This window comes from Phacochoerus africanus, chromosome 3, assembly GCF_016906955.1.
Source record: "Phacochoerus africanus isolate WHEZ1 chromosome 3, ROS_Pafr_v1, whole genome shotgun sequence".
In the NCBI taxonomy this organism is placed as follows: Eukaryota; Metazoa; Chordata; class Mammalia; order Artiodactyla; family Suidae; genus Phacochoerus; species Phacochoerus africanus.
Genome location: NC_062546.1, coordinates 139,359,152 through 139,647,509, shown reverse-complemented (window position 1 = coordinate 139,647,509; position 288,358 = coordinate 139,359,152).

Here is a 288,358-nt window from a genome sequence, read left to right as displayed (position 1 = left end):
AGTTTACACTTGGCCCCCTCTTTTCGAGGCACCTCATATATTAGGGAATGAAGATAGCAATTTACTGTGTGTGTGCAGCCATGTTGGAATGAGCAGGTAAAGGACCAACATAAGATTTTACACACTCCATACTACTTAAACACTATTTTCTAAAGACTTGACTAGCTTTGAAGAAGAGTTTAATTTTATTCAAATATTGTCCTTTCCAATTAAAAACAATAAAATCTTTTAATAGGTAACAATCTAACAAGGAGAAAGAATTGGTGTGATCCCAGTAATTAAGATTTGATCTTTAAAATCACACTCTTTAAAAATTTAATGGAATTAAAACACACACACACAAATCTACATTCTTCTAATGGCCAAACTGATAGACACATGAATTAACAAAGCATTACTGAAGTTTATATCATATTTCATTTTTCTGATTATTAAAATTTTAAATTTAAATAGATGGATTTTTGCTTGGGTGAAAACTATAAGATCAGATTCTAAATGAAATCTAAGACTACAAGGCCCAATAAATAATTGTGGATAAATATATGGGAATATTAGGAATAACATGCTGCATATGTTTTTAGTAGTAAACCTAATTTTGCATAAAGTATTAAAAGTTTTATTAAAATGGGCTGTTCATAAATCCTAAGGCACTGTCTAATCTTCCTACCTCCAATTTCTCCCAAAACAGAATATTAAAAATAATTAACAAGTCAAAGTAGGGAAAGAATTCTAATAATCCTTCACTTTGAATTTCAGGATCATAATCTGACAGTCACTACTTATTGCAAATGACTCCTGATCTTATTTTTATTTTCAGTAAAGCAAATCAACAATAAAATAATTAAAAGTGACCTTTTCATTTAAGTGAAGCAGGTGGAATGAAATATTTAACAGGTTTCAGAAAGCAAACAAAACAGTGTGTGCTCTTAATTGGTTTAAATTTGCCTGAGAAGCTGCTTGTCTGTCTAGCCCTTCCCTCTGAAGGGGAAAAAGTAGCTTAGAAAGCAGCAGTTTGAGGCCACTGGGTGTATGGCTACACTGCTTTAGAATTTTCCAATAGCATAACACTGCATAGACTAAAACCTAACCTCTTTCCCTTGGCTCCCACCTCTCTCTGTCTCATATTCTACCTCTGTGCATCATTCTCTGTTTTCTAGCCTCAGAAGCCTATTTCCGTTCTTTAACCAAGCTCATTCCTGCATCGGGGCCTTTGTACCTGCTTCATATGATCTTCCTCAGATCTGAACAGCTCTCAATTCAAATGATACTTTTCAGATCTTTCCTGACCATCTTGCTAAACTAATCATCTCCAGATGCTCTAAAAACTATTTTTATAATTTGCTCCTCTGCTTGTCTGCTTATTTATTTTTCTGTGTTTGTTTTCTGTTTTATACTAACTAGAATGATGGATAAGGCTCTTTTGGTACCGTGTCTAGAGTTGTGTCTGACATGTATTATGTGCTCAATAAATATTTACAGACTGACTCTCAGGGTGTTTCAATGAAACCTCTGTGACAGTCTGATTCTAAGAACATGTATATCATAATTCTACAACTTACCATGATTTTCACATACAATATCTTGTTATAGTCTTAGACCCTTACACAAACTGAGAGGAAATGAAGATAAGGTTTGGTTATCTTAATTTCTACAATTAAGAGGAGGAAGTGGCTATGTTGTGACTCCTGTGGTGTGGTTGATGTTGATTTCACGCCTTTCACTGTCATTTGTCCACTTTTCATAAGCCCCAGATGGTTATGATTAAATGACGGGATAGTAATACATGTCCCACAGATGGCTGTGCCGACTCTTAACAAATCTATCCACATTAGGCATTCATGCTACCTGGTCTGACCACCAAGATGCTGCCACCACCACTAGGCACAAAATCACCTTTTCCTTCTTTTGTATTTATTCTGATTAAAACACTTTAAAAATGCCATGTGCTTAATTAAAGCCACTGGCTCTTTCTTACTGTTACAAAATATCATCATGAAAGCATCTATCACACAGAGGAGAGAACAAGCAAGGCTTATACTTATCATTTCAGTAGGTCTTTTGCCTAAAATATGAAGATTTTCTTTTTTGGATTCACTGAATCTTTAGGCTGGAAATCAGCTCTTCTAGGTGAGGAAAACAAAGAACAGAAAGGAATAGTGATCTGTAAAAGTGATCTGGACTGAGTGAAGACTGTAGCCCTCCTAAACTTTTTACTTTATACAATTTATGCCTCTTCTGAAATTAAATCAGACACTAGGTCATTTTTTAGGGCCTAGAAGTACAAAAACAAGGAGCGCAAGATAAAAATTGAAGTTATGTTTAGGCTGTGATGATACTCAGTGATTTAAATCTAAAAAACACACATAAATTATTGATTCACTGGATAAATGTTTATTCCATGTCTGTTTTATTGTAGGTTCTTCTAGATACTGGGGGTACAATGGAGAATATGATAGCATTTCTTTCTTATGAGCAAATGGGGAGCCCAACCAGTAAATGTGTAATTTCTTTTTTTTTTTTAATTAAATCTTTTTTTCTTTTTTCAGGGCTGCACCTGTAACATATGGAAGTTCCCAGGCTAGAGGTTGAATCAGAGTTGCAGTTGCCAGCCTACACCACAGCCACAGCAACACCAGATCTGAGCCTCATCTGCAACCTACATAACAGCTTGAGGCAACGCCAGATCCTTAACCCACTGAGTGAGGCCAAGGATCAAACCTGCATCCTCGTGAATACTAGTTGGGTTCTTAACCTGGTGATTCACAATGGGAATTCCATAAATGTGTAATTTCAATGACTACACTGGGTGTTATGATAAAGACCAGCAGTGGGGATCACAGATAGATGGCAGGAAACCTAGGTGGTGGCAGCCAGGAGGGGTTCCCAGGAAAAAATGCTTCCAAGCTGAGCTCTAAAGAATAAGCAAGAAGGAGTTGTGTGAAAAGGGAAAATGTTCCAGGCAGAGAGAAGAACATGCACATCAGTGGGGATGAATTAATCTATCTTTCCATTCACCATGTCCAAAACACTAAAATAACCATTCTTTTTACTCTTCTGTGATCTTGTGAAACCACGGTTCCTTGTGTGGAATCACACATGGTATCTTAGCCTTAGAAGTATTTTCATTGGCACTATCACTTTGGGACAGATTCAGCAGCCTGGCAAAGTGGGTTATGGCAAGATTTCCCCAGTTGGAACTGCACAGGAGCAGGGTTTTATGGACTTTGAAGAAGGCCAGGTTCACCTTCATCTGAATCACCCCACACCTTCCTGAGAAAATCTGGGGTGTCTACTACCTCTCTGTAATTACAAATTAGCACATCCAAGAGGTAGTGTGCCTGCCATCATTAATACACTGTCACAGAAGAGCAACATAATTTTATTCTTGTTCCAACTGCCTTAAAGCATTTAGGGAACCTGCGCCTTTGTAAATTAACCACCCTGAGAATGAAAAGCTAGTGAATTGTTTTTCTCAAAATCTACATGTTTATAAATCATCTTTACAATAATCGCAATCGTCATAAATTAAGAATTTTCTCTCCTAAGGATACTCAGAAAGAGATGTTAATCAAAACCAAAGCTGAATGCTCCGTATGTTTTCTTTCAATCTTTGACCAATCGGTGCATTCATTTCAGCTATTTGTCAAAATCTCACATGTTTCTGCGTTGATCACATCAGGCAGAATAATTTTGAGCATACATATTGCTTCTTTCCTTCATTTAAAAGTAATTACGGAAAGCCATCCATTTTCTGAGCCATCCATTTTCTGCTAGGTATGGGGACAGTGTGGGTTCCAATCTGCAAGGAATTTTACAGCAAGAGGAGAGCAGAAGTGGAGAAGCTGTCAGGAAAGACGACACCTATGCTATAGTGGGCTGGATCCTTTAGGGTCTATACCTCAGAACTACTAAATCTGCATTTAAAAAACTCTTCAGGGAGTTCCCTTCATGGCACTCACTAGTATCTACGAGGACGCGGGTTCGATCCCTCACCTTGCTCAGTGATTTGCCGTGAGCTGTGGTGTAGGTCTCAGATGCGTGTCAGATCTGGCGTTGCTGTGGCTGTGGTGTAGGCTGGCAGCTACAGCTCCAATTAGACCCCTAACCTGGGAACCTCCATATGCTGTGGGTGTGGGCCTAAAAATACAAAAGACAAAAGTAAAATGAAATAAAAATTAAAAAACTCTTCAGGTTATTCCCACACACGTTCAAGTTTTAAAATCTTTTCTTTGGCAGTATCAGAAGTTGTTGAAGAGTTTTAAGCCAACAGGCAGGATGAAGGCTTAAGTATTTTAGGAGGAGTGCTCTGAGCCATGTAGAAGGAGGCAGGTCATCTTAATGTCACTCACTGTGCACAATGGACCATTCTGATCAGCATCAATTATGGGAAGAAGGATGTGGTGATTCACAGAGATGAACTAATACTTAGGATGCAGATGAAGAATTAGTTTCACACCTTGTTTGGTAATTTTAACTAGCTGTAAGTTTAACATTTCATTTGTTTTGTTTTTAGTGAAAGCTTATTCTATTGGGTCAAAACAGTTTAGTTAAAATATCAGAAAACAAAGGTGATGATGAACTGGAGCTAGGCAAGCAAAGACACAGAAGTTGCAATAGTCAAAGCAAGAGACAAAGAGGATAAAATCCAGGGCAACAAAAACAGGATGAGAAGAAGAGAGTCATATTAACAACAAGAGAAAGATTAAAGGACTTGGTCTCCAATTGGATGGGAAAGACTGGAAGCAAAACAGCTGTGGCTTAAAAAAAAATATCAATGTTGTGGAATTATTCAAATATGGAACTAATTCTTATTATTACTAATTTTTTTGTCTTTTGCCCTTTTAGAGCCGCACCCATGGTGTATGGAGGTTTTCAGGCTAGGTGTCTAATCAGAGCTGTGGCTGCCAGCCTTCACCAGAGCCACAGCAACGCCAGATACAAGCCACGTCTGTGACCTAAACCACAGCTCACGCCAACGCCAGATCCCTAACCCACTGAGCAAGGCCAGGGATTGAACCTGCAACCTCATGGTTCCTAGTTGGATTCATTTCCACTGCGCCACAACGGGAGCTCCCAATGGAACTGATTCAATATGAGTCACCTTAAGGAGATCACTTTGTAGAATGGGTCAATGGCCAGCAGGACAAAAGAAAGTACAGCTCAGCATCATCCTTTACTGTTCTGCACTGATGTTAGAGTTCGTGCATCAGCCTTGAATGTTGGGATGGCTCCTCTGCTTTGGACCTCAGCGTGCCATGCAACAGTTGTATGCTTATGTACATGCCTCTCGTGCTGTTCTCTGAGCCCCTCAGCAGTAGGACCCATGCTCTTCTTCTGATGCTAATGTGATGTGCACACCGTAGGCCCTCAAATTTTGGCTTGAGAATACACAAACTGATTAATTCATTGTGGTGTTGATTGGAAGTGGTACTTCTGGCTTAAAATAACTTACAGAGGACCCCTCCCTCCCCAGTACACAAATACGTATGCCTCTGATTCCCAACAAGGCCATCCCAAAATGCACTGTCCTCTGGCAATATCCTTATTCTGGAAAATCCACATGGAAGGTGCTCTGGGCAGACTCATTTAGGATACTTTATGTCCTCTCAGGAAATATTTTCAGTCTGAAAGCCTCTGTGTGAATGGCAGCAGATGGCTTTCCAGATGTTTTTCTTGGTCAATAGCCACCACCAGTTTGACTTTGGAGAAATGACCTGGGTGTGCGCCTGGTCTTTCAGATTGGCTTCTGCAAAGATTTTGCATAAAAGAGGGAAAGGACTGCTAGTTGTAAAGATTATGGTTATATTTGCTTCATAGAATTTAAAGAAATAGGAAGTTTTTAAAGCTTTGGATTTGCGTCTAAAAGGTAAGTTGCTAACATCCTCCAGTTCAAGACAATTCTAGAATACTACAGCTGAAAGAGATGCAGACATTGATTTAGCTCAATCCATATCTTATAAATGAGGAATCTCATTTCCACCCAAGCTGGGTAAGATGTATAAGGTCTATGAATCACAGGTGCAGAGGTTTAGAATCTAGTTCTTACAGGAGTTTGTCTAATGTACAAGGATCCTGATTTAGCCTTACTTAAGTGCTCGTTTTACTGTCTCATTTTATACCTGTTGTCCCTTTGTTCTTAAAGTCCTTCTATTTCTTTGTGCTCATCTCTCTTTATTTTCTGATGATCTGTGGTTAACAGAGTTCAAACGGAGTGACTCTAATATAAACCAGCAAATATCATTATTGGTTATTTGGTGAACATGATGTCCATTTCCATGTAAATCAATTATTTCCATGGTGTAGAGTGAAACTGTGAAAGAAACTGCTATGGCTCAATGAAAATGACTCCTCAGTAGGTCCGATCTTGAGTTAGTGGAAAACATTCGTAGCTACCACTTATTTAAACGTCAGTACTGTGCTAACTAAGCCTTTCACATATATCTTCATATTTAATCCTTATGGCGGGCAAATAAGACTATCTACCCTTTACAAATTAATAAACTGAGGCTCAGAAATATAACTTTCCAAGGTTTCACTGATAAAAATATGATGGTTTGGGATCTGAATCTCTGTCACTTGGTGGACCCCACCCTTACCCATCATGGAAACTCCTGAGAAGCCTGTGGGCTGCCATGTGAATCTTTTTTCAGAGAGCCAACAAGAATGGAGGGTCAGCACAATGGAGGTGGTTTCACAGACCTATTTGGTTCATTAAAATTGAAATAAGAAAAAATAATTTGATTCAAATTCTTTGTTTTATCCAGCAGAAAATGCCTACCAATGCAGATTTTTAGGATGGATGGGAAAATATTGCATCTGGAGGTTGACACTTCACTCCTTGAAAGCAAAACACTATGATGGGGGTTAATATTTCTACATCTCATGGCCCTCCCCCAAGCTGTGTGCCAACCACAGTGCAGATAACTGGACCTGCCCTCTCCTTTTCATTCCATCCTCTACCTTTCTGATGACTTCTGGTAATGCAAGGCTTCTTACTGCAGCCTTTGCTGTCATGTTTTATGCCTCAGCTTAAACAAGAGCAATCACCTTAATTTAACTAAAATTCTTATTAATTATTAATTTAAAATTATTTATCTTTAGAATTTTTAAATAACTGGAAACATTCATAGAAAAATCATAAAAATACTTTATTTTATTAGATCAGACTTCTGCAACTATGTGCAGCTTACTTTTGCATTATATTTCATTATAAGTTTACATATTTTATTTCACAAGAGGTATAATAAGAAAGATCTCTTAATGCTTTCAGTGCTTTGAAAAAAAAGTAAATTCTGCACCAAAAATCAGGGAAGATATAAGAATTGTCTTAAAGTCTACATTCTGGCTCTGCAATGACATTTTCTGCGGCCTTGGCTGAGACAAATCTCTGAACTTCTTGAAATGCCTACTTCACTCCCTGAAAAACACATGAATCCTAACTACCTAGCTCTTCACTCCCTGAAAACCACGTGAATCCTATGAACTTAGAGAATACTGGGGAAAAAAACATTTTCACTACATAATAACATTGGATGAAAATGGAGGGAATAGGTTTATCTCTACCCCCTTAAATTCTCATCCACTGACCTGAATGTTTTAGAAACCTAGTTATTTAGTTATTCAGTCATTAGAAAGGTTACCTACCCATCCACCCCGGTGCATTACACAAACCACTAGCAGATTTTCATGTGTGCTTACGAAGGCACGGAAAGCAATATTGTGTGTGGGTGTTGGGGGGAGTCTACTTCTAGATTTTAACTTAAAACATCTAAATAGACTGACTTGTTGTGAATGACTTTATATCAGCCTCCTGAACTGTAAAAAGAGAAATGCCCTCTTCCTGGGTTTTTAACAATATGGCAACTCTAAATTTGATGTGTACTGATTAATCTCCCCTGCATCCAAAATAAAAGTTTAACTTTTTACATGATATTTTTCATTCAAAATATACTTCTGTAGAACTAATCCTTCATCAAAAGTGTGTGTTTGAAATGAATTACCAGAGTGAGAAAAGAAAGCAATTAGCATTATATATCTATTTATTTATTATTATTTTTTTAATAGTTATTTTGCCAATACAATTTTTTTTTCTGCTATACAGCATGATGACCCAGTTACACATACATGTACACATTCTATTTCGCACATTATCATGCTCCATTATAAGTGACTAGACATAGTTCCCAGTGCTACACAGAAGGATCTCATTGCTAATCCATTCCAAAGGTAATAGTTTGTATCCATTAACCCCAAGCTCCCAACCACCCCACTCCCTCCCCCTTCACCTTGGCAACCACAAGTCTGTTCTCCAAGTCCATGAGTTTCTTTTCTGTGCAAAGGTTCATTTGTGCCCTATATTAGATTCCAGGTATAAGTGATATCATATGGTATTTGTCTTTCTATTTCTGACTTACTTCACTCAGTATGAGAGTCTCTAGTTCCATCCATGTTGCTGCAAATGGCATTACTTCATTCTTTTTTATGGCTGAGTAGTATTCCATTGTGTATATATACCACCTCTTCCGAATCCAATCATCTGTCAATGGACATTTGGGTTGTTTCCATGTCTTGGCTATTGTGAATAGGCAATTAGCATTTTAAAAATGCCAGGCTCCAAGTTTTCACCAAAGAGTAGTTTTAAAAAAAAGTAAATTGGAGTTGCTGTCATGGGGCAGCAGAAATGAATCTAACCTGGAACCATGAGGTTGCAGGTTTGATCCCTGACCTCGCTCAGTGGGTTAAGGATTGGTATTGCCATGAGCTGTGGTGTAGGTCACAGATGCGGCTCGGATCCTGCATTGCTGTGGCTGTGGTGTTGGCTGGTAGCTGTTATCTCCGATTTGACTCTTAACCTGGGAACCTCCATATGCCTCAGGTGTGGCCCTAAAAAGCACACACAGACACACACACACAGTAAATCAGGCATTGATATGGTTTATTGAGTAGAAAGAACTCATATGTTTATGAGTTCACAAGACCAATGTCCGATGACATTCTACCAATAAAGGTAAACAGAAAGAAATCTATGCTACTTGCCACGAGGGAAGTAAGTAGGGGTGCTCGGTTTAAGAGAAAGTTGAGACACTTATTTTAAAAAAGCAGCTCCTCCCCCTAAGATAAACATGAAAGTTAAAAATAACTCACATTTACTGAGCAATACATTATGAGCCACTCACTGAGTGAAGCATTTTAAGACATGGAGGCAGGAACAATGATCATCCGGTTTCACAAACGAGGAAACTGCTGATCACAGATGATGAGTAACTCTGCTCAGTGTCACCCAGCTAGTAAAAGGCAGAGCCAAGTCTGACAGATTCTGAGACCCATGGTCTAATCTACTGGAAGCTCAGAAATCTCAAGATCTAGAAAATTCTTAGGGAGTTCTATGAAGGCCTGAATTAAGAATTCGACTGGGGAAAAGAAATGTAATTGCATAAATGGGTGAGTAAATAAACAGGAATAAAAATGGTCGGAAAGGTTTGAAATGACATGTAATTAATAAAAACAAAAATAAGCCTTTAGAAGTCTTGTTTAGAACAATAGAAATAGAAATATATTCATTCCCATGACTATATTCCTATGAATTATTATGGGCTAAAGTGATCAAAAGGTACAAACTTCCAGTCCTAAAATAAATAAGGTATAGGGATGTGATGTACAGCTTGGTGACTCCAGTTAGTAATACTGTCTTGTACATCTGAAAGTTGCTATGAGAGTAAATCTTAAAAGTTCTCATCACAAGAAAAAAAATGTATGTAACTATTTGTGGTGATGGATGTTAACTAGGCTTACTGTGGTGATAAATTTTCAATACATACATGTATTGAACTATTATGTGGTATACCTGAAACTAGTATAAGTCAATTATATCTCAACTTTTAAAAATTAAAAAATATGGAGAGCCCACCCCCCAAAGAAGAAATACACTTATTCCTTACCTTAGGATAGGAAACAAACCTAGTTAATATAGCAACTATATGTTACGTGAAACAGATTCCCTATTGAATAAGCACATTTAATATACTAACATAAGTTTGTTCAAAGAACATACATAAAGCTACTAATTGAATTTTCTTTTAAATATTTTCTATTTCTCTTGCCATTTGAGCTGCTTGCTGTACTGTGATTTAACATTGTTACTTTTATTGGCTTATAAGAAAGTAATGAAAGTGGGAAAAAAATCATTATAAGAAGGCCGGTAAACAATTTATGAATTTTTGAGCTAGAGTATCTCACTGGGCTGAGTCCAGGAAAAAAGCACTTATTTTGATTCTTTCAATAGTATTTTAAAAAAATGATTTTTATTTTTTTCCACTGTAGTTGTTTTACAGTGTTTTGTCAATTTTCTACTGTACAACAAAGTGACCCAGTCACACACACACATACATATATTCTTTTTCTCACATTTTCCTCCATCATGCTCCATCACAACTGACTAGATATAGTTCCCAGTGCTATTGAGGCTTATTGAGTGCTGGGTCAGCAAGATGAGGACAACAAGAGGGATGCTTCAGAGAATTTCCACTATAGAAGAAGATAGTGAATGGGGAAAAAAAAAGGCATGATAGTCAGATCACACAGACTTCCTTCCTTCCTTCCTTCCTTCCTTCCTTCCTTCCTTCCTTCCTTCCTTCCTTCCTTCCTTCTTTCTTTCTTTCTTTCTTTCTTTCTTTCTTTTTTTGTCCTTTTCTAGGGCCGCTCCTATGGCATATGGCAGTTCCCAGGCTAGAGGTCTAATTGGAGCTGTAGCCACCGGCCTACGCCAGAGCCACAGCCACGTGGGATCCAAGTCGCATCTGCAACCTACACCACAGCTCACAGCAATGCCGGATCCTTAACCCACTGAGCAAGACCAGGGATCGAACCTGCAACCTCATGGTTCCTAGTTGGATTCGTTAACCACTGAGCCATGACGGGAACTCCCAAGACTACCCAAATTTAGATTATGGTTTCTCCACTTTCCAGTCATGAACAACCTCGGGAAAGTTTTGTTTTTAACTTTTCTGGCCTTCAGTTTCCTCATCTGTACAATGGGGATGCTGTTATACCTGTATTAGAGGGTTGTTATGAGGAAGACTTGTGTTAAAAATAGGAAAGGGATTAGAAAAGCCTCTGGTACATTGCAAGCTGCCACTACTATACCTGCGATGAATGGCAGAACAGAGTAGGAAATACAAAGAATAAAGAGCCTGATTACCTAGCTGTATGGAGGAAAACATCCCAGAGAGATGAGAGCTGATAGAAGATGGGTAAGCTTGGTGATAAGATGGGTTCAGGGGAGAAGGAGCAGTGAAAACAAAGGCAAAGGCAGGAGACATTTGGAGGCATTTAGTGAATGGCTCCCGGCAGATACGGTTGGATGCTATAGTGAGAAGGTGTTTACAGGGAGGGAGGGGTTCTGGGGCCAGAGCCTGGAAGCCTTATAGGGGCATACTAACAGTCAGTTTGAATCCTATAAGTCAGTGCTTTTCACACAGTGTACCTTAGAGCCTTTATGTTGACAGGTTTTGTGAGACTGTCTGAGACACTGCTAAGAAGAGGCTTGGGTGGGTATGGTGTCAAGTCCCCTCCCTAGTTTTAAGCAGAGCAGAACTGCTTTTATCTCTTTCATATAGTGTGTTTTCATGTAAGATTTTTATTGGATTAAAAAAATGATCTACTGAAGGTTTTGATCAAGGAAGAAATATGACCAGACTTGAATTTCAGAATAACTATGGTATAACTTTGGTTATCAAAAAAAGATGGAGATGGTGCTACTGACATTTTGTGGGTAGAGGCCAGGGATGCTAGACACTCCGCAATATTCACAGCAGTCCCTGGCTTCCACATATGTATGGAGGTAAAACACCTGCGTATAATTACAGAAGCCTATAACCTAATCTTTTGACACAAAGTAAAACACAAAGTATTTTTTGCATGGTTTTAGTATATATGGAATTTCTCAATAATAGAACTTCTATGTGAATGGAGTAAATACTCTATTTTGTTCAGTTTTTTTTTTTAATTTGCTAGGAGTTGTTCATTATTTTGGAAAATAATATCACAAGGCATTTGAGTTCCCAATACACTCACCCCTATCAGTCAGCCTTTGTAACTGCCACATTCACTATGAGCCTCTAGTGAGTCTACCTCCAGACAGATGCAAGTGTCTGATTACTTCATTATGCACTTACCACAGCTGTGCTCCAGGGCATTCATGTGTTTTCCCTTCTATTACATGCAGGACATTATATTTGTTTCTTTAAATAGTCTGTGCAGGCAGTTTATCTTGGAATTTCTTTGAGGAAAATAAAGATGTCCCATAAAATAGTTGCTATAAAAATGGGGCTTGGAGTATGACAGGGTGGACAGCCAATGTGTCAAAGTAACACAAAAGCATTTTCGAACCACTCAGTTTCTCTTATACTACGTTGGAATGGGAATCAAGTTCATTTCTCAAATTGACTTTACCTTTCCCAAGCAGAGGCCATTTTTATTCACACACTGTAGAAAATATTGGAGGATGATAACGCCCTTCAAAGGCAAAAAGACCCCTGTGTGCATGTCACACAAGGGCCCAGCCACAAGGTGCAGAGTGGTTCATTTGCCAAGTCCAGACCACAGTCCTGGGCAAGACGCTTGAAGTCATCATACGTCTCTAATTTGAGAAAATACACTTAAAGCATCTGCTTCAATGCCAGCTGTTTGTCTTGACAACCAGTCAAAAGTAATTTCAGGAAGCGACCTATAACACTGTTCCTTTGTTGGAGGCTAATAGTTTTTAATAATTTGTTAATGTGTATTATAGACTTATTATCACAAATACACAACTATGCATTACGGGTCAAATTGCCTAGCATTTAAAAAGAGTCCAAATATAAATTCTTTAAAAAAAATTACCGTGTCTTAAAAACCAGAAAAATCTTGATATTCTTCTTTGGTCCTTCTTCTCTTTAGTCTACTATTTTTATCAAATTGTGCCAGTTTGTCAATAATATATTTGCTAGTATGTTGTTTATATCTGTCCAAAGCAGGATGTTGTCAATTCATTTAAGTCAACCTGGGTCTCTACATATCTTGAACTTAGAATGGACTATTTGGTTACTTCATATGCTTGGGTTCGATTCCTGGCCTTGCTCAGCGAGTTAAGGATCTGGCATTGCCATGAGCTGTGGTGTAGGTCACAGATACAGCTTGGATCTGGTGTTGCTGTGTCTGTGGTGTAGGCCAGCGGCTACAGCTCCAATTCAACCCTAGCCTGGGACCCTCCATATGCCACAGGTGTGGGCCTAAAAAGACCAAAAAAAAAAAACCCAACAAAGTCTACACGGAGGCTGAATCAAAACGCTTTTTAGTCCAGATATTGCCGCCTGCTTACTAACTGGTCATTTTATGTTACAGGTACATTTCTAAGTGTTAATGTTTTGCTTTCATAAAATAAATTGGAATACTAAATTTTTTTTTCCAAAGAGAATGAAGAAAAGATGTATATCTATAACAGGATAAGAAGCAGGGAGAAAGAGAGATAGAAACCATGCTTTCTACTCATTAACTTTCCATTAATAAACTCAGATAAATTCTTGCTTTATGACTCTAATGGGTATTTCTGAACAGCTTGTTGGCAGCCACCATCTTAATAACAAGTAAAAATATTTGATTCACAGTCCTACAGGCCCTGAATATGAATGTAAATTTCCTTCCTCTTTTAATACCAATAGTTGTATCTAATATATACTCAATCCTAGTAATTGGTAGTTTATGTAGATCCTGAGACTACTTACTGCTATTTACTGGGGTTGTGTCTTTAATTAAAACAATAATTTCCATGGATAAGTAAAAATAGCAAAGCTTAATACAGAACTAGTTAATATCCTACTTCCAATTTATCTAACTATTAGGATTAATTGTGCAAAGTAAATGCTACAATAATCATTCATTACTTTTTAATCTTTCTTTAGCAATGTAATGAGGTGGACAATTTTTCTGATTATTCAGATGTCCTTAAAACTGGTTCACCCCCAAAGGCTTTTCTAGATAACTAGATCATAATATCTAACTATATATTCTAATTATAGCCTAAATACCTAATGAAATAATTCTGAGGTAGATAATTCTTGTGACTCTTAAGAATTCTAATCAGGCAATTTCGTATCTTGAAAAAAATATTTGTTAGACTTTCTGAGCTCTCAATAAAAGAATTGTGGTCTTAATCTTAGAAATATGTATTTTAAAATATTTATTCACTCTGAAAAAGGTCTTGCGCAAGGTTCTAATCTTGTTCAAGTGCAGCTCTCAATGTTGGGCTTACTGGGAGTCAGTGAGAAGAACTATAGAATTTAATCTGATTAACAGTACTTACTCTTTCTAAAGATCACAGATTCTAAGAAGCATCATCTCCCTCTTTGATAAAAGTTAGTTTCTCTTATCTCAAGAACTAATTATTTTCTGCCTGGGAGAGCACTTTTTCTATCTTTCAACTTTCTTTATACCCCACATTAACAAGTATAGTGCCTTAGTTTACCATTTTTGACTAGGAATGAAATAATTCAAAATCTGCTTTTTCATTCATTTTTCTCTTTTCGCATACTCTAAGCCATCACCTTCTCCATGAAGCCTTCTCTAAGGTCTTCTAGTACAAAGGGATCTTTCCCCTTTGATGCTCTATGAGATTCTCTTATGCCTCTTCATCAGAACCACCATATTTGCTTTAGTTTTCTAACTCTTTACGTATCTGTATTTCCCAACTCCTGACTGTTCTGTTTCTGAGGACTGTGCTTTTTGTGTGTGAATCTTATCAGACTCTCTCCTCCAATTACATACACATTCAGGCAAAACACTCACTCCCGGCCCTTTCTCAATAAAACCTATTGATGCTTTAATGAATCTTTCTGAGAAGTTTTAAGTTATTTTCAGATGCATTTAATACAGGGTATTTTCATAAAATCCCAATTTCCATGATAAAAACAATGCCAGCACCATACTTCAAACTATTACATCCCCAGAAAGCTTTAGGGCCTATAGATGAGAGTTTGAAATACAAAAATGGGACAACATACCACAGAAAGTTCAAGATCTGTATAGGATGATTAAATTAATAAACATCAGTGGTTTCTTATGGGACAATAGTTTCCAAAGTTCCAATGAGAAATTTAGGTATGTTCCACTGAGTGACATTTATAGCATGTGGTCTTATTGACTGGTACCTAATGTCTTACCATTTGTTAAGTATTTTGAATACTACCTCATCTAGATCAACTCTTGCTTCAGGGTCAGTACACGGGCGTCTCTTTTCCCCACTATAATGTTATTTATTTATTTGACTGTGTTATTGGGCAGCACAAAGAGAAAAATGAGCATCCAGTTCTATCTGCATGGTAAACTGAGCCAAAGCAGCTTACAGTGACTCTAAGATTAAGGGATTTCATGAAAAAAAAAAACTGTATCAAATGAACAAACAGGTAGTACATTGAAGAGAATATGTTCATAGATGAAGTTGAGTTTTGTTTAGATCTAAGAAAATCAAAGCTGTGGGAATATATTTGTCTGGGGGGCATTGTATTCTTTCACATATTTCACTGTCATTACTTTAAAAATTAATTCTGAAATTTGTTTCATTTCCTTTCAATCATTTCATTAACATGAAAATACGTAATATGGAAGCCCCCACTTTGATAAGAAATGCTACATTTGCATTTCTTTCACAATGAAATAGAGAGAAACGTAGTCTTAAAGTTGTTATAATCCTTCCCCTAAGAATTTGCATTCTTCTTTAAATGGAGGGTTTCAATTGAAAACACTTAGAGATTTTTGAAAATATAAGTTTTTGACATTATCTCAATAGTTTTTGAAATATTAATCATTTCTCTTAAATAATAATATATTACCTTTACTTTGGAGGACAATAAAGATGTATATAGTTTTATTCCAGAATCATTACTAGAAAAATGTTTAATATTTAAGAAACTGTAAAAAAGTTTGGAACACACTGTGATGGTATATTTTGTGTCAAATGGACTGGACCACAAGGTGCCTAGATATTTAGTCAAATGCTGTGGGTGTGTCTGAGAGGGTGTTTTTGGATAAGAATACTATTTCAATCTGTAGACTGAATAAAGCAGATTGGTGCAATCCTTAATGTAGGTGGGCCACATCCAATCAGGTGAAGGCCTGAATGGAACAAAAGGGCCGACTGTCTTCAAGTAGGAGGTAATTTCTCCTACCTAACTTTAGCTGACACACTGATCATTTCCTGCTTTGTGATTTGAACTGAAACATACATTTTTCTTGTGTCTCCAGCCTGTTGGCTTCTAAATGGAAATTATACCATTGGCTTCCTGGGTTTCCAACTTACTGACTGCAGCTCTTAAGACTTCTCAGCCTTCGTAACTGCCTGAGCCAAATCCCTACAGTAAATCTCTCTATAACTGTAAATATAAATATTACTATGGGAGGACATATACACATGTATACAACTTGTTCTCTAGAGAACCTTAATTAATACATACAATATAAATTAAAATTTGGGACCATTGATAGAAAAGCCCTTGAATTATCATCTAACAGTGTTTAAAAATCATTTGATTACATATATATATATACACACACACACACACATATATATACACACACATATATATATTTACTTTATAGGTTAAATTGTTAGTCATCCTCATAATGTTTATTTCAATAAATAGAATATTTAAAACAATAAATTATAGGTCCACCTCTTTTTCCTCTACTAGATTCAAGGTGAATTATAATAATCTAATCATTGACATTTCCCCACCAAATTTATATGCACTTCAAAATCAGTATGATTTTAAAATAAGTTCATAGATTTCATATTTCATAATGCAAAATTCTTGACTTGTAAATGAATCCTTTCCACAACTACTTTATTTTTTAGGGCAATAGGGATTTTTAAAAGACCACATCATGTATGCATGCATGCATGCACACACACACACACACACACACACACATACACACAAACACACACAATGGAATATCACCTAGTCATGAATAAAATTCTGCCATTTGCAATAACATGGATGAACCTAGTGAGTATTACCCTTAGTGAAATAAGTCAGGGGAGACAAATACTAAATGTTATCACTTACATGTAAAATAAAAAAAAAATAAAACAAAGGAATGTATATAACAAAACAGAAACAGACACAGAGATACAAAGAACAAATAAGTGGTTACCAGCCAAGAAAAGGAAGTGGGCTGGGGGACAAGATAAGGGTAGGGAATTAAGAAATACTAACTACAATGTATAAAATAAATAAGTAACAAAGATATATCATACAGCACAGGGAAATATAGACATCATTTTACAATGAATATTGAATACTGAATCACTATGTTATACACCTGAACCAATATAATACTGTAAATAAACTACATTTCAAACATTTTAAAAAAAGTAAAAAAATATATGACTATATCCAATATAATTTGAAAGTTGATTCCTCAAAAAACTAATAAATATCAAGATAATCTTGAAGCTTCCTGAACTCTGAATTTACGCCTTCAAAATGAATTTTTCTGGGAGTTCCCGTCGTGGCTCAGTGGTTAACGAATCCGACTAAGAACCATGATATTGCAGGTTCAATCCCTGGCCTCGCTCAGTGGGTTAAGGATGTGGAGTTGCCATGAGCTGTGGTATAGGTAGCAGATGCTGCTCGAATCTGGCATTGCTGTGGCTCTGGTGTAGGCTGGTGGCTACAGCTCCAATTAGACCCCTAGCCTGGGAACCTCCATATGCCACAGGTGCGGCCCTAGAAAAGACAAAAAAAATATTTTTTTGCTTATAATATCTATTACTTAATTGGTTATAGATCCATTCAAAAAATACAATTATCACCATCCCTTATTAGGACCTGATGACATAATAGAGGTTCAAACCATAAAACATTTTTGCCTGCATTGAATTTTTGTTCTTTAGAGAAATGGAGACTACAGATCGAAACATAAAGGAATTAATATATTATAAAGATATATGTCATGGTAACACATAAAGAGAAGAAGAAGAAGGGCAATGGAGTGGGGGATGGAGGTGAGACAGCAGATTTAAATAGTCAGAAGAGGCCTCATTGAAGAGATGATTTTAAAGCAGACTTAAAGGAGATGAGGGAGTGAGGCATGTCTACATCCTTGGAAGAGCATCAAAGGTAAAGGAACAGCAGTACAACATTTCTGAGACAGAGCTGGTATGTTCTCAGAACACTGAGGAGGCCAGTGTAGCTGGGATTGGGTGAGCAAGGGGGGGAGTCATAGGAGATGAAACTAGATAGTGGGGCCTTGCAGACCATTCTACAGTCTTTAGCTTTTACTCTAAGTAATATGGGGAGCCACTGAAGGGCTTTGAGTGAAGAATTTACACAGTCTCAAAGCTGTTTGACAGGAATGCTCTGTTTGTTACAGTAGAGAGAACAGACATTAAGAAGTTAAGGCAGGAAGTTCCCATCGTGGCTCAGTGGTAAAGAACCCAACTAGTATCCATATGGATGCAGGTTTGATCCCTGGCTTCACTCAGTGGGTTAAGGATCTGGGGTTGCTGTGAGGCGTGGTATAGGTCACAGACTGGGCACAGATCTGGCATCGCTGTGACTGTGGTGTAGGCCAGCTGCTGCAGCTCCAATTCCACCCCCAGCCTGGGAACTTCCAATTGTTGCAGGTGCAACCCTAAAAAGAAAAAAATAAAGAAGTTAAGGCAGAAGTGAAGAGACTAATTGATGGGCTATTGTAATAAACTATGTGAGACAGGATGCCTTTCCACACTTGTGCCAAGTGAGCACTAATCTTCAGATATGATGCACTTTGTTTTTCATACTACACCCTAGGGAAACGACTACCTACTTTGCTGAGGCAAGCTCCTGTAGAATTTTTTCATAATGTGCAAAATAGAGTGAATTTTTTTTGGCATACTTTTAAAATAATTGTTTTGAAAAGAAGCCACAACTGGTTGCTGAGGAGATATGGGTTTGATCCCCGGCCTGGTACAGTGGGTTAAAAGATCTGGCATTGCCACAGTTGTGGCATAGGTTACAAACATGGCTCAGACTCAATCCCTGGCCCAGGAACTTCCATATGCCACAAGTGCAGCAATTAAAAAAAAAGAAAAGAAAAGAAACCACAACCAATTATGGCTATGATGTTGACATGGTGAATTACTAAAGAATACTAAAAATAAGCCCTTTATATACAAAAAGATACCCTTCTGGGCAAGCATCTAGGTGACACTTATTTTTAAGAGGATGGTCAAAGCAGGAACGGGGTGGGAACAAAACCCTAATGGGTGAGAGAAGTGTTACTATAACATTTTCATTTGAATCATACCTCAGAGTTTCTTATTTTTCATTGTTTTCATTATTTATCTTTATGAAAAAGTTTTTTACTCTCTCTAAAAGAAAATATAGGACCAAGTCTATACTGAATAGAGCTGATTTTGGATAGTTTTGGCAGTTTCCTTATACTTCTGAAAGTTTTAGCTTTTCCTTTACAGAAAATGTGAGAGAAGGAGAGAGGTGTATGTCATCCTTCTTGTCTTCAAACTCACCCCTAACACTAAATGATCACTGTGTAGCTTCATGTCACAGTATTGATTCCATATGCTGGAAGCAGCTGTTTTACTGCTTTGGGGGCTTTTATATAAACCCTAGTTGATTCATCCTTTGGTTTCATGTTTGGTCATCACAATAACATGAATGAGAACTTATACTCAAAGCATCTGATTCCTGCCCTTCCAGGGCCTCTCTGGCTTGAGAAAAAGAGCACTCTAGAACAATGGTTCTCAATCAGAGCAGTTTGTGCCCCAGAGGACAACTGGCAAAGCCTGGAGACATTCTATTTTATTTTTTTATTTTCTAAGTTTGTATTTTATTATATTTATTTTTGACCACAGCATGCAGTAGCTTGATGTGGGATCTCAGTTCCTAGACCAAGGACTGAACCCCAGCCACAGTGGTGAAAGTGCTGAATCCTAACCATGAGATCACCAGGGGACTCCCTGGAGGCATTTTAAACTATCAGTTTTGGAGAGAGGATGCTTCTGGTACCAAGCGGCTAGGAATTCTGCTAAACATCTTATGGGGCACTGGATAGCTCCCATGGAAAAAGAATTACCTAACCCCTAATGTCAACAGTGCTGAGAGTGAGAAACCCTGTTCTATTTTTTTGTTATTGTTATTGTCTTTTTTAGGGCTGTACCCACAGCATATGGAAATTCCCAGGGTAGTGGTCAAACTGGAGCTGCAGCTGCCGGCCATAGCCACAGCAATGCCAGATCTGTGTCAAGTCTGCGACCTATACCACAGTTCACAGCAGGACAGTATTGTTAACCCACTGAGTGAGGCCAGGGATCGAACTCGCATCCTCATGGATACTAGTCAGGTTTGTTACCACTGAACCATGACAGGAACTCTGAGAAACCCTGTTCTAGAAGAATGGCTGAGAAGCACTTGAATGAGGTGGATGGCATTCCAAGCAGACAGAACTTTTCATCAGTTTTAGTCATCAAACTGTATAGACTGGTCCTTTGGGGGCTAGAGAGAATTAATGTTCCTCCACAATGGGCTTTTCCATAGAGTAACTCAAGCAGTAGTTCAGCACCTGCCATAGTGTATTACAAAAATTGCTTTGGGCTTTAATGAAACACGAAGAGCTATAAAAACATCTTCAATAAAATACTAACGAGATTTTGCACATTGTAATTGAGGGATAAGAAGGTGACATCGCTTCCCAGATTTAAAGGGATATTTTCCCACTTATTCAATTAATTTCTTTTGTAGCCCATGTGATGATGGTAAATGTGCATCTTGTATTGAGGATTTAAGCTCCAATGCACAATGAAGAAAACCCAGAGATGTTGTCCTTCTTTCTTTTCACTCCAGTTGATCAAACACACATCTGAAAACTACAAATTGCATTAACAATGACAAACTATCAGGAACAATTCTTCAAAGGCCATGTATCAAATTTGTAAACGTGATGAGGCACTCCAGAAAATTCCCCCTTACTACCTCATTTCATCAATTCTCAGATACACCATATTTTCATTTTTTAACCTTTCTGAAACAAGGTTTATCTTACAATGCAATATGTCATGCAATCACTATAGGCCAGGCAGCAGTCATGCTGTAGTTAAGTAAAAACCTTCTGATAAGATAACGAAAATGTCACCATCAGTGTGTCCTTCATTTGATAAAATAAGTTTGGTTCCCTGAAACTCTGCAAGCAGAGGCATAGCTAATAGTTTCTGGCCACAATAAGACTTATATGGCTAATGAAAGGATGATCCACACCCTCACAAATTGTGTTTTGAGAGATAGTTTGTAGATATTAATTCAGAGTCTCTTCATGAATTATTCTAGAAATAGTATGCAAGTAATTAGAATATGGAAAGCATTCAGGCCCCTGAGGCCTGAAAAGTCAAATCACAAATAGAATCTTCCCTCAAGGCAACCTTTGCCATCATAGCAGAGAATAGCAAACTGTTCCTTCTACTAAATCTCACTTGAACTTATCTGAACTGCACTAACATTCTTCCCTGACCTACTGGGCTGTCCCTTTAAACACAGACCAGCTACACACCAGAGTACCCATCATAATTCACATTCCCATAGAGAACCACAAAGTAGAACAGAAGACACAACAACAGTTACAGTTACTTCTTATAATAATTTCCAAAGTTTGCATCTTTGTTATGACTTAGGAACAGCTATAAGACAGAACTCCAAATGCTCAAGTGACGAAATCCACTTCTCAAACATGCTGCATACACTTAAAATTTCTACGCCAAAGAGTACTGCTATGTTTATGAAATGTTAGTTACTTCACAAATAAAAAGACCTTCTATTTGGAGTTGGGCCAATGATATGCAGGGCAGTTGTATGCCAAGGGATTGCTGGGGCCCAGGGCAGGCCTCCCCTCATATATGCCTCAATGGCATATCGATTAGTTTGAATTAAACAGTATGGAGGTTCCTCATAAAACTAAGTATAGAGCTACCACATGATCCAGCAATCCCATTCCTGGGCATATATTCAGACAAAACTTTCATTCAAAGAGATACATGCACCCCTATGTTCATTGCGGCACTATTCACAATAGCCAAGATATGGAGACAACCTAAATGTCCATCAAACAGATGAATGGATTAAGAAGATGTGGTACAGATACACACTGGAATACTACTAAGCTGTAAAAGAGGATTAAATAATGCCATTTGCAGCAACATGGATGGAACTAGAGATACCCACACAAAGCGAAGTCAGAAAGAGAAAGACAAATCCCATGTGTTATCACTTATATGTGGAATCTTAAATATGGCAAAAATGATCCTATCTGCAAACAGATCATAGACATGGAGAACAGACTTGTGTTTTAACAGGTGGTACTGGGGATAGAAGGGGATGGATAGGGAGTTTTGGGGTTGGTAGATGCAAACTATTACCTTTAGAATGGATAAATAGTGGGGTCCTGCCATAGAGCACAGGGAACTGTGTACAGTCTCTTGGGTTAGAACATGATGTAAGATAGTATGAAAAAAAAAAAAAGAATGTGGGACAGCCACATGGAAAAGAATGAAATTAGAACACTCCCTAACACCATACACAAAAATAAACTCCAAATGGATTAAAGACCTAGATATAAGACCAGACACTATAAAACTCTTAGATGAAAACATAGGCCAAACACTCTCTGACGTAAACAACAACATCTTCTCAGATCCACCTCTTAGAGTATTGACAATAAAAACAAAAATAAACAAATGGGACCTAATCAAACTTAAAAGTTTCTGCACAGCAAAAGAAATCCTAAATGAAATGAAAAGACAACCCACAGAATGGGAGAAAATCTTTGCAAGTGAATCAACTGACAAGGGATTCATCTCCAAAATTTATAAACACCTTCTGCAGCTCCATACCAAAAAAACAAACAACCCCATCAAAAAATGGGCAGAAGATCTAAACAGACAGTTCTCCAAAGAAGACATGCAGATGGCCAAAAAACACATGAAAAGATGTTCAACATCATGCATTATTAGAGAAATGCAAATCAAAATCACTATGAGGTGCCACCTTACACCAGCCAGAATGGCCATCATCAAAAAGTCTACAAACAATAAGTGCTGGAGAGGGTGTGGAGAAAAAGGAACCCTAGTACACTGTTGGTGGGATTGTAAATTGGTGCAACCATTGTGGAAAACAGTATGGAGATTCCTCAGAAAACTAAAATAGAACTCCCATTTGATCCAGCAATCCCACTCCTGGGCATTTATCCAGAGAAAACCATGACTTGCAAAGACACATGTACTCCAATGTTCATTGCAGCACTCTTTGCAATAGCCAAGACATGGAAACAACCTAAATGTCCATTGACAGAGGAGTGGATCAAGAAGATGTGGTACATATACACAACAGAATATTACTCAGCCATTAAAATGAGCGAAATATTAGCATTTTTAGCAACATGGATGGACCTAGAAATTATCATGCTAAGTGAAGTCAGCCATACAATGAGACACCAACATCAAATGCTTTCACTGACATGTGGAATCTGAAAAAAGGACAGACTGAATTTCTTTGCAGAACAGATGCTGACTCACAGACATTGAAAAACGTATGGTCTCCAGAGGAGACAGTTTGGTGGGTGGGGGGATGCCTGGGCTGTGGGATGGAAATCCTGTGAAATTGGATTGTGATGATCATTATACAACTACAGATGTGACAAATTCATTTGAGTAATAAAAAAAATAAAAAAAAGAATGTGTGTGTGTACAGCAGAAATTGAAGGAACATTGTAAATCAATTACACTTTAATAAAAAAATTAATAAAGTTACTTAAGAAAGAGCTGATGCAAGAGGGACACTTTGACCCTTCTCTCTGTCTCATAGAAAGTGGGATATAAACCTCTCATTTGAAAGGTGCACCCCTACATATGGAGGAAGAAGGACATCCTTATCACCAGAGAGGGAATTTGGGACAAAGAGCGCCTGGGTAAACAACATTTATTATTTCTTTAATTTACTATTCCAAGCCCAAACTCTCCTTAGATTCTTCATTAATTGAGCACACAAAGCCTAAGTTTCGTTGCCCTGTTAATTCCTCACTTATTTATGTTTTTTTTTGTCTAAAAAAATATAAAGTCTGCCTATATTGGTCACTTCTCTGGTCCCATTTTGATATTCAGCAGCTGCCTTTCTCTGGAGGTGGCCATTTTGGGAAAATCTGGCCCCACCCATTAGTCAGTGCTGAGAAGCCCCAGGGCAAACAACAACCCAGGTGGGATCACAGCCCCGCCCCTCAGTAAACAGGCTACCTAAAGATCCCTCAGGCACACAACTGCCTCTAATCCCATCCAGAGACTAAGCCCCACTCACCAGAGGGATTAGAATCAGCTCCACCTACCAGGGGGCAGACATCAGTCCCTACACCAAAACCAGACAAAGATATTACAAAAAAAAGAAAGAAAGGATAGAAAATTACAGGTCAATTTAAATGATGAACACAGATGCAAATATTCTCAATAAAATATTAGCAAACTGAATCCAACAATATATTGAAAGGATCATACACCATGATCGAGTGGAATTTATTCCAGGGATGCAAGGATTTTTCAATATGTTCAAATCAATGTGATATACCACATTAACAGATTAAAGAATAAGAATCATATGATCATTTTGACAGAGAAAAAGCTTTTGTCAAAATTCAACATCCATTTATGATAAAAACTTTTCAGAAAGTGGGCATAAAGGGAATATAAGGTCTATATATGACAATCCCACAGCTAACATCATATTCAATGGTGGAAAGCTAAAGGTATTCCCTCTAAGATCAGAAATAAAACAAGAATGCACACTCTTACCATTTTTATTCAACTATTTTTTATTTTTATTCAACTATTGGAAGCCCTAGCCACAGCAATCAGACAAGAAAAAGAAAAGAAATCTGAATTGGAAAGGAAGTAGTAAAACTCATTTCTTGCAGATAACATGACACTATACATCAAAAATCCTAAAGACACCACCAAAAAAACTACTAGAGCTCAGAAATGAATTTGGTAAAGTTGTAGGATACAAGATTAATATACAGAAATATGTAACATTTCTGTACACTAACAATGACCTATCAGAAAGAGAAATTAAAGAAATAATCCTATTTACCATTGCATCAAAAAGAATAAAATACCTAGGAATAAACCAACCTAAGGAGGTAAATACTTGTATTCAGAAAACTATAAGACACTTAAGAAAGAAATTGAAGAGGACACAGTTGGAAAGATATACCATGTTCATGGATTGGAAGAACTAGTATTTTTAAAATGATCATATTACCCAAGCACTCTACAGATTCAATGCAATCTCAATCACAAAACCAATGGTGTTTTTCACAGAATGAGAACAAATAATTTTAAAATTTGTGTGGAAACATGAAAGACCCTGACCAGCCAAAACATTCTTGAGAGGGAAGGACAGAGCTGGAGGTATCACACTCTCTGACCTCAGACCTACAAAGCTACAGTCTTCAGAAGAGTATGGAACTAGCACAAAAAGAGACACAGATCAACAAAACAGAAAGTCCAGGAATAAACCCACCCACTTATGGTCAACTAATATGACGAAGGACGTAAGGATACACAGTGGAGAAAAGACGATGGAGAGAAAGTCTCTTCAATAAGCGGTGCTGGGAAAAATGGACAGCTACATATAAAAGAATGAAATTATAATATTTTTTCAGATTACATAAAAAAACTTAACATATATTAAAGTCCTAAATGTAAGAACAGAAAGCATAAAACTATAGGGAAACCTAGGTGGAATACTGACATAAATTGCAGCAATGTTGTTTTTGAATTTATCTCCTAAAGGAAATAAAGGCAAAATAAACAAATGAGATATAAACTTATCTTTTGCATGGCAAAGGAAACCATTGACAAAGAAAAAAAACAAACCTACTGAATGGGAGAAAATATTTACAAATGACATGACTGACAAGGGGTTAATATCCAAAATATATAAACTCATACAACTTATCAAAAAGCAAACATCTGGATTAAAAAATTCGCAGAAGACCTGAATAGACATTTTTCCAAAGAAGACATACAGATGACCAAGAGGCACAGGAAAAGATGCTCCATATCATTAATTATTAGAGAAATGCAAATCTACATTGAGGTATCACCTCCCACCAGTCAGAACGGCCATCATTAAAAAGTTTAAATCCTGGAGAGAATGTAGAGAAAATGGAAGTTTTCTACACTGTTGATAGGACAGTATATTGGGCAGCCACTATGGAGAAGAGTATGGAGGTTCCTTAAAAAACTAAAAATAGAACTGCCATATGATCCAGCATTACCATTGCTGGGCATACATCCAGAAAAAAAACTAATTTGAAGAGGTACATGCACACCATTGTTCATAGTAACATTTGCAATTTACAATTGCCAAGATACTGAAGCAATCTAACTGTCCATCAACAGATAAATGGATAAAGAAGATATTATATATACATATACATAGACATGGTCTACTACTCAGCTATAAAAAAGAATAAGATTTTGCTATTTGCAACAACCTGGATGGATTTGGAGGGCATTATTTACATGAAATAAGTCAAAGACAGACACTGCATGATATTCCTTATATGCAAAAATCTGTAAAATAAACCAGTTAGTGTAACAAAACAGAAACATACTCACAGACAGAGACCAAACTAGTGGTTACCACAGGGAGAGGGAAGGTGGAAATAACAAGACAGGGCTAGGGGATAAGAGGTACAAATTATTATGTATAAAATAAATAAGCTACAAGGTTATATCATAGAGCAAAGGGAATAAAGCCAATACTTTGTAATAACTATAAATGGAATATAACTTTCAAAAGTTATGAATCACTGTTTTGTACATCTGAGACTTATGTAACATTATACGTCAACCATACTTCAATAAATTTTTTTGTTTTTAATTTCAGTGCTTTTATCTAAAGATTTCAAAGTTGAAGTTTTCACCTGACTGGTCACTTGCCAGAAGGCTTCTGTACAACCACTCATATTGAAATACCTCATAGTACTTGTATTGCAATTCTGAGTCAAAGAAGCAGAACAACCATTGACAAAGGTCAAATATTAAGATATTTTAAAAAATTATAAACAAAAATTTATTTATTTATTTATTTATTTATTTATTTATTTATTTATTTATTTATTTTTTGTCTTTTTGCTATTTCTTTGGGCCACTCCCGCGGCATATGGAGGTTCCCAGGCTAGGGGTCCAATCGGAGCTGTAGCCATTGGCCTACGCCAGAGCCACAGCAACACAGGATCCGAGCCGTGTCTGCAACCTACACCACAGCTCACGGCAATGCCGGATCGTTAACCCACTGAGCAAGGGCAGGAACCGAACCCGCAACCTCATGGTTCCTAGTCGGATTCGTTAATCACTGCGCCACGACGGGAACTCCCAAAAATTTATTTAACTAGCCCAAGATATTTTCTAATTAAAGCTTTTATACCAGTTACATGATTTCAATCCTTCTGATATAACATTTGTCTCTATCTCTGATTTGGTTCTTTTGTTTTTCCAAATTGCTAACAAGTTCTAAATCACAGAATTATGGACTTTTCAAATGAAACAGTGAACAACTGAACAGTACTCATAAAAATTAACTCAAGAAGAAAAATGACTAGTGATTTATATATTTACATGAACAACTATGGGAGAAAATTTGGAAAATTAGTTTAATAAGATAAAAGTGAATTAGAATTTGTTGCTCCTTAGCAGTCAGTTTTATAATATTATCATATATTCTTAGGGTTGGGTAGGACTTTGGGGATCATCTAGTTCAATCTTCAATCAGATGCCTACATCTATATAGCATCCAATGACAGCAGCCATTCAGATTTTATTTTATTTTATTTTTTTTAGGGCCATACCCATGGCATATGGAGGTTCCCAGGCTAGGGGTCCAATTGGAGCTATAGCTGCCGGCCTACACCACAACAACGCAGGATCTGAGCTGTATCTGCTACCTACACCACAGCGCATGGCAATGCTGGATCCTTAACCCACTGATCAAGGCAAGGGATCGAATCCGTAACCTCATGGTTCCTAGTCGGATTCGTTTCCACTATGCCAGATTTTACTTTTTTAAAAAATCAAATCTCCTATATACCATTCTGTTGATTGTCCTTGCTTCATACTTCATAGAAGTAAATAGATGTCATCAGTCAGGAAATGCCTTATCTTCCTATGATGAAATACATCCCCCCATTCATTCACTTTGCTAGTGATGTGCTGGTAAATGTTTTGCAAACAGGAGTCCATGAAGATAAAAGCCTTGATCTGTATCATTTGCTGATACCCATGGTGAAAATACCTAGTCAAGTTCTCTGATAGCTGATTTCCGAAGAGATACACATTATCTGTTATCACAGCAGAGTCCTTCTCTTTTGTTACTCTGATAAGGGTGTTCTGTCAAAGGCCAATCCCTCAATTTTAGTTCTGGATCCAGTCCCCTCTTATTTTCTCCAAACTTCATTCACAGATAAACATCCTCTCTCCTAAATCATCAATTTATCTATTTATGAAAGAATTTTCCTACCAGCATACAGCATGATATGTATGATCACAGCCTTCTCTTTTGTTCTTTAAATAGGACTCACTGCTACTTGATAGTTCTGTAATTTTAAAATTTTAATTGTATTTAAATTATCTCCCTCAATTAAAAGGGGAGTCTTTCCTGTTCAGGGGCCTTCTTTGGCTTGCTCACAGACTTATCTCCAGAACTTATGAGAAGTCTAGGCACATAGTACATACTCGACAAATAGTTACCAATTTATGGAAACAATAGGGAACTGCAGAGTACAGCCTTTTGCTTTTGAAAGCACTGTTAGAAATTTCTTCTTTATGTTGGTGGGAATGAGCCTTCTAATGCTACCAGTTTCAGATATGTTTATCAAGACAAAAGAATAGTTTGCATGCTGATTTTCTACAGAGCATGCATGAATCATCAAATATTTTAACCAATTATTTAAGGGAATCAAACCACTTTGAATGTAATAAGATACTTTATCTTATCTATCCTTGTATTACACATTCTTATAAAGTATACCACCTTCATTTAAATTGTTTATTGATAAGTATCCTTCCTACTAATGTTAAGGAAGGATTAAAAAAAAAACCTTATTACTTGTTCCTTTGTTATAACTCCTAATAAATGAATTAGGAGATATCCAAACTAAATGTCATATATTTTCACATTAGAAACTAAATTTAACTGATAAGATTTTTACATAGATTCCAAGCAGATGGCCATTCTTAAACATTTTGGCATTAGATGATCACATAACTCATCAAAAAGATTCGGCTCCCTCTTGCCACAGACAAACACACATTTTTCAGCATTGATATTGTCCCCTATCAGGCAGTGGTACAGGATTCCCTGCTCCAGCCCACCCCTTAAATATTAATGACCCTTAATGTTTCTTCCCAGGGCTCTCTGCTTTTAAAAATTTCATTGGGGTATAGTTGATTTACAATGTTGTATTAGGTTTAGGTTTGCATCTCTGCTTTTTTTTCTCTCTGTACATTCTCCTCTGTTGATTTCAGCCAGTCTTGACTTTTCAATGATGAAAAGCTGACAATTCCTCCCATCCTAATCTCCAGCCCAAATCTCTCTTGAGCCTCAAAATTTGCAAAGTCAATTGTCCACCAGATATCTCCATTTGAATATAATGCAGATATCTCAGAAGATCAGGTTCCAAACTGAACATAACTTTCTCCAAATCCCCCTAAGCCCTCTTCTATCTTCCAATTTTGCCTCTCTCAGAGACTAATACCACCCTCCATCCAGTTGAAGAACCATTTTTTCCCTTAGCATAAAGCTTTGTCACACTCATTCTGAGTTACCTCTTTCCTTATTTTCTCCCTCAGTAGGGAGTGAGCCCTATCTTCACCGTGGTATCTCTGGCACCCAGCACTGTAATTTAACAAATGTTAAGTTCATAGTAAATATCTATCAAAATTTAATCTTATTTTTCTCTAAGGTATTAGAGAAAAGATCTATGGATCCCTTTAAACTTTCATCCCTCTCTAAAATCCAAACATTACATCTATTAGGGAAGTGCCAAAATTGAGTATTTATTACATGAATGTGGTCAGGTTCTGTACAGATGATACACTATAATCAGTTTTCCCTTTGCTGCACCAACAATAAGCTTTAGGATGGCTAATCCAGTATAAGTCACAACTTTCAAATATGCCAATTCAATGCCTGAATGCCTTGTCATTATTCTCATTCTTGATGCCTTTTCTTTCCAATTACATGCTTGAAGCACAACACACTGAAGTATAATTCTTCTTTTTTAATATCATAGTGGTGTAAACTTAGATTCCTTAGAGTTTTAAGTGAACTGCCTATTAGAAGAGGATTGAAAAAGCTGCTCATACTTCACAAGAAAAGTCAACTCTGCTAAGTGTAATTCTAAAAGAAAAAAAAAAAAAACGTAGAACCTGGACATTTCCCTATTCAACACTCGGGTTTTTACTTAAATTTGTTGTGGTTACTTTGCTTTGTTTGCTCTTTGTCATAAAGCCTCCATGTATCCAGTGTGTGATTAAACCCAAGTGTTGAACCACTCAGAAGACCTCTGAGTGATTAGCTTCTCAGACTGAAACTGGGCTCTATCTTCACCTGTAAGGGGTGAAAGGAAGCATTTGAATGGGAAAATTAGGGACAGGAGGAAGAATCCTGGTAGTTTGGCAGCTCTACTGTCTTAGAAAGCCTAACGTTCTTCCCTTACATAAATCTAGACAGTGAGACCCACTGTCTGTGCCATCAGGGGGAGAGATGCTCCAGAGTGGCTGGCCCAATGGAGAGAATATTTTGACTCTTTCTAAACTGAGTACTGTACTTATATGAATGAAAATCCATGTGTGAGAATGGATATTTATACACTCAGGCATTTTTATTAGTTTGCTAGCTAGTTTGATCAGGTATTTAAAAGTCTTTTGGAGTGACTAACTCACAAACCTACACTGTCAATTTTCCTAAGTACTAGATAATATAAAAATCAATCTTAATAACAGCTTTGACAAGATTTAATAAAGCACACAAAAGAGCTTGTAATTTTCACAGGCTAATTTACACATATGTATAACTGAGAAATGAATTTGGAAGATGTTAGCCTCCCATCTGCACCACACAGGGAAAAAAATGGGAAAAAAATGATTTACCAACTGTCAACAAACAATTTTAAATGTATTCTCATGTTCTTATCCCAAAATAAAATTTCCAGTGTCCCAGATATATTTTCTGAGTTCCTGAGTTAAGGTGGCATTTTATTTCCACGTGATTCCATCATTTCTATATATGTGTCTCATTATGTTGATTTTTGGGACCTGAATTATTTTTTTTTAAGACTGCATTATAAAATTTAGTCAATTTTATTTGGGGTTGAGAAACAAAATACAATGATTTGGTCAGGTCACATGCATGGGATATTTCTTCAGTTTTTTGCTTTTTTTCTATTTTTTTCCCCTACTGATTTCTTGAATGCTTGCCTTCTTTCATTGAGTTTATAAGTTCTACTCTCCTGAGTTTTACTATGGAATCGTAATATGCATCCATATGCCTTAGGCTTGAATGTTGTTTAATGTGAGGCACTAGATTACAGCAGTCTTGCTGTTAAACTTACCTGTTTTAAGCCCCAACTTAAAAACATGTATAGTCAATCATTTTTGCTGGCACTCAAATGGGATTTGAGTATCTAATTTAGCATTGTAAAAATTGATTAAGATTAAGTAGGTTTAGATAAGATACCAGTATAAGTCTCTGGGTAAGAAGCATAGTTCCAGATTTACATGACAGAATAGTGTTTCCAAGAAAACATATATATTTTGCTTTTTAAGGCCACACCTGTGGCATATGGAGGTTCCCAAGCTAGGGGTCAAATTGGAGCGACAGCTGGTGGCCTACACCGCAGCCACAGAAACATGGGATCTGAGCCAGTCTTCAACCTACACCACAGTGCCAGGGCAGCATCTGATCCCCAACCCACTGAGCAAGGCCAGGGTTCAAATCTCCATCCTCATGGATACTAGTCAGATTCATTTCTGCTGCGCCACAAGGGGAACTCCTGTTTCCAAGAATATTAATTAATTCCCTTCGGCTCCCTTTACTCACAGAATTTGTTTATTAAGAGGCCTTCTCTTGTCCTATTAGGCAGAGGAACTGATTGCTAATTTAGTAGGTAGTTACCTGGGGTAGAAAGAATATGAAAGGTTTCATTATAGAACCTGAAAGTCAAGATGACAAAGCCTTCAATTTAAAAAAAAAAAAAAAAGAGTTGGTCTAGGGTCTAGGTGGAAGACAGAAAATTCTGATGCAGACTTGCTAAATAAGCTTTTAGCTCCCACTTCTAATGGAAGAAGTGAGACCTCCCAGCCCACCTCTCTTTGGCTTGGAGAGGTGGGAAGTAGGAAAACTGGAAAAGATTACTTTATAGGGTATGACTCCAGAGTTTAGCTTGATGAGCCAGCATCATAGCTTACCAGTTGAACAGAAGTTGGTGATAGGGGCTATAAAGACTGTTCTCAGTTCCATTTGATGAGGTTAATAAAATAACATTTTTTATTTTAAAATAACAATTAAGTAAATAACATTCCATCTAAGTGTGTGATGAGTATTAATTAATTTAATTCTCACAAGAATCCAATGGCAAGTACTATTATTATTATTGCCATTTTACACAAGGGGCAGCAGAAGCACAAAAAGTGACATGTCCAAGATCACCCAGCTAATAAGTGCTGAAGCTAGAATGTCAACCAGCCAACTTGACTTTAGAGGCCACACTCTTGACCACGACTCTAGTGCCCTTTGAGGATGGTCCATTTAGGTAATCAGCCCATGTGCCATCTGTTTACCATCTAACAGAAATGATACCCCAGACTTTGCAGACACCCCACAGATATACTGCATATAGACTGTTCTTATTTCAGGGACCCAGGATCATCACTCATAAGCCCCAAAGAATGCATGGTGGGACCTTGGATAGCTGGGATTCGTAATGAACTGGGTGACATTATAACTAAAATGAAACCAAATGATAAACTCCCACTAGGGCAGTAGCAGTAGTGGTATTTGCAGCTTTTGGTTACTAAAATAGTTTTGATCCTTCAGTTCTTGTGGTTTCAAGGAGACTTAAGCATAGACTCTCCCCCCACTTCCCATGCCGAATCCTGGATGCAGGCAATGCTCAGCAAATGGGAACACCAATTTGGAGGCTGAACTGCAGCACCTCCTGTAAATAACCCGGGAGAGATGTGGGAGCAAGGGGAGGCGGGGGAGGAGGGAAGATGAGCCTGCAGACTGCTAAAGCCCTTGCATTTCAGAGGCTTGAGGATTCTGCGATTCCAGGGAGATATTGCTGCTCTTTCTGCAGTTTCTCTTTTAATGTTGGCAGCTCAAACAGGTTCTAGGATGCTGGAGTGAAGCTACTTATTAAAAAATAATTAACAGTGAGATCACACAGGCGAGGCTGGGTTTTAATGAAAGAGCTCATGGAATTTTCAGGATTTTAAAACTGCTATATGTGAGCCTGAAGACTAAAATTAGCAACCATGAATCGCAAATGAGGCACAATGTCCACACTGGCCCAAGTGGGTAATGGCCTGCCTGCTGTTTTGAATCCTAATCTTTTTACATTTTCTTGTATTAAATACTTCTCAAGACATAAATATACAAATAGTTACACAGATTAAGTGACTAGATTTTATTTTTGAAGAACAGCAGGGGCGTCCTCTTCACATACTTTTACTGTTATTAGTGCTTATAAATACAAAGATTTTTAGAAGTCCCATTTGTGGGTATTCCTGTCAATAAATAGGAAAGGTATTCATCACAAATCCTTGGCAGGTACTACATATGCACATATAAACATGTCCATATGTGCACACACACATAAAATACTTCATTTTTCTGATGATCTGACTTTTCAAGCCAAAAATGCATGGCAGTGTGGCACAAATGGATGAAAAAGAGGCCTACGTAGAGTTAAATTTTATTGAGTACCTGCCATGTGTAAAAACTATGACGGTCACAAATATCAATGAGGCATGGGTCTAACCCCAAAAGGCTTCCAGTATGGAGAGGACAGAAGGCAGGAGTTGTGGGAGAGACAGATAAATACGTAAGTAGCATGGACTAAGAGCATCATCAGGTGAACCACATTTGGGCACAAATAAGCCATTTAAAAGTCATCTGTAAGGCAGGAACCCTCATCTGACACCAGACTTTGCAGAACAAAAGATATGTTGAAACTATCAAGGGGTTCATCTGTAATGACTGAATACACAATTCAAAATAAAAGTAGCTGCCATTTATTGAATGCCTACTTTACATCATTCAGTTTCCCTAATTCTTGCAATCTTGGCAACTTGTTTCATACACACAAAAAAATCTAAGCTTCAGAGGGGTTCAGGAAATCACACAATGTCACAGCAGGATAGTGACAAAGCTGGAATTCAGTCGTAGGTCTAACCACAATTCCACACCATTAAAGTAAGAACAGGCCTGCCTGGCTTTGGCTCTGACGATCCTCTGTTCTGCAGCCAGGACCACTTTTTTTTCTTCTTCCCCGCAGGCTGTCTGTTCTGAGATTGGCTGCTTCCTCATTTCTGTACTCTGAGCTGTTGGTAGATTATCTCACTCTTGGCTATAGCAATTGTACTGGATACAGTTTCTATCAATGGCTTCAAGGTTTTGCTTCCCCCCCAATATGCTCGGCACAGTGTTGGCTTCCTGCTTTCCTTGTTAACCCCTGGCGTGGCTCTTGTTGGTTTGGTTGACCCTACAGCCTTGTGTCTATTGTAAGCATTCAGCATTCTCTGCCGGTTCAGTGGTGTGGGGCATGCTGGGGCAAAGGGAAGGGGTTTATTCTACTCTTTTTGGCAAGAAGAATTGTGTCTTTGTTGAGGTTAGAGTTACAAACAGATGCCCCTTTGTATGGTGTCATGATACTTCCTGGGTAATGCCATTAAACGCTTCCTGGGCAGCAGAAGCTCTGGGGTCATTGCTGAATTACCATTTAACTTCCACTAGTATGTGAGCCTTCAGCTGTTTTGTTCCACTGCATTACTGAACTCTACATGTCATAAAAGTAAGACTCTTATGAACTAGATCTTTGACAAAAGGAATCATGACCTAAATTTTTGATAAAACATATCTGTGCCATTTATACTGTGTACCAAATCCAACATGATACATGCATAGCACATAGTAGGTGTTCAATACAAGTTGACTGAATAAATAAACTTGGAGAAGCAGCTGGTGTGTGTGTGTATGTGTGTTTCAGCAGATATCTCCTTTTTTTCCCCCCTGAATGAAGAAGCATAATTATTTATGCTGACTGCATAGACTGAAAGATAATTTAAGTGGCTCATATTAAAAGAGGTATTCAATGCATAGTGAAGGTAATGAAGATGTAGGTTAAATCAGAGGACATTTTATGGTGTGAAGTATACTATCTTGACTAAACTCTACCTCCTTTCAGAGCAACTAGGAATCACAAAGTAGCTATTTTATCCATTTTACTTTTCTCTTTCTTACACACACACACACACACACACACACACACACACACACACACACACACACACAGATCTTTTCTGCTTTTCCAGGAATATGTTTGGATATGCATATAAAGCTGATATGCAACTTCTAGGAGAAACCACAACAAAAGAAAAAATGGAACCACTGTATTATAAGTTCTCTTGTAAAAGTTCACTGCATAAAATACTAGAGTACTATTCTCACTTAGAATCTCAGGACGGTTCACCTTTCCGGAAAAAATTGGGTCAACAAAAAGCTTTGGGAGATCAAGGGTATCACCATTTTTTCCTTAGGAATTTTGTTTAAAGACATGGAAAACATAAAATTAAGGGTCATTTATCACATGGAAGGGAGACATTGTCTTATCTCATTTAGTTAGTTTTGGTGAGGAAACTGGCTTAACTCTAGTTAATGTACTTTCACTTAGATTTACTTTAAAAGGAACAACAGCTTTCCATTGACTTCATCTTGGTTTAATCTCAAAAATGGAAAGAAAAATAAAATGTGCTTAAGAGAGCCAAGAAACATGGAAACTACCAAGCTGGCTTAAGGAAGAACAGAAAATCTGAACACATCTATCACAAGTAAACAGATTGAATCAGGAGTCAAAAACTTCCCAACAAAGAAAAGTCTAAAACTATATGTCTACACTGGTGAATAGAAGAGAGATGGACAGATTAGCATAGAATAAAGATAGGTGAGAATATTTCACATGGTAAATAGGATTTTTACTGTATCCTAACGAATGGGTAGGAACTGGTCATAGTTGGAATGGGTAAGAGGCACTGCTTGCATGTAAGGATCAGAATGGACATGGCAGGGAAGATAGATGAGACAGGGGACTTTGTTATGTGTAATATTTTATATTGTACAGGGAAATAAATTGAGTTTGGATATACATTTTAGGACTAGACAAATCAAGTCCTCAAATGCTGATGTGAAGGGTTTGGACATTATCCTATAAGCAGATGGGGTCTATTAGAGGATTTTGAGCGAGGCTATGATACTACAAAAGCAGAATTTTAGAAGGCAAATGTAATTGTATTCAGGACGAATTGAAAACATGGGTGATCACGAGGGAGATGACTGATTAGGAGGTTGTGATGGCAATCCAGGCAGCATTATCATGGGGCTATGACAGTTACACAGAGATTGAAAGAAAGGATTATATGGACATGAAATTTAGTAACCAATAACTATAAGGGCAGAACTAGACTAAATTCTTAGATGATTCCATAGCCTGTAGGATGAAAAACTAGAAGGACAGTGGAAACACTATAAAAAATGGACTGACTGGGAAGAAGAGCTAGATTTAGGGGCATGAACTATGCATCTCAGAATTTGAGATCCCAGACACATACTGGGGTGGAGATTCCCTGTAGAGCAAACATTGTGGACAGGAAGTAAAGAAAGAATCCAGCTCAGGAGATACAGATTTGAAAGTCATTGTTTGGACACTTCTAGTACCCTCTCAAGGGGTTTCAAATTTTAAATATCCTCTGGATGAATGATTTAAACAGTATATATTGCATCGTTATTTAATGAAGGGACTCTGCCTTGCCTCTTGCATTTGTGAATGCCATCTAGAATGATGAAGAAAAAGAATTGTGTCATGAGGTGAAGAGGAATTTGGCCAGACAGTACAACCAAGAGAGTAAACTACTTCTTTCCTAAAGGGTTATTTTCTCGGGCTTCCTTTCTTTGCTTTTCATCCTCAGCTCCATTCTGAAAACCTGGGAAAATACTTTTGTGTAAGATAGTACTTGGTGCTGTAAGACAAAACAAGCTATGCACGAAATACAAATGCAGATGTGTATAATCTAGTTGGGTTTTCAGGAAAATTTATGAGTGTGTTTAGGGTCCTACGTGTCCCATCATGCTAGCTGTGTGTGGTGCCTTCATAGGGATGTTGCCACTTTCCCTCTGAGAAACTTTTTTCCCTCTGAGATAAACATTGCATGTAGTTGAGGAAGTTCATGGTCAATGGTAAGCTGGTTTATCTGGCAGGAGTCTGGAGAAAAATATATTCTAAATAGGCAGTTTTCCAGTTTAGAAGGTAAAATGAGACCACTGAGAACCAAAAGCAAACACAATAAAGCAAACTCAACTAATACAAATACATTTTACACATATGCTTTCAAAGAAGAGATCTCTAGAATACTTTTGAAGATCCAATGACACAATGATGCCTACTGAATTAAAATTCAAACTTTTAGGTTCAGATTTTTATAAATGATGCAAAGCAAACCCACACAAATCTGTTAATAAAATCTGCTGGATTTCAAAAGTAATTGCAAGAAAAATGTTATCTACATTTAGCTAACAAATGATCACTGACCAGCCTAAGGCTACTCCTTTCTTTCCTCGCCATTTTTCTTCCCTTTTCTTCTCACAAGGCTAAGTGTGTCCTCACTCACCCTCAGTGAATGAAGAGCTTCAGAACTATGCCAATTCATATTTGCATGCTGAATGCATTTTTACAAGTATCTGATTTTCCACTGCTGTGGCTACAGGTTTAAGTGGATCATGCAATGGTGGATGAGGTCAAGGTGGAAAACAAAGAAAAAATAGCAACAAGAAACTCACAAAAAGGTAGCTTCAGCTGTGTTAGCAGCTATAATAAGGGGTGAGACAAAGAGAATGGCAGGTAGGCAGCAACCAGAAGAAGACAGGAGAGGACAGAGTAATAATAAAATAGTTCTTTCTTGCTTCCTTCACCCCAGGGAAGAGCTCCTTTCTGCTCAGGAAAACTTAGATATGCTTGGCAGAAATCTCAGGTCCTGCACATGAGAGAGCAAAGAGTCTAAAGCAAGGAGGCCTTCTATTTCTTTACCCAACCTGCCTGATCTACTTAGAACTGCTCTCAGATCTTTACTAGTCCTGGGGTGACTCTTACTGACATTGTGGTAGCCTTTCACAATATATTTCTTTGAGAAATTTAATTCACTTTTTGTATCAAATCATTTCTTTTCACTGAGCCTCTGGTGCCTTTATGTAAAAAGAAGGGATCAAAAGAGATAATCTCTAAGCTTTTTTTCCAAGTTTAACCTTCCATGATTTCAGAAAAGATACAGAAAACTGTTCATAGGGAAAGGCAGATATAATTTATGTACAAGTAATTTCTACATTTTCATTCAGTTTTTGAAGCCATTCTCCTGATGGTAAACTCAGATATTTCACAACTGCTACAAGTCCCCAGTTATAAATGTTTATTGGTAGTGGCCAAGGGTAGAACAGGTGCAAACCCTTCTAAAACTACTGAAGCATTATGAAACTTGTTGATCACTCAGCATACCACTCGGTGTAACAGTGCCTCTTATTTCTGGTAACGCCACAGCTTTTTCCTCCTGGGTTCATCATTGGACATTTAAATTTTATATTTTGTCTGCATCACCCTTCTTTTCCAAAAAGCTGTTAGTGACTTTTTAGGGAAAAACTTATACAAAATATTGTCAAAGATTTTCAACATTATGTTTCATAATAGTAATTCTTTTTTAAAAAGCACTGCTAGAAAAGATCCTGAAGAGCTGTGAAAAATAAATCAGGGTTATGAGAATATGGTGGCCGGTTTTGCAGGCAGCCTTTCCTAAATAGCTGTGGATGGCTGAGTCCAATTCAAGTCTGCCCCTTAAGCCTTGCCTGCTTCAATAGGAGTCTTGCTTAAAGATAACAAGAGGAGAGGATTAGAGTGAAGATAAAGAAAGCTCTTGGCCTAGTACTCTCTATAGTACTGTACTCAGAATAAATGGAAAACATATTGGAAAATATTCTGAAAGTGAAGTTTCAAACTCTCTCCAGTAAATATTCAGTTGCAATTAGACATTTTAGGTAAACATGGCTCTGGGTGTGAATGGTGCTAAAGCTTAGATAACAAAATCAATATGGTAAATTTGGGAAAGAAGAATCCTGTTTGGAAGTGCAAAGAAAATCTATTAAGAATATATTAGTCAAATCTTTCCTTGAAAAAGGCACATGCACCCACACGTTAATTGCAACACTATTCATAATAGCCAAGACATGGAAACAACCTAAAAATGTCCATCGACAGATGAATGGATTAAGATGTGGTATGTATATACATAATGGAATACTAGTCAGCCATAAAAAAGAACAAAATAATGCCATTTGCAGCAGCACGGATGGAGCTAGAGACTCTCACACTAAGTGAAGTAAGTCAGAAAGAGAAAGACAAATACCATATGATATCACTTATATCTGGAATCTAATATATGACATAAATGAACCTTTGCACAGAAAAGAAACTCATGGACTTGGAGAACAGACTTGTGGTTGCCAAGAGGGAGGCGGAGGGAGTGGAATGGACTGGGAATCTGGGGTTAATAGATGCAAACTATTGCATTGGAATGCATAAGCAATGAAATCCTGCTGTATAGCACTGGAACTATATCTAGTCACTTATGATGAAGCATGATGGAGGATAATGTGAGAAAAAGAATGTATATATGTATGTGTGACTGGATCACTTTGCTGTACAGCAGAAAATTGGCAGAACACTGTAAACCAACTATAATGGAAAAAATAAAAATCATTTTTGAAAAAGGAATATATGTCAGAAAAAAACTGGTAAAATGTTTTTAAAATTAGTTCAATTGATGATCTAAATGATACTTCTTTTAATTATTCTGTGTACAGGGGTTTCAGGGATTTTTATTGGAGATTGATGTCAGTCAAATCAATGATGGCACACACATCTCAAGCTTTCTGAAAATAGCCTTTAAAACCAGATAATGAGTTTTTCGGTTGGTTTATACTCCTACCAGTAAGAATTGTTCTCTCTCATCTGAAATATCTCAATTAAACTCATTCATACACATTCTTTAGATCCAAACAGTAAATGACTTTTGACCATTCACTCCCAAATTGGCATGCCTATGACTGCCCCCTTCTGCCAGTATCAAAACAAATAATCAACATGATAAAAATAATTATTGCTAACATTTCTAAACTCCACCTTCATAACTGTAAACACGGGTCTATAGCGGTTATTTTGTGCTCGTTTATCTTACTTTACAATTTGGTTTCACTTTGTAATTTGCTCCTCTCCTTTCTTCTTTTCACATAGATAATCTCACTCAATTTACAGACATTGACAATGTCTATACATAAAAGAGACATGGAGATAATGGAAAGACAGTTCAAAACAACTGCTTCAGTCTTTTACTTCACTTTGTAACCATTAATATCATCTCTGATGATACCTGAGCAGTCTGCATAGGGTGCCTGAGGTTTTCAGACCTACGTTTGTTTTTTTGTTTTGTTTTTGCTGTGTTTTTTTTTTTTTTGTCTTTTTGTCTTTTTGTCTTTTTGCCATTTCTTGGGCTGCTGCTGCAGCATATGGAGGTTCCCAAGGCAGGGGTCTAATCGGATCTGTAGCCACCGGCCTACGCCAGAGCCATAGCAATGCGGGATCCGAGCCGCGTCTGCAACCTACACCACAGCTCATGGCAACGCCGGATCGTTAACCCACTGAGCAAGGCCAGGGATGAACCCGCAACCTCATAGTTCCTAGTCGGATTGGTTAACCACTGAGCCACGGCGGGAACTCCTCTCAGACCTATGTTAATCATACTGCCAGATACCTGAACCTTATACATTTGTAAACAAAGTTCAATTCAAGTGAACCTCATGAGAGGGAGAATGTTTTATTTGGAAGAGTTAGATACATACGGGGGATCTCTTCCATTTAACATAATGACTGTGGAGGAGGGGCACAGTCATGTTTGTTTAAGTCTTGGGAAATCTGGCTATTTTGTATTTTTTCTTCCTCTCTCTGTTGCTGTCACCAAGCTGCTTGGTGAATTTGGGTCAGCATTTCAAATTCAGGCTTCAGTATGATCACCTCAATTTCCCACAGGCAACTTTAATTTTATGTTCTTTCTCTTTCCTATTTCTACTATTCTCAAGAGAAGGGGGCATGAGGTTGCAAGTCATTGCCAGTGCATCTCCATGGCTGGCCATGCTAATAAGTGGTCAACGATGTAAACCATGGATGGATGTCCTGGATTTTGATCCAGCCCCAGTCTGTATTACATACCATGTACAAATGTGATTAGTGGCAGCAGAGATAAAGAGGCAACATAACAATCATATTTGAGGAATTAACGAGGAATAAAGGAAAAGCTCTAAATTTTTCGCTTTTTGGTCTTTTTAAGGCACATGGAAGTTCCCAGGCTAGGGTTCGAATCAGAACAGTAGCTGCCAGCCTACACCACAGCCGCAGCATCACTGGATCTGAGCCACACCTGTGACCTACACCACAGCTCACGGCAACGCCAGAACCTTAACCTGCTGAGCAAGGCCAGGGATTGAATCTGTGTCCTCATGGATATCAGTCAGGTTTGTTACAGCTGAGCCACAGTGGGAACTCCTGAATTTCTCATTCTTAATGTAGATAAATCATTTCCTTGTAAATCTCTAAGACATTTAATGTACATTAGTTTATATATATATTTGTAACAGAATTTTAGAAGTGGTATTGCACAAAGCTTACTATACAAAGGATTATTTTCATATAACCTGACTCATTCCAGGGTTATAAGTTTAAAAAATACTGCAAAGTAAATTGCAGCCCCTATCAACTCTAAAATGGGTAGGTTCCTCATATTCTTACACATAACTATAGCCTTAGATTCTTATGTGGTGAAATGATATATGGTGAGCCTCTAAGAGCACTTATTTGATTATGTATTTTGCACATTAATAGTATTTATTCACTTGTACATTTTCATACCTATTTATTATATTGTATGCCTAATATGAGCCAATATTTTAGGTACTAAGAATACAATAGGAACTCAAAATATGAAGCCTTTCTTGTGGATCTCCTATTGTTGAGGAAAGAGATAACAACAACAACTACCACAAACTCAGTGACAAACAACTTAATAAATAATATATAATATATTAGAAAACAAATAAAACAGAAAGATTGAGCGGAGGGAGATGGCTGCCATTTCCAATTGGGTTTTCAGGGACAGTTTACCTAAGAGGGCAACATTTGAGAAGAGACTTGAATGAAGGTCTCAGGAAGGACAAGCTTGATCATCAGAGAAGAATGTTTATCTTCTAATGGGTTGTATTTACACAATGCTAATCCAACAAGGCAATCAACAAATAAAATTAAATCAACTATTTGATCTAATAAGCATGGACAAAACAAGTGGTTTGTGGTATGAATTTTTCACTCTTTACATGAGCTATTTTTCTGATACATGAACACAAAGATCTAAACACAAAGCTTTAGTGTCACTGATTCTCAGGAAAAATAAAATCCCTGGGTGGAACCACTAATGGTAAATCATTTTTAGTGATTATCACTCTTTTTTATTCTAGAATTCCAGCACCAAGTGATAAGCCCAGAGGGTGGCTGGAAACAGTGACTGCTGTTGAATTCTGTCTCCCCAAGTCTGCAGTGAGAGTAAGTAGCTGTCATGCACCAGCAGGGATGTCAGCAAACTAGATGGTGCTCACAGCAATCGTCAACCCACAGAGATGTGTTGAGTGATATGAAACTTAAAAATAAATCATCCTGCTGCTTTATGGGCTCTCTGGAGAAAGAGTCAAAATGGGAGTAACAGATGCATGAAGGGAATCAGGAGTTCCAGTTGGAGATACCTGATAAATATGTTAAGAATCACTTGGATATGCAAGACTAAAATGTATGGAAAACATCAGACTGGAGATACAAATTGCATAGTCATGACAGCATAAATGGTCTCTAAAGCCATGGCTTAGATATGGCTACTATGGAGAAATAGTAGATAGAAAAGAGAAGGAGGCCCATGATCACACTCTGGTGCACTCCCAATATTAGCAGGTTTGACAAGGAAAAAGCGTCAGCAAAGAAAACCAAGGCAAGTCAGATTGCAGAAGACCAGGAGAATGTGATGCCAGGGAAAGCACACCAAGGTAGGACAATGTCTCAAGAAGAGAGGAATGCCCACTTGTGTTAAGCACTGTTACAAAAATGAGTACCCATGATATTAGTATAATAACTACGGTAAAATAATAATACATATTTATTATTTTATTATCTGCCAAATATTATTTTAAGGGTTTACATGGATTATCCCATATAATACTCACAATACTTGCATGTGGTAGGTATAGTTATAATTTTACAGATGAAGAGACTGTGGAATAGATCATTAGTAACTTGGTCATGGTCATGCAGTATCATTAATGGATTTAGGAAGATGGAGACAGTTGATGACCTTAAACAGAGCTGTTTCAGTAAGGCAGCACAGAATCTGGAGGAGTTTTCTGAACAAATGGGAAGTGAGAAAGCAGTAACTGTGGGTCTAGACATGCACACATTACTAGTCCTAGCACCTTGACTATTCAGTAATTGATGGCTATTATTAAAATAGTGCTGATAACATTTTATTGTAGTTATTCTTTCAGATAACGGTCTTTCCTACTGAACTACGCACTCTGAGGGCACACTTTGTATTTTTTTTTTATCTGTTATTTAGCCTTTACCACAGCTACTCTCATCTGTTCAGTGTTCAAGCAGGATAAGGATAAGGAAGAAGTTAGTGGAAGAAATTCATTTTTGGATGGCTTTATAGATAGGTAGAGTTTGAATAGATAGAAAGGTCAAGTGTAACATCACAAAAGATGCTCAGACCATTGCTGAACTCAGTATATAAAATTTTATGAAATATTAAGTCAATAATTTTTCCAAAATGTTCATTTATGGGATGATCGTTCTTTTTAGATCAGAGGTCCAAAGCTCAAAATCTTATAGAGACCATGCTGCAATGGAAATGAGTGAAAGAAACCAGTTGTAAGTTCTGGAATAAGAAAATAAGGACATTCTGGAAAGATGTCATAAATTGAGAATTTTTATATGAAATCCCCAATTTTAAATGTTGGCATCTAATTCAATTTTTGATAATACTGTTCAGTGTAAATAGAACATACCTGTGGAATATACTGGCCCAAGGGGCACTAATTTATGGTTTCTGATCTGTAAAATGTCAACACAGCTAATGAGAGCTGATGATAAGGGAAAATCAGTCAAACAAGAGTAAAACAAGTAAACTGCAGAACTTTTTGACACATCATACTTTTAGATAGCAGGACAGCTGAAACTTTAAAAATAAAAGCCAGAGGAGAAAATATATATTTCAAGGCCTCAATGAGAATAGAAAAGCATAGATCATAATTACTATTTATTTCTTTATTGACCGCACCTGTGATATATGGAAGTTCCTGGGCCAGGGATCAAATCTGAGCTGCAGCTGTGACCTATGCCATAGTTGTAGAAATGCCTGATCCTTAACCCACAGCATCATTTCAAGGACGGAACCCATGCTGCCACAGAGACAACACTGGATCCTTAATCCACTGTGCCACAGTGGGAACTCTCATAATTACTATTTAAAACACATCTGACTGCAAAGCTATGTGATCCAAGGAAAATCCAACACATGGGTATGGCTTTGAGGATTGCTCTACAGGGTGCAGTATATTACACCTCTCCCCAGTTGAGCTGATAGCCTTAGGTGCATTTACAGAAGTGGAGGGTATGAGATCAACTTTTTATGAGGGAAAATTGTCTTCTATAGTTAGGTAAAAATTTCATAACTGCTTGGCAGACCACATAGCCTAATGCTTAGATCAAAAGACTGTATTTACTTGGAACATCACATTACACAAAACTATTGCCTGCTGCAATGCTGACAAAAAATATTCTCATCTATCATTTAGTCTTAAACGATTTTTTTAACATCTTAAATTATAATGTCTCCCAGATAACCTCAAAAAAATTTTCCTTTCATCCACTTTCACATGTCACACTATTTTTTCCTGGTGGGGTTTTTGGTGTCTGACATCAAGGAAGCATGGAACTGAAGTGTTAGGTGCAGGGGCCAGCTACTTCTTCAATGAATGATTTGGATATCAGCTAAATTATTTCTTTTGATCAATAACGTAGCATAGTGCTTTGTTGTTTGGATCCACACAATGATATATCATTTGCATAGAGGCCAAAGAAAGACTATATATCCTTTAAAAAATAGCAGTATTGAGTTTTTAAAGTGCATTGGTGCTGCAAGGGTACTTCATTTGCATGAAAGTAAGCTTGTAAGATGCTGATTAACCATAGTATTGTTTACTTATCCCTCTACGTCTACAGTAATTGTTTAATATATAGTTCCTAAATTATTAGCTAATAACAGTACATGAGCAAATAAATACAGAATTGCAATTTGCTCACAGTTTTATTATGAACATGCAATGTGAAGTTCCCAAAAGAACAGGCTTTCTTTAATGTATTTCCATTTTAACTGAATAATGTTTATAGGTTTGCAACCTGATATTTAAAAACGGATAATTTCAATAAGCCTCAAAGTTCAAATTAAGAATGCAAACTGCTTACTAAAATGTAGATTAATTCTCAAATCATAGATAAACCAAGTTTTCATCATGTAGTACAGTATTGTGAAAAGAAATTTGCAACATGACATTTCTTAGGTATAATGTTATATACAATGACTCATCAAGGTTTATAGTATGAAACTTTCTATCTTTATATCTCCCAGAGATAACATACGTCCTGGAAGAAGATAATCCATGCAGACTTCTTATCTGGGTTCCTGTGGATACTTCTTACCTGTAACCATTTATAATCATATGTAAAATTTATGTCTTACTTAGAAGTTTTGACTTGTGAGAATATTAACTGTAACTCCTTGCTCTCACCACAGGCAGGTTGATGGAATTAAAAAATACTACCATAGGATGTTAGGACAGTATTATTAGACCAGGAAATCAGGAAGCTATACACCAAGGGAAATTTTAAAAATTGCATTTTAACAGTAAAATAACTATTCAAACAATCCATATTTTTAAAGGCAAATTATAGAAAATAAAGAGCAAGGTATCTGGATATGTCTTCTATTCATATAAATGACAAGTGCTGTGGCTCCAACAGTTTCTCTTCCTCAGGTATTTGAGCCCTGATTAAACCCCCATTTTCTTTATGGTCAAATCAGTACTTCAGCTGTTACTTTCCACAAAAGCACTGGTTTCAGAATATGGTCCCCTGATATACTCTAGAGAAGATTCTAGTTCAGAGAAACCCTAATAATTTTGGTTAAATAGTTTGTAATAATTAACTTAAACATTTTTGGCCATGATTTTATTTTATTTAAATATTTCAAAAGTTGATATATGAAATATAATACAAATTCAAACAATACTGGAAGAAATAAAAGGTAAAATCTCCTCTCCTGAGTTTCAGTACTCTTCTGAAAAATACATCATAATTTAAAGTGTCTTGTTTATTCTTCCAGCATAAAGAAATAAAAATGGAAAGAAGGGAGGAAGAAGAAAGATGTTTGAAATGGAATTATTCTCTACAATCCTTAGTATTTGGCTTTATTTTCCCTATTGCATATCTTGGAACCCTTTATTTTAGATAATTTTTTCAAAGTTTTTATTACAAGAATTCTCAAATATACAGAAAAGTTATAAAGCTTGGTGCAATAAGCACCCATATAGCCATGACTTGAATAAGATAGCTTATACTGTGCTTATTTTATCTGTAAATTATATATCTCATTTTTTTTTCTTTTTACTGAATTATTTCTAAGTAAATTGCAGCTAACATGACATATCATTTCGGAATGGTCCAGGTTAAGAACATTATCTGGTACAGCCCATTTTAATATTTAACCAAATCAATAATAATTCTCAAATGTATTCTAATATCCACAATTACTAAAATATTTCCAAATATTATCAATAGACTTTGGGGGGAGAGGACTGCTATTTAATTATGAATCACACTTTGAATTTTAAATTGCTTATAATCTAGAACAATACTCCTCTCCACCCTTTTTTTTTTTTAAAAAAAAAATTACACTGATGTCATGAAGAGATCAAATTGGTTGTTTCCTCAGGGTATGGTTTAACTTATTACTCTACTCTCTAATCTTCTTCATGACTAACTACTTACTGTGTGTGCCTTTCATGAACTGCCTCAAGTGTATTTCATGCATTTAATCTTAATTCTTACAACAACCCTAAGACATTGACATACTAGTACATCCATTTTAATGATAAGAAAATATCCTTGTTCTTCGTATGTCTCACATACGTCTCACATAATTTCATTGAATACCATAATATTTAGAGTTAGAAAAGGCTTACTTTTACATAAAAGGAAAAGAGGCCCAGAGAGACCAGTTGTGTGATTTGCCTACTCATGTAATTATTCAGTACATAATCTTCAAATGTAAAAAGCACTTAATAAGCTGGTGTCATTGCGGAAGGTCAGTTGGCTTCTCACAGGGCGGTATTAACATTTGTAAATCTGCAAGGCACAGAGCAATGTTTACAAAGCACGATGTGCAAGGTAATTTTAGGTCCACGTTCAAACTGTTTTTAATTTTTGTAGTTATTTGTTTTAATCCATCCTAGGGAAATAATATAATGAATACCAGATATTTTTCTTTAGCCCGAGGCTCAGTTAAAAACAAAAATGAGCTAAAGTCAATTTAAAGGAAAATGTTAAGAAAATAATGGTACAGAGGGTATATAGTTAGAGTTAAAAAATCATGAGATAGAGGGAAATGGCTCCATAGAAGAGCTCTGTCTTCTTGGGTGAGCTCATATTAACCTAATTCATGTATGAAACCAGAGTGTATATTTATTAATTCATGGCGAGAAATAGAACACTTGTGTGCACTGTAACTCACATCTATGGGATCTGCAAATCATCGGCCTGTAGGCAGATCTTAAAATAAAAGCAAGGAAAGCTATTTAAATAATTCTTAAGTTTAATAACTTCACGTCAAATAGACCGAGTTTATTCATTTCAGAACATGGCTGGCCTTGACACTGGGTCCTTTCCACCCAACTGCCTCAAATTTCCTATTGCTTAGAACAAGATGACCAATTCTCTCTTCTGGTTGATTAGATATGCTCACATCCAATATGGTTACTGGAAAGTGTGCCTGGGAAGACAGTTTGCCTTTTAAAGGAATCAACATTTCTCTGCTCCAATCTACCATCTGTTGTATGTGTGGTATAACTCAGAGAGGGAGGTTATTTTTATTTCTTTTATGTCAATTCATAGGAGTCCCCAAACACCAGCAATTGTGAGTACTGAGCTTGGCTTTGATTGTTGGCTTCTTGTCTCCTTACCCTGTGCGTTTTCTTCTATTTCACTTAGCACCATCCAAGTAATTTTCTCAGAATAAATATGATTTTCCGTACTAAGGGATCGGAAAGCTATAAAATCCCCAATATGATAGATTACCACCTCACTCCTTTGAACACATTTATAATAAGAAAAACATATAGTAGGTAAAATTATATTTTAATAAGCCCTTACTGTTTATAGTTAATACAATAAATGAAAACATGGTAACTTGCTACCAAAATCTTACAAAATTTAAATAATTTCCCCCAGTTATCTTTCCTTCTTCCATTTTTTTTTTCTTTTTGGTTGCTTTTACCTGATACAGTGATATTAGAGAAAGAAGAGTATTTTGAGTGAATTCTGACAACTATTAGTACTGATTCAATGGCTCTAGAAGTGAGAACTGTTAAATCTATTGGCTAATTTGTCTTTTATTTGCACCATTTTCGATATATCCTGCCAGTACCTGTGGATCCAGATGAAAGCTGGAGGCTAGGTGAGTCCGTCTTTAAAGTTTGCATCTTCAAAGGCTGGTCACATATCCACCTATGTTTAGAGTAGGGTTTCAGATACAACCTGAGATTGGATTGAATGGTATAGCAAGATGCATTTCTAAATAAGGGGAATGATTTTAAAAGCAATGTCCAACTCTATTCCCCAAAAGTTTATTCTCACAGACTTAAATGGAGCTAAAGTGGAATCAAAATGTATACTGATGTACAAAGGGCCACCTCCATTAAAACAGTTTTAGTTTATCATCTCCAAGTCACAACAGGATAGCATGTTAGAAAAATCATCTGGGGTCACATGCAATGCATACTCTAAGAGAATAAAAAGACAACCCACACACTTGGAGAAAATTTTTGGAAATCACATATATGATAAAGGACTGCTGACCAGAATGTGTAAAGGACACTCAAATCTCAATAATAAGGAAACAACCATCCCAATTTTTTTTTTAAAAAAGGGCAAATAAGTTAAAAAGAAAATTCACCAAAGAATAGATTCAGATTGAAAATAATCACATGAAAAGTTTCTCAAAATTATCAGTCATTAAAGGAATACAAATTCAAATCACAAAGTACCACTATGCACTTATTAGAAAGCCTCAAATAAAAAATTCTGACAATACCAAATGCTGAAAAGGACGCAAAGCAACTAGAACTTTGAATATAAATTGGTACAGCTATGTTATAAAATGGTTTGGTAGTTTATTTTAAAAGTTAAACACATACTTATCATACCCTCTCAGGTATGGATGGAAGAAAAATAAAGACATACATCCATACAAAACCTATACACAAATGTTAATAGTAGTTTTATTCATAATTGCTCCAAACTGGAAACAATTCAAATGCCATCTACTGGTGAAAGGCTAAACAAATTGTGATATTTTCACAGAATGGTATACTACTCAAAACACAAAGGATAAATCGCTGATACACGCAGCCACAAACCAGTCTTGAGAGCATCATGCTGGAAGAAAGAAGCCAAACGCAAAACGCTACATCCTGCATGATTCCATTCATATGGTAATTCTGGAATAAGGCAAAACCAGAGGGACAGAGATCAATTACTGGTTGTTTGTCTGGAAGAGACGTTGGAGAAAGGAGGAAGAGATTGACAATAAAGGAGTATGAGAGTCAGACATAAAAAAGAACAAAATAATGCCACTTACAGCAACATGGATGGAACTAGAGATTCTCATACTAAGTGAAGTAAGTCAGAAAGAGAAAGACAAATACCACATGATATCACATATCACTTATATCATGTGGACAAATACCACATGATATCACTTATATCTGTAGAAATGAACCTTTCCACAGGGAAAAAAAAAAAACTCATGGACTTGGAGAACAGACTTGTGTTGGCCAAGGGGAAGGAGGAGGGGGTTGGATGGACTGGGAATCTGGGGTTAACAAATGCAAACTATTGTATTTGGAATGGATAAGCAATGGGATCCTGCTGAATAGCACCAGGATCTATATCTAGTCACTTATGATGGAGCATGATGGAGGATAATGTGAGAAAAAGAATATATATATGTATGTGTGACTGGATCACTTTGCTGTACAGTAGAAAACTGACACAACACAGTAAACCAACTATAATGGAAAAAATAAAAATCATTTAAAAAAAAGGAATACAAGAGAACTTTTTAGGGTGAAAGCAATAGTCCACATCTTGATTCTGGTGATAACTATACAACTGTATAGATTTGTCAAAACTCAGAAAACTACATATTAGAAAAAGAAAACTGCAGTTGGCTCTTGAACAATGTGGGCGTTAGGCATGCTAAACTTCCACACTGTTGAAAATTCACGTATAACTTTACCATCAGCCCTCTGTATCTGCAGTTCCTCCACATCTGAGGATTCAACCAACTTTGGATTGTGTAGCATTGTTGGATGTATTTATTGAAGAAAATCTGCTTGTGAGTGAACCCATGAAGCACAAACACATGTTGTTAAAGGGTCAAATGTAGTATCATAGGTAAAATATACCTAAAACCCCTGACAAATACACACACACATCCCACAGATGGATATACTTGCCTTAATGAGATCAGAGCCTTGTTGTCTCTAAACTAGAACAATAGCATCTACATCATTTTTGGCTTGAGACTGGAATGTTTTCTGATTGATGGAGGAGGTATTGTTTAATGTTAGGAAAGAAACTGAGAGAATATTACTAATATTTAAGGTTCTTTTTTTTTTTTTGTCTTTTTGCTATTTCTTTGGGCCACTCCCGTGGCATATGGAGGTTCCCAGGCTAGGGGTCCAATCGGAGTTGTAGCCACCGACCTACGCCAGAGCCACAGCAACGTGGGATCCGAGCCGCGTCTGCAACCTATACCACAGCTCACGGCAACGCCGGATTGTCAACCACTGAGCAAGGGCAGGGACCGAACCCGCAACCTCATGGTTCCTAGTCGGATTCGTTAACCACTGCGCCACGACGGGAACTCCTAAGGTTCTTTTTATGGCCAAATGGATGACAACTGAGGATGTACTATTAACTAAACAAATATTTTTTGAGGATCTACTATGTGCCAGGCTCTGATTTAATGCTAGTTGGCAGAATGAACACAACAGACAAAAACTTCTGCTCTCCTGTGCATGGCTTTAGCTAGAGAAGATGAAAATAAACAATGATCTAGGTGGTATGTACCTTATGTCAGAGGTCTTATGTGCAATGGAGAAAACAGAAAAAGCAGAGAAGAGGAGTAGGGAGAGCCAGTATTATGTTGGGCACTGGAGATAAAATGACAAGGAACAATATAGACATGGTTCTCGCTGTTCTGGAGCATTTGCCTAGATGAGGGGAGATATTAATTAAATAATTGTATAAATGTGAGACCATATACTGTTATAACTGCTTTGTGTTTTAAAGAAAACTGCATGAGGAAAGGGTTCTGTGATCAAATACGTTTGGGGGACCTTGTACACTATACGCACACCTTTCTGCTCCCTGCTTATTAATTATCAACACATTGAGAACCCCAAGAGTCTCCACAGTGGCTAGAAATACATTTACTTGAATATTTACCCAATGTATTTGGCTGTGGAATGATTTTCCTACTAGCATCTCGTAGAATACTATTTGTAAGGAGACACAGGACTACATAATCATGTTTTCCAACTATTCTCATCTTCTTCACCAAATGGATATTAGCGGAAAGATAACAGGCAAGCCAAAACTACCAGGGAAGAAAAAATATAGCTTTGTTCAATATTTCCCAATCTTTTGGTGTTTGTATATGAGAATGAATCAAGAACTAAAAAGAACTGTGTGCTTTCTCCAGATCTGTTTCTGATGAAATCTTCCTATTTACCCACATTTTCAACTTCAAGAGAATATCCAGACTGGATTTCTTGACACAGAACCATAAAGAAATCTTGATTTGTACTTAATAGTTTTGTTGTTATGGTATATTGCAGGATGAAAAAAAATGAGCTAATATATTAATATTGCTAAATGCAAAGATTCTTGCTGTGGGATAAAGAAGATACAAATACCTAATGGGAGATGGCAGAGAAATTCCTATAGGGAGCTTGATTCAAATTAGAGCTATCATTATACATTTCTAATTTAAAAAAAATTCTTGACATAGTTAAAGGCTACTCACTGTCACTTTAAAAAAATAAGGGAAAATACAATATTTACAAAAATAATTTTTATTCTACTCAGGACCAACTTTATATTTCTTTTCCTTTTCCTTTCCTTAGCCCATTGTTGTAGCTTTGGTTGAGCTGAAAATTGTTCCCTTCAAAGTGAAATTGTTTGGAGTTTTCAGCAACCACTGCCATGGTGTAGATTTTTAAAATTCCTGATGTGGAAAAAAAAAGTATATAACAAGCAGTTAAAAGTATATAACAAGAAGTTGATTTTTCTGTCATCACAGTGGCTTCTGATTCATATGACCTGGCTTCAAGCAAAAGCAAACAAATATCTTTATACTCACTGTTTTCTACAGTCTCACCTTAATTTGTCACACCCAGAGATAATTTTGAAGTCAACAGGCAGTCATTACATAAGATGGTGAAATTAAGTGGGGGAAGGAAACAAAGCCCATTTCCAAAGATTAAAAAAAGAAGAAAATTAATTACAAGCAAAATGTAGAAAAACTATAGTTTGAAATGAATCATATTATACAGTTAATTATAACACTAATCTAAACTCTCCTTTGACATGGAAAATAGATGGGTGTAAGTGGATTTTGCCTTCTGAATGTGAAAATATAAATCAGTGTGTGGGTTGGTTTGGTTTAATGTTTAATATCCAATGTCTTTCTCTGGTATTTAGCCTTTTATATTTTTATTTGATTGATCAAATAATCACATTATATAAGCACAGATATCTGCTTTGTACTGCTCTATTAAATACTGATGCTTGGTTAAAAAAAATGTTTTAGCCTATTATGTAATTTTTAAAATACTTAATTTTTTTTCAAATGCAAATATCTCTTTTAATTCCTCTCCAGAGATTTTTTTAAATTTATTTTTAAATTTTATTTCTCCAATTTTTTTCTACTGTACAGCATGGTGACCCAGTTACACACACGTATACATTCTTTTTCTCACATTAACATGCTCCATCATAAGTGACTAGGCATAATTCTCAGTGCTATATAGCAGGATTAATAGATGCAGACTCTTGCCTTTGGAATGGATTAAAATACTCAAATATTTTAATATTTAAAACATTTCTAAGTAGCAAAGCTGTTAAAAAGGGATTAAAATAGTGAAAGTCAGAATGATTGTGGCCAGGCTGGTACTGACTCAAAGGTTAGTCCATTTTTATTTCTATGACATTTTGCGGCCTTTGGAATTCCAAACTGGTCTATACCTAAAAAAAAAAAAAAATTACACAACTTGGATTTTAAATTGTTTAAAAGAAAAAGATGGAAGGGTTAATATTTTCCATTTTATTTGCACTTTAAGTCTACAGAATCCAAAATTTTTCTGAAGCTCAAGGCACCTCCCCAACAAGTTATTTGTAGAAAAGAAAAGAAAATCTATATTCCTCATGATGCATGTCTGAGATTTATTCTCCAATTAGGCTTGGCCCTCTGTTCCTTATGGAATGAAATTGGCCACGGGAACGCTAAATACTTTATGCTGATAGAAAATCACTAGCTGGTTGATCAGTTGAGATTGACCAATCTTTAGACAGCTATTCAGTAATTTTTTAATGAAATGGGTAATTATAGGTTATTTCCTAGTAATAAATACTAGATGTTCTTCATGAACATTCTTCATATGGTTTAATGCAAATAGCAAGCTAAAGCAAACAGGGCTTTGCAGGAAGAACAAATAAAATAGAAGAAATAGAAAAATACCTCCAAACACCTAACTCAAGGAGAAAAATTCTTCCAAATCCCTTTTCCAATATGGCAAACCAAAGAGCAAACTGCACCTATTTAAAGCCAGGCTTGAAAAAGAGACTGGAAGACAGTATGACACATGGATACAGTAAACATAAATTTAAATGTTAGGGTTGGACAGACCTGGAGTCAAATTGTTACTGTTATTTAATAGTTGTCTGATCTTGGCAAGGTACTGACACTCAATTTTCTCACCAATAAAATGAAGATCATATCTAAGCTGTAAGGTTGTTTTGAACATTAAATAAAATTATATGTAAAATACTTAACACAGTGCTGGCACAGAACACAAGAGAATTTCTGCTCTGATTTTCATTTTACTTACAATTACTATGAGTCTTTAGTTGCAGTTTCCTCTCCAGTTCTGCATTGCACTGTCATGTTTCTTGAGAAAACCATATGGAATAAAATTAAAGAAAGTTGAAGGTCCAGTTTTTGCTTTTGAGGGATTCCAACATAAATGACAGAGAGGAGCTAGCCATGGGCAGAGGTCAAAGATTAGAATTTCATTATTATGCTAGGTCTTTTTAGCAGACACAGGATAAACTGTGAGATTTAGAATGAATGGGCAACGGGGTCCTACTGTACAGCACAGGGAACTGTGTGCGATTGGGTCACTTTGCTGTACAACAGCAATTGAAGAAACATTGTTAAATCAACTATACTTAAAAAAAAAAGAAAAAGAATGTGGTGATGAGCACACAACTATTTGCAGCCTACCTGTCACCCTGTCTCCCATTATTCTGTCCATTTTAGTGTTAGGCCTCACTTTTCCCGGAAAATACTCCATCAATTACAGGTTTTATGATATTGTTTGGACAGCTTTCTTTGTTGGGAGTATCCTTGCCACACCGCATCTTGACATGTCTAAATTATGTGTATACTTCAGAATTAAGCTCAAATTATTCTTGTGCCTAAATACTTCCCAATTCTCTTGTAGAGTATCCATTTTTATGTCATTGGTATTCTGATAGCAGTTAACCATCACTGAAACATTGCTATGTGTTACTGTTACTTGTTGGCATGTCTTATTTTTCCTAAAATGTTATCAGTTAGTAGATTTCAGCCCTATGCTCAGTGAAATTTTCCTGTTACATAATAGCCATAGTTGGCATTTAATAATTTATGATCAGTTAATCAGAAAGGACTGTACTCTCAAAACAAATAGCTATATTTTTCAACAGAAGTAATGCTACTTAAATGTAAAAATATATTTTGGAAGAATCAAAAGATACTTAACTATTTTATTTGAGTCCACTACTATAGTTTATGCTCTACAGTCATATTTTGTAACTAATGTAATGGGTGATGCATTATTTCATTTTTGCATCAGGTTAATATTGACTATCTTAGGTTCTATCAATGACTAGATTCCTTAAAATCTCACCATGACACTTTTCTTCCCTTCCTTGCTTCCTTCCTTGCTTGCTTCCTTGTTCCTTCCTTTCTTCCTTTCTCTTTCTCTCTTTCGTCTTGTTAGGGCCGTACCTGCAGCATATGGATTCCCAGGCTAGGGGTCCAATTGGAGCTGTAGCTGCTGGCCTACACCACAACCACTGCAATTCGGGATCCGAGCACAGCACAGCTCATGGCAACACCAGATCCTTAACCCATTGCACTAGACCAGGGAGCAAACCCATGTCTTCATGGATACTAGCTGGGTTCGTTACTACTGAGCCATGATTGGAACTCCCAGGACACTTTTCTTTAATACAGTGCTTTTGTATATTTGAATGCTGAACATTAAACTAAGCAAAAATTTTTTTCTTTACTTCATTAATTCAAGGTACTGTCAATTGTAAGGCATATCTTTTTTCAGATATATTAAAATATGCAAATATACGCATATTGTAATTGATGAAGTATGAAATGATTAATGGTGGTCCACATTAGGATGCTTTGGGTTGTAAGTTACAGAAGATTCAAATCATAACGGCTTATTCCCATTTTATGTTCTTGCCTCCTTTGTCAAAGATTAATTGACCACAGGTGTCTGGGTTCATTTCTGAGTGACCTATTCTGTTCCATTGGTCTACATGTCTGTTTTGGTACCAGTACCACACTGTCTTGATGACTATGGCTTTGAAGTCTGGGAGAATTATGCCCCCTGCTCGGTTTTTGTTCCTCAGAGTTGCTTTGGCAATTCTGGGTCTTTTGTGGAGCCATATACATTTTTGGATTGTTTGTTTTAGTTCTGTGCAAAATGTCATGGGTAATTTGATAGCGATTGCATTGAATCTGTAGATTGCTTTGTGTAGTATAGCCATTTTTACAATATTAATTTTTCCAACCCAGGAGCATGGAATATCTTTACATTTCTTTATGTCTTCTTTATTTCCTTGATTAATGTTTTATAGTTCTCAGCATATAAGTTCTTTACCTCCTTGGTCAGGTGTATTACCAGGTATTTGATTTTTTGGGATGCAATTTTAAAAGGTATTGTATTTTTGTATTCCTATTCTAATATTTCATTGTTAGTATACAGAAATGTGACTGATTATTGAATGTTAATCTTATATGCTGCTACTTTGCTGAATTTGTTGATCAGTTCAAGTAGTTTGTGGGTTGAGTCCTCAGGGCTTTCTATATATAGTATCATATCTGCATACAGTGAGAGTTTTACCTCTTCTCTTCCTATTTGGATACCTTTTATTTCTTTTGTTTGTCTGATTTCTGTGGCTAGGACTTCCAGTACTATGTTGAATAACAGTGGTGAGAGTGGACATCCTTGTCTTGTTCCAGATTTTAGTGGAAAGGCTTTCAGCTTTTCTCCATTGAGTATTATACAGTCTTTTCAGCAAGCACTGCTGGGAAACCTGGACAGCTGCATGCAAATCAATGAAACTAGAACACACCACACACCATGCATGAAAATAAACTCAAAATGACTTAAAGTCTTAATTATAAGACAAGACACTATCAAACCCCTGGAAGAGAACATAGGCAAAACATTCTCTGACATCAACCTTACAAATGTTTTCTCAGGTCAGTCTCCCAAAGCAACAGAAATAAGATAAAAAATAAACCAATGGGACCTAATCAAACTGACAAGGTTTGCACAGCAAAGGAAACCAAAAAGAAAACAAAAAGACAACTTACAGAATGGGAGAAAATAGTTTCAAATGGTGCAACTGACATGGGCTTAATCTCTAGAATATTCAAGTAACTTATACAACTCAACAGCAAAAAAGCCAACAACCCAATGGAAAAATGGGCAAAAGACCTGAATAGACATTTTTCCAAGAAAGATGTACAGCTGGCCAACAAGCACATGAAAAAAATGCTCAACATCACTGATTATTAGAGAAATGCAAATCAAAACTACCCTGAAATACCACCTCACACCAGTCAGAATGGCCATCATTAATAAGTCCATGTATAACAAATGATGGAGGGGGTATAGAGAAAAGCGAACCCTCCTGCACTACTGGTGGGAATGTATGCTGGTACAACCACTATGGAAAATACTATGGAGGCACCTTAGAAATCTATACATAGAACTACCATATGACCCAGCAATCCCACTCTTGGTCATATATCCAGACAAAATTTTCTTTAAAAAAGACACATGCACCTGCATGTTCTTTGTAGCTCTATTCACAATAGCCAAGACATGGAAACAACCCAAATGTCTATCGACAGGTGATTGAATTAGGAAGATGTGGTATATATACACAACGGAATACTACTCGGCCATAAAAAAGAATGAAATAATGCCATTTGCAGCAACATGGATGGAACTAGAGAATCTCATACTGAGTGAAGTAAGTCAGAAAGAGAAAGACAAATACCATATGATATCACTTATATCTGGAATCTAACATAAGGCACAAATGAACCTTTCCACAGAAAAGAAAATCATCGACTTGGAGAACAGACTTGTGCTTGCTAAGGTGGAGGGGGAGGGAGTGGGGTGGTTGGGGAGCTTGGGATTAACAGATACAAACTATTGCCTTTGGAGTGGATTAGCAATGAGATCCTTCTGTGTAGCACTGGGAACTATGTCTAGTCACTTATGATGGAGCATGATAATGTGCAAAAATAGAAAGTGTATGTGTAACTGGGTCACCATTGCTGTACAGTAGGAAAAAAAAATTGTATTGGGGAAATAACTATTAAAAAATAATAATAATTAAAGCTGAGACAATGATTAAAAATCATAATGGCTTAAACACTAATAATGATAAACTACTGATAACAAAATTTCCTCTGTACGTTTGGTTAATGAAACATCTCAGCAGTGACATCACATACCCAGGTTTTTAACATATTTCCTCAGGACCTTACCTTTTGGCCTCAGGCTTGAGCTGCTATGGTTGTAAGATAGCTTACATCTTACACATCTGGCACCACTGGTTCACTGAGCCCTACATTCAGATACCTGTTGCTTTTCACATGTCTCTTTTTATCAATAGAAAACCTTTCTCAGAAATTATCCCAGTAGACCTCTCCTGAGAGATCTTTGGGCAGATGTGAATCATACGCCTTTTCCTAAGTCATTCTCTGGATGAGGGGATGAAATTGTCACCACTGGCTAAAGAGGTTCAAGTTCCAAACCTCTGGGGCTGATGATAGGGCATCTTTCTTGAGAGCATGGACATGAGGAAAAGACCATGTGTATGACATCAAGGTGTTGCTAACAAGAATGGAGGGGGTATCTATTTAACTAGATACCAATAAACACATTGCATTTTGTTTATTTATGTCTCTGCTCATGTTTACATTTCTAAAGCCAATTGTTTTATAAAGTAATATGTTTGCTTGAATTGTTTATCTTTATACTGGAAGCTCTTGAATTTTATTTGAAATAAAAAAAAGTCTCCTAGGGGGAAGGGAAAATTAGGAGTATGAGATTAACAGATACAAACGATTACACATAAATTAGATAAGCAATAAGAATCTACTATATAGGACAGAGAAATACATTCAATATCCTATAATAACCTATAATGGAATTTAATCATTATTAAATCAGAAAAAAACTGACTCACTATGCTGTATACCTGAAACTAATACAATATTGTAAATCAACTATATTTCAATAAATAAAGTCTCATGATTTGTAGTAGAAAGACACATCAATGACTATTTTCTTCTTAGAAAGTCCCCTGGTAAAGTAAATTAAATTTAAAAGTTAAGTGAATTGATTGATAATTCATAAAAGTGTAAAAAGGTGGACACTTCATAAATGTCACAATTGCAGTTAACATTAACTATTTTGCTTAATATGCTAAACCACCCACTAGGGGAAGAAAATTCCCTTCAACTTGATGATGAGGGGAGGGGAAACCTTTCTGAGGCTCTCTAGATGATGATAAGGTAAAAATTTGCTTTTAAAGGCTGATTAGTATGAGTACTACAAGTTGGTGAAGAAGACATTCTCTCACAGAGAGTGATTTTATAGTCATTGAAGGCCTATTAACTATATGCCAAAAGAATAAATTAAGTAGGCCCACACTAATTAAAAAATAATATCAATCATAATCTGTATGTTATAGTCCACATCAGTATCATTCTTTGGAAGATTTTTTTAAAGAATCTTTAAATACTAAGTTAAATATTAAGTTATAAGCTTGAAACTAGTTAGATCATAACAGATACTATTAGATAATGAAGCCCTTGAGAGAATGGGATGGTAGATGACTAAGTGCTCTGGGTACCGGCATCATAGAAACTGATGAGGTCAGAGAGAGCTCCAGAGAGACATTACTCTGGATCTTTACCGCCTAGTCTCAAATTTGTCACCTCATGACCCTATCCTCTATATTCCCAGTTTAGGTTGCCTAGATCTTCTACACTTCTACTGAAATATTTCTACATGGGGCTTCTTACTTTCACTCCTGTCCATTCTCCACACCTTGTAAAGAGGAATATTCAAAAACTGATGGAAGAGAATAGAGAACCCAGAAAAAAACCCAGACACCTATGGTCAATCAATCTTCAACAAAGGAGGCAAGAATATAAAATGGGAAAAAGACAGTCTTTTCAGTAAGTGGTGCTGGGAAAACTGGACAGCTGCAAGTAGATCAATGAAACTAGAACACACTCTCACAACATGCACAGAAATAAACTCAAAATGGCTTAAAGACTTAAACATAAGATGAGACACCGTTAAATTCCTAGAAAAGAACATAGGCAAAGCTTTCTCTGACAACATCTGTGGCAACCTGGAGTGCCTAGGTTTGCACCTCATTCTCCTTGCTGATGCATATCCTGCTAAGGACACCTCATAAACCCCCTGGGGCTTTGAGGCTCCTCTTCCTATTATTTCAACAGGACATATCATGCTGTGCAAATAGCGTGACTATCTGCACAGTTCCAGCATGCCTAGACCAATGTATTATGTCCTTATTCAGCTGACCACATGAACAACTTATGTCTTTTGGCCTTTGTTCTTAAGCTTAAGTTATTTACCAGCACTGTGACTGTTTTTCAAGCAGGAATATAGGGTAAAGGTAAAGCAGGACAAGGCGGAATTTTCAGCATAGAAAATAGAAGCAGAGAGGCTAAGAAAAGATTGTAGAAACATGTATCCCAACAATCAACTACAAAAATGATTTCTTAGGTCAGTCTCCCAGGGTAACAGAAATAAAAGCAAAAATAAGCCAATGGGGCCTAATCAAACTGACAAGCTTTTGCACAGCAAAGGAAATCATATAAAAAAAGGCCAACCTATGGAATGGGAGAAAATAGTTTCAAACGATGCAGCTGACAAGGGCTTAATCTGTAATATATACAAACAACTTTTACAACTCAAGAGCAAAAAAACCAACAACCCAATTGAAAAATGGGCAAAAGAGCTGAATAGACATTTCTCCAAAGAAGATATATGGATGGCCAATAGGCACATGAAAAAATGCTCAATATCCCTAATTATTAGAGAAATGCAAATCAAAAATACTATGAGGTACCATCTCACACCAGTCAGAATGGCCCTTATTAACAAGTTGACAAATAATAAAGGCTGGAGCGAGTGTAGAGAAAAGGGAACCCTCCTATGCTGTTGGTGGGAATGTAAATTGGGACAACCACTATGGAAAACAGTATGGAGTTATCTCAAAAAACTAAATATAGAACTACCATATGACCCAGCAATCCCACTCTTAAACATATATCTGGACAAAACTTTCCTTAAAAGAGACACATGCACCCATATGTTCATTGCAGTGCTATTGACAATAGTCAAGACATGGAAACAAACCAAATATCCATCAACAGATGAATGGATTAAGATGTGATATATTGGAGTTCCTATCATGGTGCAGCAGAAATGAATCTGACTAGGAACCATAAGGTTGTGGGTTCAATCCCTGGCCTCTCTCAGTGGGTTAAGGATCTGGTGTTGCCATGAGCTGTGGTGTAGGCTACAGATTCGGCTTGGATCTGGTGTTTCTCTGGCTCTGGTGTAGGCCAGAAGCAACAGCTCCAATTAGACCCCTAGCCTGGGAACCTCTATATGCCATGGGTATGGCCCTAAAGAAAAAAAAAAAGAGAAGATGTGGTATATATACACAATGGATTACTACTTAGCCATAAAAAAGGAAAAAATAACGCCATTTGCAGCAACATGGATGGAACTAGAGACTCTCATACTAAGTGAAGTAAGTCAAAAAGAGACAAGTACCATATGATATCACAAATCTGGAATCTTATATACAACACAAATGAACTTTTCCACAGAAAATAAAATCATGGAATTGGAGAATAGACTTGTGGTTGCCAAGAGAGAGTGTGAGGAGGTTGGATGGACTGGGAATCTGAGGTTAATAGATGCAAACTACTGCATCTATTGGACTAGATAAGCAATGAGAACTTACTGTATTGCACAACAAACTGCATCTAGTCACTTATGATGGAACACGATGGAGGATAATGTGAGAAAAAGAATGTATATACATGTGTGTGTGTGTGTGTGTGTGTGTGTGTGACTGGGTCACTTTGCTGTACAGTAGAAATTGACAGAACACTGTAAACCAACTATAATAGAAAAAGTAAAAATCATTAAAAAAAACCTGATGGAATTGATTCATGATAGTCATAGTAGTTAAGGTCTACAAAGGTGCTGCAAACATTTAATAAATACTGAACATTTGCTCTTAGAGGACCTACAGGGTGAGGTTCCTGCAAGCCTCTGCTCACAACATATTTGTCAACCAATTGATACATAACCTTATTTTATGTATGTTTCTGTTTAAAGACCCCTTATTTAATATATGCTATTGGTTCACTAATATTGAACTCATAGATACAGCACTATAACTTACTCCTGAATGAAGTATATTTATCACATGTATTTTTTGCAAATGGCACATCAGAGCTTTCTTGCACTTGAAAACACTAGACAACATTTCAACACTTTGTTTAGGGGCTATTTTAAACAGCAAAATCACCAATAAAAGGCACAAAAATGAAGAGAATGTACTAAATAAACTGTGAAAAAAACCATTTGTTTACAGTATGAGAGCTGCAGAAAGAAAGCAGCATCACCTTGTTTAACCTCAGCTGAGAACCTGTGGGTCGGGTGAGTCGAATTTTTCACCACTCTGCACATTTCCACTAATAACCATGAAAGCTCCTCACATATTGATTTTGTGGTACAAATAAATGTCAGCAAGTCAGTGAATTCCAAAATACAGAATCTGTGAATAATGAGGATTGACTGTACTTTGAATCATGTGATGCCCTACTTGAAACCTTTAATGACTTCTTGTTTGACTCAGATAAAAAGAAAAAAATCCCACATCCTTAACCACTGCCTACAAGGACTCGCTAGCTTAACTCCAGCCTCTCTTTCTAACTCTTCTCCAGCCATTTTCCCTCTTGCATACTGGCATTTAGCCACAGGGTATTTATAGTTCTCTGGACATCCCAATATTTCCCCACCTGAAGCTCACACATACTTCTCTATTTTTACCTCCTTATGGAATGCTCTTTTTTTCTTCCTCTCCTCCTACAGGTACACACACACACACTACACACACATACACACCCTTTTCTCCTTATACATTTGCTTTTTTCTGGTCCATCAGATCTCAGCCAATATATCTCCTCCTCAGAAAGGATTTTTCTAACCATCTAATTTAAAGTAGGCCTCTCTTGTTATTATTCCTCTTAACATTCTTTCTGTGCTTTTTAATAAATAGCTCAGGACAATTAGTAGTTAGGTATTTATTTGCTTAATGCTTATCACTCTCACTAGACTGCAAGCTCCTTGAAGCAGCCTTCTTGATGATTGGTATATACCTATCCCTAATGTTGGGTTTGGCCACTGCAGACCTTTAATAAACACCAGCTGACCAACTGACTGATTCAGCAAATGAACAGTATGTTAAAGGATCAATTACTTTTCACTAGACAAAAATCTGGTAATTGACTAGTGGCTGGGCAAAACTCACTGGTGGCTTGGCAAAACTTACTTTTATAAGACTTAATCCATTCGTCAGTCCTGCACTTGTTCCAGAAGTTTGAGCTGGTGACATCTGTCTGCAACATATAACACTGTAACACAAATACTGTTGGCAGAAGGATGTCACCACACAGACACCTAGTTTGCTCTACAACACTTTTACAAATGGAAAAAACTATCACTGCTCCAAGCTGGAGAATAAGATGTACAGACAGAATATGAAAGAGTAAAATTATCTGATACCAAATACTTATTTTAAAGGAAGTCACACATATTTGCTTGCTTGTGCCATTTATCCAAAATTTTTTTCAGCTTCATGGGCAAATTGAGGCATTTAACAAATATTAACTAAGCACGATCCACTTCTAGACCCTGAGCTGTCTTGAGGATAGCACACAATATAAATAATTTATTAAATCATTACTTTGCACTAATTATTTAATTTGCACTAAATAATCACTTTGCACTATTACAAGAAACAATGTTATTGTTTTTATATACATGGAGCTCTCAACACATAAAAATATATGGCAGAACTTCCACAAAATATCTGGAAGATTTCACCTTATCCATAGATGGAATCACTTAATATTACTTCTTAATTCGTTTCTTTATCCCTTGAGCTAAGCTTTCTCAGTAAAATGACAGGAAGAAAAAAGCACAGGACAATGTACATGTGGGTTTACATCCCTAAAATACTTTCCTATTTCCAAGGATAGAAATGTTCCAAAAAGCGACTATATTGAATAGGCACTCTGCTGGAACTTCAGTGTGTGAAACACATCTGGTCCCTACCCTTATGCAATTTAGTATCTCGTTTGAGGATGGGGCAGTTATTAGACAAATGATTGCATATAAATATATAATTGCAAACTGCTAAGTGTTGGAGAGTGAAGTCAAGGTTCTAAAAGAGTAGTCAAAGGAGAAGGAGCAGCGGAAACCAAAAATACTTGAGTTGAAATGGTACTTGTAAGAATCACCAAATTCCAGGTGGGCTTTAAAACTACAGGAGAGTGTAGGTTCTCAATAAATATAGGTTGGATATAATAGAATTAAGGCAAAAAATTCTCACAGGTACCCAAGAGAAGATGTTGCAGCATCCAGCAACTGAATTACAACACCATCTTGTTCTAAAATTGAAAACATAGAAAACATACAGGGTCTGGGGAGGAAGAAAAAAAAATTAGCATTCTCACCTTTAAGCTGAATTTTCATTAATCCCAGTCCCATTTCTAGAGAAATATCCTAATAAATAGTAATAATGGAGATGCTTGAAAATTTGTGTCAAGCCAGGGTAGAATCAAACTTTCATAGGCATTATCTCATATGGTTGTGCTATTTTTGTGAGATACTTTGCCATAGTGTTGGGTGCTATCTGAATCATTCTACCATTTGGATAAGGACTCTGAAGGGCAGAGAAGTTAAGTAATATATCCCCAGGTCACACAGCCAGTAAAGGGCAGGGCTGGCTGAGATGAGGGTCTATCTCTTGCAGATCCTACAACCCACACTCTTCAGTAACTGTAATAAATTATTAATCATCTGAAGGCTGAGCTTTTCCTGCCATTTTCTTATTGGGAAGTTGTGTGTGTGCGTGTGCATGTGCGCATGCAGATGTGCAGAATTACAGCTGTCAACATGTCATCAAATGTTATGAAATCGAGGTTTTTAATATAAAGCATTACAAAGGAATCACACTTTTAAAGCTACAATTCAGTAGCTCTAAGGTAAAGGATTTAAACGAAATTGCAAAAACCCCAAAATCAGTTCTAAAAGATATTACTGTAAAATTATCTGTAGAGAGATGGCGTCTATATAAGGTTTTTTTTTCCTGAGGCATATAAAAGTGTCTCAACTATTCATAAAATTTTATTTTTCCTGACATTACACAATAAATGCTTAATTAACATATAGGTGCACTCCTACTAGTTTGGAATTTAGAGCCTACTATATTTGAAGTCATTGCTGGATCATTTATCATAATGAAAAGCACAGAGAAAAAGATTTTTCACCTGCATCATTATGCATTTTAACATTCAAGCTTTAAAAACAATTTTACTTATTTAATTTTTAGAATTGAGAAGAAGCAATGAATTCTAAACCAACACTGGGGAAATAGAGAAAAAAAAGAGAGACATTAAGACAGAAAGTTTTATCAGTTTGATCCTCACATGAAGGAAAGGGGAAGAACTGAAAAGTGTCTCACTGGTTTAGTTTTTGAGATGGAAGTAATAATAAAGTTTAAAACTATATCCGTCATTCATCCTTCTATTCCTCTTTCCATTATTCTATCCTCTATCCCATGATTTGATTCTACAGAATTTGTGGAATTTAAATTGTCATGCCATAGATACTTCTATGACTAAAACTCTGAACATTACTTTCCTAAATTAATCATTAAGGGTTTTTACTTGTGCTTTTTTTTTTTTTGTCTTTTTGTCTTTCTGGAGCCACACCTGCAGCATATGGAGGTTCCCAGGCTAGGTAGAATAGGAGCTGTAGCTGCTGGCCTATGCCAGAGCCAAAGCAATGCAGGATCTGAGCCCTGTCTGTGATCTACACCACAGCTCACGGCAACGCTGGATCCTTAATCTACCGAGGGAGGCCAGGGATCAAACTCATGTCCTCACAGATGCTAGTCAGGTTTGTTAACCACTGAGCCACGATGAGAACTTCTCCTCACTTGTGCATTTTAATTCAAGCATGCATACTAAGAACTCTAGTTGGTTTTCTTCCATTGGTACAGTGTACTTCAAAATTGTTTGATGAGCAATAATACCCAAGTAACAATGAACAAACCTAGTGACCGGATAGTCTTCTAAATACTGTTCTCTGCTGAAAAGAACAAGGAATTTTGAAAATTTCTGTTTTCAGAGCTGGAGGTTGAGAGGGCAATGATCAAAGACTGATCATAGACAGGACACAGAAGTCAGCTTGAAGGGGTTTCAACTGGCAAAATCTGGGAAAATTGAGTATCAAAATAAAAAATAATAATATAAATTGTAAAAACCAAAACCCATGCATCCATAGTGATATAAATAGCAAGTAAGTAAATAAATAAATGGAAGAGAAGGGAAACTGTTTCTTGTGGTCGAATGTCAACCAAAGAATTTACTAGGAATAATGGAGTTAGAAAATCATTTGACAACCACTATCATAATAATGCTTCAGGCAAAAGTAGTGGGTATAATAGGTGAGAAACAGAATAATTACATAGTCTCAACGTGTCTCCCCATAAGGTATTTATTAATTACAAAGAAAAAAGAAAGCAACTTTAGAGTGGAAAAATCTGGCATGACACCTTCTTAATTAAATGATCAATATTAACATCATCCATAAAGGAGAAAGTTGACAGCATTTGTTTCCTGAAGCACTGAGAATGCTTGCCTTGAACAATCATGAGTAACATGAGCAAACCAGATTGAGAGATATTCTCTCTCTCAAAGGACCTATATGCTTCAAAACTGTAAGCCATAGGAAACTGCTTTGGATAAAAGAAGATTAAAGAGACGTCACAACCAAATATAACATGCAATTCTGCAGTGATCTAGGGTAGAAAACATTTCTTTTGTTACGAAGAACATTAGTGGAATAACTGTTGAAATTTTTAAAAGCTCTGAAGGTTAGATAATGATATTGTACCAATCTTATTTTTCTGATTTCAATCATTTTGTGTGTGTGTTTATGTAAGAAAATGCCCTTGTTTTAGGAAATATGTACTGGAATATTTTGGCATAAAGGGGTACCATGTCTATAACTTACTCTCAAAAGGCTCAGAAAAGTTTATATATACACACATATACATACATAGAGCAAAGGTGTTAAGATGTTGATATTTTTGTCATACGGGTATAGTATACATCGAAATTCCTTCTGCTACTTTCACAGTCTTCCTGCAAGTTTGAACTTAATAAAAACTTAAAAATATATGCTGAGGTCAAGCATGTCTTTGGAGATTTTGTGTTAGAGAAAATCATGGAGTCAACTATTAAGAATCTGAAAGTGAGGAAATATCTCAAGCAAAGAGTTGGAATAGAGGTTCAATGAAGAGCTTTTCATGGTGGGACAGGTAACAAAGAAGAAAGGAAGTTCCAAAATGCTTCATAATTTGCTTCTGTTTATTTGTTGACGTGGTAAAATGTGATGGGTTTTCATTTCATTGTATTTAATTAAGACTAAACAAAACTATGAAATGGTAAATAAAAAATCTAAATCCAAGAGCAAAAAATCTGGGAAATAACAATAAATGAAGAGAAGTCCATCATAACATTGCTATTATTATCCAGATTCAAGCATGCTACAGGCAAAAACAGGGGAGGCCATGTGTTGAAGAGGAAATCAGGAGGCTGGGCTGGCTCCTTAATTATAAATCCAAGTGATGTGGAGTAGATTATAACCTGCTGGACCCCACTTACCTCATTAATTAAGTGAATTAGGCTGGGTAATTTTTAAGTTCCCTTCTAATTATAAATTTCTATGATTTTGTATCTCTCAAATTACAAATGATAAAAGAATACGGTTAACTTGAAAGGTGGACTAGCCTATTTCTCCAAAAAAAAAAAAAAAAACCCTCTCAACACAGGTTTTGCTCTGTTTTGTTTTACTATATTAACAATAAGATTGTTTTAATGGCAGATACTACTTGTGCTAACAGCCTTCACCCTTTTTTTCACTGGAACAGAACCCTAATTTTGTATAGTTATGGGTGGGATAAAGGGTTATCCCTTTCTTACAGTTAGAATGGATTCTCTTCCAACCCCAGGGGTGAGGGTGGGTGGGGATGACTCATAACTGTCAAATAGGAAAAAGCAAACAGCAGGAACCCCATGCCTCTTTGCCAAGGATAGATTTAAAGGTGGACATGACAGTTTTGGCAAGACAATAAAGGGAAGTTTGCTGAGACTGGGGGCCTCTAAGAGATATTTTCTTTGCAGATGAAACGAGGGAAAGACATAAGGTGGAAACATGCATTCCCCCATCTCATTATTTTTCCTGCATTTAATATGATTATGTGATGAATGTGGTGGTTAGAGCTAAGGCAACCATCTTATGACCATGAAGCCTTACACTGAAAATGGAAAAGCCAACATGCTGAGAGTGGGATGTAGGAAAACAGAAAATGGCTGATAATATGGACTGAATGTTTGCATTTTCACAATATTTATATGTGGATTTGGAGTGGATAAGCAATGAGGTCCTACTGTATCAGGGAACTATATCCAATCACATGTGATGGAACATGCTGGGAGGTAATATGAGTAAAAGAATGTGTAAATGCTGAAGAAGGTATGGAGAAAAGGGAACCCTCTTACACTTTGGTGGGAATGTAAATTGGTATAATCACAATGGAGAACAGTAGGGAGGTTCCTCAAAAAACTAAATATAGAGCTACCATATGATCTAGCAATCCCATTACTGTGCATACCTATAGAGAGAAAAACATAATTTGAAAAGATACATACCCCAATGTTCACTGCAGTGGTATTTATAATAGCCACGACATGGAAGTACCCTAAGTGTCCATCGACAGAGATACAGATACAGAAGATGTGGTACATTTGCACAATGGAACATTACTCAGGCATAAATAAGAATGAATGATGCCATTTGCAGCAACATGGATGGACCTAGAGTTTATCATACTAAGTGAAGTAAGTTAGACAAAGACAGATATATAATATCATTTATATGTGGAATCTAAAAAGCTGATACAAATGAACTTAGTAACAAAACAGAAACACACTCGCAAACTTAGAAAACAAACTTATGGTTACCAAAGAGGAAAGATGGGGGGAGTGATAGATTGGGAGTCTGGGATTGGCAAATGCATAGCATTGTATATGGAATGGATGGTTGATTGACAGGGACCTGCTATATAGCACAGGGAAATCTACTCAATATTCTGTGATAACCTCTATGGGAAAATAATCAGAAAAAGAATGGATAGGTGTAGATGTATAACTGAATCACTCTGCTATGTAGCAGAAATTAATACAACACTGCAAATCAAATACACTTCAAAAATTTTTTTAAAAAATGAAAAAAAAGTCATATGTGACACAACATTTTATATTTTGGGGTGGGTAAATTCATCTTTGCATTTACCATCTCTGACTTTGGTATGATGCTTAGGAAGTTCATTCTTAGTCCAATAGTTATTTTTATTTTTTATTTTTTTAATTTTTTTGTCTCTTTCGTCTTTGTAGGGATGCACCTGTGGCATATGGAGGTTCCAGGCTAGAGGTCTAATCGGAGCTATAGCTGCCGGCCTTCACCAGAGCCACAGCAATGCCAGATCCGAGCCACATCTGCGACCTATACCACAGCTCATGGCAACGCTGGATCCTCAACCCACTGAGCAAGGCCAGGGATCAAACCTGCAACCTCATGGTTCCTAGTCAGATTCGTTTCGTTGTGCCACAACGGGAACTCCACCAATACTTATTTTTAAACTCTTATGTTTTCTTTTAGTATTTATATATTCTTATTTTTCACATTTAAATTAATCTGGAACTTATTTAAGAGTAATCTGTGGGTTCAACTATATCTATAACTATCTATCCATCCATCTATTATCTAGCTATCTATCAATTTTTGGCCAGTTGTCTTAGTTTGATATACCAAATAGTTCATCCTTTTCTAATGGGTTTAAAATATGCTTCTCACATTGTCAATTTGTATGAACTTCCTTCAGCTTTTGGACACTGCATTAGACCCCACTGAATTATATAAATTCCTTGAACACTTGTCAGTTCCATATTGTTGTAATTATTAGAATTCTAAAATATATCAACAAGATCATATGCGTTAATCTTGTTTTTATATTTTTAAATGATTTTAATATTTATTTTGCTGGATAGATTTTTAGATTCAAATTTTTTCCTCAGAACTCTGCATCTCCCCATAATCCTACTAGATGTCCATGAAGCCTTCTTTATATTAACAATTAGATGCAAGGTGAATTGGTAACACTTAAATATTTAGATTTTCCACCCAGTTTCGTTTTTAGATGTCTACGTCCGCGATTTTGTCATTTTCTTCACAGAGGCTTTGTTTTAAGTCTCCTGCTAGACTTTTCATATATATTGTAGTTATTTTTTCTTTTTTGTCCAACCTATGCATGTGGAATTCTCAGGCCAAGGATCAGATGTGAGCTGCAGTTGCAACCTAAGCCGAAGCTGCAGCAGTGCTGGATCCTTAACCACTGTGCAGGGGATCAAACCTGCATCCCAGTGCTCCCAAGACACCACTGATTCCGTTGTGCCACAGTAGGAACTCCTATAGTAGTTATTTTAAATGGGAAACTTTTCTTTTTCATTCTCTTTGATACTGATATTATGAATGACATACAAATATATACTGAATTTTTGTGTAATCAAGTATAGCCAATTTATTAATTTATTTTTATAAAGTATTTACTTGCTGATTTACTTAGGTTTTCCTCAGTGAATAATTGTGTCATTGATATAAAAATAATTTTTATAATTTTGCCTCTTCTTTTCCAATGTATACATTTATCTTTTGCTGTTTTATTTCATTTGCTAGAATTTCTAGAAAAATACAGAATAATAGTTTTAGTGGGGGTTTGGTCTTATCTTCATCTTAGGTGAACATGGTTTTAATATTTTCCTGGTTCTGAGTTTCTGGCAGATTATAATTTCAAGAAAAAGCATATTTAGTTTCATTTAGTAAGAAATTTACTGGAAACGGATGTTGATATTCTTAAATTAATTTAAAATATTGATGTTAATTTTTAGAAGGTCTTTTTAATATAGTAAATATCTATAAAGTAGAAATTATATAGAAGCTTTATAATATCTTAACTTATTTTTGGTTGTGCCTCCCAAAAGAATTCCCTAAAATAAATAAGTTAATTGTCAGTTACTAGTTCTGTCAAATCTGGGTTTCCCTTTCAACATATCTGGACAGATAACCTCCAAGGAGATCTGCTAAGAATATTTTTTTGTCTTTTTATGGCTGCCCCTGCAGCCTATGGAAGTTCCTGGGCGTGGAGTCGAAGTAAAGCTGCAGCTGCTGGCCTACGCCATAGCCACAACAATGTGGGATCCAAGCTGCATCTGTGACCTAAACTGCAGCCTGCAGCAATGACGGATCCTTAACCTACTGAGCGAGGCTGGGGATTGATCTTACATCCTTACAGACACTATCTTGGGTCCTTAACCTGCTGAGCAACAATGGGAACTCTAAGAATATTTTTTAAACATTTTAGAAATAGAAGTAACATTGTTTAAAAAAATGAAAGATATAAATAAAAGTAAAAAATTCATAAAAACTCATATACTAATAAACATAGGTAATTACTAGTCAATATTGCATACTTGGTTTTTTTATATATGTTTTCTTTCTTCTTTCTAATATATGTGTATAAAATACACTAAAAATAGAATATCTTTTATATCCTGCTTTCTAAATAGGATAAAAAAAATAGGAGTTATTGTAGAAAGTATAAAAAGAAGGTTTAGAATTGCTCAAACTGGTAAATCTTCATAAATTTTCCTATGACCCACTCTTAGAGTCTGGTACTGTTTTCAACATCAACATGATATTCTTCAAGGCAAAAAAAAGAATTGAAAAAATTTCCCATTATAAAATACTACAGAATATCTGAAAAGTAGCAAAATTTATTTAATATTTTTGAAAAGCAAATAAAAAGAATGTAGTATATTTCAATATTAGACCTAAAGATCTAATATTTATCAGATCACTTGCCCTATGGAAAACCAATGTAGCACAAGGTAGAATCAATATTTTAATAAGAATTAAAATATGGAGGATTATCAGAGAAGGGTCAGTTTGCATTATAGAATTCAATGCTGATTCATAATGCAAAAGCATTGTCATCAAGCTGTGGTAGAAAGCATTCTTTATCACTCCAAAAAAAAAAAAGCCCTAATAGTGTCTGTTAAAACCATTTGACTTCTGGTTTCAGGCAAAGATTTGTAAAACTTAATGTCTCATTTGTTGTAAACATATTACCACAGGGAAGAAAATTTTGAATTTTTTAGGTCCACTATTCATAAATTAACTATCTAGTGATAAAAGCTACAAACAAGATCATTCACAGAAATTGGTTATTTTCTTAACAATGGAAGATGGATTTGCATACTGCCTTAGAATGAGGTAAGTTGATTCTTCTGTTTATGCACAGGCTATCATCTAACAGTCCCACTGTTAATGATTATAGATAAAGACATTTGTGTCAGCCTTCTCTCAGTAATGCTTGGAACTAAAGCAATTCATCAATAAGCCATTTGTTCCCTTTTTTGAATTAAACAATCTGTTAGGATATTCTTTTCCATCAGAGAAGAAATATGGATTCTATTTCCCGGAATGTAAATAATTTTTGACTCTCCATGTCTGAAATGTTTCCGCTTAGACTTGACAAGTGCCTTTTCAGAAGGTGATGCTGTCCTAAAGGTTAAAGTGGATGCAGTGCAGGTATATGAGCCCAGTTTTCCTACTGCAGCAGTAAAATGAGAGATAATTAATAGGTGAATGGATATTAAATGCTCATTTTAGAAACCATGGGATTCAAACATGGGATCAGGCTTTACTACATAAAGACAATTGAACTATGGTAAACTGCATAGTTTGTTTGGCCAAAGTGGAACTGCCTGATCCCAGGGCACTCCTCCACCTTACATTTGCTTGATGCACTGAAATTCTCACAAATATGCCTCTTACGGAGCACAGCAGGCCACACCATTTCTTTACTACAACTCCCTGTCAATGTCTGTTTATACCATAAATTATATATATACACACACACATATATATACATATTTTCCCCTACAGTAACCAGCTATCTTGCTAGGGCCTTAATGCAAAAATGACCATATGTAACTTTTCAGTACTTTCATAAGTGAAATTCCAAGGTGAAGCCTGGGTTTGGCCAGAAGGAGATTCTGAGAAAATGAAAGAAAATGATGGAAGGCAACCTCCAGAAAGGCTAGCTGGCCATAGTTTAACAGGGATACAATGTTATATCCTAAAAGTCATTAAAAAAAAAAAACACGTTATTTTGAGAAACTCTACATATGTGCAGGATGATTCTACATAGGCAATACAATAGGTAAAGCACTTATAGAACAAACCCAATCAACATACAAAGTAATCAGATGACTGAGGTCTCAACAGTAGGTGTCCCTGTTTTGCCCAAATAAACCAGGAAGAAAGTATCCTAAAACTACTTATTGCCCTAAATTTGGCCCTATGACCCCTGGTATCCCACAGTTGGCTTGGCTTGTGACACAGATTTTGGTCCCTTCCTTCTATCATGGGTGCAGATGTGGTTTCCTCTCTGGCCCCATCACTCACCAAAGACACTTGTTCCAAACCCAGAGATCTGGCCTGTTGCCTAGATTTTGAGATCTGAGTTGGTTCAGGATTAAAACTGTTAAAGAAACAGACATTTTGGAATGACTGCTACTGCCAGGTTTGGTTCTTATTGCCCACTTGCAATGCTACTGGAGGAAACCTTGTGGTTTCCAATATTTACCCATGGCCTTGCCTTAGTGACAGTTCCTCCCTGGGGCAAGGAAATTTGTCAGTCCTGTAGAGCTACATATTGACATGTTTGGATAGAGATAGTGGACATTTTAGAGGTGGTACTTGCACATAATTTTGACTATGGAATGGTAAATCTCTCCCTGGAAACACAAATCCAGGAAAAGATGTGGAGATAGGTGTTCTCTAAAAAACACACATTTTCCAACCTACAGGGGAGGAGGCTCATTACAGCCCATCACAAAGACAAGCCCATTGATTTTAAGCACAGTTGAATTTCTCATTATCTACACTCTGCCCACTTACAACAAACTATCCAAAATGTCAACATTTATGTGGTTAAATCTTCCCATATAAACAAAATACACCCATAGAAATAGGATCAATTAGGGTAGTCTTTCTCACATGTAAACCTTTTCCAAATCGTGAATTAACATTAACTAAAAGACAGCACTGTCTCCTTATTTTTCTTTTATTTTTTAAGTATATTCTTATCTTCTCAGAAGAATAAACTATCTCTATGAATAAACACACATTTTTTGAACACGCTTAATACTTTGCTTTTTAAAAAATGAAGTAGTTCTTAGCTACTTTTGATTTGTTATTTCTCTTCCTCTTTTATCTTCTCTGTTTTGTTTGGCTTTCACTGACTCTTTCTCTAGTAAAAGGATAGTCCCATTGGGCCTCTGGTGCCTTCCTTCAACAACTGTTTCTCCATCATCTTCCTCCTTATTTTCTGTGCACTTATCCCATTATGGTAAACATTGTCATTGGTCACTCAACATCTATTCCATTTCTTTCCTATGGAGAAGTAAACCTGCAACTGGGAGAATTAACCTTATTGTGGTCAGTCTTTGGGCATTCCATCCTCTTTGTCAGTAATATGTTCAAGAAAAGCATGTGACACAATAAAGGACAATGAGATATAAAGAAGTACATGCTGGTAACATCTGAGAATGTTCTCTCCACCTCTTACAGAGAACAGTTCAAGTTCATCCCTTTTGACTTGAACAAAAGGGGTATTATAGCAGCCCTTGAAAGTCATTCTACTTCAAAGGGGAACCAGCTTCAGGAGAAAAACAATATTCTGGATGGAGAGCAGAGAGGGATACAAACTTTAGAACCTAAAATCATTCTTGAGCCCCTGGACTCACTGCTATTTTTACACTCTGCTTTCTTACTGATAAAATCTGCCTGGATTGGTAGTTCAAAGGACCCAAATTAACACACTTCACTCCACATATTTCTAATGAGACCAGTAAAATCTGTCACACTGCTGAAGGTTGTCCCCAATGTCAGCTAAGGTTTTACTTCTTTATAGTTTCCCTTTAAAATCGAAGTCATAAAACACAGAAGAAAGTAGATTATTACTGGTCTCTATGTCTGAGCAGTTATTTATTTTTGATATAAATATACAAAAATACAGTATGATCATTTGTTAGGTCAACAGTAATAATCTAGACAGTAGCCGTGATGTTATCAAGATAGTAAAGTCATAGGTCCTGTTTTCAATAAGGACATTTAGGATGGGAATGGGCAACAGATACATCAATAAGTATAATATCCAGCCTCTAATGAGAAATTGCTCTAGGATCCTTAGAAGCTAATTGCATCACTTGATGCAACTGATGCAAGTCAGTGAGGGCCATTTACCTGCCAGATGAGGTCAAATCCATCTCGAGGACCTATATTTACGTAAGGGAGGGATTCTAGGGAAATGATATTATGGGGTAGTTTTTAATCTCAAGATTATTGTCCTTTAAATCTACTTCTAGCATAGATGTGAGCTGTCTTTAGAATGGTTGATATGGTTGATATCCTTGAGACTATCAGGGTTATTTCAATTTTAATATTCTGTCATTTCTTATCTATGGATCTGAGCACTAAAAGTCTTAAAGATCTGAAATTCCACAATAGCAATTTTGAGACCATTTGATTAAGATATGCCTTCATTCAGCTAGTTGTTGTTCCTATTTATCCATTTATATGCATGTATAATTACAAACACACGAATACTAATTAAATAATAATACAAAACCCTAAAGGAGATCAGAACATGCCATCCCCAAGTATATTGATTATTTGGAGTAGAAGGTGACTGAAATGCAGGAAGGGCTCTCTGAACTCCCCCTTCCTACCTAAGAGCAGGGCACAAATTTCCCATGAGAAAGATGCCCTGCCTGCACAGGAAGAGGAGAATATTCCATTTTTTGTTTGTTTGTTTGTTTGTTTGTTTTTTGCTTTTTAGAGCAGCACTGTGGCATATGGAAGTTCCCAGGCTAGGGGTCAAATTGGAGCTGCAGCTGCCAACCTACACCACAGCCACAGGAATGCCAGATCCTTAACCCACTGAGTGAGGCCAGGGATCAAACCACATCCTCATTGATACTAGTCAGGTTCATAACTCAATGAGCCACAACAGAAACTCTGGAAGAGGAGAGTATTCTTATCACTGGAGGCAGAGAGTTGACACTGAGGTGAATCTGTCACATAAACCTACTAAATCAACCCTTATTTTACATTTGTTTCTCCCATGTATTTCCCTGCTTATTTGGACCTTCATTTTTTAATATATATATATGAAATGTATATATATAATAATATTAACATCAAGCAAAATTTGAATGCTTTTTGCCTGTCTTTTGTCAGTTTAATTCTCAGGCCCAGTCATAGAACCTAAAAGGGCAGAAGAAAATTTTTTTCCTTCCCAGACCTCTCAGCTTGAGACAAAAATATGTCTCTTTGTAACTCTAGCATTTTCTCTTGAAAACTTTGTTTCTGATTTAAAGCCCCAAACAACTGGAACATTTATTTATTCAAATTAAAAATTAATTCTGGTCATTTGAGATCTAATGTAGTCCTCTAAATGTCTGATTTGATGATTTTTCTATCACATTAGATATTTTCCATTATTTCAACAGTGTAATAATTGGAAATAAAAGTAAATATGTACTCTAACAAATATTTAATCAGCACCTCTTATACTTTCTTCTTCTCTATTACTTAACGCCAAATGAATAGCTCAGCTGTAAAACCTCAGAGTAAATTCAGTCAATGTTAGATAAACTAACACTTTGGAAGGGAATATGTTATAATGTTGTACAATCACTGATAGATTAAACACATGTAAAAATAAAATTAGGCACTTAAGATATCAAAACATCTTAATTCGAAAGTTTAAGAATTCAACCTTAGATATAAGAATTTCAACTCTCTAAGGTAATCAATGCAACTTAAAACTCCAAAGTCAAATTAATTTAAGTCTCAACAAATATTAAGCTATGTTATAGGCCAAATATGCCAGATGGATATACATTATGAAAAACACTTTCAATTTTTCCCATGGGGAAAAATAACTTCCTGAATCCCTATTTACTAAGCAACTTCATCTCCTGTGAGTTATCCATTTTCATCTGTTTAATTTTTATTGATTAAAAACCAGTGTTGTTAATTTCTCTCCCCTTTGTCTCAGGTACCAGGTAATCATAATATTAACAATTTATATATTTTGCTACACCTTATTTAATTTACATGGGCAGTTAGACACATCAGCATGTTGGAATGCCTTCTTTTCATAATTTTGTCTATGGGAACACTGTTGCATAAATCGTCTGCACTAGAGGTAGCCATGGGTGAAATGGCCTTTCTTATTAAATGTCACAAGATTTAATGTCACAGTATAATTGGGATGGAAGGATAATTGCACTAAGCTCAACATGCCTTTTTCTGCTAACATATTATTAATCCACAAGAGTGTTAAAATATGTTTCATAAAGGCCCCATTCACACGGAAATTGTTGGCACTTGCTAAAAATCACACTATTTCATTGCTCAGCCCTAAGAATTTCTAGTAGAATTCATAGCAAGTTTGAATTTTCAAGTGACATAAAATAGAAGTCCACACCAAAAAATTCAACATTTGTTCTTAGAGTGTATATATATATATATATATATATTTTTTTTTTTTGTCTTTTTGCTATTTCTTGGGCCACTCCTGCGGCATATGGAGGTTCCCAGGCTAGGGATCTAATTGGAGCTGTAGCTTCCAGCCTACGCCACAGCCACAGCAACGCTGGATCTGAGCCGCGTCTGCAACCTTCACCACAGCTCACGGCAACGCCGGATCGTTAACCCACTAAGCAAGGGCAGGAACCCAACCCGCAACCTCATGGTTCCTAGTCAGATTTGTTAACCACTGCGCCACGACGGGAACTCCTAGAGTATATTTTTAAAAGAATTAAAAAATGGTCTTGTGCTTGAAGTACTAATCCATTCTAGTATTACACTGGCAGTGTCAAAGCTCATGCTTAACAAGTACCTTGAAAGAAAGTCTGTTTAAATCTGTTCTTTGCTTTGTCACTCTTTCTCCCACTTGTGCATGAGTGTGCACATATGCACGTGTGCACACACACACACACACACACACACACACACATCCTGGGCACACAGTTCAGCTTACATGTACTAGTCTCTCTTGTGATAAGATATGGTCATATGCCTGAGTTCAGACTAATGAATGTGGGCAGAAGTCAGGACTCATATAGATCTGCTCCACAATTCTGTATGTCCTCCTCCATTCTCCCTGCATGAAACAGAAGACTCAGGAGAGGACTCCAAAGCCTGATGTTTGCTGAATATCTGCACTGAACTATTCTTGAGCAAAAATAGGAAAATTATACTGCTACATTTCTAAAGAGCTTGGATGGATTACTGAATGCAGTTAGATCATCCTGACTTTCTATTCTTTCTTCATTTCCTTTTTCCTTTTATCTTTCTACAAAGGGTAGAATCTCCTAAAGAAAGAAGGAAGAGGTCATCTTCTAGTACCCTCTGTTTTATCATCACAGATTCAGCCAATGGCCTTGAGGAATCTAGTTAATTTTGCTGGCTTTTATATTCCCAAGCAGTCACCCAAAGACACATACTCAAAAACATTTCATAAAATCATAAGCCACCAGAACTTTTGCAGACAAATGCCTCCAATTCCATGCCTTCATGCAGAATCCGTCCCCTCAACGTCACAAATAATATGAGAATCTTCATTGTTTGTAAAAGAGCTAGTGGTAAGAGTACCTCCTTATTTCAAAGTCTAGTCCAGCACTTCACACTATTGCTCCTGGTAAAGTTTACCTGTATAGGAGTCTAACCATCCCACTATCATTTCAACACATTCAAATTTGTCTTACTTGCAATAGAATGTAGAAATTCTTCCTCTCAGTGGAAGTACTCCCCTCCCCCCAATCTTTTCTTCTCAAGGTGAAACTAAATCACACTAGTCTTTTAATCTTTCCTTGCAAATGAGTTTCAAAGCTTCAAACGGTTCCAACTTTTCTGTACCTCTCTTTCATAAGTGACAGTCACATAATTGATCTATTTGGTGGAAAAGTAAACTGATGCAGAAAAGATACCCAGTCAGCCAGCTGTTTCTATGAACAAAACTACTTTTGACTGAAGGCTCCTTTTCTTCACACAGTTTTTCTAGTCTTAAAAACAGAATCAGAAATGGACAAAATACTCAAAGAAAATGATTTAAGGGAATCATTTTTATGGGCTTCAAATTTTAGATGTCTATGCATATTTTATAGGACAATTCATTTGGATTTAAATTAATCATAATAATAGTTACTTTCAATTCAGCTAGGCACATTTCTATAGGGCTCTATCATTAAGTATATTTGATCAGGCCAGAACTGGCCATGACTGAAAAATGTAGAGGCATGTAATTTGCCCTAATCTTTCTTTGTAATTTTCTGAGTGGCAAGAACTCTGCACACACATTTACTGGGAAGAACCAGGAGAAGCAAAGTGAACTAGTATAGAAAATTGTTATTTTGGAAGTTTTTAGACAATTTAGCCAATGTAGCCTTTATAACTTTAAAAAACAAAACAAAACAATAATCTTAAAAGGACTTGGGAAGGGGACTCAACAGTTTGGGATCTACTAATAGAACATACTTAATATACTTAATAAATGTATAAGCAGTTGTCATCTCTATACTCTATAGCTTACTGGGGCTATGGAGACAGACTTGGATCCAAATCCTATTTCACCTATTTATTAACTCTACAGATGAGTATCTCCAATCATCAAATTTCCTAATTGACCAACTGAGGATAATGGTATTTAACAAGGTCTGTGGTTCTGAGGTTTATATAATTTATAGTGGATAAAGCGCTTACCAGAATGCTAAGAACATAGTAGGTAGTCTCAGTGAAATAAAGATGGCTGCAACATTCTTTGCCATGCCTCCCATCGAACAATGGAGTCTATTTCTCCCCCCCTTGAATCTGAGCCACTCCTGTGACTTGCTTACGCCAAAAGAATGCAGCAGCTATGTTGCTGTATGATCTCCAAGGCTGGGCCTTAGGAGATATGCAGCTTTCACTCTCAGCTGGAAACGTTCCTTCTTTCAGTCCAGCCACTGAGCCATGAGAAGCCCAAGCCAGATACTAAGGTTATGTGGAGGAAACCCAAGGTACTTGGTTTGACAGTCCCATCTCAGCTAATAGGCAGTACCAAGCACCATGGGAGTGAGCTATCTTGAATACTGCAGGCCAGTCAAACCTCCAGAGAACTGCAGCCCTAGTCAACTCTACATGGAAGAGAAGAATCCCCCACTCAGGTGTGCCAGGTCAATTCGAGAGATAATGGTTTTCTTTTTTTTGTCTTTTTGCTGTTGTTGTTGTTGTTATTGTTGTTGTTGCTATTTCTTGGGCCGCTCCTGCGGCATATGGAGGTTCCCAGGCTAGGGGTTGAATCGGAGCCGTAGCCACCGGCCTACGCCAGAGCCACAGCAACGCGGGATCTGAGCCGCGTCTGCAACCTACACCACAGCTCCCGGCAACGCCGGATCCTTAACCCACTGAGCAAGGGCAGGGATCGAACCCGCAACCTTATGGTTCCTAGTCGGATTCGTTAACCACTGAGCCACGACGGGAACTCCAAGATAATGGTTTTCTTAAGCCACAAAGTTTTAAGGTAAGCCACTATGATTTTAAGTTTGGGGTAATTTATTACATAGTAATTGATAACCAAAACAGTGCTCAACAAATGCAGTGATTATTTTTCTCTCACGATGAGGGAAAATAATATACACTGGGGCTTCTTTGCTCTACTTAGAGACTTCAAGGTCAATATATCTTGTACTGCTGTTGCTCAATGCCAAAACATTAGGGAAATAATAAGTAGGGATTTGCCCCCACCCCCAAAAAAAGGGAAAAGGAAAATTTCACCTATATAAAAGATCTTTAGAGGAACTAGTGCTTTCTTTTCATTGTAAGCTTCACTGCAGTGCATATCCTCTCATTATATCTTGCACCTGTTAGTTTTTACATGACTATATCACCACAGGACTGAGGATATATTTGCCCTAAAATCAGGTATTGTGACCTCTTTAAAGGATATAGCTCTTAAAGACTCACTTGTTCTTTGCTTATGACCTTTGCAGATTTACATTCTTTTTGCCTTTCTGTGCCTTGTCCCATCTCTTTTTGTGGCCATCATAGACTTAGCACCAAACTTGCCTATCTGTCCTCATTTCCTACCTTTGTAGACCCCCTATATCATCCTTACAGTATTATTTATTAATTTTTTCCCACTGTACAGCATGGAGGCCAAGTCACACATACATGTATACATACTTTTTCCTCCCATTGTTGTGTTGCGATGTAAGTACCTAGACATAGTCCTCAATGCTACACAGCAGGATCTCATTGCAAATCCATTCCAAGAGCAATAGTTTGCATCCGTTAACCCCAAGCTCCTGATCCCTCCCACTCCCTCCCTCTCCTCCTGGGCAGCCACAAGTCTATTCTCCAAGTCTATGATTTTCTTTTCTGTGGAAACATTTGTTCGTGCTATATATTACATTCCAGTTATAAGTGATATCATATGGTATTTGTCTTTCTCTTTCTTACTTATTTCACTCAGTATGAGAGTCTCTAGTTCCATCCATGTTGCTGCAAATGGCATTATGTTGTTCTTTTTTATGGCTGAGATTTTTTAAACCTCTCCCTTGGCTCACTGTCTCTCTTCCTTCCCCAGCCTTGATTCTGACTAGCCATGTCCCTATATCTATTACATCCAATGGACACTACTTTTAGATGTCCAGTCTTGGCCTTTCTTGCCTTACTGTGAATCACTGTTGCTATGCCCAGTGTAGTACTAGATGTGATATTATCATAAATGTAGTGTATAAATGCACTTTCCTAGGACACAAATGAATGAAAATTAGAGCAAGTTATGAAACAAAATGCTTATGTGATTCTAGGTAAATTTCCTAATAGAGGTGATAATATCAAAATATATAACAACTGTGTATTTAGTAACCAATCATACTCTTTGATATAAGGCCAAGCTCCTGAATCCTTTGAAAGTTCCTACCTCCAGGGGAGAAAATTCTTGCCATCTTTGGTAGGGTTTGTAATCAAATATAATAACTGGGGGCAGCTGAACAATTACCATGGCATGCTTGGCATCAGTACATTCAAGCTGTCCTGTTTGGGGGAGCTACCATTCCTTTACCAAAAGAGGCCACATCCAATTTAGGAACAGAGTAGTTATTGTGTATTTGCAATGTGAAGGAAATGATTACTGTAGATTATAATGATTTGAGATTTTTAATGTGAACAATATGCTCAGTTCAGGAAATTTCCTCTTAAACATAGTAATTATTTTAATTATTTCTTCTCTGGCAATTTTTCTATTGAAATTTTCTCATTGTGTTTTTAATTGAGATAACTCAATTAAGCCATAGAAATTTTAAATTATGCAAAATTGTAGCAGTTTTTGTTCTACATGGAGTTGAAAAAAAAACATTCTTTTTTCTTTTAAAGTCTCCAAGAAATGTTCTTCGTATTTCCTCCTCAACCACCTGTTTCTCAGCTGCCGAGGTCTAAGTGGTGACAGGATGGCAGTCTTTTGCATTTTACAGTAGCACATCTACCAGTGAGCACAAATCAAACTGCAAAGAAAGGGGATTGGAGTTGAGATCCAGAAAACCAAAGAGGTAAGGATCACAGTTAGAGGCAATGGCTGTCAACTATAGACTTGAACATGGAGGCAAAGAAAGCAGTGCTAACAATGTTAGTATTATGGGCAGAAATAGTAGATAACTGACTTTTCGTCTGAGTAGAAATGTTCAACTTATAAAGGACTTCCATAGCCTTTCTCATTCAGTTCTTACAACAGCCCTGTGAATGAAGCCAGGATAATAATGTTTTCCCTTTTCCACCTATGAGGAAACTGAGGTTCTAAAAGATTTCTGGCTTTCTGAATATTATGACTTTCACTAGGAGAAAACCTGAGACATGGCTGATAAGATAGAGCTAGCATTTTTCTGTGTCTTCTGACTCCTAAGCTCTAGTTCTTCTGCTTTATCCTTCTGTGGCTTGAATTTATTGAGATGCATAAAGTTGTGAGTGGAGGTGGATAAAGTTTAGAAATCACATGAAAGATTCTATCTGTCCAATGCAAAGGAAGAAGTAGAACTGGTTATTTTAATGAGCAGTTGGTTTTGTAAATACTTCTTTATTAAAATCTTTATGACATATACACTGAAAAGTTCATGTGTGCAATCCCTGGTTACTGTCAAGAGGAAAGCTAAGGAAGCTCTCCAAACAGCAGATCTGGTAATAGTACCTTATTTGCTCAAGCTAATTATGGGGTAATGTGGTGACCTCCTCCATGTGGGTGTGGTGCATAGCCAAACAAGAATAATTCTTGCCAAAGGAATATTATACAAGAGGTGCTACTTGCCTTATCTGACCTATTTTGGAACCACCCCAACCTAACAGCCATCTCTAAAAATACACTGATTTTTTTTTTTTTGAATCCAGGTTTTTGTAAAGGCAACAGAAAAACTGAGAAAGACAAGTGATAACTATGGGCTGAGAATTATAGTGAAGAGTTAAATCTGACTTGAGTCTACAACAAGCTATAGGTAACATGTATATGGCAAGGGTAAAATACTATCCTCTGTAGAAATTATGGAAACTTTTAAAGAAACATACCCAATAGAAATATTTCTCATCAGGAATAATATCAATATTATACTTTTATCTTTGATCATGGATCATTTCTCTTATGATCAGCCTCCACTGATCCACAGTTGAAGGTCATGTCCTTTTATCAAGGCCTTTACCATCAATTGCAGATTATCCTGCAATTCTTTGCTTCTAAGTTTGCAGTTTACCATGAATTGCAGATTATTTTACAATTCTTTGTTTTTAAGTTTGCACCAGTTTGAAAATAGAGTCTTAGCTAATGTCTCAAGGGATTTTCTTTCCTTCAACATGCTTTAGAAATTGCTGATGATTTGTTGTTCTTTACTCCAGAACTCTCCATTTGGGTGGCACTGTGGCTCTGTGTCTCTCTGTATGCTCTTTGCTGGGAGCCCGTTTAGCTCTGGAAATGCTAGCTGTAGCCTCTATAAACTGCTGTTTCTCCAATCTGCCTGCTATCTTCTACTCAGCTGCCTCATGGCCCTATGGTAATGGGAAAGATTTTCGCAGTTCCTGGCTATTTTCAAGAAAAGAGGAGTAATTTGCAGATTAGTCTGTGATAAAAAAAAATAGTCTGCCTCACTGCAGATACTCTATGCTAAGGTTCTAAAGGTTGTGGTTAGAGACCTATGGGTCCTGAAACCTGCAAAGAATGTGAATCCCTGCTTGAAAAATTTTTAATGAGTGATAACTGGGTTTTGACATATGACACACTTCTTATTTTAGATCATGATGAAAAACCTATGGTTACGGTGGCAACATCCCAGAATCAGTCATCATCCCTCTTTTCCAACTCTAAGTTGTTATTGAGAGAGACCAGCCCCCCAAATATTAAGGTTTCAGAGGCTTTTGTAGCCTTTGCCAATGTTTAGCCACTATTTTTTGTGACTTTGTTGAAATAGAATTCACATATCAGATAATTCACACAGAAGAGAAATAAATAATACATCAAGTAACACAAAAGTAGATTGGTAATATATATATTGGTAATATATACCATCAACTGCTTACAAAGATATACATCATATGGAGACACATGTCTGCTATACCCAGATAAAAATGAGATAAGTGCCCTATTTTTGCTTATTGCTGTCTTTTCCCGTATCTATAATTAATGATCAACAGTCATGTGTTTAATATCCTGAATACCACTAACTTTCCCACATAAATAACCTGTCAGAAATATGAAAAACCAAAAACATGTGTGCAGTTACAGTGCAATGCAATTGTTCAATTCTCTAGCAATAACAATTTGAGCAGTAAAGCAGTATACACTATGATAAAGAACCTGATTTTAGTTTATGTTTATCTAAAATCAGGACTATATAAGATGTAAAACAAAATGTTCTACTACAAACTGACACATAGTTTGGTGACACATAACAAAAATATTTAATTTGGGGATATTCTTTTGACAAGTTGGAAAAAACACCCACAAAAATCACAGCTTTCTCCAACACATGCATCACAAAAAAATTGTCCATCTTTTGCCACCTAGGCAATGTGAAGTCTAATATATAACACAACTTGTAATGGGCTCTTAAATGTGCTGTACAGATGGAGGTTTTGATAATACCACTGAAAACCAAAAGCAGAAATATGGTCTGTCTGGTTTTGAATTTGTTATCGTCATAAAATGGAATCTCATTATTTTTCACTTCTTTGATTATTTTATCCTCCACTTATGGATGAGTTATACTCCAGACTCTAAAAGTCAAACAAAACATAATGAAAAAGCATGAAATCTGTTCATCATAAAACATTAGTTATAGTAATTTCCGAATCAGAGAGAGCTGGATATTTCACAGCTAAGAACAGTATCAAGAGGAAATGCAGATAGAGGCAACTTGGGGTAATAGTGAGACTGGGGAGCTGAGAGGCCCTAATTTTACCTGCTTGTGGCACACTCTGAACAAGGCGTCACTCTCTGAGCCTCATTCTTCCTATTTAGAAAAAAAAAAAAAGGCAAAAAAAGCCATTTGGACCAGATGGCTTCTATCTATAAAGCATTTTTAAAAAGCTTTGGCAGTCGTGATTCTGTGATACAGTCCATGGACTAAAGATTAGTCCAAAAGATTAACAGAAAGACTAAGATATATGTCCTTTTCTACCACATTTGAATTAAGCCACCTTGATAATACAGTTTTCTTTCTGTTAAGCAGTTATGATTTTAAGCCATTAAAAATGGAATAACTGAAGCCAGTTCAAGTATTACTGCAAGAAAGCCTATTATACATGTAATAAACACCCAAAGATAATAAAGAAAACTTGATTCTACAAGACAATAACACTGGATTGACCACCTGAGGATGTGTTAGAGAGAACCGGTTGACTTTAGTTCTTCAAGATAGACTAAGTTAATTATACTTGAGTCTATATCTGAGTTTATGATGTAAAAATCTTCCAAATATTGATTTTGAGGGTTTTTTTGGTAGAATTTTCCTTTTCCATTTTAAGAATAGTGTTCTTCATTAATGATAAAATCTAAATTCTTCATAATACCTGCTATCTGAGGCAATTTACATTGACTCTTTTTGCTGGTCACACTGGCTGTCTCTCCCTAACTTTGATGAACTAATAATTTATTTATACAATTCCTTGGAATATAAAAACAAATAAATATATAATATATAGTAGATACATTAAAATAAATAGATATTAGATATGGAGTATATACATCCATTACACACACACACACACACACACACACACACAAACAGAGAAAGAAAATATGTGTGCAAAACCAGAATAGAGCATTTTTAATATAAAGCTGGCTTACATTGATTGACTTGATTTCTCTGGCCATCTATTTCAGTTTTGCTGCAATTTTCCAGTAATGAAATAAATGAGATTCCATCTGTCAGTCTACATCCAAATGCAATCTGTTAGCATTGTCTAGTTTGTGTAGGCAGCTCACCATAAGCAGTCTATCTTATATCCTATCTTCTTACCACTACTTACTCTTTCATATAAATATCAAGAAATATGATGAGACTTGAGTTTCTGAACATAGATTGGGAATGCTAACTATTCGGGGGGGAAGCAAAGTTGTTTTTAATACTGAAAGATGGCGTTATTGGGCTTCTATTTGCATGCATTTTTTTTTCCCCAGAAGAGTGACCTCAACATATATTTACAAATGGCTGCCTTCATTTGGAATCAAATTTTTCTCCTGAATGAAACAACAGAACAACAGGGCTTTAGCTTCAATAATGCCTTGCTCTAAAACAGTGCCAGACAATACATGGTAATGGCTTTGCAAACTGGAACTAATTCAGGGAAGACAGGTGATGTGGCAAGATGGGGAAATGCCATGGAGTTCTCATTTCTCTCAGGCAGGACCAGATCTTCCTCAGCGTCAGTTGGCAGCACTATTTCACACTGATTTTACACATTTTACATATTCTGTACCTGAATGGCAGCTACAGCAATGGAATATTTGGAAGCGAGGAGGATATTAATAGCTTACTGAAACATGACAATGAACACACATTATCAACACTAGTGGGTGATGCTCTGAAATACTGGTCACTAATGCTAGAGTTTTGCTCTGCCACCAACTAATTGTGTGTGCTTGAGTAAGTCAGATGTTCTCTAATTTTTTTAGATGTTCTCTAATAAATTGTCCCATTCCTATGTCATAAATAACCACATTGAGCCCTACCCTAAGAAAACCTTATATTAAATGTGTCACCCAAGTTTCCTTTAAAATTATCAACTGTTGTAGATACTAATGTGGTTATTTTAATGCATATTATTTAAGTATACTATGGTTTTTGACAATATTCTGTTAATATTGGTATATCAAAGGGTAAGAAAACTAAGAAGCAGAGAAATTAGGTGGGTCTCCATAATAATAACAATAAAAATTCTATCATTTATTGAAAATTTACCATGTGGCATATACTAAGGGTTATACACAGATTATTTCTAATTCAACTATCCTTCAAGGGTTTGGAAATATTATCCTCGTTTTGCAGATGAGAAAAATGAGATTTGGAACATAAGTACATCAAAAGGTGTGCAATTAGTAAGTGGTCGAGACATGCTTAGAACTGAGATCCAAACGACTCCCAGGCCGGTGTTGTCTCAACTACAACACAGTTCCTCTCGTTTTCAAGAATATGAACAGGGATTCCCATTGTGGCTCGGTGGTAACAAACTCTACAAGTATCCATGAGGATGCAGGTTTGATCCCTGGCCTTGCTCAGTGGGTTAAGGATCTGGCATTGCCATGAGCTGTGGTTTAGGTCTCAGACATGGCTCAGACCTGGCGTTGCTGTGGCTGTGGTGTAAGCTGGCAGCTGCAGCTCCAATTCAACCCCAAGCCTGGGAACTTCCATGTGCCGCATCTGTGGCCCTAAAAAAAAAAAAAGGAATATGAACAGGTATGTGAAAAATGCAACCACATGTACACTCCACTGTTAAATCCAACAGGTGCAGTTAAATAAGACACAAGACACCCTAGGTAGTTCCTGTCACAGCTGATGTGCTCAGCAAATGGCCTGTTTTTCTCTGATCTTAGATTGTTTCCATTCCATTCCCCTCAATAAGCACTTAAGGCATGGCCCTAAAGTCTAAGTAAGATGAACAGTCATAAAATTCTATGCTCTTCTAGGCTAAAAGGAAGAATTTTAATTTCCCTCCTCAGGAGACCAAACTCAAAGTGCACACACTAATTAACCATTACCAACTGATGTATGTTACTGGGCTGAAGAAAGAGACCAGGAGTCCTGCACAATTATCTCTTCTAGGAAGACTCCTTGGAGCTTTTCTTTCTCTTACAAAACAGCAGTATTAGAAGGTAAGAAGATAAAGTCATAAGAATTGAAAAGCTTAAATCCCTCTGGAATGAATGAGAATAAGCATTACATGCATATACCAACATAGAAAGAGACAAAGCAGCCCTCAGTCTCTCTAGCACAGGTCTTTGATACTTTAAAACAGGGAAACAACCTTCATTTTTATTCTATCAAAATGCATAAGCTTATATTTCAATTCACATAAGTAGTGAATTGTGTGCTAGTCACATTTTTGTAGGATTAATATTGGAAACTATATTTCTAAAGTGAGGAATTTTGGAGTTCCTGTCATGGCGCAGTGATTAACAAATCCAACTAGGAACCATGAGGTTGTGAGTTTGATCCCTGGCCTTGCTCAGTGGGTTAAGGATCCAGTGTTGCCGTGAGCTGTGGTGTAGGTCGCAGACACAGCTCAGATTCTGCATTGCTGTGGCTGTGGCATAGGCCAGTGGCTACAGCTCTGATTAGTCCCCTAGCCTGGGAATCTCCATGTGCCGTGGGTGTGGCCCTAGAAAAGACAAAAACAAAAACAAAAACAAAACAAAATATAAAGTGAGTAATTTAATCTTTTTCTTCTTCCCAATGGTGAAGTCATCAGGGAAAGACATTGGCCATTGTCAGGAGTTTGGGATGCAGAGTTTCTTGACTTTACCTTTTTTTTCTTCTTTTTAGGGCCACACCTGTGGCATATCGAAGTATGGATGAAAGCAAAACATTTCAAAATATTTTCAGGCAATCTGAAGGCTTTCCTTAACTATGATGTAAAAGGACCATCTGTACTGTAATTGGTGTTACCTTCAAGAAGAATTATTATAGCAAAACAGATTAATAAGACAACACATAATATAGGTGGGTTGACTAGAGCAGACAGCCATAATGACTTATTTTGTACATTTTTGCCCTCTTACCTGCAGAGAGCTTTAAAACCAGTTTTAGCCTCTGAGTATTAATCTTTCATTGTCATCTCCATGACTTTGGGCATCCTGTTGAGACAGGATGAGATTCAATGCAGAATCAGAACTTATAGAAATACACAGATAGCTCTGCTTTGCCTCTAACTTCCAAGCTGCTATGTCCTCTCCTGTATGCTGGACGTTCAGCTCCACTTTTAAAGTTCAGAGCAAGCAGCTGCCTACATGTATGTTCCTTATCCAAGTTTTTCATTTGTAATGCAAAGCTGTGAAGCCATAAGGGATTAACTGGCTACTTGATTTTAGAAAGCTTATAAAACACTGAAAGAAACTTTTTTTTTTCCAAGAAAGTCATTTATTTTTCCTTTCCAATGCTGTTTTTATAAGGTCTCATCAATCATTTTATCTAAGAGTAAAACTATAATTCTATCTGCTTATTAAAAAGAATGCATCTTCATGTACACTAAAAATAGCCACTATCCCAATATATTCCTGAAAATATTGAAAAGCTCTAAGTAAACAGTTCACATTTATGACTTCTAGGTGAGTCAATACATTCCACTAACAACAATGATGAAAGAAACTGTTTTGATGTGATGACAAATCAGGTTCTAGGAAATATATCAAATCACAGTTTGCTCATGCCTCATATTAGGAAACATGCATTATTTTACTATGTGGTCATAGTATTTTAGCCAACAGTTAATCCAGAATACTATTTATAATACTATTCTTGATGGAAATAGAAACTTATAGAAATACACAATATATCCAGTAAAAGCAAATAATCTATCATTTATTGAGCATTAATAAAATAATAAATGCTCATTAAATGGATTGTTTTGCATCCACTTGTCTAATGCCACCCAAGTAGGAAGTTACAAAGTCTATGATTTTGACATCTATACTATACACTTCCCAAAGGAAAAGTTTATCTTCACCCGAGATAATCATTATTATTGTGTTCTATCCTAATCTTCTTGTGGTTTACGTCTTAATTAAATGGGTATTTTTTTGTCAACCAGGTACATAACAAGTGCCCTTCTTTCTTTTCTTTCTTTCTTTCTTTCTTTCTTTCTTTCTTTCTTTCTTTCTTTCTTTCTTTCTTTTTCTTTCTTTTTCTTTCTTTCTCCTTCCTTCCTTCCCTCCTTCCTTCCTTCCTTCCTTCCTTCCTCCCTCCCCTCTTCCCTTCCTTTTCTTTCTTTCTCTTTCTTTTAATGGTTGTGCCTGTGACATATGGAAGTTCCCCAGCCAGGGACTGAATCAAACTTGCAGCTGTGACCTATACCACAGCTGGGATGCGGATCAAACCTCCACTTCCACAGAGACCCAAGCTGCCACAGTCAGATTCTTAACCCACTGTGTCACAGCAGGAACTCCAGTGTTCATTTTCATCTTGTAAATGTATACACATGATTTTTTTTTTTTAAAAGCAAGTGGAGAATTTGATTTTTTATTCACGTACTTACAATTCTATTCATGGAATGGTTCATCCATTCTCATTGCTTCAGCCTATTTCCTCTTAATAACTTCCCAGTTTATATGTCTGGTACTTTCCTCCCTTTCATTCAACTTCAGTTTTCCTCTGGTACTTTATTTTATTTTATTTTTGTCTTTTTGCCTTTTTCTAGGGCTGCTTCCCGCAGCACATGGAGGTTCCCAGGCTAGGGGACTAATCAGAGCTGTAGCCACTGGCCTATGCCACAACCACAGCAACACGGGATCTGAGCTGCATCTGCAATCTACACCACAGCTCACGGCAACGCCAGATCCTTAACCCACTGAGCAAGGCCAGGGATCGAACCCCCAACCTCATGGTTCCTACTCGGATTGGTTAACCACTGTGCCACGATGGGAACTCCTCCTCTGGTACTTTAAATCCATCATTCCTGAAAGCTCCCTTGCTGAGTTGGCTCCTCCTCCCAAATTCACAAGGACCTTGGTGCTGCCCTTGATTTATCCCCTTCTTCATCCACATCACCTTGTGCTAGTGCATTACGATTTAAACTGCTTCTTCTACCCATTTCTTCTTTTCTACTGTCATCAATTTATGTCATTCACTCTTTTTCTGACTAATTTTAAATCATCCAAGCACATATTAATTTATTGTCCTTTTTAAAATTTTCAAATGTATCAAAAAAGGTGACATATGGGTCAGATCAAATCACTCCTCTGTTCAGTAACCTCTAGTGTGTCTGTAAGAGGTAGATGGTTTACCATGGTCTTTGGTACCCCTCACTCTATTTAACCTCATCACCTCTTATTCTCCCTCCCTACCCCACTTTCCTCTACCCATACCCCCTCCTTGCTGTTCCCCTCCATGTTTGGAATATTTCCAAGTCAGGACTTTTGGACATCAAGGATTAACTCAAATCTCACTTCACAGTGAGACTTTCTAGGCTACCAAGTCTAACATTTCTACCCTTCTATACACACTTCCTATTAACTTCCCAATTTTCCAGTGTATTTCACAACATCTAACTTACTTACTCTATTTATTTATCTTTTTAATTGTTTGTGTCCTCCCATAAAAATGTAGACTCCAAGGAGGCAGAGCTTTTTGTCTGTTTTACTCAATGCCATAAACCCGATGCCCACTATAGTACCTGACATGTTTAGGGCTCAATAAGTTTTATGCATGTATGCATGGAAGAATGAATGAATGAAGTCCTGTCAACCAGGTTAGGGTGTATGTATAGACCATATCCCAATCTTTGTTGTTTTATCGTCTCCTTTTTTATAGTTGAATGTTTTATTGCAGTTATCCTGAAATATAAGCATTATGCTATAGACTTTGTGGATGGTACTTGATTACAGCATCAGCCTTCTGGACATTAACATTTTAATTTCACATATATTTCTTCAAACAATGCCAGTTCCATTTAGGTCATATGGATTTTTAAAAATAGCATGGTGTCAAGGTTCCTACTATGGTGCAGTGGATTAAAAACTCGATTGCAGCAGGTTGGGTCACTGCAGAGGCATGGGTTCGATCCCTGGCCAGGCACAGTTGGGTAAAGAATTCAGTATTGCTGCAGCTGCAGCATGGGTCACAGCTGTGGCTCAGATTCAATACCTGGCTTGGGAACTTCCATATGCTGCGGGTCCTGCCATTAAAAAAAAAAAAAAAAAAAGAAGAAGAAGAAAAAGTATGGTGTCAAGAAATATGTAAAATTGCATTAGTTTTGGCTACTCATGAGTTACTTTAAATGGTCTAGAACAGTGGTTTTTAATCTTCATGGTCATGAATTCCTTTGAGAATCTATTAAATTGTTTTACTTCCAAATCATTTCAAAACAGGAATAAGGTAGTGAGCAGCTGTAAACACAATCCTAAAAGTTAAAAAAAAAATTAAATTAGGCAATGGAGATGGAGATAAAGATGGGGAAAATGGTGAAGCTAAGGATGTGGTTGATGTACAAAATGTATACCTTCAAGCTCCATAGAGTTGATTGGAGATGGACTCAAGTTTTTATTGCTGAGTTTCTTATTATTCAGAGAATTATGGCTTTCAATACAAATGAAATGAGAATAAAATTCTTTATTCTGTGCTATTAGAAAACTGTCAGTATTTTATGGTATCTACAATAAAATTTAAACTAGGTTACTGCAATTTTTTTCCAAAATAATATATAATTTTAATGCAATCTAATAAAAATCCCAGTGAGTGGTACTAGTGTCAGAGGAGGAAGACAAATTGATGTAATGAAATAAAAGTTTAGAAAGAGACACAATTATATCAGAAGTGTATGATAAAATTGTGATTAAATCTGTAGACAAAATATTGTTTATAAAACAATGGTATTGGAATAAGTAGATAGTTTTTAAAAAATAAAGTTTTCAATCCCTACCTTACACCTTGTAACAAAATAAATTAGGTTAAATTTTGAAATAAAATCATAAAGCAATTACAAGTAATGTGTACTTTTATTAAAACTTGGGGTAGGGAAAGCTCTCCTAAGCATAACAATCAAGGTGAAATTTGTAAAAGAAAAGGCTGATAGATCTAATTACTTACAGAATCAAAACGTCTATACATAAAAAACATTTAAAAAATGCCAACATATTTAGAAAATGGATGTATGTATATATAAGGATATATTTATAGATACACATATAAATAGATACACATACAGTGGTGTGGGGAAGAGGAGAGAGAGAAAGAGAGAGAGCAAGCAGGAAGTGAAAGTGAGCTGATAAACTAGTAAGAAAAACCTTAATTGCAAAATAGGAAAAAAAGTGGCATGAAACAACAATTCTAATTATTCCCCAAAGAAATTCAAATGTCAGTCAACACATGGAAACATTCAAGTACCATGGTAGTTAAATAAAGACAAATAAAATATTAAAATGCCACTGAATCTGACAAAGCTTGAAAAATAATAACCATTGTTGGTGTGGACATTGGAAACTGGTGCTCTTATATGCTATTGTGGGCAGTGTAAACTGGTTCAAAATTTCAAGAACGCAATTTAACAGTCTGTATGAAAAGTCTAAAATTGCATTGGTTCCAGCAGTCTTATAGCATTTCATACACACAGTGATTTGTCAATTATGAAGACGTGGAATCTATGGTAGTATCTTTTTTCTTTCAGTTTAATTCACATAAAAATTAACATTTGAGTAGGAAAATGAGATAGGAAGTATACATCACAATGTTGTTAGTATTAATGATGGGGTTTTGAGATTTCAGGTAACTTAAATTAGGTTTCTATTTGTGTTCCCGTATGTTTTGACTAGAAATCCTATGTGAAAACAAGAGTCACACATCTCCGGATATAGTCCTGAGATGGTTATTTTGAGAAGCATAGTGGGTTTCCTGAGAATATTTACTATGTGGCAGCTGAGAAAAGCAACATGGGAGTTCCTGTTGTGGCTCAGTGGTAATGAACCCAACCAGTATTCACGAGGACTCAGGTATGCTCTCTGGCCTTGCTCAGTGGGTTAAGGATACGGCATTGCCATTAGCTGTGGTGTAGATCGCAGAGGAGGATCGGATCCCACCATGGCTGTGGCTGGGGTGTAGGCTGGCAGCAACAGCTCTGACTTGACCCCTAGCCTGGGAACTTCCATATGCCATGGGTGCAGCGATTAAAAAAAAAAAAAAAAAAAAAAAAAAAGCAAAGCAGTGCAATGACCACGATCAGCATCAGTTAGCAGATTCTCATCAGTGTCAGTCAATTTCTGCTTCTCAAATATTTAACAGTGAACCTAACTTCCATCTAATGAGCCTCTGTGCTATAACAAGGCTGTATTTCTCTGACTCCATAATTTCCAAAGGATAGTAACAGAATTTGTTAAGACTCCTTCTTCAATTATACTCACAAGGTTGTTGAATTGTTTTTCTAAGATAACATAAATATATTGAAGTACTAGATCAGAGAATCTACAAATACAGTAATTATTGGTAAAGAGTTAAACATTAGTTGCAGAAATTTGGGCCTAAATTTTAATAATATGATTCAAATAGTCTTGTGAAGACAATACAAATTTAGTATTCAAAGAGAACAGACTTTATGTCCCATAGCTTCTAAAGTAAAGATAATTTTGCTTTAATTAAGAAAAAGTCAAGACTGCAAAGAAAATTCTTTAGATTCTTGAGGACCCTTGGGAAGTTTCTTCTTTTTTTAAAAAATTTTTAAATGATTTTCATTTTTTTTCCGTTGTAGTTGGTTTATAGTGTTTTGTCAATTTCTGCTGTATAGCAAAGTGACCCAATCACACAAATACATGCATTCTTTTTCTTAACATTATCCTCCATCACGTTCCATCATAAGTGACTAGATATAGTTCTTTGTGCTATACATATCCACACAAAATGTGATAGTCTGTATCTATTAACCCCAAAGTCCCAGTCCATCCCTCCTTGGGAAGTTTCTTTTCCTAGGTACAATCTAGGTACAATCAAGAGGCATCATTAGGTAGATTTAAGAATTTAGGTCTGGAGCCCCTATGCTTACTGTGTGACATCCTGGAACCTTTTCTGTGTGCCTCAGTTATCTGATTCATAAAATAGAGATGCTAATACAGCAAGTTTATAAGCATTTTATAAGGACTAAATACATTACTGAGCATATTTAATATGTTGCATCTAAGACGAATAGTCCATGTTTGAAAAAACTGTGACAAAGTATTCAATAAGTAAATTATCAATAAAATGGTAAAAGTTTGATCAAATTTAAATTAGAATATATTGAATATTTAATATATCCCAGATAGGACAAGTTTCCCAGAATTGCAGTAAAATATTTAAAAAAAAAATCCATGCATAAAACTTAACAACTGGGGCAGACCAGTAGGTAATACAATAAGGATCAATTAAGGGGTAACAATATTTGAGTAACTGGAGTTTGGAAGTAAGAGTAGTAATTAAGACTCCTGGAAAAATGTGGGGTTAAAATAAGCCCTAGAAACAGGAATAGGATTCAATTTACTAGAAGGAAAGAGGGAGTACAAGATGTTTAAAATTTGTAGCTGAGGTAAACAAAATTTTAGCATCCAATTTTATATAGGCTTTCTTTTTCTGACTCTATTTGTGATATAATTCATTTTCTGTTATTGAAGAGGCAGATGCATGTGCTTTCCCTCTTTTAAAAAAAACTTATGAAAAATTTCAAATACACATAAGAGTAGAAAAGTAATATCATGAATTCCCATCTTCCTTAACTCAGCTTTAAACTGGTTATCAACATTCTGCCATTCTTATTCCATGTAATGCACTGATTAGCATATAACTTCAAACGCTGGTTTCTTCGTAGTGACCAACTTTCAATGAGTATTGGAGAGGCATCCATGAAAATAAGTCTTTTTCTCATTATTGTTCAGGATGCTCCCCAAAGGGCCTTCTGGATTTTGCTCATCTCTTCTTGAAATAAGTTAAGAATTAGAGGATTTTGTTCAAAACACACAGTCTCCCAGAAACTGAAGAACTATTTATTTATTTATTTTTAAGATTTTTATTTTTTTCATTATGTTTGATTTACAGTGTTCTGTCAATTTCTGCTGTACAGCAAAGTGACCCAGTCATGCATACATATATATTCTTTTTCTCATATTATCCACCATCATGTTCCATCACAAGTGACTAGATACAATTCCCTGTGCTATACAGCAGGATCTCACTGCTTGTCCACTCCAAATGCAATAGTTTGCATCTATTAACCGCAAACTCCCAGTCCATCCCACTCCCTCTCCCCCTGCTTGGAAACCACAAGTCTGTTCTCCAAGTCCATGAGTTTCTTTTCTGTAGAAAGGTTCACTTGTGCTATATATTAGATTTTAGATATAAGGGATATCATATGGTATTTGTCTTTCTCTTTCTGACTTACTTCACTTGGTACGAGACTCTCCAGTTCCATCCTTTAAAGCAAACGTTTTAAAAACTAAAGAATAATATTAACACACAAAAAACATGCACAAATCACAAGTACACAGTTTCGTTACAGAAGACTACAAGTGAATGTGCCATGTAACTATCATCCACTTCAAGAAATAGTCTATAAACTGGATACTTCCCTTGTGCCATGCGAGGTGTTACTCTTCCCCAAACATAAGCACTATTTTGGCCTCTCACCATAGATCAATTTTGCGTGTTGTTGAGTTCTTCATATGTACATACAGTACACATTCTTTTGTGCCTGCTTAATTTGAACAACAATATGCTCAAGACCAGCATAAATATTATTTTTATTTTTATATATTCTTTCATAGTATGAATATGCCAAAATGTACTTATCTGCTGTATAATTGATGGGTATTTGTTTCCAATTTTTTTAATATTACAAATAAGGCTTGATGAACTTTTTATATCTGTCTCTTGGAGCTAGTCATTGCTCTGGGGTACAAATCTAGTAGTAGAAATAATGAGTCATACAAAATGAATATTCAGTTTTGGTAGATTTGGCAAAACAGGTTTTTCAAAGTGGATACACAAATTTACATCCCCACCAGTAGTGTACAAGTGTGCAACTTGCTCTAAATCTGAAGATTTATCATGTAATTTTTGTCATTAGTCATAGCCCTTCTGCTGGGTGTGTAGTTGTATCTAGTTTGGACTAATTTGCAAATTCCCAATGACCAGTTAAGTAATGAAGTGAGCATCTTCTCCTATGTTTATGAACCATTTGGATAGCCCCTTTGGTGAAGTGCCTGGTCAAGTTAGTTGCCCAGTGTTTGAAGAGGTTTTCTATTGTTTTGGCTTAATTAATTTGGGGGAACCTACTAATATATTTTGGACATGAATTCTCTGTCCATCTGAATATGGACTATGAATAACAATTTCTGTTTTTTTAGAACCATGACACTCCCAGGAGCTCTGCTTAGTCTTTCAGCTTAATTATTAGCAGATGCCTCAGTGGGAAAAGGGGTCTCATCTCCTTTGGTTTCCTAAATCCTGGCATCGCTGTTACTCTTAATTCCAATTTTCATTTCCCTAGCCTTATGAAGCTTTTGAAAGCCTCAGATCACCACATTCTGCTCAGCCTTTAAGCCCATGACACTTAAGAAATGGCAAATATCTTGAGTTGAAAAGTGTGAAAAAATTCTAAGTTCACTTGAGTGCATTTCCCATCTTCACAGGCTCTTAGTACCCCTGTTTCTGGATGTCTCCAATGCCTTCAGACACCTGGCTTTTTTAAATTTTATTATTTTGCTATTGCAGCTGTTTTTTAGAGAGATGGTTAGTTTAATGAAAGCTATTCTGTCATGGTTGGGAGCTGACTCTAGATGTAGAACTTACATTCAGGATTTATTTCTTAAATTTTAGCAGACCTGTGTGAGTGTGAAAATATTTCAAAGAAGGAGCAGAAAAATCCATAATTTTTCATCCAATTTTTAAAAAAACATATGACATCAAAATATTAAGAATTATTGCTGTAATTTCTAGGAGCCCAAGAGAGGATTAAAAAAAGCTGGAAGATTGGCAGGAGGTGAGGGTGAAAAAAAAAGGAATTATTGCTGTGGATACTTAAAGTGACTCATTAAGATCTCACAAATTGAATAGATATGATCAATACTAAAGGTGTTCAAAATTGCCACTCTGACATTATTTTGAGCTAAAGGCAACTGAAAAGAAGCAAACATACACACACTCGCTATCCTCCTTCCTACCAGAACAAGCAGGATGATTCCTCATCACCTGAAACAACTCTAGATTCTTATCAGCCAAGAGACAGCATGGAGAAGAATGTACATAGCAAATCTTACTAAAACAACCCTTATCTTCCATTTGTTTCCCTATATATTTATCTTTCCACAGTTTGTCAGTCCTAAGAACCTAAACCCCTTTTCTTCTGTCTGGTCAATTCTCTCAGAATTTTTTGTTCTTTGTTCATGTGCTATATAAACCCTTAGTTCTAACCTTCCCTTTGATATATCCATCACTGAATTCTCCCAGGTGCATGTCTAACACACGTCTTAATGAACCGTGTCTTTTTTCCTCTTGATAATCTGTGTTTCATCAGTTTATTTAGAGGGCACAGCCACTGAACCTAAGGGAATAGAGAAAATTTTTTTCCCCTACGGTTTTTTTTTTTTTTGTTTTCTTTTTTGGCTGCCTCAAGGCATATGGAGTTCCTAGGCCAGGGATCAGATCCAAGCCACAGTTGTGACCTAAGTAAGTTGCAGCTGCAGCAATGCTGGATCCTTAACCCACTATGCTGTGTGCTTTGTCCCAGTGCTCCCAAGATGCCGGGATCCTGTTGCGCAGTAGTGAGAACTCCTCCCCTATAGTTTTGATGAGCTAGATAGGATGCCTAGTACATTCCACCTACCCCAGAGGCTACCACCTAGAACAACTGACCAAAGCAGCCAAAGGGAAGAATTCTTACCAAAACAGCCTCCCAGATTGCTATCTGTAGAATCAATTGAAAAAAGGTGATAATAATTTATGCTTTCCAAATTTAGATTAAAAGGAGAAAACATTTGTGTGAACTATTTTGGGCATTTATGGCTTTGGACATTTGTTATTGACCCATTCTCTCTAGGATAGCCACAATTTCCCCTTTTCACTATCTTTTGTGTCACTTGTCATAAGAGGGGAGTCACAAAGTAAAACACAGGCATGATCCTAGAAGCTTGTTGCTTGAGTCAGCCTCACAAACTGGCGAGTCCATGGTTCTCACCAGACCAGAGTCTATTTAGACAAACTTTGCTGTGGGTCACAAATTTTTAAAAAAGAGATGAAATCCTTCCTCTGTCCTGTTCTATGTCTTGAGGGAGGTTGGCTGGGATCCAGTGAAAGTGCACTCTCCCTTTTTCTGCTTGCTGGGACGCACAGGGTGTAGGGTCTGCATATGCAGGTGGCCATCCATCAAGCTGGGGATCTGAGACATACTCCTACCATCTGTGCAAATTCTCAGGGGAATTTGTCTAAATAAGGGACCCCAACACATAAGGGGCAACTGGTATCTTTTCCTTGCACTGTCTTGTTGGTGCTTGGAAAATCTCATCCCTGTATAGCCTACCAGGCATCATAGACTAATGGGTCTAGAATGGAAGGTACCTCATTTTTGTGGGAGCCCAGAGATTTCTAACTGCCTGTGGCAATAAAAGTTTCTGCTTTCTTTTACTGTCTTTGGATGTGGCCTTTTTGGATCAAGGGGGCTATATCTTCTGTCCTCACTCTAGGGACACCTCTTGCCTCCATGATAAAAATTTACTCTAAGCCTGGAACGTGGTCTGTTGGTCTATCCATAACGAGGCTTTCTAGTTTGGGCCACATTTGGAAAGGATATATACCTTTGAAGATATCACTTGTTGAATGCCTGATGATAAATATTCCATTTGGAAAATATCTAAAAAGATTTTTAGAGAGCACTCATCCTAAATAAATATCTTAATGATACCTAGGGGAAGATTGGATTAAAAGAAGGAAAATAAAAAAGAGAGGGAAAGAACAGGAGAGTTATTTCCTAGTTCTTAACCAGATTAGGAAGTAGAGGTAAAACTTAGAAAAGACATCAAGATATGAAAGACACTCAGGCAATTGTGAGACTTAAGTCAATACTGATAGCTAGGAAATATGTTCCTTAACAAAGGTTCTGGGAACACAGAGGACGCTTGGTCTTTACTGTCCTTTACAATCAGACAAGAGCTTCAGGCCTTCCCATACAAAGCTCTTTGAGAATGTATTCTGGGTGCCCCACTGCAAAGAATTCATTGGACAGTCTACACTTAAGGAAAAAAAAATTTTAATAGGCACTGCCCTGGATTTCTGATAATAGCAAATATGCCCCTAGACACCTTCTTGGGGCGAGGGGGGCGCTAAATCCACTCTCTGTCCCTTTAAGATGTAAACCTTACCAAGTCTTTAAAATTTAAATATCCCAGGAGACAACAGCTAGCTAAAGCACCTACCAGCAAGCAGAGATGGAAAGAAGAAAAAGGGAAAAAAGAGGTTTTTGAAAACAAACTGCTGCTCAGTATTTCCAATGAGTCCTTACCCCAAAATTTAGTCCACAGTTTTCATAAAACCACATATCAGGGAAAACGAAAAAATTCTTAAAAGTCTTATTCACAAATAGCACTAAAAACTTTTAGCATTCACCAAAAAGCTAATTTGTTAACTGCCTAAATTGTTCCATCTGCCAGAAATATAATTTGGTGCTTTTCTTTATAATCTGACTAGAAAACAAAATTGTGTCTTATCAGAATGATTACCTGTGTTTCACGTCATCTTTATCAGGTTTTTGATTACTTAAGAAAATCAAGTCTTCTTAATATTGAAAGAGATAAGGTCTTGTTTTCTTATTTTGTTTTGTTTTTATTTCCAGCTATGTCACTTACTATATTGGCATTTGAACTCTTTTATTGTCAGTTTTGCTAAATTAACAAGTATTGTTTCATAGTGTGGAAAGTAACATAATGTCTTTTCCATCAAAGAAATCTTGGTTACTCCATTTTGCTCTGGTTTCAGCTGAAACGCCTTCCTGCAACCCCCCCCCCCCCTTCGCTCTTCTCCCAGTAACAATTTGTTTCAAATTAGCCAACCAAGAAGAATGTGCACCCTGACCTGACCAATGGGTTAGGGGACAGGTACATCACCTGCGTTAGGGATAAATAGGGAGAGTCTTTTCTTCTTTGCCTGCACTTTTTGAGCACTCATGCCCTTCTGCAGAAAAGCCTTGTCGAGATCTCCCCATGTTCATGTGTCTCATTTTCCTACACTGATGATCTGAGCCATCTTCCCGACAATAGTGATTTATGATTCTCTTTAACCATGTTTTCAAACTTTTGTCAAACTTCTAAATTTTGAAAAAATCAAATTCTAAATGGTTTTTTTGATCTTGAACCAACTTTGAGATTCCCCTGATGGTACCTGAAATCTCAAAAGATTTGTTCTTTCATCTTATAACAAGAGAGATGTTAAATTGATAAGGTTTATTCGGTATATTAAATTACATAGGAAGCATTATCAAATAAGAAGTGATATTTAACCCTCTTTAGGTTATACTTTTATGAATATTTGTCATTAATAGAAGTGTTTCAAAAAATCTTATGAAACTTCTAGACATTTGTTAATGCCCCTATGAAACAGGAGAGAAGGGAATAGGGCAAACCTTTAAAAAAAAAATGACACAGCCATTGAGGATATGACAAAAATTGGTTAGAACCAACTTGATCCAAGATGGTGGAAGATTTGACTACCAATAGACTCTGGGCCTCATTATATGCTCATGTAATAAATCAGCATGCAGTTCAGAGGCTATCATAAAGCTGACCATAAAAGGCAGTGGCCTAATTCCTAAAAATCCCCTTCCCTTCCCTAAAATGGTTGGAATATTCCTCCCACTCATTAGCCTATGAAATTACCCAGTCCATGAAACCAAGCAGGGCTCTTTGGAGCTCCTGGGTGCAAAAGCCTTTCTGGGTCTAGCACTTCTTGCTTTTTTTTTTGGAAATGGGCCTCATACAACCTCCATAACCTTCCCTGAGTTCCGAGGGTCAGGTTCAGACAGTTGCTGATCAGGGAAGGCTGGGGGTGCAAAGACAAGGGAGGAGCAGGTAAGAAACAATAGTACAGCTTTGGGGCAGGATCCTGGTTCCCTCTCAAGGGATGAAAAAAGTTATATTCCTTATGCTTCTTTTTGAAGTGAATACTTTAAAATTGAAATGTTTAGAGTCCTTCCTTGTCCTCCTCCTTGGCTTAATTGCATCCTAAACACAATTGCCCGTAAACTAAAAATTATGCACCACAAGCACAATTGCCTATGGGTTAAAGATTATTAGCACTTGATGTTTTTCAGGAATTTTCCTAGTTTGTTCTAACTGATCAATATGCCCTTTCCCCAAGTACTGTTATTCTAGGCAGTAACCCAGAAGATCACGTGACACCAGCTTTGATGACTGATCCCCCTAAAGAAAGAAGAATGCATGTTTTCCCCAATCTTGATTCCTATCTGAAAGCTCTTTTTTTCTGCTTTTTACTATGAAACTTCCTGAACATCTCCCAAAGGAGGCACAGTCTTTAAGGCATTAGCCTGCTGTGGCCTCCTTTGCCTAGCAAAACAATCAAAGCTATCTTTTTCTCCTTCACCCAAAACTCTGTCTCCACATTTCTATTCGGCAGTGGTGAACAGAGACAATGGAGTCTCAGCAACACCCATAAAAACTCACCACCCAATATTTCAGGGCCTCTTGCCTTCTGAGATGGCCCACATTCTGTCTATGGAGTGTGTTTTTCCTGGGGCCACTCTCTTGTCTTTTGAGATGGACCACATTCTGTCTATGGAATGTGTATCTTCCAGGCCACTCTGGCCTTTTGAGATGGCCCACACTCTAACTATCAATAAATCTACATATCATTCTCCTCTTACTGAATTCCTTCAGTGCTAAGACATAAAGAACTTGAACTTCAGTAAGTCACTGAGCCCAGGTGTATGACTGTAATTAAAAGACAGTGAGTTCAAGTCCCAATTTGGGTCTTGGCTGGGTTTGCATCCCATCCCATGGTTTCAAGTCCCAATCTGACTTGTGCAGTTTAACTTACTGTCCCTATGAGTCAATATGTCCTGACTTAATGCTATTGGTCATACTTCTGATTATCTTAAAATGTTGGGTCACAAAAACAACTAAATTACCTAGTCAATTACATTATAATAAACTCTCATCAGATTTTTAACCATGACCGTTGTTAAGTCTTTTGTTGTGGTTATGGTTTTACTTTGATTATTCTCTGAAAGCATATGCAATCAGCTATAGTCCCAAAGGGCTTGTCTTCAAAGAAATTCATGAGAAAACTCTGATAAGTACTCTGGAGTACAGATTTCTGATAACTTTTAAGATGATGCCACTGAACTAGGTAAAAATTTCCATAAACCTGATGGAGAAACTGATGGGTTTCTAAAACTGCTAAGTCAAGATCAAGTAGAACAAAAATGAATTACATGATGAACTGATAAGGATGGTTACAATTCTGTAACTTTTTGTTTGAAACATTATTGGTTCTTTGATGTTTTGTTTGCCATATTTAAAGATGCCTTTTTCTTATTCCTCTTAAGCTGTCACTAACTATGGCTTGCAATAAACCAGTGAATTATACTTTTGTAAATAAGAATGAAACATTTACTTTTCTCCTAACCTGACCCCTCCAAAATTTGGAAAACTTTTATTGAATATTCTTATTTTCATAGTAATAATGTTATTTGTATAAGTTCAAAAAAAATCTGTTCTCCAAGTAACAGGATACAATTAAAAACATTGGTTATTTTACCAAGACTTTGACTGGAATGTCATATTTGAGAATGATTTGAATAGAATCAGATATGACCAGACAGATTTAAGAAAGTGAGCTGAATTTATAGTGCCAATGCTTACAAAGCTCCTTGAAAAAACTGATCTGGTATCAGGCTCACAGGGTTCCTAAACTCACAGGTGGGTAAGAAACATCACTTCCTGGCAGGCCCAGGAATCTTAAAACATTTTGAGACCCTCATCAAGAGAGAAATTCACCAACTCAAAAGATATTGAAGGAAAATCTAATGGCAGGTTCTTATGTTGACTTCCCAGCCTCAAGAGGCTTTTAAAAGTCTAATCTGAGATCCCTTATTAAATTTTTTGGTAAAGTAGTCTGTATGGTCAATTACTATTCTTACTAAACTTATATTACTTATTGATTGATTATTTATCAAGCCAAGCTTAATGAGACTAGAGTTATTCTATAAACAAATTAGTCCTATTTTGATTATCTTTGATAGAAATGGGGGTTGACTGGTAGGGAGAAATTTTACATTTCAATAAAAAAATCATAACCTACCTTTATATATGTTCATTATCTTTGAGCTATTTTTATCTCTTTGTAAACTGAATCTTGTATTTTTGTGAACTTTGCCAGTAATGAAGGTTTCCCATTTTTCTCTCACCCTCTTGACACGAAGGCACTAAGAACTAAAATCCTGCCTGCCCAGGTCCTTATTGTGACTATTTTAAAAAGCTCTGCAAATTTAAGTCAGATGCTTCTATGCTTTGTTCTGAAAAATAACCATGAAACCATGAATGTGACAATGATATATGTGCCATCAGCAGAGACATTCAAACTATAAAATGGGAAATTCATTGAATTACCACCGCATGTTCCCACTCTGCTACCTAAGCACATTTCAAGCCCAACATCTAGAAATCCAGACTGCACTGTGGATTCAGAAACTGGGTTAAAAGTTTGTTTTAATCATTAAACTTTGTTTTTCTTTTGTTTCCACAGAAACACACCTCATTAAATGCCTGAATGAGCACACCATATAGAAGACTAACTTAAGTGGGTTCCCTATTCCCAAATGCACCACTGTCTCCAGAAATGAGACACAACTGTTTATCTGGACAGTCTTATTCCCAGGATTGAGAGACTGATTCAATAAGATACAGAGCAATGTGCTTAGATTTGTTCTTTTCTGCTTTTTCCAATCCACATTTTTCTCATCCTTCACAGATCTCTTATCTCACAGCTTCTAACTCAAATCTCTTTCCCTAGCTACCAACATGTTTTTTAATATATGAAACTTAAAATTTCAAATGGGGAGTGAAAATATGATACTCTGACATAAGGATTATCTTGAGCTAAAGGCAACTGAAAAGAATCAGAGGACTTCCCGCGTGGCTCAAAACAGAATTACTCGGTGTTGCTTCTACAGTGGCTGCAGCTCAACCCCTAGCCTGGGAACGTCCATATGCCACAGGTGCGGCCACTTAAAAAAAAAAAAAAAAAAGAATCAGAGACACGAGAAATCCTGTCTTCTCCCCCTCTACTAGAAAAGCGAGGATGATTCTTAATCATGACAGACAACTCTAGATTCTTATCAGCCCCAGGACAGCTCTGAGAAGAATCTACATAGCAAACCTTATTAAAACGGCCCTTATCTTCCATTAGTTTCTCCATATATTTATCTTTCCACAGTTCGTTACCCATAAGAACTTAAACCCTTTTTCCTTTGTCTTGTCATTTCTCTAAAAGTTTACTGTCCTTTGTTCAGATGTTATATTAACCCCAAGTCCTAACCACCACTTTGAGTTATTCATCACTGAGTTCTTCCACATGTATGCACACTGCACACATCAATAAAACGGGTTTTCTCTTCTTAGTCTATTTTTATGAGTCTAATTTCCAGAGCCTCAGATGAAGAACTCAGTAGGATAGAGGGGGAAATTTTTCTTCCCCTATAATACCAAGGACATTTTTTTTTCAAGTACACTGATTATCAAGTTTTTATTAAGATGGATGTTGAAAGTATGGTAAGGTAACATATAATATTTGTAAATATATATGAGTATATTGTAAGTTAGCCTTCAAAAAACATTCCCTCAGCCTTCTATCATATAGAGAAGGGGTATTTGATCATTTTTAACAACAATAAAAAAGGCCTTGACAAGCAAGAAAGAGAGAGAGTGGAGAAAGGGATGGTAAGGAGGGAGAGAGAGAGAGAATGGACTTCTTAAATTTCTCCAGCTAGAACATCTCCTGAAAGTGATTGATGGATCATAGGATTGTTCCTTTAATGTAGAGAAGATTCTCCTTTTGCAACTACATCATGAAGTTTTTCATCATGGTAGAAGGAAGAAACAACACGGGAAAGCAAAAGAAAAGCCTGCTTCTTGCTATTTAAGTGATAGTGGGGGGAAAAAAGTAGAAAACCAGTGATAAACGTGGTAGAGTGTCCGACTCTGGAGCCATAATCTTGCTTTTTTAGCTGAACATACAGGTGTGATGCAGAAGTTCAAGGCAACACTGAGAGCAGAGGAATTCCTCTCTCTCTCCATAATGGAAAGAACACAGTGTGGGAACTGTCTCAATCAGGTCAGCAGGGTGGGAGGGAATGGCCAGGCATAGAGTACATGACAAAAGCCCAACATGAATACGTGAACATGAGAGCTAGCCAGGGATCATTCCTGGGCTTGGATACACACAGGAGAATTTAGAGAATGGGTGAGCCATCTCTAAATTCAGTAAACATCCCTGTAGAATGACCAGAGATGGGCCTGGATGTGTCATTTGCCGACACTTGCCAGCACAAACCCAAGGATTAGCAGGGTGCCTGGAAGACTCCTTGCCAATGAACTAGATTACCTAACATCCTGTAGCCCAGATACCATCTGAGGAAGAATCAATATAAGGAAAACAGAAAACGGTGAAACTACAGAATTTTTCAAAAGAAACAGTTAAATCTGGAGAAACTATCGGCTCAGGGTATGTTTGGGATGAACTTTAGTATGTCTCCACTTTCTACTATTTAGAGGTTCATGAAAGAGATTAGAGCCATTTTACAAAACAATGGCACTAGGTTTTCTTGGCACACTTGAGTCTAGTGTGAGTAAATGTATGATGCCTCTGCAGTATCAACCACAAAGTCAACTGCATAACACTTACTACTACTACTACTACAGCATTCCCAGTCCAAAAACCCAAGGCAGGCAACAACACTCACTTTTCAGGACCATTTGAAATTTGTTTGCTTTGGGTGAGTTTCGCAAGAACAATATCCCCACATTGGCTAGAGGAAGAGGAATCTAGCCAGATTCCAAGAAAATTCAGCTGGTCGGTCAGCTCCAAGACATTAACAGCTGCTGTTTTCATCACTAATGGGATAGTCTGTTTCTATAATCTGGGAGATTGACCAAAAACCTTGGTTTTCCTTTCATTTTCAATCATTTCAGTGGAGAAGAGCTATCCTTCTCTCTTGGTACCATTGCTCTGCAAGCTGCTGATAACCTCTGGCAGAGAGGGAACCCCGCTCTATCACTGTGACAGAGGAGAAAGCACATGGTGTTTGATGGATATTAACAAACACAAACATAACATAGACCTAAGAAGTTATTTCTGGGCATTCTCATTTGCTGGGGCCACATGACTTCCAACCAACAAATACATAAATAGAAAGGATAGCTACCTTCTTGTTGGAGCAGGTAATAGAGAAGATGTGACCTGTTTGACCCTCGAGCTAGACCTGGGCAATGGGAGGCTCCCTACTCTCTCCCTTGTCCTTGGAATGTACACTCTGCCTACTGTTCCTATAGCAGGAGCTATTCCAAAGACAGAAGCTTGAGAGAGTAGGGTGGATCCATCTGGACTGGATCCAGTTAAGGTCTGACTGAACCTAGTTAAGTTAAATCCTCTTTCTAAACTTGTAAAGATTCTGGTAGGCAGGTATGATGATCTATATCATTTCGTGGTCACCCAAGAAAAACCTCAAAAGTAAGTTCCCTTGATTATTAAATCTGCCACCTGCCCATTTGGAGTGGCTGCCTCTTTCTTTGATTTCTCTTTGCCCTCCGTGTACAGAGGCCAGTTCATGAACTTACATTCCTAGAAATATTTGGAGTGTGGCTCCTCAAACAACTTACAAACCTCTTTCTGGTTTTGCCAAAGCCTCTTTGTTCCTGAAATTAATGTTCTGATTTCATAGATACTATGTTGGTTTCGCAATATAGCTCTCTGCCATTAGTTTGTTAATCATGACTTTCACTTGCTATAATTGCATGAATGACACAAGTGGCTTGGCAGGGCTGGAATCAGAAAACACCTGGTTTTCAAGAACTATGAGGTCTAAATGATGTCCAAATGCATCTGCTTAAGAAATATTTTAAAGCAACAGAAAATCCAGCAGAGCTATTTAGTCTGTTTCAGTGTATTCAAGGCAAGCATATTTTCCAGTGTATTAAAAAGTCTCAGAGGAAGCATAAGGGAATTATTATAAACTGTTGGCTAAATTAATAATAGAGCAGTCAGTTGGAGAAGCATGATTCTAATGATTATTAGCAATTTATTCTAACATTTCTAAGGCATAAATGCCCTCAGACACTTTCTGGGTACCTGTACCACAGCACGTAATATATTATATTGAAACTACTTATTTACATAGTGGTTTCCATAAGTAAATGTAGGCATGTTTTGGACAGGAACTGTTTTAAAATCTTATTACAGTGCTGGCATTGAGTCAACGCTATTAAATGATAACAAATGATCCTTTACTCTGTAGGAATGGAAAAGCCTTTAAGAGGAATCAAACTGAAATATTATGGAATAATTTTAAAAGTGCATAAGGATGAAATGTTTGGGGATAAATAGGATATATCTTATATTGAGCCTAGAATGGGGTGGATGGGGAAAGTGAATACAATGTACAATGAGAGATTTAAGAGGCCTTTCTATGCCTCCCCATTTTTTAAAACAAGATATATAAAAATTGAAACTGTGACTATACATCTGTATCTCTATAGACGTTCCTCTTTATACCCCTGAAGCCTCTTCTTGCATGCCGCCCCATTAATGCAAGGCTAGAAGGTGCCTGGAAAGACCTCCTACTCTATTTTCATCTGGGACCATTAACATATACTCAAACAAGACCACAGTGATTTGATGAACAAAATCCAAGTTTGCCCTAGCCCCGCCCAGTAAATATTTGTTATCAGTTGAAATGAAACTACTGTAATTGAAAAGTGGTGAGATTTGTAAAAGCTTATTAATATAGGAGAGAAGTTGGGTCTTTGCTTCTAAGATCAAGAGAAGGAAAGAATGGGGCAGTGAAATGCTCATTAGATAAGAGAAGTCAGGGAAAGGAGGCAGGCTTGGATTAATGACCTGCTTTTGTTTTAATGATTTGGATTTATTTGAGATAAATTAAAACAATATATGGTTCTAAAAGCATTGTTATTTCAATTTAATCATCTAAAAAGATCACAGATTTTAGTATTCTACTTTATCTAAGTAAAAACAGAAATATATTTTAGAACTTATCCTCTCTTGAGCCCACTTGTGGCTTACCATAGGACATGGCTGGCTGCACAATAATTTGCAATATATTACTGAGGAACTATATCAACACAAATTTATTTACTCAATACCTTGTTTCTCTAAATTGTAAAGATGATGCAAGAATGACTGAAATCATTTGGAGTGGATAAGCAATGAAATCCTGCTGTATAGCACAGGGAACTATATCTAGTCACTTGTGATGGAGCATGATGGAGTGTAATGTGAGAAAAAGAATATATGTGAATGTGTGTATATATATATATGACTGGGTCACTTTGCTGTACAGTAGAAATTGACAGAACACTGTAAATCAACTGTAACAGAAAAAATAAAAATCACAAAATTAAAAAAAATGACAAATTTGTGAATAACTGATCTAATTTGTTGCTTGTAAAAACTTAATTAAAAAAATTGAACACCACTATTTTTCAATCACTTGCTATCAATCGTATATTAAAAATTAGGAATTTGAAATATATATGTATATAAACCCTAGACCCAGACCTGCAATATGTAAAGGGTAGGGACTTAAAAGACTGAGATATTAAAATCCAATCTCTGAGCTCTATGAGTGGGAAAAAGAGACAAAGAAATCAATAATAATGATGAAAGAGGATAAGCACCATGATAAAAAGAGCTCAAAATATTATAGGATCAGTAAAGAAGGGCTTCCAATTTAGGTAAATTCCCGCTTTCCTCAGCAGTGCGGCAAATGTCTAGTTAACAACAGTTTGTGTTGAAAGCTTCCTATTTTTGAGGACTTTAACCCAGAGCATATCAATTCTGATTGACCATCAGCATCAGTTGAGAACATTCTGAAAACATGCCTATATCCAGACTGTTCAGGCTAGAGAGAAATCAAGAGGTTTCTAAAGATTAAATTGTTTTGGGGTAAAGATAGCATCAACATTTAAATGAAAGAACAAACAATTCCCCAATTGATTCTGCTGTGCAGTTAAGGCTGAGAACCACCTCCTTCTCCAGGTTTCTCTGGTTATTATGCAACACTTTTAAAGAGAATAGTTCAGGGCAATTGTTGCTTTCTATAAAATTTCATTTTAAGTCAGGAAAAGATTGAAAAGAGGGTCCTGAAACCAAAATTGGGGTCAGAGGGTTAAACAAATTCACCATAGGACATGTAACATTAACAGAGGAAAGCAAAGTCATTCTGCAAACCAAATTCATTCTCTGAAGACTTATTAGTAGGCAAAGAAAGTCAATGAGCAATGTAAAAAATGATTTAAGCCCCGCCATTGCCATTCTATCTAGGGGCCAGCTCTGTCAAAGACTATTTAGTGCTTCGCCCTATTACCACAAACTTATCACCATCTGTTCCTTTTGTATGTTCTTCTCTTTCTGCTGAAGGGAAATGCTTTCCACTATATTATTAGGTTTCCTATTATACACATTCCATCCTGTGGCTTGAATGTCATAGTTTTGCAAGTAAAAGCAGCATTTTTGCCCTCCAAATGTCACCACAACTCTCAGTACTTGTTAACTTCCATAGCATCCCTGATTTTCAACTTCTGGGATTTCCTTTAAACATGCTGAAATGAGAAAAAAGATTATGTTAAAGCTCATGAGCATACCTACATTCTGATCTAGGATATTTTTGTTTCTTCACCTCTATCAGAATACCTGTTATGATTTTAAGAGAACTTTTATTAGAACATTTCATTTCAGTTGCTCCCTTCTCTGGAGAAAATATATTTATTAAAGAAGCTGTGCTTGCTTTTCAAATGTGAGTTTTTTCTGCCCTGAAAAACTGCAAGAAAAAAAATTTTTGTTTGAATATATTTATGCAAATAGGGAAAATTTTGGCTTGATGCTTATTTAGATACCATTCTGGTGGTATTTTAAAATTCAATTTCTCAGAGAGGGGGAAAGGAGTGGGATGGACTAGGAGTTTGGGGTTAATAGATGGAAACTATTACATTTTGAATGGATAGACAATAAGGTCCTACTGTATTCTATAGTACAGGGAACTAAATCCAATCCCTGGGATAGACCATAATGGAAAATAACATTAAAAAAGAATGCATATATATATGCAAACACACACACATATATATATACACACACAAATGGGTTGAGTCACTTTACTGTACAGCAGAAATTGGCACAGCATTGTAAATCAACCACACTTTAATAAAAAAATAAAAATTAAAAATAAATAAAATTCAATTTCTTATTAGAGAAATAATGTTAATGGAGAAAATGTGGGTCCAGGGGACCCAAGCATGGATACAACCTATCGCTACCACTACATTTTAATTTGTCCTTGGATATACTTAGAGTTTTTCATTAACTAAGTTTTCACATCTATAATGGGCAAATCTTCCTATTATTTCTTTAAGATGATTTGGCTATGTTCTTTTGGCCAGGATGCTTGGCTAGGTAATATCTGAATGGCCCCTTCCATAAGGCTGTACTTTATAAGCATACAAGAGTGATTGTTCATGTGCCAATATAATGCTAAAAACACTAATATTTCTATTGCTTAAGGTCTATGGTAGATAATATGGCAAAATAAGGAGAAAGAGGAATATGTTCCAAACTAAAGAACGAGACATATCTGAGAAAAAAAAAAAGGTGTAATAGAATGGAGATTAGCAACCTACTCAATAAAGACTTTAAAATAATGATTATAAAGAGGTTCACTGAACTCAGGAAACGAATGGATGAACACAGTGAGAACTTCAACAGAGAGATAAAAAATATAAGAAAGTACCACACAGAATTTATAAGTGAACAGAAAAATAGACTTGAGGGTTTCAACAGCAGACTGGATGAAATAGAATTAATCAGCAAAGTAGAAGAAAAAGCAATGAAAATCACCTAGACAGAGCAGCAAAATTAAGAAAAAAAGGTTTTGTTTGTTTGTTTGTTTGTTTAAGTAAAGATATCTTAAGGCACCTTTGAGACAATATGAAGTGGGAGAACATTTGCATTACAGGGATCTCAGAAGGAAAAGAGAGAAAAAGGGCCAGGAAAGTTATTTGAAGAAATAATGGCAGAAAACTTCCTTAATCTGGGAAAGGAAACAGACATCCTGGTCCAGGAATCACACAGGGTCCCAAACAAAATAAACTCCCAAAGAACCACACCAAGACACAATACGAGATTTTATGCCCACAATCAGACAACATAGAAAAAATTTCTAGAAATATACAATCTACCAAGACTGAATTATGAAGAAATAGAAAACTCAAATATACTGATTACTAGCAAAGTGATTGAGTCAGTAATCAAAAACCTCCCAACAAACAAAAGTCCAGGACCAGATGGCTTCACTGGTAAATTCTTCCAAACATTTGGAGATAATTTATTACTCATCCTTCTTAAATTTTTCCAAAAATCTGAAGATGAGGGAATGCTTTTAAACATATTTTACAAAGCCAGTATTACCCTGATACCAAAACCAGACAAAGACAGCACATAAATATCCATGATGAAAATAGATGTAAAATTCTCAATAAAATATTAGCAAACCATATTCAACAATTTATTAAAAAGATCATAAACCACAATCAAGTGGGATATATTCTGGGTATGCAAGGATGGTTCAACATTCATAAATCAATGTAATATACTACTTTAACAAGGAATAAAAAATAATAAAACCATCTCAACACACAAAAAAGCACTTAAAATTTAACATTCATTTATGATAAAAACTTTCAACAATGTTATGAAAATAGGGAATATGCCTCAACATAATAGAGATCATAAATGACACATCCACAGCTAACATCATAATGGTGAGAAGCTTATAGATTTTTCTCTAAGGGTCATAAAAAAGACAAGGATACTCACCCTTGCCTCTTTTATTCAACATGCTATTGGAAGTCCTAGCCATAGCAATTAGGCAAGAAAAAGAAATAAAAATCACACAAATTGGAAATTAAGAAGTAAAATCATCACTATTAGTAGATAACATGATATTATATAAAGACTCCACTATAACTGTTGGAATAAATAAATGAATTTGGTAGAGTCATAGGATAAAAAATAAGTATACAAAAACCTGTGACATTTCTTTGTGCTAATAATGAATTATCAGAAAGAAGTTAAGGAGTTCCCATCATGTCTCAGTGGTTAACAAAACTGACTAGTATCCATGAGGATGAGGGTTCAATCCCTGGCCTCACTCAGTGGGTTAAGGATCTTGCATTGCTATGAACTATAGTGTGGGCTGCAGATGTGGCTTGGATCCTGCATTGCTGTGGCCGTGGTATAGGCTGGTGGCTACAGCTCCAATTCGACCCCTAGCCTGGGAACCTTCATATACCATGGGTGCAGCCCTAAAAAGACAAAAGACAAAAGACAAAAAAAAAAAGGAAAAAGAAAGAAATTAAGAAAAAAAAATTCTGTTTACAATTACATCAAAAAGAATAAAATATCAAGAAGTAAATTTAACCAAGGAAGTTAAGGGCCTGGTCATTGAAAATTAAGACACTAATTTAAAAAAACTGAGGAGAAGAAGAACAAAAAAATGAAAAGATATTCTATGCTCTTGGATTAGAAGAATTAAAATTGTAAAAATGTCCATACTACCCAAAGTAATCTATAAATTCAAATATAGTCCCTATCAAAATGCCAATGGCATATTTCACAAAAGTAAAACAAGTAATTCTAAAATTTGTATTGAACCATGAATGACTCCAAATAGCAAAAAAAAAAAAAAACTTAAGAAGAACAAACCTTGAAGTATCATGCTCTTGTGTTTAAAACTATACTACAAAGCTATAGTAAGCCAAACAGTATGGTATTGACATAAAGATCAATGAAACAGAATTAAGAGCCTGGAAATAAACAACCCATTAATCTACAACAAAGGAACAAAGAACAAATAGTGGAGAAATGACAGTTTTTTCAATAAATAGTGGTGGGAACATCTGGACAGCCACAGGGAAAAGAAGGAAAGAAGTAAGGAAGAGAGGGAGGGAGGGAGGAAGGAAGGAAGACAAAAAGAAACTAGACCAATACCTTAAATAACAGACAAAAATTAAGTCAAAATGGATTAAAATGTAATAACTGAAAAATTCCTAGATGAAGACATAGGTGATAACCTTCATGACCTCAGTGTTAGTGATGGTTTTGTGGCTCTGACTCCAAAAGCAAGGGTTACAAAAGCAAAAATAAACTATATCAAACTAAAAAGCTTCTATGTAGTAAAGGAAACCATCATCAAAATGAAAAGGAAACCCACTGAATGGGAGAATATATTTGCAAGTCATATATTTGCTAAGGAATTAATATCCAACATATGTAAAGAACACAAACAACTCAAGAACAAAAGTGCAACCCAATTAAAAAATGAGTAGAGGCCTTAAATAGACATTTTTCCAGAGAAGATATACATATAGCCAACAGGCACATGAAAAGATGTTCAATATCTCAAATTACTAGAAAAGTACAAATCAAAATTATGAGATATCAGAGTTCCTGTCATGGCTCAGTGGGTAAAGGACCCAACTAGTATCCATGAGGATGCAGGTTCTATCCCTGGCCTTGCTTAGTGTGTTAAGGATCTAGTATTGCCATGAGCTATGGTGTAGGTTGCAGATGCAGCTCAGATCCTGCTTTGCTGTGGCTGTGGTATAGGTGAGCAGCTGCAGCTCTGATTTGATCCCTAGCCCAGGAACTTCCATAAGCCATAGGCATGGATGTAAAAAGAAAAAAAAAATATGAGCTATCACCTTACATCTGTAGAATGGATATTATCAAAAGACAAGAAGTAACAAGTGTTAGGATGTGGAGAAAAGAAAATGCTTATACTGCTTGTGGGATTGTAAACTGGCACAGTCACTAATGGAAAATATTTGTGAGATTCTTCAAAAAATTAAGAATATAACTACCATATGATCCAGCTATTCCACTTCTTAGGATATATCTGAAGAATATGAAGACACTTGATTCAAAAAGATATATGTGCTCTTATGCTCACTGCAGCATTATTTACAATAACCAAGATATGGAAACAACCATTGATGGGTGAAGGGATAAAGAGGATGTGTTATGTATGTACAACGGCATACTACTTAGTCAAAAAAAGTAAAATATTGCCATTTCCAACAACATGAATGGATCTTGACAGAATCATGGTAAGTGAAAAAAAAGGAAATAAGGAAGAACATAAACACTGTATGATTTTACCTATATGTGGAATCTAGAAACAAAAACAAATCAAAATGAACTAAAGATACAAAACAAAAATAAACTCTCAAGTACAGTGAACAAATCAATGACAACTAGAGGGGAAGGAGGATGAGAGGTGGGAAAAGGGGATGACAGGAGTCAACTGCATGATGAGAGATGGTAACTAGACTTGTGGATGATCAACTTTGCGATGTATTCAGATGTCAAATTATAATGTTGTACACAATGTATTTAAGGGTTTCTTTATATATATATAAATATATATGTAAAGGATGCATATAAATGAGGTAACATAGCATGCTGCTTGCCATTTCTTCTAAAAAACGTAGGATTGGTAGGAAATTCATTTCAATGATTGTAATCCTTAAAGCTATAATCCATGTGAGGAAATACTGCAAAACAAAGATACACAGATATATTTAATGTGTATCCTGGAAATTAAAAATGTGAACCCCTGTTTTTAAAAATTTGGGAAGCTATGAAAGCCAAGTTATAATAATTATAATAGTTAATGTATTACATTAGTTTATCCTCCTTTGTTCTTTGCACATGGTGACTATAGATATATGAGTGAGATAACTGAGTAAGTCTGCAAATTGCCTATACAAAACTTGAATTAAGAGGTGTTTAGAAAAAAGCATTGTTAATTTCATAAAAATCTATTTCAGGAAGCCATTCCACAATATCTGTCATGATATTGTCATACATAAGATAGAGATGTGTGTGTGGAATGATAATCTGGTTAAGCAGATGTAAAGTTGGTTGAACCACTGTATAAAGAGTGTGAGATTAGTGGATCAGTTTCACCCTGGCAAGGAGACCCCTTCTGGTGTGCCAAAGAGCCCTGTACTCGGCCATGTCTCACTGAACTTTATTATGAACGACTTGTAAGAAGATGTAAAGGCAATACTGTCATATTTGCAGATCTCACATAGCTAAAAACTATAAGGCAGTATCAGCATCTAAAGCAAACTGACAGACTGGGAATGACTGGCTGAAATGAACAGGAATATATCAGATTCTGAGATAAACCACATCCATGTTTAAACCAAGACTGTACAGGATTAACAATCCGATCCCTTCTATAAAAAGAATAAAGACAATATTAACAATGCCAACTTTTATTTAAGCCCTTACTATGTATAAGTACTCTTCTACATGTTTTCCTGTATGTTTAATCCTCAAAACAGGGCTATGAGATAGTTACTGCCATTCCCATTTTACAGATGAGAAAACCAAAGCAAAGAGAAGTAAAGCTACTTTGTGTTATGTCACAGAGCCTAAGAGGGTTACTCTATAAGTAAAGAAGAGGTGAGAATAGACCACAAGGCAACTAATTCAAGAAGCACTGTCATAAATTTTGCATTTAGGTTTTCAAAAACCAAATACATAGCATAGTTTGCCAGGCTCCCCTGTTTAACAGCCCATAAGTGAAAGCTATCTTTGATGGAGAGTTCAACATGAGGCATCAGTGTTGCCAGAATGGTTAATGGCATCTCTGGCAGCAATCGTGGAAGAAATGCATCTAGAACAAGACAGATAACATTCCTGTTCTTCCATATGGTGTCATCCTGCTTGAAATTCACTCATAATCTAACTTTATTCTCCACACACTTCCTCCATTTGTATTGACACTGATAAAGGTATTTAACTCATTAATGAAGAAACAATAATATAAAACAAAATACAGCATAATTTGAGCTGAAATACACAAGTTTTTTTTAATTAAGCAAGTTTTCAAGTTTCATGCCAATCTTTACATTTCCCAAATAACCAGACTTGCCTTCAACATTTACTTCATTTGAATACAGAGCCCATAATTTTTAACTCTTTTTAGTTGAATGCTACTGGTACAATTATACTAAGAAAAAAAGATTTGGACCTACATTTTGTTGGCTTCAATACACTCTGAATATTCCCTTTTAACAATTTTAGCAGATTTAAGTTTTGAATTTTAAATTCAAGACTGGATTGCTTAATTCTCTTTCTGAAGATATTATTTAAATGCTAAAGGCCTTCATAGACTGGTTATGCAATATTACTATGAAAGGCCAAGGCTCATATTTTATGACATCAAATTTGAAATTTATATGCTTTCTCTAATATTCTGAGGACTGATGAAAGCTTGAATTCTAGAAACAAAATAATACTGAAAACAAATGCAAAAAGATTCTGGAAGCAAAATAAAATTCAAGTAATCCTTTCAGCTAGGAAGTTGTACTGCATTCTACTATGCTATTCTTATATACATATACCCTTATTTTTAATTTTTTTTGTCACTTATAGACAATGGAAACTTATTTCTCACAGTTCTACAGGCTCAGAAGTCCAAGATCAAGCCACCGATATACTCAGTGGGTGGTGAGACATATCTTTATTTTTATAAGTTGTATGTCCAATGATTTATACAGTAAAAATAAAAACTCTAACACAGAGCTCAGGCTGCGTATAGAATACAAAGAAGCTTCATCTCTTGACCTGTACCTTGTCAGGTTGTTTACCTTCAATTTTTTTTCCCTCCCTGAGAAGCCAATAGTCATGCTCAACAATACTTCTTCCAGATTATTGGAACTGATTATTTTTGAATCCTATTTCCTTACACAATGAACTTCAGAAACTATACATTAAGTGAAAAATTAAGTACAACTGCCTATTTTTAAACATGAAGACAATGCTAATTACAATTCTCCAGATAAACATACATAATTATAGTAATTACAATTCAACAATAACTCACTGGTACTTACTATTATAAACTCATAACCTATTATTCAGTACGCTATAAAATTCAAAATCTAATTGAAAGTGCTAGTTTAGCATAATTCCCACAAGCCATCATCTTTAATATTCTGGAATGAATGAGGTTTTGGTTGAGCTATTAATTGATACTGACAAGCAATAACCACTGGAATGAAACTGCAATTATGAGTGGCAATTAATCACATTTGCTGTCATCTCTGGTGTCAAACAAAATTCAATAATATTCTAAATAGTTTTTAAAAGTTTATACCTTTTATGTTTCAATTTGCCTAATGGAAATCAAAAGCTGCTTCCTGAGATAATCAAGCAACATCCAAAGTATATTTAAGTAAAATATGAACACTGTATTTCTTAGTTTAAAAAAGCTTTTCTTTTCCGTCGAAAATTATTTTCAGGGTAAATCTGTAACTTTGCAGACTAATAAAAGCACCTCATCTCACCTCCTACCTGCCTTAACTCAGCACATCTTTTTGACTCATCGTTCACCCTTCAACATAGCCAAAATTGCACATGGAAAAGAATCTCTGAGAGCAGGAACTTGAGTAAGCATCATTAAGGACTTGAGATAATTCGATGGTGAACTTTGAGAAGCTCAATTGATCAATGTCCCTTTGAATCGGGGCAAGGATGCAGCAAGATTTAATTTCCTCTCCCTCATTATTTCTAATTAACAGGGCAACTAGTGATGTTCCTTCTCTCTAACCTGAGGCATGCACACAACAGCATCATTCACCCACTGACCAAGTCTGTTCAAAAGTTACTGGGTGGCTCCTTTTGGCACCGAGGCTGTGACCTTAAGACTGTGACATTAAGGGTGAAATAAATGAATGTATTTGTTGTAAACTGAGCTAGGTCACCTACCAGATGATCACATAAAGAGCAGTGTTAATAAAAAAAAGATCCAATCCCAGACAAATGAAACACTCTGTGCAAAGTGGAGGTTGTGACCTCACTAGGTGGATGTGTACCAGATATTCAAGCAGACACAGAGGCTTTACTTAAATATTCATGAATCCCAATTCTTGGTTGGTTGGTGAGACCTCACTATAAAGACAAAATCTTGTTTCATTTTATAAGCTTAGATTTTATGGTAGTTTATTATACTGGGATAGTTAATTCTCAACAAACTAAGAAAGGAAGTAAAGCATCTGTTCACTCTAAATTCTGAATCTGAAAAGTGTTTTCTGGAAGGGTTTTCCATAAAGCTGAAAATGCCAACAACTTAAATGTAAAATAGAATTTGTGCTCTATAATTAAAAATCTTGAGTAGACACAGTAAAGTTCCTTATTTAGAAATATTTTTAAATGCACAGCATTTGTGTATTTTTCATAAAATTTTATTAAATTGTAGAGACTTAATGGCATTGAGAAGGAAAGAACATTATACTAATTGCCTATACTTATTAATAATGTAAATGAAATGACCTTCATTTTAATTATTCTGTTTCTCTCCTTACTTCTGTTTCTACTAATTGCATTTATATTCATTATTGACTTGTAATGACATAATGAGGTAATGGTCAAGACTTAGATTCCAGACTCTTCAAACTGCATTAATATAATATGACTTTTTCTATTTTGTTATGATTCTGACAAAGTAGGTTATGGTATCTTTTTATTTGTTGCATTCAAAATCAAGTTCTACTCTGATTTTGGATTATTTTCTTTCTCTTATTCTTTATCTCCTATTCTGTTCATAATTGTAATTTTATAAGATTATAAGTGTCTGAATGACTCAAATAGCAATCGATTATTTTTAGCTGTCTGGAGTTGTATGTTTTGGCTAGATCATGCTGGTAGGTATACTGCAAAGAAAACTTGCTGAAATTCAGCATAGTGTCACAGGAGTAGTACTGAAATTGCTATGGTTGATTGTAAATTGCTAGTTACTCTTGACCTCCAAAAAGACCAGTTGAAAAAAATCTTGTTCCGTAGCTTGGAACTTTGGAGTCTTCACTGAGCCCTAACTTAGGCACCAGATCAGATCCCACGTGCTCCTAGGCGAAACTTTGCAGCTCCTCTCTGTGTCACGTGCTCTGGGCAAGATTCAAGCAAACTTTATCTTCTTTCCTAATTTAGCACCAATCTTGCCTTTGTGTGTTGGCTGTCCTTCTGCCAAAACACAGAGCACTTGCAGAATATCTTCTCTTTGCCTCTTCAAGCCTATCAAACATCAGGCTACCACAAGTGATATTAAAGACAGTTAAGGAAAATCAGAAAATCTTGCCCCTAGGTGGGCTGAGCTCTAGTCTTGTGTCAAGTTTCATGATTGGGAAAGTGCACATTCTAAAGGACGTGAGATCTCCCTCCTATGGAATCACCAGTACAGAATTATATGTTAATATTCATGTGGAGACATTCATTGGGAGCAGATACAGGGCATGATTATACAAAGAATTCTTCTGTGTTTTCTGCTGAAGTTCCTGTCTGCTGTGTTGTTTAATGCCCTTATAAAAAAATCTTTCCCCAGTGGTGAATTAGTGCCTTGGAGAAATGGATCTCTTGAAGAAACAGAAGGCTTCCTTTCTCCAGAATGAGAATTATGTAATTGAACAGTTTCCAAAATAGTTTTAAAGGAAAATTATTGTGGAGGATGTTATTATGTGTGAAAAGTAAAGTCTCTACCTGTGAAACTAAATTTGTTTAACAATTGAACTAAGATTCAAAAATTGAGCAGATTTCTTTTTAACTGTAGGATGTCTTGGAAACTTTGACTTGTTAATGTGAACTGTGAGCCTCCAAGAAGGAGTTTTTTAACAGTCACATTTCTCAAGCTCACTGGAAGATAACTCTTGTTTTCAGAGCACTATTAAAATCTCTCTAAATAATTAAAGAATTGAAGAAAAATCTAAAGAACATGGTTTTGTATTCTAGAATGTCATTTTTTTGCATTCCTTTTTTTGACTTAACTGCTAAGAAGCACAAAACTAAATAAACCAGAGTATCCAAACTATCTCTTTAGTTAAAATAATTACATTACATTATAATTACATTACATTAAAATTACAGCACTTTTATTATTCTCTACCACGATATCTCAGAAGAAAATTGGGTATAAATACATAAACTTTAAAAACATTTATAGCATTATTGAAAACACTACAAAAAATGCATAGTAACAGCAGATTTATTTTCAAAAATCAATCTACTCATCATTATCACTATCATTTCACTTTATTTCAAATATAAAACTTCAAGAATGATCACTTTGTTCAAATGGTGCAGAATGCTTAATACATCCTTGAGATGGCCTTGGATTATCAAAACCAAATAAAAATTCCATGCATAATAAAAGACAACTCCTATATTTAAATCAAAGGATTATATTCATTTGAACACTATTTGAAAAATAATCAGATATTATTATCCATAGTCTTACAGATTAATTCTATTTCTTTTTTTTTAAGTTTTAAAATAAAGCTTCCTAACTACCAAAAGCACTGCCCCAATATCAATTTAATGTAGCCATGGTCTCTTCAGTTTCTATATATAGATAGGTAGATATAAAATACATATTGAATATATATAGAAAGAGAATATATATTGTATATAATGTATATATGTATATTCATTGGAAAAATATATTCAGACCCATTCAGTAAGGAGAACATCATTCCCCTTTAACTTAGCTTCTTCACATGTGATTTTTCAAACCTACGTCTATACAAATCATAAAAGAGTTTGAGTTTGTCTAAAATGCAGATTCTCTGGGTCATTTCCCAGAGATATTGACTCAGTAAGACTCCATGAAGTCCTGGAATCTCCATCTTTGAGAAATGCCCCAGGTGATTCAGAGGGTGGTCCATGGAGTGATATTCAAAAATTGCTGTTGAAGAGTTCCCCTTGTGACTCAGTGCTAACAAACTTGGCTAGTATCCATGAGGATGTGGGTTCAATTCTTGGCCCCAATCAGTGTGTTAAGGATCCAGTGTTACCGTAACCTGCAGTGTAGGTCACAGATGCAATTCAGATCTGATGTAGGCCAGCAGCTGCAGCTCTGACTGAACCCTATCCTGGGAACTTCCATATACTGCAGGTGCAGCCCTAAAAAAAAAAAAAAAAAAATTGCTGTTGAAAAGCATGTAGCCAGTAGAAACCAATTTTAGTTGTATTTAAACTCAGCTGTCCTCCGACTGCAAGAGGGCATAGTCACTGGCCTGGCTTGAGAAAGGACTTATGGGTCACTCTGAAATTCAGCACAGAAATGCCCACCCTTCCTTCCTTCACAAGCCCTTCTAGCTCTTATGCCATCCACACTCAGCCACTGTAAATGTGGGTTCCAGTCCCAGTAACACTATTAAATAATTGTATGGCTCAATTAGCAAATCCTGTGACTTTACTAAACCTCATGTTATTCAAATAATAGACTGGATTACCCCATTTCAAAAATCACAATCACCTTCTAGGTTCAGTGAATCACATTTAAACTTTGATTTTTCCTTTCATTTCCTTTCCTTTTTTTTGGCTGCACCTGTGGTTCATGGAAGTTCCCAGGCCAAGGATCAAATCCAAGTAGCAGCTGTGATCTACACCACAGTTGCTGGATCCTTAACCCACTGCACCAGTCCGAGGATCTAACTCACTGCTGCAGAGGCAATGCTGGATCCTTAACCTGCTGCACTGCAGTGGGAACTCCTTCTGTTCATTTTCTGTTATTTTGTTCAAGCCATATTTTTTCAAAATGAGCTTCAAAGGCAGTTTTTTCCTGAACCTAAGACTTCTCTCTGTAACACTAGAGCACACACTCTCTCCATTTTCTTTTAAGAGTAAAATATAGAAAAAAATAATAAAAAAAATTAGGGAGCATTGTTGACTTTAATCAGAACTCAGTATTATGCCTCTTGAACCCAAGTGGACTCATAAATAACATAGTAAGTCCACTGGGCCAGATAAAAAGGTTTACATTCTGAAGCAGGAAACAATAAATATTTTTAAAAAGTGATTGAATACACTGAGGCTATCCACCTCCCCTTCCTTGAATAGGCAAAGTAATGGAATATAGGCATAACCTCATAGTTTGGAAAAAATTTAGACTGAATATAAAACTACTGTGAAAGTAAGCCAGCCAATAGGTTTGATTCTTCCTCTCTAAGGATCAAAGTTCAATGCATACCCTTTTTGGTTTCCAGTCAAGCCAGTGATGTCTGTTCACATGGAACAGAGAAGTATACAATGGCCATTTGCTTGGGATGATTTAAACCAACACCTGCCTTTTGTCTCCTCCGCCAGCCACCAAGGAAAAACAGCAGGCATCTGTGGGCTGAGGGGTATGCTGACCAAGTCACCTTCATTGTCAGAGTCAGAGCAAGGGCTTGAACACAGGTCCTCAGCTCTTATATCTTACCCTCTAAAGAGAAGAAAGAAAAAACTGGGGCTGCCCTGTGTCTGGGCAAAATATTGGTTTGTTCTTAAAAGTCAAGATAAAGTATTTTTCTGTTCCATGGAAACATATAAAGCCAAACAATTTAGATATTAAATAATATATAACAAACATAAAATTTCAATCAGGTAGAGTAACTTCCACTCTCTAGCCAAGAATTTTATTACTGTGCATTAAGATGATGCGGTTTTGGTTGAGAAGGTAAAAATGTCCATAGTTTTTATTATGAAAGGTGAAATTCTTGGCAACCAAGCTACTCATTGATCAGTATTTGTAATTCATAAAAGATACAAATAAGGTGTTTAGATGAAAATGTCTTTGTTCACACATCCATCTTCAAATCCATTTTACAATTTAGTGTGTGATATGTGAATAGAATTTTCTTAAAAAAGAATTGTGTGTTATATAAATTAACTACCTTATATCATTATTAATTCTGGTAGTAAGTACATATTATTACTGCACAATGTAGAATGATCTACAATGGGTAGACAAATGGCTTATTTTTAGGGATGGACTCTAGGATTATAGATGGGTGGAGGCCTGACCCAAGGGCACAATTCCTCGTTTGTCCAAGTCTTTTTGCCTCCCTAAGCATCAACTGTAAAAGAGGCACATGATTACCTACAGGAACCTTTTATATAGGAAGGAGTGAATCAGCTTTTCCACAAGAGAACAATTATCCCTAAATGGTATCCTAAAGAGAGAAGCATCCTTAGAATGTCCATACTTTACTGAAGTTGTAGTGAAGGAAAATGTTCTGACCAAGGGCACTGACTAGTGAAGATGAAAGACGTGAGTCTACTCACGATTATGTTTCTGTAGCACTCTGAATAAGCCCTCATGTCTTAGCTCCAGACTTTAAGAAAGCATGAGGTTCTCAAGTTTTAAATATTTTGATAAAAATAAAACCACTTTTATTGAAATAAATTTTAAAAAGAGTCAAATTTATGAAAGATCCCCAAAAGACCTCCTTATGTTACTTTAATCTCCTCATCATATCCTTCCTATTACATTTTCCTTCCTTTCCTTTCCCTTCCCTTCCTTACTTTCTCTTTCTTTATTTTTCTTTTGTACAGTCGCACCTGCAGCACATGGAAGTTCCCAGGCTGCAGACTGAATTGGAGCCTCATCTGTGACCCACACTGCAGCTCACAGCAATGCTGGATCCTTAACCCACTAAGCAAGGCCAGAGATTGAACCCACTTCCTCATGGAGACTATGTCAGGTTCTTAACCCACTGAGCCACAATGGGAACTCCCATATTACATTTTCAATGCTTCATCTTGATGCTTGACAATACTTGTTTCAAAAAAAAAATGTACATGCCCACTACTATGCACTACAGATAGATAAATAGAGCTTCTTCACATAATGAAAATTTTGTTTCACCCAGTTCTTAGAAGACGTTTAGCCTCTTCTATTCCTTTATACTAAATTTTAAGCATCAAGATTAAATCAGTATTCTTTTTATCTAACTTTTGAATAGATGAATGTTCCATAATTATGATTTTAAATATATTCTCAATAATGTTGCTGACTCCTTCTATATGGAGAGATTTTTCTTTTCATTACTTGTCCCTCTGATTATCAGTGAAAATGTGAGGCTTAATTTTATTATAATTATAAAAACAGAAATTCACAAATAAGCAGCATTTGGCCTTGGTCCCTTCCACATTGTCCCCAGGATCTATGGAATAATCCTTGGAGATTCCATCCTGTTGAAATAACTCATATTTGAGGGATGTCAATAGATGGAGAACAGTGCAACATGCCTTCAAAGGGCCTATATTTCATTATCCTCATGGAGTCATTGTGCATGGTGGTATAATCAGAATCCATTCAGACTTAGATAATTATTCAATACACTTTTGAAGGATTCCTTTCTCTCTTCATCTTCAGTGTATTCCCCAAGGAAACTGGGTATATCGACACAACATATGGTAAATGGAATCAGTCATAGCATCACATTGCATCTTCTCTCATATGTTATTTCACACCATGACATGCTCATGTTCTTTACTGATTAACACTGGAACTCCTAATAAAGATCTGGCAATATCACTTGCTGTTCTTCCCCTGTCATAGTCATCCCTGTCATTGCTATTAGCCTATTTTTATGTCAGAATAGAAGCCTGTGTTTCTTCCTGAAATGCAGCTTTTTTACAACAGTGTATAAAAGTAAAATGTAAGCAAAAAAGATGAAATAGCTCCAGATGTGGCAATTCAGTGACAAGTAGCTGAGCTATACACTGGTAAGAAGAAAATGCCCATAAAAGATTGAATTTTACTTTATTCTAGAAACACAGTAGACTGGGAACAACAGGGGCTTTGCAGTTCTTTCTTAGCTTAAGACTTCTGTGTGACCTTGGGGAAAGTTAATTCTGCACTTGGAGAAATAAGAACATCCACTTCATAACACTGTGGTGAGATTTATGCATGATTATGTGTGCAAAATTCTCAGAGCACAGTCCTATGGCACAGCATTCTAGAGCAACAGAAGAGCTATCTATTCACATATCTTCTCCACTCCCTAATTCTCTCCTGAGATTTTCCAAATAGATCAGGTAGAAACTATAACTTTATAGCTGAACCAAATTATTTCTGTTTGCAGATGACATGATACTACTCATAGAAAATCCTTAAGATGCCATCAGAAAACTGCTGGAGTACAAGTGTAGGGGAGGGATGGACTGGGGGTTGGGAATGGCATATCAACACTGAGGTATATGGAGTGGTTGGCCAATGGGGACTTATGGAGCAGAGAGAACTCTACCCAAAACTCTGTGATCATCTATGTGGGAAAAGAATCTGAAGGAGAATGGAGGTGTGTACATGTATAACTGAATTACTTTGCTATACAGAAGAAATTATCACAACCACGTAAATCAACTACAATAAAACTTAAGAAAAGTATTAGAGCTCATCAATGATTTATAAAGTTGCAGGATAAAAAATGAATACACAGATATCTCTTGCATTGCTATACACTAACAATGAAAGATAAGCAAGAAATTAAAGAAACAATCCCATTTACCATTATATTAAAGAGAATAAAGTACTTAAGAATTAACCTACTTAAAGAGACAAAAGACCTGTACTCTGAAAACTATAAGATGCTGATGAAAGAAACCAAAGATGAAACAATAAGATGGCATGATATACCATGCTCTTGAGTAGAAGAATCAATACTGTCAAAAGGACTATACTACTCAAGGCAATATACAGATTCAGTATAATCCCTATCAAATTACCAATGGCATCCTTCACAGAACTAGAAAAAATTTTAAATGTGTATGGAATCACAAAAGACCCCCAACTGCCAAAGCAATCTTAAGAAAGTAAAATCGAGATGGAGGAATCAAGCTCCTTATAATTTAGACTATATTGCAAAGCTACAGTAACCAAAACAATATGGTACTGGTACAAAAACAGAAATACAGATCAGTGGAACAGGATAGAAAGCCCAGAGATAGGAGTTCCCACTGTGGTGCAGTGGAAATGAATCTGACTTGGAACCATGAGGTTGCAGGTTCGATCCCTGGCCTCACTCAGTGGGTTAAGGATCCAGCATTGCTGTGAGCTGTGGTGTAGGTCACAGTCGCAGCTTGGATCTAATATTGCTGTGTTTGTGGGGTAGGCTGACCTATGTAGTTCTAATTAGATCCCTAGACTGGGAACCTCCATATGTTGCAGGTGTGGCCCTAAAAAGTCAAAAAAAAAAAAAAAAGAGCCCAGAGATAAACCCATTTACCTATGGTCAACTAATGTATGCCAAAGGAAGGAAGAATATACAATGGCAGTAAGACAGTCTCTTCAATAAGTGTGCTGGGAAAACTAGACAGTTACATGTAAAAGAATTAAACCATAACATTCTCTAACATTATAAACTATACATAAGGCTGGATACTATACAAGTCTTAGAGGAAAACATAGGCAGAATACTCTTTGACATAAATGGCATCAATATCTTCTTGGATCTACTTCATAGAACAATAAAAATAAAAACAAAAATAAATAAATGGGACCTAATTAAACTTAAAAAATTTTGCCCAGCAGCAGAAACCATTAACAAAATGAAAAGAAAACCCACACAATGGGAGAGTCTTTGCAAATGAAGCAACTGACAAGGGATTCATCTCAAAAATATGCAAACATTTCATGTAGCTTTACATCAAAAAGCAGATGAACCAATCAAAAAGTGGGCAAAAGATCTACATAGGCATTTCTCCAAAGAAGACAGACAGAAGGCCAAAAAGCACATGAAAAGATACTCAACATCACTAATTATTGGAGAAATGCAAATCAAAACAATGATGAAGTATTAACCTCCCACTGGTCAGAATGGCCATCATTGAAAGGTCTACAAACAATAAATGCTAGAGAAGATGTGGAGCAAAGGGAACCCTCCTACACTGTTGGTGGAAATGTAAATTGGTGAACCCACTATGGAGAACAGTATGGAGGTTCCTCAAAAAACTAAATATAGAACTACCATAAGATCTAGAAATCCCACTCCTGGGCATCTATCCAGAGAAAACCATAATTGGAATACATGAACCCCAGTGTTCATTGTAGCACTATTTACAATAGGCAAGCAACTGAAATGTCTATCAAGAGAGGATTGGATACAGAAGATATGGTACATGTATGCAATGGAATACTACTCAGCCATGAAAACGAATGAAATAATGCCATTTATAGCAATATCAATCAATCTAGAAATTAGAAAACTATGTGAAGTAAGACAGAGAAAGACAAATATCACATGATATTACTTATAATTGGAATCTAATAAAAACAATATAAAATAATTTATTCATAAAGCAGAAACAAACTCAGATTTCAAAGTCAAACTTATGATTACTATAGGGCCAATTGTAGAGAGGAGAAATAAATTAGGAACATGGGATATAAAAAAGGTAAAAAGATGAAACTAGAGACTCATACTAAGTGAAATAGGTCAGAAAGAGAAAGACAAATACCATATGATATAACATATCTGGAATCTAATATATGGCACAAATGAAACTTTCCATAGAAAAGAAACTCATGGACATGGAGAACAGACTTGTGGTTGCCGAGGGGGAGGGGGATGGCCAGGGAATTTGGAGTTAATGGATGAATTTGTGGTTAATGGATGCTACTGGGGAGGGAGTGGGATGCCTGGGAATTTGGGGTTAATGGATGCTATTGCCTTTGGAATGAATAAGCAATGACATCTTGCTGTATGGCAGTGGGAACTATATCTAATCACTTATGATGGAGCATGTAAATATGAGAAAAAAGAATGTATACATGTATGTGTGACCAGGTCATCTTGCTATAGAGTAGAAATTTGACAGAACACTGTAAACCAGCTATAATAGAAAAAAAAACATTATTAAAAAATAAAAAGGACTACCGTATAGCACAGGGAAGGCTACCCAATAGTCTGTAATATCCTATATGGGAAATAAAAATGGATTTATGTATGTGTATAACTGATTCACTTTTTCCCTACACCTAAAACTAAGATAACATTGTCAGTCAACTGTACGCCAATAAAGTTTTTTTAAAAATGAACCATACACATAATAGAAGTCTTTTATACATTGTCTTGGCATATTTTAGTTGAAATATAAATCCATCATACAAATTTGGATTTGTATATCATTCAACATAGTAAGTCATCTCTGTCTCATCTACTTTATGGGAGAAAACTCAGAAAGTAGGCCTACGGTTACTTTGCATTTCATTGCCTTTTATCCTGTATGTGATTAATTAATAAAAGTTATACAACAAATCACATGATATTTTGTATGGTAACAAATGATAAGATGTAAAGAAATTCTATGAAAGAACGTAAGAAATTAGCTCAGGTGACTAAAGGTACTAACATCATGCAAGTAATTCAAAGGATAATTTTCCTGGCTGTACAGTTTTATACTTTGGTAAGGGAAAATAAAGGGTACGCTTAAAGTAATCTTCAGGCAAAGAAGCAATAAAATCTTCTATTGAAGATTTGCTAGGACTCTTATGGATTAGCAATGAAAATCAAGCATGAAATCTAAATTTATAAAACATTATACATTCTCATTTAATATGCTCATTTTTCTTCATACCAGCCCTGTAACTGAAGGGGAGGGAAAAATAACAAAACTAAGAGTATCTATATTAAAGGGGAATAGGCAGCGTATCTGCAGAATATTGGTTCCTAAAAGAGTATTGGTTTTGGAATGATCTTTAGTATCTGTTAAGGGCCATCTAACCATTGTGTCATGCAGTCACTACCTACCAAGCACTCCCTTAGTGAGCTGGCAGCAGGCCAGGTACTTCTCTGCTAGATGATGTTACTGCTCTTCCCAACCATTCTTCCTCTCAGACAGGGGGTGATGTTCAATTTATTTACTTCACAGGGTAGCAACTAACTATGCAGAAAAGAATAACTTCTTAAGTGTTTACTATATATTTAGGATGATACAAACTTTTATGTACATTATGGTTATTTATTCCCTTAACCACTATGGGAATAAATACTACACTTATTCCCATTTCACACGTGAGAAAACTGAGGTTTAGAGATATGATTTCATCAAAGTAATATCATTTGCAGGCAGGAGGGCCAGGATTAGAATCTAGGCCAGTGGCCAGAGGTCACACTCATTTTTTTTTTTTTTTAAATTTTTTTCCAGAGGTCGCATTCCTAATCAACACAGATCTCATGGAGGCAAATCCACAAATATGGTGACTCATGGTACCCTTAAAATGCCTGATGGTGGCCCTAATTTTTGACATTTTGTCTGCACAGTTGTTGACTAAATGTACCACATAATTATACCTCTCCTATTTGTCCTTTTACCTTCTTTTCAATCACTAGAAAAACTGATTGCAAAATTTGTTTTCTGAATTTCTGAAAATTGCATCAGCTTAAGTGTTTAGGAAAAAATGCCTTGATAATTAAAAGCCTTATACCCATAGTTATAGTTCTGAAATTACAAGTTTAAACTGCACCAGAGAAAAATATCTGGTTTATATTGCCAAGAAAAATGAATGATGGCTGGGAATTTGAGCAATTTCAGGCTAAAAAAGATCTAGGCCCTTGTCTTGTTCAGCCTTATTATTTCACAGATGAGGACCAAAGACAAGCAAGTGTTCCTTGACTGTTTCCAGGCCCACTGTTCAGTGCACCAGAGAATGGAATGCAGCCTTAGGATTCCACATGTTTTCTTGGAGATACATACAATAGAAAGAAAGCCTGACCAGTAGTCAAGTGTCCCCTAAGACCAGGTTCTGCTACTAAACAGCTGTGTTCTCTTTAGCAGGTCATTTACTCTCTTTGGGCCTCATTTTCCTCATGTGAAAAGAAAGATTTCTTACTATTCGACCTCTCAGTTTGTGTCTAAACCTAACTTTTTTTTTTATTCTGAATTTCATTATATCATGGTCAATTTGGTGATGTCAGTAAGACATTGTTAATAGTCACTCAGGCTTTAGCCTACTACTATTCTGATTCAGAATCCACATACTGCTCTCATTTGTCTTTCTGATATGAATAGCTTATATGCTAAGATCCACATTTTGTTTTGGATTTGGTTATCCTTGGAACCTTTAAAAATTTTTTACTGGAGTAGCTTAGAAGTTCTCTGCATAGGGGTTAAATATCTTAATAATGATGATACAATAAACATTTGATGATATGTTTTGGTCACATAATCAGGGATAAAATAGTACCCCCCTAAAGATGTTTAGCAACACATTCAAGGGCTGAAGGCTTGATTAGGATTGTTATTAAGGAATAAGAAATGAAAGATAAAGGTGACCAGTAGAGAAACTCAAGGACTCGAAGCAGATATTTCAAAAAAGCAAACTGTGATATGACTAAAACATAGACTATCTTGCCTGCAAACCAGTCCCATGTTAACATTCTTTGTCATTCTAAATGGTTTCCCCAAAGGAAAAATTTCATAAGAGCTCATTACTGTCCTTGTAGAAGGCTCAATGAATATCAGACTGAAGGTGCCTAGAAACACATTCTAATCCCCACTAAACATTTTGAAGACATTTTTTTATTACAGTTGGACTATTTACTCTATAATATTGGTCCCAGTGAGAAAAATGTATTGATAAGAGTAAAAATGATAATGATAATAATATATACCTATATTGTGTTTACTGTGTGACAAGCACTGTGTGAATATATAAACATATACGTATTCACAGATTGTTTCACATTGTAAATTTATTTAACTATTTATTTGCTTTATAATCATGCTACTAGGTAGTTTACAAAAGTTCCACAAAGATATTTATTTTTGCATTGTAAATAAGTTTATTTGAATTAAAACTTCAATATGCAAGGTTGTACATTTCTGGGTTTCCTAAATTTTCATATGAAAATATCTTTGTCTAAACTGTCATGTTTACTGTGTACCCTAGAATCTAGAAATGTCAGGACTGAAGGGAACATTGGTATTCATGTTCTCAAGTAATCATCAGCACTAACAAAATGAGAGCATTTTACAGCTAACGCAAGGGGGTTCAAAGATGTGAAAAGACTCTCAAGGTCATCTAGTTAGGGGCAAAGTTTGATCCACTTCTATTTGCTTCCAGCACTAAAAATCTTCCACTACCAGAAAAATTCACATAGCTTCAAGCTCCTAGCAGTAACTAGCAGCAAAGGTAAGGTTTTAAGAAGAAAAACCTCCTTACGATATGTCTTCAAAACCCTAGGACATGGCAGTTCCACAGTCTGTCTAAAATATCAGAAAAAAGAGTAACTCAAAAAATAAAAATAGCAAAGTTACAATGTAGGGATGCAGATCTGGAGATTTAAAAACCCTTCTTCAGTGTCCCTTCCAGCCTGTTCCCAGACTCCCACACAGGGGAGGCACACTTCTCATACATCTGCTTTAGTCTGGTCCAAGCCACCCCTAATTTTGAGTGGGGCCACCGTTAAACTCTGTGACTCCCCCCCCTCCAATGCCACTCTGCAGCCAGGACTTTCATCTAAAGGATAGTAAATGAAGTTAATAATTTTTTGAAAATGTATGTACTACACACAATTACTGCATTATCTGATTAACCTCATAGTCCATCTGCTTTTTTTCACTTCCTCCATGGACAGTAATGCAAAGAGATGGGAAGAATGTTTACTTCTGAGGTTTCAACCACCTGTTATGATTAATTTTGAGTAGATGGTAAGGTATATAGGTTCATAACAAAGAGGAAAAAGGAAGAAACTATTCCTACAGATAATTATAGAGCTGAAAATTGAGATTTGAAAATCCAAAATCTTAAAAAATACTGAGAATATATCCAGTTGCAAGGCAGGTCTGGTACAGCTGCTCATCAGATCAAAGATTAAGAGTACAGAAGAGTATTTTTGAGGTACTTCTCCTTTGGAACCCTTTCTGTTCTAACGTAATACAAATAGTAAAAGAAAAGAATGAATTATAGGTTTTTAATGCCAATAATATTTGAGGCTATAATTCATTGGGAGAGGGAGCTGTAAGGTTTTTCAAAGTATACAGATTCACATCCTCTGACTATATAAAATACTCACTGATTGGCACTTATGTCTATGTGAGGTTCAGGGAAACTTTTGGACTCCAGACCACTTAGTGTAAGAAATGAAACCCTAGTGACTGGATGACATCACAGGCAAGGAAAGAAGCTGGTCACCACTTGCCAGTGACCACTTTACACTAGAGGTAGGGGAAGCATGCATGCTGTGTTTGGGTAAGTCACTCTGCACCATCCATCTCTAGGGATAAGGCTGAGGGGAACACAGTAAAGGAAGGGGATAGTTATTTGCTAATACAAAGGAGTGATCACATGAATGACTTTAATGGTTAGCTCCTGATGGCCGGAGTCCTACCTAAGGTATGCTGTACTGAGTATACATTAAAGGATTATTTGTGGATTTGAGGCAGCAGAGGGCAGTGGAAGATCTATTCATATTCTGAAGACCAGGTTTCAGTTCCAGTTCTATCTTTTCCAAGATGAGCATCCTTGGCAGGTCATTACACAGATTATGAACCCCCATGATTCTGCTTCCTTCTGCGTGAAAAAGGGATTCCAATAACCTGCTGCATAACTTTGTGAGTGGCGAGCGTGCATACACACACACACACGCTGTTTAACTATTCTAAACAACTTACATTGATAACAAACATTAATGATTCATTTAATACAATTCTCTAAGTATTTACTGAAAGACTTAATGTCTTAGTATCAAGTTAGAAACTGTAAATGATTCTAAGAAGCACTTGGACATTGAAATCAAAGAGATTACAACTATTGGGGATTTACACCCTCAGGAAACAAATATTAACAAATATTAACACAAAATCCTATGTTGCGTAGATGCAGATGATGAAATAACGCAAGATGAGAGGTAGGACTTGGACTGGTGAAATATATTCCTGAACAGAAGATAGTAAATGTTAGTTAGGAAACAAAGGACAAATAATAATGATAATAATATAAAAGCCCATTCAGAGTACCCTTGTGGCTCAGTGGGTTAAGAATACGGTGTTGTCACTGCCGTAGCTGTGGTCATTATAGCGGTGTGGGTTCAATCCCTGGCCTGGGAACTTCTGCATGCCACCTGAGTGGCCAAAGAAACCCTCCCCAAAACAAAAGACAAAACAAAAAACAAAAATAAAAAACCCAAATTCTGTTCAAGTTACGTCCTTTAACATTTATCTTCATCCTAGAAATTTGGTTGGATAGGTTTGGCTGCTTGTAGCAGAAAATCCTTAAATAAGAGTAAATTAATTTCAGATTTCAGACAACCCCCCCCCCCGCTTCTCTCTCACTCTTTCTCTCTTACACACACAAACACACACACGCGTGCACAGCAATCCAGGTTTGGTGTGACATCTTCTCAGTGTCAGACTCTAGCTTCTTCCTAACTTGATCCTTCCATTTCCAAGGCCCTGCTGGGTGCAGCTCCAGTCATATATCAGCCTTACAGGCAGCAGGAAAAAGGAAAGGGCCAAGAAGGGCCCACTCTACCTCCTTTAAGAAGACATCCAATTCCATTTACTTCTCATTTTTAAAACTTATTCATGTGGCCATAGGCTGCTAGGAAGTGGAGTCTTTAAGGATTTGTTAAAGCAAAAAAGGAGAATAAATATTGGGTCTCTGGTGGGTGTAGAAGGGATGGTGAGTTTCTGCAAAGCTTGGTTTCTATTTTCTTTTTCTTTCTCTAGGCAGAAAATTAAAATGTGCCCCCAGAATACAGCGAGTAGAGAGAAAGGAGATCTGGGTTCCCATTCTAGCTTTCTCACTAATTAGGTACAGTTACTGCCTCTCTCTCTGCTTCCTTTTCTCAGCTCTAAAATGAGTACTAGCTCCTTTAACTGAACTAAAACTCTGTTATTCCATCATGGGTAAAAGCAGACTGGTGGAGCTGGACCCAGTAACTTTATAAAATGGAACAGGTTCAAGAGTTTAACACTTCAAAGATTAGATTAGGTCATTGATCTAGAGAAAGGTTTACAGACTCAGAGTCATGAAGAGAGGGGTCCCCTTCCACAGGGATTTTGGTCCTGGTACACACAGTTAGTGAAAATTGTCATTTAGAGGTTGTTGATTTGATGCTTCATGAGCCTTTGCAAGAAGAAAATTTCACCCAGCAAAGACTGCTGGATCCAATTCTTTTTGGCAGGCAGCCTAGGGAAAGCAGGCAGGGCAGTACTTTGATTCCTATCCTGGCTTGGCCACTCACTACCTCTGGAACTTCCACCCAATCATTTAACTTCTTTGGGTCTCAATTTTCCTAAATGCAATTTTTTTTTTTTGTAAAAATTCCAAGAGAATAATGTAGAGAACCACAAGGCTCTCTCCTTCCTACTCACTGACAAAGATTTCAATGTGGAGAAGTATCATACTGGCCACGTAGGAAACAAAATGACCACTGAACGATCTAGTGAAACTTGTGGCAGCTCCCCAGAAGGAAGTTTCCATCATAGCAAGAGCAACAGCAGCAGCAGCAGCAGCAGCAGCAGCAGCAGCAGCAGGACAGCATCAGAGGCAGAGCAGCTCTGAATGGCATTGAGAAGAATAGGGATGTACTCTAGGACTGAGCCAGCACAGCTAAAGCTCAGCTTTCTGAGTTAGTGAGGGATCATTTCCTGTGGCCTGAGTGCCCCGTTCATGGAGGCCAAGTGGCAGAATCCGGGATGAGTTGCTGAATACTGGGGAGTGGGCAGGGGCCATGGTGGGGTAAAAAATGAGGATTCATCTTCACGCTGAATAGGCTTGGCTCAATGCAGAAACGTGCTGGTGAAATGACACTTGTTTTTAGGTGCCAAGAAGGCTTTGTACTCCTCCAGGCTGCTGTTGTTGGAAGATACTTATCGCACCACAGGGAAAGATGAGAGTGGTAGGAAAAGTTCAAGGTCACAAAAAATTATAGCAGTGCCTGGGACAGGGGTGCTCTATATTAAGTAAGAATCCAACACTATATAAATTGGTGATGCACTTGAATGCCAGAATTAATAAGGGAACTGAATCTGACCTTTATTTCAATTCCTTTTCTGAGATGAAGGATTGACTTTAACCCAAGAGAGATCTTTTCCTTGCCCTCAGCTAGTGGGAAGTAATCTCTGCCTGACAGGAGGGTCTTTGTTTGCCTGGGGGCTTTGGTTACCAGATAGTGTAACAATGTGATATATGATGAGAGCTTAGGAACCACAGCAGTTTTGACCTCTGGAGGAACTAGAAACTAAAGGTATTATCCAAAGTCTCTGGGAGGGATTAGAGACTAAAAGTTAGCAATGAGGTCTTACTTTATTACATAGGGAACTATATCCAGACTCTTGGGGTAGACCATGATGGAAGATAAAATAAGAAAGGGAATACATATGTGACTGGGTCACCTTGCAGTACAGAAGAAAATGGCACAAGATAGCAAACCAACTATACTCTAATAAAAAAAAAATTCTTTTTAAAAATGTTAGCCATGTAGCAGTATGCGATTGCGTCTCAATAAATACTCCAGTCACCAAAGGCTAATGTGAGCTTTCCTGGCTGGCAGTACTCTGAATGTTCAGTGGAGTTGCTGAGTCTCACAATGTAGGTGGAAGGCAGGAATGTCATCTGTTACCCCAGGGCAGAAGATGAGTGCAAGCTCTGTGTTCGGACCCCTCTCCCAATTTTCCCCATGTGTCTCTTCCTGTGCTTGGTTCTAGTTTGTATCCTTTTGTTGTAATAAAACAGTAATTTTAACTATTCCACTTTTTTGAGTTCTGTGAGTTATTCTAGTGAATTACTGAAGCCCAGGGAGTCTGGGGGACCCTGAATTTGTAGCCAGCTTGGCTGATGTGAGGGTGGCCTCTAAACTTGTGGCCAGTTCAGAAATGATAGCAGGCTTGCGGAGGACTGTTCTGTTAGACTAGCTGTTTAGCAAATTTATTCAAGTTGATATCAGTTGTCTTTTCTTGGTTGGGAGTCTGGAAGCCTGTGCCCTTAACTCTGAGTTTGAATAACTCCAGGCACCTCTCATCTACAATCTCTAGACTTGGGTCTACTGGATCCTTGTGGTTGACACTTTGAATTGGCCATTTGAAATCCACTGTCCTTTTCTTGACATTTTTAAGGGTAGCCAATATACCCATCTGGCCAGGGGTTGGATCAAACCTGGTCAAAGTCAAGCACGACAATTCTGTTTTGTTCTCGTTTTAATCTCTCAGTCTCCATGTGACCAGTTCTGGTCACTGAGCCCTAAACGGATTTCTGCAGGGGGTGATGTCTTCTGGGGAAGTTTTTTCTTCCTGATTAGAGGATACATATAGCTTTACTTCTGTTGCTGGTTTGTTTGCCTTGAATGTGACATAGTGCCTGGAAGACAGACTGTAAGTTAACAAGGTCAAGAGAGGTGGATTGAGCCTGAGCCACTAATGATATTTTTGAGCCACCACAACTGGCCTTGGGATATTTGAGGGTTTTCTTGCTAGGTAAGAAAAATAAACTTGCATTTTTATAGCCAGCATGTATCTGGTCCTCTACTGCTGATAGTCAAATAGGTACAGTCCCCACAGAAAGAAGAAAGAGGTGAAGTTCTGTGTTCAAAGTCATAGGTTGCACCAAGACTGTGCCCTATCCTCCTGACTTCCACCCAGCACCTTTCCTAATACTCCTTTTTTTTCATTTTTATTTTGTCTCTTATCCTATGAATGATAATGAAATTAATGTTCAACATATCATTTTGTATAGTAAATGACATAACCTTTCAGGTACAGGAACTTATTTAAAGTTATATCCAGCTCAGTGCCCCATTGCCAGACCCTCAAAGCAACAACTTAAACTCAATGATCAATTTGTTTTCATAATTTTAATTTCCTTATGTAATTATTATTATTATTATTTTCTTTTTAGGGCCACCCTAGTGGCATATGGAAGTTCTCAGGCTGGGGGTCTAATCGGAGCTACAGCTGCTGGCCTACACCACAGCCACAGCAATGCAGAATCCAAGCCTCCTGTGCAATCTACACCACAGCTCACAGCAACACCAGATCCTTAACCCACTGAGTGAGGCCAGGTATCGAACCTTCATTCTCATGAATACTAGTCAGGTTTGTTTCTGTTGCACTACACACAATGGAAACTCCATAATTTCCTTATTTTTTAAATGTGTTTTTTTCTCTTGACTTTTATTAGCTTCCAGCTCATAATGCCTTATATATTCATATGTGGTACATAATCATGTCATATCCATTTGTACTAAAACCACCACCCACCATCCACCAAAACATTAATACTTTTAAAGAACTTGAAAAAGTTTATTAATCTGATCTCAGTGGACTTTGCTCAAACTTAATCTATGTACCTCTTTCTTACAATGTATCTATGAAGCCCTTATTCAAAATTAATTTGCATCTTATTTAAGATATTAAACTCACTGAATTTCTAAGTACTTAATAAATACATTTCCATGACCATGTTCTATTTTTTTTTTTTTTTTACAGAAACAGGAACTCCTATTCTAGAGGATCAATCCCACAAATGAAAATTTCTTTCTGTTACTGATCTTGCTGAGAGCATTCTTAGTATATAACTTGCTTCCAAAATGTTTAAACTAAATAACAACCAAATCGATTACTTTTCCATCTCTCTAATTTCTTAATAATAAGGTTTAATTAAAAAAAACCTATTATGAGACTATTTATAGCTACACTTCCACACTGAGAACTTTAAGTTCACACTTCAAAATATTCTACTTTGGAGTATTTTTTAAATGTAGAGTGTAAAATTTAAGAGACACTACTGTCACTGTCAATATTAGAATGTCTGACTTTCTTTCCTTTCATATTATAAAAGAAAATGGCTTAACACCAAATTATATACAGAACTCTAGAATATTACAGTACTGAAAAGATTCTCCCTACCCTATGTAACCCATATCAAAAACAAGATAGAAGAATCAGAATTCCATTTTGTGGACTTGACTTTCCATCAACATCCTGGCTACATCCTTAAGAATAAAGTACATTTACACAGGTAGACCAGTGATTACTAGAGTCTTTCCAAATACTCTTCCATGCTTTTGTAAAAGCATTCTGCTGAATTTATAACTAATTTTATTGGCGTAAAAATAAGTAAAAGCTTCTAAGTCACTATATATAGTTTTGTCCATAACAAGAAACTGTGCCAGTGCTTTTTTCCTCTTCCAAATACGAATATCTTCAGGTGGAAAAAGATAGTCCCTGACTTGCCCACATTTTAACAGAAGAAACACAGCAAAACCACCATCTGGATTCTCCATCAGAGAGCTATGTGATGCCTGTATGTTTTGCACGGCACCTCACAGAAGAATCACTTCTTAAGCCTTGTTTTAAATTTTGAAACTTATCTTAGAAAAGAAAATTGAATACCACTGAGAGAAATTATTGAAAACACAAATGGAATACAGATAAATTATGAAAGGCAGATCTTTTATTGGAGCAGGAAAAAAAATCCTTTCTCTTTTATTGGAGCAAGAAAAAAAATCATCTAACATCTATATTTATACAAGATAACAAGTGAGACATATTTGTTTCACATTTTAAAAGGACATAGAGGAAAATGGAAAGCAATAAAAGCAATAGAAAAACAGTTAATACTTTGGATTAATTTGAACATGGGTCCAGGACTTATAAAGAAGCATTTAATGTCCTTTCAAACTATCTCTCTAAGTTCAGTGTCAGTGTTATATTGCCATTAAAAAAAAAAAAAAAAAAGGAGCATAAGTTGTTTCTTCTAGGACAACAGTCAGTGAACAGCAGATTCAGGACCAAAAGCCTCATGTTGTGACCTCTGAACTTAATTCTATTTCCACTAGGTAATTTGTCTTTTAAGGGAATGGGTCATATTAAAGAGGTTAACCACTATGGAAATTCAAAGTATTGGATAATTAGAAATAATGAGTTAAATAAGTACAGCCTATATAGCCACAAATAGGAATTTGGTGCATTGGGAAACATCAATGGAGAATGATATAATCATCACTTGTAAAAATCTGAAAGGACCATAATAAATGTTCTCTAGGACCACTGCAGTGATTGGAGAAAAATCTGTCTGCAGAGATATGGAAAAAAAAAAAAAAAAAGGAATGAGCTGATTTCTAAATCTTTCAGGCTTTTCCAGAAGTCACAACTAAAATATCCAGATTACCCTAGAAAATCCTGAATTACTTCAAATCTTCACTGGGTGTAGATAGTTGAAATCCTGTGTGAGACATCTTCAAACACCTACAAAAAAGAGGTGGAACAGGGAAAAGGCCACCCACAGAACTTTTACAACTTCATGTTACTGAAAAAGAGTTTGAAATTCTCGTTTTTTATTGTTTATATATAAGTTGGTTGTTCTAAAATAAATTAGTACTTAGAGGTGAGGAGGAGAATAAAAATGAAAGAAACACAGAATAAAAAGTGAAAGAAACAAGCAGCGGCATCTTTCATCAAAATGTGCCAGAAAAGCTAAAACTGACAGTCCATCCTTCTGATCATATAATCAGAGTAAAATCAGAAAGGGGAATATTTTTTTTCTACCTTAAAGGGAAGATACAGGATGAAAGGCAAAATGGGTAGCATATTTAAAACTAAGGCCTCAGAACACGATCTTCAGTAAAAGCCCATGTATGAAGAGACTATTAACAAAGTAAGAGTAAGTCATTAATTATAAAAATGCTAGTGCCTGGCAAGAACAAATAATTCTGTTTTAAAGTGATTTCAGAATTTCACCCAAACAAAACATGACTATGCTTTTATTTTGAGTTGTTTTAAGGACTGATTTACATGTGCCAAGACTGAAGCGTGATCATTTCAATGATTTAATATTAATACCCATTGCTGCCATTTGGTTTGTAGCCTCATTTGCATGAGGTCAGTTCATGTTTGTAATATCCCACTTCCTCTTTATCAAGATCTAACAGAGAAAATAATTTAATTTTTCAAAATTAGATTTAATAAGGAATGAGATAAAAACATAAAAGAAGATTTCATGGCACTTTAGAAATTCATAAACATATGTGAGGTGAAACACACTTGCTCATGGGATAGAGCCAATAACATAAGGACAAGAAAACAACCACAAAAGCCAGTTACTTTAATACTGACTGGCATCATTAAGACAAAAGAGAAAGTAAGGATCTGGTTCTTCGCACAACTGGGATCAAAAAAGCATGATCCATGGTTTTACTATTTAAAAGAAAACCAATGTGCATGAGTGCCATTACAGAAAGGTATAAAGCAGCCTAGACCAGCTCCTCTCAAACATTAATGCACATATGAGTCAGCTCAGGATTTTGTAAAAATGTAGATTCACCTTCAGTAGGTCTTGGGTGGACCCTAGGATTTCTACCTCCAAGGAGCTTCCAGGAAGAAGGATGCTGCTGGTCAGGAAGCCATGTTGAGTGGCTGGAGGAGGAAAAGGGGCAGGTGCTTTTCTGGTCCATGAATTCAAGGAGCTAATTTGAGATTGAGGCAAAATCTGGCCTAAATGGTTTTCATTCTTACTGATATCACCCTAGGGTGATGGGCCACTAGGGGAAGAGACAAGCACAGAGTCAGGATGATTTTTTTAAAAACAAAAAAGAGGAGTAGTGTTCTATACACACATGACTGGGGAAATGACTGCTTTAGATGAATGTGTTCTAATGGATCTTACTTGTTCCTAATAAAGAAAATCTGTATCATATTCAATATGCCCTTTCTCCTTTAAAAGATATAATTGTTTTTTTAACTGTTGGAGAAAGAGAAATTCCGTACTGATTTGATTATTGGCCAAGGTGCAGAAAACAAAAAAATAATTAAAGATTTTCCAAAAAAGGTATTTGACATACATTTAAAATTATGTCAGGTTATTTACCATTTTCACTAATATGTTGTGAAAATCAATTTTTATCTGTGCTTCATCTCACCTTCTGATTACCTAAAAAATAAAGCTGTGAAAACAGAATGAAGGCTATTTTTTTTTCCTTAACTACAAACAGTTGTGTGAGAACAGAATAGGTATAGCTCCGAAAGTGATTTTACCATCATTCAATTTCTGCATGTGTGTATGATCTGCAGTTTATGCTATCCTGTCAAGGAATATTCAGCACTATTCTGTCCTCTCACAAAGTATATTAGTACCATAAATCATATCACATTAAGTTCAAAATACATCATTTTTTTTTAAATAGCTCAATCTCTTTTTGCAAAGGCATGCATTGTTCTGGTTTACTTGAGATAATGAACAATTTTTGTTTAACCTTTGCTTGAAGTGTTCACCTGTATCACTCTGGGAAATTACAAATATTTGCATATTTGGATTTTTTGTGAGTGTCCTTGGAGGTCTCATTTGGCTGCTTTGTAGGAATTACAAAGTTTTTTTTCATTGATAAAGCTAACTCTAGCCTAGTCCAAATCTTTTTTAAATAGAAAAAGAAGTGACAATATTCTACTTAAGCTCTTTTTGAGAATTCTAATCATGTTTATACTATTGGGGAAAGAATAGAGGCTGAATAATTTGGATGAGCTTTAGGAGATTAACCTACTTTTGTTACTCTATTGGACAGCTTTCATTTGTCATTAATTTTTAGCACAGTGTCTTTAACAATTAACAAAAAAGCAGTATACTTATCTTGTTGCCACTTTTACATTAACTATTTTTATAAAGTAAGTATAATCTGATCTGTCGTCTTTGAATTCTTTTTAACGTAGTAGTAAGGTAATAGTTTGGAATACAAGAAATATTCGTCACATAGATTTTGAGGTACAGTTAGGCCTGACGGATAAATTTACTCACATTCTTTAGTCTAGCATCAACTGTGTTATCAGTGCTCTCAAAGCTGGTATAGAATTTTTGTGAAAGCTAAAAAAGCCTCAGTTAAGTATTTTTAAGAAGTTCCTGCTAAAAATCTCTTCGGTTTCATATTTAATTCAGCAGTTTCTATGATTTACATAATGTTCTAAAGTACTATTTAAGTTATACAAGAATGAACTGAGTTATTTTCTTTTAAAGTTTTTCATGTTGGTGAGAAAAACAAACCCAGTTTGGAAAATAACCAAAACTGCTCTGCTTAACAGTGTGATAAGATCACCACTCCATTGGGGGTGACTCAGGGATGTGCTCACTAATGAGTCAAAGTCTTAAGCTGTCAACTCTATTACAGGGGAACAAAGAATGAAAGAGTGCTTACAAAGGAGGAAATGAACCCTAATGTATTCTCACCAATACTGCAGGTATTATATCCTCACCCATCCTACTAATTGAAAGACTGGAAAATATACAGATACATGCACACTTTAAAAATATACACAGACACACACACAGATACAGACACACACATATATATACATATGCACATGTGTGTGTGGTTTCCTCAGCTATATTAAGGGGCTTTTTTTACCTTTTTTTCTTTTTTTGGTCATAATCCACAGCATTTGGAAGTTCACTGGCAAGGGATTGAACCTGTGCCACAGCAGTGACCCAAGCTGCGCCAGTGACAATGCAAGATCTTTAACCCACGGCACCACATCAACCTTTGAAATCCCACATCAACCTTTTTGATTTACAGTTTTAAAAATCTTTTGTTTTGCTGGTTCTCCAGTATCCAGACAGAGACTAAATCTTGGGATCTGCATTAATATGACATGAATCAAAGGAAGACTTCAGAAAGCAAGAACCTGGGAGTACAAGTGACTTTAGAACAAGAACAAGCATCTAGGAATTTAAAGAAACACTTTTTTTTTTTTTTTTCATTTTAGGGCTGCAGCCACGGCATATGTAGGTTCCCAGGCTAGGGGTTGAATCAGAGCTGCAGCTGCTGGCCTATGCCACAGATCTGAGCTGTGTCTGTGACCTACAACAAAGCTCACAGCAACACCAGATCCTTAACTCACTGGGTGAAGCCAGGGATGGAAGCTGCATCCTCATGGATACTAGTTGGGTTCCTTACTGCTGAGCCACAAAGGTAACTCCTAAAGAAACATGTTTGGAAAGGACTTCTGATTCCCAGATACCACAGATTTGGGGTTACTTTGTACTGTCAATAGGAGCAGAAGCAGGGAAACAATTCAGACAGGGAGCAAGGAAGAGGTCAGAAAGGCTGAGGGAGAGTTGAGAGAATTTGCTGATGTTTGATGATGGGTGGGGAGGGGCTAGACACAGGAAAGGAGGGGAATTAGAAGGGCTCCTACGTTTTGATTTGAGCCACAGGGTGGATCATTGTTCTATTTATGGAAAGAGGAGAAAGGAGAATTGAAGGAAGAACATAGGCATATTTAGCCACTGTCTCTAGATTTTTAAGTTCTTTTCATGATGGTATCCCTTCCTATTCTAACTTCATTTGGTTCTCTGATAGACACACTGCATATACAGATACTGCAATTTTTTTCCTGTGTTCCTGACCACCATGTCAGCCTTCCATTATTTGCATCAGGGATCTGGGACTTTAGCAGGCTTTTAGAAACCCAAGTTCATCAAAAAGTAGGCAGAGCAAGACTACCTGCCAAAACAGGGTGCTCACAATATTGAGGTAAAAGGGCAGCTGAAACTTTTATGTATTTCTGCAGCTTTGGTGGGTGGGTTCCCAGTTCCTTAGTCCCTGCAGTTAGGGTAGCTGGGAGGAAGGGCCTAGGTATGTTGGGTCCTACAGTACTCTTAATGCTCCTGGAGTCCTCCCTATATAAAAGAGACCAGAAATGTTTTCTATTTCTTGCATAGTCTCCTTTTTCTTTCCCCGCCTTTCAACATCACAAACACTTCCTTGTCTTCAATCTTAGAATTGTTTTTCTTGAGAGTTGTGGAGATAGGGAGGCAGGAAGGGGAGGGCAGTGAGTTATCCTGAAGGGCCATCAAATACAGGTCACAAGACTTTACAGAGCAATGATGAATGAGATTGTACATTTATCTTTTTTTTGCACACTTAGTGCTTAGGACAAATAAAATGTTTTGTGGTCTGCTTTATAAAAAAAATGATGTCTTTTTTTTAATGACAAATAACTCAGTTTATTTGATACCATTTAAAAATTATTTGATTATTATCATGTTCTTTTTTTCTTTTATTTCTTCTTTCCCTCCATCTATCTTTCCTTTTCTCCCTAATTTCCTTCTTATTTTTATCTCTCTTTCTCCTTCTTTTTCCCTCCCTCCTTCCTTTCCAACATTTTAGAAACTGCATATCTAGTGTGAATTGCAATATCTAATTGTAGTGCTGCCTCACTGAACAAATTTTGTTGAGCAAGACATTTTGAAAACTGGACTTTTTGACCTTGCACCACACTTAAATGCAAAATATACTTTGACTCATAATGGCCCCTATTATTGTATTCTATATAATGAGTTGTCTAACAGAATGATATAAACACTATCTTTTTTAAAAAAATATAGATAAAAAATTCTCTAATCTAATTGTTTTGAAAACAATTTATGACAGCCACTTATTCCTGAGAAGTAGTTTGGCCTTATTTAAATTTAGGTGGATGAAAGTATGCCTCTCCATCTTATCCCTTGTTATTTTTATTTTTTGCCTTCTTCCTAGATTGAACAGTTTCAAAGGATAGAGGCACTTTTTTTTTCTGCAAGACCTGACCAGTAAAATGATGAAGTACTAAATTAACCAAACTTGATTTTCCCTGAGATTCAGTCTCCCACCTCTAATGCACTTCTGAAATTACACTGTAGGTCACGCCTTACAGCCAGGAAGACCCTATGGCCATGGTTTTCCCATAAGGGACTGCTGCATGTGTAGGTTATAGACTAGAGAACTCAAAGGGGCACCATTTTCATCACATCCCTAGGATGTACAGAGTTCAACGTGTACAGCCAGGCTCTGTGGCCTCATTGCCAATTCATCCCTACCATAAATGGAGTTCTCCTCCAATATAATTCTTTGATTTACTGTTTTGGTTCTTTATGCTCTCCAGCTACTTATTTTAGAATAATAGGATAATCTTTTTTTTTCTTCTGTTTCCTTGATGACTTGTGGAATAGAACTTATGATAAAACAGCTTGGTTTTATGAAAGACCATGGTCCTTCAGCCAGACTTGGGTTTGTATCCAGATCCACCAATTGTTAGCTTCGTAATCGTGAGTATATATATACTCCTCTGAGCTGAGTTTCTTCTTTTGTAAAATGAAGATGACAAAACCTCTTCTGGACCACTGTAAAGGTTATGTATATATAATGCTAATCCAAAACATCATAAATGCTTAATAAATATTGATTTCCTTCTTTCTGATATTTGCTAGTCCAGATTTGATAACTAAAATTATAGGAAAAGAAATACTAATATAAATACAAAATATAAATAGCTACATACACATATATTTTCTGTTTGTATTCATAGATTGCTTGACAGAAAGACTGATGGTCCTTAGATCCATTCCCTATGATACTCATCGTATTTGTATCTCCTCAATTTAGAACAAGATTTTTAATTTTACTATGGCTTACAAAGGATTTTCTATTGAAAATGCTCATCCATGTTAAATATTTCCAGCCAATATATTTACATATTAGAAAATCCTTTGTAACAACATATACATGTAGAAACCAGGCAAATTATTTCTATTCCCTAATCCTTCAAAATTTCAACATCTTTACTCACTCTTGCCCTTCAAAATGTCGCATTTGTTCATTTTAAAAAGAGCACTAAACAGGAGTTTCCACTGTGGCACAGCAGAAACGGATCAGACTAGGAATCATGACGTTGCGGGTTTGAACCCTGACCTCACTCAGTGGGTTAAGGATCCAGCATTGCTGTGAGCTGTGGTGTAGGTGGCAGATGCAGCTTGGATCTGGTGTTGCTGTGGCTCTGGCATAGGCTGGCAGCTACAGCTCCAATTAGAACCCTAGCCTCCAATTAGAACCTCCATATGTCATGGGTGCGGCCCTAAAAAAGAAAGAGTACTAAACATATTTGTTTTATATATAAGCATAACATATATATAAAGAGGAATATCATTTTAATTTTCCCCTTTTCCAAAAAGATAAGTAAATAAATGGGAAGCGTATGTTTGTGTGTGTGTGTGGGGGGGGGTGAACAGTGAATTAAGAAAATATATAAATGTGTGGACAGAGAAGCATGTTTAACTTGATTTCAAACACAAGCAAAAAAAGATTTATCCTAAAAAATAAATCTATGTAAAACAGTATTGCCTATAAATAAAATGATTTGTGATACTTTATTTAGAAAATATTTGAACAAGAAAATAATATTTTCTAAGCCATTATGTGCAACATGGTCTTTTACTATTCTTTAGTATTAAGTTAAACCAATAAGCAGAAAAAAAAAAAAAAAGTATGGCAGACTAATCTTGTCCTGACTACAGAAACTGTTTATAGAATAATATAAATACTAAGACCCAAATAAACTAAGTTATATGAAAAAGTCACTAAAGAAGTAACATAAATGGCTAATAAATATGATAAAATGTTCAACATCAGTACTAAGCAAAGCTAAACAAATTAAAATAACAATGATAGGCAATTAACAATTTATATATTCAATTTAGCAATCTAAAACAAAATTATAAGGACCGTATGAGACTAAAACATCCACTACAGTAAGAAGGGAAGTTTTTGGAACACTTGCCTATGTTCTTCTTTTCAAAAAGGAACTTATCTTCCAAATAATTACAGGTTTTGTGCAAAAAAGTATAACATTGAATCTTAGAAGTGACCAAAATATTCACAAAAAATAAATGGTTAAATAACTTAACATACCTAAAATTAGGTATTTTCAAGGAATGGGCATGTACTGTAATACTAAAAGTCATGATACATATTTATAGAGTATAATTAGTACCACACTCATTAACATGTTAATGATTCTATCTAGCTGGTGGCATCATGGTGTTTTAGTTCCTTTTACAAGACTGTTTTTACTTTCTTACAACAACATGTATTATTCTTATTTTAGTACATTTGTTATTTATCAAAAGTAAGCCATGAAGTATTTAAAGAAAAAAGGTGCATTAGACTTTCCTATTCTGGAAATCTGCCTTGTGACCGGCTTTAATAACGCAGTCCCCAAAGAATAACCCTACTCTCAGTGCTAACTTAAATCTGCATACCTGATGGTTGATCAATTACTTGATGTGTTATTCTTACCACATTATGAAAAAAAACCCACAGAATTATAAAGAGGTCCCAGTTCCCCTTAATCTTTTCCAAGGTAACAAACATAACATTGAAGGTGATCATCCAATTTCCAAACATGATCTTTTTCCTTTTCTCCCCTTCCATTTCCCCTGCCATCTACACTCTAACCCATTCCCAGACAGATTTATGTTGAGTGCTTCCAAGAGCCACACAGGAAAGCTATTCCCTAAAACTATAACATGACACTGAGATGAACTATTTCCTTGACATGCAAGACCATGGGATTATTATTTTATAGTTAGTGTTCATTTTCTCTATGCACTTTTGGTGTCTGCGTTTGGTAGGAGAAAGACTACGTAAAGGTAAACAACAAAAACTATTACATGAATAAAAATAGGTCTCCTGATAAAAACTTAAAATGGCTAAAAATTCTTTCTTTAATTGTTTAACCAGTAATGTTCAACAGGCATCAGTGCTCCTAAAATGTACCCCTGGACTGAATATTCAGGCTAACCTACCTAAGCATTTTGTGAAAGAGAAAATTAGTTTTCTCTTTCACCAGAAGATCTCCAAAAGAAATGAGTTTAAACTGTTGTGATCAAATCTGATTTGCCTTAAAAAAAATAGGTATTCAACTGAAAGAACAATTAAATAGTAGAAAAGATATCCTATCAAGATTGTGAAATGTTGAAAGAATTGTAAAAATAAGACAATCATTCAATAAAGATGGATGTTACCTGAATGTTGTTTAGGCAGCTCTTTTGCTTCTAATTGGTTTGCTCATTTCTGTCCCCGCCCCCAACCTAAAAAGAAACTAATTATAAGAATAAGATCATTAGGCAATTTAACCTAACTCCTAACTTATGCTCTTCAGGATGCACACCACGCCTTGTCTCATCTGTTGATTCTTTTCCTAGATGAAAGGAAATAAGAAGGAAAAATTAGGAAGTTCTCTTGTGATGCAGTGGGTTAAGCATCTAGCACTGTCACTGCAGTGGCTTGGATGGCTGCTATGGTGCAAGTTCGATCCCTGGCCAGAGAACTTCCACATGCCTCAAGACATGGCAAAAAAAAAAAAAAAAAAAAAAAAAGAAGAATTAAATAGTTAAAGAATGATTAGCTCTCTATTCCCCAGCAGCCCTCTAAGGAACCCTCCAGGCGGACCCCTCATTAGCAAGATAATAACTGAAGAGAGAGTAGGGCTGGTCTGCAGCCAGGGAGAATGATGCAGAATCCAGTCTCCTGCCTTGATTATTCACTGAGATCCTCTTTCCCTTTAAAAACTGTCATGGCTAAGCAGAATCTTCAGAGTTGGTCTAAGCAGAATCTTCAGAGTTGGTCTCTGGACATGAGCCTACCTTCTCCCCTGATTGCCAGCTTTTCTAATTAAAACACTTTTCCTTTCAACTGACACATGCTTCTCAAATTATTGGCTTTTTTTTTTTTTTTCCTTTTTCTGCCACACCCTCAGCATCTGGAAGCTCCCAGGCCAGGGATCAAATTTAAGCCACTGTTGCAACCTACGCCATAGCTATAGCAATGCTGGATCCATAACCCACTGCATCACACTGGGAACTTTCGAATTATTGGCTTTTGAACAGTGACCAGCCAACCCTGAGTTTGGTAACAGCTAGAAGGTGGTAGCTGATGAATTTTGGTTTCTCTCTCATCCTTGATTCTCACACTTTTTAGTAGCTATTTCATGGCCTCACTAAAAACTAACATCAGATATCAAAGAAAATGGATCATTCAGTCCAATCCAAAAAGAGCATTAAAATTTTAAGGAATTATAATAGCAGCATGTATATAACATAAAAATATATTTGTACAGAGACCATGCATTCTTTCTTTCCTTTAGCTGTTTAATGAGCACATTTTGGGTTCTCAGCACCTTTGAGAAGGTGACATTTGAGCAGAGACCTAAATAAAATGAGTGAGCAAGCTATGCATCTATCTGAAGGAAGACACCTCCAAGTGGAGAGAAAAGCAAGATCAACATCACAGAGATCAAATAACTTTCATGTTCAAGGAAAGAAGGAACAAGGGGAGGCTGTAGGAAGTAAGCTCACAAGAGTAAACAGCAGCTAGATCAAGAAAAGTCTCATGGGCCACAGTAAAGATTCTGGATACTATTTTATAATGCAATGGGACTCCACTAGAGAGCTGTCAGAGAAAAGTAACATGATCTGATTGATAATTTAAGAGTTGCCTTAGCTACTATATGAAGAATAAACTTCATAAGGGTAAGGGTGGAAATTGGGAGACCATATAAGTGGCTACTGAAATTCTATAGGTGAAAAATGGTGGTGGCTTATATCAAAGTGGTAGCAACAAAATGGTGAGAGTAATGGCAACAAAGCAGATGAGAAGTGCTTAGATTCTAGATACATTTTAAGATATAACCAACAGGAGTTCCCCTTGTGGCTCAGTGGGTTAAGAATCTGACCAGAATCCATGAAGATGCAGGTTCAATCCCTGGCATCACTCAGTGCATTAAGGGATCCGGCAGCAGATGCAGCTCAGATATGGTGCTACTGTGGCAAAGGCCAGCACCTGCAGCTCCAATTCGATGCTAGCCCAAGTACCTCCATATGCCGCAGGTGCGGCCCTAAAAAAGAAAAAAAAAAGATATAAACAACAGACTTTATTTAAAGATCAGATGAGAAAAAGGAGCCAAGGATTAGTCCCATTATTTTGGCTTGAGCTGCCAGAAAGATGGAGTTGCTATCAACTGAAATGGGGGTGGCTATTGTTGATGCTCATTTGGATATAGAACTAAGTTTTAGATATACTGGCGTTGAGATCTCTATTAGATGTCTTACTGGAGATGTCAAGGAGGTAAATGTCAAGAATGTGGCATCAGTGTAGCAGTTTGGGCTAGAAGTATTAATTTGGAGGTTGCCACTGTATAGACAGTATTTTGAGATGTGTGACAAGGATATCACCTAGCAAGTGAGTATAGATATAAATGGAATCAAAAGTTCACTCCTGAGATATGCCAGCATTTAGAGTTAGGGAGATTAGGAGAAACTAGCAATAAAAATGGAAAAGGAACAACCAATGAAGTAGGAGAAAAACCAAGAGGGTACAGGTCCTGGGGACTTGGTAAAGGATTTGTTCAATAAAGATCAAGTGACCAATATGCCGAATCCAGTTGACAGGTCAAGTACAAAGAAAAATGATAAATGACATGGGTTTCAACGAGGTGGAGACCACTGGAGACATTGACTAGAGTGATTTCAATGGAGTGGTAGAAAAAAACAAAACAAAACAAACAAAAAAACCCAGTCCAATTGAAATGGGATCAAGACACCATCGACTAAAAAACATGCACAACCTAAAAATTTGAGAGTTACATTTTATTAAGATGCCTTAAGCCCAGGAGGCAGAATTTCCAGTAACTCTGAGAAAACTGCTCTGAAGAGGTAAAGGGGAAGCCAAGATATAGAGGAGTTTTGTAACAAAGGGCAAATAGTAGGAACAAAAGATTACTCTTAATAAAGGAAAACAAGGCATCTCAAGTTAAGGAATTTAGTGCTTTTCTCCTCATGGGAAGATGCAAGAATCAGGGCTCATTGGAATTCCTTTGATACGCGCCTCAACTGTCTGGGGCCAGTATCCTGTGTTTTCACCGCCTTAAGGCTCACCGTTAGGATTGGCTGCAGTCTGATGGCTACTAGATGGCAGGGATTCTTTATTTCCTTCCTGAGTTCCCTCAGGCTCACAGGCTCATCCTTGGGAGACGGTTGCAATCACTGAGGACTGTGACATCCTTTGTTTACTGAAATTGGCGGCAATATTTTATTTCTCAACGTAAAAGCAAGTGAAAGGTGAGTGTAAACAACCCTTTGGAAGAGTCTTACTGTAAAAGGGGTCAGAGAAGAGACAAGTAGATTGAGAGTCTGATCACAAAGCTGGAAAACAGGAGATCTCTTAGGAATCCTACGGCTTTTTTACATTTAGAAAACAAAATACAAGATTTTGTAACAACTACTGGCTTATTCAATATAAAATAGAACAGGTTTCTCTTTTGTACTTTCCATTATTCCACAGACCTGCATTAACTAGAGGAGAATTAACCAAAACATATATATATATAGAGAGAGAGAGAGAGAGACAGAGACAGAGAGAGTATGTAGCTCTGTTTCATATAAGAATATTTAAAGGCATTTCATATGTGAGAAAACTCAGGCACAGGGAAAGTGATGTGTCTAATGTCATAAACCATAAGTTGCAAAGTAGAATTCAATCTGGGTTGTCTGGCTTGAGTGTACTCTCTTGACATTAATCATTATTGTCTCCCTGAAGGAGTGAACATGGTCCCTCCCCAACTGATTATGGAGAGTACCATAAAGGAGAGAAGCAGGGCAATGTGACATTGAAAGACGAAAGACTCCCTTGAATAAGGTGGGCAATGACTCCAGAGGCACAATGGAAACCTAAAGACAAAAAGGAGACTGTGGGTAGAGTTCTCCAGATAAAAGAAATGCAAATGTAAAGTCCCAGAGGCAGGAAAAAAGCCCAGGTCTGCTTGAAATAGAGCAGAGGCCAGCTCAGGGAGCTTGGAGAACAATGAATGTCTAGGGAGAGACTGGAATAACCAGGTTTGAGATACTGGTTTGAGATCTAGGGGCCTCGGCAGTATGGCTTATATTCCCAGCATAGGTGAGAGATAACATTTACCTATTGGCGCTGCAGCTTCAAAGCTGAAAACAAAATGTATGGCTCATCTTTCTAAGGTATATAGTATGTTGCAACATTATTTTTTCTTTTAGAGCCTTAATATTAACTTTCTTACTTATCCAATTTCCTCCTTAAAAAGCCAAAAAAAGAGAACCGATTTCTCAAATTGCTTTCTTTTTTAAAAACAATTCTGGGAATAATTAATACAAATATCTTTGAAAATATTTTTTTCTCTGGTAAGAGTGGACGGACTCTAGGTTCTAAATTTGCTCTTGCTACTACATAGGTAGTGTGTAGCTAATCCTAAAAGCCACTTGACCATTTAATGTCTCGATTTCTTTAGTTCTTAGAAATGAGAAGCACATGGTTGTAGGGGGATAGAATAGGATTATGATTTTAAATATTTTAAAACTTATATACAAATATACACTATTAAAATACTATTGTGCTATAAAGCACCATGTAATATGGGATCAAATCTATTATTCTGGATGAATACACTTGAGTTTGGAAACAAAGTCTAATTTGTGGTTTTGTGAAAAGAAAGTCAACGAATTTACAAGTCAAAGTCATCTGAATAAATGAATCTTTTACAACTAAAGTACAAAATATGGTCTTCGGTTTTAATCAGGGAAAGTAATCATAAATTTATTAGCCTTTTTCCATTCCTATAAAATGAAAGTATAAATCATGAAATGGGAAAACTTATTTATATCAAATTGAGTAGATAAAGATATAAGGAAAAAGGATTAAAAATCAACTAAAAACTGAAGCCGTAGTAGGAAAAAAATGGGCAAAAGATATAGATTGTTTCAAGTTCATAATATCAAAGGACATAAATCTTTTACGCAATTGATCATGATAATTTCATACTTAGAAATTTCCCCCAAAGAAATCAGAAATGGGAAAAAAAAGTGGAAGGAAAGTAAACATCATATCATAGGACATGATTAAATAAATTATGATAGATTCATAAGCTATAATAAAATCCAAATATTAAAGAAATACAGTTGAAGAAAACAGAATCGTTCTTTATCTACCACCTATTGGAAATAGTCTGTACAAACTATATATTTAGCTGGAGGCAAATTTTATAATGTAATGAAATGTATCTTAATATATATCCATAGAAAAATTTGGGGAGGAAATACAACAAAATGTTAATAACGGTTACAAGTAGTAGAAATTTTGGTAATATGTATTATGATTTTTTCTAAAATATTTACAAAAACCATGAATTGTTTTTGTAATCAGGGAGAAAAAGTATATGATTACAAGTTATAAAATAAAGCGAAGCAGCCAAAAATACTTGAAGTTTCAAGACATAAACTGGCCATACTGAATTCTTGCATCTGAGGAGCCCTAAAGATAAAAATGCAAATTATGTCTCCATGTGGACTCATAGGTACATTAGTCCTTGGGTACATGTGCCTATGATACACACACACAAACACTCACACAGTGTGCGTGACACAATGATATGTTATTGAGGCAGAATAATAATTCAGGTGTTTAATGTAGAAATACGGGCTTTGATATATTCCATGGCTTAAGATTTGTAAAAACAAATCTAGACAAACGGACCTTGCTTGTTGGAAAGTTAACTTTTTAAAGTACATTTGTTTTACGTCAAGGTAGACATTAACCCCTGACCTATACATTTGACTGTTAGCAAAAAAAATGTAAAGAGTGGCAACTTCCAGTCTAGGGGAAAGAAAAACAAAGTAGCCATAAAATATATGGGACATATCCATCTCTAAGACCCCTACTGGATAAGGCCTGATACAGGTTACTAGGTAAGGCCAACGGGAAAAAGGAATGATGTCTAAACCCCACATTGGTACCCTTGTATAGCCTTAAAAAATAAAAATCTCCATAGAACAAGAGGAAGGGGGGACTCTTTCTCCCCTTCCCAGTGTCTGTGCTGGGAGCTATTTGCTTTCTGTAATGAAGTCTTTTCCTTGCTGCCTGTGTAAGTGCGTTTGTGAAGTTCATTCTTTGGCTCCGTGAACAAGAACCAAGATTCCAGTAATATGACACAATGCATATTTATAGGCTCTTAAATCAAGAAAATAGGCTTAATTCTTTTTTATAAACACGAATATCTCAACTTCTGTGTACTGAGTTTGTCTAATCACTTAATAGTACAGGGGTTGGTAAACTATGACCCATGAACTAAATGTGGCCCATAGCTTATTTATTTATATATTGTCTATGTCTACCTTCGCACTACTACAGCACAGCTCAACAGCTGTGACAAAGACCTTATAGCCAGCAAATTTTAAAATACCTACTATCTCGCCCTTTGCATAAAATGTTTTCTAACTCTTGGTCTAACAGTCTAAGAGATCTATAATATATCCTAATTAAAAACTGATGATATTGCATTAGCTGAAAAGTCATGAATATTTAACAAGAGAAATATTTATATAATATTAAGTGAAAAAAGCTAATATAAAATTGTGTATATAACAGAATCAAAAGATAATGATAAGCTTATAAATAATAAAAGATGTAAATAAAATATATCAAAATATTAATGGTGCTTATTTTTGAGAGGTGAGAATATGAGCGATTATCCTTCTCTTTTTTCCTAAGTTTGGGTAATTTTCTCAAATATATCATAATGAAAATATTTTCCTTTCACAATGGAGAAAATGTTAAATTCATTATACAAATAAAATTCACGGCATAAGCATCAAAAACATCCATTTTGCACCATAGCCTATAAATTAAAAAGCAAAGTTGATTTTTAGAAATTAAACAGTAGACTAAAAATGAAATAGCTGCATATTAAATAATTAGTTTAGAGAATTAAATGACTCCATGCTAGCTAATTAATAAGTTTTATTCATGAGGGGAAATATAGGAATTTAAATTAAGTGTCTATATTGGAATCCTTTAAGGACTGTGTACTATATAAGTTCATGTTTAAAAAAAGACAAGGGGAATAAAGATAATAGATAACTCACAATCAGCAATTAACTTTCTAATTATTTTCCTAGGATTTACAGTTCGGTATTTCAACCTTAAATGAACACTTAACAGAAGCATAGCTTTGTTATTTAAGGTAGAAAAAACTATGTATTTCATGTATAAGAGTAGAGATTTCCTTATTTTGTATAAACTAAGTTTAAAAATCTGGAGTTCCTGCCGTGGCTCAGCGGAAATGATTCTGACTAGTATCCTTGAGGACCAAGGTTCTATCTCTGGCCTCATTCAGTGGGTTAAGGATCCAGCATTGTGAGCTGTGGTGTAGGTTGCAGATGCAGCTTAGATCCTGTGTTGCTGTGGCTGTGATGTAGGCTGGCAGCTGTAGCTCTGATTCCACCCCTAGCCTGGGAACCTCCATATGCTGCAAGTGCGGCCCTGAAAAAACAAACAAACGAAAATCTACGGGAGTGATAAACATAGAAGATACATCCATAATATGAAGATGCTTTTCAAACAATTAATCTCCTCATGGTTTACCACTGCTCAGTCTTGTCCTAGCAGGAACATAATTTGTGCTGTAAAGCATAGTAACTGCTGTATGTGATTGAGGAACAATTATTCTGCAGTCTGCTGTGATTAGCCCTGATTACTAATTAATAATGTGTAGAAGAAAACTTGTCAAATAAAGACTGTCAGATGTTTTACCCCTAGAAATGAAACTCACACTACATGCCTTAAGTCAGTTATAACATTGGTTGAACATTTCTTTAAAAGAATTTTGCTGTAACTTGTACTATTACTAGGATATACTATGCTAGGAAGAGTCAATAAAAACTAAACTACAAATCAGACAAAGACCAGTTCTTATTTACATAGTGGGATTTTTAGACACATACATGAAAATATAAGATCTGGATATATACAAGAGATGAAATCATCCTTTTATATTATTTAGTCTTCAAAATAAATTATTTTATATGGTTGTTTCATTCAACCATTCATAGCATTGTTTATATAGATACACTCTAAGTGGAAAAAAAAAGCCAAGTTAAAAAAATGTTTTATATATCTATATACACACATATACACATGCATACATATACCTATATATATACATATACAGTCAAATGACAAACTGGAAAACCATTTGTAATTCATATCATGGATCCAGGGCTAATTTCCTTAGTGTAAAATGTATGTGCAAATGAATAAGAATAAGCTAATGATTTTTCAATGCCCCAAGAATACAACAAACACTTAACAGGAAAAAAAGGAAATGTTTCTTAAACTATGAAAAGAAGTTCAAGCTCATGGGTAATATAAAAATGCAAATTAGAATTACAACCAAAATTTTAGTTGACAAATTTGTTTCTCACATGGAGATCAGTTAGTAATTTCAAAACTGCTTTACATGTGTTCTGGGGTTTGAACAAATAAGTAAATCAGATGGTAGATGGTGGCAGCCTGTTTATTCACACTGCTGGAGAGGGGAGTTACAGATAACCAAGATAAGAAGACCAGAATGAACCCTTCGCTACTGACTTAGATTCATCAGAGACATGAATACAAACACACATTTACCTTCATATAAGTACAGAAGGAGATAAAGAAATAATTAGAGAAACATATGTATTACTCAATTCTGTCCACTGAGAGGGCCTTGAAGCATTAACCCTGGAAAAGCAGCAAATGTATGGAGTGCCTAGATCCTCATTTCTAAATCTTATTTGGCACTGAAAGAATGGAGAGTCCTTGAAGAAATGGCTGATCTAGCCCTGGGCAAGGAAAAGGCAAGATGATCCTGGAGCGTCTTGTACCAGAAATAAAGATGTGCTCAACTAAGAAAAAGTTGGGTCTGAGTTGAGGGGACATGGGAGCCAACCTGAAAGAGATCCCAATCACTAAATCTGGAAGAATCTGAGTAAAAATAAATAAATAAATAACATAGTGCTGGATTATATCCCAAAGTATAAAATACATATGAATCCATAGTGATATAAATAAAGGGCTGAATAAATAAATAAATGAAGAACAAAAGACAAATGTACTATTTTTGCAATTTTTCTATGAACTTAAAATTATTTCAAAATAATGTTTATTAAAACTAATGTTTATAAAGACTATTTAATATATAGGAAATATTCTCAATGTTTTGCCAAGTGAATAAAAGTAGATGGAAATATTGAATAAATAATATGACCAAATTATGAAAATGAAAATGAAAATGAAAATATACTGAAATAAACCCCAAACCTGCCTCACAACATAATTTCTTTTCTCTATGACTGATAAATGCCAAAATATCAAAAATTCTGAGTTGTTCAGGGTATGGAGAAGCAGTCTCACAGAGACATGTGGAGGTAGAAGTGTAATTGGCAAGATGTGAGATGGCAATATTTAACAACTGAAAATGCACTTATTATTTTATCTAGGAACTCCCCTAATAATTTATCCTACAGAGATTCTTATATATGTGGGAAATGGCATATGCACATGAAAATTCACTGCAGTGATTTTGGTAATATCCAATGTTTGCAAGTAACCTAAATACTCAACATTATGGACTAGAGTATATCCATCCAGTAGAATATTACACAGCTATTAAAAAGAAGGATATGACTTTATATATATATATATATATATATATACTCATATAAAAACTTCTCCAAAATACACTGTCTAGGGGAACAAAAGCAAGTTGCTGACTGTCTATTTGGCTTGACAACAGTATATACTCTCTCTCTTACACACACACACACACACACATGTGAGTGTGTTTGTGCACACCCTTTTATAAGAAACTGGATAAAAGTGTCTTCTGTAAAACCTGGCTGATGAGGGATTGAGAAATATAGGCAAGTTGCTTTCACTGTACACTGTTGTTTACTTGAATTTAGAAAAATGTGCAAGGACCGCTGCTGGGAGCTGAGTTTCAAGAATGGAATCCACCTGATGACAAAGTCCAGGGGATTCAGAAGACAGGAGTCCACCTGATGACAAAGTCCAGGGGACTCTGAAGAAAGGAATCTGCCTGATTACAAAGTACAGGAGATTCTGAAGAAGGCTCTGCAAAACAGCATATCCACCAGGCATTAGAGACCAGTGCCTGGAGATACATACCTTTGGCTTCCGTTTTTTTGTTTTTAATAATTGATCCATGCCTTGCTTACTGTGCCTTAACTCTGTGTTGTTTTTGTTTTTTGTTTTTTTTGCCTTAAGAAAGGAATTTTTTATTCCTAATTAAGCTTCAACCTATTTTTGTTTGTTAGCCTTTAGTTTATCTTTGGAGCTATGGCTCTGTGCTGTCTACTTCCAAAATAATAGCTTCTCGGGAGGTTTCTGTTTTTTCAAATGATCTTAGATAATATTGGCATGCTTTATTTAGGCAGCACAATTATTTAGTTTTTACAATATAGTATGTAGGCATTAGGAATTGATGATTATTATTCCTTTATTGTATAAGTATAAAAGTCTATCATAATGTTAGAAGTTAAAGTAGGATTGTTGCTAGGTAGTAAATAGACATTTGTGTTAAAGGACAATAAGATGTACGTGACATTTACAAGGTTGTTTGTGATCTGTACGTGCCTCTAGCTTTCTGCTTGTTTACTCTATAACGGGTTTATGGTGTACTTTCCCCCATCCAGGTGTCTTTTTCTATCTTTACACTTAATCCGTAACCCTGGAACAGTTATGAGATATTGATCTTTTTTGCTGATGTCAGTTTTAAGTTTTTTCCCTATATAAGCTGCTGCTGTTCACCAATAAATTTGAGACTGCTTGTGTACTCCTGGAGAGTGTCTGCGTCTCCGTTATTCTTGTGCGCCTGCCGCCCTTCTTCTTTGGGAAATCCCCTGACCGCCGGGGGTCAACACAATCTCTCCAAAAAATATAATCAAATTATTTCATAAAGTAAATAAAGCTTTGTTTAGTACTCTGCCAACAAGTTAAACAAGTAGACATTTTTTACATCTCAGTCAGAGGTTTTAACAGCCTCGAGTAATTAATTAGCTATGAACCAATTAAATTAGCAGTTTATAGTCATTGGGAAAGCAATCATCTACCCTGGATAAGAAAATATTGTCACAGTATTTTCGTGTTACACAGGAATCACTAAACAATGGTTACTCTGATGTGTACAATAGATCTGCATTCTTTAGATGGTGCTTAACGGGTCCTGGATTCCAAAAAAGTCATGGAATTTTCTTCTCAGGGTGAATAGATGAGATTAGTTTTAAAACAGGTGTGATCTGAAGGTGATAAATAACAGAAATTTGTCCAACCTCTCATAAGAAGAAATTCATTCTTTGAGATATAAGTTTAGCTTGTCACTGGCAAAAATCAAATTGTTTGATGTGCTAATTTGGTGTGGGTAAAGACTAACTTTGGTGATCTCTTAGTACATTCTCTGTGGAGGGCAATTTGGCATTCTATAGTAAAAGTTTAAAAACTATTCACATCCTGTGATCAAGAAAATACTTCATATGTGTAGGAGTGGTCACTGCAGTATTATTTATAAAAGTTTGGAAATATCTTAAAATTCTCAATAATAGCGAGTGATTCAGTCAATGACACTCTACTCATACAATGTGCCATGAGGCCATTACAAAGAATGAAGCAGCTTTATACATAATAAAATAAAATATCTTTGTGATACTGTTACATTTTGGTTTTTTTTGGTCTTTTTTTTTTTTAGCTATTTCTTGGGCCACTCCCGCGGCATATGGAAGTTCCCAGGCTAGGGGTCGAATTGGAGCTGTAGCCACCAGCCTACGCCAGAGCCACAGCAATGCGGGATCCGAGCCACGTCTGCAACCTACACCACAGCTCACGGCAACGCCGGATCATTAACCCACTGAGCAAGGGCAGGGATCGAACCTGCAACCTCATGGTTCCTAGTCAGATTCGTTAACCACTGTGCCACGACGGGAACTCCCTGTTACATTTTTAACTAGGAAAGTACAGATCCTATATATTCTGGTCTAATTTATGTAAAAGTTATAAGGAATTCACATAAATGCCTATAGATGAATGGCTTATTTCTAGAAATATATACAAGAAACTTCTAACAGTGGTTGTTCTTGGGGAAGAAAACTGAGTGACTGGTGGATAGGAATGGGAGAGTTACTTTCTACTTATACACTCTTTTGTAATAGGTGTAATAGATATACTTTGAAGTATTGGTTCAAAGTATATCTTCAAATATGAGGTTATTATTTTCATCAGAGAAGTCATTCTTCTGGGGATAGGATGTCCTTTCTAAAAATCTAAGACAAAATCTTACTTTTAATAGCAGGAAACAATAAATGAGATTAAATTGGGATGAAGGTTAAGCCTGGAGTAAAACAGAAGAGGTATGGTATATGGGCACTTGTGGGAGAGTAGGTGCTTTTGGAGGGGAGTCATGGGGATTCAATAGCATCCAAAGGGAGAAGGGCCAAGGGATCACCAACACAAACATCTCTTGTTTACTATTATGCTTTGGGCTAATCCTAGACTGAAAATCTCTCTAAAGGGTTTATAGAGTTGCTCCTATAGGAAGGTAGGACTTCCTTACTTTACAATAAGTTTACCATACATCCTGCAGGAAGGTAAAGGCATATGTGAAGGACTCCAGTGAACACTATTCTTTTTCTATTTAAAAAAAATTTTATTATAGTTGATTTACAATGTTCTGTCAATTCTGCTATAGAGTAAACTTCATTCTTTTTTTTCCAATTGTTATTTCCCCCAACACACTTCCCCCCCTCCAACTGTTCAGCATGGGGACCCAGTTACACAAATGTATACATAATTTTTTCTCCCATTGTCATGGTGCATTGTAAGTATCTAGACATAGTTCTCAGTGCTACATAGCAGGATCTCATTAATCAATTCTAAAAACAATAGTTTGCATCAATTAACCCCAAGCTCCCCAACCACCCCACTCCTTCCCCCTCCACCTTGTCAGCCATAAGTCTATTTTCCAAGTCCATGACTTTCTTTTCTGTGGAAAGGTTCATTTGTGCTTTATATTAGATACCAGATATGAGTGATATCATATGGTATTTGTCTTTCTATTTCTGACTTATTTCACTCAGTATGAGAGTCTCTAGTTTTATCCAGGTTGCTGCAAATGGCATTATTTTGTTCTTTTTTATGGCTGAGTAGTATTCCATTGTGTATATATACCACATCTTCCTAATCCAATCGTCTGTTAATGGACATTTGGGTTGTTTCCATGTCTCAGCTATTGTGAATAGAGCTGCAATGAACATGCGGGTGCATGTGTCTTTTTTAAGGAAAGTTTTGTCTGGATATATGCCCAAGAGCGGGACTGCTGGTTCATATGGTAGTTCTATGTATAGTTTTCTAAGGACCCTCCACACTGTTCTCCATAGTGGTTGTACCATCTTACATTACCAACAGTGCAGAAGGGTTCCCTTTTCTCCACACTCCCTCCAGCACTTGTTATTTGTGGACTTAATGATGGCCATTCTGGCTGGTGTGAGGTGGTATCTCATGGTAGCTTTGATTTACAAACTTCATTCTTGACAAAGGAAACTCATTCTTTAATTTGAAAAACATAGAAAACCATTTAACATTCCACATCAATAACAACTGATAGGAACACACTGCATTTTGAACTTAGGAAGATCAGGTAAGACTTAATCTCTTCTTGCTAATGTGCACTACGTTTTTCTACTTCAAATCTGTTTAGTTTTCACTTGAAAGAAACTTTTAAAAAATTGCTAATTAGCAATGTATTTTAATTTGTGAATTTAGTATATAAGAAACACTGGAAAACATATTACTGGGTAATCTTTCTTCATTCTGATCAAGTATGTGTCTGAATAGGGAAAAATTGGCCCAACATGGAAATTTTCATGAAAATCTCGGGGCATGGCTATGAAAAATGCTAGAGAAATCTGTAAAATTGGCCAATCTACTGCTAATTAAACATTTTTAATCAAGGAGGCTTTTAACTGCAAGCAAACACAACTGGGAAAAGAGGCAAACTTGAGGAATATGTGATTGACCAACTCTGGAGAAGAAGTTATATATTTAGTTTCCCCCTCAATGAATCTCAACAGATTTCTCTGACCTGCCCTATAAGAGGTGATGTATTCAATCACTACTTAGTAAAAATACCAAAAGCTTATCTTATAAAAGTTAGATTGCTATTTCCTTTTTAGAAATTTTATAGCAGAAGTCACATTATAATGTCACTATGGTAATATTATGGTCATGTTAATAATAGTTTATCTTGGTCAATATTTAATTTTACCTTTCAAAACTCATATATATATATATGAGTTGATAGAAAAAAACAAAGAAGAACCTATTGACAATTTGTCTATATTCATCAATTTACAAAAAACTAATATCACTTTGTGGCTACAATAGTTCTTTCTAAATAACACCTGTATGGTTTTGTTGTAATAAAATAAATGTGCATGAGTTATATGTCTTTTAAAACATAAATTTCTCTAAAAATAAAGGGAGTTATGGAAAGCAAATTCTAGGAATTACATAAAATTTTAACAATTGTGACTTCAAAATGGTGATAGTAGGTACAGGGAAACTGAAGAATCGAGGGCCCTTGTAATCTGGTGGTGGCAGGATAAACTAGGGCAATATGGATGGTGGAGAGAAGAAATCTGGAAGCTTCTGATAAAGGACTCAAAAATATTCAAATCTTTTTACCCAACAACCTCAGTTCTAAGACTATTTAAAGAACCAAGATAGACTGTCCTATCTACAAACTGGTCAGTTCTGTAGACAAAGATGTTCACTGAAGCATTATTTCTAATCATGAAAAAATATAAATAACCATGAATTCCAGGATTTGGATTGTAGTTAAATAAATTATAGCATAAACCTAAGAGGGAATATAACAGTCAGAGCAGTGTTTTTGAGGAACGGCTGCTAGGAAATTTGGAAAAAAAGATAGGCTACTATTTGCATGTATATTTGATTCTATTTTTCATATTAACACATTTTTATTATAAAAGGAAAAAAAAGGAAATACAATTACATAATTATATTTATTGGTTGGAATTAGGAATACCACATATGTTCAGTTTATTTGGACTTGTTATATATTTTCCAAATTCCCTACAATGACCAAATATTTCTATTAAAAAACCCCTGAGATTCTGATTTAAAAAATTAAATAATTGAAAAGTAATTTAATACATTCAACAAGTCTAAAATGAGGGTGAGATTTTCAATTTTATTTTTAATATCCCAGCAGCTGGCTAATATGCAGAAAACATATGGCACATGTAAAATATATTTACAGTATCTATGTTGATTAGCTAAGATTTGCCATATCAGAAACAAAGGGTAAAATGACAATATAATTGCTTATCTGAGTATATGTATCTAATGAAAATATAAATATTTTTCAAGTTGGTAATATTCATCTTGATAGAACATTTATAGCAATGAAAGAATTGTTCTTAATAACTGTTCTAGCAGGGGGCCATGCCTCAATTATTCTTTGCATTCTGAAGCTCTGGTCTGTGCTTGGTCCCACTGATTCTAAATGATTTCCAATGGTGTGGAGCTAAAGGAGAAATGAGTGTGTCGTCTGTGCTCCATTTAAGTGCCCATTAACATGATGATATGGAATCTCATATAAAGTGATGCACTTGGCCAGTTGGCACACTACATGCTCCCAATTATTTAAAATTTTTGTATCTGTCATTTTTCACACAAAGAGGAAAGCTTGCTTTGCCACAATCTCTTTACAACTCATTTCCTGGTCTTCCTTTCAGAATTCCATTGGGGATCAAAATTATGGCTTTTGTATAGCTTTCCTCCACATAAGACTAATTACCTTATATGGGAATCAAACCTGCAATTTTAATCTCATTAGCACCATATTCTGACCAATTTAGCTGACTCCAATTACTTATTAAAAAACCAGCAAATGGAAAATTATTTCCTTAAGCTTAATGTAAATTCACAGCACTCATTTTATTCTTTCCAGCAAACGGCTTATGATAATGAAACATACTGAAGTTACCAGATCCATTCATTTGCAGTTTGGATCTTACGAGACATAATGTAAAAATTGATTTAGAGGACAAATGAAAAAGCAAGAAAAATCTTTGGAATATTAGGGTAAAATGCAGCAAAGGTAATACAAATAAGTACTGAATATTGAGTATTCACTCTAGGTAGATAAAAGAAAACAAAAGATTGGTTAAGAATTCAGCATTTGTTAGCTGATATCAACATCAACTTGGGAATTGTTTTCACAATGGTTTATCTCTGATTGAAAAATGAGTGTCTGTCATACTCAGATGAAAATCTAGAACAAAATCTCATGATTTGTAGTCAGTCAATCAACTTCTCACTTTTCATTTGTTAGGATTTTCCAGGTGTGCTCACTTGCCACTATGCACTTGAAGGAAAATAGTTAATGCCTGATCTTTTCTCTTCTTACAGTCTTAACCTTTTTCCTTGCCCCAGGAACTTATCTTTTCTAGGAAAGCCACATATAATCAAAGTTCTATTGATGGAATCACATTGCATCCTCTGATCAGGAAACTCCATGGCAAGGGGAGTTCACAGATACTTGGATCAAACGGGATTATGTTGGTATAATAAAATAGTTTTTATAGACTTGAGTACCACACAATCAGAGGTATGCTTCATGAAATTAGAGGTAAGGATTTTCTCCTAGGATTGTTTGGGACTAAGCAAAAGACTAACATTTGCAAACACCTGCTTTGCTTATGTAAATCCAGCATTGTGGTGTCTGTGGAATTATTCATAAGCTCCTGTCAAGGAATGTAAGAGTACATAATGATGGTAAATGGCAGATGCTTATGTCTACTACAAAGCTAGTTTAAAGTTTCACTTTTAGTTGTCTGGTAACTGCTGAATCTTCAGAGAAATTTCCAGTTCACTTTAATTAAATTAGATAATATAACCCATGGGTTGTTTCCAGACCACTGCACTTCTCAGTAAAATGGAAATCAATGAAAAAGTAAAAGGCTTACTTAAAATAGGAAATAAAAAATACATAAACATTTTCAGAAGATCATTTCTTGATTATACACGGAGTATACCAACTGGTGTGGACAAAGAATGTCACCTGCCATTTCAGTAAACCCCGGATAAGCATAGGATATTGTGGTCATCAAGCCATCAGCCATTGCAGCTGGCTGAGACAAGTGCATCAGGATGGGGAAAGTAGGAAACTGGCCCTATATAGCTAAGGTGTATATCAAAGGAAGGATTTCAATGAGTCCAGACTCTCGCATCTTGCATCTCCCCTTACACAGAAAAGCATTAAATTCCTTAACTTGGGATAGCCTGGGTTTTTTTGTTGTTGTTGTTTTTGTTTTTTTTCTCTTTTTAGGGCCACATCCATGACATATGGAAGTTCCCAGGCCAGGGGTCTAATCAGAGTTATAGCTGCCAGCCTACACCAAAGTCACAGCAACACAGGATTTGAGCCTCATCTGTGGCCTGCAGACCTACACACAGCTCACAGCAACACCAGATCCTTAACCCACTGAGCAAGCAAGGGATTGAACCCGTGTCTGCAGGGATACCAGTTGGGTTTGTTACAGCTGAGCCACAATGGGAACTCCCCAGTATTAAAAACATTAATTTTTGATGTCGTGACTATTTTTTTATGGATTTTTTTTTTTTTTGCAGAAACTCCTGATATCCTCACTCTTCCCTTACCTCTTCAGAACAGTTCCTCAAAGCTATGTGAGAGAGTGTGTCTCTAAGCTTTAAGTCCTCAGTAACTGTCAAATAAAACATAATTCTCAACTTTTAGGTTGTGCATTTTTCTTTTCGTTGACAATGGCTAGAAGTAATTGACAGAATTTACATCAGTATAATATTGCAAAATTTTAAACTCTTTCCAAACTGAAAACTATTTTGAGAAGATTGTTATAACTCTTATAAACAAATAGCGTCTCCATTAGAAAAGATAAAAGCTTGCTTTTTAGATGACCTAGGGCTGCTGCTACTAATCCGTTAGTTCAAAAAGGAAGAGTTGGCTTCTGTATATTAGGTTATTTTATTTCTTTAAATGCACAGAAAATAAATCAATAATAACACCTCAATGTAGAAAGTGATAAATTCCTTCATGTTTTAATAAAGAGAAGAAAATCTATTTGAGGAAAACTTTACTCTTTGCCTCCATTTCACAAACACGATCATTCAATTATTTATCAAACACTTATTATATACTGGCCTCCATTCTTTTAATAATTTAAAAGAAAACCAAAACAACAAATTCCTGCCTTGAAAGTATTTATAGTCTTGTAATATAGCTAGTCAAGGAAGTTAAAGTTTACATATGTAAAGAAATACTTAGACGGCATCAAGGACAAAGAGGTAACATGTACAGAGTGGTCACAGGATTGAAAAATGAAGTAAATTGTGAAGAGCAAGTAGGAGCAACAGAGACAAAGAAAGGAGTGCTGAGGGAGTATGATCAGGTCACTCTGGCTGCAGCATAACATGTGTTTGTACGTGGGCTTGATAGGGCTGTGACATGAAAAAAAAAACAAGACCCTTTGCTTCAGAATAAGTATTGTTAGATATGCTAAATACACAGTAGGCTTAAAAAAATTGTGTAGTTTATCTTGTGACTTACACAATTTGAGTTTAAAAAGTCACTTGTTTCACTAGAATATTCTTTATCCATTTAACATAAAAGTCACTTTATACTAAAACTATTTTAACTGTTCAGTAAGGCTCAGGAGCCTCACTAGATATACAGAACTTGAAGCAGGTCTGAAATTTAAGTCATCACGAATTTTAGAATAAAATTTTTAGATGAACTTGCTTTATGATGGGTTTACGTTCTCTCGGAAAATAAAATCATTGAAAGTAATAAGACCAAAAACAAAACCAACATCAATATTCCATCTTAATAAACAATAATGGTGTTAAAAACCAACATAAATATCCCATACTAATAAACAATCTTGGGGTGGCTTTATACTCTGTGTGAAGACAAAACAATGAATAGCTGTGCATCATCCTTGAAACAATAATCTGTTCAGAGAGGCACTTCTCAGCACTTTGACTTATGCTTCACTATAATTATCTGGTTCCTCAATTGATGTTTAATCTTTAGGACTATGTAAACTATCATTATTCAGTGACACATTGTAAGAATTCTTTTGTAAATTCCAACATTAATATGAGGACAATTTAATATGATCACCTTCTCCATCTCAAGTGCATCTCTTGAAGGATGCTTGATTAGCCTTAAACATACCAAATGAAATAACATTTGCAGTAGATATATGGCCATCAAATCTAGACATACTGGGCTGAACAAATGAATCTCCTTACCTCCAAAGGAAAAAAATATATTACGTATATCCAGATTTTCCAAGCTATATAAGGTTAGGTCAGGCTGACGACATTAATCATTTTTGCTACTCAGTATCATTTTGAATGTTAAATGCAATATCCTTAAAGGTGATAACTTATAGCATGAATGTATGAATGATGATATTAAAAATACTCAGATTAATTACTAAATTATCAAAGTATTCATGCTTTTTTCACTTAAAATTTTGCTGTATTTTTAAGTTAAAATTAGACATCCCAATGATGATAATGATTGCAAGATGATAATTATAAAAGAATTATAGCAGTTAACATTTATTCACAAGGCCCTACTTACACAGGCTTCTCATTTTACATTTTATCTTTTCTTCACAACAACATTATGAAGTATATGTGATTATTAGCTCCATGTTATGAATAAAAAGACTATGGCCCGGGGGTTCCCGTCGTGGCGCAGTGGTTAACGAATCCGACTAGGAACCATGAGGTTGTGGGTTCGATCCCTGCCCTTGCTCAGTGGGTTAATGATCCGGCATTGCCGTGAGCTGTGGTGTAGGTTGCAGACATGGCTCGGATCCCACGTTGCTGTGGCTCTGGCATAGGCTGGCAGCTACAGCTCCGATTCGATCCCTAGCCTGGGACCCTCCATATGCCGTGGGAGCGGCCCAAGAAATGGCAAAAAGTCAAAAAAAAAAAAAAAAGACTATGTCCTGGAGAGTTTCAGTACTTTACCCATATTTCCGCAGATAAGAGCCAGGATTTGGCTGCTTTAAAATAGTCTAGTTTATTAGTCATTTTTCTATTCAGTTTACACTTTTGACTATAAACAAAAAATTACCAAACTTAAGCACATATTTTAAGCACAGCTAGGATTCTTATTGTTATTGTTACTATGTCTCAGCCCCAAATTTACTCAGTTATATGCAGCTATATGAAGCTGAGGCCAGGACTCCAAACTTTATTTCTCCACCACATGACTCCCAGTTAGACTCTTTCAATAGAGGACATTAAAGAGAGATGGGAAGGCAAGAAGAAGACAGGAAAGACAATCCTTGGTTCTGCTTCCTGCAGGGAATTGTCACTGACTGACCATCATTTAATGTTCAAAAATAGGTGTTTTTGACAACTGCCATGATTTTGCCCATTAAGTTCCAAACATTTTTGTTTCTTTTACAAATAGGATAATTTAGGTCCTCTCTAAAAGTGATAAAGATGTCTATAAAAAGTAGCCAGAAAATAAGTATCAATTTTGAAAAATTTATCAAAGTTTAAAATAAACAATGCACAATGAGGAAGAACAAAGTACATTAATTTATAGTACAGTAGAAATTATACTGAAGCAAAGAGAGTATATTTACAAGCTAACAATACCATTTTATTTTTCTTTTATAAAAAATTAATTCTTTATAACACGTTTTAAATATGCACAAAAAGAAAAAATAGTATAAATACCCTACACGTTAATTACACATAATCTAGTTTCAACAACTTTACAAATTTTGATTTAGCTATTCCACTTCACTTTTTATTTTACTTTACTTTTTCTCTAAAGTTTTTTTATCTCAGAAATCATGTAAGTTCACTTGAAATCCATCAATATGTGTTGTTAAAAGACAATCATTTTTTTAAAACTATGGTACCTTAAAATACCTAATTAAATTAATCATAATTTCTTAATGTCTTCTACTATCCAATTGATGGTAAAATTTCTACATTGTCTCAAAATAGCTTCTGATGTTGATTTGCTCAAATTAAAACACACATATGGAGATGGATCAAGATAGCAGAGGAATAGGACATAGAGCTCACCTCCTCACCTCCCACAAATACATCAAAAATACATCTACATCTGGAAAAATTCTCACAAAATATCTACTGCATATTGGCAGAAGATCTCAGACTTCTGAAAGGGCAAGAAAATCTCCATCTAACCAAGTAGGACAAAAGAAAAAAGAAATTAAAAAAGAAGAGAAAGGAATCAGACAGAACCTGTGCCCCTGGGAGGGAGCTGTGAAAGAGGAAAGGTTCCCACAGCACTTGGAAGTCCCCTCACTGGCAGGGAAATCAGCCAGGAAGGAGGGGGAGCTTTAGTGACTTAGAGTGTGGCAACAACTTTGTGGAGGGCAAAATGGAGAGAGATCAGCACAGATGGACACTGCCACTGCCCTGCATTCCCCAACCTGAAATGGTCCTCTGCTGGTATGGCTTGGGGCTGGGTGGCTGAAGCTTGGGTTTCAGAGGTCAGACTGCAGAGAGGACAAGGGTTGGCTGCCTGGAGAGAACTCAAAGAGGCTGGAGTGTGGAGCAGCCACAACTGAGGGTGTAACTGGAAGAAGCCTGGGCCTGCCAGAAAGGCAAGGAATCATTGTTGAGGGGGGCACTCAAGGGGAGGGGTGGGATCACCATAGGATTTTCTTTCCCTGTGCCTGTGCTCTCAGGCAACAGGACACCACCTACATGAGCTCTAGAGGTGAGTGCGAGCTTCTGCAGTCATCCTGGCTCAAAAGGTGGGCATGGGCTGCCATCAACACTGAGAGATCCACAAGCAGGCATCGGTCACCTCCCCCACCCTTGCAGGCCAAGGTAACATGTATAGGCTTCCATATCTTTCAAGGGGATTATGCCTAGCACACGCTGAGGAAAGACAGTATCCATACTAAAAGCAGCACGCGTGCGTGCACGCACACACACACAGACACACACACACACAGACCAGTAAAATCCTACACAAGCTACCCAGGATGCTCCTGCAAATAAATAGCCCTCCAAAACTACAGTAGATAATGGTTTCTCCTAAACTCACAGAGTAAGAGAAATATAAGCAAAACAGAGAAGCAGAGAAACCATTCCCAGTTAAAAGAACAGAAAAATCCCCCTAAAGTAGCTAACAATAAAAAAGACCTCTTCAGTCTAATAGACACAGAGTTGAAAAGGAGATAATGAAAATACTGAAGGCTTTAAGACTGAAGGCTTTAAGAAAGACTATCAACAGAAATGCAGATAAATGTAAAAAGTGACTAGAAACTATAAGAAGGTGCCAAGGAAATCGAAAATTCATTTGCTGAGACAATAGCTAAGCTAAAGGCAACATATAGCATAATGAATGGTGTATAGTAACAAATAAATTACTTGGAAGATAGAATAATGGAAATCACCCAATCAGGGCAGCAGGTAGAAAGCCAAATGAAAAAATATGAAAGTAAAAGATCTATGGGATAATACAGTGTGACAATCTATGCATAATAGGGACTCCAGGAGAAGAAAGAGAAAAGGGGATTGAAAATATATTTGAAGAAACTATGGCTGAAAAATTTCCAAATCTAAAGATAGAAACAGATATCTAGATATAGGAAGGACAGAGGTCCCAAACAAGATAAACCTAAACAGACTAATGCCAAAACATATTATAACAAAAATGGGAAATTTTAAAGATAAGCAGAAGATTCTAAAGGCAGCAAGAGAAAAACAAAGAGTTAATTACAAGGGAAGCTCTTTAAGTCTATCAGTTGATTTCTCTACAGAAACCCAACAAGCCAGAGGGGAGTGGCAAGATATATTCAAAGGTCTGAATATGAAAAATCTGCAACACAGGATGCTTTACCCATCAAGATTATCATTTAGAATAGGATTAAAAATAAACAATTCCTCAGACAAGCAAAAACTAAAAGAATACAGGAATACTAAACCTATTCTAAAAAAAATATTGAAAGATCTCTTCTAAAGAGAAAGAAAGCCAGTAATCACTTAAATAAGCCAGTATACTGATTAAAAAGAAACAAACAAACAAACAAACAAACCCTATTTGTGGAAGCAGTGATAGGCACAAGGAATAGCAAAAGGATAAACATGAAGATGTAAAAAAGGTCATGAAAATCATAAAATGTGGGGAAGGAGAGTAAGAAAATCAAGACTTTTTTTTTTTTTTTTAAAGAGAGAGTATGTGAGCCTAAATGACCATTCGTCTAAAGCAAGCAGATATAGGAAGGGGTTAGTATACTTGAAAAGAAGGCAACCACAAATCAAAAACATACAATAGACTCACAAAAATTGAAAAGAAGAGAAACAAGGATAAACTAAAAAGAAATCATCAAGCCACAAAAAGAGAGAGAGAAAGAAAAAAAAAAAGGAGAAACATAGAATCAAATGGAAAATAAGCTTAAAATGGCAATAAGGACATGTATTTCAATAATTACCTTAAATGTCAGTAGGCTGAATGATCCAATCAAAAGATATAGGGGAGCAGACTGGATGAAAAAAACAACAGCCTACAAGATGCTGCCTATAAGAGACCTAGCTTAGGGTAAAGGATATGCATAGACTGAAAATGAGGAGATGGAAAAAAGATATTTCATGCAAGCAGAAATGAAAAGAAAGCAGGAGTTACACCACTCATATTTGACAAAACAGACTTTAAAATAAAGGCGATAGAGAAAAATAAAGGATACTGTATAATGATAAAAGGATCAATATAAGAAGAGGATTTTTATAATCTCAACATGTATGCGCTGAATATAGGAATACCCAAATACATAAAACAAATACTAACAGACATAAAGAGGAAATTGATGGGAATACAATGATAGTAGGAGACTTTAACACCCAACTTACATCAATGACAGATCTAGACAGAAAATCAATAATAAAATAGAGATCCTAGATGACACAAAAGAACGGTTAGACTTACTTGATATTTTCAGGACATTACATCCAAAAAACCAAGAGTATACATTCTTTCAAGTGCATATGAAAATTCTTTAGGATTGACCACATACTGGGGTGCGAAAATTACAACAAATTTAAGAGTACAGAAATTATTTCAAGTATCTTCTTTGACCACAATGGCATGAAACTGAAAATCAACCACAGGAGAAGAAATGAGAAAAACCTGACTATATGGAGAATAAACAACACACTACAAAAATACCAATGGGTCAACTAGGAAATCAAAAAGGAATTTAAAAATACCTTGACACAAACAACAATGAAAACACAACCACACAAAATCTATGGGATGTAGCAAAAGTAGTTTTTAGAGGGAAGTTCATAGCAATAAAGGCCTTCCTCAAAAAACAAGAAAAAAGTCAAATCAACAACCTAACCTACCACCTAAAAGAATTAGAAAAAGAATAACAAACAAAACCTAAGTCAGCACAAGGGAGGAAATCATAAAGATCAGAGAGGAACTAAATAAAATAGAGATTCAGAAAATGATAGAAAAAAAATCAATAAAACCAACAGCTGATGCTTTGAAAGGGTAAACATGGACAAACCTCTAGTCAGGCTCACCAAGAAGAAAAGAGAGAGTGAGAGAGAACCAAAATTAACAAAATAAGAAGTGAAAAAGGAGAAGTCTCAACTGATACTGCAGAAATAAAAAATAAATAAATAAGAGAATACTATAAGCAATTAAATGCCAACAAATTTGACAACCTAGAAGATATGGTCAAATTTCTAGAAACATACGGCCCATCAAAAGCAGCCTACAGAATAAACAGATAATTTGAACATATTGATCACAGGAAGTTAAATGGAATCTATAATTTTAAAGAACTCCCTGTGGATGTCCAGGATCCGATGGCTTCACAGGCAAATTTCACCAAACATATAAGGAAGAACTTTTACCAATACTTTTCAAACCCTTCCAAAAGATTGAAGAAGAGGAGACACTCCCAAAGACATTTTATGAAGCCACCATCTCCCCAATACTAAAACCAAAGATACCACCAAAAAAAAAAAAATTATAGGCCAATATTTTTGATGAATATAGATACAAAAATTCTCAATAAAATATTAGCAAACTAAATCCAACAACACATTAATAAGACTATACACCATGACCAAGTGGGATTTATCTCAAGTTTACAAAGATAGTTCAACATAAACAAATCCATCAATATGATACACCACATCAACAGAAGAAAAGACAAAAACTACATGGTCATCTCAACAGATGCAGAAAAAGCATTTAACAAAATTCAACATCCATTCATGAGAAAAACTTTTACCAAAGTGGGTATAAGGGAACATATCTCAGCATAATAAAAAACTATTTATGACAAACCCATAGCCAATATAACAGTGAATGATGAAAAGCTGTAAACCTTCCCACTAAAAACTGGAACAAGGAATTCCAGCTGTGGATTAGTGGGTTAAGGACTTAATGTTGTCTCTGTAAGGATGCAGGTTTGATCCCTGGCCTCGCTCAGTTTATTATCTGGCATTGCTGCAAGGTATGTCTTAGGTCACAGACGTGGCTCAGATCTGGTGTTGCCATGTGCCATGGCTGTGGTGTAGTCCACAGCAGCAGCTCCAATTTGATCCCTAGCTCAGGAACTTCTGAATGTCATGGTTGTGGCTATAAAAAGAAAAAAAAAATCTAGAACAAGACAAGGATGCCCACTCTCACCATTTCTATTCAACATAGTATCAGAAGGTCTAGCCATAGCAAACATACAAGAAAAAGAAATAAAAGATATCCAAATGGAAAGGGAAAAGGTAAAAGTGTCATTATATGCAGATGACATCACAGAATATATAGAAAACCTTAAAGACTTCATACAAAAACTATTAAAACTGATAAATGAATTTAGCAAGGTAGCCAAATACGAGATTAACATATAAAAATTGGTGGCATTTCTTTACACTAACAATGAAATATCAGAAATGGAATATCAAAAAAAATTTTTTTTTAATTTTTTTAATTTTGGCCATGCCTGTAGCATTTGGAAGTTCCTGGGCCAAAGACAGAACCCATACCATAGCAGTTACTTGGGCCACTGCAGTAACAAAACCAGATCCTTAACCCACTGCACCACTAGAGATGTCCAACAATACCTTTTAAAATTGCACCAAAATTAAAAAATACTTAGGAATAAACCTGACTAAGGAGGTGACTTATGTTTGAGAGCTATAAAACATTACTAAATGAAATTAAAGACAATTCAAAGAAGTTGAAAGATATCCCACGCTCTTGGATTGGAAGACTTAATATGGTTAAAATAGCCATACCACCCAAAATACTACAAATTTAATGCCATATCTATCAAATTACTCATGACATTTTTCCCAGAACTAGAACAAATGATCCTAAAATTTATACAGAACCATTAAAGACTCAGAATTGCCAATGAAACTGGTCATTAGATTTAGAGACCTGAATAGATGGTACTTTAATTTTTATCTCTTCTTTTCTTTCTTTCATTTTTGCAAGAATACTTCATAGATGGTGGTATGAATGCTTCCAAACATTTAACAAAGAAATAATAGCAATTGTGCTCAATTTTTTTCCCACTGAACAGGAACATATTAAAAATTAAAAATATAAATGTTTATGTAAACATTGCATATTTATATACATATACATAAAATATTATACAAATTTATGTAATAAATATACACCAAAGCAGGTTTATTACATGAATGCATTGTTGCTTTAATATTTAAAACTTATTTAATGAATTTCATCACACTGACAGACTAGAAAAGAAAAATATGATTTTCTCAAGAAAAGCACAAAAAGAATGTGATAAAATTCCAAATTTATTCATGATAACAAGTTACAGAATACTAAAAAATATGGGAGATACTCTATAACCAATAAAATTTTTCTACAAAAATATCTGTATCATCATATTTAATAGTGAAATATTGAAAATTTTCACCTAATATGGGGAATGAGAAAATAGCACTTACTGTTACAGCTTCTATTTCAAATTGTACTTTCAGTTCAAAGTGTGTCATTAGTTTGACAACTTTCTCTGTATCCTGCTTCACTTGTCTTCATAGTGCCTATCACTTCCTAACAGATCTTATAACAGTTGGTTTTATGTCAAGGGAAGAGACTTTGTCTATTTTTTTTTTTTTTGCTTTTCTAGGGCCCCACTTGTGGCATATGGAGGTGCCCAGGCTAGGGGTCAAATTGGAGCTGTAGCTGCTGGCCTACGCCACAGACACAGCAACACAGGATCCGAGCCACATGCAACCTATACCACTTCACAGTACTGCTGGATCCTTAACCCACTGAGCGGAGGCCAGGGATCAAACTCTCAATCTCATGGTTCCTAGTCAGATTCGTTTCCGCTGCACCACAACTGGAACTCCGGGAATTTTGTCTTTTGTGTTCACTGCTATATTCCTGTGCTGGCCCATGGTGGGTACTCAGTAATAAATGAACCCTGAGAGAGTGAAAGTAATAAGTTCAAAAATGTTTTTTATACTTAAATTCTATTCCATTTTATTATCTGTCTTCATGCTTTTCATGTAATTTATTGTTCCCTTTCTTACAGATAACTTATTTTTTCTGAATATATAACTTATGGAGAAAATTTGGAAAATACAGAAAAGTAGAAAAAGGAAAACCTACCAGTCAGCAATAATTATTTCCTAACATTTGGAAGACTTAACAGATTTTAAAAAAAAAAAAAAAACTGTGAAAATACATATTTTTGGTCTATCCAAAAATAAACAGATTATTTATTTTGTTTTATTTTCTATAATATATCCATTATTTTTAATAAAAGAATGAATGCAAATAATTTAACTATTTTCTATCATTTGTTTTCAACATCTTCTTATTAAAATAATACAATTATAAACATTCTTCACCATTTCTATGATTATCCCAGAGGTGAATAACTTAAACTGTATATTTTAAGGCTCTCAACAATATTTTTCCATCTCTCTTTTAGTGATTCTAATGTTCCTATTTTAAGTTTTGCTTTTCTATCCATTCTCATTCCTCAGATGATTACATCTTATGACTTTACTGTATACCCGCCAAGGATTCCCAAATTTGTATCTATACTCTACATTTCTCCCTGAATTCCACATTCATGTAGTTAATTGACTAACTGACATTTCTATCTAAATGCCTAATTCACATCTTCAAGTGAGAATGTGCAAAATTGAGCTATTACAACTTTATTCCATAGTGACTGCTCTTCTCACTCTCTTCCTCATCACAGCTAACAACAACTCTGTCCTTGTCCAGGAGAACTCCTGGGACTCTCTAGGAGAACAAGGGTTAGTAGCAGGCTTGCAATCTGTGTGCAACCTCTTGTCACCTTAATCCATGTGTCAAAGAAAGCTATGATCCAGTTGACCTTTGTAGACATGTCAATGACAATCCCAACAATTATTCAAACAGTATTATTTACTCGTGGGAAAGTCTTTACCTATGGAATGATTTTTATTAGGATGTACCTGGACTATCCCAGATTGTTTATGCGGAAAAAAGTCACAGTAACAAAACAAAAACAAACCTGGAATTTATGAATTTATAAGGCAAAGCTCCATGAAAAAAAAATCACACATGTAATTAAAGAGATATAAAAAGAAGATGCTTCATAAGTGAAGTGACTCCTGTGCAAGCACTGCATCCTAAACATTATTTAAATCTCTCATGTTAAATTTGAACCAGAGCATGTCCTTATGCATGAAAAGATCATTTTATGGAGATCTGCACTGATGGTTTCACACCTTTCCAAGGGAAGAATGCTTGCCTTGTGTTTAGCTACTATCTGTACCCATGAATTATTAGTAAATTTGATACTGGGTAAGATCTGTAATTCTCCTTGAGTCTTATTTGACAATCTGGACTCTTAATTTTATCTTATTCTCCACATCTGACAGTCAACACATTCTACTGGATCTACCTTCAAAATACATCAGCTATTCTATTGCTCTCCACTTCCCAGTATATACCCATCATCTGTATCCTGGACAACTTCATTTTCTCAGGGGCATCCTTACTTCTGCTTTCAACTTCTTTCATTCTATTCTATACATTGCATTCAGAGTCATAATCCTTAAAAAATGTAAATGGATCACTTCAATCCTTTGTTCTAAACCTTCCAAATGCTGTTCATCTCTCTCAGAGTAAAAGCCAATTTCTTTTCAAAGAACTACAAAGCCCTATCTGATCTTCATCTTTTCTCCCCCTCCTTCACTTTTCTGACCTCATTTTCTGATGCTCTTGCCCAGACTCACTCTGCTCCAACCACACTGGTCTGACTGTTGACTATACCTCTCATATCAAGGTCTTTGCAATTACTAATGTTTTTAGCTTGATTTCTCCATGGCTTGCTTACTGTCACATCCTTCAGGACTTTGATTAAATATTTCCTTCTCAAAAAGCCCTTCTCTCCATCTTAGTAAAACTGCAATTCCATCTTCAATATTTCCTATCCACTATCCTTGCTTTTTTTAAATCCTCAGCACTCTTTAATATACCATATATTTTCCTTACATATCATTGTTATACCTCTCCCACCCACAACACTGTAAGCTTCCTGAAAACATGGATTTTTATTTGTTGTTTGCTATATTATTTTGTGTTATTTTCTGATATCAAAAAAGTGCCTGATACATAGCAGTAGTCAACATACTTGTATCAAAGTGCAGTCTTGAGAAAGGAGGAGTTGATGAGTTCTGGGTAGCTCTGCATTGAGCCTTGAATATATGCTCAAACTCCAAGCTGACTGAACACCTCAGGACCAAACACATCAGCTGTACATGTGACTACTTCCATGTTCTTCCACAGGGAGTCCTGCGATTTTACTCCACTTCCTCTCGTGAAATCTCTAATGACATTTCTTGAGCCTGACATTGAGGCATTCATGAGTGTTAACAATATCCAAAAGAGGAGCTTCAAAGATCTTTCTCATATGTTTACAGGCTGGATAAAAGTCTACTGTGTTTAGATAACTTTTATCAACTCCATCACTCTCAAAAAATCATTCTTTTGCTTCTTCTCTGGCGTTTCCATTTTAAAATTTAAAGTGTTTATTTTCTAATGGTTAATACAATCACATGGTTCAAAATTTTAAAAATACAAAGTGTGTTTGGTGAAAAGTTTCCCTCTCATTTTGTTTTAATCACCTCTTCTAAAGTCACTGGAAAAATCTTCCTGACATATCCTTTACACATGCATGTAGGTCCACCCATATTCCTTTTTATTTATATTTATACAGATTATAGCATATCATGCACACTGATCTGCACCTGGCTTTTTCACTTCATATATTTTGGAAATATCTCTATATTAATATATAGGGAAACATATACTCCTTTTTTATGGCTGTTTGTATTTCGTTGCCTAGATGTACCTTCGTGTAATTAAGTGGCTAGCTATCAATGGAAATTGCAGGAAACTACTCCTTTCTGATAAGTCGTTTTCCATTTTTTCTTTATGACTAGTGTAAAAGGAAAAGAGGCATTTGCATGTGGCAAACAGTCCTAAAATTTGCCTTTCTATGAAAACCAATAACAATGAAAACAGAAAAAAGCAGCATCTTAAATCTGAGTTGTTATATTCTGAGATTCTGAAAACTGGCTAGTACTTATTTTCATGGTTGACCTATAATTGGGTACATACCTAATCTTGAGCGACTTATAATGAATAGTAAGATATGGACTCCGGGCTAGAATTGTATCCATTCCAATTTAGTGTTCTGCAGTCTCTGGAAATGATTACCACTAAATAAATAAGGCCAGCTAAATAATAGTAGACACTCAATCTACAGGCTTGGCACAAAATTAAGAAACTTCATTATGATTCAAGTATAGCTTCTAAATTCTGAGAGTATTTTAACTTCTACATGATTGGTAGCAATTAATCTGTTATGGAATTGTACCCACTGCATATTAATCCAGGGAGCCAGAAAGTTCCTGGTGATGATGTGTCAGTTCTTCTTCTTGCTGGTTATTGCTAAATCTCTGTTCTTTTTCATCAACGAGCAATGTGCATTTATTGAACAGTGAATATGAGCAAAGCGCATCCTGACTTTAAGGCTTTAAAGATAAGCTAAAAAAGATAAATTTGCAACATAAAAAGGATGCCTAGAATCTAGGACAATATGTAGCTCTGTTTTGTAAATAGGACCTATGCATAAAATAAAGAAAACACAGTGCACTTGACATTTTAACACAAGGGAGGTAATCACAAAGCAGATGGGCATCCAGAAACATGGCATTAGAGAGCCCCCATGATTTTGAAAATTGGGATTCAAATAAAAAAAGCACTGTGGGTATAATTGATGATGATATTATAAAGACTGAGTAGGCTTTTGAAGAAGAGAAAATGGGGGGAGGTGTTTTGGATGGGGTAAATTTCTTGGAAGTGAGATAACTTAAGGCACATTAGGGGAAAAGTAAATGAACTCTTTGGCCAAAGCATAGAATTTGTGTCGGGAAGTAGTGGGGGATGATGCTGGAAATGTAGGTTGACTGTAAATAGTTTTTAGTGCCAAGCGACTATATTTTGACATTATCACATAAAATGCATCAGCTATTGAAAGCTTTAAAGAATCTAACATTATAAAAACTTAATTCTAAGCTTTTTTACTTTTTGCAAGTGTTCAGCAATATCCTGGGTGATAGACAGATGAAGAGAAACCTCACGGCACTCAGATACCCTGCAGATCTTGATTTGAAGTACATGTGCCCCTGAATTTTCCACAAATAATCACCCATGAACACCATCAGGGCTAGTCACTCTTTGTAAACACATTTGTAACAGTTGAGTCAATCCATGAAATTGGATAAAAGGAATGATTATGAAAAGAAATTTAAGTTTTAGTGTGCAGTTTGTTAATAACCTTAATTTAAGAGTATCCTGAAATAATCTATATGTTATAAAGTATTCATTAAAATCCTATACAATTACATATGTGTTGCCGCAGTTTTATCCAGGAAATATCCTGATGAATATAATATATCCCTAGAATATTCTGGTTGCTTTTCCTGAGATGTTCCCTTTCTCTTCACCTGTCTTTCTTCTGGAGATTCCTGACACTCTATGTTGAGGCATTTCATTCGACCTGTTCTTTGCTTTATGGCATTTCTCAGAATTGTACCCATGGAAAGACTGGCTAAATGTTTTGTTTAGTGTGTATCTCCACTAATAAAATATAAGCCTTCATTCATCACCTTGTTCACTATATAACATAAGGGAGACTTTTAGTAAATGTTCCTTGAATGAATGAATGAACCATACATGATCCTTAATCTTTTCCTTCTATCATAAGAAAAATGGAATACAGAAATGGTATGACAAGTTTATTTTACTAGGATGCTTACAACTTCAAAGGAATTAACACTTTAAGAAGAGTTCAGAGCCAAAATGAGACTCTAGAGTCTTGCCATAAATGTCATGTGTAATTCATTCATGTACTCCTCTCAAACTTAACACTACTTTGAAGGCCAAATGCCAGGAAAGAAGCAGACACTTCAAGGTAAAATCTAAGGTATTTAATTACTGCAAGGGCAGCCCAGTGGTGGCTCAACTTCATTGACATTCTTTTGTTGCTTCTGATGAGTGAATTAATATTCCTAAGAGCTGTCTTCAGGGGCAAAAGGGTATCCAAATTTGGAAAAGATCTAATTGATTTTATATTTACATTACAACTAAGAGGCAACTATAAACTGCTTCATAATATTTAAATCATTGGTTTTGTTTTGTAAATAAAATGTATTAGTGGTTTTTATTTTGGTTAACGGCTCTCTTTTAAGCTTGAACTTCAAGCTAAAATCTGGAAATTTTTTTTTTAACATTTAAAAGATTAAGTGGAAAAAGCTGAAACTTTGAGATTTGAAAACTAGAAATATTTGACTAATGTATTAGTTTTACATTATATTATTAATTATAAGGTAATATTAGATAGATATTTTTGAATTTTAAGTTAAATATTTTTCTATTTGCATTATTATTTGATAGATATGTTTTCAGAAAGAAAAAACAAATTAGATCAAGATAACCACTTTAAGGCATTTTGTAGTTTTATAAATTGAAAGCCTATTTCCATTTGCTTTCACCATACAGTATCTTAAAAAGTTAGTTAAAAGGACAGTAATTTTATCATTATTATACTTCATTAAAATATATTATGAAGTTTACATCATTTGCTCCTTACTGTCAATTTTTAAAGGGTATTCCATTCTTCTAATTTAGGAATTTAGCAACAAATGAATGAAATAACCTAATTATTCAACTTATAGTTAATGGTTTCACTATCCAGACTGTATAATGGACCTACTATCAATGGCGGATTGCAGTTCAAAAAATCCTACTATCAAAGGGCCTATAATTACCTCATTGGGATAATCTCTTCCGATGAATCACTTTTCAAAAGATTCTTTTATTCTTGCCCCAAGGATAAGTTAGAATCAGGAAGTGAATTGAAAGTTTCAATAACATTAGCCAAGAGGACGAGCCAATTCATTTTCAGATCTATGCACTAGAAGTGTATTAAAGATTTACTAATTCTCAAAAAAAAAAAAAATGTAGCTATACACAAACACTCCTGCCTTTACAGGAAGCACAAAATGGGCCTTCTGTTTTCCTCCTAAGTCAAGCTCTATCTGGTGTCCTACTGTGACAGAAAGCCTTCGGATGCTTCCAGTTACTCTAGTGATGGATAATGCCAGATCATCCAGATACAGTCAAATCGAGAGAAGATCCCACAACTCATAACACGAACATAGAGGAAGAGAATTTTCTTCTAAGATCATCTCAATGGCACCCTGGGGGATTTTTTCCTTACTAGCTATCATTTAAAGTGGTGAAATAAAACCGAGCATATTAAACGTATTTTCCCCCCACTTTGTCTGTCTTGCAGCATATGGAGTTCTAGGACCAGGGATCAGATCGCAGCTGCAACAAGACCAGATCCTTGATCCATTGTGCTGGGTCAGGGATCCAACATGCTTCCCAGTGCTTCAGAGACCCCATTGATCCTGCTTTGGCACAGCAGGAACTCCAAAACAGAGCATATTAAAGCCAGGTTTTAGAAGTACCACTGAAGAAGGTTAACTTGCCATTTTATGGTCATTATTTAATGAGCATTTTAACAATTTCTAAAAAACCTTATGCTTGCCTTTTATTCTCTATAACTAATGGTTTGGTAAATAAACCCATCAAATTCTCAATCTGTTAAGATTGACAGCGGTTGAGAATGCCTTTGCAAAACTTCATCTTCTATCCCAAGAGTTCTTAAAGGCTTTTAGCAGAAACTATTAAATTGTTTCTGTGAGGCTATTGTGATATTAAGTGGATGCTTTTCTCAGAAAAGTTCCAGTGCAAGAAGGTGAAATAATGCTTTCAAAGCAGCAAAAGCCATTGCAATCGTCAAACCATAAACTTGAAATATAATGAAATATTTCCTTCTGCTTGAAACTCAAACTCTTCCCTTTGAGCTTGTGCTGTGTCCATCTCTTGTACAGTCTCTCTTACACACACACACGCACGCACGCACGCACACACTCCCTATCCCTCCCCACCATCCTCAGGATCTTACTTATACTACACAAATAGTAGAGCAGATAACCAAGTTAACTATGGCATTTCCAAGTGCCAGCTGGCCGTATTTTCTCACTTGTTTCCCTTAGTTCCTCCACCCAAATTGTTCTCTTGCTGTTCTTTGCTGGGGAAAGAAAAACATAAATTCTTTCACCTTTAAAGGTAGAGCTTTGAGATGCTTTGATAAAATGCTATTTTCTCTCTTATTCTGCTTCTATAAAGCATATCTTACGTAATTTTGAATACTAAAGGATTTAAAATATGATGCTTATCTCTGTGCTTATAAAAATTAAGAATCTTGTTATTGACGCAATTACAAAGACTAATTCAAATCACAAGCTTTAGAAAAGCTTTTATTTCTAAGTAACCACTTCCAGTGTTGCCAGATTCACAGTCAAATATAACAATTCTACCCTCTTCCTCTTAACAAAATATGCCAATTTTTCTTCAGTAAAGATTTCTTTTTACTGCTAAGTTCCTTGAGTCTCATAATACTAAATATACTAGATACCTATCTTTCTACTCTGACTGATGTTTTTTCTCTTCCAAAAAAATGAAACTAAGAGTGCTACCTTTTAAAAAATCATTTCTGAGAGACAATACCTTCAAGGAAAAAAGTGGTGACTTTTATCACAGGACATAATATCTAGATTTCAAGGCTGTTCTCATTTGAAACATAATGATGGAAACATCAAACGGTTAACAGTAAAAGCAACATGAACTCATGCAGCTACAACTTTTTTATTTGTTAACAAGTTTTGCCACATTGTGGCACTGAGAAAGAAAAAAGCAGGCAAATTAAAAGCAATGGCAATCTGGGAGTTCCTGCCATGGCACAGGGGAAACGAGCCCAACTAAGAACCGTGAGGTTGCGGGTTTGATCCCAGGCCTCTTTCAGTGGGTTGAGGATCCAGCGTTGCTGTGAGCTGTGGTGTGGGTCACAGACTCGGCTCGGATCTGGTGTTGCTGTGGCTCTGGTGTAGGCCGGCAGCAGCAGCTCCAATTAAACCCCTAGTCCAGGAAACTCCATATGCCGTGGGTACGGCCCTAAAAAAGACAGAAAGATAAAAAAAAAAAAAAGCAATGGCAATTTCATCATGTTGCAATTGTGGGAACTACAAAGTTCCTTTAATATAAAAGGGAGGCAAAAACAAATACAAAAGTGCAACCACCAAGTCAAAATTCCCTTAAAGATCCCCAGTCTTACACGCAGATTGAGCAGGCTGATTTGTAATTATTTTAAGTGGAGACACAACCTTCCTTTCCTGTTTAAAGTGTGCATATACTTAGAAGAAGTAACGCATTGATTTAAATTCACATGAAATTATAATAAACTGATGGTGTATCCTTTCATGAGAGCAGGTTTTAATAGGTGCAAAATAATGGGAAACTGGAAGAGGTAAAAAGGGATTAGGGGCAAGAGACTGGCCTTAAATAGGAATTTGATCTCCTTCAGAAAGCCCCTTACAATCAATCTTGAAATTCCTTGTAACTCCCACCACCTATCCCAGCAAGTTTAACATATTTCCCTTATTTGTTTTCCAGAATAACGACCTCATCTCTTTTCCTATATTAAGATATCTTCCTGTTCTTTGAATGCCTATAATCTCCCATTGCTTTCAAAGCACTTTTTCCGATAGGCTCACTACATAACATAAAAAGATGTTTAAAAAAATGAATTCTAGGTCATGACAGAGGGAGAAGGAACCAGAGCCAACTGCACCAATTTTATAAAGCCCTGACTTCAATGCATCTTTTTATTAACATTTTAACAGGCGTATAGTGAATCACTACATATGCTGTTTTAATTCATATAAACTTAAAAAAATCCATTAAGGGAGCTATTGAAGAGACTATCAAATATTGACAGGCTCCACTCTTCACCCTAGGACAACCAAGTATTTCTGCTGGCCTTTTGAAACAGGAACATCACTGTGCCCTAGAAAAAGGTTTGATGCATTAATAAAAAACAAGTTTTAGTGATGACCTGAAGAAAACTCTACTTCAGGCCAGAGAATTTCTGCAAATTGAGCAAAACTGCAACATTGCTCCACCAAAGTGTGTGGAGCCCTGAGTTTTTCAACAGGTCAATGTGGAGGCCTCGTTCTGAAATCAGAGCAGCCGGAAGAGCAAAGAGGAAGGAGAAGGTAACTTCTCACAGCCTCAGGGTGAAGCCTCCCACATTGAATCTTTCAAGCTTGTCAACACTTCTTATCAAAGATAGATTTCAAAACATTATTTAAGTACCTTTAAGGGACAGTTGAAAAACTCAATTTGTCCAGGACGCTATTAAGTAATTCTTACCAGCGCAGACTGTCACTATACCCAGTGGAGGAAACAGGATGAGTAGGGTGCTCTGTAGTCAATGCAAACTGCTCTCTCCAGGGTCATCAGTGGCCTTCATTACCCACTGACCCTTCTCCCAACTCGATTAGTCTTTTCTTTCTGCAGTCTTGAGTCTACTTAATTTTTTTCGTCGTTGTTGTTGTTGTTGTTACATTTGGCACTGGGAAGCCACACTTTTTTAGCCAAGAAGAAACCCTTATACAGCTTTAAGGGTTTTTCTCTGACTTCACTGACTTTAACTCCGGGCATGGCCCAAGGCTGACTCCTTAATTCACTCTGCTTCTTTCCATCTCTTTTGTCCTTGAGAAATTTAATCCCACCTAGGCTGAAGCAGAACTGCAAAGAAGGAAGATTCTTTTCAGCAGCCAAATCCTCCCTTTCTGTAGTTAGTGATTGTTGCTACTGAGCATCTTGCCTTGAAATAGATTTTAAATTCAAAATGTGACTGTTCTTGGAGTTCTCTTGTGGTGCAGCTGTTTAAGGATCTGGCATTGTCATTGCAACAGCTCGGGTCTGATCTGAGCTGTAGCTGCCAGCCACAGGCATAGCCACGCCAAATCTGAGCCATGTCTGAGACCTACACCACAGCTCACAGCAACGGTGGGTTCTTAACCCAGCTGAGCAAGGCCAGGGATCAAACCCACAACCTCATAGTTCCTAGTTGGATTTGTAACCTGCTGAGCATAACAGGAACTCCTGTGGCTGTTCTTAGAATACCCTAGGCACACTTTCATGTAGGGTCTTTGCTTTTTCTCTTCCTTCTGCTAGGAATGGTCTCCCTCAGGGTACTGGCTCACTCTTTGACCTTCCTCAAATATTTGCTCTTTCTCAAGAACACCTCCCTAACCATCCTCCATAATACTGCAAACTGCTGCCCTTCTCCCTCTTGATTCTTCTTACTCTGTTCAAATTTGTATTTTTCTATAACATTTCCAACTTCCAACACATTATATATCTTACTTATATTTATTAGTTGTTTTTCATTATGTCTATTTTATCCTTATAGAATATATACTCTACTTTGTTCACATATGTCCCAGTAGCCTGGAGAAGGGTGACTGGCACTTAGTAGGTGATTAATCAATATTACTCTAATTGAGTTGGAAAACTTTGCTACATTATCCACTACCCCCCCCTTTTTTTTTCTTTCTCTTTTCACGGCCAACAGCCTTGTCCAGGTTTCCTCTCATGGTAATTAGCTAATTAGCATGCTAATTGCATTTCCTATTCCCCCCTCTTTAATCCATCTCCTTTACTGTTGGCTGATTTTCTTCTTCAAAACTCACATTCATCTTCTCATTATCCTTCTCAGAAACCTCCACTGTAAGGCCAAGTCAAAATTCCTTCTAGGATTTGAGTCCCTGCCCAGTATGAGTACCAATTCCATCCAGCCTCATCTATGCCCACACCTCAATCAACTCTAGTCAAGCTGGTACTGGCTGTTTTCATTTAAGAAATATCTGTTGACCTCCTAGTCCTAGGTACTATGTGGCATAAGATGAAGTTACTGTCAGTTTAGGCAACATGAGCTAGAGGAATGTAAGTTTAAACAATAGCATTTGTATTAAAGAAGAAATTGAGTCCACCGAAGAAAGACACTTGGCTGACTTAAGTATAGTGGTCCCCATCACTGAAATGCCTCTCACCACTGCCTTTTATGTTCTGGGAGAACAACTGGTACCTATTTGTTAAGGTTCAAGTTGAACTTACTCTGTGATTGATTCTCTGCCTTTTAAACACCATAATTCCTTTTAGTAATCATATGCACTAAATGTTTTGCCCTCCGCAAATATTCTGTTGTACCTTTCCTCACCTTCCTTGCCCTCCCTTTATGAAAGGCTGATTGATAGACCAAACAGGTGTTCCCATGACAAAGGGCTGAGGAGCTGCTCCTCCCAGGAGGTGTCTCTTCCTCCATGCCAGGATCCTTCTTGGGAGGAAAAGCCTGGGAAGAGACCTGAGCCTCTAGGAGAGGGGTCAGGACTTGTATTTGGATTAGTAAGAAAGCTGCCATCCCCAAATGATGCCACTTTTTTACTGCCATCTCTAAATGTGTCACAGTCTCACCACTTCTCCTCTTAACATGGGGGTTGTTAAGAAGATGATGAAGCTTCTGGTTTCTGCAGCATTACTCTACCTCTCCACTAATGCTGATGAGGTTCTTGTTCTAGAAGGCCCTCCCAAATAATCTTTCTCCTGTTATTCTTCCTTGCATCTGAACTTCTATTTACTATGTTAGAATTTACTGTAGTAGAATTTGACTTTATTTTGCCTTTTTTGGTCACATATTGAGCAACTGCGGAAATTGTCTTCCCCATGCCAACATTTGCTAATCAATAAGGCCATCAGTAGAACATAATAAAAAAATTAGATTCCAGGGGTCAACTCAGATCTGTAAAAATTGAATCTCTTGTCTAGATTCTAAGATGTATATATTAAAAAAAAATAATTCTTATAACTACCCAGATCTGGGTGTCACTGGTTTAGATAGTATCCCTGGAGCTCTTAGTAGTATAATCTCAAATCACCTTTTGACTTGACAAGAATTTACTGTTAACTATTAAAAATTCATGACCAAAGCTTCTGATTCTGGATATTATTGTTTCATCTCATCTAGGCTTTAGATTCTTGGCATATGGAAGTTCCCAGACTAGGGGTTGAATCAGAGCTACAGCTGCTGGCCTATGCAGCTCTGATTCAACCCCTAGTCTGGGAACTTCCATATGCCAAGAATCTAAAGCCTAGATGAGATGAAGCAATGCCAGATCCGAGATACATCTGCAACCTATGCCCCAGCTCATAGCAATGCCAGATTCTTGACCCACTGAGCGAGGCCAGGGATTGAACCCACATCCTCATGGATGTGGGTTTGTAACCCCCTGAGCCACAATAGGAATATGCTCATCATTATTCAAATCAATAAAAATAATATTTCCCTGGGATAAGAGTACTAATTAACTTAATAATTTCCCCACTTTTGGACTTCTTGGGTATTTTTTATTCCCTTATAATTTTAAATATCATAACTGATATCTTTGAAATGAACAATTCATTGAATATGTATGTAAATGTATTGTCTTGTATTTAGAAATACTTATTCATAAAATATGCACATTATTCTTTTTTAAAATGTTCTAATATTGAATACAATTTTTGTGCTAGTATCTCTAATTTGTGTGTTTTCTTATTTTCAGACTCTTGGGACAATCCTTCATGAATAACATGGTGAAAGGGGCCATGAAGTCATTCAATCTTGTTGGCACATTTGTGTGGATCCTCTATTTGGGCTTGATTTCCCTATTTTGTTTTCAGTGGGTACTTTCTAATATCAAACATACTACAGGGAGGAAAATTGTAAATAGTACAGACCGCTGTTTTTAAAACATGGTTATAGGTCCCCTATAACAGAGTAATCTCCGGTACTTTTTACAAGTGAAGAATTGTGAACCCTTCAAGTTATTCAGACATTTAGGCGTGGAGTTTAAGAGAATAAAATTTAAACAAAGACTCCAGGCAATTTTTATGCATACTAATGTTTGAAAAACCATTCTTCCATAAACCACAATATCAGTGACTGCAGTCTAGAGTTAATAAGGTATACTCATTGCCAACATATCTCTTATTCTACTTCTCTACACAATTTGTATCTCCCTCCCTCTCCCTCTCTCTCTGTTTTATTTTTACTTTTTTTATTTTATTTTTTTAATGACCACACTCATAGCACATAGAAGTTCCCAGGCCAGGGACTGAATTCAAGCCACGGCTGCAATCCACACAGTAGAGCAGCAATGTGGATCCTTTAACCCATTGCACTGGGCCGGGGATCAAACCTGCGCCTCCACAGTGACTGGAGCCACTGCAGTTAGATTCTTAACTCACGGCATGACAGCAGGAAATCCATACTGTTTGTATATATCTTTATTCTATGATCACTAATACAACATAGTTCTCTTTCCCTCCCCCAAACCCTTCTCCACTAGAGTTCATCTTTTTTAGAAATTGGAGAACATGTCTATTTTATCTTCACATTTCTGTCACTGTTGAGATACTATTTTGCACATAAAACTGCACATGTATGTGAATTGTTTAAATTTTTAACAGATCTGTGCTCTAAGTAGGTTAGTCTTCAACATTACACAAAATTATTTGTACAATTTAAATTTATTTTTCTATATTTTCCTTAAATTACAATGCTTGCTTGGTATCTGTAAGACTTTGTTATCAAATTTCTACAGTATCTGAAGTAACGGTATCTACATAACACAATACTGACTCACTGAAATTTTACCATATGTCAGGTGAAAAAGACTCTCTCCTTGACTAAATCTGGGTCAGGATCCTCTGACTCCTCTTCTCAACTAGGCTCTGACCTTGAGTTCTCTCCTTGGCCTGTGTAATTCAGTTTTAGTAAGAATTCTGCTGAGTTAGTTTAGTCAACATCCTCTTTCCTTGGCATTGAATTATCTTTGATATTAGATCAAACATCCTCACCCCCCACTCTCCATATCTTATCTAACTGGACTGCCTTCAGCAAGCATCCTGTTGAGACAGTCTGGCAAGAATTCCCCTACCCTTGCTAGTTTTCCATCCAACCATTGCTCCCCACTTTGTCCCCTGGGTATAAATCTCCACTTGTCCTTGTTGTATTTGGACGTGATCCCTATCTCTCTTTTCTGCTGCAAAATGCCACTGTAGCAGTCCCTCGTGAATAAAACCTTACTGTCTTTAATAAGTGTCATTTAAATTTTTTTCTTTATCATAGGCATTGTGCCATGCTTTGAAGACAAAAATATCAAGGGAATAGTACTTACACTAGAGAAAGTAACATTCTGGTATGTAAGTTTATCTCATCAGAAATATTTACAAAGTAGTACAGTAGTACATCAAATCTAAAGCAGGAATACGTACTTGCTTTGCTAGAAATTACTAGAACGTGAAAAGACTATGAAGAATCCTGTGGCTATATCTGCATAGTTGAATTTAACCACATACAAAAATTAAGAATGCTTAATTAGATGTGGCTTATAGAAACACTGTTATTTATGTCAGAAAACTAGTTATAAATAACACCAAGCATGGCCTATTTTAATACCAGGATCTGTAGAATACTCATATTTCAATTTTAGAAACAAACAAAAATACCATTGATAAACTCTTCATATTTTCATTTTGATGATGTATTATTAGATAAATCTTTACCTATAATAACCTCTTTCTATAATATTCTTTCTATCATATTCTATATAGAGAATAGCATGTATTCACAAACATACATATATATACTCTTAGATTTACATACATACTTATAAAAATACACTACACAATACATTACTACAGTGGATGTACCAGAGGAAATCTCAGATTCCTTTTTTTTTTTTTTTTTTTTTTTTAGGGCTGCACCTGTGGCATATGGAGGTCCCCAGGCTAGGGGTCTAATCAGAGCTGTAGATGCGGGCCTACACCACAGCCACAGCAATGCCAGATCCAAGTCATGTCTGCAACCTACACCACAGCTCACGGCAACGTGGGATCCTTAACCCACTGAGCGAGGCCAGGGATCAAACCCGCAACCTCATGGTTCCTAGTAGGATTCATTTTCACTGTACCATGCCAGGAACTCCAATCTAAGATTCTTAATCAATGTCATCACCATGTAAATGATGAAAAAATTTCTAGGATCTAAGTATCAAGAGTCTTCTGGGTAATCACACTCTTTTTTTTTTTTTTTAATAGTATTAAAAACCTAAAGCACAAAACACTACACATCTACCAAAATGGCTAAAATTCCAAACACTGACAACACCAAATGCTATTAAGGATGTGGAGGGACAGGAACTGTCATTCAGTGGGAATGCAAAATGATACAGCCACTTTGGAATACAGTGTGGAGGTTTTTTACAAACTAAACATGCTCAGACCATACAATCTAGTAATCGCACTCCTTGGTATATACCCAAATGAACTAAAAAATGTCCACTCAAAAGTCTGCAGAGAAACGGTTCTAGCAGCTTTTTTCCTAACTGTCAAACCTGGAAGTAACCAAAATGTCCAGCAATAAGGGAATGGAAAAACAAACTGTGGTACATCTGTATGATCAATTATTAGTCAACAATAAAAGGCAATGAGCTATCCAGGTACAAAAAGACACAGAAGAACCTTCAAAGCTATTACTAAGTGAAAGAAGCCAATCTGAAAATGCTATCTGCTGTATGACTCCCACTATGTGACATTCCTAAAAAAGCAAACAATGGAAGTGGTAGAAGGAACCAGGGTTGAGAGGGTTTCAGCAAGGCGAGGGAAGGGCAAATGAAGGGAGCACATGGACTTTTTAGGGCAGTGAAAATATTCTTCAGGATATAGTAATGATGGAAATATGTTGTCATTCATTTTTCAAAACCCAAAGAATGTACAATACAAAGAATGAACTATTACATAATGCACTTTAGTTAATGAAAAATATATCAATACTGGTCCATCAGTTGTAAAAAATGTACTGCACAGATACAAAGGAAATTAAGGGTGCTTTGGGGGGATGGTATGTAGTAATTCACTGCAGTTTTCAATTAATTTTTCTGTAAACCTTAAACTGCTCTGTTGGGCTGTGCCCGACTGAAACGGGAAGGTGAAGAGAGGAGGATCTGATTGCATTCTCAGTAGGACGTGGGCACCATATCCAGTGGAGAATTCCACAAAAAAAGGAAAATGGAGGACGATTAAAAACAAGTTCAAATATTGGAAAACTACTGAGAAAGACCCACTTCGCTCCCAGGGATCTAGAGATGGCCTTTGTTACATCTTTTCAGTTCCATTTTCCCTTGAATGAAAATACAGACTCTGAGGAGAGCCAAGGATTAAAGGATTTCCCCTCTTTATGATTTGTATGAACTCCAACGTCCCTAAATTCAGCTACCTCAGATTTTTATAAGATCTCATGTAAGTGACATTACAGGAAAAAGATGCACTGTCAATGTTAGCTAAGAAATCATTCTTCCTTTATTTATTGTAGCATTTTTGGGGAGAAAGAATTATACCAATTATACAGTTTAGGAAATGTGGTATTTAATAACATGAATGCTTAGGCCAAATTTTGGTTTTGTTTAAATTAACTGCATGTCTAGATTAGTGAGCCTATGTCCTTGGTATATCTGGAATAAAGTAGTATACTATCTAAAAAAAAAAAAAAAAACCTTAAACTGTTCTAAAAAAAAAAAAATCTTTCGATTATATTTTTTTAAAGCAAAATTTAAGACACAGAGGTTATAAAATCAAACCAAAACAAGATAAAATTCTGGTAAGATAAGACAGCTTCTAGAACTGAGACCAAAGGGTATCTGTGCCAGTCTTTCATGATGACACCACTGTCATCCCAGTTGTTACCTCTTATCCTTGAGGTGGTAAACTATGGCAGTATGTGGGATGGTAACTGAATGAGCCACAGAAGACACAACAAAGTATCCAAGCCCCTTTAGCTGAAGTCTACGATTCTGTGATATTCAGTCTGGCTTTGAAACAGGCCCCAAATCTGCTGAATCCCTCAGCATTTTTGAGATGACTACTGAGATAACTAAATCTTACTCAGACTAGACCTAATTCTGAAGTGAGGCCTAAACTCTACAATGACCCCAGACTAGGGGATGTCCTCCTGACCCTTGAGCTAGATTTTTATCTTCTGTGAACTTGCCCAGAGCCCCAGGACAATGAATCCTGCCAGAACTGACATGTCCCTGGGGGGGTCCTCTCGGGAGGGCTTCTTTACCATTGTGCAGATAGAGGGGGAAGGAAAATACTTTAAAATCAGGGATACTGGTTGAACTTTAGAAATTAACTTCAAGTGAAAAATTAGAACCCAAAGGATCATTTTTTTTTCCTCTAAGAAAAGCTTCTCTAAACCCAGACTACAATCACAGGGATGCATAAAAAGCAGGGGATACTTCAGGATTTTCCAAAAGGAAAGCATCTGTTGCTCTCCCACAAAACTCTTCCAAACACTGGTTTTCAGATGTACTAAGATGAGATCCTACTGGCTGCTCTGGAGCTGATTACCAGCGCCAGCCATCTCTGCGAGTGAGCAGCCTCGGTGGTATATCACAGAAATATTACCATTTTCTATGTGCACACGACAAGAAAAAGGCTGAGAAGCACCACAAGAGAGAATCTTTGCTCACAATATTTTAACCCAAAATGACCAGATTGGTGCTTTGCAATTCCCACTGTTTCTACCTATCAGCCAACTTCAAACATAAGGATAATATCTGTCTAGGAATTATTTCTGCACATACCTCACATGAAAGGTATAAAGCATGAACTACTACAAAGCTATAAACCAATTTGGAGGATCCTTAATACTTACAATAATATGGCCTAATTTTACACCACAGTTTCATGAATTTTCAAACACCTCAAGACCAAAAGTAGGAATCAGCTGTTTGCCTTTTAATGAAAACTTCTGCACTCACCTCAGGGTAAAGCATCGGTGCTTCCAACAATCCCACCTCTTCTGGACTGAGCAGTTCTTGAAGGGTCTCTCCTGGGTCAAAGGAGAAAGAAAAATATGTAAATAACCTTCTTGGTGTGCTTCAGCTAACTCTAATACACTGTTTCAATTGTTCAGATTCTCTTTTTGCTGTCTCATAAAACTTCTAATGTCTTGCATCAAACTATCTTGTTCAAAATAACGGGCTTTACAGAACACTTAATTTGAAGGGGGAATTTTCTTCCTTTAAATCATTTGTAAACTCCTCAACCATTTTTGAAAGAATGGCTTCTTTGTCTGTTAAAACATTGTATTAACTATTTTCCAATGACTATTTACTTACTTTCCCTAGATCACAATTTCATGCTTTGGTCTCATTAGTAATGGCAAATATCTCTGCAAGAGTAGTTGAAAAGTGCTACACTTATGCAAGTCCTGCCTGTGGCTCTGCTTAGACCATTCTATTGCTTTACTCTGCTGTGAAATAAACTAACCCATTTTGGTCCCTAATCTCTATGTCTAACTTTTTTTCTGACCTAAAAATCCCTATCAGAGCCCTAAGTACCCCATCAAGTCTATAACAACATTGACCTGAGCCAGTGAAAAAGTGTGCTCTGCCAGCATGTTCTGTAAGATAGCTTTCCATCACCACAAAGTTTCAGGCATTCTTTTTTGGAACAGGCAGAGAAAATAAGCTAGCTTTGGCAGTCGATCATGGACTGCTCTAATTCGATGAATCCATTTTCTACAGGCTTTACTTGGCAAGCCTCTTTCCACTGCCTGCAAACTGCCTACAGTTCTTTGCAAACCTCCTTTGCAATTTTACCCAAAAACCACTTTTTACATCCCAAAGAGTTATGTCATTGAAAATATATTGTAAGGAAGGCTTTTAGTGAAAATGTCTAATTTTGGAGCTCTCTCTTAACCTCTATAACCTTTTGGGCACATGTTGCTTATCCACAGAACTGTCTTGAGGATAAATGAAACCAACGGTGCTGTGTCCAGCTCAGAGAAGTCAAGAAGAGGAGCTGTGTTCCCAGCTAAAATGTTAGCGTTATTTAGATTATTTATTATAATAATAAATCCCATAGTTATTAATATATATATATTATATAATTTAGATAATAGATTAGATTAGGAAATTCAGGTTATTTAGATTATTATTGATGGGCTTCATTTGTCAAATGGAAGCTCATAGTACAATAATATAAGTTGAGCGGTATTTCTGAACTCATAATAATATTATTCTGTATATCTCTGTAATTCTTAAGAGCAAATGGTTTGAGACTAGGGAAGGTCAGACCAATATATCTTCCAAGGAGAGGCATACAGTAATTTTTTAAATAACACAGTCCTTCCTTATTAATCTTATTATTACAGACATAAAAAGTATAGATTTTATGTTTATATTTAAATGAAGTTCTAGAGAAGATCAAAAAAAAAGAGAGAGAGAGAGAGAGACTATGGTGATGATCAGAGCAGTGTTTGTGAGAGATTAACTGGAAAGTAGCAGGAGGGAACTTTCTCGAATAATGGGGAAATTCTATACTTGGTTGAGATAGTAGCTATACAAGTAGATTGATTTGAAAAAACCTCTATGGAGGCATGCCCATAAAATCTACATTTTATTGTAAGTAAATTATACCTTTATTTAAAAAAAAATGGGACTCAAAGAGATCTCTCAGTTGTGGAGTGGCTTTTGAATCAGAGAATCTTTAAGAACGACCTCCTTCCTGATTAGCAAAAAACAATTCCTCATTCATTCATTCAAGAATCCACTTAACAAAGATTTATTAAGCACAAATATATCCAGAGCTAATACAGTGGCAATGAGCTAGAGAAATAATGGTAAGCAAAATAGACACAGCCCCTATTATGGAGTTTAGAATCTGTTGGGGAAAAATAGACAATTAAAATGCACAAAGAGTTATGGTTGTAGCATTAAGACAACACCCATGTTATAACTAAGGACTTGCATCAAAACAGAATGAACTATTTTGTGCTAAACCCTGAGCTAATCTGAGCTGAAAATATCAGTGTTTGCTGAATCATTAAAAGCTGTTAGAGCAATCAAGCCAAAGCAAACCATATAATGATTTTCTATAAATCAAGCCTATATATTCTTTAAATCTACTGAATCCAAACGTCAAAATATTTTTCATGTCAAATTTCATTTTGACATTGAAGTCTCTTTTTAAAAAGTACCAAAACCAAAACAAATATTTAGGTCTTCTCTACCCTACGGCAGCTTATCTATACAGCTGTCCATGAGGATAATGTGGTGTTAAATGACCCTCTTTCCCACGAGCAAATCCCAGCTGGGAAGACAGGTGCATCTACTTCTGGTGACTCTACTGCCAATGAGGGATTTGCAGGCTCTCCCTACAACAAGCATTATGCATACTCACAATAAATGCAAGCTTGTGACAGGTGTGGTATTTGATATATAAAGTACAACATGAATAGATCAGCATTCAAATATAAAATGCTTTCAGGTAAATATATCGCCTCCCCCTCCCCCCACCCCAGTACTTTTAAACGAAGTCCTTCTGTGGGAAATGCAATTTTTAAAGTATATGGAAATTTTCCTTAGGTTAACTGGCACAAAAAAAAATCACCTTGTTCTTTTTTAGGGCTTCCTAATGTATTTGTCCAAAATTCTCTCGAAAATGGGAAGAGCCATGTATAAGATGAAAAAGATGAAAGGATATAACTAAGAAGTGAAAAAATAAAACATGAATGATATAATTAAATTAATGAATTTCCAAGTGTCTAAGGAGGGCTATCCTACTTATTTTATGAAATTACCCAGAAGAAAACCAACATGATTTTTTAAAATTAACTTTTTTTTGGCCACACCCATGGCATGCAGAAGTTCTTGGGCCAGGGATTGAACCCACACCACAGCAATAACCCATGTCACAGTGTGACAACACCAGATTCTTTAACTGCCAGGCCAGTAGGGACCTCCCCAACATGATTTTTCAAAATATTACTTTAAGCGAAACATGCGAGAAACAGTAATTCAGGTTGTCATTGGAATAGATTCTTACTTTAAACCAAGGCCATAATGGATAATGAATGCTTTGTATTTAATCAACCATACACCTAAACATTACCTTTCAACTGATCTCCACTGTCCTTCCCAGTCTCTGACCACACAACTTAGCATTTTGGTTACATTCTAATTGTAGGAAAGAAAATGGCCACAAAAACCCTAAAGTAATGAGACACTATATAACTCTCAGTCATGACAGCCATTCTATGCATCCTCAGAAAATACTATCAGATAGTGATGGAAACTGTGAAATGACACTTTAATTAATCTGGTCAGTGATAAATTGAAAATTAATGCTCTATTGTTGATTAAGGAATTATAATCCCAGTTTCTATACTTCGACCTACTTAGTATTTAAGAAATGTATATATTTTGACCAAGTAATATGTTTTTAAAATCTCGTTTTATTTTTATGCTTCAGCCAAATAGCTGGTGATAACAATGGAACCCTTTCCTAGCATTTTAGTATAAATTTTCATACCATTTTTCCAATAGTCACTCCTGATCTCACCTTAGTTTTGGTTTCTATTCTTTCTTTCTGCCAATGTGAATATCAGCTCTCTGCCTTCCCAGTTCCTGAGCCATTCTTTGATACTCACTGGTATTCTAAGAAATACTTTAAGGTAAAATGTGGCACTCACTGTGTGAGATTTGGAGGAAACTTAAAAGTATGGGTATTTAAGAGTTTCTCAATCTCTATCCATTGGATACATAATTGTGCTGCAAAATTCTAGATGATTGCTAATGGTTTTTGCATTGTCATAGCTTCTTGCCCTAGTAACTTTCAAAGATGTCACATAATGACATTCTGTCTGCAAGCTTGGATACAATAAGATAATCCTGTCCTGTATCCTTAGAACAAATTTCAAGCAGCTCCAAATTTAACAAATCTATAACAGCCAAAATCTAACAGCACTGAAACATTTAGAAAGAGGAAATAAAATTTTTGAAACTAGTGATTTTGACTGAATTTTTCCAGAGGTTCAATTTTAGGAATTAGCTTTACTGTACTTTAGATAAGTTCCAAAGTATATAATTAGCTCCTGGTATGGGTCTGTCACTCTGCAAGGCACCAAGGACACATGAATAATACATGGCCCTTCTGCTAAAGAAGCTCATAGTTTTAGTTAAGGTAAGGAGACATAAATACATAAAAAGATAATTTAGTGCTATTTGGCAAGTACTATGACAAATGTATACACAGAGCTATGAAAAAAAAAATGTAGGTTGGATGCTCAATTCCCCAGAGGAGATGGGAAGGACTCTGATGTGTTCTGTAAACACCGACTGAGCATCTAACTTTGGGACAACAACATATGTCATCTAAAACAGTCCTTAAGATACTGTCCTCATTACTAGCTGCAGATTTAATTAAATACTTAACACTCTTGGATTTGCCTTGTTTTTCATTTAATAACCTTTTATTCAATATTTGCCATGTGGCTAGTTCAGGCTGAATTTTCTCACAAAATGAGAAAAGAAGGCTTATTATGATATTTAATGAAGTAATAAAAAAAAAAGGAAAGATGGAAAGAAAGAAAAAAGAAAACAATGCTGAATCATCCTTACTGAAGATCTGGCCTGCCATTCATTGTAACTCTCTACTCCTGGGCAAATTTTTCATATGTAAAAGATCTGCGTTGGTTATCACAGCTCTTTCCTCAGAAAATATCTAATACATCCAAATAGGTTTCTGAGTATTTATATCTGAAGGGAGAGCTGTATACTCCTCTAAGACGAATGCGCACACGAGGCATCTATCTGCAGCTAGAGATGAGTTCTCAAGAGAGACAGCTGAGCTGAGGAGATCATAAAGGTTTTCATAGAGATCCATGGATAGATTCTACAGGGCCTGTATATTTCTCCTAAATATATTGGATAGTCAAACTCTGAGAGACTGAGATGGATCAAAAGAAGGCTGAGTATCTTTAATGCAAAGAAGGCATTATCTGGCACACTTTTCTTGGTTATCTAATTCTTTTCAGGGCAGTTTGAGCTATTTTACAAAGCTGTAAATTATAGATAATGGATAGAAGTTAAAATGGTGCTTATCCAAAGGTACACAAATTCCTTTGGATTTTGGAGGGAAAACTGATTTCTACTATTCCAACCCTATGTAAAAACGCCAGTTTTGCATCTATTTGTAGATTCATTTTGACATTCTTAACTATGTGTGTGTGGTATTTTGAATTCTCTACTGAGTCAGTTGATAACATCTTATTAGTTTCATAGTTGATAACTGAGTTAAATAAAATTTTCGTAGTTTTTTCACATTTATATAAAAATGTTGAATTTAACTTTTTAAAAGTTATCTTTCAGTACTATATTTACTATATTTGTACTTTGATTTCCCATAATAATTCAAAAATAATCTAAGTGATTTCTGGGTCCTCTGGACCACCATGTTATTCACATGTACTCTTATATGAACACAGAGTTCATGTTTGTAAATACAATCATTTTGGCACCAAGAAGTATTAATAGGAACAGAGATAGAAAAAGGCCAATAATGACACTGTACAGAGTTTCCACACACACACACACACACACACATTACATATATATACACACACATATTTGAGAACTGTCACTATACTGCACACTGTACTGTCACACTGGACACAAGACTCTATCTATAGCAAGAATTTTTTACATGGTGAACAGATATTTCAATTTCCACAAAACATGTCCTATTACATTAAAAACCAATTTTGTGAAACTGAATTTCTCAGATTTGTAGATTTGTTTGTATTCATTTGTAATTATGACTTGTAAGAGGTATATGCGTAAGGCATTTTTGCCCAGTTTTATGTTTGCATATTTTTAAGTAACATTCTTACAAAAATGATTTAATACTGGGGTTCAAAAAGAATTTTTTTGTCCTTGCTTTTGTTTTTCCCTTAAAAAGTCTCTACATATTATATAAGTTTAAGAAACACTGGCCTAAAGGATTGTGGAAAATGTATATTTCAAATTGTGCATTTGTGGAAATTTAGTCTCTAATAGACAAAGCTCTGGTATTCCAAAAGTGTTAATTATTCCAATCTTAAGATCATCTCTTTTTCTTTTGGTCTTTTTAGGGCCTAACCCATGGCATATGGAACTTCCCAGGCTAGGGGTCAAACTGGAGCTGTAGCTGCCAGCTTACACCACAGCCACAGGAAATTGGGTTCTGAGATGCATCTGAGACCTACACCACAGCTCATGGCAACACTGGATCCTTAATCCACTGAGGGAGGCCAGGGATTGAACCTGTGTCTTCAACAGATACTAGTCAGATTCGCTACTGCTGAGGCACAATGGGAACTCCTTACAATCATCTTTAATTCATCCTGTTCCCATCACATTATGTACTATAAAGAATAAAGAAGGCTTTAAATAAATGTCACTTAAAAAGAAGAGTCTTAATGAAGCTTTGAAAGCTCCCCATGAAAGTGTAAAATATTACTCATTTCTTCAGATTTTGATATATTAATTTCAGTTTAGTAATATTGGAATCAGACTATGAGATAATTTTATTAGCAGAGGACTGCAAAGAGTGATGGATTTATGCTGTGTCCATTTTAAACCCAAGAAGAAAGGAAATACACCAAATTTGTGTTGTTTAAACTGATGGAGTCATTGTTTTCTCTTCTAAAAACCAGTTGTATCTTGTGAAATGGTAGGTATTAAGTGAGAGGTGTGTTTTAATATTTTAAAAACACACTTCTTTCTGTATATTATTCATTTAAAAGCGTACCTTATAGAACTCAGCCTTAAATTGCATATCTTGAGTTAACTCTTTTGGGGCTCTAACAGTGTTCTTTTTAATGATGGAGAAGGAAATGCCAATACATAGATAACTCTTCCACCAGACAGAACAAGGGAAGATTCTAGGCCTTGTGGCCTTGAACTTCTTGGAAAGGTAGGGTTTGGGAGTTCTACTATGTGACGTGTAAGCTTGAGGACTTTTGCTACTTATGTATTGACCAAGGAAATGAATCAATGATGTCTATAGCTAAGAGGGTTCAATCAGGATAGCATGCTCATGTTAAAAGATTTCAAAAAATAGGGAGCTTCCCATTATGGCTCAGTGGATTATGAACCTGACTAGTATCCATGAGGATATGGGTTCAATCCCTGGCCCCACTCAGTGGGTTAAGGATACGGTGTTGCCATGAGTTGTGGTGTAGACTGCAGACGTGGCTCAGATCTGGTGCTGTTGTGGCTGTGGCATAGGCCAGCAGCTGCAGCTCCAATTCCACCCCTAGCCTGGGAATTTCCATATGCTGCACCTATAGCCCTAAAAAGCTAAAAAAAAAAAAAAAAGATTTTAAAAAATATATTCAGTGAGAGCAGTGCAGTTCTATTAGAGCAAAAGCATTTTCACATTAATTGCATTTTAATTGGAGAACATTAAGTTAGACTACAAAGACATATAACCAGCACATTTATTGTTTTGTTTTTGTTTTGGCTTATGGAAGCAGGTAAACATAGATGAATACAGTACACCTATCTTCTATTCCATTGTGGATTTCCTTCTGTAGTGGGGTATTTTGCTATTAAATTAAGTTTCAATTTCTTTTAGTTATACTTTTCTACAGTATTTAAGTAGCAAAGATGGACTTTCTCTATGCCTCAGGGTATAGTTGATTCAGAGAGAACAAAAATCACAATTTTGGCCTTTGAACAATTAATTTGACCTTTGTAAGTGCAGAAGTCTTTTAAAACCATGGCTTTGCATTGCAAGTACTAGTAGCTGGAGAGGAAAACAATTCAAAAGCTTGGATTTAAGTATCATGTGTCAAATCCTGGAGGCCCTGGAGTGAGGGTTTAGGCCATAGAGAGGGTGGGGAAAAAAAATAAGATGCCATTGGAGCAGTTTCCCGCAAAACAGCAAGGTGATAAAAATAAAAATCTTTCTGGACTAGAAAAGGAGAAAGAGATAGGAAAAGGAGAACAAAAAGAGTACAGACAGTATAGTGGCTCTATTCCCTGAAATTTGGGGTTGAAACTGGAGAGTGGGGTGACAGAAACTCCCCCAAGTATTCAGTAACTCTTGTACTGGTGACTCTGGAAGTTGAGAAGAAAATAACTTTGCTGGTTACCCTTCATCAAACAGGTCAGCTGCAGTTAGGTAGAAAGTCAGCCAAGTGGTTCTAGCTAAAGATAACTAGCTATCTTGTGATGGAAGAAATAAGAGAAATTCTCAAGACTGTAACTGTAGAACTTAAAAGTTATGAGTTGAGATTCCATGAGCCTAAAGGGTTACTCTAGTTTGATGCAAAGGGATTCCACAGTTGAACAAAGTTTGCAGTCTGGGTATCTATAGCTGAGGGTCAGATGAAGGGTGCTGCTAAATCCCAGAGGACCACAAAATCAGTAAAAGCCCTACAAGGGCCTAGGTCTTCAGAGGCAGAACTCCATGAACCTGCAGAGCAACATCTATATTGTCAATGCCTGCAAGATAGACCTCAAATACAACCAAGACTGCAGAGGATGGAGGTGCAACCATAGACAGGACAGTCCTGACTCTAGGACAGTATCTCAGAGGTATGCCTACATTGCTATAAACAATATTTAAGGCTGTGCTTTTTAAGGGCTTGTTAAATCTGTTCATTGTAATGGAGTTCTTCAGAGTGTCATGAATACTACTATCTCAGATCTCTAAGCTATTTTATTGCAGAGCAGATTTTCCTATTTTGAAGTTCTATTTTTAAAGTTTTGGACCAGCTTGCACAATACTCAAAATGTAACTAAGTATCAGTTCTGTTTGAAACAATAAATAGACCTTCCAAATGCCATTCACATGTTGCTAATATTTTCTATTCTGTCTCTCAAAATGTGTTTCTATTGTTTACTTCTTAGTCAGCTTACAGAAAAGTCATGGGCAAACATTTAGATGTACTCAAAACTGATGATTCCATGGAATGTATATGAGAAATGCTATCTTTAAAATGTTGAACAGTTTTCACAACCATCCATTCTTGCAAACTACTATTAGACACCAGGGTACATTGACAAATGAGTCTAATAGTTTCTCAGCAGTGGTCATCACAGAAGCATTGGTAATGTACTCTATTATTTTGTTACACATGCACTTTTAGTGCCATTACAGTGCCCATAAAATGGTCTGATAACTCACAATCGGGATAAAACTAAAGTAATACATTACAGACTTCGTAAAAATGTTTCTTTGGAACTCACTTTCACGTTATTACAGCATCTCACTGCATCATCCTGCCTCTTTCTTTTGTCTAGTCATCTCATTCCTTCCTTCTTATAATCCTTAAACTGATCTTACAGCTAGTTTTTACTTGAAGATTCAGGTTCTGTTACTGTATACATTCAATCACTGCTTGGCCTGGAGCAACAAAGCTGCAGCTGGACCAAGGATGTGGGTGCAATGGGGACAAACTGAGAGTGGGTCAGGTAATGTCAAGAGTGTCATTTCATCCTGCACCTCTAGATCTATTTGCTGACATGACTCTTTAGGCGTCTTTAATTTATGTCCTTGTTCCTCTTTTTCTAAAAGGCAAAACTATCGCCTCCTTCCCACATACAGAGTTTAAATCACCCAATGCTCAAAAGCACACACGCTCATAAATGGGCAAAAATCTTAAACATAAAAAGCATCTGCCAACTTCTTAGCTTTCGCTCCTCCTATTGAGTCATGCACTAGAATTCTTGGATGACTCCTAAAGCTGGAATAATTAACTGTTTTGGATTTTTTTTTTTTTTTGCTCTTTTTTCTTCCCGTCTTCTCTTGTTCTCTCCTCTGTGGTTTGATGACTCTCTTTAGTTTTGTATTTGAGGTGATTTTTCTTATTTGTTTGCATATCAGTTGTATATTTTTGGTTCACAGTTGCCCTAAAGCTTTGACATAGGAGTATACACACACACACACACACACACACACACACACATATACATACATATATACATATACACACACACACAAGATTGTTTTAAGTTGTTGGTCTCTTAATTGCAAGTGCATTTCCAGTGTCCTGCATTTGTACCCTCCTCTTCTCACAATTTCTGATTCTGGTGGCATAATTGTGCATGGATGACTTTGTATCTTTACTGCATATATGCCTTTACTGGTGAGCCTTGTCATTTGTGGTAATTTTGTTTCTGGTTGCAGCCTTTTCTTTTCTGCCTAGAGAAGTTTCTTTAGTATTTGTTGTAAAGCTGGTTTAGTGTTGCTGAATTCTCTTAGCTTTTCCTTATCTGTGAAGCTTTTGATTTCTTCTTCAAATCTGAATGAGAGCCTTGCTGGGTAAAGTAATTTTGGTTGGAGGTTTTTTTCCTTTCATCACATTGAGTATATCATGCCGCTCCCTTCTGGCCTAAAGAGTTTCTGCTAAAAAAATCTGCTGATAAACCTTATCAGGGTTCCCTTGGATGTTATGTATTTCTTTTCCCTAGCTGCCTTCAGTATTTTCTCTTTGTTTTTAATTTTGGTCAGTTTGATTAACATATGTCTTGGGGTGTTCCTTCTTAGGTTTATTTTATATGGTACTCATTGTGCTTCCTGGATTTGAGTGAGTGGTTCCTTTCCCATGTTAGGGAAGTTTTCAACTATTATCTCTTCAAATATTCTTTCTGTCCCTTTCTATCTCTCTCCTCTTCTGACACCTGTAATAATATGGATGTTGGTGCCTTTAACGTTGTCCCAGAGTTCTCTGAGACTTTCTGAATTTCTTTTCAATCTTTTTTCTCTTTTCTGTTCTGCATCTGTGAGTTCCACTAGTCTGTTCTCCACCTTGCTTATTCATTCTTCTGCCTCCTGTATTCTGCTATTGGCCACTTCTAATGAATTTTTTATTTCAGTTATTGTATTTTGCATCTCTTCTTGTTTAAGTTTTATATCTTGTATCTCTTTGGTCAGTGTTTCCTGTAAGTTATCCATCTTTGCCTCCAGTTTATTTCCAATGTCTTGCATCATCTTCAGCATCAACAGTCTAAAGTTTTTTTCTTGGAGGCTGAGAATCTCCTGATCACTTGGCTGTTTTTCTGGTTTTTTTTTTTCTCTTTCTTCCTTATCTGAATTATAGTTCTCTGTCTTTTCATTTTTATAGGTTTTTGGTGTTGTGACCTTTTTTGCCAACAGTAGAGTTGCAGCCTCTCTTACTTCTTGTGTCTGCCCACCTTGTGGCTGAAGTTGGTAGGGGGCTTCCTAATGGGAGGGACTGGTGCCTGCCCACTGGTAGGAGGGGCTTTGTCTCTGGATGAGATTAGAGACAGCTGTGTGTCTGGGGGGTCTTTAGGCAGCCTGTTTACTGATGGGTGGGGCTGTGATCCCACCTGGATAGTTCTTTGGCCTGGGCCTTCTCAGGGCTGATGGGTGGGGCCAGATTTTCCCAAAATGGCCACCTCCAGAGAAACGCACACTGATGAATATTCCCAAGAGCTTTGCCTCCAATGCCTTTCCCCCACAACAAACCACATTTACCCCTGTTTTCCCAGGAGATCCACCAAAAACTGCAGTCAGCTCTGACCCAGATTCCTATGGAGAATTTACTTTGCCCTGGGATCCAGTACACATGAAAGTCTGTGTGGGCCTTTCAAGAATAGGGTCTCTGTTTTCCCCAGTCCTATGCAGTTCCTGCACAGAAGCTCCACTGGCCTTCAATGCCAGATGATCCAGGGGCTCTTTCTCCCAGTGCCAGATCCCCTGGTGTGGGTATATGATGTGGGGCCCAGAACTCTCACTCCTGTAGGTGAGTCTCTGTGATACAATTACTTTCCAGTCTGTGGGGCTTCTCACCAAGGAGGTGTAGGGTTGTTTATATTACATAATCACCCCTCCTACCTCTTAATGTGGCCTCCTCTTTGTCTTCTGGAGTAGGATTTCTTTTTGAAAGTTTCCAGTCCATTTGGTTGAAGGTTGTTCAGCATTTGGTTGTAATTTTTTTGTTTTTATGAGAGAAGTTGAACTCCAGTCATTCTGTTCTGCCATCTTAATCCCATCTCAAAGGTTGACTACTTAATGAATACATGAATGGGATCAAACAGTTTGAAAGTAATTGGCCAATCTGCTCCTTTTATCTTCTGCAGACAGAATTATTTACAAAACTACAATACTTACTTAAGAAAGACTTTCTGAAAAGTCAGAAGAAAGTCTTTTTTTCTTTTTTCCTTTTCTTCACACTTGGTTATCTCCCTTTCTCTCTTTTGCTCTCTTTTTTTTTCCTTCTTTACTTCCTATTTCTTAATTTGTTTTTAATGATTCCATTTCATAAATTAAAATTAAATATGTGTTGTGCACGATGAAATCAATTGCTCCACTTTGCTCAAAAATTTAAGGAAGCCATCATTTCAGTGAGAGGTGTAGAGGATAAAATTCCAAAATTTTATTTTGAATGGGTTACCTATATTTTGAAATGAGGAAGTAGACTTTTACCCAGAATATTTATTAACATACTAAAACCCTAAAACAGTCAACAGAATGTTAAGACTGTTAAAAGCATTTCCCCTTAAAGAAAAAAACCCCAAGAAGCTGTCAAGGTTTAAGAGGACAAGAAGAATCATGTTTTGTATCTTTCAACATCAGTTACTTTTATAAAGCTGCAGGCCCTAGAATTGAAATGTGACTTGAGGCCTCAATCTAATGGGCAAGATATGATATTTTCTGAACTCTGGACCATAAAAATAATAAATACTTGTAACTACGCCCATTGACATTAGAAAAATGATCAATACTTTTAGCTCTCCTGACTCTGGCTGTGCTACTGAAGATAAATGCCCGGAGATGCTAACTTGAATTCTAAGCACTGTCCACAATAGAAGCAAGCCAAGTGCATGAACATCAAACTTTTCTTTCTCATCCATTTACTATCTCGTGTTGTTATGGGTTCCCTCAGAACCCACATGCTGAAGTCCAAACTCCTACTACCTCAGAATGTGACCTTATTGGAAATAGGGCTAGTGCCCATGTAATTAGTTAAAATGAGGTCATACTGGAGCAGGATGGGCTCCTAATCCAATATGACTGCTGTCCTTGTAAAATGGGAAAAACTGGACACAGACACACATAGAAGGAGAAAGCCCTGTGAAGATCAGCAGGATCAGGGGGACACAGCAGAAGCCAAGGAACAACAGAGATGGCCAAAAAACCACCAGAAGCTCAGATAGAGGCATGGAACAGATTCTTCCTCACAGTCTTCCGAAGAAAGAGTCCTGCTGAAAACTTGATCTCTGTCTTCTAGCCCCTCATTAATTGTGAGGCAATTAACTTTTGTTGTCTGAGCCACCCAATTTGTAGTATTTTCTTATGGCAGCCCTAGTAAACTAATATAGTTGTTTAGTAGAAGATACATAAGATCTGATGTGATATTTACAATGCATAGCATGTGTATTTATTTGCCATTATGAAGAGAGAAAATCTTCAATCATCCAGTAATTATATCTGAATTGGCAATTTGAAATTTTTAGAATCACTTTAGCATCACGTTTATGCACTCCTTTTGGAGAGCAAACCACATGATGAATAATTTACATTTTAACTGCTGGGTCAAAATCACATCACATTTTAGGAGTCTACCCAATACTGATAATAAAAATCTACAGTGTAGCTTTGAGAACTAATTAAAGTACTGTTGACAACTATTTCAACTTGGGCCCCATCACTTGTATCTGGAATAACTGAAGGAGCAGACCCAGGTTTTATGGGTTCTGAATCTTATACCACTTTGAGAGCCCTATCTAAAAAGTGAAGACAAGATTACAGGGCAAAAATTAGATTCATAGTTAATGGGCTCATGTGAGTGACAGGCCTTGAACATTAGCCTTGGTTTATTTCACTTTCCAAACACCTCTGGAGAGCAGAAAGTAACAATACAGCCAAGAGACAACACAACCAGTTTCTCAGTGGTGGGCGGGTTATGCTTAAGTCAACACAAGTTTGCTAGACTATAGCCTGAAGTAAAGAGAAGTAAAACACAAGGGAAAAGAAAGAAGATGCCAAAACATACTGCAAAAGTTCTAGACAGATAAATCCAGTCTAATCTCATGTCAGCATTTCTCAACAAGCAACTGTGCTATATCAGCAATGAGTGAGACCATCTCAATGAGAAGGCAAATTAGATGGCTAGGTTGGTAATTTAATGCAGAAAGTCAAAACAGCTATTGAAGTGTCAACCAACTGACTGAAATTTTTCATATTCTAGTGGCATAACCCACAGACACAGCTACATATACCAACACATCCCCACTTTGTCACATTCCCTTTCTCCTTGTTGAATATTCAGTACCAAGCTTTTTAAGAGTCACTCAAGACCCTATGCTATTTCATGTGTTCATGTCTCTGTCCATTCTGGTTTCTCTGTTCCAATGCCCTCCCTCTTTGTCTTCCCAGTAAACATCTACTTACCTTTCTGTGTCTCATATGGTTTAGTCCCAGACCTTACAATAATGGGTTAAGCTCCACTACTATGCATTACTCTACATTATGCCAGGATATTTTGTGAACCCGCAAATGTGATACATACTCTAAGAAGAACCACACTTTTATAGCTTCCACTTTTATCTCCTGTTTATTTTCCTCACATATAACAGCAACCTCTACACATCTTTCTTCTAAATTATCTCTAAATGCCTTTCCCAGTCCTGGTTCTCTCCTGTAATTCCCTTCTTCCTTTATTCGATTTGCATAATCAAAGAACTGATCAGTCAAAGAAGAACCTTTCTAGAAGGCAGTGAAGGGAAAGAAACTAAGAAAAACCACCTTTAGCTCCAGGTGGAAGGGAAAGGCTGGGAACATTTCATGTTGATAATACATGCTTCTTTTCTTTCCCAAACTCAAATACTCTCAGATACTCTAGGAAAACCTCCCTGTTGACTCACTGCCACCTCTCATCATTAATTGTTTATTCCACTTTCCTGTTGTTGTTGTTTTTTTAACCACCACTATACCTTTAACATGTTTGTTACTGTAATGTATTGATAATGCATATAATGTATATTGAATTTTTTTTAAGTCTGTTTCTGACACAGTGTGGACTTCTTGAAATCAGGGACTTTATATTCTCAGAGCCAAGCATAGTGGTGAGCACAAAATAAATACTCAGGTAATGCTGGCAGAAACATGAACTATCTTTACTGGTTATTCCTGGTGTGGCTATTCCTTTCGGTCATGTTTCTTTAGAATTTACATGATTACTGGAAATGTAGTATGCTAACTTTTAGAGTGAGTGCATACAGTAGCTAGTCAATAAATATTTATTGACTGTAAGAATGAATTTATAACATTTGCACCTATGAACAATTAACCTCTACAAATACATTTTAAGGTCCTAAGTAGAACTCCTTACAGACTTCTGAATAGGGACTGTGCCCAATATAGATTACTTAAATAATTATACAATTAAGTAGTCAAATTCAGGCTAAATTTGCTTTTGGCAACTTTAATGTTCCACATAGAAAGTGACTTTACATTTCTTCACTTTTTTTCACAAGAAAACAGAAAGGACATTTAGAGCACAGGTATACAGTCATTTATCATAAAGACTTCCAAAAATATTGAAATTTCAACATCACTGCAGGCAGCTGCCATTTTTCACCATGTTTCACTTAGCATTTGACAGCTCTGCTCCTTTGATGCTGCCAAATAAAGACTATACTTCAGTTACAAAAATGAAGAGTAAGGAAGAGCACAGAGAGCAGGGGGAATAAGGCAAAGTCTTTGAAATAGGAGGAACTTGCAAAATTCAGAGAAGAGAAAGACTACCTGAGTGTTTCTCAACAATAGTGAGGGTTTGGCAGACAGGGATTTGGGTAGGATCTTTTGAACTATGATCAGAGGTTTGAATTTTATTCTAATATTTCATGGGAAGTCACTGAATGTTCAGCAGGGTGTGAATCACCTAGCTGGATCGACTGGACCCAAGGGGTAGAGGCTATGGTGAGGATGGGTTTTACAGGAAACACTGGGTTAGTCTTACGAATTGGGAGGGTGCTGGGCTGGTCTGGAAAGCCCCTGGTATACTTGAGGGCTACAATCTTTCACAAAGAGATTCCTATTTATTTTTGTTAACATCTCCCACCTTTACTTTTATTCCACACTCTTCCAACTACACATATTGAGAAAGTAAGACTCAATAACTGAAAAATGTGTATGGATGAATTCTGACTTGCGGTCCCACGACAGCATCTTAGCAGCATCAACACATAAAGAGTGCCTCATTTGTATAACCTACAAGCAGGTGTGCAGGAAGAGCATACCCAAACATGCCCTAATTACATTTACACACTTAAAACATGCTGACACATACACTGAAATGGTGAACGAACTGAAATTAGCTAGTTTATATATAGCCAGTCACAGCAAGGAAGTGAACAACAAAACAATTAGGAGAACCAATTACAGAAAGGGAGTTCCTTACTCCCAAGTATCAGAACTCTGAGCTTTCATGGTATGCTAGCCCTTCCTCCTACTATGGTGGTTCAAAGGATTCCTGTGCTCTTCTGACATTTGGCTGAAGGCTCTCAGTGTCTCAATGAGACATTCACTGAGTGTCTCACTGAGAGCCTTGAACTGAACAGAATCCACAGGCTTGGCCTAAAAAGCCACCATGAAATAAAGGCCATCCATAGCTTTATGGTGACTAATGGACCATGTAATGCACCCACCAAGAGTTTAAAGTAAGCAGTATGTACTTTACCTCCAGCTTCAAAAGGAGCACGCATTATGTATATTAAGAGGGATGTAAATTCTAGATATATTGAATGGTACTACATTAGGCAGTTTTTTATAAAGGAGAATAATCCTGTATGGAATGTGGAAAGGCTACCTCTGGTCAGTTTCCATGTGCCAGTTCACTGTAGGTGTTAGACACCCCAGAGTTTTGATAGTAACATACCCAAAATCTGTTATCAGCTGGATTTCCCCAAAGATCATTAGTTTCTGACAGTGGCTGCCAGAAATCTCAGTTTCTACATCTGCTTTTCTAAATCTTCAACTCCAAAACCCATCTTTCATTTTCAATGGGAGTGATTTAGGAGATGGGTTTGGTATATTGATTTTTTTTTTTCCTTCTCAGCTAACTTTGAAGGGATAAAACTATTCCACCTATGAAAGGATAATTTGTATATAGGAATATGTCTTCCCACCAAGTCTCAGTTCTATTCTTGTGGGACAAATGAACCAAATGCCAATTTTTATTTTCAAAATGCACACATATTTAATGTGTGCTAATTAATTAGCGGGCCCTGTTCAGAAATAACAGTTCCCAGAGGCTTTTTCAGGAAAGAAACCTAAACAAGAAAGGGTCTCCTCATTTTGTTTATCCTGCTTTCTGCTTATCTATTTTTAGCAGTTCCTTCTTCACTTTTCCCCACTGGACAGGATCAAGAAGCTGAAACTACATTATAATGAATCTCTTCAATCAGCCTGCTCTTCCCTACCTGTATAAAGGATAACAAAATATCAAGCTGCCAAAAGCCACAAAGCCTATTTTCTATGTAGAATAAATAAATCCTTAGGACAGAGGCTCTGAATGTTCCCTTACAATAGCTGTATGAAATTGATCAAGCTACCTGGAAAAGTAAGAACATGTTTTATTTTAAATTTTAGATTTTTTCAATGTTTTTCAAAGTTCCTTAAATAGAAATTAGCTCCTAGAAACTGGCCTACCCCATTTTACAAAGGAAAACGAAATGGCTATAATATTAGGTGACTATAACATGAAGCAACACCATAAAATCTTCAACTTGGGTGGAGTGGATCATGCTACCGTATAGTCAAGTGAAGTAGGAGTGGGCTTTAGTAATGCTGGGGGTGATGACAACCTCAGCTCATAAGGATGATTTTCAATCCCTCTCCAGATCCTTCTGTTTCCAACTGAAATTTAGATAGCATTTTTTTAAAGAAAGCAGAATATTTAATAGCTGTTATAATTTTTAAAATAATCTCACACCACTCTAGGAGTATTATTTAGAATCCAAATCTTTACAACATTCCAATGAAATACCATGGATTACAAACATACCGATGTATCTTATATATCTATATCTATATCTATATATATATATAGGATTATAAATCTATCTATATATCTATAACTAAAGTTAGGATGCTGATACTAAAATCTGTTTCTTCTTTCCTTTTCTTCTTTCTTTAATCTGATTAGCCACCAGGGAACTCCAAAATCTATTTCTTAATAGAAGAAAAAGAAGATAGAACATATTCAGACTACTATTTCTATTTATTTCTAATTGCCTGAACACTTAAGATTGAGATAACCAATTTTTATTATTTTTTGGATTGATGTGACAGCAGAAAATGATTATTGGGCCCATTATCAGGGATGACTATACCAGTGAACTCAGTGGAACTTCTTGGTATTATGAAATTTAATGATATCAAATAAACTCCCTTTGGGATAGAGCAGGAATTAGGTAGAGAGACACTGAGTTTGAAGACAGAAGGTGTACTGCTGAACTTTTGGTTCATCCTGGAACTCTTGAATATACATCGGATTATAGTTTAGGGGAAAGTTGTTGTGATGGGAGCTTATTTTATTTTTTAAAATTTTTATTGGAATATAATTGACTCACAACGTTGTATTAATCTCAGGCATACAGCAAAGTAAATCAGTTATACATATATATATATATATATATATATATATATATGTCTCTATTCATTTTCAGATTCTTGTCATTGGGAGTTTATTTTTTAAAGTGGAAAAAATGAGTATTCAGGGAAAAAAATAACAATGATATTCTTAAGAATCAATACTATGGAAAGAAGGTCTTTTGTTACAAATCCTACAGAAATAATTTTATACATTTTACCATTAATAAGGAAATAGAGAAAAGCAGACAATTTGTATAGGTGTTGGAGATATAAAAAGCTAGTTGCTTTTAAACGCTAGCAATAGTTTTTTCTTACTTGCTTTGAATTTTTAATGATTATATGTATTAAAATCATATGTTGAAGTCTAAAAACATGAATTATAATTAGAAATTGCTTTTCAATACAATTTCATCTTGGAGTTCTCTCATAGCACAGCAGGTTAAGGATTCCACATCACTGTAGGGGCTTGGGTCTTTGCTGTGGCCTGGATTTGATCCCTGACCTGGGAACTTCAACATGCTGTGGGCACAGTCAAAAAAAATATATAGTTTCATCTTTTAGGGAGATAACTATAGTTTGACAGCATGGTCTCTAAGTCTCTTAGCTCCACATAGATACTATTTTTAACTATTTTATAATGATTGCAAATATCTATTAGATCACATTTTCAGTATATTAATGGTGACTTAAGATGCACTTTATTAAAATTTAAAATGTATTTTTATCATGAACACAGCTCCTCACATCTACTGCCACAAATGTACTCATGTACTACTTGCTAGTTTGTACAGACTTTGAAATTGGAGAAAACCAATTTAATTCTAAAGGCGAGATTTCAAAATTTCGTAGTTCAAATTTTATTTTTCCATGATATCATTAAATAAATGTATACTAAATATGCAGCAAATACACACATAATAATTTATACTAAATTGAAATACATATGAATATTTATGTAATAAATGTATGCTAAATCAATACATATCAATTTAATATTTAGGCACTATTCTAAATGTTTTAGAAGTATTCATGAATTTAATCCTCAAAACAATCCCCTAAAATAGATAACGTTATCCCCATTTCACAGATGAGAAACTAAAACAAGGAGAAGTAAGTTACACAGAATCAATTGGTAGCAAGTAGTAGGGCTGGGCTTTTACACTTTGGATGGCTGGCTCCAGAGTCTGCAATTTTATTTATTTAGTTACTTAGTTATTTGGTTTTAGGGCCACGTATACAGCATATGGAAGGTCTCAGCCTAGGGGTATTATTGGAGCTCCAGCTGCCAGCCACCACAGCCATAGCAACATGGGATCCAAGCCACGTCTGCAACCTATAGCACAAGTCACGGCAACGCCGGATCCTTTAACCCACTGAGCGAGGCCAGAGATGGAACCCACATCCTCATGGATGGATACTAGTCAGGTTCATTACCACTGAGTCACAACGGAAACACCCAGAGTCCACAGTTTTAACAACAACACTACTGCTTCTCAGGATACCACGATTACCTTACAGATCTGGCTTCCACAATTATCTGGGTTGTAGAACGAGTATTTCAGACCATTTCAGGAATGGCAGCACCACAGTAAACCTCTTTATATCTCCTCAAATCACTCTTTATCTTCTTCTTCCAAACAGGTAATCATTATTCTGATAACACCAGGGATTAGTTTAACTGTGCTTTTACTTCATATATGGATCTATCATATCCATCTACTATCATCTATCTTTCTGTGTCTGGTTGTGGAAGTATTCTTCTCATTGTTATTCCTACTCCAATGTGTGAACATATCAATTCCAATATGTGAACACAGCACCTTAAAAAAAGTCCATGCTACTGCTGATGGATATTTGGGTTGTTTCCAAATGTTTTATTTATAACAAATAATGTTTCTATGAATTTTATTAGTTTACTAGGGCTACTGTAACAAAGTACCCCCTAACTGTGTGGCTGGAAACACAAGTTTATTATCTCTCAGTTTTGAAGGCCATCAGTAGGGCCATGCTCCTTTTGATACCTATAAGGGATTTCTTTCTTGCCTCTTCCTAGCTTTTGGTGGTTTGTTGGCAATCTTTGATGTTCCTTAGCTTGCAGATGCATCACTCCAGCCACATGGCCATCTTTTCCGCCTGTGTGTAGTCATACCATTTCCCTTCTGTGTGTGTCTGTCACTATGTGCAAATCTCCCCTTTTTTAAAAGGACTTTAGTCATATTGCATAAGGCCAACTTTATGACTTGACTTTAACTTGATTACTGTGCAAAGATCATATTTTCTTTCTTTTTTAATATTTATTTTTTAAAGACTTTATTTTCAAATGAAGTCACAATCTGAGGTATTAGGGGTTAGCAGTTCATTTTTTTTTAATGAGATAGAACCCAACCAATAAGATTTTTGTACATGTCATTTTACACACACACACACATATATATACACACATATATAATTATAAATATTCATATATAGAGAGAGGGACCATCTTTTCAAATCCACCACAGTGTTATATAAAACACATTTTTTAAATGCTGACTTCAGGTCTGATAGATCTTAATTCACTTATTAATTTAATAATTTCTCCATAGATTCTTTTGCTCTGTCTTCATGTACAAACATGTCGTCTTTTCTTTGAATCCTTTAACATTTGTTTCTTTTCACTTTGTTCACTGCATAGGTCCTCCAGCAAAATGTTGGAAAGAAGTGGCTATAGTGGTATTCTTGTCTTATTTCTGATATTATGGGGTAAATAGTAAGAATTCCGTCATTAAGTATAATGTGAGAAATGCTCTGTCAGATTGGGAAAATCTTTCCTATGACTAAGGTTTTTTTTAAATTCATGAAGAAATGTTGAATTTTATCACACTACTTTTCTGTATTTATTGAGATGAACATCTCATTTCTTGTATTTTGCAAATGTAGCAAATACTATTGTTTAATTTTTTAATCTTGCATCACTGGATTAATTTGATTTGATAATCATGCATTATAATTATTATATATCATGGAATTTGGCTTGCTACTATTCGGAATAAATATTTTGCATTTATGTTATGAGAAGGAGTGGTCTGTAATTACCTTTTCTTATAATGCCCTTGTCAGATTTTGATTAGATTTTTTTAGCTTTTTATTAATTAATTTTTTCCCACTATACAGCAAGTTATCCTTACATGCATATATTTCTTTTCCCCCCACCCTTTGTGCTGTTGCAGTATGAGTATCTAGACATAGTTCTCAATGCTACTCAGTAGGATCTCCTTGTAAATCTATTCTAAGTTGTGTCTGATAAGCCCAAGCTCCCAATCCCTCCCGCTCCCTCCCTCTCCCATCCCGGCAGCCACAAGTCTATTTTCCAAGTCCATGATTTTCTTTTCTGAGAAGATGTTCATTTGTGCTGGATATTAGATTCCAGTTATAAGTGATATCATATGGTATTTGTCTTTGTCTTTTTGGCTCATTTCACTCAGTAGGAGATTCTCTAGCTCCATCCATGTTGCTGCAAATGGCATTATGTCTTTCTTTTTTATGGCTGAGTAGTATTCCATTGTGTATATATACCACATCTTCCCAATCCAATCATCTGTCGATGGACATTTGGGTTGTTTCCATGTCCTGGCTATTGTGAATAGTGCTGCAATGAACATGCGGGTGCATGTGTCTCTTTTAAGTAAAGTTTTGTCTGGATAGATGCCCAAGAGTGGGATTGCGGGGTCATATGGAAGTTCTATGTATAGATTGCTAAGGTATCTCCAAACTGTTCTCCATAGTGGCTGTACCAGTTTCCATTCCCACCAACAGTGCAGGAGGGCTCCCTTTTCTCCACACTGCCTCCAGCACTTGTTATTTGTGGACTTATTAATGATGGCTATTCTGACTGGTGTGAGGTGGTATCTCATGATAGTTTTGATATGCATTTCTCTTATAATCAGCGATGTTGAGCATTTTTTCATGTGTTTGTTGGCCATCTGTATATCTTCCTTGGAGAACAGTCTATTCAGGTCTTTTGTCCATTTTTCCATTGGGTGGTTGGTTTTTTTGCTGTTGGGTTGTATAAGTTGCTTATATATTCTAGAGATTAAGCCCTTGTCCGTTGTATCATTTGACACTATTTTCTCCCATTCTGTAAGTTGTTCAAAGCAATGAAATTAGAACACACCCTCACACCAAGCACAAAAATAAATTCAAAATGGCTGAAAGACTTAAATATAAGACAGGACACCATCAAACTCCTAGAAGAGGACATAGGCAAAACACTCTCTGACATCAACATCATGAATATTTTCTCAGGTCAGTCTCCCAAAGCAATAGAAATAAGAGCAAAAATAAACCAATGGGACCTAATCAAACTGAAAAGCTTTTGCACAGCAAAGGAAACCAAAAAGATTTTGATTAGATTTGATTTAAAAAAAAACAACAGGAGTTCCCGTCGTGGCGCAGTGGTTAACGAATCCGACTAGGAACCATGAGGTTGCAGGTTCGGTCCCTGCCCTTGCTCAGTGGGTTAACGATCCGGCGTTGCCGTGAGCTGTGGTGTAGGTTGCAGACGCGGCTCGGATCCCGCGTTGCTGTGGCTCTGGCGTAGGCCGGTGGCTACAGCTCCGATTCCAACCCCTAGCCTGGGAACCTCCATATGCCTCGGGACCGGCCCAAGAAATAGCAACAACAACAACAACAACAACAAAAAAAAGACAAAAAGACAAAAAAATAAAAAAAACAACAAAACTCTGTAGTCTACTCTCAAAAGTAAGTTATATTGAAAATTGTTTATCATAGACCTAAAGTCATAAAATATTTGTCTATAATATTGTAGTCCTTCAGATTGTGACAATCAGTAGACTATGGAATTTTCCCAAGATTATCATCATACTAGAAAGCTATGCCCTTAAGTCTACCACTGAACAAGAAATGGCATCGCTATCTGTCCTTTTCAACCCCCTTACCATGCTTTATATGTCATCCAAGTGCATATCACCAACTAACCATGTATCTTCATTTACATGTTTATTAATTGTCTATTTTGCTCTGCAAGAATATAAACTGTGTGGAGCAGACTCTCTGTTTTACCCCAGTGCCTTAAACAGTGTCTGTCACCTGCTAGACTCTTGTTGAATGAATGAATACACTAATCATACTACATCACTCTAGATATTCTATATGTATGTGTATTGTATCAAGCTTATAATGTGTATGCTGAATTAATTTGCTTAATTGATTGCTTTTTTTCCCACTGCAGAAAACAAATATTTTTGACAAACAAAATACAAATGCCATGCAAAATGGCATTTGGAGTTAAAAGCCAATTTATTTATCTCATTATCTTTACCACTGAACGGCCTTCTGCTCCCATCCTCTATAAGGAACACAGCCCTGCCAGTCATATGTCATCATGTCAAAACTCTGGCTGACAGGACAAAACAAAGAATAATCAGCCAACAGTTTATAATATAGGGTTTACAAACATGCAGGAAACATCATTCAAAGAAATATGGCAGTTTTCTCTTGAGAATCCTAATGGGATATTTTTGTTCTTTACTGTTTGCACCACTAAGTAACTCTATAGCTCAACATGGTATAGCTGCTAAAACTATGTGTTATCAAAAGCAATACCTGGGGAGGCCCTGCATTAAGTAACGCCAAGGGACTACCTGGGTTTCTGTACTTTTCTTTTTACTTTCATCCCAGGAGATAAAAAGAAAATAGTTCAAGATTAGCTCAGATAAAAACACATGAAATTAATGAGGCCCTGAGTGGGCCAGTCACCTTTGCTCTTTTCCATGTTAAGCATGCCTCCCCTCCCTTCAGCTCTATCCTCTCTTCTCTGAAATGTAAGTGACTGCTATCCCTGTTGGTCATTAGATTCACTAAAGGGAACAAATGATGAATCTGCATCCATCCAAAAGTCAAATGCTATGCATAGAGGTATCTTGTTTTAATATAAAGGGGCATGATAGTAGCATTTTTTCCAAGACCATACTGCTTGGAATATTCATAAATAATATGCTAATTTTTCCTTAATATATGCTGAATATATCTATATTTTATTATTAAATTAGTGCTTCCTTTTCTGATAATTTGGCATCTTATTCCTTTTCTATAAAAAGAAAGAAAAAGAAACCCACAGCTCCTGGATATATCAATGAAACTGGGCCATAGGTAACATTTCCTTTGAGGAATTCATTGAAATATTTCCATCTGACTATAGGAGAGGGGGTTGCATTTAAAGGAGAGTGAGCTTTCTGAAGACAGCTCACTGAGGTATGATTGGGAGCAACGTGTTTCCTTGCCTTGAAGCTAAACCTGTGACTGACTTAGAAGCAGCAGATGATTTCTACAGGCAATGTCATTGAGCTTTTCTTTCACAAAGGTCATTGTGAGAAAGGCCTTTGGAGATGGAATGAAATAACCTTACTGAGAGGAAGAGAAAAAAAAGTCCAGTCGTGTCTTCATTAAATTGCCACTTTCCCTTTAGGTGATATGAAGTTATTTCTTTATCACTTGGCACCATTCCTTTTTACAGTTCAATCTCAATTACTGAACAATGTTTTAGGTAATGAAAATAATGTAATATTTGCTTTTTGGAATTCTTTTTGAAATACACTTGAATACACACATCTTTGATCTTATTATGAATACTTTAAGCCATATTAAAAACACGCCCAAACAAGTTCAATGGAATGATTTTCTTCTCAAATACTTTTTGCTTTCTTAATACTTAAATATTTCTTAAATACTTCCCTCTTCATATTCTAGGCTGGAAACAAAATCTTAGATTTATACAAAGGACTGAAATAGAGCAGTTAGCAGGCACCTCCAAAATAAGTGTAGGAATGCCTTGTCTGAAAAGACAAGGTCCTATGTACATACGTATGTATGTATGTATATATTTATGTATGTATGTATGTTTATTTTTTTATTTATGCTTAAAAGATCCTCCATCTCAAGAACAATTTGGATACTTTGAAATAGTATCTTATTTATGTCAATACAAAGAACTGAGCACAATGGACCACAATGCCAATGCAAATTTGAAAAATGTTCTGTGACCAATTATGCTGTGAATAATACATGCATGAAAGGCAGAATGTTGAGTTTATATTAAAACACTGTAATTTCCATTTATCTCACTTGACACCTCATACCTATTAGATCATCTCTTTCCTGCAATGATCTTTTGAGTCAGTATTTCCATTCATATCCATGTCAGAGATCTGGAAGTAGAGGTTGGGAAAAATTAGGTAATTTCAAGTCTCTCAACTAATAATCAGAAAAGTTGAGTTTCTAATTTAAGATTATCTGACTCACTCCTGATGTTCACAGACACTATCCTGTGATGTCTTCCTTATTCATGTTTATATGGGATGAATTCTGATTCTGCTAAGCAGGTAAGGACTTGCCACCATTAGCACTCAAGAAAAAAAATTTTTCTAGAAAGAGGTTAGATTATGTTTTTCTTAATTGGAATGTCATAGAACTTTCAGATGGACAAATAAAATCTGCTATAGGAAACAATTTTATCTTCTTATGAGGAAAAATATGGCCTTCTTGATACAGTACAAATTTTATTCTTATCTGAAAGGAAGAATGATTACTTCATTGAAGCTAAACATTTGAATTTCAATTGTCTTTATTTTCAGGTTTTCTCCTTTAAGAAATAGCCAAAACAGGACAATAAAGGCATTGTATGATTATCCTCCTGATAACGTTGGATTTTTTAAATCATTATTTTAAATAAAAAGAGGTCTTTTTTAAAGAAAAATCACATAAGACTCTTGGTTTCTAGTAATGAATTCCTCAAATAAATCATTTAAGGTATCTATGTTTCAGAAAGCCCGTCTCTTTCAATTTGACTTTTCTTAGAAATTAAATTAAAGATTAAAGATGGAATAACTACATTTCACAGACCTGACAAAGGCAGAGCTTTGAAAAGCTGGCCCAGCCCAAAGCTCAGTTTGTCTGAGCTCTTGCTCCAGTGCTCTGGGTTAGACAGAGCTTGCCAAAGACATGAGCTATAGTTCTAAAGTGTCAGGTCTGATCCTATAAATGCTGTCTTTATAATACATTTTCAGCAGATTACCAAATCTTTGTTTCTCACTCAAGTCAGATACCTATATTACTCAGAGTATATTCTCATGCCTCCTCTTGTATTTGCCATTTTCGTATCTTTCACTGAATGAAACTTAGAGAAGTTCCAAAACTCTTAAGTCCATTTTTACATCATCTTAAAAGTACTGAAACCCATCAGTATTGGACATGTGTTGGCAGACATTTGAAACATGTGGCTACTGCTTAATCATATCTGTATAGGAGGTGGTACAGTGAGTGATTATGGTTCCAGATTTTAGAGTCAGGGTTCCCAGATTGCCAGTCCTTAAACTATGTGATCTTTTACTTAGTTTTGTGGAATTATAGGAATAATCCATGCAAAATATTTGGCATAGTGCTTAGGATTGTTAAGCACTAAATAATACTACTAACATATTATTAATAATAATATTAGGGAGCTATGTCTATATAGACCTGTGTGCAGAACCTCACGCTTCTTTCTAATAATCTTTAAAGGCATTGCTTGCTACCGTGTTCCTGATGCTAATAGGGGGTAAAAATAAGTAAAAGATTCCGCTCTTATAAATCATAAAATTTAGTGAAGATAGTAATGAGAAAACATGGAGTTCTAATTTTGCCACAAAGAAAATAAGTGTAATAGATATTAGAAAATTAAAAAATAAACTAGGGAAAGTCATTAGGAAAGATTGTGTAAAGAAGATAGGACTTAAGTTGTGTCTTGAGGGAAAGGCCTATGATGTTTTTCCAGGGGCTTATGTGGAAATAAAATTTTATCCACAAATAAATTCACATTTTATTATTAACATACTCGAAAAACTCTGAGGAAAAGTGACATAGAACAAACTTATATGACACTTAGCTTGTTGTCATATTTGAAATTCTATTCCCTGAATAAGGTCCTTCCTTTGATATTCTTTACATGAAATATTGCAGACAATATGTAGGCAGATTGGGTTTAGTTAGTATTTGTTTATTTTTATAATATATTGTCATGAGCTAAAGATTACTATGAGAAAAGCTTATATTGAAGAAATCCTTAGAATGAACATAATCCAGAAAACAGAAGCTAATTGTATTTAAATTATTCTTATTCCTGTCTCCTCACTGAAATTTACACAACAAAATTATACCAGCCTTTGGATATCAGATGGTTTTCATTCAACTGCTCTCTTCCCTTCAGTACTGAAATCCAATTCATCAGTGATTTAGGACAAAGATGGATATGGTTGCTGATTTTTAGGGAGAAAATAATTCGATTATGGAAAAGAGGAGTGGATGGAAATCAGATTTTCCTCTTTTAATAGAGAATCTTAGGTAGGCCAGAGAAAGAATAAAGGTCTTGATATGGCTTACATTTGTCATTGTCTCTCATAAATTTTTAGTCAGCAGCAAGCATAGGGAATTGGCCTAAACCAGAGGCTTTCAAACTTTCTGGTGTAGTTCAATTGCGTGCTTGAAGATGGTCATTATTAAACTTTAAATTATATAATTTAAAGACATTATATTAAAAATAAGGCTAACACTCAAAAATGTACCAATTTCTAATTATTTTACTACATTTCACTGTAGGCTCTTGAAGTTACATACATGTATGTTTAGGGTTTTTAACCCTATTTTATACTATGTAGTAGTATACACTGTGCATTTGGCCCAACCTCACCTTCAACATGTCACATTGGTAGCCTGACATCTGTCATGGGTGGAGGGAGTGTAGTAGTTATACCAACGGAAACTGACAAATTATAAACCACAGTGTTTTGCACCCAGACAGCTAGTTGTTAAGCATGTTCTATTATAGCCTAGTAGCACATACATATTTATACATGTAGATATACATTTGAATCAAAATTGCATATTGCTTTACTCTATTTTTTATTTTTCTCTATATTAAATATAATACACTAAAAATCTGTTCAGAATTAAATACATTAACTTCTATAATCACCAAAAAGCATCACAATCCAAAATCTGAAAAATATACCAATCCAAATAGATAAGAGTTTACCACATTTAAAATAGACTCCAAAAGAGGACATTTTACAACCTTAATTGCCGAAAAGTTTTTGAAAATTATTCAATACAAAATAAAACATGCTTTATATATTTTGTTTGTGGTTAACTTTATGGCTCTATCTACAATACACTTCACACCTTTTCCATTAGTTAGTACCTGTATAGTTTGAGAATCTCACTCCCGTTCTAGACGTAGCCTCTGATTAGTCAAAAAGTGTTTCTCAAGTTTAAATTTGCAGAAGATCTCTCAGAGCTCCAAAAATATAGATTGCTGGGGCTCTCCCTCAGAGTTTCTAACTAGGTTGGTCTAGAACAAGACCGAGGAAACTACACTAAAAGTAAATTCTCAGGTGCTACTGATGCTGCCTTTTCAAGGATACACTGTTGAGCCAAGTTACTCAGGGTCACTCCAGGCCATGTGCCCCAGTGATTCTGTAACCAAGCAGGACCCTCTGGGGCCTTCCCAAGACAGGCTCTTCTCTCATATCCTCTGCTTTGGCTTCTCTCTGAAGTATCTGAAGCACATTTCCAGAGGGATGTTCTTAGCACAAATAAGATAACAGATGGACTTTTGTTTACTACTAAAAAATTCTATTCAAAGAGGTTATCATTTCTAATATTGCTTTCCTCTCTTAGCATATTCAGTTTTCCAAGAGAACAAGGTTGACGATTAAATAAGCAGATGATATTTACATAAGGCATAAGACTGAACCACATCTTTCCTGCTGTATCAAATGTATTTGAGAAACTGGTCCAGGAAATTTTAAAGCATTTTCCTTCCATCTAGCTCCCCAGATTCCTCATTTTTTTCTGAAATGATGATGTTGATTTTTGGTCACCCTGGGCCCCTGGGGAATGGAATGCAAGGACACTGGGGAGGGCTGGGATAGAAGAGGCCGTGATGGGTTAAATGTTGTGTTAACTTGACTGGGCTAGGAGGTGCACAGATATTTGGGTAAACATGATTTCCAGTTTTGTGTCCTGAGGGTATTATCAGATGAGATTAGCATTTGAATCGGTCTGAGTAAAGCAGACTGCCCTCCCTGACATGGATGGGCAGCATCCAGTCCATCGAGGGCCTGAAGAGAACCAAAAGGTGAAGGAAGAGAAAGTTTGTTCTCTCAAGTTGTTTGAGCTGTGCCATCAGTCTTCTCCTGCCCTCTGAGTGGCCTTATGCTGTTTGCTCCCCTAGTTTTCAGGCCCTCAGATTTGGACTGAACCACACCCTTGGCTTTCCTGGATCTCCAGCTTGCAGACAGCATATCATTGAACTTTTCAGCCTCTGCAATCATCACATGAACCAATTCCTAGGCACACACACACATCACACACCACACCACACACACACACACACACACACACACACACACACACACACACACTCTTCATTTTGCTAAAAGCAATCAATTTAACGTACATATATTGAATGCCTGCCACTTTCCAGGCAATGTCCAGGCCTCCTCCACCCCCAAGGTGCCACATATTTTTGTTTTCTAGATTTTGGTGGGCTTCAAGATAGAGCAAAATAACAATACCATTGCTCCACCATATGTATGTGTTAATGGTTTGGTTTGTTCTCTGGAGACATCTTATTTACATTCCAGCTGGGTTGCTTTATGGTATGGCTTATCCAGAAGGTCAGTCCTGCTATTCCAAGCCAAGCTAATATTCCACTTGCCAATCACTGGCTTTGTCTGTGGTTTACACACACACAAACACAAACATTCTTGTTATTACTGTATCTGATTACTGCAGTTCATCCGCAGTTTTAGGTTGAGAATATACAAATATAACATAGACGCAGTTATGACGATAAAAATTCAGTGCACATACACAAAAACCCTAGATAATTTTGGATAAGCCTCTGGTGTAGGAAAACAAAACTCTAGCCATGCAAGATTCTAGTCTAGATTACTTAAAAAAAATTATAATTTGTATTCCAAACAAGTAGGAGCTGAAGCTCATTTAAAGTCAAGGTAAATTACAGCTGTTACTTCAACTGATATATCAGGCCTATCATTCTGACAGAGAGGAAAATTCAATTAGTCTGACAGAACTTCACAAAGAATTTCTGATTACTGCCTCCTTCCTTTCACATGTTTTCAAAATGATCTGTTGTTAAAATTTCCGTTGAGTTTAAGATAGTAAAAGTTTACCCCCTCAAAAAGAATAATTCTAGGTCAACCATTTTTCCCACTTAAATAGAAAGTCAGTTAAACTTCATTGGCACTTGTCCAGTTTTCAGGCTAAAATGCCTTTGTAGGAAAGTGCCTTTGTACATATGATTTCAATTTTATGTTGAACAGTTTCCCCTAAGTGACAGAAAAATGTAGAATTTGTTCTATGAATCTAAACTGAACTATCTTCTACTCAATTTCACGTCATCTTTGTCTTCAAATACTATAGCTCTTGCATTAACTTGGTGAAAATCAGCAGAATGTATACATTGCATTCCATACATTCATCTAATTGATCCTGAACAAATGATTTAGGAAACATAAAGTTGGTGAGGCTATCCAGCAATTTGGAAATAAGGCTTACTTTCTGAGAAAGAAACTAAAAAGCAGGAAATGCAACAGGAAATATCAGACCTATATAAAGAAAATTCAGTGTAAGGCATGAACTAAGAAGTGAACCATGGAGATGTTAGGACATCTATTTTTAATCAAGGGAGGCAAGAATTTTAGGAAGCTGCAAAGAGGTGATTAAAGTAAACAGGAATAAGTGGCTAAGTGAAAGTCTGTGTGAAATAATGTTGAAAATGTGTTATATAAAATGGGAACTCAGAATGCAAGATTATATCAATTGGAGAAGGGCACTAAAGGTCCAGCTGCACATACACATCCTTGGCAAGCATATCCAATGGTGAAGGTGTACTTGCCGGGCTTGATGAGACTCAAGTTATTCAACCTCTTCCCTTGTGATTTATGTTCCCCAAGCAACCTACCAACTTCATCCTGGCACCCTATGTAGACATCTCTTTAGGAGAGAGGATGTGCTGATCAACTAACATTGCTAGTTGATCAGCTGGCATTACAAGTCTCATTGTAAATCAGTGCTCCTCAATATGACTGCATATTGGAATCACCTGGAAAATTTTAACTACCTCGTTCAGAACCATTCTAGACCAGTTAAATCAGATTCCCTGGCATTGTTGGAATTCCCATTGTGGCTCAGCAGTTAAAAAACCAGACTAGCATCCATGAAGATGCAGGTTTGATCCCTGGCCTCACTCAGTGGGTTATGGATCCCGCTTTGCTGTGAGATGTGGTGTAGGTCGCAGACACTGCTGGCTTGGATCCTGTGTTGCTGTGGCTGTGGTGTAGGCCAGTGGCCACAGCTCTGATTGGACCCCTAGCCTGAGAACCTCCATATGCCTCATGTATGGCCCTAAAAAGACACAACATACACACAAAAAGGATTCCCTGGAGTTGTGTCTAAGTACTGGCATTCTATATGTGATGCTCATGGCACTCAGGGTTAAGAAGCAGTGGCAAAATTCAACTGGCAGTTTGGTTTCCACATCAGCCTCCTGTCGCTTTGGTTATTGTGTGTTGTGTTTTCATGATCAAATTCAGTATAAATTGACAAAAATGAGATTTTTTTTTTTTTGGATTTGCAAAGTTGAAGACCAGTATCAACTGGTCTCAATTTGGTACACAAAGTGTGGTTTACCCAGATCAGCGGTGTTGACGCTATTTGGGAGATTTTTAGAAATTCAGAATTTCAGGGCAAATCCAAGACCTACCACATCAGAATCTGCTTTTTTTTTTTTTTTTTTTTTTTTTCCTGCCCCCTTAGGGCTGCACCCACGGCATATGGAAATTCCCAGGCTAGGGGTCAAATTGGAGATGCAGCTGCTGGCCTATGCCACAGCACAGCAATGCCAGATCCGAGCTTCATCTGCAACCTACACCACAGCTCATGGCAAAGATGGATCCTTAACCCACTGAGTGGGGCCAGGGATCAAACCAGCATCCTCATGCATACTAGTCAGGTTCATTAATGCTGAGCCATGAGGCAAACTCCCAGATCTGCATTTTTAACAAGATATTTAGTTGAATTTTTTTCCTATTAAACCTTTTAGGTTTTTTATTTTTGTTTTTGTTTTGTTTTGGTTTCCTGGCTGCAGTACACAGTGGTTTGATGTGGGATCTTAGTTTCCAGATCACAGTGGTGAAAGTGCCAAGTCCTAACCAATAGACCATGAGGGAACTCTTTTTCCTATTAAAGTGTAAGTAGAACTGCACATTAATTTTTCTTAAAGTACAATTCTTACCCCTGTATATCTGAATGACGCTACAATTGCACATTCCTGAGTGGCATCCAGAATGAACACACAGTGAGCCCCCTAGACTCTTCAAAAAGGCAGCTTTTCACAGAGACTACTCTGTCATCTTTCTCTTTCATCATCAATAAGTATTTCAAATATTCCTTAAAGAGACAGATAACTATGATCATGCATTGTTTCCAAAATATGAACTTTTTTATAATTAATCAAAATAGCCAAAAATTACTAAAAGAGGTATTTCTCTCTTGGATGAATCCATGCTTTCCTTCAGCCACTTTGAAACCAGAATGATAATAAGAGTAGTTACTAAAAAGGATTAGAAAGAATATTTTTTAGAATATATTTTCCATTAAATAATTTTGTCATTGAGTTATGGTTATTCATGCAGCTGGCAGAGGCTCTATTTAGAAGAAAATAAACCATCCAGCATTCATATGGAATTGGTCATTCTACCACAGCATTCTGAATAATGCATGAGGGATCCAAGGAAGATTAATTTGAATGAAAGAATATTCTGAATAACTTTCACTTTTTAACTTACATCAAAATTGAAAACAATATTACTGCTAAATCGTTCATTCATTTTTGTTTACATTCTGAAGGTTGCATGGCTGGGAATCTCTCCCAGAAAAAGGATGACATACGTTAGAAACTACCCAGGGCACATTTATTTTTCTTTCTTCTTTGATAGATAACAAAGCCCTAAATACTCATTTTGTTGTAGAGCAAGGGGATAAAGGATTCTTCTATCATTTAAGGGAAATGTTAAAGGTGGAAAATACCTGGCCATTAATAAGAGTCCATGATCTTGAACCATGGGCCTCAGAACAAAAAGAACTACCACTGGAGAACGATTTGAAAACAAGCTTTGCAGATATGAGTCCCTAAACACAATTGCTTGATAACAGAATAACTATGATTAGGATGCCAAGCCATGGCCATTTGCCAACAGAGTTCCCATCTTAAATCATATTTTTAATGTGTGTTTTAACGAATTATAAGATGCAGCTATGAGGAGAGGGCATTGCCATTATTTGCTAGAACTATCAAAAGAAGCATGATTCTCTCCACCTTGCACACCCTGGCAACCTCTCTTGTTCACGTAGGATGAAAGCATCTGACTGAATATTTTGATCTGAATTCAGGAAGCAAAGGCAATGCAGCTGATATTCTTCCTGAGTATCTGCAACTGAATGTGTTATCTTGGCAGATTTTCAATGTATCTCCCCAGTAAAAATTACCAAATGTAAGAAAGAGAAGCCATAAATAGGAAAACAATCTACTTGAACTATGTATAAGTAAAATAACTTAGAGAACTAGATATTAGAATCACAATTGTCCCACAAGGTTATTTTATAAATATTACAAAACACCTTACATTAAAAAAGCTTACAAAAAGTATCTGGTTTTTAATAATCAGACATCTACATCCAGTAATCTGGGGTCATCAAAACCAAACGGGCATCTGACAATATTTGTTCTTCTCAACTCCAATGAGATGTTAAAATGTAAGTACAGTAAGAATCCAGTATACTAATCATGAACAAGAAAGGGTGCCATCAAATCAAATCTTGAAGGTTTTCTGGAAAATAATAAGATTGGTAGAATGTTAAGTATGATATAAGATTGGTAGAAAAACCACACAAAATTTAAGAAATCACAGTAAAATAAAAACAGAACTGCCAAAAAATGACTTTCTAAGAAGACTCTGTTAACAAACATAGGACTTGGGACAGCAAGGACTGAGAGCAAGACTGAAAGGTAGACAATAAGTGGGCCCAATGACAAAAAGGTTGTACAAGCATGTTTCATTCCCTTGCTTTCAGAATCACTGGCTCCAGAGTCTGATTGAGCTAAAGAGGAAAGAACAGCCCTTTAAAGTAAACCTGCCATCAGAGATTCAGGCTATGGATATTAGGACCAGAGCCAAATGTGGAGTCATGGACCAGAAAGTTCTCTATCTCTGCATGAACCTTGAACTTCAAATACTTACAGTATTAATACTAGAGTACATGTGACCTGTCATATGCCCAATTCAGCTTGTGACAATGAGGGATCCTGTAATCAGAATGTAGATTCATTATCCTTGAGGACCATTAGAGGTAAATAAACCAGTTTGGCAACTAGTATGGATCAATCTAGACTGTACCCTTTATATCAATGACCAATTATGTTTAATTAGAAACCTTAAAAATTAATCATGATCATAATTTTATTTATTGTCTTTTTAGGGCTGCACCTGTGGCATATGGAGGTTTCCAGTCTAGGGGTCGAGGTGGAGCTCTAGCTGCTGGCCTATGCCGCAGACACAGCAATGCCAGATCCAAGCCTCACCTCAGATGTGCAACCTACATCACAGCTCACGGCAATGCCGGGTCCTTAACCCACTGAGAGAGGCCAGGGATCGAACCTGTGTCCTCACAGATACTAGTCAGATTCATTTCCACTGAGCCATGACAGGAACTCTATGATCATTATTTTTAAAGACTCAATTGGAACTTTGGATAAAATAATGGCTATGGCTAGAGGGAAAAATCAGAGAAAAAAGACAAAAACAAAACAAAACCCAAAAGATCAGGTTAAGGATCTGAAAATAGTGTAATATTTATAAGGCACAGGAGCAACAAATGCAAACTTCAACTCTTGTGTCCAGTTAAACTAGTGCTTTGAATTCATATTCATAATGTATTCAAAACCTCAAAATGTTTTGATTTATGTGCCTTAAAAATTTTTCTTGCCAATGTCTGAGAAAATAACAAAAATCCAAAGAAGAGTATAAAAGATAAAAGAAAGATAAGCCAAAAGCTCAGAAAAATGTGTATTTAACTCCAAATAATTATTTATTTTCGTAGTTATATATATTGCTTTTATTACATGAAAGAGGCATAATGGAAAAACATAATATAATTATTTCAACTATAGAACTAAAATTATAATTACTACAAAATCTGAAAGGTAAGTAAGTGAGGAAAATAAATAGGTAAAATTTTTGCTAGGTGTTTTCTCTCATTTACAAGTGAGGTTAGAGATATAGTTTGGATGTTTCCATTGACAGCAAAATATATATAAATATTATCTATTAAAAATTAAGGGTAATTTTTACTAGTAAAGAAACTAGAATATGATGACATTAATAAAACCAAAATACATCTTTAATTTTATTACTATAGATAATTAAATAAATCAACAATCTATATTAATAAAAATACAGATATATTAGTAATTCTAAAATTGGAGAAGGAATATACATATATACCCAAATTCAGCAAACTAAAACAGAATAACATAAACTAGAAAATAAGAAAATGTAGGAGTTCCCATTGTGGCTCAGCTAAAATGAATCTGACTAGCATCCATGACGACACAGGTTCAATCCCTGGCCTCACTCAGTGGGTTAATGATTGGGTATTGCTGTGAGCTATGGTATAGGTTGCAGATGTAGCTCAGATCTGGCATTGCTATGGCTGTGGTGTAGGCCGGCGGCTACAACTCCAATTTGACTCCTAGTCTGGGAACCTCCATATGCCGCCAGTGTGGCCCTATGAAGACAAAAAAAGAAAATATAAAACAATATACTAGGAAAATATAAGTAGAAAACAAGCAGAGTTTATAATATTGATATAAAAAAAATCAGGATTCAAACGAATTAGTCTAAGAAGATATAATAACCACAAGCCTTCATGCATCAAACATAAAATCAACATAAAAGCAAAACCGGTGTAGAATAAAGTTGACAAAACACAATTATATTGAATTTTACACTACTATTTCAGGTATCCAAACAGGAAAGTAAAACCCTATTTAAGATGTAAAATGTCTGAATAACAAACTGAACAATGTTGATATACACATCAACATTATATACATATACATATGTATATATACTATATGTATACTATATATAGCAAACAGTATATAATACATAATATATTATATACATTACAATGTGAGTAAATATATAACATGTGCTATATTCAAAGGGCAGAAGAAAGTGGCAAAATAAAGGAATTTTTTTTTTATGACTGCCTTTGAAAATTCACTCTGTGAGTCTTGGTCTTCCCTTGTTCTCAGATAAAATCTCAAACAGATTCTCTCTCTCCTTTGGTCACCTTATGATAATAAAATATCCTTCTGTGTGCTAAAGATGGAAAGGCCATAGGGTGGCATAGTTAGTTCTCTACTGACCCCACTTGAAGCTGCTGTCTCTCTTCCCTATTGCAATTCACTAGACTGCCAATGCTCTTTGAAGTTGGAAAGGTGGTGAGAAGTAAGGAGCAGAGAACAGCTTCCTAAAGTGAAAGAACTGTTAGTTGGAAACAGTACTCTCTCAGCTTGGTTTATGCTGAATGTTGAATTTCATTCCTCAGTGCGTGCTTTGTGGATTCCATGAAGAATATTCATTGCTTGGAGTCTCTCACTGAAATTCCTTGGTGTACTTTCCAGCTGGCTACTCACGATGACCTCTCCCTGTCCTCAATTCAGATCTTGGTTCTCAATAGTTAAGCCCATCCAAGGAGCTCTCTTTCAGAATTCCACTAACTTGCCAGGTTGCACTCTTATAAATAATCCCAATAAGAAAGCCCCAAGGAACTCTCTCTGTACATACATCCATAGGAAACAGGAATTTTTAATCAATCTTTGAAAAAGCAGTTATACTCCAAATTAGTCTTCTACTGGGCTGCCACAAGCAGCTTCCATTTTTGTACTTTGGTTCTTCTAGGCATATTAGGTACTAATAGAAATGCATTGTTCAAACCTCCAGAGAAAATATCACACTTTCTCAATGGTTTCTTTGAAACCTCCCTCCATCTACTTGTGGTGTTCCTTGCAGTTCCCTTCCCCCACCCATTAGCATTCCAACAACTCTTGAAGAAATTCTCTTTCCAATCTCCAATTCCCTTTCACCCTTTCTATCTTCTTTTATAGGTAATCAGTCAACTGGAAGTTGAAAACCTCCTTTGCAAGGCATGGAAGAAGTTGTCACCCATTGTTTCTTACTCTATCATTATGGTTCACTAGAAACTAAGATTATTACCCCATTTAACATCCTGTTACACAAGGAGTTGGCACTGTAGACTGTAATTTTCCAGTGTCTATCACAGATCAGACATCAGCCATGAAGATGTGAATTTCTCCAGCTCAGGTCATGGAAACTGTTTTCCATGACAGTGGAAGAAATCTTGAACTCAATGACGGCATATGATACTCTTAAAGAAGGAATGGCTGAGCATTTGGAGATTTAACTATGGTTAAGAAATACATGACACTGGGAAAATTACCATTGCTTCCATTACTTCAGGTAATAAAGAGAAAAGTAAAAAAACAAAAAACAAAAAAACTATTTAAATACATGGATCATGACCAATTCCAAGCCTTAAAATCTAAGTTTGATAGTGAATTCATAAATAAGGCATGGTTTTATCAGTTCAAGGTCAACTGAATTTACTCCATGAATATCTCCCTGATGAACAGGAATGATGATTTTGGATATCTGAATGGGGACACAAATTTTAAAAATAATCTAGGCACTTATTCTCCCCAAACCCCCACCATCCAAACTGTAGAAGTTATCAGATCCAAATGAAAAACTTCTGCTTGGTGCTTCTAGCAGAATGCTCTTCCCCCACAGGCAGTTTAGCTACTCAAACAAGAAGCACTGGAATTGGTGTGCATAGATCTTTGTGCTTAACCAGTGAATATATTTGCAGCAACTAAACACTTCACATTTTAGGCCCAACTTCTCCTACCCAAGATCAGAAGGCACAAACAGATGCTCATTTATTCTAGTAAACAATATGAGAGCTTCTGGCTCAGTTAGGGGACGATTTCCAGTCCCTTTGGTGTGGAAAGTGCTCCACCCACTAGGAGTTCAGAAATCTAGAACCTTCCATCCCTCAACAAGACAGACCCTCAAGAAGAGGGATTTAATGAAAATCAATTAAATATATTGGCTATATATCACAGAGTGTTGTTTCATAATGCCACCAGAACAATGCCATTGTTTTTATTTCTTTTATCATATTGGGGAACAGAACTCAGTTGTCATTTGTCTCTATGGTGTAAGTGATAAGAGAGTATACAATCAGAAACCAGTATGTAGCAAATCTCAGGGACAAATTTCAGGAAGAGTATCTTTAAGTATCCAGGTAAAGTGTAGGCTAGTTAACAGTGGTAACTAACTACCACTTCTGAATCAGGGATGGCAGGGTAAATGCAAAATGGATGACTTTTAGAAGCTCATATCTGACATTGGGGTGGTGCAGATTTTCCCTGCATGCAAAGTGAAGGATAAAAGTGGGTCACATTCATTAACCAAGTATTTATTGAGAAAATGCCCTGTTCTAGGACCTGTGGACATAGCAATGTAGTTTACACTGCAGTGGCAGGAGATAGAGGTTGAGCAAATATATTAAATATATAGTAAATATACAGATTATAAACAAGAATACAGTGTTGTGAGTGGTGATTAAGAGCAAAGATGGAAATTAAGCCCTGGTAAGGGAATGGATAAATGTTATTTTTATTTGGTTGGTTGAAGAATGACCCTTGAATAAGGACACAGATTAGTAGAGGCCTGGAAGTAATGAGAGAGCAAGTCATACGCATCTGAGGATGAGGGCAGCAGAGAGGGAGCAGTACATGCCAAACACCTGAAATGAGACTATTCTTGGCAGGATGAAGGAAGGGCAAGGAGGCCAACCTGAGTGGAATGGTTAGCAAAAGAAGAAGAGTAATAGGAGTCATCAGGGGCCAGATGGTAAAAGCCATTTCAGGCTTTGGTAAGCACTTTGAATTTTATTTTGACACAGGTTTTGAGCAGAGGAGTGACCTGGCATGAGTCAGGTTCTAAAGGATTATTCTGTGGAGAATACAGGCAGTCAAGGGTTGGATAGAGAGATCAGTTTAAGTGTTATCGTAGTAGTCAAGATGGGGCATAATGGAGACTTGGATTAAGAGTGTGTGTGGGGGGGGATGGGTAGAATCAGAGACCAAGACAGAAAGGAAGAATAATTTATACCCATTAAACACAGACTACATATTCTTTTTCAAGAAACTATGAGACATTTATACAAATGAATCATTTACTAGGATATCAATAAAACAACCAATTATAACAAGTAGAAGAGCAACCAGCAACAGCCTTCGATCACAATGAAACTAAACTCAGTATTAACACTGATGGACTAGACAACAAATCTAACCCACTAGAAAAATTTACAAGTCCTCTGTGCAACTTTTAGCTTATTGGCTGACTGTCCTTATCCATGTGGCCTGTCCTCTTGTTTGTCCAGGCATGGAGGAAGACTGTAAAACTGGGAGGCTTGCATCTCTCAGCTACACATCTCAGAATAACTTTTTTCCAAGTTCAGGACTTCTTGTGATTTCTCCCCACACTCTACCTCCCAGTGTTTTTAAAAGTATACATCTCTTTTTGTGTGTTAAGTATACAATTTTAAAATGTCTATCTCTTGGCAAAGCCTTTCTACTTTCTTCCTCTTGTAAGTGTTACTCCAATTCTGAGTTTTCCTGTGCACACCAAGGCTGGAGCTTGACTGCAGGCCCCACCACAGAGATTACAGAACTGAGGCTACACTGTTGTGTGAATCTGCTCATGATTTGTCAAGGATAAATTATCAGTGAAGGCCTTTCCAAGATGACTACAGTTTTTCAACCATGTGTTCTTTGTGTGAATAAAGGTTAGTTCCATGGCTGACATCTTCCCCACATTCATTATATCTTTCCTCCATATATGAATCTCTGGTGTCTATGTAGGTATACACTCTGGAAGATGGCTTTTCCACATTCATTTATAGGGTTTTTATCTAGTGTGAAGTTTGTAAATTTGATGAGGAACAGAATATGCACTAAGGGCTTTCCATATAGAGACCTGTATGTTTTCCCTTGGTATGAACTCACTTTTGGCACCTGAAGGATGGGTGATTACTAAAGGCTCTACCACCTTGATGATAGACATAAGCCTTCTCTCCTGTGTGAGTTGTCCCCCACCCCTTCCCACCCCACCGCAAATCTGGTATATTGAAGTTCCCAGACCAGAGATCAAATTGGAGCCACAGGTGTGACCTATGCTACACTTGAAGCAACACCAGATCCTTAAAACACTATGCCAAGCCAGGGATCAAACCTGTGCCTTGGCAGAGACAATGCTGAGTCCCTAGTCTGCTGCACCACAGCGGGAACTCCACATGTGAGTTCCCTTTACCAGGAAAGGGAATCCTCTAGGGGAATGCCATATAATTCATGCTGAAGAAGCAATTCAGTGAAGTAAACACTGGAAATCCATTATTCATAGAGCAACACTTAGGACATAGAACACATGAGGATTCACATTTTACAAAACACTGTCATGAATGAAGGGATGGTTTAATGCTCTTAATTCTTAGTCCACAGTAAATATATCACAGGGAGGATATATCAGTTCTAAAGGAAAAGGAAAAAAAAAAGGTATACTTGGAGTTCACATCATCAGAATATTCATATCAGGAAGATATTCAATAAGGAACTCTTTAACACCCAAGTTAGCCAAAAATTTAGATTTGCTGAATGACCTAAGAAAAAAATATAGAATAAAGATGTAGTACGCTTCAAAAGTTGAGTCCAGAATTTGGCAACAATAAACGACTAGATAGATCCTCTTTAGTATATTTATATTTGCCATTAAAATGAAGCAAAAGTTGTTGAAAAAACTTTTTAAAAAGTATCCGTCTCTTCAAATTTGCTTTCAGTTTCCTAAAATTTGCTCTTCTAATTATCCACTTAAAGTCTAAAGAAAAAATGTGTTGAGTAGACACTGTGGAGGAAAAAAATTAATTTAAAATGTTTTTTTTTGAAATCGTCTAGGATTACAAACTCATGCCTTATGAATCTTTGCTTTTACGAACCAGTTGTGATATTCTCATTCTACTCCGTAAGGTAAACTTGCAATTTTAAGACTTAATCCTATTTTCATTACCAGTTCTATATCATAACATCCCCAGACTGAGAGTCTTTATTTTCACAGATTTGGTTGTTTGCTTACATTTCAGGAAAGGTACATAGATGATACATTTTCTAATTTCGTGGACAAATAAGTGACTAGTTGACTAAATTTAGAATTTTTAAATCACAGTATTTTCCCTCAAACTCTGCAGAATAGAAAAATAAATACTTCCTTGATGAATAAGTTGTAAGACAAAACAGAGGGAGAAGACATTTATAGATTAAATTATACTTTAAAGATTTGTCAGCCAAACAATTTATAAATGTATTCAGGATACTGATTTGCATAAATCAAAAGCAAATATGTAAAATTAGGGAAGACATATACTGATTGCTTACTGAATGATATTACAGAGGTTTTTTTTTTTTTTTTAAAGGCAGAATAATGGCTTGTAATTACATTTTTTAAAAAGAATCCTTACATTTTAGAGATAGGTACTGAAGTATTTATGAAAAGAAGTGATACAACAACTTGGAATTGCTTCCAAGATTGAGCGAGAGTGGGTGGAGAAATAGATGAAACCAGGCTGGCAATGAGTTAATAACTGTTGAGCTGGGGAATGGATACATATGGGTTTATTAGACAGGTTTCCCTACTTTTGTATGTATTTGAAAATTCCCATAATCGAAAAAAGGGGAAGAAAAGGGCTAGTTGTTTATTTTTTTCTATAACTGTTGAAGAAATACCTAAAAATACAGTCTCCTTGGCAAGAAAGGTGTTATTTATTCACTATTTCCAGCTGGAATGCTTGCTAAATTTCTTTTTCTTAAATTTCAATATCTTTACTATATCCATGTCTTACTATATCCACTCTTAAAGATAATTGTATAAATTTTATTAAACATAAAATTATATCTTTAGCTATGAAATGTTTTCTTCTATTATGTGTTTTAACATCTTTTTTGTTTTGTTTCTCTTTTTTTGTCTTTTTTTTTTTTGTCTTTTTAGGGCTACACCTGTGGCATACACCTGGGGTCCAATTGGAGCTGTAGCTGCCAGCCCCACAGCCATAGTCACAGCAATGCCAGGTCCGAGCCACATCTGCAACCTATGACACAGCTCACGGCAACACCAGATCCCTACCCACTGAGCGAGGCCAGGGATCAAACCGGCACCCTCATGTATTCTAGTTGGGTTTGTTACTGCTGAGCCACAGCAAGAACTCCTAATATCATTTTTAATATGTTCCGATTTCTCTTGCAGTTCTATGTTGTTTTCCAAGTCATTTATCTTTTTTTTTTTCTGCTTAGTTAAATTTTTGTTGTTATTATCCACATTCTGAGATCTATAACACTTTGTTCAGTTGTCTGCTGAATAGTTTCTGCTCTTAATTGCCTTAAAAACATTTAAAAACTCTTCTATAACTTCATAAACTTACTTTCTTGTATTACTGATTTCTCTTCAAACTTGTTCGCCACCCAGACAGCTCCATTTTAATAATTTCTTTTCTTTTACCTTTTATCTCTCTTCTTAGTCTATGTTTTCTTCTTCTTTTTTTTGTCTTTTGTCTGTTGTTGTTGTTGTTGTTGTATGTTTTCTTCTGTCAAAAATGACAAAAGCAAATAGAATATGAAATTTCCTGGTGTATATATAAAATGTTTTTTCAAGAATATTTTTCTGGTTGCTTTTTGCAGTTCTATACATAAATGCCAAAACCAGGAAGCAATGACAATGTCCTTTGAAGGTGAATGGATAAACAATGGTACATCCAGAACATGGAATATTATTCAGCGCTAAAAGAAAATGAGCTATCTGGAGTTCCCGTCATGGCTCAGCAGAAACAAATCTGACTAGTATCCATGAGGATGCAGGTTCGATCGCTGGCCTCGCTCAGTGGGTTAAGGATCTGGTGTTGGCGTGGGCTGTGGTGTAGGTCGCAGATGCGCTCAGATCTGGCATTGCTGTGGCTGAGGTGTAGGCCGGCAGCTATAGGTCCAATTCGACCCCTAGGCTGGGAACCTCCATATGCCATGGGTGCTGCCCTAAACACACACAGACACACACACACATGAAAGAAAATAAGTTATCAAGCCACAAAAAGAAGGAAATTTAAATGCATTTTACTAAGTGAAAGAAGCCAATCTAAAAAGGCTACATATTTTATGATTCCAACTTTATGAAAGTTTCGAAAAGGCAAAATTGTGGAAACAGTAAAGAAGAAAATGCTTATCAGGGGCTGAAAGAGAGTGAGAAGGATGAATAGGCAGAGAGCAAAGGACTTTTAGGGAAGGTTAAATACTCTGATATATGCCATATATTTCTCCAAACCCACAGAATTTATACCAAGAGTATAGTGGAATTTAAACTTTGGGCTTTGGGTGATAATAATGCGTAGATGTAGATTCATTGATTATGACAAGTGTATCACTCTGGTCAAGGGGTATTGATAATGGGGGAGACTATGCATGTGTGGGAGCATAGTCTGTAACTTCTCAATTTCTGCTGCTCTAAAAATAGCCTATTTCTTTAAAAAAAATGATTTTCCTCTGCCTCTTGTGGGCTTTATGCTTCATTTTATTATATAATCTTTTCATAAGCCCCTTTGATTTCTTTTGCTACTTGTCAAAATTGGCAAGGCTATTCATGCCTGGTATTTCCCCAGAAAATCAGGGCAAAGGGATTCTTCTTAGGCTTTCTCATTTTCCACTGGCATGCTGTTAGAGAAATTCTTTTAAAGCTCTGTGGAGGGCTTACTGCTCATGTGTTTGACATAGTGGTTAAGAGGAGTGAATATCCCAGTGAGTCAGCTTCACCTCTGCATGCTTTCTCCTCTATGTTTGCAGAAGGTTCTGGGTCAGTAGCTAGATTTGGTGAGACCTAGCTTTCTTCCAAGTGTACCAATGTTGCATTACTCTGGACCAATCTTATTAACCTTCTAGTCAACAGAACCTCCCACTCGATAGCAGGAGAACATTATTCCAGATCAACAGTTCCCTGTGTTCCAATTCAATTTCATCATGGAAGTTGATGAAGTGTTGAGTCAACTCATTGCTGTCATTATTACTGAAGATCTTCTGTTCCCTTTACTGAGTTCCCAGGGACAACTTATGAGATTTCTTTTGATCCATATGACTCATTAGGGCCCTATATGGGGTTTGCCTGGTCAGTCTCTAAGTTCACTCCTTCAAGTCCAGGAAGCCTTAAGTCCTCCAGAATATTGATTGCATACTTCCGATAAGATAAACTTTTCTTCTGGGCCAGTGACTTACAAGTAATCTCATCTTTATCCTTGTCCCATCTACACTGATTCTAGTACAAAGCATTTCAAGTTAGTGGCAGTTTTATTGTTTATTCCCTAGTTTCTAGTATTGCTGCAGATTTCCCCTATTATTATATTTTTCTAGATATTTTTCTTAGGAGTTATTCTCCCCCTAAAAATTCTCAAGTAATCATCTTTTCTGGAGATACTGACAAAATTTCAGAGAATAATTTTGAATGGTCTGAAAAAGCCGTGTGTTTTGTCCGTCTTTTCTTAACAGGTATCCTCATGAATTGAAACTGCTTCTGGTTGATTTGGATACATGTACTTCTATCACACTAAGTAGAAGTTTGCTAATGGTGTCCTTTTATTATCTCAAAGTAAAAGATGTCTCAGTAAACAACTGACTATGATATCCAACTACTGTCAAGAAAAATTATTTAAAGACTAATATTCTAAAAGCAAAAAAAATCTCTATACAAGGGAGACATCCTCCTACAGTCATCCTGCAACCATAACGTCTTACAGGTTAATCCACTTAGGTATTCAGAGGGGTACTTTTGCAACTTAATTAGTCCTACAGAATTCATCCAAAAGTTCTATTACTTTAAAACAACAACCCTCAACGGTCCATTGATGAAATTTTTCTATGGTAGGTTATAGGTAATATCACTTTGAAATTTTTCTAGGTTACAATTATTAGGGAAACGCTCTATGGAAAAGATTCTGGGGGCCTTTATTTCCCCATTTGTCTAAGTATTGTTTTCTGAGAAAAGTATTTATTCCTGACCATTTATTCCCTCAGCGTCCTCTATGTGAAGGTGGAGTGATTATCTCCTCTTCAGCCACAACTCTTTCCATTCTCATTGTAGTTAATTAATTATACTATCCACTTGACTATCAAAGCCCATGGATTTTTCCCTAGGCAGTTGCATAAACATGACAGTTTCTTGCCAAAGAATTCTGTGGTCCAAATACTGTCAACATTTCAGTTGTAAGAAATAATATGGGAGAATGCCTGAAGGATAAGCAGTTCATTAATTCCTTGTTTTAGTTATTAAACCACCAAAAAGCTGCATACTTACACTATATCCCCTCAGATCCTCACTGAAGTGCTTTCTCTGAATTGTATGCTGGTGGCATGCCATCACTTTGTTCTGAGAAAAATAGTAATACTCTTAAAAGTAACAATGATAATGTTGATGCTGATATTATTCTCCCTGAAACTGGCTAGTCCCATAATCTTTCCCGAGTACCTCTCTGACCTTACCCAAGTGGTACCAACTCCGTCCCTCCATCTGCTCAAACCAAAAGCTTTGAAGCCATCACTGCTTCCTCTTTTCCTATGATATCCCACATGTAATCCTTTACATCTTGTGGCCTCCAACTCCAAAAATATTTATAGATGTCTATTAGTTTTCACCACCTCCATGGCTTCCACCCTGATGCAAGGTTTTATTGCTACTGCCTCATGTGGACAAGTCTGAAACCTTCCTGGTAGAAGAATCAGCAGACCCTATGCAAATGTTAAGTCACATCCTATCATTCTCTGCTTTTATTCTCCAATCGGCAACAAGGGATTACATAGCCCAAATGGCTCTTGTCCCTCATTAGCTCCCTGTCCATATCTTCTGTCACTCTCCTCATTATATTTTACCCCAAACTGGTTTCCTTATTCCTCAAACATTCTGAGAACAGCCACTCTGCTCCTCTGTCCAGCATGGCTTCCTCCAGATACACACATGCCTTCTAACCTGACCTTCAGGAGATGCCTTCCCAGCTACCTTATTTGAAACTAAGACTACTACCCTCACTCACCTTTGGCATTGTTAATCCACATTTCTATTTTTTCCCACAGCATTTATGGTCTCCTACCATATTATTCATTTTACTTAAATATTTTGATAGTTGCCTGCCTCCTCCAAGCTCTCTGTGGATAGGGATTTGGATCTGTTTTGTTCACTGCTGCATCTCCAGTGTCTAGAAATAGTGCCTTGCATATAGCAAGCATTCAATAAATATGGGTTGAATACCTGATTATGAAGAAAAATTACAATGTTAAAGGCTGACAGAAATTGCCCTTTTTTGTGTGTTGGCCAAGCCTCATCTTTACAGGAATTATTCATATTCACAGTCCTATGAACTTAGTGATTTTCTTTTCTCCATGGAAGGAAACTGAGGCCCTCCATAAGAAACACTTAAATGAGGTCACACAGGTGGCAGTGCCAGAGCTGAATCTAAACCCCAACTCTTTGTCCTCTAAGTCTCCACTTTCTAACCGCAGCATTGTACTTGCTTTCATTAGAAATTCATTTGAGATATGTGTGTGTGTGTGTGTGTGTTTTAAGTAGAGGACTTCGTTCATTATTTGAGAAAGTTTCTCCTTTATGAAGATCCATGGAGGTAATTTCTCTCAGTTCTCAAGAAAAGATAAGCTATGTTTCTCTAGATACTTGACCCATTTTTATCTCTTGGACAACATGAAGTTTCTAAATGTTCATGGTTCCTTCTGGGTTGTTCATTAGTGTCATGAGACATGTTTCTACAATATTTTCTTAGCCTCTTCACTGAAAACTCCATCTTGTCCTCTTTACTTTATCCCATCTTCCTGCTTGAAAAACAGTCACAGTGATGATAAATGACTTAAGCTTAAGAACAAAGACCTAAAAGCATAAGCTATTCATAGGGTCAGCTGAATGAGGACATAATGCGTTGGCCTAGGCACGCCAGATCTGTGCAGATTGGCAGGCCATTTGAACAAGCATGATATGTCCTCTAAAGAATGAGAGAAAGATGAACCTCATGGCCAAGAAGTTTATGAGCAGTCGTTAGCAGAATATGCATTAGCAAAGAGAACCAAGGTGCAAACCTAGGCATGCCATTTGCGGAAGCACAGTGGGGATTCTCTGGAATGCTAATGGAACTCAAATGCTAATGATTGTTATGTGCCTAAAGGTCAGAGTAAAAGCTTAACCATCTACCAGCTAAGTGACTTTTAAAATAATAAAAGAACTTATAATATAATAAACAAACCCTATATCCTCCACCCATAGCTCCCTCCTCACTTGACGTCATCCTCAAGAGCACAACAAAAGCAGTGTGGTTTCTTGAGGGGGTGCTCTTGGTCCCTGAGACCTTGAGTCTCTGGATTCCCACCTTAAGATAAATGTCTCTGTGTCTTGTTTTATGTTAACTTTTTTCCTTAAGTTTCACAGCACCCTTTTTTCAGCCCCATCCTGCTGAGCTGGTCTCAGCACATTAGGAAACTCAGAGAGAAAAATCCGTGCTAAGTCTTAGCATGCAATGTTAGATGCTCATCTTAACCTTTGCATTATATTTCTTCCTAAAAGCCCTCATTCCCATACATGTTCCAACTTCCCTTGTCGCATTTTATCTTTGTAGTCTATGGTGTTTGTGCAAACTTCCCAAGTCCCCTTTGGGATGAAATGGCATAGAGATATATTTATTTATGTAAATTAAATCAAAGTGTTGCATTCTCATACTAAACTGCTTTGATCTTATAAAATCACCTATTTCTCAATTTTCCTTTACTGTTGTGTTCTTGAATTATATCATGGGTGAGATATTATAAGGAGCAATTATGAAACAAAAATAGCATCCAAGTACTTCTTGCTTTTGTTTTCCATGCCTATATCCTTAAAAGAACATAAAGGGGTTTGCAGAAGAGAGCAAGTAAAGGGGGAAGGCTTTTGTGGATGGAGAGAAGGAGATGGGGGTAACCAGAGACCAGCCAATGAGAAACAGAACAACAGAGAGGGTCCTGCCTCTGTCAGCATTGCTGAAAAGTAGCCTTTGAGAGGCTATGGGAATTATACATAGCCAGCCTCAGAGAAAACTCCAGGGTCCCTAAGTTAGCCCAGAATCGATGGAGAGCTGAGAGATTATACACCCAGGGCAATGGAGCTTTCTTGAAGCCATATGTTTAGATGATGACCTAAAAAAGAATGACCATGACACCCTGAAAGACACCAGAGGTGTGGAAACATCCCAGGGAAGAGTTAGAAGGCAAGAAGAACTGGGGTCAATTTTTCTACCAGCTCCTGGGGGTCCAGGGTCAATAACTGAGGTAAGTGAGAGAAAAAAAAAAAAGAAAAATTAAGTGATAGTTTGCAACCCTGAAATGTAGACCTACATATATGTTAGCTGTTTAGTTTCTTTTGGAACCAGGAATAGTTCAACTAATAAACCCAACAATGAGTAAGTACATAAATCAAGAAGAAAACATGCAAATAAAGTGATATGAATGGTAGATAAAGAATTTGGAGTTAGAATTACATTAGTTTCAAGGCTTGAAGTATAATCTCTAAATGATATTTAAATGATCTTGCTATTGAGTATCCTGAAGCCTGAATTAAAATCTCTTCTATCAAATTTCTCTTTTCTGCAAGATATATTATACAGTTTCATTACATATCTTCATGTAGTTATAAGGAACAACCAACAGCTTTTTCAGTTTTATTGAGAAATAACTGATATACATAACTGTATAATTTTAAGGCATACAGCATGATGGTTGATTTACACATACTGTGAAATGAGTACCACAATAGGTTCAACTAACACGCATCGTCTTACATAGATACAATAAAAAGAAAAGAAAGAAAAAAGAAAATAAGGAAAAATGTTTTCCTTGTGAGGAGAATTTTAAGGATTTACTCTTCTAAAATGTCCTATATATTATGTGACAGTGTTAGTTATAACCGTGTTGTACATCATATCCCAAGCATCTATTTATCTTCTAACTGGGCGTCTACCTTTTGACCATATTTCTCCAAGTCCCCCCTCACCCCATCCTTTGGTAACCACAGTCTAATTTTTTTTCTATGAGTGTCATGTTATTTAACATTCCATATATAAGTGATATTATAATCATACAGAGGAATTATATGTCTTTGTCTGCCTTATTTCACTTAGCATAATCCCTTCAAGTCCATCCATGTTATCACAAGTGATAGAATTTCCTCATTTTTGTATGGCTGAATAATATTCTCTTCTGTGGGATTATATATGTGCATGTGTGTATATGTGTATACCACATCTTCATCCATTCACCTACTGATGGATACTTATATTGTTTCCATGGCTTGGTTATTGTAAATAATGCTACTATGAACATGAGGATACAGATATCTTTTCAAGTTAGTGTTTTTGTTTCCTTTAGATATATTCGCAGAAGTGAGTTGCTTGATCATATGGTTTGAGGATCCTCTGCTGCTTTCTCCATATTGGCTATACCAATTACAACCCAACCAGCAGTACATAAGGGTTCCCTTTCCTCCATATCCATGCCAGAATTTGTTATCTCAACTTTTTGATGATGGTCATTCTAACAGGCATAAGGTAATTATCTCCTTGTGGTTTTAATTTTCACTTCCCTAATGACTAGTGATAGTTGGCATTTTTTCACATACCTGTTGGCATTCCACATATCTTCTCTGGAGAAATGTCTATTCAGCTCCTTTGCCCATTAATATTATTAAATAATCAATAGTACAATATTAATTACTCTAATCAATGAACATGGGTTATCTTTCCATTTATTTGTATATTCAATTTTTTCATCAATGTTTTGTCATTTTGGAATAGAGATCTTTCACCTCATTTAAATTTCTTCCTAAGTATTTCATTGGTTTTGAAGGTGCTGTAAATGGGATCAAGTTTTTTTTCAGAAAATTCCTTGTTAGTGTAGAGAAATGGTACTGAATTTTGTATGTTAATTTTGTATTATATAACTTTACTTAAATCATTATTAGCATCTAAAATGTTTTGGTTGAGTTTTTAGAATTTTCTGCATATAAAACCATATTATTGGGAGTTCCCGTCTGTGGTGTAGGTTGCCATGAGCTGTGGTGTAGGTCACAGACGTGGCTCAGATCCCGTGTTGCTGTGGCTCTGGCATACGCTGGCGGCTACAGCTCCAATTAGACCCCTAGCCTGGGAACCTCCATATGCCCCTGGTGCAGCCCTCAAAAAAAAAAAAAAAACATATTATATGTAAAAAGAGATCATCTTACTTCTTTTCCAACTCTAATGTTTTTCTTCTCCTTGCCTGGTTGATTTAGCCAGCACTTCTCTATGTCAGGAGTGGTGAGGGTGGGCATTCTTGTATTGCTCCTGATCTTTGAGGAAATTCTTTTAACATTTCATCATTGAGTATGATGTTAGCTGTGGGCTTGTAATACATGGCACTTACTATTTTGAGATATATGTTACTTCTATGCCTATTTCATTGAGTTTTTACCATGAATCGATGCTAAATTTTGTCAATTGCTTTTTCTGCATTCTACTGAGATAGTTATTCTTCTCTTTTATTCTATTACTATGATGGTTAGGTTATTGCTGTTATAATTTACATTTTTTAATATTGTGTAATTAACAACATGTTTTAGTTATGATTATTTTTTACTACGTTCTTTTACAATTTTTTTACAATTTTAAGTAGAGTTGTAAGTGAGTTATGCATCACTCTTGCCATAACGTAGAATTTCATTATGGCTATATATTTACCATTACCATTTACACTAGATTTTTATGTTTTTTTATGATGTTAATTCATGTTCTTATTCCACTCAACTCTCTTTAACATTTCTTGTAACGCAAGTCTGGTGGTAATATACTCCTTCAGTTTTTGCTTGTTCAAGAAAGTCTTTATCCTTCCTCCATTTCTGAAGGATAACTTTGTCATGTATAGAATTCTTGGTTGACAATTATTTTCTTTCAATAAGTAGAATATTTCATCCCATTTTCTCCTGGCCTGAAAAGTTTCTGTTGGGAAGTCTGCCTTTAGTCTTATAGGGGTTCTCTCATATATAACTTTTCTCTTTTTTCTTGCTGCTCTTTGTCTTTGACTTTTGCCAGTTTAATTATAATATATCTTGGTGTAGCTCTATTCAAATTCAACCTATTTGGGATCCTTTGAGCCTTGTGGATCTGGATATCCATTCTCTCTCCAGGATGGGAGACTTTCAGCCATTATTGCTTTAAATATATTTTCTGTTCCTTTCTCTTTAATATCTCCTAATGGAATTCCCATAATGCAAATATTGTTTCTTTTCATTGTGTCCCATATTCCCTTAGTCTTTCTTGACTCTTTCATTCTTCATTCTCTCTTTGTTCCTCTGACCAGGTAATTTCCAATGTCCTATTCTCCAGGTGGTTGATTCTTTCTTCTCCATGGTTGAGTCTATTTTTGAAACTCTCTACTGAATTCTTCAGTTCAATTATTGTATTTTACAACTCTAGAATTTTTTTTTTGGATGATTGTTATTTCCCTTGTCAAACTTACTGTTTTATGCATTGTTTTCCAAATTTCAATTAGTTGTCAATTTTCTTGTAGTTTGCTAAACTTTCTTAAGAGGATTATTCTAAATTATTTGTCTAACAGTGCATAGATCTTTTTTTCTTTGTTAGGCTGCATCTATAGCATGTAGAAGTTCCTGGGCCAGGGATCAAACCTATGCCACAGCAGCAACACAAGCCACTGCGGTAACAATGCTGGATCCTTAATCTGCTGCACCACAAGGGAACTCCTTTATAGATTTCTTTGGTGGTGTCATATTTACCTGATTTTTCATGATCCTTGATTCCTTAAATCAGTATCTGTGCATTTGAATAGTCAGGCTCCATTTCCAGACCTTATAGGTTTTCTTTGGCAGAAACAATTCTTCACCAGTCAACTCAGTTTGGGATTCTGCTGGTAATGTTTTTGGGCAGGTAGGCCCTGCTATTATGATCTATTTGGGGGGCAATTTTTTGAGCTCTGAGGATGGGGGTGAATATGGGTGCTACCACTGCTAAGAACAGTTTGATGGACTGCTGGCTTAGTTTCCTACCCAGGTAAAGCGCTAGGATTCTTGTTTGGATTCTCTGATCAGGCTTACTACATGGTTAGGACTGGGTACTATATTTTGTAGTATATGAGGCTATGAATTAGCTTCCCTGCTCTGGCAGGGGAGTAAGGTATGACAAAGTGCTTATAGAATTCATTGTTTGGGGGCTTGCATTAGGCCAGAGAGTACACGGAATTTCCTGGTCAGATGTAGCCACTGGTTCTGCTTGGCAGATGAGGGGAGTCATGGGCTATGCTCTCTCTTCAAGTGCCAGTCTACACAGGACGGCTATATGGGCTGTGCAGCTTCCTGTGTGCTCTGACTAGGTTCTCTAGTCAAACAGGCTGAAGACTGTATTCTGTGATGAGCAGGGCTATGAATTAGATTCCTTGCCCAAGCACAGAAGGAGAAGTGGCTCTAAAGCTGGTAAAGCTGTGTTGTCTTACCTCAAGCTGACCCACATCTTAAGTTCCCGGCTTAAACAGGGCCACTGCTTTGCTCTACAAATATCAGCTATGCCTGCCCACCTCTTGGGTCAACTACTGCTGGACTGCACAGCTTTCAGGAATTGTTGCCAGTCCTTCTGGAAGAGGGAGTTAAAAGTCACCCTTCACTGTGGTTGGGACTATGTCACTGCTCCCTTCCAAGAGTGGGAAGGTGAGAGACCTTTCTAGTCCACTCTCAATTTCTCAAACTGGCTCTGCATTTGGGAGGGGCCGACATCTATCCTCAGTCTTGGCTCTGAATTATTCCCCTTACCTGTGTGTAGCATGGGAACATACCATGCCCAGTACATGCATTACTGGCTTTGCTCTAGGGGTGATCAGCTCTGCTCATGCACCTCTGCTGTTTGAGTACCACTGGGCTCCCTTAGCTTCTAGGAATTGTTGTCAGCCATTCTGGTCACATGAGCCTAAAAGACATTCTCTGCAGTGGGTGGTTTTGTGAGGATCAGGGGGATGGGGCAAAAGTGGGCTGTTTCAGGTTACTCTCAGTTACCCAAACACCACAACCAATAATTTCATGGAAAGTATTTTATTAGTCTAAGTCCTTTGTAAATAGTTGTTACTATTATTAATTATGTATTTTCATTTCTGCACTCTGAATTTTCAAACATGGTCTCAGGCACTTATTCCCCTTCATTCGTTAATTTAGAAAAAAAAAATTAAAGACTGGTTACAGCAAATGGGGAACTGAATAATGATGATTATATCATGTTCCAAGTTAATGTACATTTTACTATTAATAACATGAATGTTGATCTTCTGTATGTATAGGATAAACACATCTTATGAACTCATTATAGCCTTTCTAGGAACTTTCCAAATCACTTCCAGTGGAATTCTGGGACGTTATGTCTGAAATTTGGATCACATCCATTAAGTAGGAAAAGTATAGTCCTAGAATGGTGGGTCACATGTTAAATCTGCTTTTCCCACTGGTTTTATCATAACAATCTGCCTTTGCTCCTTGAGATTTGGTTGGAATGTGGGATACGAAAACATAGTTATTATGGTACTATCCTCTTACCAGTGTCCAAAATTCTCTTTAAAGAAAATTGAGATCTGTTGTCTTATGCTGTAATCATGAAATATCCTATATTGAGTCCAGTTTATAAAGCATATTGGAATAGTCTTTCACACAGAGTTGATTGTGTCATTTCAAAGTTTAGTTTTCTTTAATTAAACAGCTGAACTAAAAAATTAATTAATGTTCTACAAAGGTTTTTAAGAACATCCAAAGTGGTTAAAATTTAGGCTTAAACTCTTTTATATATTTATTCATTTATAGACATTCTGGAGGAACTACTGCAGTGGAAAATGGCATTTCTGTTTGTAGTTTTCATGGTATGTGCCTTTTATAAATGTTAACATTTATAATGTCATATTATATATATATTTGATATTCAAAAATAACTCAAAATTCACACTGAAAAAGAAAAAGCTGAATTTTTTAGGTTAAGGTCAATCTGTAACCTCACAAAAGTTTCTGGTAAAATTTTCAATAACTCAGAGACAAGCTTTTGTTCATGGTGGGTTCAACCAAATATTTCATGCCAACTAATCCTCTTTGTTTCCCTTGGGCCACAACATCAGAATCCTACGGACATTTGTTAAGAAGGAAGGTTGTGGGTCTAATCTCAGTCTATTGAATCCTATGGATATTTTTTTAAGAAGGAAGGTTGTAGGTCTAATCTCAATCTACTAATTCAAGCCTTAGGTTTTTAGTCAAAGAGGCTTCCTGATGGTGAAGAACTTTTACATTAATCTCAATCTTTCATTGAAATCTGCACCCGAAGTCCTTCTGTGCCAAAACACTAGTGATTTATTTTACACACAATTTAGCTCATAGGAGAATCAGTAAATTCTATTAAGCCATGACCTATTCTACTCACTCTACTTCAGCTAGACTACAGAGAGAAGATAATTGGAAAAATAATAACAGCATAGCTTCAAAGAGAAGAAGTCTGGATTTAGACTGGGAAGGACAGGGCATTTCCCCATTAACTTTATTGACAGTAGAGAAATTTAGGGGTGACATGCTTCAATAATGGAGAGAAACAAGACTGGAACTTCTGGCCTATTTAGCATTCAGATTTACCTAAACTTAGCCAATTCTTTTGGTCTCAATGACTACATCTGAATATCGGTCTGCTGACATTAATATTTTATGATTCTATCACTAAAGGTGATCATAATAACTTAGTAAGTGTAATAGTAATTATCAAGAGAAAGTCACTAGTGATCTTTTAGTGACCTATTAGAGTTAACTATACTGTATTGTATATTTGAGTGTTAAGAGATAAGACCTTAAATGTTCTCATCATAAGAAAAGTACTATATGTTAAGTGATGAATGTGCTCACTAAACTTATCGTGGTAAACAGAATCTATATAAAATCATGTTATACACATGAAACATACCCACTGTTATATGTCAATTATATCTCAATAAAGCTGGGGGAAAAAAACGCTACTTTTTGCCAACAGTTCCTTGTAGGGGGAGATCATGATCAATATACTATATAAATACTTTAAATAATTTCTGGTTAATATTAATTGGATTAAACTTACTACTACTTGTTTTACCTTTTAACTATGAAATATATTTATTGAAGAGTACATAAAACCCTTCATAGAGAGTTTAATCCATAACTATAAAGCAATTACCAGTGTAATCATCAATCAGATCAAGAAACAGAACATCACTGACATCCAGATCCCAAATCCAGGTATCCTTTTCCAATCACATCTCTTTCTTTCCCATGCAGGTAACCACTGTCTTGACGTTATAGTACTCATTTCCTTGTCCCCTTTTCATGTTGTCCCTGTATACTTTATCTAAACAATATAGTTTAGTTTTGCCCATTTTTGAGATCTGTATAAGGGGAATTGTATTTTATGTTCCTTTGTGTTTTTCAGTTTTATCCAATATAATATTTAGAAAGTTTAGCAACAGAAGATCTTTCACCATAATTGCTGTATAATATTCTATTATATGACCATATCACACTTAAGTTATCCACTCTACTACTGAGGAACATTTAGATTGAATCCAGTTTGGGGACATATTACACCATTATGCCATAAACGTATTTTTCCTTGTACCCTGCAACACATAACCATGCATTTCTCTGGGATACGGATCTAGGAGTGGAATGCAGGATCACAGGGTATGCATACCTTCAACTTAACTAATACTTTCACACCATTCTGCAAAGTAGTTTTGCCAATTTATGTACTTATTGTCAGTACATGAGCATTCCTGAGAGCTCTGTCACTAACCTAATTGTGTGAACTTGTCATATTACTTAAGCTATTATAATCATTTACCCATCCATCCATCCATTCATTCAATAACTTTTAAGATTTTCTATGCCCCCATCAGTGTGCTAGGAACTAGGAACCCAAAGGTGACTACAACAGACACTCTTTCACTGTGTCCATTATAAACTGAAATAATGATTAACAAACGCTGCATATTCCTCAGGATTTAAATTTTATTCAGCACTGGAGTGCTGATAGAAAATAAACCATGAACATGATTTTTCAGGAAAGAGTTCTACTACAGAGGTAAAATTTCTAATGCATCATATTAAACAGCATATGATTAACATCATATTCAAAAGCAGTTCAAGTTGCTTCACTTTCTATTGGTTTCTATTGGTTTGAGATGCATTATATTACATTTAATATATATAATATATATTATATATTACATATACCATATATTTCTTTCATGTTACAGGAAACAGTTCCTGGGAGATTAGAGGTTGCATATCTTAGCTTGACAAATTATAGATGGAATGAAGAAAAGACAACTCAAAGCAGCAACAAGTGGTATATAATGCTTCATGTCAGAACAATAATCAGTTCAGCTTTTAAATATGAATTCTAATTTTATTTAAATTCAGTGGATATACTTTTCTGAGTGCCTCTGTTTTTGCACAGGTACCTACTGTGCTCATAAAAATTACAAAATTAGTGCATATAAATCATGTACAAAGGCACCGAATCATTATAGTTTTGGTATTCAGATTCAAATATACATTTGTGTGCATACATGCAGAATGAAAAATGAAAAAGAACCTGAGAAAATCTGGTACTGAATATCAAGTAAAAGACTGCAGCAAAGCAAGTCTCTTATTCCCACACTAATTTGCCAGAGGAGTTAATTCTGATAACCCAAGTCTGGCAGTGGTCTGCACAGCATGCATTTGGAGAATTATTTATCACCTTAAGATGTATGAAAAAGTGATTTTTCTCAACTATATTTCCACACTGTTCTTAATCCTTTAAAACTCATATTATTTGAGATAAATGCTTCTTTGAAATAGCTTTTTTTTTTTCCCCTTTGGTGGGCTTCGTCCTTTAATATTCCACGGTGGCATTTAAACCTGGGCAGAATTTCCTGGTTATTTATGCAACTTGTCACTGCATTACTTTAAAAAAAAAAGTCTGATTCATGCACAAAATAACAATCAAAGCAGTTGTAGCCTTCAAATTTAGTTTAAAGTGGTAAATGGCAACTGCCAACAGAATGTATAAAGCTCCCAGTTTTGGAGCTACACTCAATGCAGGACACAAACAGCAGGGTTCTGTCTGCCATGGACAAATAAAGACTCTGCAGGCTTTGTCAAGTGCCTATCATCCAGAGAGGTTGCCAGCACCATTTACAGTCACAAATACAAATTATTTACTATAGCATATTAAGTAATAGGGTAGATTTATAGTAGCAGGAGAAGCTGATAAAACCACTGGCAAGATGTAGCTTGTAGAAGTAAACAAATTAACCAGAAGGAGCAGCTGGGGAAAGAAGTGCAGGCATATGTGTGTGCATTTGGTTAAAATGCAACGTTGACTTCAAAATGATGGGAAATGAATTCTCTTCCCTCTCCTATGCTTACCCCAAGGCACAGAATCTAAACAGAATACTTTCAGATTTCATTGTCTGTCTGCTGTTGGAAATCAGGTGTATATATGTAAGTCTTCTATTATTGCTGTAAGTCCACAATCCTTCACGACAACCCCCTTGGCTATAAAAGGGAATGGCTGTTACAAAAGTGTATATTTTCCCTGTCAGCTATAGAAAAATGAGCAGGGGATGAAAGAGCCCTAGGACTTACAGACCTGGCTTGCCTCTATCTAAATATGGCTTGCAAACTATTTTTGCTTCATCATTTTGGAAATCACTACACATACACACACACACATACTGTTGGAGAGAACACTTTTGAAAGTTTCAAGTTGAAAAAAAAAGACTCTTCCTCAGATTACATAATTTTAATCATGTCTTCCTTCTGGCATTTTAGCAGGTGGCATTTCAGTGATCAATGAAGCTTCGGCATCTGCGCATCCTTGTATATTTTGCTAGTCTGCCAGTCCACTGATCTAGAATTACATTATTGTCACCATCATTTTTAGATGCCTATGAAAACCAGGTCTTATGGCACCTTTATACATTTTGTAGCATGAGAGTTATCCCACATTCTCTTATAATTTATTCCTAGAGAGACTTTTTTTTTTGTTATTGTTGCAAAGTTTTTCTTTCCCTCTTTGATTCCATTTAAGACCCTTTCACTAAGGGCTTGTGTAGTACTCGAGACAGACTGGAATAGACACATCAAAGTAAAAACTTGAACCTATCAGGCACTTAATAAATTGTCCTTGAGTGATTAGCCTGGGAAAGATGGCATCTGGACATTTCAGAACATTTCCACTCTGTGTGTACCTTTGGCTTTGGTGTCGTGCTTACAACATGCTGTCACATCTACCACCTCATCTGATCTTCACAGTATTCTTGTGAGTTTGGCAGGAATGGCATTCCTCAATGTTTATTATCTCATATGTGCCAGGCACTGTTCGTGGCACTAGGAACAGAGGGAGAGATAAATGAAACACTACTATTTTAAAGGAGGGGGGGTTATATTCTAGAGACTATCATTGCAATCTGCAAATGTGGAAAGAGAAGTATCAAGAATCACTAGCAGGGACCCAACTAGTCATCAGGTCTTCTGGGATCTGCTTGTGGTTCCAGGGTTACTCATAACCCTCTTCCGACTGGGACTAATTGCTGCAAAGAATGATGGTGACAAATTTTGAGCAGATATATTTAGTTTGTTAATTTGAATGGAAATCCTCAGTTTGTGCTGGACAACACATCATGTATACTACTTTTAAAGGACCCTTTATATTAAAAGATTTAAAATTATTAATTGCATTAGGGAAAAAGACTTTTGGTATCTGTAGCTGGTTTATTGCCCAAACTGGTCCTGGTTGGTTGTGAGTAGAAAGAAAATAGGTTATTTCTCACCAAGGCCCCTTTGAAAACCTCTAAACACCTTTCTTCTTTTCTTCTGCTTTTTAAAGTTGCTTTCTGGTATTTCAAAGATCAGCCCAGTTTAATGTAATCACTCATCCAGTTGAAATTTTCTCCTTTCTCTCAGATGAAGCCTGGACTCAACACCCAAGACGGACAGTCAACTTCTTTATTCCCCACCCCTCACTCTTCTAGGCTTTTTATCCATGTTACTCAGCTGTCTCTTGATACCCCAGATTGGAGTGGGGAGACAAAGTAGAAGCAAAAAACTGATAGGTCTTACTTAACTGGTACATGTATAACCTAATATTGGTGCCCTATGGATTTCAATGTCCAAATGCTACTTTTTCTCTCCCAGAAATGCTTTTGAGGGCTTTTTTGGATTGCTGTTTTGGTGGTTTTTCCAGCTGTAATCTTCTGGCATAGGTGCTGTCTCCTCTGGCTAATGCCTTTGTGTCTTTCCTCAGCCCTGTTTTGCAGTACTTTATCCCACATCAATCACTATCTAGTAAATCGTCTGACCCCCAAACGGGATCCACCCCATGACTCTTGGCTGGAGTCCACTTCAAGATGACCTAGACCTGACTCCCTTCTGTGGAGTCCACATCGTGCTCCCTTCATCCAGTCTCTGGAAGGGTAGGCCATTTCCAGAGTAGTACTCTTGGCTCTACACATGTGCTAGGTACCTACCGTATCACATTGTACAGCATCACATGATTAGGATCTTGACCTGTAATTCTCTTCCTTTGCATAACAATACCCAGAATGATGTCTTACTTTTGGTCCATTATATGATTTTACTCAATATACACTGAATAACTCCATTATTTCATCATTTTCACACTAGCAAAGATTAGCACTTAAATCTGCCTAGTTGGTGATACTAGTGTAAGTTGCTTTTGATAACATTCTAACACCAAATGATGTCCCCTTCTATTTGCTACTATAATTATGCCGGTACTGTTCTTATACTTCATGCAATAAATAAATTTTGGAAGGTAGGACTTTACACAGTTTTTTGTCCTTCAAAAATCTTCAGAGTAATGACTATATATGTTCTGAGACTATGTCTATGTAGAATTGACAGAATGGATGCAGATAAGATGGTTCATATGGTTTCCAAAGCCAGTCATCATGGAAGATATGGACTGCAATGGCCATGTTGAGCAAGAGGTAATTTATATTTATTTCAAAATATTTTAGAGATGCAAAGGACATGCTTAAGTCATGTAGTGCGCACTAGTCTTTTTGGGGGTTCACCTCAGTGTGCTGTGAGTTTTTCTACTTTTTGAGTCAGTCCTTGTTTTTTGAAATGTACAATGTCTTTATACAAACAAAACTTTACCAACTCTGATAACTCTACTTATGTTCAACTAGATACTCCTAGAGCTCTACCAGAAGTTCACCCATTACTTTCAGTTCATCTAGTAAATTTACAGTATTTTGCTTTTTGTTAACTTTTGTGGTTACCATTCATTAGTTTGCAAAACCATCCAGCTTCAATCCATTTACTGGTTTAAGCAGAACATCACTGATGCCAACTTTCAGTAAGTAAGCTAGGGGCACACACCAGGATTTCTTGGCTTACTAATCCTGCCATTTGAAACAATAGATGGTACAGAGGTAAAGCTGATGTTGATGCATAGAAGTCTTATGTGAATTTTGAATCGTTTCTAAATCTCTAGTATCTGCAGCTCTTTAGACTACTGCAAAAATGTTCAGTTTGCTCTAGAGTTTCACTTGGAGTTATGCTGTGATAGAGAAAGTGATAGAGGAAAATCAGTTATCAGTTTGCTAGAACTAATTTTAACAGAAGGTATCCCATTAAGCTGATATTTAATACTCTTTAAATCCTCAGAGCAAATTCAAAAAGGAAAAAATGTGGTTTATTTAATGCCAACTATTGTGATAACAGCAGTGGTTTTAGTCCACTCTGATAACCTCACATGATGAAGCATTGTTGGAATCCTTGGGAAATAACATTACTATTAGACTTACTGGTTTTGATACCATCAGGCCCATGATTCCATTTCTGACTAAAGATGGTGAAAAAAGTCAACAGCCACTGAAAATAGCAAATGTGATCATTCTTGTGTGGTTTCAGAGTTGAAGAGGCTATCAGATGTATCTTGGTGCATTACAGCAGATTAACTCAGGAATGGTTTAAAATTCTTCATTCTTTGAGTATGAATGATGATATGAATAATGGTTTTCTATCCCAACTTCTCTGTAAAGATCATCCCAGATGTTTTGCCTTGTATCAGTCTTCAACATAGTCTATATTCTTATGGTACCTGCTGCTATTACACATTTTGGCAATTTAATGATATCTTTTGCTATTACCTCTCACACACAGACTCTGTTTATGGACAGGGGAACATGTCTCACATATTTTCTGTATATTTCATAGTACCTCATATCATGTTAAGCAATTAGAAGGCACATAATAAATAACTGTGTGATGCCAGACATTCTTGGGAAGAAGGAACTAGACTTAAAGATTGTCATATTTTATGGGTGGAGGTTAAGCACTCACACCTCATTTACTCAGGTAAGGTACTCTTTACCTTACACTTTAAGTATCTTGCAATTTTTTTGTGTGTGTGATCATATTTGAAAGCACAGTAGCAAACTTATTTAGAGTTTTTAAAATAAGACTATAGAGCTCTTTTTCATTTAGATATATTCTCTTGAGTTGTGGTCAAGCTGTTTTTTCATTTCACTGTAGTTTTCTTAAACCAGACAGTACCCAGTCATTTTCCTATTTTTTTTTTTTTCTGGCAAAGTAAGAAAACCATTTAACACATAGAATCATCTCATTCCTACAGTGTGACCCTGACAGAGGTAACCACAGTATCCAGGGGCTGGGTGGTATCTGCTGCTCATCAAAAGCAAACACGCAGTACTCTCCAATATTTAGTCCAATACTTTTAAACTAAGAACAACCATGCCAACAAAGTTTCCCAATCAAATATCCTGCATCTCCAAGCTCAGGTGGGTGGGAAAGAGAGAAGGAGGAAGAAGAAAGGAAGAAACTAGGAAAGTAGTTTCAGCTGTAGTTTTTGATAAAATCATAGTTTCATAATATGAGAGAAGTTTGGGGTATCATTACCAAGTACAAACTCTACTCCACGACTGCCTTTAGGGTTTCTGGGGTCCATGGAAGCTCTGCAGTATCATGTAAGACAATGAAAAATTAGTTTTCTCTGGCACTGAAGCAACTGGCTTCTCTTCTGGTAAGTACTCTTTAATTACCATAGAAAAAACACCAGTTCTTATTTTCCCTCACTCACCCCCTACCTTTACCTTCCCCAAAGGTTTGAGGGCAATGTTAGACTTGCATCAAGCTGTTTTCCCAATTTAAGTCACTGCTTTTACACTTACATAGCAGGAGAGAAAGTAAAAGAAAATAGGAGTAGTCAGAGGTTTCATTCATAGATTTTTGAAGATCTGAAATTTCCAGAAGCACTTAAAAAGCACAGGGCCTGAGAGTTGTGTGCCCCTTTGGGAGTCAGTGGCACAACTGAAACAAATATGAGTGATTTTTAAAGTGTTCTTTAATCAAAAGAACGTAGTGGCCACAAAGTGGACGTCCAAAGTGGAAATAAGTCACATACAAATTCTAAGTGAGTATTACACTATGATAAAAATTTGCCATTTTTTCCAGAGCTAAAAACTCTTTTAAACACAATAAATAGTGCTTAACATCAAAAAAGTATCAGAAACTGCATTGGCAATACATTGGACTAATTATGCCATGAAATTCACTTTGTACTGGACCAAGATCTACACAATGCTCATTATAGTATCTGAGCCATTGCAACAGGAATACTGCCAATTTGCCAGAGAACTTAGTACTTGTTTAAGCAGGTAATACTTTCAATAACTGTGACTATGATAATTTGTGATTCATTGGGCCCTACGGGTTAGGTAAAATCATGTAATTATTCACTTGTGGACTGACCATTATTCCCAAGGCCACTTTCTAGAGTGGACCAATAAGTCCTAGTGATTTCCAGGAAAACCCTAAATAATGCTAGTTTCCTTTCCTTACTTCTTAAGAAAGCACAGATACTGACTTGGTAGTTGACTATGTGAACCTGGCCAAGTGATGTAACCACTCTGAGGTGCATTTTCTAATTTGCCAAAGGGGCAGGGAGGGGGTAAAATATATCTACCTCATTGAGGTACTACAACATTAAACAAGATAATGCATGTAAGACATGTAATAAGCAGTAAATGTGGATTTCCTTCTCACTTGAAAAGCATTAACGTATATTACTTTGAAAAACGTTTGTTAAAAATTCAAAACAGTCTGGGCCAAGCATTAAGGGAATATACCTCGTACTCCTCACATCTATGGCTGACAAGATTGATAGCACAGTATTTGTGAAAGCCCAGTGAGAGATGAAAGCATATCTGAATAAGCCCATATCACTGTTACCTTGGCATTAAAGAAGTTGCTAATCTAAAGTTTCCAATGGTATTTACAGTGGGCATTAACCTAGGTTCGTTCATAAGGGTGAGTATGCATTGATTTCAAAGGCAATAAATCTGTAACATAACATTTTTTTTTGTGTGTGTGTGTCTTTTTGCCTTTTCTAGGGCCGTTCCTGTGGCATATGGGGGTTCCCAGGCTAGGGGTTGAATCGGAGCTGTAGCAGCCGGCCTATGCCAGAGCCACAGCAATGCGGGATCTGAGCCGTGTCTGCTACCTACACCACAGCTCACGGCAACGCCAGATCCTTAACCCACTGAGCAAGGCCAGGGATCGAACCCGCAACCTCATGGTTTCTAGTCGGATTCGTTAACCACTGCGCCACGATGGGAACTCCCATAACTTATCTTTTTAAGATTCCACAGTTCACCTAAACAGCTTTCATGGAGAAAGCCCACTTTACTCTTCTGCATTGAAATCTGTAATCTGGCATCTTTAATTTACTGTGGATCTTATAAAAAGCACCAAACCAAGAAGAGGACACATGGTTAATTGTATGCCACTTTAGGAGGAATGTAACACACAGGGAACAAAAATGACTTCCATAAAGTGAACATTACAACCTAATTGGTTTCTTGGACTTTATAAATTAGAGCTAATTAGGAAAAAGAAATTTTTGCATCTCAGAGTGGTTACACCGCTTGGCCAGAATTACATGGTCAGTCAATAGCCAAGTTAAGATTTAAGCTCGTCTTCTTGATTTGAATTTCATATTCATTCCTTTCATTGTATTCTCTCAAGAAAGAGTAAGAAGAAACCAGTGATGTTGTGTATTTTCATGGAAATTGCCAGGACTTATTGACTCCAAGTGTGGGCAAAAAAAAAATTGTCTTCACTGTGTGTATCATCTATAAGAAAAGCAAGGCTGTTCTTTGAAAACTTGAATCTTTTCCCTTTTCAGTTCCTTTATTTAGAAGGCAGAGTTTTACAATTTAACCTATATTATGGAGTATTTTGGAATTAATTTTTACAGGCAACTTTGAAAAACTCATGTTAAAAAGATATCTTAAAACATGTACAAGAGGAAATACTGACCAATTAAATAGATATTGGCAGTACATAATAAGCCCTAGAGTGAATAAAATGTGATTGCCTGTCCACAAAAACTTTGCTTGTTCCATCTTTTAAATAGTGTTACTATTTCCTAAAGTCAATGAATTATATGTAATTCAATAACCTGTTAGGTAGATAAAGATAAGATTTTAAAATCATGTTGCAAAATGGGAAATCAATGTAAGCATAATGCTTAGATATCAGTATTAAGTCATTCTCATTCCTCTTTCATGGAAATTACCCTCTAGCCTGAATGGCCTCTTACTTCCATTAACAATTACTGATTAGACAGGAGGAGATTGGCTATATCTTTTCTACCGTACAGACTATTGATATAGAGGCTTCTTTTTTTCAAAATAAACATAATAAGTAAAACCATTTTAATTTTTAATAATTCTTCTTTCTTTGTCTCCTTTGGAAAAATTTCCAAAGATTAAAATAACTTGTCATTATTGTTGGAATGTCTTGAGCACAGTTAATGAAATATAGGCGATGGATGCTTGAAACATTCCTATTATAAGTTTTATACCTGACTGCTCTTCAGTCATTCTGAGAACCACTCCCTGCTGGATGTGTGCTGCAGTAAATACCTGAATAAAAATGACTTTGGTAATGTGCTGGGGCAGAGAAATAAATTGACTACCTAAAAGAAATATGCTGACCTTTTATTAAAAAAAGGCCTGTAGAGTAGACTCATCGCTTTCCATTTTTGATTATTGGCCACAAAAGAAACACATCTCACATCTTGATCCAACACACACATACATCAATATTAAATCATCAAACAATACTTTCCTCATCTACTTAGGCTTGTCTTAGTAGGGGGAGATATTGATATGTTAATTATAATAGTAAGGGTAAATAAACTGAATAAGATTCTTAAGCTTATGGCAACTACAATAATGAACATAATGAGAATGAATGACTCTTAAATCATCAGGGAAAAAAACCCAACAACTTGAGCTACTATAAGAAAGTAAAAACAAATTAAAAGGAAACAAAATGATTGCAGAGAAAGTTGAAAATATGAACAAGAAAACAAAGCTAAGACCTAATAAAACAGGAATTCCACTGCAGCTCGGCAGAAATGAACCCAGCTAGGATCCATGAGGATGCAGGTTTGATTCCTGGCCTTGCTCAGTAGGTTAAGGATCTGGTGTTGCTGTGAGCTGTGGTGTAGGTTGCAGATGTGGCTTCAATCACGAGTCACTGTGGCTGTGGTGTAGGCCAGGAGCTTCAGCTCTGATTTGACCCCTGATCTGGGAATTTCCCTATGCCACAGGTACAGCCCTAAAAAAGGCAAAAAAAAAAGCAAAGAAAAGAAAAGAAAAGAAAAAAGACCTAATTAAAAAGCAATTACAATATGTGTAAATGATATAAAACAAAAAACATAGGAAGTATAATATTAATAGGACTGAAAAAGATTTATCATGCAACTGTGAACCACCTTAAAATCGCTGGTAATATTGACATTTGAAGATACAGAATTTAAGGCAAAAAATTCAGTACAAAGAAAGAGGTTATGCACCTTAAAAAACAACAATAGATAAACAAGATAAATTCATCATAAATACATATGCATCCAATAATACAACTTCAAAATATATGAAGGATTAACTGACAAAACAAGAGAAAGGTAGTGACAAATATAAAAATTTGGATTGAAGATTTTTCATGACCCTCTCAGAAAACATAGATCATGTGAAAAAAGAAGTGCAATGATATAGAAAACCTCAGCCAAACAACTTTATGACCATTGCTAGATTTAAGCTAGTAGACCTAGGAGAAATTCTGTCTCTTAAATTGGAATATATAATCTGTTTGAGTAAATATAAAATTTTTACAAAATTGGCCACTTATTAGTTCAAAATAGAAGCTTCAATAAATTCCAAAGGATGAACATAATGCTGACTGCATCCTCCATTTTTTTCCCCCATTTTCACCTATTCTCCTTTTCTCTCCCTTCCTCAGGCCCTCCATCCCTCCCACCCTCACTCTTATCTGTAAGTTCCACTGTGGTTCAATCTACATATGAACAAGAGTACAAATCATGATTTGAACTCAATTAATGTTCACAAAATGAACAGATTGGTGTAATTAGTCTTCCAAGCAAGAAATAGAATATTACTAGATTCCAAGAAGCCCCTTTCTTACCCTCTTCTAGAAGTTACCCTTCTGCAAGGAGTATCCTGATTTCCCATCCAAGAGATGGAATCATATAATACATACATTTCTGCATGATGTCTTTAGTTCAATATTATGCTGAGATCCATCCAGTTTATAGATTTTTATTCTTCTCACATTTTTTTTTTAATTTGGAGGGGGGTTGTTTGTTTTTGGCTATACCTGGAGCAAGTGCAAGTTCCTGGGCCAGTGATTGAACCCACGCCATAGCAGCAACCCAAACCACTGCAGTGACAACACAGGATTCTTAACCTGCCATGCCACATAAGGACTCCTCTCTTCATATTTGTAAAGTATTTCAATACGCCACAGTGTATTCGTGGACATCTGAATTCTTTATAGCTATTTCCAGATTCAAAATACATTTGTCCATGCCCTTTGATGAGGAGATGTAAACGTTTCTCTTGGCTATATACTAGGTAGGCAATTGTGGGGTAATAAGGTATGCAGCTGTTAAACTTAATTAAATAATTCTAAACAGTTTTCCAAGGTGGCTGTACCAGTTTACTCATTGGTTACCAATGTATGAGAGTTTTGGTTGCTTCATAGCCTTGCCAACACTTAGTGTGTTTTTTCTTTCTTCTAGCAGCCATTTGGTTAGTGTGTATGTTATTATGTTGCAAGTTCAATTTTTGTTTCTATAATAATGAAGGATTTTAATTTCTATTGTTCACTTGCATATCCTTTCTTTCAAAGTGCTTGTTTACAACTTTTGCTGTTTCTATATTTGATTGTCTGTGTTCTATAAATTTATAGACATTCTTCACATATTCTAGATATAAGTCCTTAAGTAGATAAGCTTATTGCAAGTATGTTCTACAATTTTATGGCTGGGTTTTTTCACTATGTAATGATATAATTTCATGAACAAAAATTTCTAGTTAAAATATAATTTAGTTTACTTCTTTATTTTTCATTTTTTTCTTGCATGGTCAGTACTTTTTATATGCTATTTAAGCTTTCTTTGCCAACAACACATCATGAAAAGCTTCCCTGATGATTTCTTTTAAAAAGCCTTATTGTTTTGCCTTTCACATTTATTTCTAAAATCTGGAGTTGCAGTTTGTATCTTCTGCAAGGTAGAGTCAATACACCTCTTACATTTTCTGAAGTTGGGTATAGCTTTAAGTATTACATTCAGTTTTGATGTAAATCCCACATGATAACACCAATATGAAATAACTTTAAAATAGCTGAAACCTAGAAATTATCTTATAAAATTCAGTGTTCTTTGAACAATGACTTACTGTACTATGTTGGACTGGAAATGGGTGATCATTCATCTACCACAGCTGTCAAAATTGAAGCAAATCTTTTTTGGGATACCACTCTCCTCAGCCATAATGTGTGGTTTTTTGGATCCCAGGTCCTCCCTAAGATCTTTCCTTTCAGTTCACACCTTTTCCCTCCCTGAATTTTTTTATGCCATCTTGCTTAAGGAAAAGAAATGACACTGGGGGCCCATTTTAAATGATTGCTTTAAAATATTTCAATTATATTAACATTTAACAAAACAAAAATATTTCCCCAAATATCATCCTTATTTCCCAGTGTCTCTTTCTACTATTTTTCTTTCTTTGCTTTACAACCATCCCTTGGTGTCCACAGTGGATTGGTGCCAGGTCCCATTAGGTCAGAAAATCAAACTATGCTCAAGTCTCTTGTATAAAATGGGGTAGTATTTGCACATAATCTATGTACAACCCTCTGTATATTTAAATCATCTCTAGATTACTTATAGTACCCAACACAATGTAAATGCTATGTAAATAGTTGCCTCTGGACCAAATTAAAGTTTTACTCTTTGGAGCTTTCCAGAATCTTCTTTCCCAAATATCTGTGATATGAAGTTGGTTGAATCTGAGGATGTGAAACTTGCAAACACAAGGGCTGCTTGTACTTATCCTTGTGTGACTCATTTTACTGTGATATTCCCTTTACTGTGATGGGCTGGAAAGATCTGCAGTATCTCTGAAGTGTGCCTGTATGACACTACTCTTTGATTCCTTAGGGTATTTAATTCATTATGGCTTCTTGAGCATCTTCGGAAAATATATTTACTTCATGATTCTCCATGGGGAAGTTCAATTTAAATCACAGTCAAAATAACATTTCAAATAAATGAGACTGAGTCAAACTACACAATATATTTAATACTGTACATTTCACATAAAAAGGGAAAGCATGAAGAATCTAGTAAGTATTTCTGCAGCTCTAAATATCTATCTGTGAAATAAATCCTTTGATAATGTCACAAAGATGCGCAGATTCTCATTCTGCCTTTCACATAAACTTTTAAATTATTTCCTTATAAGGAGTTAAACCACCTCAGCTTCCAACCCGTTCTGAACCAATTACAACACCCCAGGAAACTGGGTTTAATATAACTTAAAAAATGAGTGCCATAATAAGAAGAGTATTTGGAAAATAATTATTGCACTGTAATAGTTAACATTAACAACCCTTAGAAACTCAATATCTTTTAAGTATTCCTAATGTAATAAATTGGATATATTTAGAATCACTAAAGGCATTAGTAAAATATAGTCCTTTGAAGTTAACAATAATTACTTAATAATACTGAATAGAATAAAATATTTTCTCCTGATATAATTGAAAGGTACTTTATACTTACAGATATTTAAATAACTTCATTTGAAAACTGGTTGCACCTATAAGGCATCTCAAGAGTTTTTAGTCTCTAAAAATAATTATAGTGATATGATGCTCACTTATCTTGGTCATAAAATGCAGTCACCCAAAAGAATCCTTTCTAAGAAGGGGACTAAATATACCTTTAGTAATAGTGGGCACAAAATGATTAAAGTGTTGACTTATTGACATTCAAGATGTTTTTTCCTGCGTTCATAATAGCAAAAATGAGTTTATAAATTACCTGTGTATGTAACACACATGGTTTGAAATCTGCTCTTTAACTGCCACAACCCAGTGGAAATAAAAGGACAGCAATTAAACAAGCATCCTAATTATCATAAACTCAGAGGAATACATGAACAGAGTGCCAGGAGGCATTCATTCATTTTCATGCCAGGATGTGCTTTATTTAATAAGCATAGGGAAAGAATCACCAAAGGATTTGAAATCTGTGTTAAGGTACGACATCCTTGGTTCATGGAAAGGTCTTTGAGCAAACTACACTGAGTGTGCCAACAATTTTCACTATGAAAACAGGACTTAAATTATAGTGAACATATTTATACTAACTGTGATGCACCTTCATGCACCTTCACATTTTCAAAATAATTACTCAAGTTGGGCATATCAGCCAAAACTACCAGGAAAACAAGTTGTACTGAACAATGTTGAAACAAAAAGCAAAACAGAACCACCTCTTAATTAACTGAAATTTCTACAGTTTAATACTTGAACAATCACTGATCTCAAAGCAGCCTGTTTAATTTTTTTCAACTCAGTGACAAACAATTTCCTTATATTATTCTGAAACCTTTTATTTGAATCCTCACCTCTTAGGATCAAGCAAAACAAAACAAAACAATGCGAGTCCCTTTTCATGAATAGATCTTAGCCATTACATATAAAATAAAATCATATTCTCCCTGTCTGTCTTTCCAAGATAATATTCAACTATTCTCCTCAACTTAGTTTCAGGTTCTTTTCACATTAAGTTGTCTCCCTCGTGAACGTGTCCAGTTCCGCACATAATTGGTTTGGTCATTCCAGCTCAGATTAGAGCAGGACCTCTATGCCCTGCTTCTATTCTGTGGTCCCAGTCACTCTTCCTACAAACATCATCAAAAGTTCATCAGCCATATAACACTGATCACATAACTCTCTGGCCTGACTCAACCAAAGCCATATTTGTGGAAACAAATCTCTAAGTCCTTTTTTTTAAAATTCTTCTATTTAACTCAATCTCATTACTTACCAGCAAATGCAACAACTGGGTGGTCTTTTCATTATTCCTTATTGTGCTCCTTAGAAATTTTTTGAATTTTATTACACTGTCAGAATTGTATTGCAAAGTTATTCCCCAATACCTTCCAATCTTCTTCCAAAAATCTGATGACATGGAAATGTGACTTACTTTGGGACTTTGGAAATCTGACTTTATGACTCCTATGTGTTAGCCTACTCAAACATCATGATAATTTCTATTGTTCACATGGGTCTGGTCACTTCAGCAGCATGATGATTAAGAGCAGAGCTCTGCCACCAGACGTCCTGATCCATAATTGAAGTTGTGTGATCATGAAGAGCTATTTAAACTCCCCATGCCTTATTTCTTCATCTGAAGTGTGGAAATGATATAATAATACCTACCTCATAGGTTTTTCTTGTGAGGTTTCATTTAATTAAAATGTATTAGTCACTAAGAAAGCACCTTGTACATAAAAGCCTTAGGAGGTGTTTAACTATTAACTTGCAAGCAATTTGTCAGAATTGAGACAAGAACAGTGGTCCAGTTATGTGTTCTATAAGACAATAGACTTATAGAAATTATTATGCTTACTAATCACCCTGTGTAGATACTTATTTCCAGGTTCCACCTGATTTAGGTCTTCTGACATTTCTTTTTGAAAGCAGGGTGCGCAAGTACATAAGACAATCAACAGAAAAATTTTTGTTAAACTCTTGAACTATTTAAGTTGATGATTTTCCATTTTTCATCAAGATCAAAATCAAGCACAGTTAAGAATTTTTTTCTAGGAATTAAAACTATTTTATCAACTTGTGATAAAATTAATTAGTAGGTATTTTAACAATTCTTTCCACTTAGCTCCCTTAATGAAACTGTTTGCATTTTTACTATGTAATTTAACTTTGAATCAATTCTTACTCAAATATGTGCTGCCTGAATTTCTTAAGAGCCAGTCCATTCTCAACTTACACTCGGAACCTTTTACTTCCAAATTAGTGACTCTCTCAAACCATTTATTTGCAGCAACTCATTTCTACTGAATTCTTTCCTTTTTATAAGATTATACACTTAGTTACAGAGTTCAAGCCTGAGTAATCTTCCTCAGTTCTCAGAGTTTTCCAAAGGTAATTCAAATTTGCCTCACTAATGTGACCAAAGAAGTATTAACTTGTGTTTTTAAAATGTAACTTTCCTTTCCTCAGTTTTAGCTGAAGTGTGAAGGCTATAGGTGATACTAGCCAAGGAGAATTCTGAGAGCAAGCACCATGCCTGCTCAAGTTTGAGAAAAAGATTTATTCGAAGAGAATTGGTCTGGGAAGACATCTCCTTGAGGCAGAAGGGTCAAGGAGGTGCTGTATCTAACCTCAAGCAAAAGTGACAGAGAATTCTAAGGGGGCACTCAGAGAACTCGGTGTCCATACCTGCAGTTGTGAATGAGGATTAGTTAGAAGATTCTTCTTAAAAGGATCCTTCCAAAGAAGGCAGCCTCCCTGGACAAGAGGACTGCAACTGTAGAAATCTGTTGGTGACACTGTGGGCACTGAGGCTGGGAGCTCAGGAGAAGTCAGGCCAAGAAGGGGCAATGCCCACCTCAAGGCAGTTGTGGAGAGAAGACCCCAATAGGGGATTCTTCACAGAATTCGCAAAAGCCCCTGAGAGAGTCAGTTTTAAATATCTGCTAAGCTCGGAAAACACATGACCATCCTTCCTGTGCCGTCTTCTAACTCCAGTTGGGCTGAAAACTGAAGTTATCCTGCTGAAAACAGAGGAACAATAAAGAATGGAAGACTACTTTTACATAAAGTTTGGAATTTTTTTATGTTATCTGGGACCAAGCAATTTCAATGATTTAATCAAGATTCTTTTAGCAACTTCAAGTCACTCTGGATTCGGCCTGGGCTTTTTTTTTTTTTTTTTTTTTTTGGCAGGAACGTAGAGTCCCTCACCAAGCAGATTTAAGGAGAGAGTGGAAGACAGAAATAATTATGATTTCTAATTATATCCTATAAGACCTGCCTACTCAAACTGATTATATATATGTTCATTAAAAGAGAGAACTAAAAACTAAGCTGAAACAAAATAAAATTCTCACCCTATATTAGCTATTGGCAGGTCTGCTAGAAGTTCTAGTTATTGGATTGAATAGAAGAATTTCCTATTTAATTCAGTTCTGTGGAAGTTTAGGTTGTAGTTTCTCTTTCCTATCTCTGATGGTGATCTTTTGGGATATATTTCAGACAGAAAGCCAGATTTTCTAGTAGGCTTTTCATCCAATTAAGCTATTGAAAATGCATATCCTGTTTTGTTCAAGATGGCCAAATTGCTATACAAGATCCCCCTCCAGTCCTTTCCAAATCCCACTGAATTGACAGTAATGGTGTGCAAGGAAGAGTATAAACCTGTAATAATGATGAAAATAGAATAAAGAAAGAGATCTGTAGTGAATGGGTTTATAACAAATTTCTGAGAATGGTATATCTCAAGTGGCTAGTCAGGGTTCACCAATCCCAAGTGAAAAATCCTAGAAATACATTGCCTTTACATTAAAAATGACATATTCAAGAGGGAAAATTTAAAAATCACTTTTAATATTGCACCAAAAAATACTTAGAAATAAATCTGACCAAGGAAGTGAAAGATGTATAAACTGAGAACTATTAAACATTAATAAAGGAAATTAACAGAAAATTCAAGGAAATGGAAAGATATCCCATGCTCCTGAATTGGAAGAATTAATATTGTTAGAATGGCCATATTACCCAAAGCAATCTACATATTTAATGCAATCCCTATCAAATTACCCATCGCATTTTTCACAGATCTAGCACAAATAATCCAAAAATTTAGATGGAACTATAAAAGACCCAGAATTGCCAAAGCAACCGTAAGGAAAAAGAACAAAGCAGGAGCATAATCCTCCCAGGCTTCAGACAATACTACTAAGCTGGAGTAATTAAAATGTCATGGTATTGGTACAAAACAGACATATGGATCAGTGAAATAAACTCACATACCTAAGGTCAATTAATCTTTGATAAAGGAGGCAAAAATATAGAGTGGAAAAATGTCTGTTCAGCAAATGGTATTGGGAAAACTGGACAGATACTCATAAATCAATGAAGTAAGAACACATCCTCACACCATACACATACAAAAAACCTCAAAATAGCTTAAGGGCTTGGACATAAGACATGATAATGTAAAACTCCTAGAAGAGAGCATTAGCAAAACATTCTCTGATGTAAATCATACCAATATTTTCTTAGGTCAATCTCCTGAGGCAATAGAAATAAAGGAAAAAATAAATGAATGGGACCTGATCAACCTTACAAGCTTTTGCACAGCAAAGGGAAGCATAAGCAAAACAAAAAGACAACCTACAGTTTGGGAGAAAATATTTGTAAATAATACAAATGACAAGGGCTTAATCTCCAAAATATACAAACAGCTCATATAACTCAGTAACAACAACAAAATGACCCAATAAAAAATGGGCAGAATACCTAAACAGACTTTTCTCCAAAGAAGACATACAGATGGCCAATAGGCTTATGAAAAGATAATCAACATCACTAATTATTAGAGAAATGCAAATCAAAACTACAATGAGGTACCACCTTATACCAGTCAGAAAGGCCATCATTAAAAAGTCTACAAATAACAAATGCTGGAGAAGGTGTGGAGAAAAGGAAATCCTCCTACATTGTTGGTGGGAATATAAATTGGTGCTGCCACTCTGTAAAACAGTATGGAGGTCCCTTAACAAAAACTAAAAAAAAAAAAAAAAAAAAAAAAAAAAACCTTCCACATGATCCAGCAATCTCATGCTTAGGCATATATCTGGAGAAAACTCTAATTCAAAAGATACATTGGAGTTCCCATCATGGCGCAGTGGTTAACGAATCCGACTAGGAACCATGAGGTTGCGGGTTCGGTCCCTGCCCTTGCTCAGTGGGTTAACAATCCGGCGTTGACCTGAGCTGTGGTGTAGGTTGCAGGCACGGCTCGGATCCCGCGTTGCTGTGGCTCTGGCATAGGCCAGTGGCTACAGCTCCGATTCAACCCCTAGCCCGGGAACCTCCATATGCCGTGGGAGCAGCCCAAAGAAATAGCAAAAAAAAAAAAAAGATACATGATCTCAGGTCAGTCTCCCAAAGCAATAGAAATTAGAGCAAAAATAAACCCATGGGACCTCATCAAACTGAAAAGCTTTTGCACAGCAAAGGAAACCCAAAAGAAAACAAATAGACAACTTACAGAATGGGAGAAAATAGTTTCAAATGATGCAACTGACAAGTGCTTAATCTCTAGAATATATAAGCAACTTATACAACCCAACAGCAAAAAGGCCAATCAAGCAATGGAAAAATGGACAAAAGACCTGAATAGATATTTCTCCAAAGAAGATATACAGATGGCCATCAAACACATGAAAAAATGCTCAACATCGCTGATTGTAAGAGAAATGCAAATCAAAACTACCATGAGATATCACCTCACACCAGTCAGAATGGCCATCATTCATAAATCCACAAAGAACAAGTGCTGGAGGGGCTGTGGAGAAAAGGGAACCCTCCTGTACTGTTGGTGGGAATGTAAACTGGTACAGCCACTATGGAGGACAGTTTGGAGATACCTTAGAAATCTATACATAGAACTTCCATATGACCCCGCAATCCCACTCTTGGGCATCTATCCGGACAAAACTCTACTTAAAAGAGACACGTGCACCCGCATGTTCATTGCAGCACTATTCACAATAGCCAAGACATGGAAACAACCCAAATGTCCATCGACAGATGATTGGATTCGGAAGAGGTGGTATATATACACAATGGAATACTACTCAGCCATAAAAAAGAATGACATAATGCCATTTGCAGCAACATGGATGGAACTAGAGAATCTCATACTGAGTGAAATGAGCCAGAAAGACACAGACAAATACCATATGATATCACTTATAACTGGAACCTAATATTCAGCACAAAGGAACATCTCCTCAGAAAAGAAAATCATGGACTTGGAGAAGAGACTTGTGGCTGCCTGATGGGAGGGGTGGGGGAGGGGGAGTGAGTGGGAGGGATCGGGAGCTTGGGCTTATCAGACACAACTTAGAATAGATTTACAAGGAGATCCTGCTGAATAGCATTGAGAACTTTGTCTAGATACTCATGTTGCAACAGAAGAAAGGGTGGGGGAAAAATGTAATTGTAATGTATACATGTAAGGATAACCTGACCCCCTTGCTGTACAGTGGGAAAATAAAAAAATATATTAAAAAAAAAAAGATACATGACCCCTCTGTTCAGAGTAGCCCTATTTGCAATAGCCAAGACATGGAAGCAACCTAAATGTCCCCTGATAGATGAATGGATAAAGATGTGGTGCGCGCATCACACACACACACACACACACACACACACACACACACACACACAGGAATACTACTCAACTGTAAAAAGACTGTAATAATGCCAGTTGCAGCAACATGGATGCAACTAGAGATTATCATGTAAGTCAGAAAGAGAAAGACCCATACCATATGATATTACTTAAATGTGGAATCTAAAATGACAAAAGTCAATGTATTTACAAAAAGAAAAACAGACAGAAAAAAAACTTATAGTTACTGAAGGGGAAAAGGGATGGGGGAGGGATAAATTAGGAGTTTGTTATTAGTAGATACAAATGAGTGTAAATAAAGTAAATAAACAATAGGTTCCCACTGTATAACACAGGGAACATAGCCTGTAATAATGATAATGGAAGAATATGAAAAAGAATATGTGTATATATGTATAACTGAATCGCTTCGCTATACACTAGAAACTAATAGCAATGGAGTAAATCAACTATAGATAATCAATAAAAAATGTCCTAACAGAGATTCAACTGGAAAAGCAGAGAGGAAGTGGGTAGAGACATGCTGATGGATAAAAATCATGTAAATTTGCATAAAAATGTAAAAGCAGATTAAAATGTAAGCAAAATATAAAATAGATCTAATAAAAGAGAGAAGAAAATCAAAGATGTTACAAAAAAACTGCACCACCCTGAAGAAAATAAGTCCTTATACTGAAATGGCTCATCTACTTCCAAGAAGACTAGATAAGTTCTAACACATTTTATGAAATTTCACAGCTCCAAGGAGAAGAAAATCCCCAAAACTTACAGAGACTTAAAAATCAGACCTCTTATAATAGAATAAGAATCATTCTGTTATCAGATTTCTGGTGAGCCTAAACAAATGTTAGATAATACTAGCGTGACATATTCAAATATTAAAGGAAGTGATTACATTTGTAATTTTATGTCCAACTATTCTGACCTCTAAGAAACAGAAGACATTTGATACATTTTAAGTGACACTTACTGCTTATTTTGAAGATGATTCCTGATAGGAGGGCTTTCAATTCAATTATTAGTGTGTGCTGTTCCTACTGGCCCATGTGTTTCTAGAATTTCAGAGGACTGTGGTTGACTGCATTCTGGAACCCACCTAATTGAAGCCACCTGCACCATTTCTATCCAAGGCATCTCAATTAAATGAGAAATCTGCCCTGTCATGGGTATAAAAATATTTCAGCCAGACATGGCCATGGCAGTTTGGCACATCCAGAGTTGCTCAGAATTATGGGGAGTTGTGAACCCTGTTGATTGACTGCAGTCAGTAAAGTCTTAGCTGTGAAGGTCTGTGCTGGCAGATGTCACCTTGGCATTAGATATACTGATGTCAGATTGGCGATCTCTGAGACAGAGTTCCACCATGGAAATGCAACAGTCACTACAGAACATAGGTTGTGGTGGATGAAAACTAAGTTTCCTTTGTTTTGTAGCTACAACCATTAGTATAAATAAGATATGCTTGGTGAATAAAGAGAGTAAGGGACAAATGAAAGGACTAATTTAGTAAATGATATGCTGACCCATTAGCTTAGTCAGACCTATATAACCTTAGTGGATATTTCTCTCATGCATATCATTAGTGGGTATTCCTCTCATGAATGTTTAATACTTTAAAATGTGTACTGAAGTTTATTTTTCATAACACTTCAAAGTACAATTGCTTTGTCTTCCATTTTACCATTCATTTACATCTAAATATTCATGTAAAATTTACATTAGGAACACATTTAAAAACTCAGTAAAGATTCTCTGTTAACTATTATTATGTTTTAAGGGTTGAGGACTAACAGAGAGATAGAAATAGAAAGGGAGATGGAGAGGTACAACCCAAGCAATAGAGGGAAAGTGGAAGAAGGGAGAGAGGAGGAAGAGAATAGAAAGGCAAAATCACATCAAATGTTTCTCTCACTACCTAATGAAAATTTTTTTTCCCAATGTACAGCAAGGGGATCAAGTTATCCTTACATGTATACATTTTTCCCCCCACCCTTTATTCTGTTGCAATATGAGTATCTAGACATAGTTCTCAATGCTACTCAGCAGGATCTCCTTGTAGAAACAAAACTTCTAATGGCCAAGTCTGGACGAACAGAGAGAAGATCTAAGACTTTTGGTCATTCCTTGGACCTTGACCCATTCACCTGAATAATTGCTAACTACTATCTTGAACCGAGTTTGAATATATTCTTGAAGAATGAACCATAAATTTTGTTCAAATTAGTAAATAAAACACGCTATAGTTATAAACTAGTGGATCAGATTTCAAACACAGGAGTGTATAAGAATGTTCCCTGTTATTATTTTGCACAGGCAATAACAATTACTCACTCCGTAATATTCAAGGTGCAAGAAATGTCTTAGCACTTTGCTTTTGTACAAATCAAATCAAAGCTAGGACTGAAGCCATTCAACTAGCTTAATAAGACACCCAATCTCAGAGTCAACTGCCTTCTTTCTTAGACTGTGGCAGAACTAGGACTACCCTGCCTGGAGAATGGGGGAGAGAAATATTTTGCTCATTGATCTGCTGTCTTTAATGGATGAGGCTGTTTCTGGACAGAATGAGAGTAAAGCTCCATCCACACGTGGGACAACAAATCCAGAAACCTACAACACAAAGGCATACAGAGGAAAACAACTTTTCATTCTTTAGGTGACAAATCTATAATATCAAGAAGAGACAGGACACCAATATATCTCAATAATTCACCTGCTACATAAGCAAAATGGAACATGTGAGTAGAAAATGACCACTCTCTCTTCATTCTCTTCTAATCCCTTTCTTAATTGTCTAAGAGTCTGTTTGTATTGAGGACTGGTCCATACAATCAGGAAGACAGTGAAAAATAAGATGTTCTAAGAGGTTTTCAAAGTATATTAATGACATTCCAGTACAGTCCCTTCTGAGTTAAGAGGAAAACTGTTTTCCTCACACCTCTTCAATAACTTCAGATTCATTTAAAAATTTGTCCTAGAATGTATTTGTTTCAGAATATAGGCTCAGCATGTTATATTCAACTTGACTTGTCCTATTAGCTATAGTAAAAGGAAGCAGGGCTGGAAGAAAGGAAAAAAAGGATGAAACTAGAGAATGAGGAAGGGGAAGAACAAAGCAGGATGAAAAGGAAAAGGGGAGCTTGAGTAGGAGGGAGGATAAAAGAAGGAAAACAAAAGGAAGAGAGAAAGAGAAAGAGATGCAATAAGGAAGGAAAAATATTCAATCTCAGTAAAAGGTGACTAATCAAAAATCAGATTTCACCTAGGATTGTGAGAAATACAAATCTTATTCTAAACATCATATTTTCTTTAAAGGAGTACAATTTCTTTTAGGAAGTCTTACATTTGAAGACCTGGAGGAGTCTGACTAAGACTATTTTATTCAGAGTTTACTTTGGCTTTTCACCTTTGCCAATTTAGTCAAATATGAAGGCTCTTTATTGGGAAAAAAAAAAACCTAAAAAAATCATTATAGTAATAAACCTAAGAATGCTGTTTAGGCCTTTGTTAGTTCCATGAGATTAGATCATTTAATGAAAATCTGCAGGAGTTTTTTGATTTATTACAAGTCATATTTTCCCTTTTCTTCACATATATTAAATCATATAAGTAATGATACCCTATTTTGCACTACTTTTTGGAATGGTCACAGCCATACCTGTGATCCTCCTTGGAAATATCCTAGATCTCATGTACAGTCATGTTTTAATCATCTCAACAAGCTTATTTGTGTGTTCTTCAGTTCAGAAAAATAGCATCTTATTGCTAATACAATACCATGGAGGAAATGTTAATTTATATCCCACATGTTACTTAAAAATCACAAATAAATATGATTTATATATTACAAGAGTTTCCTTACAGAGTGCTCAAATTCAGGCATGGAAATATATATATAATATTAGGTATATGTATATGGCTTTTTTGATTACAAGGAAAAATTCTATCAAAAAAAAAGTTTCAGTCAGAAACAGCTTATTTTTCTAAGAGTTCCAGGTACTAAAAGCTTTAGTCTTCTTAATCAAGTAAGTTCCTTGTTCCTCAAAGTTTCATTCTATTTAATAAGCATTCCAACACAGAGAGTACAGCAAATCAGGAAATGTACTGCAGAATAAAAACATAAATGATATACTGGCTTTTCGCATGACTGATCTTCAGATGAAGAAATTTTTGGATTCATAATAATCAACTCTGTTTCCATTCAACTGTTTTCCATGAGAAATTCAAATCAAATTATGCTAAACAGCAATTAGTAATAAACTCTTCAGAGGAATTATTTGGTTTTATTTCCAGTAAAAGCCAAGTCTACATAAAAGCCATTAATTAGTGTATCTTTTGTCTCAGCAGGGAGACTAAGAATTGAAGCCCTTGAACTTCATTTAACCTTCAAAAGGGTCTCTGCAGGTCTGACTTGAAATGCTCTGGAGGAGTGGGGGTGGGATACTGGAGAGAAAATACTCAGGAAAACCAAGATGAAAATGAGTTTTAGTGCAGTTTTTTTGGATACTAGTCAAAACAGCCTTGTTGAACTGTAAAATTCCTCTTATTACCCACTAATGTATGCAGCCGACATTCCTGAACTTTACTTCATCTGCAACTCCCACCCCCATTATATCGAGTGTTATTTCCTCCATTTGTTTGATTTTTCTCCAAGAAGTATAAAATTAACATCCAAGGAATCATCAGTTTTCTAATAGAATGCATCGTTACAAAGCGCTTTCATGTGGACCCTCTGTATTACTAGTTTCCTGTTGCTGTTGTTGCAAATTCCTATAAACTGAGTGGCTTAAAACAACAAAAACAACATGGATTTATTATCTTTGAATTCCAGAGGTCAGAATACTGAAATCAGTTTCACTGGGTTGAAGTTCAGCTATCAGCAGGGCTGCATTTTTCTGGAGGCTCTGGGGGTATTGGTTTCCTTGCCTTTTCCAGCTTCTTACTGTCACTTGTATTCCTTGGTTTATGGTCTCTTCCTCCATCTTCAAAACATAATTCCAATTTCTGCTATGATCATCACGTCACTTTCTCTTCTAACTCTGACTCATCCCATTTCCCTTCTATAATGAACTCTGGTGATTACTTCAGACCCAACCAGATAATCCAGAAAATCTCAAAATCTCGAAATCTTTAATTTGATTAACTACAAAAACTCTTTTTGCCTTATAAACCAGCCTTCCCAAGTTTCAGGTATGAGGACCTGGACATATCTGTCAATATTCAGCCTACTATAGTCCACCTTCTGGCACTCAGAGATTCATATCCATCCTACAAGATACTTTCATCCCATCCCAGTATCCTCCAGAGTTTCAACTACTACAGCATCAACTCAAAGTGAAAACTCATCTAAAAGTCATCAGCTCAAAAGTCCCAAATGTCATCACCTAAAACAGGTATAGATGAGACTCTAGGTATGAGTCATTCTAGGGAAAAATTCTGCTCTCTCTGTGGACTTGTGAAATTAGAGACTAAGAGATCTGCTTCCAAAATACCATAGTGATACAGGATAGGATCATAGTTAAAGACATCACCATTCCAAAGGGAAGAAAACAGAGAAAGACAGGAGTCACTGGTCAGAAGCAATGTCACATTCAACTAGGTGAACACCATCAGGTTTCAAATGCCTGGGAATTACCCTCTATGGTTTACAGTTCTCCTCTCTAGGACCTTATTCCAGCCCTAAACTGCCTCATTCTCCATTTCCATAGCTGAGGAGTAGTATTTGGTGAAGTGTGTCTCAGAATAGGAGAAAAAATGTCTATTTTGCTTAGTACTTTGTAATGAAATGCTGAAAATTGTTTTTTTTTTAAATGCATGACTTGTAAAAAGGTCCTCATATCAAATTGCTTCTAGCAAAAAGGCAACTTCAAATTCTCCTCAAAATTAAAAAAAAAAAAAGGTTTTTGCTCAATAGAGCTGCATCAAAGCTGCAGTATCAAAACATCATGTACACATCTAGAGTAACATATAAAAAATTACATTGCCACAATTATCTATATTGTTTCAGAAAAATAGCAGAGTAATCTTGTGTAATGAAAAATTTGGTTATGGCACTTTTGTTTCGGAACCAAGTACAATGATTACTTTGGGATAATCTGGCTTTTGCAATGACAGATGAAATTTAGAAGCACTGCCAAATCTCTTCTGCCTAGATAGTGAAAACAAAGTAGGTTTGACCTAGAATTGTGTGTTTAAATCAGAAGAAGAAATAATAGTTTTAAACTTTTTCCTGATCCCCAGTTTTTGCTGGATATAACCTCCTTGGAAATATTTATAATTTGGAAGTAGATGGAGTAAACCCATTATTAAAAGGTACACACTAAGGCAGCAATTTATTTTGATGTTTACTTTGGATTAATTTCACAGCTAAATTGAATATGAAGAATGGCTTGTTTATTTTAGATAAGAACTCTAACTACAACAAAATTGTGATGTCTCTGGAATGTGAGCCATTTCTGCCTCTACTTTAAACAAACCAGCTCCAATCAAGTTTTGGGGGGGAGGTTGGCTATATAATACATGCAGAAAAATAAGTTGGAAAAAGTAAATTATCATATTTAAATATAACAATAAAGGACAATATCATTCATTCCATTTTCAATTTTAGAATAAATTAGAACAAAGACAAGTAGATAAAAGGACCTAAAACATGAGGCATGTCTGGTCCATTTATGGCCTTAAATTTCTCCCCTGTGTTATGAATATTAAGAGTGACATATGGAGGCCTGCATTTGAAAAAATACAACATTATGTTGAAAGATTTTTTTTGAGATGACCTCCAAAATATCACACAGTAGATTTGTGTCTCATTGAAAGCAGGGCATCTTTACTCAGAGAGAGAGAATAATTATTAATTTCAAAAAAAGGAATGTAGAAAGTTAAATCACTTTCAAAACCATTTACTTTTTTAAAAAGACTTGTGCAATTGCATTTATTTTTAAGAAAAGAAGCTAAGGGCTACGTAGATTGACTTTTGGTTGTTTTGTTTGCTACCACATCTTTGTTTCACGTTGGGTTTCTGCTGGGAGTGGAACACAATGTGAAACAGATCCATGCTGCCTGCAACCCCAGAATTCTCACTCTTAGCATAAAACTCTCCTTGCCCTGGAACATCTTGGTCTTGCCCAAATCTGACTTAATGAACCTTGGTGCTTTCACCAGATCACAGATATGATTCTAAAACAAATGAAATATTTTTTAAAAGCCCACTGACAATAGAAATATTTATCAATGGTTTATTTTCAGCCCAGAAATGAATGGAGTTTTCAGAAGTGTTCGTTCTAAAGGAGAGAGTGTTATGATCTATCCATTGATATCGTATGGGTTATAAATTGGTTTTGGCAAGACTGATTATTGTTGCATTCAAATAAAAGATAATATATTGAGTCAATAAATGTATTAAAATACTATCTCTGGAGTTCCCGTCGTGGCTCAGTAGTTAAGGAATCCAACTGGGAACCATGAAGTTGCGGGTTCAATCCCTGGCCTTGCTAAGTGGGTTAAGGATGTGGCATTGCCGGGAGCCGTGGTGTAGGTTGCAGATGCGGCTCGTATCCCGTGTTGCTGTGGCTCTGACATAGGCTGGCGGCTATGGCTCTGATTCGATCCCTAGCCTGGGAACCTCCATATGCCGTGAGAGTGGCCCAAGAAATGGCAAAAAAAGACAAAAAAAAACCAAAAAAAACTACCTCTGTCATTATCTTAAGTTTTAATGTTCTTTTGTGCTATCTCATGCTGTCTTCTAAAAAACTAAAGTTGTCTAAGACAGAGTAGCTATTTAAAAACTTTAATTATATCTTATTTGATTTTTAAAATAGTTCAACTTTAAAACAGCAATGACGCATCTCAGAATAAGTTTCAAAAACTTAAATCTATAATGATTCTGTTAACGCTGACCTTTGCTACCATGAATAATACAAAAAGCATGATGATTGAGACTGTATTGTTTCTACTATGAGTTGAACATCAAATTACCTGGAGCAGTTTGACGTATAGTGGATTATTACACTCTTATGCCCAATGGGTTTAAATTCCAAGTAAAAGAAATGAAAGAAGAAAATCAACAGGCTGAACAAATGGACATATCCCTAAATTAGGAGAGCATCATATTTCGGGAATTTATTTTTATTTGGGGGTTTTTAGTCATGATTTTTTTTTCAGATTCTTCCATATTCTCAATCCCTTTGTCCTTGAGAGAAAGCTTCCCAGATTACATAATTGTTAAAAAGCTTATAGAAGTGATTTTGAAGGAACCACATGTAGAAGAAGAAAGAAGAGCTATTTCTGGTCTAGTTTATCTGCAGGATTCCGGAAGAAGAGAGGAATAAGGTCATAAAAAAGGAACAACAGTGGTCTACCTGCACAGTGCAAATACCAAAGAAGAATATTCTTTCCATAGACTGGAGGACTGTGGAGCTCCCCGGAGACTAAGAAGTCCTGAGAAAGCCGTAGAGGAGGGTCAACAGTCACTTTAAAAATGTGTGCACTTTCTAATCAGATTCACCCTAACACTATTCAAAGTGGGATGGTCAAATTACCATTCAATGTAATGTATGTAACTTTACACTGAATGCTTTATTGCATTTATTGCATGCTTTCCTTCTTAAGCTCTACTTTAGGTGCTAGAGAGCAAAAGCTGAGATGCATTAGACATTCTGCTTTCCTTATAGAAGTTACAGTCTATTTACAGTCTGATGAAAAATAAATTATAAAAGCTGGGATTGAAGGGGGAAAGGAGAATTAAGTTTTCATTGACAAAGAACCAAAAAATGTAATGGGAGTTGAGAGGACAATCCTCATGTATTATTGGCCCTCTACAAACAAGAAACATGGAAAGCTCACATTTTCCATAAAAATCTATTAGACCAGGTTAATCCAGATGAAGCTTTTGCAAAATTACCCCTACTTAACGAAAGTTATCATTACAGCAACTAGCAGTGGGTGTAAGAGCATTCATTATTCTTTGAACAGTTAGTCCCATGATTCATGCAAGCATTTTCATCAACCAATTTATTAGGCCTAACATCCAGTATTGTAAGGTAATTCTAAGTCTTATCAAACCATGAAACTGTTATATAATAAATTGCTATTTAAAAAGCTGTTATATAATTGGAATAACAAGTGAATGATGATAAAGGAACAATAAACAAATTCCAGGGGGCTCTGAAAGTCAAAAAAAAAATCATGATATAGTAACCATGAAACCATGGAACCATGATAATTAAAGTTGCCACATGAGGGTACTGTTATGAGTGTACTCACTCATCTGCATGGCATTGCTATGTTCTGAGGAGACAGGATTTCTCCAAGGCGGTAAGACTAGATGATGGTGTATGATACAATCCAACAAACCAGATTCCTTCCCAGAGTATCCACATTCCTCTCCCTTCAACAATTTGAGGTAACAGAGGTGAGAAATTTTGTCTCAAAGCATGTTTCATAGTATATTTCAGAAAAAAAGATAGACCCGTTCCATCCTCCTATGTCTAGAGCCAATTAGAATGAGAGTGACAGTCAAGAGGGAAGATAATTTAAAAAGTAAAAAGACTTGAAACATTCTCTGTGTTGTGGTTGGTTAAAGCAGGAAGGAAGATCAATGAATGTGCTGAATTAACAGTGAATAGATAAGTAGATTCACTCATCACTCATTCATTTGGATTTGGACCAAATGCTTTCTCTACTTCAGACAGGGATTCTTTCCTCAGAGAAATCAGTAGCAAGGCTCACATCCTAGCAAAGAATGAATACATAATTACAAGTATCATGAATGACACGGAAGAAGGATCTTAAACAAAGAAGATTTCTGCACTTTGTCCCGAACCTGGGTAGGGGGCTGAGGGATGGAGGGAGAGGACATAATCAGAATTTCCAGGAAAATGTAGAGATAAAGAGAAGGTAGTGGTAAGTTTAGTTTGGAAAAGATCCAAAAAAATGATGCTACTATGCGTACTCCAATTGACAGCCTCCACCTGGAGCCTAGGTCAAGTCCAAGAGCTTTACAGAGAACTTTCCCCCAATATGGCCAGTGTTCCATTTCTATTGGCAATGCAGAGAAAAGGATAGAAGTAAATTATTTTGACAGGTGCAAACGAGCTCATTTTCTTTAAAGAAGTGTGTTGGCATTCCACCTGGCAATTTCTAGAAGTGGCAAGATCAGGATCGTGTACACTGGTGCAACTCCATTAGCTCTTGCCTCATTTCTTCTACATCTGTGCAGCCACCACCCTGCTAAATGTCAGCTACCTATTTAGTCCCACCTACACACCAGTTTAGCTCTGGGGCACGCGATCAATCCTAGCTGGAACAGCAAGTATTTGAACAGTCTTAGTTTCACCTTCCACTGGGTCTTGGAGATTAGCAAGAGAGTAGCAATGATTTAATCCCAGGGCCTTTCTTTCACCAATGGCTCAACATGTAGGTCTGGGCTTCTCCTTGATTCTTCCTTAATATGGCTGAGATGCCTCTCAGAAGGGGATCCTTTCCAGAACCTCTTCTCATGGGGTTGTTCTCTTGATAACTCATCTGACGACAGCCTTTTCCTGCAGGTGGCTGGACTTTGCTTCTCATACCACTGGTCTCTGACTAGGGCCCTTTCATAAGTAAGGTGGGTTCCTATAACCACCATGCGACTCTAGTTCACTTATAACCACCTAGATTTTCCCATTTCAGGGCCATATTCATGCATGAGACATTTGTGCTACACTCTATCATGCCTTCAAATATTTGGTTGACCTCACTCAAGGTAGCATCCACAAGCTGGTTAATTCACACAATCTAGAGCAAATGTTCTTAATGGTGGCTCTTCCTATTCTTAAGGTAGTTGTTTCCTACAGGCATGCAATTTACTTAAACTGACACTGAAATAATAAAATGGTACCAAGTTACTGAAAATCACCTGGGTCCTATCAGTCATTGGTTCACTGACACTTTCATTTATCTCTGCTTTCTACCAAATGAAACTGCTAAGGTCTATACATCTGAATTTTTTCTCTGACTTGCAAATAGAAGAACTAGAATGCTTAATAAAGATAAAATCTCAAATTCCTCATATCCCATGCTTATATGCCGGGGGAAAAAAATCCAAGACTTGTCTCCTGATCAAAAATATTCATGGGCACACGAGAATCACAGAATTAAGACTATGACAAGATGTTCTTCTTATATAATATACTGGCTCTCTCTGTAACCAGATTGTGACTTCTTCCTGCCAGCCAAAAGCTGGTATATTCTTGGAAATGTCTCTCCCAGAATTTAAAAAAAAAAAAAAAAGATAATTTACACTCTAGGAAATTATTTTGTCCACAAAAGAAACAGATGCATTCACCCTTAAGGGACAAGACTCTCCTGTCCTTCTGTTGTATTTACAGAAGCCGATTTTGCCAAATATCAGGATGGTTTTATCAGGGAGATAGCCCTCCTTGTCTCTACCAGAAGCATTGCTATTGTCTTCTTACTACAGAACAGAAGTTCTCAAGGCTGGCTACATGTTAAGTCACCTGCAGAGTTTTTAACAAATCCAAGTTTCATCCCCTAAATAACTGATTTAAATGACCCAAGATGGGGCACAGCACTGGGAATTCTTTCAAAGCTTCCCAGGCAATTCTGCTGAGCAGCCAGAGGTTGAGAACCATGGCTGCAGGGTCAGTATGTCTGTTTTTCCTTGTAACTCTGCACTGGAATCTTGGTTATCTGAACAGAATACTGACCTCAGGTGTTTTCACTTTCTAATTCCCAGGTATCATCTTCAAGTCTAGTGAGGCTGGGATTTATAATGAACTTCAGTGAGGCCCAGAGGAACATGAGCTCAGAGTGACTATTCTACTCCTAAATCCAGGAGCCTTCCTGGAGATTTCCCCAGTCTCTCTCCTTCTGATGCTTTGGAACAGATGGTTTGTCTTAACAAAACATTTTGCTATTTTTAATTTGTTTGGTGATTTCAGGCCAGATTCCTCCCTCAGATTGCACAGAAGCCTTCAGTGGTTGCAAGGCAATCTGAAATTCTACCAGGTAAAGGTTATTCTATCCTCCTGAGTGAATTACAGAGCACCCAGTCCATTCACCCTATATCTTGTGATATCTATTTATCTCATCATTTTGCATCCTCCAATAAATGCAGGATTTAGTATCCTAATGCTTCAGTCTCCTCCATCTAGAATGCACCCTTAAGAATTATATTTAATGCCACTGACAGGAGAGCTGTGTGTCTCTGTCCCTTGTCACCTGGTATTCAAAAATATTCAATATTTGTTTTACATTTTTATTCAAGTTTTGCTCTTTAGGAAATGCCACTAGTGATGAAATGGGTGGCTTCATTAAGATACATGGGTTCCTTTCAAATATGCTTCAATGCTATCATGAAATAAAGAAAAGTGAATTTTGAGATGCAGTGTTCTGTAGCCTGCTACCTGCAAAAGAACACATTATTAGCCTTTTGGGAGAGGGTTGGCAGTGGAGGTTCATGTTATTTTTTTCCCCCTTTCCAAATAAAATGTTTACAGTATTATATGGTTTGGAGTTATTCAGACTAAATCAAATGCATGTAAATCGACACATTTGATGATTTAACTAGTAAATAGGTGTATTTAAAAATAAAAGGGGGAGTTCCCGTCATGGTGCAGTGGTTAACGAATCGGACTAAGAACCATGAGGTTGCGGGTTCGATCCCTGCCCTTGCTCAGTGGGTTAAAGGATCTGGCGTTGCTGTGAGCTGTGGTGTAGGTTGCAGACGCAGCTCGGATCCCACGTTGCTGTGGCTCTGGTGTAGGCTGGTGGCTACAGCTCCGATTGGACCCCTAGCCTGGGAACCTCCATATGCCGCAGGAGCGGCCCACGAAATGGCAAAAAGACCAAATAAAATAAAATAAAATAAAATAAAATAAATAAAGATAAAAGGTGCAAGTTTTCTGACAAACTGAATGAGCCTCTCTTTGGAAGTTTGTAAATTAAATGGTTCACTTTTCTTTACCTTCATGATTCCTTTTGTAATGCCTATTAGTCTTTTTTTGACTGGAGGGATGGGGATTCAACTATTTTCTACATTTTTTAGTTGAATGTAGACAACAGAACACCCCCCCCCCCAAGATTTCATATAATGAGATAACATTACCTCTACTACAGGGCCCTATCTAGGTCCAATTTTACAATTTTGAAGCTTAATTGTATTACTCTACATAATTAATACCACATTTGATTTTATAATATTTTTCCCAACTGGGATAAAATCAAATGATTCCTTTAATGGGATAATAAATCTAATTAAACTTTACATGTATTTTTCCATTTATTTTAGCAATCATAAATTTGAGTTTTAGGAAAGGCATGTTGTTGATAAAAATGTTAGTAAGGACAATGGCAGCCCACTATATCTTTTAATGCCCTCTCTTGGCAGGAGTCAAGAAAAATAATAATGTAAAGTGTATTAGAGTGAAGTGAGGACTCTTATGTTCTAACAGTGGTTTTTGAGGGAGGTTTCTTCACTAAGCCTCAGTTTCCTTACCTGTGACATGGGATAGATGGTCTACCAGTGCTTAAAACTGTGGAGCACTAAAGGAATCAAGAAGGTCATCCAAGATCTAGAGGAAGGAGGAGTTCCTGACATGGCTCAGTGGAAATCTGACTAGAATCCATGAGAATGCAGGTTCAATCCCTGGCCTCTCCCAGTAGGTTAAGAATCCGGCGTTGCTGTGTGCAGGTCACAGACACAGCTCAGATCCTGAATTGCTATGGCTGTGCTGTAAGCAGGCAGAGGCATCTCTGATTTGACCCCTAGATTGGGAACTTCCATATGCCATGGGTACAGCCTTATAAAGAAAAAAAAAAAAAGATCTAGAGGAAGAAGGTATTTATGTAGCCCCTACTTCATTCAACTGGTCTCCTCATTCATCTTTTATATAGTTAGGACTGCTTTTATTAAGTAAAAAGCTTTATTTTCTAAAGCCAGCTTGAATCACCATTAAAATAAACATCGGCCAAAGTCTTGTCCAATCTGAGAAGTGGAAGAACGCTTTACCATAGGATTTAAGCTCCTAAGCCTCTGATTGGAAATTTGAGTTTGCATCTCAGTGATATTATACTAGACTTTGATATTAGAGGATGAAATCTTAAGGCTGTGTAAGGCTAGTAACATGGTTTGAGACTATCACTCCTATTTATAATTCAGTATAGTGCATCAGAATTACTCAAAAAGCTTTTAGGAAAAAAATTCAATATGTGGCAATATCCCAGGTGTACTGACTCAGAGGCTGGAGAAAATGGGGGATGGCTGTATTGGTGTGTATTCAGAAAACACGTTCCCAAGTTGTTCTGCTGCTCATTTCAATTTAAAACCATTATTTATACTATTGTTTTATACGTTTTTAATCCTTAGTTTTCCATTTTATTTCCCACCATAAAATTAATACCACGATGTGTACCAATCTCATCAACTAGGTTGGGGAATCAGAATTTTTTATTCAAAATTTATTTTATTGAAGCAAGTTTGATCTACAACGTTGTGTTTCTTTCTACTGCACAGCAAAGTGATTCAGTTTTATATATATGTATATATACATATATGCACACACAATATTCTTTTTCATATTCTTTTCCATTATGGTTTATTACAGGATAGTGAATATAGTTCCCTGTGTTATATAGTATGATCTTGTGGCTTATCTATCCTGTATATAAGTGTTTGCATCTGCTAAGCCCAAACTCCCAATCCATCCCTCCCTCACCCTGCTTCCCCCTTGGCAACCGCAAGTCTGTTCTCTATGCCTGTGAGCCTGTTTTTGTTTCGTAGATAAGGGGAAGTAGATTTTCATTTTACACTAAAGAACTTTCTTAAGAGAGAGCAATGCAGTCTTAAACAAAATGGCCTGTCCAGCTTGCAAAACCTAGCTGAACTTTATTAAAATCTTCTTAGGAACAATAGCATTAGGGTTCTGCTGAAGAAGAGAGAACTGGATTTCCCACTGTACATCTATTTCAATCTAAACTATGTCAGTTAGTGAAAGCCACTAAAGGCTCAGAATCTCAGTGTAGGAAACCAACCTGCTTTGGCTTAACAGCTGCATCCTGCAAGACAAATAAGAAAGCAAAGAAGAGACCTAAGCAACTGGGTATTATTTGTTTTACCTGGAATGTGTTCTCAAGAATATAAGTCTATAAACAGTTCTCCTTCCAAACATTACTGTGTTTGCAGGATGAAAAATTTGGGAAATGGCTTGATAGAACTCTTTTAATGTTCATCCTCCAAGAAGTCTGAGATTAGGTTGCAAAGTGGAATAAAATGGTGGTCAACAAGTTGCCTTGAATAGATTTTCAAATTTGTGCTAGCGGTATTCAGCAAGGCACCATTATGATGAAAGGAAAGCTATATTTACGTTGTCTCACAATCTCAATTATGTTATTTCCTATCAGCATGGCCTTTGGAATATTCCACAACCCCTCTGCCATGAGTGTAACCAAGCAGAACCCTGTGAGGCTTCGCCAGAGTGGACCACACCTCGTGTCCTCCACCTGCCTTTTTATCTAAAGAAAAACTGTAGTCAAAGAATGAATTTAATCACAGAAGTGAGAAAATACAGAGAAAAAGGAAAACAGTCAAGCAAGACAGAATAATAACAGTTTAGCCATCCAACAAAGTCAGGGACTTTTGGTTCTTTCTCAAGGACTATAGATAATATTCTGAGCCATTGTCCTTGGAGCTAGTTTTCATGTGCAAAAGCCCTCACCAGGTAGAAGAAGTCAACTGTATGCTGCCTGCCCACAAGCACAAAGACCCCAAACTGGTTGGAACCAGAGCTTGATGACACTAACTCCTAATTACCTCGCCAGCAACCAATCAGGAAAATGTCCATGAGCTGATCACAGCCTGCTCCTTGAACACTGTAAGACTCCTCACTACCCCCTCCAAAGGGAGTGGGGGAGCACAGTCCTTGAGGCTCTAGCCTGCTGTGTTCCTGCTTTGGTAATTAAAGCTACTTTTTCGGTTTCCTCCAACTCTGGTCTCCACGTTTCTATTTG